At 36.7% G+C, this 288,358-nt stretch overlaps 20 protein-coding genes across 28 annotated transcripts; 9 read left to right on the top strand and 11 right to left on the bottom strand.

The window, feature by feature from the left end:
- Positions 1–6,172: 6,172 nt before the first annotated feature.
- Positions 6,173–19,024, bottom strand: LOC114365751 (pancreatic triacylglycerol lipase). The gene is made up of 7 exons (XM_028322396.1): positions 18,812–19,024; positions 16,671–16,824; positions 15,274–15,422; positions 14,361–14,606; positions 13,641–13,829; positions 12,946–13,111; positions 6,173–6,481 (listed from the first exon to the last, which is right to left on the bottom strand). The coding sequence occupies exons 1-7, from the start codon at positions 18,840–18,842 to the stop codon at positions 6,415–6,417; spliced, it is 1,002 nt and encodes a 333-aa protein (XP_028178197.1). The 5' UTR covers positions 18,843–19,024; the 3' UTR covers positions 6,173–6,414.
- A 1,140-nt stretch (positions 19,025–20,164) lies between these two features.
- Positions 20,165–22,174, top strand: LOC114365754 (HD domain-containing protein 2). The gene is made up of 4 exons (XM_028322402.1): positions 20,165–20,372; positions 20,455–20,602; positions 21,125–21,279; positions 21,725–22,174. Exons 1-4 carry the CDS (start codon positions 20,310–20,312, stop codon positions 21,959–21,961), a joined length of 603 nt encoding a protein of 200 aa, XP_028178203.1. The 5' UTR covers positions 20,165–20,309; the 3' UTR covers positions 21,962–22,174.
- Positions 22,175–25,516: 3,342 nt separating this feature from the next.
- On the bottom strand, positions 25,517–27,148 carry LOC114365755 (putative SERF-like protein). The gene is made up of 3 exons (XM_028322403.1): positions 26,882–27,148; positions 26,437–26,551; positions 25,517–25,873 (listed from the first exon to the last, which is right to left on the bottom strand). The coding sequence occupies exons 1-3, from the start codon at positions 26,886–26,888 to the stop codon at positions 25,798–25,800; spliced, it is 198 nt and encodes a 65-aa protein (XP_028178204.1). The 5' UTR covers positions 26,889–27,148; the 3' UTR covers positions 25,517–25,797.
- Positions 27,149–27,605: 457 nt separating this feature from the next.
- Positions 27,606–29,489, top strand: tun (N-terminal glutamine amidase tungus). Its single transcript, XM_028322401.1, has 5 exons — positions 27,606–27,769; positions 27,863–28,016; positions 28,153–28,301; positions 28,380–28,504; positions 28,726–29,489. Exons 1-5 carry the CDS (start codon positions 27,651–27,653, stop codon positions 28,833–28,835), a joined length of 657 nt encoding a protein of 218 aa, XP_028178202.1. The 5' UTR covers positions 27,606–27,650; the 3' UTR covers positions 28,836–29,489.
- Positions 29,490–30,023: 534 nt separating this feature from the next.
- Positions 30,024–36,251, bottom strand: LOC114365752 (methionine aminopeptidase 1D, mitochondrial). 4 transcript variants are annotated; one of them, XM_028322399.1, is made up of 7 exons: positions 36,162–36,251; positions 35,795–35,906; positions 35,462–35,675; positions 34,099–34,290; positions 33,883–33,990; positions 33,303–33,456; positions 30,024–31,551 (listed from the first exon to the last, which is right to left on the bottom strand). In XM_028322399.1, the coding sequence occupies exons 2-7, from the start codon at positions 35,839–35,841 to the stop codon at positions 31,364–31,366; spliced, it is 903 nt and encodes a 300-aa protein (XP_028178200.1). In that variant the 5' UTR covers positions 35,842–35,906; positions 36,162–36,251; the 3' UTR covers positions 30,024–31,363. The 4 variants fall into 4 exon arrangements, with proteins under 4 accessions (XP_028178200.1, XP_028178198.1, XP_028178199.1 ...); XM_028322397.1 differs by lacking the exon at positions 33,303–33,456 and adding an exon at positions 32,048–32,201; XM_028322398.1 differs by lacking the exons at positions 33,303–33,456; positions 36,162–36,251 and adding exons at positions 32,048–32,201; positions 36,035–36,155.
- A 3,435-nt stretch (positions 36,252–39,686) lies between these two features.
- On the bottom strand, positions 39,687–53,014 carry LOC114365747 (uncharacterized). The gene is made up of 4 exons (XM_028322390.1): positions 52,694–53,014; positions 45,606–45,727; positions 40,210–43,905; positions 39,687–40,134 (listed from the first exon to the last, which is right to left on the bottom strand). Exons 2-3 carry the CDS (start codon positions 45,718–45,720, stop codon positions 40,334–40,336), a joined length of 3,687 nt encoding a protein of 1,228 aa, XP_028178191.1. The 5' UTR covers positions 45,721–45,727; positions 52,694–53,014; the 3' UTR covers positions 39,687–40,134; positions 40,210–40,333.
- Positions 53,015–53,129: 115 nt separating this feature from the next.
- On the top strand, positions 53,130–59,936 carry Cdc10 (cyclin-dependent kinase 10). 3 transcript variants are annotated; one of them, XM_028322393.1, is made up of 10 exons: positions 53,130–53,298; positions 53,374–53,492; positions 53,582–53,654; positions 53,755–53,929; positions 54,189–54,391; positions 54,729–54,956; positions 56,477–56,596; positions 57,739–57,749; positions 58,529–58,616; positions 59,683–59,936. In XM_028322393.1, the coding sequence occupies exons 1-10, from the start codon at positions 53,289–53,291 to the stop codon at positions 59,868–59,870; spliced, it is 1,215 nt and encodes a 404-aa protein (XP_028178194.1). In that variant the 5' UTR covers positions 53,130–53,288; the 3' UTR covers positions 59,871–59,936. The 3 variants fall into 3 exon arrangements, with proteins under 3 accessions (XP_028178194.1, XP_028178195.1, XP_028178193.1); XM_028322394.1 differs by lacking the exons at positions 57,739–57,749; positions 58,529–58,616; positions 59,683–59,936 and adding an exon at positions 56,787–56,920; XM_028322392.1 differs by lacking the exons at positions 57,739–57,749; positions 58,529–58,616 and having other exon boundaries at positions 53,131–53,298; positions 56,477–56,695.
- An 83-nt stretch (positions 59,937–60,019) lies between these two features.
- LOC114365749 (zinc finger protein weckle) lies at positions 60,020–63,325 on the bottom strand. Its single transcript, XM_028322391.1, has 5 exons — positions 62,943–63,325; positions 61,426–62,174; positions 60,667–60,855; positions 60,242–60,350; positions 60,020–60,161 (listed from the first exon to the last, which is right to left on the bottom strand). The coding sequence occupies exons 1-5, from the start codon at positions 63,078–63,080 to the stop codon at positions 60,054–60,056; spliced, it is 1,293 nt and encodes a 430-aa protein (XP_028178192.1). The 5' UTR covers positions 63,081–63,325; the 3' UTR covers positions 60,020–60,053.
- A 17,545-nt stretch (positions 63,326–80,870) lies between these two features.
- Positions 80,871–123,930, top strand: nAChRa5 (nicotinic acetylcholine receptor subunit alpha 5). Its single transcript, XM_028322462.1, has 11 exons — positions 80,871–80,962; positions 92,791–92,930; positions 102,257–102,411; positions 104,792–104,975; positions 111,529–111,745; positions 112,811–112,945; positions 113,297–113,375; positions 114,359–114,458; positions 117,313–117,436; positions 121,891–122,072; positions 123,600–123,930. The coding sequence occupies exons 1-11, from the start codon at positions 80,893–80,895 to the stop codon at positions 123,729–123,731; spliced, it is 1,518 nt and encodes a 505-aa protein (XP_028178263.1). The 5' UTR covers positions 80,871–80,892; the 3' UTR covers positions 123,732–123,930.
- A 33,035-nt stretch (positions 123,931–156,965) lies between these two features.
- Positions 156,966–159,575, bottom strand: LOC114365783 (dynein regulatory complex subunit 5). Its single transcript, XM_028322452.1, has 6 exons — positions 159,242–159,575; positions 158,850–159,017; positions 158,018–158,576; positions 157,813–157,940; positions 157,424–157,565; positions 156,966–157,214 (listed from the first exon to the last, which is right to left on the bottom strand). Exons 1-6 carry the CDS (start codon positions 159,524–159,526, stop codon positions 157,018–157,020), a joined length of 1,479 nt encoding a protein of 492 aa, XP_028178253.1. The 5' UTR covers positions 159,527–159,575; the 3' UTR covers positions 156,966–157,017.
- A 19,511-nt stretch (positions 159,576–179,086) lies between these two features.
- Positions 179,087–187,483, top strand: LOC114365772 (vegetative cell wall protein gp1). The gene is made up of 4 exons (XM_028322437.1): positions 179,087–179,178; positions 180,479–180,589; positions 185,661–185,858; positions 186,467–187,483. The coding sequence occupies exons 2-4, from the start codon at positions 180,488–180,490 to the stop codon at positions 187,055–187,057; spliced, it is 891 nt and encodes a 296-aa protein (XP_028178238.1). The 5' UTR covers positions 179,087–179,178; positions 180,479–180,487; the 3' UTR covers positions 187,058–187,483.
- A 2,299-nt stretch (positions 187,484–189,782) lies between these two features.
- Positions 189,783–190,993, bottom strand: LOC114365771 (uncharacterized). The gene is made up of 4 exons (XM_028322436.1): positions 190,821–190,993; positions 190,662–190,736; positions 190,241–190,350; positions 189,783–190,024 (listed from the first exon to the last, which is right to left on the bottom strand). The coding sequence occupies exons 1-4, from the start codon at positions 190,855–190,857 to the stop codon at positions 189,785–189,787; spliced, it is 462 nt and encodes a 153-aa protein (XP_028178237.1). The 5' UTR covers positions 190,858–190,993; the 3' UTR covers positions 189,783–189,784.
- Positions 190,994–191,002: 9 nt separating this feature from the next.
- On the top strand, positions 191,003–195,411 carry LOC114365770 (uncharacterized). Its single transcript, XM_028322435.1, has 2 exons — positions 191,003–191,295; positions 191,583–195,411. The coding sequence occupies exons 1-2, from the start codon at positions 191,227–191,229 to the stop codon at positions 195,318–195,320; spliced, it is 3,807 nt and encodes a 1,268-aa protein (XP_028178236.1). The 5' UTR covers positions 191,003–191,226; the 3' UTR covers positions 195,321–195,411.
- A 222-nt stretch (positions 195,412–195,633) lies between these two features.
- On the top strand, positions 195,634–196,922 carry LOC114365737 (uncharacterized). The gene is made up of 3 exons (XM_028322378.1): positions 195,634–195,652; positions 196,089–196,213; positions 196,626–196,922. The coding sequence occupies exons 1-3, from the start codon at positions 195,634–195,636 to the stop codon at positions 196,863–196,865; spliced, it is 384 nt and encodes a 127-aa protein (XP_028178179.1). The 3' UTR covers positions 196,866–196,922.
- Positions 196,923–198,174: 1,252 nt separating this feature from the next.
- On the top strand, positions 198,175–202,524 carry LOC114365736 (melanization protease 1; the record flags this gene model as incomplete). Its single annotated transcript, XM_028322377.1, has 10 exons — positions 198,175–198,316; positions 198,788–198,899; positions 199,417–199,560; positions 199,642–199,697; positions 200,026–200,115; positions 200,206–200,297; positions 200,765–200,866; positions 201,202–201,385; positions 201,650–201,840; positions 202,251–202,524. Coding segments are annotated over 10 exons (1,338 nt in total), but the record flags the coding sequence as incomplete, so codon positions are not given.
- Positions 202,525–202,711: 187 nt separating this feature from the next.
- On the bottom strand, positions 202,712–205,047 carry LOC114365774 (protein app1). The gene is made up of 3 exons (XM_028322440.1): positions 204,964–205,047; positions 203,609–203,782; positions 202,712–203,428 (listed from the first exon to the last, which is right to left on the bottom strand). Exons 1-3 carry the CDS (start codon positions 204,967–204,969, stop codon positions 202,754–202,756), a joined length of 855 nt encoding a protein of 284 aa, XP_028178241.1. The 5' UTR covers positions 204,970–205,047; the 3' UTR covers positions 202,712–202,753.
- Positions 205,048–205,707: 660 nt separating this feature from the next.
- LOC114365735 (uncharacterized) lies at positions 205,708–206,597 on the bottom strand. The gene is made up of 2 exons (XM_028322376.1): positions 206,519–206,597; positions 205,708–205,913 (listed from the first exon to the last, which is right to left on the bottom strand). The coding sequence occupies exons 1-2, from the start codon at positions 206,568–206,570 to the stop codon at positions 205,708–205,710; spliced, it is 258 nt and encodes an 85-aa protein (XP_028178177.1). The 5' UTR covers positions 206,571–206,597.
- A 1,740-nt stretch (positions 206,598–208,337) lies between these two features.
- Positions 208,338–274,051, top strand: LOC114365757 (cytosolic carboxypeptidase 4). Its single transcript, XM_028322404.1, has 26 exons — positions 208,338–208,359; positions 208,450–208,500; positions 210,172–210,309; positions 221,540–221,622; positions 221,872–221,962; positions 222,052–222,132; positions 222,953–223,120; positions 223,442–223,573; positions 223,680–223,811; positions 224,366–224,509; positions 224,849–225,046; positions 225,120–225,381; positions 225,459–225,709; positions 225,787–225,982; positions 226,097–226,219; positions 226,296–226,416; positions 226,501–226,708; positions 227,029–227,201; positions 227,478–227,615; positions 227,893–228,071; positions 267,376–267,463; positions 268,097–268,261; positions 269,618–269,794; positions 272,402–272,520; positions 273,045–273,086; positions 273,600–274,051. Exons 1-26 carry the CDS (start codon positions 208,353–208,355, stop codon positions 273,676–273,678), a joined length of 3,546 nt encoding a protein of 1,181 aa, XP_028178205.1. The 5' UTR covers positions 208,338–208,352; the 3' UTR covers positions 273,679–274,051.
- On the bottom strand, positions 229,910–252,957 carry nw (narrow). 4 transcript variants are annotated; one of them, XM_028322405.1, is made up of 6 exons: positions 252,810–252,957; positions 238,794–238,899; positions 235,670–235,746; positions 234,670–234,877; positions 232,227–232,394; positions 229,910–230,888 (listed from the first exon to the last, which is right to left on the bottom strand). In XM_028322405.1, exons 1-6 carry the CDS (start codon positions 252,868–252,870, stop codon positions 230,462–230,464), a joined length of 1,047 nt encoding a protein of 348 aa, XP_028178206.1. In that variant the 5' UTR covers positions 252,871–252,957; the 3' UTR covers positions 229,910–230,461. The 4 variants fall into 4 exon arrangements, with proteins under 4 accessions (XP_028178206.1, XP_028178207.1, XP_028178208.1 ...); XM_028322406.1 differs by having other exon boundaries at positions 232,227–232,382; XM_028322407.1 differs by having other exon boundaries at positions 230,499–230,888; positions 232,217–232,394.
- A 979-nt stretch (positions 274,052–275,030) lies between the features above and the next one.
- Positions 275,031–287,927, bottom strand: LOC114365786 (protein hook-like; the record flags this gene model as incomplete). Its single annotated transcript, XM_028322454.1, has 9 exons — positions 275,031–277,032; positions 277,527–277,626; positions 278,819–278,992; positions 279,637–279,781; positions 282,869–282,999; positions 285,213–285,393; positions 286,045–286,158; positions 286,736–286,873; positions 287,731–287,927. Coding segments are annotated over 9 exons (1,400 nt in total), but the record flags the coding sequence as incomplete, so codon positions are not given.
- Positions 287,928–288,358: the final 431 nt, after the last annotated feature.

Genomic DNA, 288,358 nt, shown 5'->3' with positions numbered 1-288,358 from the left:
AGCCTTGATGGTTTCAGAAAACTTCCGAGTGTAGGAAACATGTTATGCATTGTAGATGAACAGTTATTTTCATTTTGAGCATACGAAGCGGTGTTGCAGGAGTTTGATAATGCATGTTTTAAAAGTGAGGGGTCAGACTACAGTTGGCAAGCCAACGGGGCTAAGCCCGCGAAAATCCCTAGCGCGGTAAATATAAGGGCTACCTTTTTCTTTTTTTTTATTATTTTCTATTGACGTTCATAAGTGCCACTTGTGGTCTAAACTGAATAAATATTTTTGATTTTGATTTTTGATTTTGACACAATGAGCAGCGGTTTTTGCCTTAGGGCTATACAGACATACTTTTTAGTAACGGTTATTAGCGACTAATTCCCCTTTTTGCCATCAATCCCTAATTTTTAAGTGACCCCTATGAAAACAAAATTCCTATTTAGTGTTACCATAGGGGTCACTTAAAAATTAGGGATTGATGGTGAAAACGGGCATTAGTCGCTTTTCGAAATTTCGATGCTGCTACCGGCGCTGCTCCATCGTTGTGGAAATCCTTGGGGGAGGCCTTTGTCCAGCAACGAACGCCGTTAGCTGAAACGAACGTACCTACCAGCCCCATACATTTACAAACGCCTGTCGTAGCAACGAAATTACTCCAGCGTTATTTTTAACCGACTTACTTCGTTCAACTCGATTATGTTAGGCCGCTATTGATGCAGTCGCTTTAATCATTTATTCATTATTTTAAATGTTTCATTTGAGCATAAAAAATCATAGATAATGTGTGATTTCATGTAACGATCACGCCGAAAGTAGCCTCACCTCGACCCTCGATAAATCGGCCAATCTAAAAGTAGCTAGTCTGGCTCGCCCTTCTGTGTGCGTGAACCGCTTTGAGGTAACCGCCTGTTGAAACTTTAAAATCCAATAATTATGTTTATTCTGAATAACAGTCTGGTTATTACTGCTGACTACAGCTACCAGATTTTGAAACTTGTATATTTGAATAATCTGATTAGAACACAATTCAATGAACTAACAGAAAATAAGGATACCATCAATATCAAAATGAAATGATTTGCTGTTTAGAACTATTTGTACGCTTCGGTAGGTACCCACTAGTTTTGGCCATATTTAGCAAATAATTTAACTCTTTTGAAACAAGTATTCAAATCCGTAATTCTAGCCGTATTCACTCGTACTTCCCTCGTTAGATTTGTAGTACCTAAGTAACAGACTTATTTGGGCTGAAGCTTATTTACCTGACTCAAATACGTAGTTACCTAGGTAACTATCCAAGTTAATTCACACTAAAGTGAGTCCCAACCAAAAAGTGACACAAGAAACGTATAAATTCACGCTTTTATTGCATCATAAGAAAAAAAGTTAACCCGGATCCATCTTTCTCAGCAGCTTTACTCTTTGAACGTAATATTTTTATAATGTCCACGTGTTTCTACGAGCGTTTTACGAGCAAACGCTCTCACCTACCTAATATTACTTTTTTACAGCCGGCCATCATCGGGCTTGGCGATGTTTCACAAGATATTAGATAGCATTTTATATTAGGTCAAGAATCCGAGTGTTTACTCTATCAACAAAATAACGTAATAACATAAGGAGGACGAAATTTAGGCTTTGTCCAAAATAATTTCTCATAAATGTAATCATTGATGAAAATTCCGCAGTATCAGCTTTTAATTGTCAACAAAGTGCCTACTTACAAACTCGTCAATTACCTACCTTTGATGTTCGACAAACATTAAAGTCGTTACGTATAACCATAAATACGTAAGGTATTCTCTTTGCTTCAACTCTGAACACATAGGTACACAGTCAAATTATTCTCTTGTTAGAGTAATGACTTCAAATTAAAAGCTACACGAAGCCAGGAAGTATCTATCGCCGTTTTGACACGAGCGAATAAATTCCACTCATTGTTTTCACGTACAAAATCGAACAATACCAATTAACGCGGCACCGCTGCTCCTGAAAAACGCACCTATGCTCTGTAATCATAAAGATTCAATTTAAATAATAAAACAAAGTATCCAAGAGCAAAACCACACGTAATTATCCGAAGAGAAAGGGTAATATAAAGTTAGTGGCTTTTAACATGTTCAAGCGTTCAGCAAACTGCGGTTGTTTCTCGCTCGGAACTTTGATGTAAACTCACTCCTTCGTATTACACTTATCGCATGCAAAATGGGGATGATTTGAATAATTTCGCTGGAGAATTTAATAAAACTTTGCTTCGCTGCGTCATTCCAGATACAAATAATTAGACTAACGAGATGATTAGGCCCGGATTAGTTTCAAAGCAAAGCCTGCGTTTGATTTTAATTCCATTGGAATCAATAACGTCAGGGATAAACCGACAAATGTATAATTAAGAGAGTACGCTGCTAATGGAATGCGAATGGAATTACTTAAACCTGTAATTATTATGATGGAATAAGTTTACGCTTTGTATTGGGATGTTTGTGATACACAATAGGTACTTTATCACAGGAAAAGTTTTTGTCAATTTCGCGTGGGTGTTGACAGTATATCCAAGCTATGTAGCAGTGGTGGGAAGATGAGTTTTGAGCAATACTATGATAGGATGTTTTCATACCTATATGACAAAGTCGAATTTTATTAGAACTTAACCGTCAGTCCAAGTCCCAATTGTGGATGGATAAAGGAAGATATGATAATGCAAAATAAAATATATTTTTTTTACCATCCCGCGGATTTATTGCCGCAGTGATTCTGCCAATGTCTAGTGTTCAGGGAGACACATACTTTAGTCCGCTTCATTATTTTAGTTAAATAATGTTTTTAGACAGTTCGGTCTCTGTTTCAGTGGCTTTGTCACATTTTAAGTACAACATTGCTAAAGTCTATTGGTGCTTAATAAATGGTGTTACACACACTACACGGTCACAACAACGAGCCCTCGCTGGTTATGTTAATGTTGGTAAATATTTACCAAGTGTATTATTATTAGAAATACTCTGGCGAACAAGTATGACGCAAAAACGTACCGCTACCCTACAAGACAATTAAGCTAATGTACCTACGTAAACAATAATAGGTAAGTACCTTACCTTACTTCCCCATAAAGCTTACGGTAACAATAACCAGAGGATTTGTTGGTAACACTTTTTGTGAAAACAGAGAGTTAATATTGTGTAGAAAAATACAATTCTATTTAAATTAAGTATGGCTCATTCATAGGGCTCCCCTTTTTTAACTCTTTCATGGTATTTGCATTATTAATGGGTTTACATTTATAAGCGTTTTAGATACTTAGCTTTATTCTTAAGTTTTCAGTAATTAACAAAGCCAACTGTGATTTTTCAGTGACTCTACCTACATGACTACCAAATTCTTTGCCAATTTTTTACAATTCTTCTTCTTTTTCGTCTTCTAACTAATTTTTATGATAATTCTATAAGCTTCTAAGTTATAAATTCTGCATAATTAGTGTCCTAAATACATTTTGGTGTAAGAATGTTCTATAGCTTTATAAATTGTCATCTGAACTAATGTAAATATTAAAAATATCCATCCGTGATAAGCAAACAACACGTCCGTGTTAACGAATTTAAAAATGTTGAGAAACGTGCATGACTACGAAAAGCACGTAGCATTCCAGCAATACGTAACACTCAATACGTAGCGTTGTGCCAACAGTGAAATAACTGCGTTAGTACTGCTCTTCTACGTGGGCTCATATTTCATGACCGTGTCGTTAGTGTTAAGTTTATTTTTACTTCTAGCTACTTTCTGACTTCTCAGGTAACTGGTAGCAGGTAATTAGTTGAAAATATATTTCGCCTTCTCGGGGTTGTTGTTACGAAAAACAATTTAAAATAGGTATGCGAATACCTAATACGTTCCCGCCTACGTTTGTAAAGTTATCAGTGTCGGTGATTTGCCATATTAATTACCTACATAAAGGTAGCAAACCACCAATATTAGAGCCTTAAGCACCAGCACGCTTTCTACGCATTTTAGCAATCATGAGTTCTATCGTCATGCTCGCAGTGAATAAAAATGTAGCCATAACGCTAGTGTTTAGTTATTTTACTTTATAATTTTCAAGTAAAACAATACTAAGTAATAGAATTGTAGTGCTGTTTTGATCACGCTTTTTAGTCGCGTTTTTTCGTATTTCCATTGTACAATCATATTACAAACAACAATCTTTGCATTTTTAGTCAAAAACAAGTCCCAGGCGACCGAAGTCACGGACACAGCTAGCAATCAGTAGACGTTTCCACTGTATTGTAAGGCCACAAACTATCATTTTCGAACCAAAATAACAAGTGCTCCCGCTGAAAGAATTTCAAAAGTAATGATCGTATTGAATATCTCTGCGGATACACAAACGATACAAGACTATTATGTTACTCGGGCATAAAGGCTCAAAGGAGCACCTAACCACAGCCCGACCGAAAGAATAACTGAAAGAAGCAACGCTGCCAAATTGCATAGGCGTCGCTGGCAGCAGAATAGTGCGCCTTCATGCACGTCCTGCAATGGCGGTTTATTCTACATTATTTCTCTTGTCCCACGTTAATATTCAGACGGTGTCTGGTGAACATTTCTACGGGGAATACAAATTCTACACATTTCAAGACTAACTACCAAACGGTCGGCAAACGTCTGAAATGCATAAGCTATTTGCATCAGCCAGTTGGGACGCGTGGACCGCTAATTAATGTTCACATAACATTAGCCAATTAATTCAATAATATTGTCTCTAGCATACACTTCTATGTACTACTAGATAGGCTGTGCAGATTGAGATATTTCTCACTACACACTCATTACCCATCTACACAGATAATATAATACTAGTCCCATCTATAACCTACTCGTCTACTTAATTTATTCGATTTCGAATAAACGATATATCATGATGTGCTTCGAAGCTCGCGACGGTTGTAGTGGACAAACTTACATAATCGACACAAAGTTTTCATTATTTAAGAGCACAATTAAAGTTATTTAAAGCTATTTTAGGCAGTTAACTGGGCACATCACTCTTCGTATTTTTTTTTATTTCCTGGGTAAAAAAGCAAGAGTTTTAATTAGTCCGTCAGTTAGCTTATCAAAAACTACTCGACACGTATTTTTCACTTTTTAAAACTAATGAAAATGTAAAGAGATAAAGCGTGCCAAAGTTCTAAAGAAAAGTGACGTCAGTGAGTGCGTGCACAAAAGTGCAGCACTTTGTGACGTCGCGCGGAACTTCAACGCACTATAACTCTGTAATTATTTGTTTGATTGTCAATTAAAAATATATACGTGTCCAATATTTTTTTATATTAAAATTGACGGACAAAAAAAATTTTTTTAGGAAACTAGCCTATTCTGAATAGTTTGTCTAGTAGTTCATTAGAAGTCTTCGGTCTCGTAACTACGCATGCTGATGCATTATGGTGATTGTAGCAATGATTAATCATCGACACAACATACTAACGCCCAAATGTATTGAAATAATTTCCAAAAATTATTCCCCAAAAAGAATCATTTAGCATGAACAACTTACCGAATATGACAATGGAAGAAATAAGAGAACAAGGCATCGCATTCGCATATTTTCAAAAGTATTTCGGTCCCGCTTGGCAAAATATTTATGAGGCACATTGGAATATAAATAATGGTTAAAAGAAATATGCTAAGAAACTCGGCGACATAAATATTTCAACGTCCCTTTTGCAACATACCTACCTAATATGAGAAATGCGATTTGCCTCACTGATATTACTGTTGGAACTGTTCCCATGGCTTGTCACAAACTGTTTAATGGGGAACTGAATTAACTTTCGGTAAATAATTATGTTGAAGCTATGGAAGATATTTGGAAGCCTTTGTTAAATACTAATTTAAAAGTTAAGATTTGAGAACGAAATCTTTTTATAATGTAATTAAATCCTAAACCACTCATCCCAAATCCTCAATTATATCGTGGAGCCTTCCAACCAGCTAGACTTACATAAACTACTTGTGACATTATATCGAAAACATTACAATACGTTATCAAATTCACTACATAATTTCATGAATAAATAAAATTATATTTTTCCGCCATAAACTATAAAGGTTGGAAAAACAAAATAAATAAACAAAACATGGTCAGATTGTAATAAATATTCATAAATAAATTACATTAATTTTATCCTTATCCTTACATGTAAAAATGTCTACAATGTTAATATTTCTTAGCATTCATCTTTTCAAAACATTACAAGCATTTATTTCCACAATTTCTTACAAAATCGTTATTTAAAAATACAGTGGCAGTTTAGTTTCATAAGTTCAAATCTTTCAAAGAAAGAGAAATAAGTGCGTCGTAACGTAATTTCTTTGTAATTTTTAATTTATAGGCGAAGTTGGCAAAGCGAGAAATTAATATTTTATTGTAATTCAGGCCGGGTCCCCAAGGGCGTAGGGTTTCTCTGCGTTCGTCTTGAGGTAATAAATTCCATCTTTCCTGCAACGAAACAATGGTTGTGAGATTTGGGGGGCAATAACGGTGTTGTATAAATAATTAACATAACTTACAGCTGGCCTATGCTTATTTACATGTTGCCCGTAGACCTAGCTAGGGTTGTCGAGGCATAACCGGACATGTCGTCGCTATCATACCAAAAAGCCGTATGTTATAAAGTACCATGTTTTAAGGAGACACTTGGAACGTTATTTTGTTCAAAAAGTACGCTGTTTCTAAAACATTGTACCGTCAAAAGTTTCCAAGAAATAAAATAAGCTTTAGAAGTTGTAATACCTAGAAACAGTTAATAGTCTTAAAGTAGAATTAAGAGCACTAAAATTTTTACATACGACTTTTTGAAACATAGAGTCGATGTTATGGTTTTCTTAAATAAGCCACTCCGTGTTGGTATTGCTGTATAAAATCTTGAATTATTTAAATTGTGACTCGAATCGTTATACTAAAACAGTGAAAGTTGTTTAGTAGGTACTTAGAAACTAAACTTTTAGTTATAGGTATACAAAAATGTGATTTGCAAACTGAGTTTTTGAATTAAAAACTTGATTTATTCAAAGTTATTTCATCTTACAACCACTGAAAAAAAAAATTAGTACCTACTTTATTTACTTTTTTACATAATTGGACAAAGAGTAACTTTTGGAATTGGTCTTAACTATTAAATAAAACCGGTAAATGAGCTTAATTAGCGGTAGAGGCAGTAAAAATACCTATTTCATCAATCTGCGAGCTAAAAAGAATTTATTTAAAAAAATATGTCATGTAAATTTAAAAAATAAGTTAGGTTTAAAGAATTATGTTACGATCAATGAAACCGCTTAATTGAAACTTTATCATTGCCTCTAACGATAATGTATAATTAAATTTCGCCAGTCTTGGTATATAAATATACATAGAAATCTAAAGTTAATATTGTTACTGCTTTAGAAACGGGTGTTCTTTGTTTAATTAATCCTAACAGCGAAAGTTGGCCATGTTCATGAATACTTAAAATTACTTCTTTTGTTGTTACAAGCATTCAAGATATTTCCATAAAACAATCGGTTAACAGGGCATCGACAAAATCTTCATAATCTCTTTGTTCTGTTACAATTATGTATTAAGATAAATTAATTCTAAAGACTTTAATGATACTTTAACACTGAATAATTAAAAAAAAAACTCATTAAAACTCATTTATTTCTGTAAATAGGCTTAAAATAAGCACTTTTACTTTTGATGGAGGATAAAAAAAAGCAATGGCGACTTTTCCTGTAAAAATATAGATTTAATTCTGAGTATAAAAATACACCTGAAAATGTCGAAAACATTTTTTTTATCCACAACGAGGAAGCTCTTGGCCTGTATCTCACCCGATGGTAAGTGATGATCAGGCCGAAGGTGGAAGCGAGCTTCACCCGGAATCCTCAACCACGGAGGAACTGGCTATATTACCTACCTCTAACTGCCGGAACACAACAATGCTGTTAACATTGTTAATATGTCGAAAATAACAATAATATCCAGCTAGTAGTAAAATCTGAATAGGAAGTCAAATTCCTGAATCAGTATTACATAGACTGTAACATGACACTCTGATATAAGAAAACATGAAAAGTAGGTAGGTATTTAAGCTTACACTTTTATTTTGAAAAAACTGAAATAATGCTATAACCATTAAACGCTTTGTCAATTTCTCTTAAAATTCTTATTAATTTAATTTTGATTAAAACATATTTTACTTAGTAAAAAACCTGTTCCAAGTAGCTTACTTTGTTTACAAATGAAATCCAGGAGCTATACTTTACACAATATGTATGTGCCTACATTTATTCGGTATACATAGGTACGCCGCAGGCCCACCTAATGCGAGTCATTTTTCTCCCAGGTTATAACGTTTCAGGGAAATCTTTCTTCGACGAAAAGAAAATTATGAATTTTCCGCGCCGCAGAGTACATACGTATGAGTACTTATACGGTCGGATTCTGCTTGAATGTATTGCATACGGGATTTTTGATGCAGAATTTCCTAGGCCAATCGAAAATACTTGCATTGTATTTTATTCAATAAGATACATAGTCACACTCGTATGTAGGTAACTATTTGTTGAGACGGAATGCAGATATTTGCAGATGGTATCTCATTTTATTAATACCTACATTTTGATTCATCTTGATCGCGTGTGTAGGTAACACGTTACATCGGTACCTACTTGTTGGCCTTTGAGTACATGGCTCATTACTATAGGTAGTCTGCGACAATAGAACTTAGCAATATTTCTGAAAAGAAATAACACTGTGACTGAATTATCTCGACATTATGCACATCACTAGGGTTATAGACAATTTGGTGTTAATGTTAATCGACCCTATTGGATCACTATTGACTCGCACTATAATACTAACTAACATGCCTCAATTCCTTGAATAACATACGAGTATTATGTTCGCAACATATAGGTAATGTATGATGAACATAATATTATTACACCGATGATATTCCTTTACCTATATCAAACCACTTTACCTCACAAAATACTAATAGAATTAGGATAATCACGTTTGAATCAAATATATTAACTTACCTACTAGTTAAATCCGATTCGCTTTTGATATTTCAACTTTACCTTGTGCTACATTGAAATTTCTTTGTATCCAAAAGTTCTTTTCTGTTTGAACTGCAGGCACCGTCTATTTATTTTAAAATATTGAAAATCTTATGGTAATGAGATTCCGAGCTCTCCATTTAAATGACTACGTTAAGAAGCTTAGAAATGTCTCTTAGTGGAGAAAATAAATGGTTGTATCTTCCATTTTCACTATTGAGTTTTTTCAGTTTTCAAACAAGCTAGTAAAGTCATGCTGAGCTGCTTTGCTATTAAATATTAATAAAGTTGGCAAATAAGTAGCTTTGCAACTACGTTATACTAAAATTTGCATTTATTTATTGAATACTGATATAGTAATTGTTGCAGATTTTGAATTTCTCGCACGAATGTAGAGTAACGCCCGTATTCACAAACATTACTATGAGGTCTCACAGTACGCGTGGACGCAGAGGGTGACACACGAAGTAATCACAGAGCTCTATTCTACGCTGTGCGTTCGATTTGCTACTTCACTTAAGCAAGCGTCGTTTGTGAATACGGGCGTTTTCCTCCTCTAGTAATGTCAAATCTTAGGGCCTATGCACACGGCGTTTTTTAAACGAAGACGCGCTTTTTTTTCCTACAAACATTCTATTAATTGGATCCGATTTTTAAGTGTATCGCGTCTGTATCGCTACAAGCGCACGTCGACAGCGCGCTCCAAAAATGCCGTGTGCATAGGCTCTTAATTACTATATGCCTTCTATCCTTCTTACTTAGGTATGATTTAGAGTTAAGTACTACGTATTATACGCTATATTAAACATTACAATTACAAACTAATTACCCGCATTGGTTTGCATTGCAAGTAAAACAGATTAAGAACGCTAGAAGCATTAAGCTGCAGCGCATTCGTTCCTGGAATAAAGCCTGGAGCCAAGGGAACACGTCGGACTAGACCCCAGTAATTACACATGCTAATGCTGCCTATAAATGAGGAACGCGAGCTCTAGGATAGTCTTGGATCGCTTGTTGGATGGCTCATCTTTACTAAAGTCAAAACGCTAGCATGCCAGGGTGGACAGATTTGTTAGAAGTAGGAGGACATAAATTGGAAGAATCATTTTCTGTATTTGTGCCCCCAGTTGACACTGGTGACATTATGACAGTGGGATATCAGTGGGGAATGCGGATATCTAAAATAAATATTTTTCTGCTGAAAAACACACATTAAAATTATCTAAATAGACACGGAATTGTGGGACCTCAGTTGTTACTAGGGCACTATTTAACTAGTGAGCCTCGACAACATAACGTGTTGTTAGACGACATCTGATACTTTTAATGGAAAGCTTGACATTTTTGACTACAACCTTATTTAAAACTTTTTATCATTTGAGCACGTTTTGTATTATTAACATTCAATTAAAAATTATCTTGACTACAAAAACATGGAATTGACTTGCGGAAATTTTCGCGCGAAGATTTGTTATGACTTTCGACGTAGTTAATCAATACAAAACTGAAGCGGTCAGCTAAATTTCACTTTTGGTGATAAAGATCTGTCCTTTACCATTGTAAAAAGCTAGTTTAAAAAGTATAATATTTTATGTCATTGGCTCACCAGTGAACTTTGCGAAAGTCGTCCAAAATGACTAATAGTCGCGGAAAACATTGATGTTGTCAGAAAAATGGAAGAGAAACCTCGTCATGTGATATATCGTAGGATTGAGATAATCCTAGGCATTAATTCCACTAGCAGTAATAAAATATTGTATGACCATATTATGGTTAATACGTTTTTTTCTCGCTGGATGTCACAAAATTTTTCAAACGCTCAATAGGACGCTTGTGTCGTTTAGTCCTTGGAAATGTTTCATACATTACGTTTAAAAAGCTTTAAAAGCCGTTTTTAAAATTCTGATAGTTGACGAATTAAGGATCTATGCATAATGATCCTAAAAATAAACAGCTATCGACTATGGAGGTGTTTTAAGATGAACCAATTCCAACAAAAGTCCCATGCGCTCGGAACACTTTGAAACTTACAGTCGCCTATTTTTCCGAAATATCCGATTGTATGGCAGAAATGTTACTAGAAAAATTTAGAATGGTTAATTCTTAATAGTAAACAGCCACTTTTTTTCCAAAAGTCTTCAGTTTAATAAGGGAAACTGACTAGCATAGTCGAATCGCCATTCGTGACGAAAATGTGAGCTTTTACACGTCTCGTCACACAACTGACTATTTGAACACAACAGAATATGAAATAAACAGGTCAAACGCTACAAAATTCTTGCTTGGAATCTAAACACTTCTCTTGGTACCCATAATATTAAAATTAAATGCGTGAACAGCGATTTGTGTAGCCAGAAGCAACTGTCGGTGCGGTCAAAAACCATGCTTTGGAGGTGCCTCAAGCTGAGTGGAAAAAATGCTATGAAAAGTGTTTCGGATACATTAAAAAGTACATAAATCATGAAAGACAATACCAATAAACGCAATCAATACCATTTTAATAATAAACTACTTTGTTTTCATAGTTAGGCTCACAACTTAAATAGTGTCCCACGTATAACCCACGCAATAATAAGGTCTAGTAGGTAGGNTAGTAGGTATGTTGTGAATTTTTCATTGAAAGAAAAATAAAGCTCATGCCTAGCCTACGTGATTGCTACTTTAAACTAAGCACTCCAGTTCTTAAAATAATCTTGAGTTTCTACTCGAATATTCAAAAGGCAATTTAATTCTTATCTTGCCGTGAGACAGAAACAGTTGAGTGAGTTTCATTCCTTTTTTGGTCAAAACTAAAAACATCTCATAGCTGCCGCGATGCATATGATACGACGAAATTAGCATATCGTACATATTTTAGAAACTACCGACAAAATAAGCATGCTCTTGTATACATATAGCTTTATTTAAACTCGAACTTCTTGTAGATTCATGGTGTGAGCATAACTTAAATTCCTGAGTTCACCATCCGTGTGTACAGGATAAAATATTAGGGGCGGGCGCAACTAATTCCGGTCACGTAGAAAACACTCGAGTACGTATTGTACTTATCCGTATTGTAGTACGTTATTTTCCCGCAATGTGGTATATCTGGGTGATGTACATTTACGATCGCCGAGTTGAGGAACATACACTTAGTTTATGTTCGATTAGCCAACCCTGATTTGATAGCTTGAGGTGTATGTTATGGCTAAACCTTTCTTTTAAGTATCCATTTACTATTTTCTGTCTGGCGAAATATTTTTTTCACAATAGGTACTTTCAATATGATCATAAACTTTGAAAATACTTAATACTAGTAATCAGTCAGTCAGTAACCGCTAAAACGTGTAGAGACAAAGTCGATCATTATCGATAGTAATTATAAGCTAACTAAATGGCCATAAGCGACTAATTGACTAGAATAATACTGTACCTATCAATTACCTCTATGATTCGATTTAGATTGTTGGACATCAAACTGATACTATCAATTGCTCTGTATATTGTGCCAATTTACTATCAATCCCTGTATTGAACTCACTCGTCATCATCATCATTAATCAGCCATAGGACGTCCATTGCTGAACATAGGATTCCCCCAATGATTTCCATAATGACCACTTGGTAGCGGCCTGCATTCAGTGTCTTCGTGCTACCTTTATGAGATCGTCGGTCCACCTTATGGGTGGGCGTCCTTCACTGCACTCGTCACCATTGCCATTAATTTAAGACGCCTACAACACATCCATCCCCCCATTGATTTCCAGATTGGTCAGTTGGAAGCGGCCTGCAGCCACCTTATGTGGACACACAGAAGTTAGTCAAGTGTGTGACCAACCAAATGGAAACAAATCTAGGCTCTTTATATTATAAGGAACTTACCCGTAATGTATATCAAAGCCGCCCATAATCAGGGTTTCTCCCGTTCCTTTGCAGGAGCCCGTGTAGTACAACTCATCATAGTCTTTGCATCGGACGGCCGTAAAGGGCACGCTGGATATTATGGACTCTGAGAAGAACATGTGAGCGCGGTTGTGGGCACAAAGACCTGGAAAGTTTAAGAAAATAAGTACAATTTAGAAATGCATCGATTAAGTAATGAGCAGAAAAAGGGACTTGGTTTTACATAATGCGGGTTTTCTTGCAAAAAACTCATTAAAACTCATTTATTTCTGTAAATAGGCTTAAAAAAAAAGCACTTTTACACGTCCCAGTATTAACCCTACCACTGCTTCAGGACAAAAATGGGCCAGTGCTGAGAAGAAGCAGCGCAAGAAACTCAGTCACTATTGTCAGCCTCTTTTTCAAGCTATAGTAGGTTTTTGATTTTTTAACTTAGCATTGTCATTTACGTCTTTAACAATGTTTTTATCGTGGAATGGAGTGGATTAAACATCTGGACATAAATCAAAAGAATAACGAGAAGAGATGAGTATTGAAACACCTATACCTAATTGTCTTTAAACATATTATTTAATAACATATTAATTATTGAAACAAAGTATTTATTTTCTGTTCCAGCTCCCGAGCAATGAGCGATGTAAAGTCTCTACATATGCATACTTTTTCTAATTTACCTCTATAATCAAATGTGCAGCCTGGCTGTCGGGTGCCTCCATTGGGGTAGAAGTCAATGTGACCCAGAGGAGAAGCGAAGCCGAGATAGCCACCACACGTGTGTATCACCTCGACGTGGCGAGCGTCATGCTTGTCAAGACGCGCGTCTTTGTTGCCGAGTGTGAACAGTGGCAAGGCTGGGTCTAAACCTGAAAGAATTGACTTTGCAATAACAATAAGATGCCCAAAAATTCCATCTTTAAACGTATGGAAACTGTATCTCCTACTTATTGACTTTCGAAATTAAAACAACTTCGTTACTATGTAGGTATTATGCGAAAGTATGATCCTAAAATATTATTCCCTTTTTGATGGTGATATTATTTTACTAGAATTCCAGCTATAAAAAGTCCGTTCCAAAAAGGAGATGATCTTCGTTTAGCCTATTCTCGTCATTTTGCTACCCACGTGTATTTAGATGGCCTTGTCGCTACGGAACGAACTTTTACAGACAACCCAAGAAATTCTAGTTAAGCCTAGACGCAGACCACCGACTTTTAGTTGGCCGATAGTTGAGTCGGGCTGTTAATCAGTATAGAGATGTATGAAAGTGCGCACATTACACCGATTTGGTATCGGCTGATTCTTCATACAAAAAATCGGGCCCAACTATCGGCCAACTGAAAGTCGGTGGTCTGCGCCTAGGCTAAAACTCTACATGCCAAAAGTCGATTGATTACCTGTTATAGTATCGATTGGTCCTTCCCTCACATACGCGCCTGCTATGCCCACGACGTGTGCTCCCAGGCTGTGCCCTATGAGGTGCATATCGTTCATAGAGAACCCCTCATCTATGAGGAAGTTCAGGAACTGGGTCAGCAGACGACCCACCATGGCAACGTTGTAGCTGGCCAGTATGTAGTTGACGTTGGCTGCGTTGCCCCAGTCTACCACTATTATGTTTAAGTCGCTCACGTTGAGGTAAGCTGGAATTGGTGAGAGTCATAAGTATGTTGCCTTGTAGCTTAGATAAGTAAAGATAATTGAGTAAAATTACTGCTCGTTACCATACGTAGGTACTAACCACAGAACTAACACCCGTATAGTAATAGTACCTGTACTATTACTTATTCTGTGCCCGTATTGACAAATGATGCTTGCTTAAGTGAAGCAGCAAATTTAACGCACAGCGTTGTATACAGCTCTGTCATTGGTTCGTGTGTCACCCTATGCGTCCACGCAAACAGTGAGACCTCATAGTAATGTTTGTGAATACGGGCGTAAGGCTGGGTTACACCATCATAATTTAACTTATACAAAATACACCGGGCATCATTAAAGTTAGATGGTGCAACTACATAATATGAGAGCCAATGACTGATGTACCGTGATCATAGTTATAATATTATATGTACGAGTGTGAGATGAGATAGGTACTTAAATAATTATGTGGTTAAACTGTGTAAGCATATTTTATCTTAGATGTTACGTTACCCATCTAGTAAGAAGCTGAAATTCGATTTAAACTCAAACATCGCATCATGATTTTGAAACATTATTCAACTTGATCCAAATTCTTCGTGTGCGTGAGCTTCGTTTCAATATAGGTAGTTACTTCTATAATCTCATTTAAAAAATGGACAGAAGATGTACCTTCTTTGATGGATTCGGGCATGGGGCTATCTCCATGGTTAAGCCATCCATGGGTGAGCACCTTCACCTTTTTGTTGAAGTCGAAGTGCGAGTCGTAAAGAGACTTCGTGTCATTGATTTTAATAATTTGATATTCAAATGGATTGCTCCTGAAATAATAAAAAAAAATTATAGTCGGTACGGTTTCAGCGTGATTCGGAGAGAATAAAGAATGATGATGAATTTTTTTTCCATTGAGTGATGAATGAAAATGAATATTAGATATGTAAACAAACCATTCGATACACGTAATTACCTACCTTTTTACAAATAACACAAAATAATTACAGTTCCTAAAAGCAACCTTTTAATTCTAGTAAAAAACAAAAGAAAGCACTTCTTTTCTGAGAAAAGGCATTGAAAAAATTCGTCGAAACTTTCATCTAAAGATTAACCTTTTAATTGTTAAGGTGTTTCGATTATTTTGTGCTTCAAAAAGATTTTGGAGATTTTTTGTTACAATGTTTTCAATACAGATTTTGGTGACAATAGCTCTGCTTCATGAACATCTAGGATAAAGTCGGCACCAAGGAATTTTTAATTATAGTCTCTAGAGTTTGGTGTCCTTCTTGTGATACCCGTGTCTATATTAATCTCATACTATAATAACATGATATTACTTCCCCACATGCCAAGATAAGGGGCAAGAAGGGAAACTTGAACGGTTAGTTGCCCCATCTTTCAAATTGCAAACCGTGCCGAACTAACTTCTTGCCATAACTAACACATGTGTATTTCCCAGCTGCAGTCCGTAATCAATATTCGACGAGATCACAGAAACAACTAGATTAAACCTGCGTCAATATGGTATGTGGGTAAATCAAATCAATTCAGCTGAGGTAGGTATGCTTTGCAAGTTATCTTAGGTAGAGTTATCGACATTTTGATAAAAAGTACTTGTAAATTACAATGAAAGAGGCTACTTTCCAAAATGTCAAATTGCAAATTTCCTACGTTTGTATATTTTATGCCCGTTTTCACCATCAATCCCTAATTTTTAAGTGACCCCTATGAAAACGAAATGCCTGATATGTGTTGTTACCATAGGTTAGGTTTCACTTAAACATTAGGAATTGATGGTGAAAACGGGCATAAGCCTCTTTTATTTTGTATGTATTTTTTTTCTATGTCCGCCTGGCTAGTTACCACCATGATACTTAAGTCTATAGCCACAACAACAATGTTATGAGAATTGTTGTGCATTCGCAGTTGGAGGTAAAATAGCCAGTTCGTACCTATGTGGGATTCCGAGATTTTCGGTTGAAGCTCGCTTCCATCTTGGACCTGATCATCACTTTCCATCAGGTGAGATGCAGGCCAAGAGCTTCCTCGTGTAGGATAAAAAAAATTTTAGTTACCTAGTAAAAAGTCTGAACTGGACATCCTGTTCATAGACCCAGCCCCACCAAAACCGGGTTTCGTTGAGGGGTGGAATAGCTGGATAAAGCTGCACGCTTGCCAGCCACACGGGGTCGTAGGGTGTGGGTGCATCCCACTGAATCCCCGACACTCCTGAAAAGAACAAAATATCATCATATTCATCATTAGTTCAGTCAGCTTNATATTCCATTTGAAAAATAGAATAATCAATATAAAAACACTAGGAAATGTTTCAATAAAATATATTTGAATTGACTGAGCAAAAAGCGCCATCTATTGCAAATTAATTCTAAATCACGCCAATAGATGTCGCTAGTGGTATCCTAAATCCAAATATCGAGAAGAAATATCAATTTGTGAAAACAGCCAAAATTGCAACGCTACAAGCTTATACTAAGGAGAGCAGTTGTCTGCTAAGGAGTCTCCAAGGAGCACCTTTTTAAGCACGATATTTTTATTTCAACCGGCTATCTGCAGGTCATCGGTTCATTAAGCAGCACCAACACTACATTTGCCGTGAAGTGCTTTTCATTCTTCTAAATGGTACTCTATGGTACTCAGTGTAACAATTTTTAGAATACTTCGCTTGATTTTAGAGTAGCAAGTATGACAGTAAAAATGTAGAGAAGATAAAACGAAAAAAACCTTTGATCTAACTTAAATTGGAAATTGGAAGGATGCCCAAGGAAGCAATGTAAAAATTACAATGTGGATTAAGTTTGTTACCTGACTGGTTTCAAGTATTCCTTTTCTTTTCTAGAGACGGTATGGCTGCTAATTGATAATCTAAAGGTACCTTGCACTCATGAATATGGTAACAACCGGGGATGCGGGCGTTATCTGCCATATCTATGCAATTTAGTATGCAGCGTAGGTTCTGTACTCATAAATACTAGCCATATCACAGCCCAGTGAAAGTTACTCGTAACCGGTACAATTTGACATCGAAAGTCCTTTAGTGCAGTAAGAACCTTGCTTCCTTATGAAATGAGCCGAAAATCTAACAAACTTTGGATTTGACCGCAAAGTCTAGAACCAGTCTCAGGAAATGCAATGTGCCTAGGTACATTGTGTTATTATGTGGTTCTGTTGGGCCGCAATACCGTTAGCAAACTTGGACGTACTAAGTAGATTAGAGACTTACAGTTATTTTCTTCAATTAATGTAATGTCTGAACTGTTATAGGCCTAGGATGCGCGCCGCGATAAGCTTTTATTGTGCCATTTTATCGATTTAAAGGGATAATCCCATACGTTTGTCGTCTAAAATCATCGATAAGACTTTATCACGGCGCGCATCCTAGCCCGGCTGGGCAATTTATTAAACCACGTGATAATTGATTTACTACCTAAGTATATTGCGCTTTCGTAAAATACATACTAAGTATGATGATAGTAGACATCTATTAGTGCATGTTCTTCCATTAATTTAGTCGAGGATGATTTTTCTTACTATTGAAAGTAAGTATTGTGAGAGTTAAGATGGTAATAAAACGCCAAAACTGAAGAGTCCTAGTTAGTTTATTATCAAAATTCCTGTGTAAATAAATGCTTCTTCTATTTTTTTTACTAAATTTTCACATAAATAGCCCATAATCATAGGACACAAACCATTAGTAGCGCCTATAATGTAACCCCTAAGGTGAACTACGATGTAAGTGCTAAACTAGTCAATGGCCAATAAATACGATTCCACCTTTTGAGAAGCAGTAACCCATGACCATGACCATAATGAATGAATATTTAACTATTATTTTATATACTTGCTATACCTATCTAACTTTTTAAGTAGATAGAACATAACGCAGCAAATTCTGAGGTGGACTTTTACCGGGTTTTGTTCACCACGAAATAAAGCAATAGTTTGCGAATTTTACATTGCTTCATTCAAACAAATTGTTTAAGTATTTAACGTAGAACTTGATAAATATAATTCAAATCCAGATTTAGGTAAATCAATATTTATCTTCCACGTAGGCATAGTAAATGAATAATCACTAAGGTAGGATGTAGAGGCACTTCCACGACCACACCAATTAACAGATTCGAGTAGTGGCGGAAAATGTCGAACGCGTTTTAGATCGAAAGCGCAAATTGCCGCTACTGATTAATTCACGAACCTGTACAAATAGCAAACAACCACAAAATCATTCCAGCTCCGCTTCCCAGTCACAAACATTCGATTCACTGCGAGCAACACTAACTTTTCACACATACCAAAACTTTGTTCGACTTCAAACGGGTTAGAACGCTCATTTTGGAGCTAAATCTAATTGGTCGACCGTCGGCCAGGACTTCCACATTTTCACTGCCCGCAAACTTGAAGATAGAATTCAAATTTACGTAGCGGTATAAGCCCATTGCCATTCATAGAGCGCCTCCAGGTACGTCCATCGGTCATATTAATCAACTTTGTACCATTAACATTACGAACAACACTTGCTGCGAGCCTGTCCCGTTAATACTAACGAATCCTGTGAAATCAGCCAAGCTCGAGTGACTCAAGTGTTTTGCATTCGTTGTGTTACTTTTCTTTTACGCAACTGTTAAACATACTCAATGTGATTCCCATAATTTTAAGTAGGTAGTAGTACCTAACTTTTATACATTTAAGAAATTTTACTTAAACCCACCTAAAATGTATAGCACTCAAGTTACTTTAGTTCTTATTTATAGATAAATAAACTGCCACTAGGGTACGTAGATATTTTCTGCCTAGCTCGCCTAGCTAAGCTGACTGGAGGAAAAAAAATCAGGCACTAAACTCGCCCATTGTATTTTTGTTGCAAATTAGGTTAAAATACAAAAACTTGAACTACCAACCACTAGAAACTTAAAAAGGCTATCATGAACTAGAAAAATGAATGACTATAAAGATTGGACTATAGACAGTTATCACCACACTCACTGAGCGGGAAGAGCAGATGTCAGGAGCAAGAGTTTGTAAGTCCTAGTTGACAAACTTCTGTAAATCTGTACATGGAATAAATTCGCGCAAAATGTACGGATTTTACCCGGTGCAAGCCCCCGCTTATATCTACATAATTATGTACAATCAGTAAGTTCATCTGCTTTCCGCAATAATTATGTTACGAATATTATACTGGAATGTGGAAAAAATAAAGACAAAAAATGAGAAGAGAAAAAAATGTCTTTATTTTTTCGTTTCCCTCCATTTTTTCCCTGCCTCAGGCGGGAACACACACTGGGCGCGTTTGGCAGAAAATAGCGCTAATAAGAAACGTCATGGCATCCTTTTAGCGATAAGTGCTGTCACTGTCAAACAATGTATGAGAAAACGTCACTTTTGAAGTTTAGCAAACGTGTCCTCGCCGAAAACGTGCTAAAGTTTTTAATGGGCCATAGCAATCGCCATTTTGCTAGCAATTTCTAACGAGCGCTATTTTCGGCTAAACGCGCTCACTTTTTTTACTAGTCTGTGGTGAGTAATGTCATGATAATCTGTCATTAAAGTCAATCTTGTTCTGGCTGTCTGTCATTCTTCTGTTTTTGTCATTTCGTTTTATCCCTTTCCCTTTGAAGATTGTTCCCTGAAAAGGTATAGAAATCTTCGGAACATTATATTATTATAAAAGTCCAAAGAATATTCATTAAGTGATGGCTCAACTAGCAGATAATAAGAAAATTCTTGAATTTTTGGAACTAGTTGGACGATTGAAGGTAAACTTCTATTTCTTTTATATTTCCGCATTGGTTACTTAATTTTTTGCGCATTTCTAAATTGGAATTACGTTCTTTTCAGCATGTCAGAAGAACAGGGTGGGTGATCTGTGATATAAACGAGTGTGAATCGATTGCTGGCCACATGTACAGAATGGGTATGATGACATTCCTGCTCACTGAGGAGAACGATCCTTCGAAATTGGATCGCTTCAGATGTCTTCAAATAGGTAGGAACAATAATAAATTTCCATTTTATATCGTCACTAGCTGTGCCCCCGACTTCGTACGCGTGAAACGTTTTTCTTTGCTGCTCTGCCCCTATTGGCTGTAGGGTGATGTTATAAAGCCTAAAACCTTCCTCGATAAATGGGCTATCCAACACAAATTTTATTAGATTAGTGCATTCAAGCAAACAAAGAAACTCTTCAGCTTTATAATATTAGTATAGATAAAATTTTTATTGATCCTTGTTCCTCTGCTTTATAACTTAAATAGGCACCTATTCATGAGTCTCAAATACACAAGGGCACACTTATTCCTTATCCATTGCTTATCTGTAGCCTATGGGTAATGTATGTACACAATGTTTAGTTGTGTTAAAAACTGAATGGCCCAATAAAATGTATCTTACACTTGACTAAAATGTTGCACAGTATTGCTCTTAGCCAATAAGTACCTCCATTGAACAAGGCATTATACACCAATGAACTTATTGTCATTATTATTTTTTTCTTATTTTGTAATTTCAGCTCTAGTTCATGACCTAGCGGAATGTATTGTTGGTGATATAACTCCACATTGTGGAGTGTCTCCGGAGGAAAAACATCGCCAAGAAGATGAGGCTATGCAGAAAATAGCTGAGTTAACGGGATTTGCTGGAGATAGAATGTATGAACTCTATAAGGTATAAATCAACATAGCATTCCTACAATAGATTTTTCATGGTATACAGCAGCATTATGGATGAACTACTTTAATAGTGTCCATTTACAATCAAACACAATTTAAAGGATTTTTTTAAAGATATGCCACTGCCAAAACAATAAAGTAAAGCACAAAATTGTTTTCTAATAAGAAAAAGTTTTATTTTATTTAATTTATTGCAGCATTGAGGTAGGTACAGTAAACTTACACTTATATGAAAGAAAACCTACCTAGATAGTATAAATTCTAATTCCTTTTCATTATGGTGTACTGTAACAATAGAGGCAGAACTATGGTGTCAGACTGTGTGAACTTAAGAATACCACAATCACTTTGTTATCTGTTAAAGAAAAGTGATTCTTACCAATTTCCTAATGGATAATTATTGAGAGAACTTAACAGCATAAATTATCACTGTTTTTCAGGAGTATGAAAACCAAAGCTCTCCTGAAGCGAAGTTTGCCAAAGACTTGGACCGCTATGACATGATACTTCAAGCGTTCGAATATGAAAAGCGTGAAAACGCACCCAGGAGACTTCAAGAATTCTTCTCTGCTACAGAAGGTAAATTTAAGCATCCCTTTATTGTAGGTTTGGTACAAGAATTGTACAATCAAAGAGAGGAATTTGAAAAGAAATCTCTTTTGAATGGAAGCGCATAGATATTTTATGAATAGCTTTTGATAGTTTATTTCGAAATAAGTAATGAAGTAAAGAATGTTAAGAATGCTTTACTATATTCCTCTCTATTAAGAAATCCCTTTATTGGTTTTACCAAACGCTTTGTCATAATGCTCCAATGTTAAGTATAATTTTAATATCTAGCCTAATACATCACTTACATATTATAACAAAGTATTCTCACAGTGTAAGAACTGATAAAACTTAACATAATATTGTAATCTTTCTCAATAGTTCTGGGGCTTCTGACTTAATTAGTATAATTATCGTATTTAATGTCTTGCAAGTTGCAATATACAAACATTAATTTTATAAAAGTGCATAAATAAGAATTATAATATTTAATTTAAAACATTATAGGTACTTACTAGCAAGCCTAGTTGTTAAGTATTATGTACTTGTTACCTGTATTAAGGATTCATTATAATTTAAAATTTTATATAATGATTTATGTCAGTACAATATTGTTTTTATGTCAAGTCTGTTGTTACACAACAAAGATTCCTGTATTTAGCAATAATTTAATGTTATTTTTGTTGATTGTATCGTGCAAAATGTAAATTAGACCTTTTATATAAAAAAGTGATTCTAAAGCTTTTCTTTCAATTTTTAAAACTTCCATAAATCGTTAGCATTAAAATGGCTGAGTTTTGCCGCTCGCCGCGAATAACTCTGAAAGTATATTCAAAAATGATTCATATTTTTTATATTTGCTTGATACTTTTCGTTAATAATAAAGCTACGTATGATTAAGGTGACATGAATAAAATATTTGATTAAACCAGCCATTCTGACGTCAGAATGACGGATGGCCTCTTCGCTCAGCGCGAAAGGACGGAAAATTATTTAGTGTTACCGTACCTACTTTTTATTGGCCGATAGTTTAGTCGGGCAATTAGTATGAACTGAACATGTATGTAAGTGCGCACATTACATCGATTTGATAAGGTCAATTCCTGATACAAATGAGCTGAGAAGCCGACTAAACTATTGACCGATAAAAACAATCTGTACATACTTAGTGCCGGGCTAATTTCGAACGTGGGTGTTGACTTGATCGGTAAAGCGAAACAATCGTAGAATTGAGGATGAAGTATTTCAGATGTTACTACGCATTGCTCATGGCGTTTAACGCCCACTTACGCTGCCTTTCTTCAGGCAATAAATCTGTCACAGTCGCTTATGCTGAAATCTCGCTTTGGGTGATAGGAATCATACCTTACCTACCTTCAGGAATTGGATACTTACATAATGTTGCTTTCAAAACTTCGGATAAAACTTTTGGGAGCACCTACCTGGCCCCGCACGTTATGATGACGGCAATTTCACGCTGCTATATCATGCCTGGCTGTGAAACAGTAGGCGGCGGTCGTTCTGTCTGTAAAATTATTTTGGGGAATAGTTATTACGAGTCAAATTCAAAATCATTACTATCTCGGCCCTTTTGATAGCAACATATTCACGTCCGGAATATAATTCTTGGATTTCTTGGCCTACAATCAGTACTTGTCCAGTTTGGAGTAGGTAAGTAACTCCTGACGACTGACCTGACCAACTACCGGCAATNTATTTTGAATATCCCTAATTTTATTTATTATCCTTGTTACAAATAAAGTAATATGTATGTTATGTGGATAAACATGTAGTAATTTGTATGTATATTTATAGATTTTTGTTCACTATTTATACAGTGTGAGTCACGTTAAAGTGTACATATGAAAATAGATGAAACTAGACCCATTTTTATCGACAAAAAAGAGGTCAAAAAATTTTTGAGATTTTTTTTTAATATTTTATAGAATTTTTTTTCTTCAAATTACTTATTGTAAAGAAAACGTAATAACTTTTAAACTAAGCGGTATATCCTGATAAAATAAAAACATTAATATTGCTAAACAACAGGCGATACTAAAAAAAANAAATGATTCCTTACTTAAATTATAAAAAAATATATCAAAAACAAACAATATTATTTTTTTGCATAGGGCTTATTAAAACACCGTGTTCGAATAAGGCCTACACATAAAACCTTTTAAATAAATCAGTTTGGGAACATCATTTTAGTCTTGAATTTTTGTAAACAAAATGAGATCTCAATTTTTGTTAGAACCAGGGCATAAAAAGGCTTCTGAATCATCTTTACCAACTCCTACACAATCTTTGTGATACCACCAAAAGCAGTCATTTATGTTCGCATATCTGCTACATTTTCTTCGAGACAGGCATGATAATACCAGCTTTTATTCTCCTTTCCTTTAGAATTATACATTCGGCTTTTTTTTCTTATTTTTTTATTGGTTTTGTATTTTGTTTCCTTTTTTTACAGGTTTTGTAATTTTTTTCGACTCTGTTTTCTTTTTATTTTCTGTGCTGTTAGTAACATTCTTATTAGATAAATATTTCGTTACACTTTGACTCATTTAGTTTAATGAATTTGTCCGTATCAGGTGTTGACATAAGTATCTAATATGGCCTACCATGCTGAAATAAGGCCTAGGCCTTATTAGATATCTTGCTCTTGTTGTCTTTAAAAATTTACTAATAATGCATCTATAGCCAGTATTACAAAATAAGGTAATTATTAGCTTGTACGAAATATTTAGAAACGATTAGTAAGAAAAGCTTAATCTAAAACAGCGTAATTTTACCGAAAATTTAAGATGAAATCGCCAGATTTTTATAAGAGAGCACGAAATCACCCACCACCTTAGAAGAACGCGTGCCAATTGGTGCTGGGATCGTGGATCGTGACACTCTTGCACTCTACCGGGTTGTAGGGCACATGAGTACGTGTCCTTGAAGTATTATCCCGGTTGGATTTATTTATCTGTGTTTTCTGATGTATAGGCCTTATTAGAACGTAGGCCTTATTTGTATCAAGTACCTTACTTATACTTATGGCTGGTATTCGAAAGACGATTACTAAGCATGTATGATTGACGATATTAATCGATGATTCACGTTATGCTTGTGTTACGAGAATTTGGTTTCTAGCAACTTACCTACTTAGTTCTCGTCAGGTTTGGTCTTAATAACTCTTTTACTTAGATATTTTTTATACAGATTCCATAAATCGTCCCTAAACACACTGGCCATGAGTAAGTAATGTTATAAAAAAACACGTCGCGTCGTTTTGTATGTTAGGCGAGAAAGTTATCAACCTACCTTCTACCGGGTAGGTGCACCAAGTATGTGAAGATGTAAGGAGAAAAATTGTTAGTTACATGATATGTTTTATGCTGTTCAAGTAGATGATCCCTTTATGTTGCACTGTGTGCACATTGTACTGTTGAAGGTAGGAGAAACGCTAGATAAGTCGCTAATTAATTAACGAGTCTAGATGACTGACAAAAAATGTATAGTTTACATCACTATGAAACCTTAGCAAAAATAAAACATCCAAGTTTTGTACTTTATACTTTATTGTACAAAAAATGGGCAATTGGTATTATACATACAAACCTATTCAGTCAAATTAACATAGACTTGCATAAATGCTAAGATATTGTGACAATTCCTATTTATTTTAATTATAATATTAATTGCAACTATTCAGATCAACCCTTTAAATAAGTGGCAAGGCTGTGTTATACATACATTGTTATATTACAACATCAACAAAGAAAACCACAACTTGTTATTGGATAATTATATAATTCAATTAGGCTTTAATTCAAACTCAAATTCTGTATAAACATGTAAATGTAAATTAAATGATTGCTTATGTATCACATGAACAATTTCAGCTCTCAGCAAAAAAGCTCAAAAGTTAAGTGTTCATAATATGGAGCAGTCAAGTTTTTTTTATAATGACCATTTAATTTACAGCTTGTTTTTGGTTTTCACCTTGCTCCTCCTTTCTTCGTTGTTTTTCTCTCATTAGTTCAGCATCTCTGAAATGAGCGGTATAAAAATTAACTACATGTTTCACAAGTTATCAATAAAGTAAATTTTAGATTGGTAGGTAAGTATGACTAATATATTTATTTACAAATCATAACATAATGAAAATTTGTTTTTAAAATGGCTTAAATCTAAATATATAAAAGGAGAAACTGACTGACTGACTGACAGATCAACGCACAGCCTAAACGGCTAAACGTAGGCACTTGAAATTTGGAAGGGACATAGCTTAGGTACCGTAGAGGTGCACTAAGAAAGGAATTTCCGGAATTCCCACGGGAACGGGAATTAGCGGGAAAAACGGGATTCACGCGTACGAAGTCGCGGGCGGCCGCTAGTGATGCCTAAATGCTTTTGGTGTTGTTACATGTCAATATACAACAGACAATAGCCCCAAACAGGCTTTTTTATAAGCGCATTTGGCTCATCCATCATCAATGCAGAATCAGCCCTGGTATTTTATGTTAATAGTAATGAATGATCATCTGGTTTGATTTGGTTTAATCTTTCAAGATTACAAAAATAGGACATTGAAAATGCTAATCATTTTTACCTATGTTTCCGCTCTTGAAGAGACATACCAGTCTTCTCACTGGCATTCTTCTTTTTCTGCATTTCCTGCTGCTTTTTCTGGTTTTTAGCGCGAGCCAAATCTCTCTGGTTACCGCCTGAAATAATAGGTCAATGAAGAGGGTAGAAAAAAATAATCACCATAACTTGAATAAAGTTTATAATCAATTTGTACGGTATTCGCATATACAGTGATTTACTTCGACAAGCGGAAATATCTAATTTTCATAATAAAATTACAGCGTCACTATCGAATTCATTCGTGATGTTGTCATACGGTTGTTAGGCAATCTAGAACCTTCTAAAACGTGGATATTATACACGTTTACATGCAAACATAAGAAGGGAACAATGATCTTCTTTAAAATATAATTAATAAACTCATAAAAGTTAAGTAAGTACCTACAATGAATTATTAGGTTACTCACGAGTCATCTTGGAACGAATTCTTCTATAATCAAGAAACTTGAGTCTTCTTTCTTACAATAAAAAGTCCGGACGATACGCTAGTCCGGTCGAAACCTAGGACAACGCACCGCCCTGCTTTTTATCAATATGAAAGAAACTTTGAAGACAACTAAAAGAATAGCTGGCTCTGAGTAAAAGCCACTAGCCAGCTGGCCACACAACCACAAACAAAATGATGCCAATACAACCAACCAAAGATGGCGGAAAAACGAGGATGTGATGTCATCTGTCAAAAATATCACAGATAAATAAATTAACTAGTTGCCAAAGAGTATACAATCGGTATGTTCCACTAGTTAGGTACTAGTTGTTTCATAGAAAGTTGTTCTTGCTTAATAAATGCCACTAGTGTTCGATGGTACCCAAAAAAATAATAGCTAACCAAGAAGAACAAACAAAAATTTAACCAATGAAAACTACACCGCCAGAGCCCCGATTACGGTAACTTTTAACGTTTCCAATCCAGACACGCTTCTCGATTCTGCGATACGATTGGTCGTTCAACAGCGTACGTCAGCTGTTTTGACCAATCGTATTGCAGAATCAGAAACGCGTCTGGATTGGAAACGTTAAAAGTTACCGTAATCGGGGCTCTGAGCGCAAGTTCAAGTCCTAGCGCTAAGTCGCCGCGCGCCATAAGATTCATGAAGCCATGGTTGTCAAATTTCCAGCACAAACCACTCTCTGTAATCTGTGGTACAAACCACAAAACAAACTGTCATTGTCAATATGTCGGTCAATGCACAAATTCATTTGAGTACCACTAATGAAAATAATAAAAAGAACGACAAATCAATGAAACCCTTATTTCCTAAAAGGGAAGAATGTTCACACGTGTCTTGTTATTGGTAAGTTGCAAATGTAACTTCCCATTTCACATTGCAAGGTACCAAACGCGAGTTTAAATTTTATTGCTTTGTTTTGTGCATTGTTCTTTACAGCGAGGAAAACGTCTGGAAACTATGTCAAGATGCGTCTCTGAGGGTCCCGGAGGAATTGGATAGGTGCTATGTGGTTTTCATTTCCAACCCTTGCCGTACTGTGCCTCTGTGGAAACAAAGGGCTGGGCGCGAGGAAGACCGCCTTGTTATATGGGTGTGTACCTAGCGAAACTGTGTCACGCTATACCTACATAATCTGCCCTATACGTCGTTATACAGCATTACAATTTTGACAGGGTTAGTCCTTGAATGAATATGATGTTTTTACATTGACCTAATTTGTTTTTCAGGATTACCATGTAATATTTTTATACTCATGGGACTGCAAAACTTGCCTTGTGTATGATCTGGATTCAGAGTTGCCTTTTCCGACTTTCTTCCATAAGTATGTCACAGAAACATTTCGTACAGATCAAGTTTTAAAATCTGATTTCCACAGGTGAGAAACATTCAATTAATTAGATAGGTAATTTAATTTTTAACTTACTTAAATAATTTCTTTTTGTTTATTTTGTAGATTCTTTCGTGTAGTGCCTGCAAAGCAATTTTTGCAGAATTTTGCTTCTGATCGTCGGCACATGAAAAGACCAGATGGATCATGGATCAAACCACCTCCGCCATACCCGGCCATTTGTACAACAAGTAAGAACATTTTGTTTATCTTAACCCTCTAAGCTGCACAATATATTGATATATTTTTTATTTATATTGATTTGTGACCCTGATAAGTTGATAAGGTTAAAGTTGAAAATTATTATGGCATTAAATGAGACACATTCCTGTTAATAGTAAAAAACATATTTCTCTTATTCCTTGTACCAGTGTAATCTTACTTAAATAAATTCGTATTAATTTCATTGCAGCTTCAACACACAATCTAGATGAATACATCAACATGGATATTGGCACTGGTCCAGGACAAGTTTTCAACTTGACTGATTTTGTTCAACGGTTCTACAAGATTAACAAGTAGTTAAAAGATGATCTTAGATAGTGAAATGTTATCATTTTCATGACCCTATTTGGTTTATGATTTCGTTTGATTATGTTTTAATAATCTTTTGTTTTTTGTATAATAATTTTATTTATGTGATACAGGAACAGGACAGAACTCCTGTTCTAAATAAGATTGATTAATAACAAGTTACTGAAATAGTACTATTTAAAAACTTGACATGTAAAAGTGCAAAGAGTTGTTTTCTCAGTGAATTCACATACAAAATTGTGAATCACTAGGAGTTGTCTGAAATGTTATTAACCATACTTGGAGCACAGTGATTATTCTATCCTATCCACATGAACACATTTTGATTATAAGATTTTTGCACAAAAATTAATTCAATCTTTCACAAAGTTATTGAGCTATTTCTGTATAAGGAAGACCACACTTAATTTTAATGCATATTTTAAGGTGTGTATCCTTGTAACGAAATGCGCAATAATAAATGTTTTCTCTTCTCGTTTTAGATTTTATTATATGACATTGATAACTTTATATCATAATAGTTATTTCTATTCCCTTCAATTAGCTAATGCCATGATTAGATAGTGAAAATTCAAATCATTAGACAGTCTAAATGAGAGGCTAGTGCTTACACTTTACTTTTTATGATAAGTCATGAGTATTTTGANTGTATTTTATGTATTTTTTTAATATTGCCTGTTATTTAGAATTATTACTGTTTTTATTTTATCAAGATATACCGCTTAGTTTAAAAGTTATTATGTTTTCTTTACAATAAGTAATTGGAAGAAAAAATATTCTATAAAAAATTAAAAAAAAATCTCAAAAAATTTTTGACCTCTTTTTTGTCGATAAAAATAGGTCTAGTTTCATCTATTTTCATATGTACACTTTAACGTGACTCACACTGTATGTTACCTTGAGTGATATATTAACATTTAAGTAACTTTATTGTATTGTAGTGTATAATGGTCGCGAGTAGCTTTTGTATATTGTTAAATCTATTTAATAATTTTGTATCAACTTTTATACACTCTTTTTAACCTTCCCTAGCACCATTAGCAAGTTATACAACATTAACCTATCTAAAAGATTATAAATAAGTAATTTTGAAAAATTCAATGGCATAACCCTTTAAATTTTTATTATAGCGTACTATCTTAACCCCTGTCCATAACTTTTAATTATGTAATATCCTATTTAAGAGTTTATTATTATTAAGAAAAAATTAAAATAAGAACTATTTTGGGCAAGTGCGCTTATGGTTCTATGAAGTGTAGTTTTATGAAGGCCCCAATAATTATATCATTGTTGTGTGATGCAGTATACTGGTGGTATTTTGAACTTTATGTAAATGATATAAAGTTTAAAACAAATTAAAAATATTTTCTCTATACTGGTTATGGAGTTAAAACAATATTCCCTTGCTCTACTCCTTTTTAATTGTTGTTGTGAAAAGTTATTTGCCAATATATTGCTCATAATTACATTATAAATTATTAAAATAATGCCTATATTATAAAATTAGTTACCTTTTAGGTATTTTATAAAAATAAATAAGTTAAACTTTTTATTCTACCTATCTTACCGATAATACCCTACTTAACTAAATCCAATTACCTAATAGATAAGGAATAATAGCTTTTAATAATATAGCACAAATAAATAATATTATGTATGATGTAACATTTTTCTAAGCCATTTAAGAGCATTTAAGTAAATGTTATATTTTTTTACAAGAACATGCATTTATTGTCTGTGTTCTCGATTGTGTTCTACTTACTTTTAACATGTCCCTGATGGAATTACTAGTCAATAAAATATTTTAGGTTCAGTCTAATAAACAGATCTCAAGTCTCAACCTATAATATTGCTTTGTTATAATTAAATATTTGTTGCTGTTGAAACTATTTAATAAGTAATTTTATTCGTTACAGATCTAAGATCTAGTCTTACATAATATTTTAAGGTTGTTTAACACCCTTGTAGCACCTTGTCCAAGGCGTAGCTGGAAACTTATGGGACCAAACTATTGCGAATGGATGTGGTAGAACCCATTTGATTGTGTAGTGTACCTATTGATTGCCGGGGGTCGTCGATGTCCCACTGGTTACGCCTTCGTCCTTTTATGATTACCCACATGTGTAACAGATTCTCTACGCCTTTAAAATTATCTATTGACTGACAACTATAAGTGATAAATATTTGGGCTTGTGCTTTTAATGTACCAAGTTACATGTTTTTATTTAAGGTTTATCAAGCTATAAATAAAACACCACACGCTAATGTTTGTACTTTTATTTCAACCAAATTCAACAACAAATCCATTAGGAAGATAAACTCACAAATCAAGTAAACGATACAAACAACGAGCGTTTTTTTCCATTAACCAGCACAAACAAAAATATGGGTGTGCTAATTAATGGACATTCTACTGCCTCATGGGATTGCATTTATGTATAATCTACGCAATTCAAAGCGCGAAAACAAATATTACGACTTTGATTGCCCATTTGTTGTTTCTGCCTCAAAATATTTTACGTAAGGATTTCAGCTCCATGCTCAGTGATAAGAATCGTGTGTTCAGCTTGAGCAGCACGAGATCCGTCTTCGGTTATGACGGTCCAACCATCTTCTAGTATCACAGTGTTTTCGGAGCCATGCGACAAAGCAGGCTCTATCGTAAACGTCATTCCTGGTTTCATCAGTCCAGGATAACGATTTTCTGTAAAAAAAAACCTTCGTGAATGACATGACGGTGTTTTCTATTAGGTATAGCAAACAATCCTATATAATTGGGTATTTGACACCATTCCCCAATAACTCTAAAGCACAACTTTTTTAAAAAGACACTTCTTTCTGGTCTTAAAAATTTGATTAATTTTTAATTACCTGTAAATTAAGATTTTTGGTTGCATTGTAATTCATAAAAGTAGTTTCATTGAGTTGACAAAATTGTGACGTCACATGCTAGTATTGTCATACAAAATCTATGAGAGAGTCTCGTTTTGACAGTTTTAAAAAGTACGTCAATTGATTGGTGGTGTCAAATACCCTATTGACTTATGTAACTGGGCAAGCAAGGATTGGAACCTTGGAACTGGGATTATGCTAAAATACTTCATATTTGCTCCAAAAGTATTATGATAAGCTAACACTGAGATGCCACAGGTTCTATTACTACTTACACCAAAAACCTGTGTCCAAAGTAAGTAACTTACTTGAATGATGAATTTCTGGTGGCCCATGAAAGTACTTCCCAATACCATGACCAACAAATGCTGGCAATACTGTAAGACCGTTTCTTTTGGCGTGCCTGTATATTCTTGCTCCAATTTCTCTAAAAGGCACATCTGGTCCGCAGTGTTTGATAGCCTAAAAAAACACATAATTGCAAAATTAAGAAAGATGTTGAGTACCTACATTGCAACATGCATCCTCTATCATTTTTTAGATANATCGAAAACAAAACACGCACGATGGCCCACCTACAGGATACTATTCGACAAGGCCTCACATACGAGCGAACATAGACTCACGCACGCGTATTCTTGTGTATGATGGAAGAAAATAAAGAAAATGGTGTACTAAATACTGTGCAGTATTTAACTGCCTAAATAATAATAAAAACACAGAATGTACTTTTTTAAGTTGCCTCAAGACACTGAGAGGTAAATAAGTAGTTAATACACTCGCGAGCAAAAGTATGGAATCNCTTTTTAGTGATGTTTTGTTATTTAACGGCTTTTTTGTTATGCAAGACACAGAGGAAAATATTTACGTACGGTCTAATAAGGCTTTCTATAATAGTATATTAATTGTAAAAGTAGTAACACTACAACGTTTAAAGGCCGCAAAATTATTTTAACTGCTTTTTAGTTCGGTAAGAGCGTATAACCGCCTTTTAGTTAAGTATATGCCAGGTATTATACTCCGACGTAACCAAGCTAAAAAGCCGCAAAAATACTTTTGCTACCTTTTAGTTAACTGTTGAAAATTAACTGTTTTATAGCTAAGCATTGATAGTAAAAATGTTCAATCGATCCAAACGTTAAAGTAGTATAGCTGCCTTCTAATCTTGTTGTGCCGTTTAACGACCTTTAAACGATGTAAGGTTTTTGTTTTTTGTATTTAGCTGCCTTTTGAATATAAATATCTTGAGAACGGTAAAAGATAGAATAACCGTTCCTAGACAGATCGATAGAGAATCTTTTTTTATTACCGTTACATTAAAAAAGTGAAAAATGACCAAATGTCATTTAGCGGCCTTTTAGCTTATAGACGGCAGTATTAGGTATAGCAAACAATCCTATATAATTGACTTACTTAACTGAGCAAGCAAGGATTGGAACCTTGGAACTGGGATTATGCTAAAATACTTCATATTTGCTCCAAAAGTATTATGATAAGCTAACACTGAGATGCCACAGGTTCTATTACTACACCAAAAACCTGTGTCCAAAGTAAGTAACTTACTTGAATGATGAATTTCTGGTGGCCCATGAAAGTACTTCCCAATACCATGACCAACAAATGCTGGCAATACTGTAAGACCGTTTCTTTTGGCGTGCCTGTATATTCTTGCTCCAATTTCTCTAAAAGGCACATCTGGTCCGCAGTGTTTGATAGCCTGAAAAAACACAATTGCAAAATTAAGAAAGATGTTGAGTACCTACATTGCAACATGCATCCTCTATCATTTTTTAGATAATAATATAAAAAACTTTTTCAAAAGTTTTTTATATTTTCAATATTTTTCAATATAACATTTCTAAATAATGAGTCGCGTGATCACGTCGGACTTTTTTTAGGGAGTTTTCTTTTGCAGTGGCTACATGTTCTGTGTGCAGTGGCGTAATTTAAAGGCGCCCCTTATACAGTACTAGAAGCTATTACGATTTTTACAACTAAGAATACATTCTACAGCATTTTACAGTTGCTAGCACATCAGAATCTACAACAACAGTGTTGAGCTGTTGATTCATCATCATCATCATTTCAGCCATAGGATGTCCACTGCTGAGCTGTTGATTAATAGGGTTTAATTAATAATTACATGTTGTAAACATTCTTCAGTAACCCCAATAAGCTGCAAACCTCTATCATCCACATTGCCAACAGGAAATGTTTTTGAACAATCTCCATGATATCCTTTATAATATACCTGTAATTGAAACGTATAAGTATAAATCAATGATAGACGTGTTTTTACTTTTTACGACTGTAACAACTGTAATAAAAATTGTAAATAAGAGAAATTATAATAACTTACAGTTATATCCACATTTGCTATATCACCATCCTGTAGAGCCCTTAGATCTGGTATGCCGTGCACAGCTACATTGTTTACAGACGTGCAAACACTCTTTGGAAAGCCCTTGTAATGTAAGGGGGATGGGTAGGCGCCAGCCTCTATTGATAATCTATGGACCAATTCATCAATTTTGTCTGTAGTTATCCCTGGCTGAAAACCAAAGGGAATGTGAAATATTTATAATATTCACCATTAGAATACTACATTATATCAGGCCAGTTCATCTCCGCGAGTTTACATCGAAAACAAAACACGCACGATGGCCCACCTACAGGATACTATTCGACAAGGCCTCACATACGAGCGAACATAGACTCACGCACGCGTATTCTTGTGTATGATGGAAGAAAATAAAGAAAATGGTGTACTAAATACTGTGCAGTATTTAACTGCCTAAATAATAATAAAAACACAGAATGTACTTTTTTAAGTTGCCTCAAGACACTGAGAGGTAAATAAGTAGTTAATACACTCGCGAGCAAAAGTATGGAATCACTTACATGAAGTTGTTTCCACGCGATCTTGTGTACTAACAAATTTGTTAGTAACAAAAAAAGTAGTCACCATTTTAAAGATTAAACTTTTAACTTTAAATTGATACCAAATTGATTTAAATCACACCGCTATTTAAAAAGATATCCCGGCTGATGTGAAGAAGTAAGAAAAAAGACATGTATCAACTGTTTGATACGTCGCGAGTTGCGGCCTATTTACCCCCTATAAAAGCACGTGTTTTCGGATTTTTGCGTTCACACGTTGATCCATACACATCTCGGCTTCTTTTGACACTTTAACTGGGATTCTACACCTTCAGAAGCAGCACAAATCGTTGCACTATTGCAAGAAGGGCTCAGCCAGCGGGCTGTCGCACGTCAGCTCCACATAAGCCAGTCCTGGGTTTCGAAAGTTTTAAGACGCTTGCGGGAGACTGGTGGCTTTATCCCGAGACCAAGTTCTGAACTATTATTCATGATAATTCATGCTAAAACATGTATTTCCTCCGCCATTTTCCGCAGTTTGGCACCTCACGTCACATCATTTTACCGAAGTCAGCCCTATAGATTCGGCGCAGTACCGATCACTGACGTTTGTCAACAAAATGGTGCTTGACTCTTGCGACAAGCTAAATTACACCATATTGTTAATGACATTGAGCATACATTTTTTTAAATACCTTCGCAAAGTAAAACTTCTGTACATAGTACTTATTATTATTCTGTGATTATATGTTGATGAAAATAGGCAGTATGAAGTTCGCCAGTTCGACAAAGTTGTTACTACAGCATTATATCATAATGTACATAAAATTAATGTTACAAACCTTTATAAATGTTTGCATTTTGTGAAGAATACTTGACGCTATTTTGCAACTTTGGTGCATTCCCTCAAGCTGTTCTGCATCTTTAACTTCAGGTGATTTAGGTATAATCAAAAGTTTTCCTGATATATAGTCAGGAAATTCTATACTATCAGGAACAGTTCTACTGGGTGTAGTTTCTTCTGGAACTACAATTTCATATATTCCAAACTTTCTCCTATAAATGTGTATGAAGCATCATATTAGTATTTTAGCATGTACTATAAAATAGCTATATGTACAATGCATGACATAAAAAGAACAAAAATGTGTTAAAATACATAAGTGGGTCCTTACCATATTCGTTTTTTTAGTCGTGGATTTAATGCTCTAGGAATACGCATCTCAGTGGCAAATTAATCAAGGAATTACGCAATGTTAAACACTAGCTAACCATGCTCTCGGCAAACTAAAAAAACAAACAAAATAGCAGTTTCAATCGGGTGGCGGAATCAGGTTGGGTAAAACTATAAAAAAATACTATATCTTTCTAATAAAATTGAGAAAACTTTTATTGCCAATGTTTTTGCATCTTACACATGGGTCCTCCAAAATCGACCAATAGTACCAAAAGCTTTGATGGATAAGTCCATTTACAATGTTTAATAATATTACTGTAATTTATAATAAGTAATTAAAAAGAAATATGTAAAGAAATCCTTACAAACTCAAAGATTTTAGTTAGATAAGTTTTCTGAAAATTAATGCAAAAAACATGACTGACAGCTATATTTTACCGTTTAAACGTCAAAAATGTCAAAATAATTAAAATTAAAAATCTTCGAGACGCAGGTACACTCACAGATATGGATAGATCACAGATATGGATAGATGCAGCATGTGTCAAAAATTGTATGAAGCCGAGCGTGCCACTTTTTAAACGTCATTAGTGTCATTTTAGCGAATTTTAGTGATTGCCGCAACGTAAAAGTAATCGTATCATCGTACTGCATTCGAAAAGTCATCGAAAGATATCGTGTGACTCGAATCGAAAATTAATTAATTCCGATAAAACTGATATTTTGTTAAATTTATAGCTAGTCTGACTGTGGATTGAAATAATTTTGTAGCGGTAAACGTTTCTATATTATTAATTTTCTTATTAATTAGCAAATAATATTTTTACTGTGCTTAATGTATATCAAAGTAAAGATCGTTATTCCATTGTGTTAAATATATAAAGGCACTGGGTCTCTATCAGAAGGAACTCTAGGGGTGGAATCTCCATTGGCGTGGGTTAACGGGCAAGGAGATAATATCTTGGATGGTTGACAATCACTTTTCCTACAATTTAACGTTCCACCAAACTCAATACGCTTTCAAAGATAACCTCGTAGCCGCTTGCTCACACTTGACATGACACAACTGATTGACAGTTATCTTTTTCTGCGCATCAGTCGGGTGTTACGTTTAGGAATCACAAACCTTCCGCTCTACACATTTATACAGATAACATAATATTAAGATTGGTACTATTAATCATCAATAATAATTTGCAGCATCTGTGTCCGGCGCCGACACGGCCAGCCTGACTATCGCACGGCCTCGTGCGCTTAGTCCAGGGTTTGTCCATCTGTAAACATTCAATTTCTCATTATCACAGCTCGTCCATTCCTGACTACAGAGCGTGCGAATATCAGATCGTAGCATCACAATAAATACAGCTGATCAGGGCGTGATGACCCTCGATCAGGAAACCAAACCATTACAGCTGGCCCGGGCGCGAAGCCCGACCAGGAAACCAAAACATTACAGCTGGCCCGGGCGTGAGGCCCCTTCGACCAGGAAACCGGGGTTTAGGTAACATGGCCCGACGCGCAAGGCTTAAGCCAAGGCTCCTTCAACCATTTACCTCAAACCGCACCACTACTACTGCTGATCCAGGCATGCAGCCATGCGACCAGGAAACCAGGGTTTAGGTAACATGGCCCGATGCGCAAGGCTTAAGCCAAGGCTCCTTCAACCATTTACCTCAAACCGCACCACTACTACTGCTGATCCAGGCATGCAGCCGTGCGACCAGGAAACCAACATTACACCAGCGTGGCCCGGGCGTAAACAGCCCCTTCAACCACGGCAACAGGGCGGCCCGGGCGCCCTTGGCCCGGCCCCCTCAACTCACTCACTCACAAAGGCCCTTCTAGTTTACGTCAATCACAATAGTTTCCGTCAACCTGCACCAACTCTCAACGTCTGAGTCAGCATCCTCCATGTAAAACTTGATGAGTTGCGTAGCGTAGGTGTGCATGCTGAAAGATTTATCTCCTTTGAATAGTGCCCTTCGAATCCCACTTCTGATAAAGGCACTGGGTCTCTATCAGAAGGAACTCTAGGGGTGGAATCTCCATTGGCGTGGGTTAACGGGCAAGGAGATAATATCTTGGATGGTTGACAATCACTTTTCCTACAATTTAACGTTCCACCAAACTCAATACGCTTTCAAAGATAACCTCGTAGCCGCTTGCTCACACTTGAAATGACACAACTGATTGACAGTTGTCTTTTTCTGCGCATCAGTCGGGTGTTACGTTTAGGAATCACAAACCTTCCGCTCTACAGATTTATACAGATAACATAATATTAAGATTGGTACTATTATTCATCAATAATAATTTGCAGCATCTGTGTCCGGCGCCGACATATACTACTAGTAATTCATACCTAATTCCATACTTTGTATATTTTGATGTTACACAGTGCACTCTGTCTTCCGCGATCACTGAGCTAACTTGTTTTATAATTATTCTACTGCTACTTTATTCTTTATTATTTGCTGTGTTGTTTTTACAATTCTCAATCCGTAAATATTTTTTTCTTTCTACCGTGTTCGTACTACTGTTCTCGTAAAATCATCGTAACCGATTGTTGTAATCGAATTATATGAACATCACTCGACCATGTATGTCCATTTGGACATAATATATCGGAATGGCACGCTTTGACGATCAACTTGCTGTATCTACTCTAATCCATATCCATAGAGAAAAGTAATCCATATCTGTGGGTACACTCGAAGGCGCTAGCCCGCGCGCCCGTATAGCGAAGTATGAAGTATGGGCGGCGACGTACACAGATGAGACAGGGGCGACGTACTCGAGGAGAGAGGAGAAAGTAACCGACCGAGTTAGTGTTCACACCATTGACAAGTCGCAGTGCGCACTATGGATCGAAAATGCGATTTAAGGATATAGCGATTTTTTTCACAATTTCTATTATTAAAAGTTACTCATAAATAGGTTACGTCATTCTGATGAATAAAACAAATGTCATCAAAAGTTTTTCTCTAAAAGTGATACTTTGACTGGAAAAAAATATTTTTCATTTTCATTGTTTGGAATGAAACAAAGTGGTTGATTTCGACTAAGTCGTGACAGATCTTGTTTTAAAACTACTTATTACTGAGCCCCGATTACGGTAACTTTTAACGTTCCAATCCAGACGCGCTTCATCGATTCTGCGATACGATTGGTCAAAACAGCTGACGTACGCTGTTGAACGACCAATCGTATCGCAGAATCGATGAAGCGTGTCTGGATTGTAGACGTTAAAAGTTACCGTAATCGGGGCTCTGATAATACAAGAGCCTTGTTCTATGGCTTGTTAACTAATAATTGTAATCCTACTCTATCAGCGCGCGCCTAAAGTTGCCCGTTCAAAAGACAATGAGATTCCGAAAAATGAAAAAAGTTTGTAAGTGACTTTTTTTTTAATATTTTTAAAGGTTTAAGTAAAATATTTATAAAGATTCTACACGTTTAATGTAATTAACTTTGAATTAGTAATAATAACAAATTTTAATAAAATTAAAACTAATAAAATCAGTGGTTTTTTTTCACAATTTCTATTTTAAAAAAACCTATTGATAGGATACGTTATTTTGATTTCGACTGTCTTGACAGATACTGCTTTAAAGCTACTTGAACCTTATTCTTTGGCTTACTGACTATAATCCTGCTTTCTCAGTGCGCGCCCAAAGTTGCCCGTATAATAAAGTAAGTGATTATGAGGTTCCAAAAAATAAAAAATATAGTAAGGTTGAGAAGCCTTGCATTAGACTATCATCTCCATATTAAAGGCTCTTTTTGGGACAACCTGTATAAAACACCAAAATAACACAGATTATTAATTTATTGCATATAAATAGGTAGGTACATAATAATAATTATATTGTTATAGTTATAATATAATCTTAATGAATATAATTACATAAATACACACTGCATAACAAATAGCAACAAAACATACAAAACGTAGTTTTGTGTTTACAACAGTACCTAATCACCTAATTTACAAGGCTTTAAAGAATTTTAGTAATAATGGGTTGCACAAACAAATTACTAAAAGTCCCGTTAGCAGTACGAGGTACTAAGCTAAAAAATTAATCTTATATAAGGAATAGGTTCAGCACCTAGTACACGCATGCACGAGTACCTACCACGAAAATCGAGAGCCAGACTGAGGTAAGTACGACAGCGGGGTTCGAATCAGCGTTCATCGATGTTGAGTCGAGTTGGCCAGTCCGACCGACCCCTTCACCGTTCGACTATCGTAGTTAGTATTACATACAAGCCTAGGTGATTTTTATTTTACGTTGTATAAGGCAATATTTTAGTTCTATAATATTTACGACAACAAAACTTAGATTAATAAAACAAGGTTTAATTAATTAAAACAAGGATTAAAAAAAGGTTTTATTAATCTAAGCAACAAAACAATACCTACTATTGCATTTTAACAAGAGTAAAAATGGTCGTACTATATCGCGATCTAATCACAGTCAGTGCCATCTATCGACAGTTTCAGAAAATGTTCGATGTAATTAAGTTTGTATGACCTTTAATTAAAAAAATCAGGACCTAACAAATAACATTGTTCATCTGTGTTATCGGCTTTGTTATCGCCCCTTAAGATGTTGCAAAATTTTTGAAACCTTGAATGTAACGCAAATAGTACTTCTGGATAGGGACATTTATGAAGTTTATTGATGACAAACATGAAGCTGTCTTTTGGACTTTCTGGGGGTAACAACAGTACTGCCATCAAGAAAGTTTCGGGAAATTCCAATTCCGTCAAACCAGTCGCAAGTGATATTTTGATATCGTCAATATAATGTTCTATTTTTATTGAATTCTGACCATAAAAATGCAAATTATACGAAATCTTCAAATAGTGATTAAGGACACGTATAACGTGTTGTACATTATTTTCTATCATTTCCTTTAAATTTTCCGAAAATGAAATAAAGTATGATTGCTTATTCATGTACATGGAAATTGCTTTTCCCAATTCTCGACTAAACTCGATAAAAGTATTAATTATCCCACTATGATAATCACTCGGTTTGTTTGTTTGTTCGAAAGTACTCTTATTGTTCTTTATTACTTGTCTACTAATTATTGCCAGTTTTAAATCCCATATCAATTTATAAGTAGCATAAGATGGTAGCGATGATTCAACCAATGACAGAAAATCCTCGAATATCGGAACCGCATCTTCATAATGCTGGAGATTATGATTAAAACTGGCATTCTCCAGATATCTGAAAAAATCATTGAGTAGCCTTTGATACACAAAGTCGTCATAAATGACTTTATCCCATTTATCTATGCTGTTTGTCACAACATCACGAGACATTAACACACAATATTCGTCTGGTGAACTTTCCGAACGAGTGTTAAACATAATAAACCGGGCTACAAGCTGCCATTTGTCTTTACAAAGTTGTGACAACTCATTCTGAGCATAAGTTATCTTAAGGTTATTCTTCGTTATCATCATATTCATGTGTTCATCAATTACACTTTTTACAAAACTTTTCCTGACAACGTGTAGGATTTCTTGAATATGACGTATCACTTTCTCTTTACGTTCAACATTAGGTTTTTTATCTTCGAAGGAACTAACTGCTTCCCACACAGCTTCAATATAGTCTTTGAGAAAGTAATCTGGTAACTTTTTGGATACTAATATATCAAACAGTTCATTTTCATCGGTTTCTTTTAAACTTTTAGTACATTTTAAAAGCATTTCGAAGAGGGTTTGATTTTCATTGTCTACTATTTTATTTAACATTGTCTCGTAAATGATACTTCTCGTATACATATTGTTAGTGCTGCCCCATATATCTGTGATAACTTTGGTCAAACTTTGTGCAGTACAACAATCAAAAGCCAGTTGAATCGTATATTTCTGTATCAATATTGGAGCATCTAGAAGTAATTGCACAAACTCTAAGCACATCGGCGAGGGCAGGATTGCGAAATAAGTTTTAAGGGAATGTAGACAATATTTCGCTGAGCTATCTTTCATATACTTGAACACGATGGCAGGAGGCACAAAGGGACGTGAAATACTAGCATAGAGGCGTATTGCCTTCTGAATACTTAGTTCATCTTTATTTTTATTCTTCCGCCATTCTTTAACAACTACTGGTGCATGTTTGCTCATTAATTCCTGTACGACTCTTTCGTTTCCTATTTTTAAAATACCACGTATACCGGCATGTAATGTTCGCAGATTTTTGTTTTCATCGATGAGGTCTTCAAACATAGCTAGATAGACTTTTGCAATATCATCAGAAAAGTAGATTTTAATTTTCTTTAAAAAAATATCGAGTTTAGGTGGACCTTTCTCATATTCGTTTTTTACTTCTACAACTTTACTGAGAACAAGCATCTTGTCTTTTTTCAGATCTTGCAAAAGTTGTCTGTCTAAGAGTCTTTTTTGTACCACTATCGTTGAAACTTTTGGGTGATCACCTGATCTTGTTGGAATTTTTGTATAATATTTGTTTAAATTATTGAAGTGTCTTTTAACGTCTCTTTTCAAAACTTCATTTTTTGAATGATCGAAAAAGTAATGCTGTATTTTTTTAAAGTTTTCATGTCCAATATTTCTTGTGTAATTGTCTAATGTATAAACATTAAAATTTTCAAGGAAATATTTCATCGTATTCTCAGGAATCAGTTTATCATGTAATATGTGGTACAGTAGAATTAAAGTTTTGTAGGATTCATTAGCATAATCAATGTTATTTTTAACATTTGTATCATTCTCGTTGTAGATATTCATACTAAGCAATATTTTATAAAAGGCAGCCCAACAAAGATCATCAAACATAAATACATTATGGTGGGATATAACTGCCTTCAGAAAGCTGTCTTTGTAAGTTCTTAACTCGTTTAAGTAAAAATTATTGTAATATTCGAAGAGATACTTCAAATCCCGATTATTCTTAGCTGATTCTATTAAAATAGTGACCATGTCATTGCGTGTGTCAGTATCATTAGTAACGTCTACAAGTTTCTTTATTTCTGGGAAAGCTAATTCAAATTGGATAAATTTAAAATAACGGTACTCATAACCTGGCGTAAAATGGTACGTTTTCATTTCGTAAACTCTTCTATTAATTTTGAGCTTTACGTTAGGGTAGTGCTCAGTGAAGAATGTTTTTAAGAACTTAATGATATTATCATTATTTTGAACAATATTTAAAATTGAATTTTGTATATCATTTTCTCTAATCCCATAATCATGTGATTTGTATTCTTTAGTATCATCAATCGTACTGTATTTTATAAAAGTTTTTCTATCAAGACGATAGAAATAAAATACTGGATTGGCAAGAACTCTATCCTTATTATTTTGCATGATGCTTTTAGATAGTTTCGCATCAAATAGCTGATTTTGTTTACAAAAATAAAATTCATTTCTTATTCTGCAATATTTTTCTGCAATATCTAAATATTTTTCTTGTGATACTGAGTAGTATAATTTTTTCACGTCAAAAAGTAATTTACGTCTTATTGATTTCACAAAATAATAATCTAAGTTCATCACAGCATTTAGAACGTCAAATGATTTCCCGATCAATAATTTGAAGTATTTTAACATTTTTTCAAATATAAATTTTTCTTTCTTTTCTAAATTCGGTAGAGTTTTCAGTTTAAATGTTTCAGATGTATTAATCAGGCAGTTAAAAGCTGTGCAAAACATTTTTTCCTCCATACAAGCGTTGTAGAACTGGGCTGCACGCTCTGGATTCTTTACGTTTATGGATATAGCTTTTAAAATTTTATTCTTCATATTCATCGAGGTGACCGTGAAAATGTTTTCGTAAAGGTATTGCGAGTTTATAACGTCAGAGTACTCATCGGCAAATAACCATTTGCATTTTTTCAATGCTCTTGTTGTATACAGGTCGTCCCCTGATTTGAGAATATCTATAATGTAATCAAGATTTTTACATTTGGCTGCTAGGTCTATTTTAAATAATTTGTCAACATTATTATTCTCCGGCATATCTATAACCATGTCAAATTTAACTTGCAGAGCTACAGCTTCGTTAACTTTGTTGTTAAGATCGCGTTGTCGATTACCCAAGTTGTCTGCAGCTGACGCCAAATTGTCTGTAATCAAACGTTATTACGTAAGATATTTTATAACGCAGTTATTTAATTTTTGCGTTAAGAGTCGCTAAACAAACTTATTTGAAAATTACAAATAACAGCGTATTACACTTGAAAATTTCGACGGGTTCATCCAGTGTCTAAGTAGCTCATTTGAAAGAGCAGTCGCCCGGCAAGCGGATGGTCATGGGTTCAATTCCGGGCTTTCTTTCTTTTCAGCCAAATGACGTCCACTGCTGGACAAAGGCCTCCCCCAAGGTTTTCCACAATTCCGGGCTTAGGCAGTTCGATTTTTTCAAGTTATTCATAATGTTTATAACGCGTTATAATAAATCTGTAATAATTCGTACTGGAGATATCTCCAAAAACCAAAGCTTTATTAGCTCTCATACTTATATAAGTATGAGAGCTAATAAAGCTTTGGTTTTTGCCCGTGTGTTTTTGTAATTGATTAACTGGTTTTAATTAGTCAGTTAGATTGGTAATTTTTTAAATACTCATCATCATCATTTCAGCCATAGGACGTCCACTGCTGAACATAGGCCTCCCCCAATGCTTTCCATGTTGATCGATTGGCAGCGGTCTGCGTCCAGCGCTTCCCTGCTACCTTTACGATGTCGTCGGTCCACCTTGTAGGTGGACGTCCCACGCTGCGTTTTCCGGTACGCGGCCTCCATTCCAGAACCTTTCTGCCCCATCGGCCGTCAGTTCTGCGTACTATGTGCCCTGCCCATTGCCACTTCAGCTTGCTAATCCGTCGGGCTATGTCAGCGACTTTGGTTCGTTTACGGATCTCCTCATTTCTGATTCGATCTCGCAAAGAAACACCATATACATATACATATACATATACATATACATATACATATACATATACATATACATATACATATACATATACATATACATATACATATACATATACATATACATATACATATACACCATTTTAAATACTAATTTTAACTTATTAGTTGAAAATTATTATTAATAAATTGAGGATGGATAATTAGTTTGGAAGTGATGCTAATATTATAAGTTAGCAAACAATATTTTNAAGAAGCCTCCGGTACACTTTGTTAAAAGTAGACATGTATCAATATACACGAAAGAAAACTCAAAATTGGTTCACAAAGCCTTACTTGTATCATTTGGCACAAAATTATTTTCTTTTCTATACGTCGTAGAAACATACCGAATAGATACAAAAATAGCTAATTTTTCAGAGATTCACATTATGTTATAAAGTCAATTTTGATCTAAGTCGAGTTAGATCCCTTTTCACTGGGGGTACAGAAATAACAGCGTATTACACTTGAAAATTTCGACGGGTTCATCCAGTGTCTAAGTAGCTCATTTGAAAGAGCAGTCGCCCGGCAAGCGGATGGTCATGGGTTCAATTCCGGGCTTAGGCAGTTCGATTTTTTCAAGTTATTCATAATGTTTATAACGCGTATAATAAATCTGTAATAATTCGTACTGGAGATATAAGTATGAGAGCTAATAAAGCTTTGGTTTTTGCCCGTGTGTTTTTGTAATTGATTAACTGGTTTTAATTAGTCAGTAGATTGGTAATTTTTAAAATACTAATTTTAACTTATTAGTTGAAAATTATTATTAATAAATTGAGGATGGATGATTAGTTTGGAAGTGATGCTAATATTATATATAAGTTAGCAAACAATATTTCATTAACATACCCGTTGCCATATCGGAACTTTTGTTTTTTTTTCCAGAGATTCCAGTCTTCAATGCATGTGATGTAACTAGCTGGTCATCTTGATTGTTTTCATTTGGTCCTTCTTTAAGAGACATTTTGTGCCTAAGCAAAAAAAAAAAGAATTAAAATTTTATTATTACAGCTATATTACTAATTAAGGGTTTCCGCAAAGTAACGCTATACTATAAAAAAATTGGCCAAGACGTGAACTCCATCTCGGTTACTTTCTGTTTTCCCCACCCGTGCGTGCGTCGCATACCGTACTACGGTGTGCACTGTGCAGGCTAGCGCTTCGACTTGAACACCACATAGTGTACTTGCGCCATAAATAATTTATCGATCTCGCTCGAAACAAGTGTTAACCCTTTTTACACTGAAAATCATTCTATAGTTCCAAAATACTGAACTGTCCTATCCAGGGTGCGGAAACTTCCATACTTCGGTCTTCCAAGTGAAACTTACTTGCAAACAGCGACATCGGTGGATAAATTCAAATACTTTTTAACTACCCTAAAACGCTCTAGATGTCGCTGCTCCTGTTTCCTTCATAATATTTTCATTTTTTTCTTAATTAAAATGTATTTGAGAATATTTTAATAACAATGTGAAAACTTTTTTTTAAAATGAACTTAAATTGTTTTAATTTAAAACTGAACGGTGACATTTTTTGTTATAATTTACATAATAGAGTAGTAGAAATTACTATTTAACATATGGCAACTTTGTTTTTCCTCCAAAATGGCCGGTGTTGTTTTTGCTCTGAAATGCATTCTTGTTTTCTTAGCCATCGTTTATGTGTTCTGTGGCCCTATTAAAGTATTGAAGGAAGAGTCGAGTCCACAGATATGGATAGATGCAGCATGTGTCAAAAATTGTATGAAGCCGAGCGTGCCACTTTTTAAACGTCATTAGTGTCATTTTAGCGAATTTTAGTGATTGCCGCAACGTAAAAGTAATCGTATCATCGTACTGCATTTGCAAAGTCATCGAATGATATCGTGTGACTCGATTCGAAAATTAATTAATTTCGATAAAACTGATAATTTGTTAAAATACAAAACCAAAAACATCTTTATTTACCTTTTTAAAATAAATTGATTCTTACAAATCGTCAAATCTCGTTATTTTTGTTACCCTACCAGCGTTTCAAGACATAAATTTGTCAAGTGCATGAATACATGCATCAGTGTGTGTCTTATTGTTATGAGTAAGTACGGTTCCTTGGGATCGGTATGAGTGCACCACATACAGGGACCATGGTTTTAACTCTTAAGAGTACATCGCAGGATATGTATTAAAAACAATGCTACTTTATACTTCTTCTACTGCTACTTTATTCTAATTAATTATTTGTTACTTGTGCTGTTAATTACAATTCTCAATCCGTAAATAATTTCTTCTTTCTACCGTGTTCGTACTACTGTCCTCGTAAAATCATCGTAACCGATTGTTGTAATCGGATTACATGAACATCACTCGACCATGTATGTCCATTTGGACATATCGGAATGGCACGCTTTGACGATCAACTTGCTGTATCTACTCAAAATTACTGGTCGATAGGTTACTTTATTTTGAAGAATAAATGTTATTAAAAGTTTTTTTCTAAAACTGATAGTTTAGCCGGAAAAAAATATTTTCCATCCCATTAGTACGCCGGCTGCGCTCGATTCGGATATAATGACGTCACGCGGCCTTGCGTACCTTGACTTTTAGCGGCAAAAACGGCCTATGTTTATTACTTAATATCTTCGTAAGTAATGGTCCGATTTGGATAATTCAAAAAGATATATCTTTCTTATGTCTTAAAGATTAACGTAGATACTAGTTTTATTGAATTTTCTACAACAGTACTGATCCTCATTGGCTATTTCGAAGAATTTACAAGGAGATTTAAATCAGAAGATAGCAATACTACAGTTCACACTAAAAAGAGAGGTAGGGCCGCAGAGAGCGAGATAGATATAAGTAGGTATTTGACTCAAGTTTTTGTTCCAACTCTGCCCTCCATTTTTATCTTTAGCTTCATGGAGACGCAGGTACACTCACAGATATGGATAGATTGGGATAGATGCAGCTTGTCAAAAAATTTGTATGAAGACGAGCGTGCCACTTTTTAAACGTCGTTAGTGTCATTTTAGCGAATTTTAGTGATTGCCGCAACGTAAAAATAATCGTATCATCGTACTGCATTCGCAAAATCATCGAAAGATATCGAGTGACTCGATTCGACAATTAATTAATTCCGATAAAACTCATATTTTGATAAATTTATAGCTAGTCTGACTGTGGATTAAAATAATTTTGTAGCGGTAAACGTTTCTATATTATTAATTTTCTTAATTAGCAAATAATATTTTTACTGTGCTTAATGTATATCAAAGTAAAGATCGTTATTCCATTGTGTTAAATATACTACTAGTAATTCATACCTAATTCCATACTTTGTATATTTTGATGTTACACACAGTGCACTCTGTCTTCCGCGATCACTGAGCTAACTTGTTTTATAATTATTCTACTGCTACTTTATTCTTTATTATTTGCTGTGTTGTTTTTACAATTCTCAATCCGTAAATATTTTTTTCTTTCTACCGTGTTCGTACTACTGTTCTCGTAAAATCATCGTAACCGATTGTTGTAATCGGATTATATGAACATCACTCGACCATGTATGTCCATTTGGACATATCGGAATGGCACGCTTTGACGATCAACTTGCTGTATCTACTCCATGAAGCTACAGATAAAAATGGAGGCCACACTCCGAATACCTACTTGAAGCACAAACTAAGTATCACTATCTCGCTCTCTGTGGGCAGACTCGCTCTTTCTAAATAAACAAAAAATATAAAATTGCTCAAATTCAATGAAACCAATGTAAAATCTTTATTTCTTGACATAGGTATCATTAAAAATGATAAGTGTAATTACTGGTAAAACGTTTTAGGAAGAAATTACTGTAAAAAATGTGAAAAATGTTTACAATGATCCAATGTCGGAAATCACGAAATAAACACTTACGCGTGGAATCTTATGTCACTTCCAGGACACCACGTACTACATCGCTGGAAAACTAAACAAAGTATCGTAAATTTTTTATTTAAAATTAATCAGTAATCGGAATAAGTGAATACTTAAAATAATATCGATTAAATTTACAGATTATTGTCTATGACTCACAGGTTACAGCACTGATGTGGCAGAGACAAGTCATAGACAATATGGAGATAACACATGATTTTAAACGTCAAGTCAATTTGACAAGTCTCACAAATTTTCATCTTCCACGTATTTTGCTAAAATATTTGTTTCAAAGATTGATTTCAAACTTGTTTAAACGTGAAAATAAAGTTGGTTTTATGGGCTTGTTAAATAATGTGTATGATATTATGAACACCTAAGTGATTATGGTGTAATTGTGTATGAAAGTGTTTGTTTACATCTCTGCTGGATTCTAAAAAATCAAGGTATATGTAAGCGTTACGTACGTAGGTTAAGTACAGGGAATTTAACACCAGAGCCCCGATTACGGTAACTTTTAACGTTTCCAATCCAGACGCGCTTCTGATTCTGCGATACGATTGGTCAAAACAGCTGACGTACGCTGATGAACGACCAATCGTATCGCAGAATCGAGAAGCGTGTCTGGATTGGAGACGTTAAAAGTTACCGTAATCGGGGCTCAGGCTGTCAATTAGTAGGTTCAAAAAATTGACAGAGAGGGCTCTCTATTTCCTATGTATTACTTTTCTCTATGGTCCTATCGATGACATTGACAGTGGGGCGCCACCGTCAATACCGGATCGCTGGTTCCGATTTTTGCCATGTTGGAAACCATATAGTTGAACGATGGTAGCGCCCCCCTGTCATTGAGTTTGGTGGGACAGTTCAGCGTGGGTCATCTATAGATGACCCACGCTGAACTGTCCCACCCACAGNGACATATCGGAATGGCACGCTTTGACGATCAACTTGCTGTATAGGTGTACCAGAATCTCATGGCAAATAGGGAAAATAAACTTTGTTGAGAGCAATACTGGGGAAATTGGAATAAACGATCTTGATACTGTTTCATTTTTTACTTTTATGACTTTAATATTAATGAACATTAAGTACGAATATACATTTTAAGTAGGTATGTGTATGAAGAATGTTGTATACATCGAGTTTTTAACATAGGAAAAAGTCTTGAAAAATAAATAAATCGTATATTACTTTAAGTAACTAATTTTATTATGCATCATAGTACTTATAACTTATCACTTCATTCAGAACTAGAAAACGATTCTAAGAACTCCACTTGCATTTCTTGTTTGTTCTTCAATAATCCACTGGGTGCCCACGACACAGGTTATTCCTAGTGTGGGACCCGCAGACAAAGCTATATAATGTTTACCGATTTCATTGTTACCAATTGTATTTGAAGGTGTATGCGTAAACGGTGTGTTTGCATAAATAAAATATTTGTATTTGTAATACACTTAACATCAAATAAACCGCACCTTCCGCGACGCGAACTTTAAAGATTTTCTTCTGACACAATCATGGTGCCCCAACAATATTGGTGTTATTTGAAAGCCCAATAAATATCCTTAAAGAAAAAGACATTTAATTTCTAAATAAATGATTATCATCCCAACTAATATTATAAATGCGAAAGTAACTCTGTCTGTCTGTCTGTCTGTCTGTCTGTCTGTCTGTTACGCTTTCCCGCTTAAACCTCGCAACCGATTTTGATGAAATTTGGCATAGAGATAGTTTGAGTCCCGGGAAAGAACATAGGATAGTTTTTATCCCGGTTTTTGAAACAGGGACGCGCGCGATAAAGTTTTTCTGTGACAGACAAAATTCCACGCGGGCGAAGCCGCGGGCGGAAAGCTATACCATAAATGTGACTTGAAAAGAGACCTCACTCTGGGCTCACCTCTGGGATCAATTAGACCAAATTTTATGGTTATAAAACCAAATAATGATCACACGTGTCCTCTTTAACAGATGGATACCGATCAATCCCAACTTAACAGTTTTACAGCCATAAAAGTTGGCTCAAGCGTAATAGCCAATTTTTTGAAGAAGTGTCTCTGGATCCTTCTAAAGACACATTTTTGGGGTAAAAACGTTTCCTTTAATGAAATGAAGCTTAGAACTAGGCTTTTAAATGGTGCCAATATTGGTGGGAAGTGGGGATGCATACGTTTGAAAGTGCTTGTTGCGGGAGGTGCGATTTATTTGATGTTGAGTGTAGATGATCAAGACGTATTGTAAATAAATTGCTCTTCCAGCATTAAAAAAAACATATTTCTCTGAATGGGATTAAAATATAGACCAGAACTAAAAAGACAGTGAAGTTTTTTTTGAAATCCATCAAGAAATGTCTGAGAAATTAATTATTTAAATTACTTACATATTTTCGCGTGGAACTGAAAAATAGGCGGTGCCGTTCTTTTTGTATATGGGTCTGGGATATTTTTAAAAAAAGGTTACAAAATTTTACTAAGAAAGAATCTTGAGGGACCCTAGCTGAAAAATTAAAAACTGCTATATTTAAAAAAAATGGATCTGTCGACAGCACTGGACCAGAGGTGTGATTTACTGTTTATACTCCGAATGTTTATGAGTTTTACTTATATTTATTTCAAGTTTATTTAAAAGAAAAAAATTGGAACCTTTTCCATTATTCAATCTTGCTTGATGAAATCTTATTCAATTTTCTTTACATAGTCATAACATTTTGACCATTCATCTATACCAATTTGTGAGATACACCTGAAAATCCCGATAAAGTAGCTATTAAGTAAGAATAATATAAAAAACATAACCCTTCTGACGCAGTTGGGTAATAAACTAAATTATCAAAACATTTTAGTTCAACTTACTGTCAACTCGACGACGCGCTTTAAAATCAAAGATTGACTTTGAATTACGCCTTATTTTACAATTCACATTGAAAACAATATGAATTGCTTGAGCTTTTTCGACTTTTACATAGAAATAACAAATAGTCAAGAAGAGATTACGAAATTTTTGCAGCGGCTGACAGACTTCATAATTTTCTTTGACAGGTGACAATAAAGCCATAGACAATTGCCATATGAAAAACACACTTTTCCAATATTTTCGTTTGCCATGAGATTCTGGTACACCTATATCTACTCTAATCCATATTCTGTGATCCATATCTATGGTCATCTATATTCATCCCCACCCCACTGTTCGGTGTGTGTTCACATTGACTTGACTTGGCTAATTTCCGCGCAGTGTAAAAGCAGCATTTTAATGGTTAAATAATTTTAAATTATAAAAGTAAATAATATTGCACTGTAACACAATTTAATTTTATACTTTTTATTATTAATACATAGTTTTTTATCGCCACTCCACCTTATGATTTTTCAATACAAATCTAAAATGAAAATAATTATGATTGTATTTATTCAATAAAAGACTGTGTATATTATTATTAACCCTATATAATTATTATTGGCTACATTATAACACCCGCGTATAGAATAATCTAAGATCGCTCGGAAAAAAAAAAATAATTAAACTGTGTCATTTTTGGGTGCGATTAGCCCCCTTACGCGCATGCATGAATATTTATTATTATTAAAGTAAGTAGGTACTACGTGAATCACATTCTCAAATTCGGTAGGTAGGGACCTTTATACCAATAAGATATTGTGAAATATCTATTGCGAATCAAAACATTTAATTTTTACTATCAAGAATTCTATTATGTATGTAACTTTATGTTACATTTTTAAAATACATAGTACCTACTTAATTAATTATAGTGGGAGTTTATTGTACCTACTTAAGTATTAGTCGAACTCGGAACCTTGCATCTTACTTGTATTGCACCCTTTTAATCTAAGATTGCACCACATTATCGTAGCAACATGAATGAGGGATGTGCAAAGAAACTACATTATTTTAGGTACAAATAATTCAATATTATAAAAGTATTACTACGTTATAGCCTACTTATATATTATATAATACGTTATTTAGAGATGTAAAACAATTTAAAATAGGTTAGATATAAAAGATAAGGTAGGTACGTACCGGCTCGATAATCGCACGGATGTTCGTTCTTCAAGTTTATCAGCTGATTGATACCAACAACTAACCAACCAAACAGTAAATAAACAGATTATTATGTGTGTTTCTACTTTTATAGCATTGCCTTACTGTTACAGCAGTATTGTGGCCAGCGGAATTTCTAGAGACAAATTTTATTACACAATACGTTGTAAGCTTTTATAATTAAGCGTAATTAAACAGCATTTTAGTGTTATCCTATCCTATCGTTCTTATGGCAGTTGCATTCACTGCACTAACATTATTCATTCATCAACAAGTAAAGGGTTAGATAGAATATTTAATTGATTTGTTAAAACTTAGTATAACTACCATTAGGTATGGTACAAAAGGCATTAGCCTTTGCTTTTTCCCACAAAGGAAAAGAATCGAAGTGAGTGAATCTGTGGTGGGTGGAGTGAATCGAAAAAAAAAAAACATATTGATTGTTGGTGACTGGTGTTTTGTTTGGGACTTGGGTTGGGTCGATTTTTCATAGAGCGGCATCGATTTTATTAGAATTTAGAAGGAACCATTATTTTGTATTAATTGGGGATTACTTCAACGTATCTCCGAAATTATGTCTCAGAGTAAGTATGCTCTAATTCCTTTCATGTCATTGAAATTTAAAAAATCAATTTAATTCTATGGTGTTGCTCTTACAGATTCTGAAAAACCGTCTTCAAACCAAGATGTTGCTGATCCTACAGGCCCTACGGCCCGTAAAGGTGTACTCATTTCTTTTAGGACTGGGAAAACCATGGAAATTCCTGAAAAAGACATAGTACGGTATCCTAACCTTTATTGTTTGGATTGTGGTTGTTTCTTCTAATCTCAACCTATACTTTATTTTTTAATTGTTATTATTTCTAGCTCGGTAGATGCAGATTTGTTGGTGAATTTGAAAAATTAAATCGCATCGGTGAAGGCACTTATGGTATTGTATGTAAGTAATTATTGTTCATCTGCTAAATTGCTGCTAATATAATTTTTCTTTTTTAATACTTGAAAATGTGTCTTTATGTTTTGTGTTAATAATTTAACAGATAGAGCCAAAGATAAGTTGAATGGCAGCATAGTTGCTTTGAAGAAAGTCAGGATGGACGTGGAGAAAGATGGTTTGCCTCTAAGTGGCCTCCGAGAGATTCAAGTCCTCATGGCTTGCAGGCACGAGAACATTGTGCAGTTAAAAGAAGTACTTGTTGGGCGCTCCTTAGAAAGGTAACTTTTATGGACACTACTTAGAAATTAATTATTTTAGTCTAAAATATTTTTCATGTGTTATTAAGTACTAAAAAAAGTAAACAAAGCTCTCAGATAGACACATTTTTGGATCATGTATTGGATGTGAAACAAAACTTGTAAAAGAAGATCAAAATTAAATAGAATTTAATGAATGACATTAAGCCTTGCATTATTAAACAATTTTAATAATACTTGTATTTGTATCTGTTATTTTAATGCTTACATATTTTTCCAGTATTTTCCTTTCTATGGAGTATTGTGAACAAGACTTGGCGTCACTTCTAGATAACATGTCTTCACCGTTTACGGAGTCTCAAGTCAAGTGCCTGATGCTACAGGTCTTGAAAGGGTTAAAATACTTACACTCCAACTTCATCGTACACAGAGATTTAAAAGTCTCTAACTTACTCTTAACTGACAAAGGATGTGTTAAAATCGGTAAGTACGTAAATTTATGTAAATTAGACTTGTATGTACATAATACAATAAAAATTTGAATTTGAATCTTTTAGCCTAGGCGCAGACCACCGATTTTTAGTTGGCCGATGGATCGGTCTGTTATGCACACATCACACTGATTTGGTATCAGCCGATTCTTCATACAAATTAGAATCCAACTATCGGCTAACTAAAAGTTGGTGGTCTGCGCCTAGGCTTAGTCGGAGCTAGTTATATTGCTTAGCATTGTTTTTTCAACTTTCATTTGTTTGTTATGTCCAATGTTCCCTTTAAATAATTTGTAACTGGTATCAACCTTATCGGCACACGTTTACAGCTGATTTTGGCTTGGCGCGGTGGCTGGGAGCGCCCGCGCGCTGCGCTACACCGCGCGTGGTGACACTGTGGTACCGAGCACCCGAGTTGCTGCTGCAAGCGCCGCGACAAACGCCAGCCCTCGATATGTGGGCGGCGGGCTGTATTCTGGGAGAGTTGCTGGCCAACAAGCCGTTGCTGCCTGGCAGAACTGAGATTGAACAGTTGGAGCTTATTGTTGATTTACTCGGTAAGTTATCTGTTTTAGTACTTTTTAAACTAATTTGCAGTGGTGTATCGTGCCTTATATCATTGCTTTAGAGTGAAAACCTCGGAAATGCATTTTTTCTCATATTTATGTATTTTATGCTTTTCGGTCTAACAGTTCTAAAAAATACTTTTTTACACACAAGAGGTTTTCACTCGTAGGCGTCGTTGTAGGCCTTGTGTCAAAATTTATTGTGGGTCCAAAATTACGTTTCATTTATGTTTGGGGCCCCTAAGCTGTAGGGGTCGATCGATACGGCGAAAGCCACGCCCCTGCTAATTTGTCATGTTATAGCCTGACCAGCCCCCCTAGACAAAACGCACTTTTTGATCGAATCGGAAATCGAATCCGTCAAAACTCCATACAAAAAAGGGGCTTTTCGACCACTTTTCGACTGGTTTGCGATTATAATTTGCACTTTGTCTAGACCCACAGGAATATAAAAACCCTTGCCATGTTGCGGAAAACTAATGGTACTAATTTCTTTTAATGGCAACAGTAACTGAAAACTTCATTGACATGTCACCTTGCATGTCTGTCTATTGCTGTCAAAGTGTAAACAAACTTTATTTTAAATGTGCGCAATTAATTTTGTTAATTAGGTACATTGCTAAAATCTTTTTATAGTCGTGAAAGAAAAGTGGTTCACAATGTGTTAAAGTATTTGTCGAAGAGAAATACTAAGGGTTCGGACAATATTTTCATTGAATAATTTTTCCGACAAGGCAAGGGTGTCAAATTGACTGACATGTTTATCGTATATAGTTCCAAAATACTGGACTGTCCTGTCGATGACATTGACAGTGGGGCGCCACCGTCAATACCGGATCGCTGGTTCAGATTTTTGCCATGTTGGAAACCATATAGTTGAACGATGGTAGCGCCCCCCTGTCATTGAGTTTGGTGGGACAATTCAGCGTGGGTCATCTATAGTACAGTCCACTATGAAAATTAGCTGTCGTTTGTTTCAACTACCTATTTTAAAGTTTTTTGTCACTTTCTAAGTGTTGAATTTTATGGAATTGGGAAAGAAGTACCGAGTTTGAAGCGTTCATGAGCAGACATTGCAGTTGAATATTCAAGTTCTCAATTTGATTATTGATGAATAATAAAATAAATCCTACTAGCTTGATTGATGTTTTCATTTAAGTTATTTAAACCAGGTTACCTATAATAATATTTTTTCGTTAATTCATGAAAATATCAAATTGGCCCGTAATCCTGAATCCTGATACATAAAGTTAGCCTATTAATTTAACACAGGTACGACTGTACTCAGTGTTGCACTATCAAATGCAATTGACGCGCCGCTATGCCAGGGTATTTATGTTCCTGGTCAGGCTATAGCCATATTATTACATTGCAGAGCACTCATAACTCAATTTTGCTGTCCCAGCACACTGGGACTTGTAGACCATTCCTGCCATTGCTGCATTACATCAGTTATTCAAGCCAATAGATGTAGTCTGTATTATAAATTGAGACATTTCATTCTTCAACAGGCACACCGTCTGATGCCATTTGGCCAGAGTTCAGTTCTCTGCCGGCGCTGCAGAATTTTACTCTGAAGCAGCAACCGTATAACAACTTGAAGCAGCGTTTCCCCTGGCTGTCGGCTGCAGGACTGCGGCTCCTCAACTTCCTCTTCATGTATGACCCCAACAAGCGGGCCACAGCTGAAGAGTGTCTGCAGAGCTCTTACTTCAAGGAACAGCCGCTGCGTAAGTTACATTTTTGGTGATATTGTAATTTTACTGAAGCAGCAGCCGTATAACAACCTGAAGCAGCGTTTCCCCTGGCTGTCGGCTGCAGGACTGCGGCTCCTCAACTTCCTCTTCATGTATGACCCCAACAAGCGGGCCACAGCTGAAGAGTGTCTGCAGAGCTCTTACTTCAAGGAACAGCCGCTGCGTAAGTTACATTTGTGGTGATATCGTAACTTTATTGAAGCAGCAGCCGTATAACAACCTCAAGCAGTGGTTCCCCTGGCTGTCGGCTGCAGGACTACGGCTGCTCAACTTCCTCTTCATGTATGACCCCAACAAGCGGGCTACAGCAGAAGAGTGTCTGCAGAGCTCTTACTTCAAGGAACAGCCGCTGCGTAAGTTACATTTCTGGTGATATCGTAACTTTATTGAAGCAGCAGCCGTATAACAACCTCAAGCAGCGTTTCCCCTGGCTGTCGGCTGCAGGACTACGACTACTCAACTTCCTCTTCATGTATGACCCCAACAAGCGGGCCACAGCTGAAGAGTGTCTGCAGAGCTCTTACTTCAAGGAACAGCCGCTGCGTAAGTTACATTTTTGGTGATATTGTAACTTTACTGAGGCAGCAGCCGTATAACAACCTGAAGCAGCGTTTGCCCTGGCTGTTGGCTGCAGGACTGCGGCTGCTCAACTTCCTCTTCATGTATGACCCCAACAAGCGGGCTACAGCAGAAGAGTGTCTGCAGAGCTCTTATTTCAAGGAACAGCCGCTTCGTAAGTTACATTTCTGGTGATATTGTAACTTTACTCTAAAGCAGCCGCCATATAACAACCACAAGCAGCGTTTCCCCTGGCTGTCGGCTGTAGGACTGCGGCTCCTCAACTTCCTCTTCATGTATGACCCCAACAAGCGGGCAACAGCTGAAGAGTGTCTGCAAAGCTCTTACTTCAAGGAACAGCCGCTGCGTAAGTTACATTTTTGGTGATATCGTAACTTTACTGAAGCAGCAGCCGTATAACAACCTCAAGCAGCGTTTCCCCTGGCTGTCGGCTGCAGGACTACGGCTGNTGGGTCCAAAATTACGTTTATTTATTTAAACATGTTTGGGGCCCCTAAGCTGTAGGGGTCGATCGATACGGCGAAAGCCACGCCCCTGCTAATTTGTCGTCGTTTCAGCCGAAAGACGTCCACTGCTGGACAAAGGCCTCCCCCAAGGATTTCCACAAAGACCGGTCCTACGCCGCTTGCATCCAGGTACTTCCCGCGACCTTCACCAGATCGTCGTTCCACCTAGTGGGAGGCCTGCTCACGCTACGTCTTCCAGCTCGTGGTCGCCACTCAAGAACTTTCCTGCCCCAGCGGCCATCAGCTCTTCGAGCTATGTGCCCCGCCCACTGCCACTTGATTTTAGCGATTCTGCGGGCTATGTCAGTCACTCTGGTTCTCCTACGGATCTCCTCATTTCGATCACGCAGGGAAACTCCGAGCATAGCACGCTCCATCGCTCTTTGGGTCACCTTGAGCCAAATGCTGTGTAGTGAAGCTAATTTGTCATGTTAGCCATATTATTACATTGCAGAGCACTCATAACTCAATTTTGCTGTCCCAGCACACTGGGACTTGTAGACCATTCCTGCCATTGCTGCATTACATCAGTTATTCAAGCCAATAGATGTAGTCTGTATTATAAATTGAGACATTTCATTCTTCAACAGGCACACCGTCTGATGCCATTTGGCCAGAGTTCAGTTCTCTGCCGGCGCTGCAGAATTTTACTCTGAAGCAGCAACCGTATAACAACTTGAAGCAGCGTTTCCCCTGGCTGTCGGCTGCAGGACTGCGGCTCCTCAACTTCCTCTTCATGTATGACCCCAACAAGCGGGCCACAGCTGAAGAGTGTCTGCAGAGCTCTTACTTCAAGGAACAGCCGCTGCGTAAGTTACATTTCTGGTGATATCGTAACTTTATTGAAGCAGCAGCCGTATAACAACCTCAAGCAGCGTTTCCCCTGGCTGTCGGCTGCAGGACTACGACTACTCAACTTCCTCTTCATGTATGACCCCGACAAGCGGGCCACAGCTGAAGAGTGTCTGCAGAGCTCTTACTTCAAGGAACAGCCGCTGCGTAAGTTACATTTCTGGTGATATTGTAACTTTACTGAAGCAGCAGCCGTATAACAACCTCAAGCAGCGTTTCCCCTGGCTGTCGGCTGCGGGACTACGGCTCCTCAACTTCCTCTTCATGTATGACCCCGACAAGCGGGCCACAGCTGAAGAGTGTCTGCAAAGCTCTTACTTCAAGGAACAGCCGCTGCGTAAGTTACATTTCTGGTGATATTGTAACTTTACTGAAGCAGCAGCCGTATAACAACCTCAAGCAGTGGTTCCCCTGGCTGCCTGTAAGTTTCGTTTTTGGTGATGTAAAAAAACAGCTGGGGTTCTATCTTTTTTTGCATTGAGTATTAAGTATTATTAGTTACTTTGTATATTATTTAGACATAGCTCATAACCGAGTAGGTCTCTAGGGTGGTCTGGGCGGTGCAAGAGTGACATGTGATGTAATAGAACGGACTGTCATTTGCTGGAGTTTGACGTAAAAAAACAAACTCTCGTGCTGCTTTATTGCAACAGGAATTTATTAGTTATGCACTATAACCTTTAGAAAAGGCATACAAAGGACATTGTCAGAAACCGCCTCAGATTCCTGGGCACAGCAGTAAAGTATCAAAATTAATCTCTTACTTTTTGAATACTTAAATATTAATTAGATTGTAACGGACAATTGAGGATTAAAAAATGAAATAATAAAAGTATTTTATATGTATTCCATAATACTATGACGACATCCGGACNGACACTTATTTTAATACGTATCACAATCTTTAATGTTGAATGCCCTAAGATCATTTCATGGCAATGCTTGGCACTGTTGAAATGGATTTGGGCAATTTCTATGAAGACAGTTGATTGTAAGTTATTTTATATCAATTTCTTGTTACAGCATGCGACCCTAAGCTGATGCCAAGCTTCCCGCAGCACCGCAACATGAAGGGAACTCAGAAGAGCTCGTCCAACCAGCTAAATATCCCTCTGTCCAACCTGAACACTGGCGCGAATGATCAAACCAATAATTTGCCTGCCATTTCAGATCTCCTAGGGTCTCTAGTCAAGAAACGCCGCTTAGAATAGAATAATTATGTCATTGTTAAAGTAGGGGTAAGTTTGAAAATATAACCACGACTTATCAAAAATAAATCTGTTTTATTCCAAACATCCATTGTACACTTAAGTTTCACCAAAAATATTTTCGAAAAGTTTTCTTATTAACTATTTTTTTTAACAAGGACATTTATTTGCTGTGCGATAAGTTATTTAGTCTGTCGATGCTTCTTCGTCGCCCGAAAGTCCCATGGCCTGTCTAAATTTCTGATACTTTTGCAAAGTTATCGCGTCATTACTCTTAGCTTTTACTTTTTCCTTCTGAAATAAAAAAGTGGTCACGTGACACAAACACGAAATTGTATATTGATTGACTATTGGAATGATTTAGATTTGCTTACAATATCCTTTTCTTGTTTTTCAATATTTCTTAGGGTACGAACACACTGTGAACAAAGTATGACGTCTTCCATGTGATTTATTGTCTTCTTTCTGTGATGATGCTTTAACCTGAAAATAGGAAAAATGGTATTGGTGCATGAAAGAAAACTATTTTGTGCTTATGTAGAGTGTATGGAGCACCGGTTCTCGAGAGATACATTGTACCACTCAGTACACATAAGAGGGTTGACACTCACATTTTACCGCAATAATCGCACTGTAGTTTGTCGGAGCAGTGCGAGACCACGTGCCAGCCGAGCTCGCGGTAAGTAGGGTAGCGCTCCGTGTATCGCGGGCATACGATCTTGCCCTCGGAGCTCTCGTTGCTCTAATGTCCCAGAGACACATTGTACCCCTTAGTATACGTAAGAGGGTGGATACTCACATTTTACCGCAATAATCGCACTGTAGTTTGTCGGAGCGGTGCGAGACCACGTGCCAGCCGAGCTCGCGGTAGGTAGGGTAGCGCTCCGTGCACCGCGGGCACACGATCTTGCCCTCGGAGCGCCCGCCGTTGCTCTGGTGCTCGACCAGTTCTTGAGATGTTTGGAAGTTCTGGTGGCAGCTTGAACACCTGCACAGATTATAGTAACGGGACTATTCCCGCCTCTCGTTCCCACCACTGCAACTCCTGTGTATCCAGGATCTACAGCTTGACCGCCACAAAAACCCAACCAATGAAGGTCAAGTTTGTCCCGGGGGAAAGTTAAACTGTCATTGGACCAGCAACGAAATTAATCAGAAGAACATAGGAGGAGTTCAAAATTAAGGTTCGACTTCCCTCCATTGCAAAGCGGATGACAGGTGACAAACAAAGGTTTAAAACCTTTAAGAAAAGATTATGCACCACGGACAATAAATATCAATTAAGGGGGCCTATCTTATGAGCAATTAGCAACCTACCTGCCAATAATATTTTTCACAAAATCGCTTAAAAGCACAGAAATTTTTCCTTGTAGCGACAAGATCGGTGTAATAAATTGCGGAAACAGATGTATGTATGTTGTATTGAATTAAGAATTAGGTATATCACGTTCATGTTTCCAAAGATCACACTCCCACAAGATATAGTAGAAGGATTTTATGTACCTTCAGTAAAGCTTAAGCGCTTTGAATTGGAATATGAGTGTTTTCTACTACTTACATAAATATATTCGGTTGCAAATGAAATGCCATATGTTCTATAATCTTCTTTGGGTAGAAATAGTGAAACTTTTTCTCGCAACACGTCACATACCCGGGCACGCCGTGCCTGTCTTTATAATGTTTCATCAAAGACCTGAAATGAAAACCTTTTTCGTGGCAAATACAACATTCCATTTTGTAAAACAGCGTTATTTGTCTGTCTAAGGCGGCGCCTTGCCGCGCAGGCCTGCCGTCTATCAGGACAATCGGATCTAAGGCTTCAGACAACTCGGCGGATTCTGTTCTGCTTTCTTTTTTGTTCGCTTCTTTCTTATCCGCTTGTGTCGGAGGTTTGTTAACCAATGACGTGCTATTGAGTAACGATTTATCTACTTTCTCCGCTTTTGCGAACTCTTCCAATGGCATTGCTTCCATAAACTTCATGTCTGATGGCGATTTTTTCTTGGGGATTTGCTTTTTGGCCGGTTTCACGTCACCTTGCTGGTGTTCGGAGGGAGGCGTTTTGGGTTTGGGCGCATTTGGCTGTTTCTTGTTTGATTCTGTAACGTTTTGGGAGGATTGTGAGGCTGCCACAGGGTGCACTTTGTCCATCGACTGCTGTTCTCTTCTTTCTTCCAGAGATTTTAGTTTGTGGAAGTCAAGGAACTTTTGAGTTTTCTCTACTTTGACAGCGTACAGGTGCATAGCGGCCACTTGTTGCAGGCAGTCGTGGCATATTGCTTTTGGAAGATTGTCGTCTGTGCGCACCTGTAATGTTTTAATTAATTTAATGAATAAACACAGATATGTTTCTAATTAGCCCAAAACAGATACTTTATAACGTTACGCTCGATGTTTGTTGGCATTAATAAACCTTGTAGCTCTGATAAAAAGTAATGTACGCAAGGTAACCCATTCCCAGTTTTGTCGCGTGAAAGCAGGGAAGGAAAACGTGCGACAAGCTACTATGTGTCTGATTAAATTTGGGGCGTGAGGATACAAAGACACTCCGTTCCACCAAGGCGATGTTTTTGTTTCATTTTCCTTAATGATCGCGATTCACATTGACTGATATGATTTGTATGGGATCAGAGACGGCTGATTATGAAAAGTAAATGCGATACAGTACATTATTCCAAAAAGACGAAGTACCTATGAACATACTCAAGATTAGATACAAGACTGGTCGGTTGAAATTCAACCAATAGGCTTGAACCTATACTTGAGTTTAAATCATCTGGGCCTTACATTAAAGCTGCGAGTCTGCATGTACCTATTTAGGTATTCATTTTTTTGTGGTGATCTACTTCGTCGGTTACAAAGCGTTCCGTTTCATTTGAATTGAATTTATACAATGCCAGTTGTTAGACTTTGTTCAACTTGCTCTTCCATGGCTAAGGCTGCATGGCTCCGATTTCAGAGTTGATGTAATATCTACTTTGCAAGGAAACGTCTAAAATGTCATTGAAGAGTCAGCGGCCGACTTTTTGTCGCAAGGATATCCGTAACTACAGTAATAGTGTAATATCAACTTACTATGATATCAAAGAGCCTTTTGATTCTGCGTTTCACCTCGGTGCTGAGCGGCTTGAGCTTCACCACGTCTGTACAGAGACACAAACGACACGACAACTCACGCACTATAGTTTTTTCTAAACTTGAAAAGTCATTCATACTGCTGATTTGATCTAAAATTACTAACACATTGCAATTATTTTGTGCAAAATGTTATTTGTTGGGGTTAATTTACTTAATCATGACAAAAATGTTTATAATCAATCTGGTAATTTTGTAAAATTATGACAGGACCATCATTGTTTGTTTTTGTTCCGTGTCACTTAGTGCAATGGCCAGGATAAAACAGTTTGATAGACAATCCATATTGTTCTCTTTTTAGGTGATTCTATCATTAAAAAAAGTTTTTTGCCGTAAAATCAGTAAAATCGTCTTCAGGCAGAATCACATCCAGGAATCATCTTCTTTGTTATATTAGTAGTAAGTATATTTAAAAAGAAATACAAAAAGTCGGGCCGTTGTATTGCATCCCTAATACTGCATTCGTAGTTCCGTCCACGAAACAATGAAACCCGGAACAGCACGTCAAAGTAACGGGTTCGCCCCGTATCGCTGGGGCTTTAACAGCCCCGTAAATGTAACTTGAAATTTAATTTGAGCCCTATAAACGGCGTGCGGCTCCCAAGCCACCTCCCCACACCTAATTGAGCGTAGAAACACCAAACGAAACGTTCCGCGTTTTAAAACTGCAGTGTACTTTAAAAATAACGACTGTGTTTGCATTTTTTATTTCAGCGATGTCAAACAGCCGCGCCGCAGACTTTCAAAGGTGTTTCAGCAAACGTATTTGAATGTAAAATAATTTTGCAAATATTTCATGTTATAAACTTGATTTAAAAAAATATATGGTCTGAAACTTGTCTTAGTTTCAATTAAAGGCAGCGCTGAACCTGCCTTTATACCATTTCCTAGGATCATGGCAAATATTTTTTATCAAAAATAATTTGAATTTAGCATGGGATTCGGTTGCAAAATACATAATACTTTGAAATATTCGTGAAAAAATACTTATTTCAGATATTTTGGAGTCTCTTTTAAACTTGTTGCATTTATTTTGCTAACTGCTTGATCAATAGAAATATTTTGACGACGACATTGCAGCGATATAACTCCCAGAGTGGGTCTCTATCATAGACGCTTATTTTGAAACGCAGAATGCTGTAAGTATATAATATGTACCTAAACATAGAATTGTGAAATTGCTACACATAAAACCACTTAGTTACTATGTTTTTGTAGGGTTTAATTTAGACCGTCTAGATTTAAAATAACTCTAGCATAATGTAGCTGGAGCGTACAGTATGCCTGCGTTTGCACGCTATTAAATTATTCAGCGAAACACGTGGTGTAATTTCCAACCCACACTTGAAGGGTTAAATTCATCCCTTGTAATTGGGTTGGGGACTAAAATGTGTACATATAAGGGAATCATAGATGATCTCAATGGTTCTAATACGCGTGTAACGGGATTGAGCGCGGTGTTTCTTGTAATTGTGCTAGGTTTGACTATGAATGGATAAATGCTGACAAAGATTAAGCGATCAAGAGATGATTGATGAGCGTGTTTACTAGTTGATGCTAAATCAAAATAATGAGAGCCAAGGCGCTAACCGATTGTACTGGGCACAGAGAACGGGGTATTCGTGAATATGTATGTTTCACTTTGATCCTTCGTTATTTCTTTGTGTTTTGATGTTGACTTCTATGCTACGACATACGAGTAGATAATAATATTAGACTAAGAAGAAGAGGTCACAAGGTCATCTCATTCATTTTATAGTATACCTACTTAGTTCTCTAGTTGCTCTACATTTAAAAAATCTTTTATTTTCGGATCAGCTATGATTTAGATTTCATAAAAGGAAAACTGCTGATGCTGCTGATAGGTAAACATATCGACGCAAGCAGTTTCAGTCCATATTTCTGATGAAGTGATGTACTTTATTGTGGCCCATATAAACGTTATAGTTGACTTGCCAACGTGACGAAAGAGCAGTTTTTGAGATTGCGAGGATCATCGTAAAAGTGTGAAGTGGCTCAGCCGCTCGTAACTGCGTTTATCTGCCGGCCACGATTTGGTCACGCACTTTCGTTACCTTCGACCAGTGTGTGGAAAAAAAGCTACTGCACAGTGGGAAAAGAAAGAAAATAAACAAAACAAAAGAAACAAGATGACTTAGTAGGAGCACAGTCGGATGTTTTAGACTTCCGTTGCTACGCAAGTTTCGAAATAATGGAACCTTTTTGTTTCCCCAAATGCGTCTGTCTTTCCGACTCTCCGCGGTTTAACACACAGACTTGGTGCTAAAAAATTCACAGATCTCGTGCTCGTCATGACCTTTTCTGTTTGGTACATTGAAAATTATTTTTAGGGCGTTTTATATCAAATATTAGGGTACTTAGATACATTGAGCCACCGCGGTAACATAAAGTATAAGTACAAGTGTGTTCAAGTCAATATAAAAATAGGTAGGTAAGGCATTTTAAAGAAAAAAATAATGTCATAAATACTATTAAAACACGAAGAATAATAAAGTCACACTACTAAAATATCACTTAACCCTTTCTTTCTTGGCCTAATAAGTACTTATTATTAGTTATTATTATCTCCCTCCCTATTCTGTGCTTTTATTGAGGTTGATAGATTCCGAGAATAGAATTATGACTGTGTCAACACCATTACCAATTTACCAACCATACCAACAACACAATTTTTTATCAATTATATTTTGATAGATTTTATCTACATCTTTTTATAACACAGTATGAGCTATCTAATACTATAAGGTAGGCTAGCTTTTGCCCACGGCTTCATCCGCGTGAAATCTGGGGGCACGGCAGTGCCCCCACCAAGTCGAGCAAAAAAGCGGCACGGCCCACAGTGGTCCCGATTTAATAAAACATGGACATTGATGCTAGAGGCACGAAAATTTTTTTGATGNTTCATCTCTAGTTATTATTATCTCCCTCCCTATTCTGTGCTTTTATTGAGGTTGATACATTCCGAGAATAGAATTATGACTGTGTCAACACCATTAGGTACAATTTTTATCAATTATATTTTGATAGATTTTATCTACATCTTTTTATAACACAGTATGAGCTATCTAATACTATAAGCACAGAATAAGTAATAGTACAGGTACTAGCTTTTGCCCACGGCTTCATCCGCGTGAAATTTAGTTTGTCACATATCGTCATAAATTATAGCCTATGTGTTATTCTGGGTTATAAACAATAATAAGTATGTACTGTAAAGTTTCATCAAAATCCGTTCAGTAGTTTTTGCGTGAAAGAGTAACAAACATCTAGCCAGACATCCAGACATCCAAACTTTAGCATTTTTATAATATTAGTAAGATAACCTTTTAAGTTTGGTGAAGGGTCGTCTTCAGTAACTAATCTTTAAAAATCGTTTTCGCGTAAAAAAACCATCAAAGGGAGAATCCAAATCTATTAACGATTTTTAAAGAAACTCAGACCAAAGTCCGATAATTTCTACCGTGTATTTTAAGAATACTTACCTAATAAATATCTGTAAATTCGGGGAGTTTAGATTTACCCTGAGGTTTAAAGTTTAAAATTAAAGCGGTTAAGTGTACTGTAAACTTGATCGTTGCGTAATAGCTGTTAAAATTTGAGGATTCCCAATGGCTTAAACTTTTGTTTTTTAAGCACAAATTCAACCAAACTTTGTATGGGTTGAATTCATTTACGTCCTTTGTTCTGACAATATTAATTCTCATTTCTTACTGCGAGATTATTTTGAATTCGGGTAATTAATTGCCGTCATCGTCTTAATAGTTGTATATAAAAGACAATTTGAATATGATTTAATTGGTATACAAGACGGCTTCAAAGTTTGACCTTGTGGTTCAATGAATAGGCACTGTAGCGCCACTCCGCTGTCGCCGCCACGCAATCATGAAAGGTGGGTGATTTACGCCGGATTATGGTTAAGTTGGGATTGTTCCACTACGAAGTTTGTGTACCGGATCAGACGGGAAATTGGACCCCAAGACGCAAGTCGACCGTTCCAGGCTTCTGTTAGGTACACTGGCCTCCCATCTTGAATGCTAATGGTGCTAGTTTACTGCTTATTGCCAACTGTACTGTTAAATAACACGTCTAAAGACTAAATTACATTTCTGCTGAATAGTAAATTGGTATACTCGTTACTCGTAAGTATACTATGGGTCACGTGATGGTAGAGTAATAAAGCATACTTGCTAAGGAGCTCGTATTTTCCTTAACTGTGCAAATTAATATTGCTAACACATTCCTTGGTGTCAGCCTCAGTCAGACAATATAAACCACTCTAACCTCTAACAGTGGCGAAGTTAAATTTCAGATAGGTATATTTTTTACAAACATGCTTCAAGCCGTTATACAAACATGTTTCAATACGTTAGTAGAATAACAGTCTATTGAATATACAGAAATGGTCACCGTAAAAGTTAGACTTACGTTATACCATAAAATCTGATTTTTTATGTATAATATTTGGGCAATAATTAGCAGTATTTTCCCCATCAGCCAGACAGTTTTGAAGGTTCCAACTCCTTGTAAGACAGCTTTTTTAGGGTAGCTCCCAAAGCCACGATGACCCAAACTTCATAATTCACCAACATTATATCCTATATTGGGAGCATACGCTGACAAACTTTCAGCTTTTATAAAATGACGTAGGTCTGGCGTTCACTAGCTCTTAGTCTAATACAAAAGGAGATATACAGCGTTTGTATTGTTTTTATGCAGTAGCATGTACTGACCCCTTACGATACAGTTGGTAATCTGATATTTTAATTTATTCGAGAAACAGTTTGTAAGGCTTTTTATTACCCTTGCAGATAACGAAACGAATGAACATCGGGGAAAATCGAATTACCATATTTCGAATATCAAGATTTACCTTATTTGATTAATTTATGCGACGGCGAAACATTTCATTTTTTTTGAGACCCCGAAAGATAAATCTTAGTTTCAAAACGATGATTGATGAATGGCGGGTGGTTGCTAAAATATAATGCCGACTTGAAAAAAGCTTTAAGATATTAATCTGCGTTATCTAAGCCGTCAAAAGAAGTGCTTTTGCTTGCTTTAAAATTTAAAGTATGATTTCAATAATTACTCTGATTAACGTCAAATGGTAAAAATATTATATTAAGGCAAAAATTACATAAATAAGTAGGTATTAACTAACGGTTAAAGCTCAAACCTGCGACTTAACGTGCTATGGCAAATATATTTTTCACTTCTCCCTGGCATCAGTCGAGTAAATCTCCCAAAATGGCTCAATTATTAACTTTAATGTGAATACTCGTAAGGTCTATCTTTCTTAAAGGCGGGATACTGAAACTGAAACAGTGCAGAACGCANACAGTGCACACCGCAGATGCATTTTACGACAATAGAAATGGTCGCAAGTACCGCAGTTGGATTAAGGAAAACTAAAGTAAGATGCTTTTGTCAATTGAATAAGATATGAAAAAAGTTTGTAAGGTACATATTGACTCCGAATTTCGAAAGATAACATAGATTTTACTCGTATTACTTATTTTATTAAACTTTGTTGATAATTTATTTTTATATCAAAGATAACCAAAACCATTTGTAATGTTATTAATAACTTATAGACCTGTCAAATAAACGTCAAAGTTTAGCTGACCCTTGTTTAGAGCCCTTTGGGTATCCCACGACGTCACTAAGAATATTGTTAGTCGCTAGATGTATGTCGGTGGTAATAAAGGACGATGTAGGTGAACACAATCTTGTAGATATAGTTTTGGTAAATTTAATTTGAATCGCTTGCATTTAAGTTAGTATTTAATATAATTAAATATTGTTCAACCATTAGGTACCTACTTAAGATCGAAACACAGTAGTCGTTAAAATTAAAAACAAAAATGAACTGTAATTCTTATTATTGATATTATAAAATGTAAGTATTTTTAGGTCTCTACACTACCGACAGGTTACCTAATTACGTTGAAAACTAGAATCAGATGTTACACAATGTAAAAAATAATAACATGTTTTATAACCGTACTCTAATTTACTAATAACTCGCTAATGAATATGACATGGTATCTAAACGAAAAAATACTGCACAGCTTGAAAGTCTATGTAGACGTGCTACTTTATTTATATTGTACTAATGAATTATCTAAGCTAAGAGAGCTTCTGCTACTAAATATTCTGACACTGTTATCTTAATAAATCCAGCGCCAAGACTCTACACTAGTTGAAAGATTGATATCACACCTAGGTATTACGAAAACAATTAGGTTATAAAATTCCTACACGTTATATCCTTTAATATTTTCTACTAGTTACAGNCAAAAATCCTTCCTGTACACCTTCGTTTCTCAGCATAAGCGCCGCCGATTGGTGAGCGGATGGAAACACAAAAAGCGCATATTCTGACGCTATGCACATCATCTAACGTCGCTTGTCATACAAGCGACGAAGAAATATCGCCGATGGTACTATTGACCCGTGGTACTATTGTACCCGGTCTCCCCTACCTAATTACGTTGAAAACTAGAATCAGATGTTACACAGTGTAAAAAATAATAACATGTTTTATAACCGTACCCTAATTTACTAATAACTCGCTAATGAATATGACATGGTATCTAAACGAAAAAATACTGCACAACTTGAAAGTCTATGTAGACGCGCTACTTTATTTATATTGTAATAATGAATTATCTAAGCTAAGAGAGCTTCTACTACTAAATATTCTGACACTGTTATCTTAATGAATCCAGCGCCAAGACTCTACACTAGTTGAAAGATTGATATCACACCTAGAAATTACGAAAAAAATGAGGTTATAAAATTCCTACTCGTTATATCCTTTAATATTTTCCACTAGTTACAACTTTTACAGCAGCCGAAGGATCCTTTTTCAGCTTGAGTCTGCCCATCCAAGGTATACAAGAGTGGATTTCCAACTGCCTTAGCTGGTACCCGAATTGTCGCTGCCATATTTAAAGTTATTGAGCTGAAACAAGGTTGTATACCTACCAATGAAATCCAGACAAGGTTAAAGAAGCAAGTCTATTATGTTCAGAACACCACGCCATGCTAGTGACGCCTCCACTCGCGAGTTCTTTTATTGCTAATCGGTTTATCTGATACACTCCGCCGCATGACCGCGGTTGAACTAACTCATAGTAGAGACAGTGACCTCACTACAAACGTTTGTAGATTTTATAAAAAAAAACCCTTGCTGACAAGTATTGGGCATTGACTTTTGTTCCCCGAAAGCTGAAACACATTGTGCTTTAAAGTATGCAATACAGTCAGAAAAGTTCTCGAGTGGCGACCACGAGCCGGAAGACGTAGTGTGGGCACTGCCTGGCAGGCCTCCCACTGAAGGTTGCGGGAGGTGCCTGGATACGGGCAGCATAGGGCCTGTCTTTGTGGAAAACCTTGGGGGAGGCCTTTGTCCAGCCGTGGACGTCATTCGGCTGAAACGAACGAATACAGTCAGACCAATTTTCTACAGTGAAAAAAACAGCACCTATTTTAATTGTTTCAAAACTCCACGCCTTTCATTTCATCACATCTCGTCTCCGTTCCTTCGGTTCGGAAATCTGAATGGTTATTTCAAACACTTCTCTTGTCTCCTTTGCTCTCCACAGTGGTGGAAACCAGTAGGCCTAAGATGCGCGCCGTGATAACTTTTATCGACGTCAAAATGTATGGGCAAAATCGATAAAATGGCGTGATAACCGCTTATCGCTATAGGCCTACTGTCATTAAGTCTGTTGTCCCATGTGTAGGCCGACAAATAAAACTATTCGAGGACTGCCACTGGATGACCCTTCAACTTTCGTAATATTATATTACCCTTATTTTATTACTAACACAGTTAATATTGAACAATTTTGCGTTTGTCTGCGTTGTTCTAAGTTTGTTTAGAAGGATTCTTCAACCTTCTTATCAAAGTCTTAGTGGAGTTGAAAGTTTTAAACGATATTATATCTTAAACTTAGCTAAGTATACCTAGGTAATTATGATGATAATCTTTATAGAAATCCAATATTGATGTTTTAATACCTATTACAAATATATCATTCAAGAAGTTCTCAAATATATCTATCCAAATTGCAGACGTCAGAATTTTCACTTGTAACTTAAGTTCCGTTCACCGCTGACATCCAGAATAATCAAATGGTTCTCTAGATAGAATAGATCGTTCGATGTCTCCCCGATAATCTTTGACAAACCTCTTGTAATGAGTGCTAATTCGAAACTTTACCTACTCTGTCTTTCTCTGTCAATCAAGGAAGAAATAATGTCGTCAACGGTTGTCAACATTATATCTCATAAAAATACACGTGTGTAGGTGTTGAGTAATCTTACTAATGTTATAAACGCGAAAGTTTGAACTCTATCATTTTCAGCCGCATTTCGCGATATCGGGACTTGTTTAATTTTTGTTGTTTTCTGACGTCTCTCTTTGCAGCAGCGTATTTTGGCGTCAGGTCAGAAATTAAAAACAGAAAATTGGCGCGGTACCACGCAGTCGTTACATTCTTTAGTCTCAAAACACAGTGAGCCTATGCTATCAAGTGACACCCACCGCGCGTAGTCCTGAAACTTTTCCTAATGAACATGAAGGCTTATACACGACGCACGACCGTAGGCGGATTCCAACTGGTATTCCGACCCAACCAAATGTATTTTTAATTCGATCGGATTTGCGAGAGTGCCATCGCTCTAATTGAAGATTACTGTATCTTCAGTATTTTTGATGAAAACCTTTTCAACTGTAAACATTTGACCCCTATTTTAAATTACTTTCGGCCGACTTTGATGTTCTTTGAGTTGCGAATATAGTCGCAGTCACAATTTAATTATTAGTCTTTTTGTTTTTCAAACGTTGAGAATTTTTGAACAAAATAAGCTATTATCTGATTAATTTTGAGCCGTATTGTTAAACAATGAGCCTTTATTTACAACGCTACTTTGAATAAACGCTGAAGAGATTAATAAAATAATTTCCAGTTCATAGAACCCAGGCGGTGCACTTTTCAAAGACGCTGGATATAATTAATCGGCTATGAACTTTTCGTCGTGAATTTTTGATATTTCATGAAAGGAATTTTTAATGCTACATCTCGATTGGTCGTGTTTGCGACATTTTTTTACCTTGTCGGTTCGTAAAATAAGGGTATTATCGAAGTATTGTGGTATTAATAAAGATTTCGTCGATTTTCTAGAGCTATAATTCCGGACTTGTGAATTGGACCTAGTGGGCCTGCAGTAATCGATGGCCTTCCGCCTGGATGCATTGCACGCTACACGGCACACAATACCTAATGCAGCTCTGGTTTATTTTTTATCGCTAATTAGGGTTTTTGTCGTAGAGTCTACTGATTACCTACTTGTGACAATGACAATTAAGAAGTTCGAAGTGGTGAAAAAAAGTTTTCATTTTTAGCTAATTACGTCTTCATTTACGGCCACTTAGCTAAAAAGTTTGACATTTTGACATTTATTGTCTGGAAAATTAATTAATTTTCGGTTAATAGTCCAGTCAATGAATGCTTTAACGACGGTGTAGGTAGAGAGAAATCCATGGAACACAATTTCTGATCTCGGGACTTTATTTAGACTAGTTAGGAGGTGAACATAGCAAAAGTCCCCGCCCTTAGCCCTTAAGCCGGCGGGGATAGGGGGGTTTAAAGGTACCACTATTCGGTTTTTCGCTTAATCCTCGGAAACTATGCGTCCTAGTGACATGACTACTATGAACCAAAAAAAGCTTATTCAATTTGCTACAGGTGAGATAGTCAAGTTTTTCTATATCTTGTATAGTTTTCGCGGCATCTGCTCTAGAAGGTCTGTAATATTGGAAATTTTATTTTTGTCTTACATGTTCCCATCAGGAGAAAATCGACTAAATCAACATTGAGCTAATATTCTAGACATGCGGTAGCATGTTAAGCCTAGTTCCAGGGAGGGGACTGCACCGTGCGTATATTTAGACAAACCACTTGGAGCCACTTTTGACTCCTCGTCACTCAAAAAGTACTGAGCATTAACACTTCAAATTTGGCTCATCTGTTGAGACTTGCAAGATAAACTTCAGTTTCAAATTTCATAAATATACCTCAAACGGTTATTTAGGTATTGACGTTCAAAAATCGACATTTAGGGCACTAAAATCTATCTATCACCTGTGAAATATTAAAATTTACTGATTTTTTATTTGTTCCTTTGTATTTACACAACTACCTATCTAGATGCCAAATTTGAACCTTCAAGGTCATCTGGAAGTGGTTAGAATTTGGTCTTATAGGTCAGCCATGTAGATTTTTGGACGTCAATACCTAAAGAACCGTTTGAGGTATATTTATGAAATTTGAAGCTGATGTTTATCTTGTAAGTCTCAACCGATGAGCCAAATTTGAAGTGTTAATGCACAGTACTTTTTGAGTGATGAGGAGTCAAAAGTGGCTCCAAGTGGTTCGTCTAAATATATGCACGGTGCAGTCCCCTCTCTGGAACTAGGCTTAACATGCTCCCGCATGTCTAGAATATTAGCTCAATGTTGATTTAGTCGATTTTCTAATGATGGGAACATGAGATACAAAAATAAAATTTCCAATATTACAGACCTTCTAGAGCAGATGCCGCGAAAACTATACAAGATATAGAAAAACTTGACTATCTCACCTGTAGAAAATTGAATAAGCTTTTTTTGGTTCATAGTAGTCATGTCACTAGGACGCATAGTTTCCGAGGATTAAGCGAAAAACCGAAAAGTGGTACCTTTAAACTCCCCTCTCTCCGGCGGCTCAAGGGCTAAGGGCGGGGACTTTTGCTATGTTCACCTCCTAACTAGTCTTAATAAAGTCCCGAAGTCAAAAATTGTGTTCCACGGATTTCCATCTATAATGCTTTATTGACTGGACTANAATTAAGAAGTTCGAAGTGGTGAAAAAAAGTTTTCATTTTTAGCTAATTACGTCTTCATTTACGGCCACTTAGCTAAAAAGTTTGACATTTTGACATTTATTGTCTGGAAAATTAATTAATTTTCGGTTAAATAGACGTGTCATTTTAAAGTTCATTCTTTCTACGAAATACTCGTACCGCTACACATTTTACTTACGGAACATAACAGCGATACCGTACTTTTTATGGGAATATTTTAGAGGAAAAATAAAGTGACCAAGAAAATGCAATAAGTACATTCTCATGCTTGTCGCTCTGGGCTGATACGCAAGAAAGATTTTCCCTTTTCTGAAGACTTCGAAACATGAATAGCTGATGCTTGTTAGGGGAGCTCCCGCATATTACAATTTAATTTTCATTCATAATCAAGTAATATGATTTATAAAACCTTTTAAGAGCCTTTGTACACTTGGTTAGTAAATGGATGTAATCTACGAGTACCTACTAAGTAAACGCTTCAATCATAATTTATCTTCTAGAGTGCTATTGTTACAGAATATTGTGGCAATTAAGAAATTTACTAAACTTAACATATTATGTAAAGATATTATCCTCGTGAGCCCGGATGTGCCTCACAAGGAACTGAAACTTTGTAGTCAGTAACGCCGAGACATTTTTGGAGGTGATATTTTCGTGAAGACATTTTTGGAGTGAAAGTTTTATTTTTGTATATTTTTTCTATTGAGATGGGATTGAGTATTCGACTATTAAAATTATGATATGATTGAGAAAATTTACCATGAGAACGTTCTGATTTTTAGTTTAGTAAATATTATAATTAACATGAATATTCACTTCACTTCTTATACATTTTAACCTATCATTGGTGTATGTTATAAAACCGATAGTACTTTTAAAAGGACTAATTATGAAACATTAAATAAAATTAAAACAGTTGTACCTTTTCAGTTACATTTATTAATATCATTATTGTATCTTTATGTAGTATTAATTTATTAAGAAGGTTAGATACATTTATGTTTCACTTTAAAGTATAAAATACAATTTATTAACTTTTCCTTTTTAAAGTCTGTAATACCGAATGTTCTTTTAAGAGAAAACATTTTTTTATTATTTTTCACCTAAAATAAGCTCTATGCACTATTATATAGGGCCCCTGAAAATATGAATGCAAAAGAAAATCTCTAACATAGAAATTTTATTACTCAAAGTGCTCGGCGTTTACTACTTCAAATTATTCGTTCTTCTGAAAGCACATTCGGCGATACTTAGAAGTCGACAAAATTTACTCTTCGGTCTTACGAGGTTATGTAAGTATGTAGAAAACACGTCCATAAATCAACGGTAGTAACGTAAAGTATGTTTCCTTATGTTAGNTAAGTATGTAGAAAACACGTCCATAAATCAACGGTAGTAACGTAAAGTATGTTTCCTTAGGTTACAAATAGCAACGATTAACAACGAGCGATTTCTGACTTTACAGATAGAAGTAGGTACGAATCATTAAGCCTAGGCCATATTATGATCCACTGTGTGAACTCCATATGAACAATTGACTATCGTGTACCAACAACAAATAACGCGAAATTTTCGCTTCACGTTTTCACGTACGGGCGTTTCCTCCACTCGTCAATCTTGTTCGATATACATTTGTGAAATTGTGAGCACACATCAGTATCATGGTAGTCGATAATCACTTACTCATTCCATTTAGTAAACGACGGATTGGAGTGAAATGTGGCGTGAATCCTCAACTACCCGTATTCCCTGCGCCGCCGTTCGTATTTGACGAAATGCGATAGGGTTAATTTGCTGTTGGGAAAATTATTTTACGCTGAGAATTTGTTTATTTGCACTGAAAAAATAAGTAACATGCTATTTGGCTCGATTGAATTATTTATTCATAGGATTACATATCTCTACTCTATGCACTTAACACGTTTAATTGGACAGATTATATAACCCGTCGTAAATACAATTTTAATCAGTAATGTTTTTCGGACAACAGGGGCGAAATTCGGAAAAAAACTCATTATATTTGGTTCATTTGTCTCTCATTCACACTGGGATGCGGATGGGATCGAAACCGTTTTGCATTGAGACCTTCGAGCGGAGTTCAATATTCGTTCTTTGTTCCCGACATTTTTTCGCTTTTGTCGTAAGTAGGTATACCTATCTACCTATGCGTTGGTTAAACGTATCTACATCTTCCTACCAACAAGCAACGTTAAGTGAGCGTGTTTGTAGCTCAGGGAACGTGCCTCTTCAAATGTTCACAGACAATTGCGCAAATGTGTACCAGATTTAAGTCTTTTATCCTTTTTGCTGGACGTGCACACTAGACTTATAAAAAGAATACGTAAGAAAGAAGCACTTTAATCCATTAAAAATTTCGGTGAAATCCAATCAATTCTGTCTGATGCACTTGAGAGCTGTGTAAACAGTTTTGTTACGTTATAACGGTGTATTTTCACCCACCTCTAGATAGGCGCGAATCCAGCCCTCAAACTTGATTATCTGAAATGGAATAAGATTATTTGTTTGCCGAAGACCCGTAGAGTCATCGCGGCATCGGCGTGAAGATGCTTTTCGTTTTTAACTTTCGCGTTCCATTACTTTTCTATTTTAATATCACTAGTATTGCATTTATTACAACTGTACCTAACAAAAAAGAAAGAAAATAATTGAATATAGTTGTACAAGTGCACCTAATAAATTATCTAAAATGTTATTTATATTTTAAGCAACCACTAATTCGAAAAGCTTAATTACTCGTGTCGGTAGACGCTGTGCTGCTTACTGAACTCTACAAAACCACTAACGTTTGGATTGCAAGTCCACCTTCTACTTCTTTTCTTCTTATTTTTTTTTCAATAAGACCTCTATTGTACTTGAATAATTTTTCTTTCAATTCTTTGATTAACCTTTGTCTGTGTTTAAGTTTCGCCTGAGGCAGTCACAGTCTTCAAGTGAAATCATATTCTATTATGAACTTGCTACTACTCATGTGAAAAATATTAATTGGATACAGTAAAGTAGGGGGAGGCCTTTGTCCAGCAGTGGACGTCATTTGCCTGAAACGAACGAACGAACGAACAGTAAAGTAGTACCTAACTAAAATCCCCTTTAAAAAGTGTTATGACACTGGTGTGAGCCGGCCATTTGTAAAATCTTTTCATTTTAAATATCGTGTAACAAGAATGGTCGATCGTCAATAAAATTATAAAATTAAGGGATTCTCAGAACACTGTTTTTTCAAGTTTGAAATAATTTAAAAAAGAAAATCTTATTTGTGAAGTGGTATTAACAAAATTAATTGCTAAACCAAGTGAACGGACCAAAAAATCACTTTGGTTTTTTAGAATTTTCTCAAGCTGAATTTTGAGTGAAAATCGAAATATAATTAAAGGGTTGTCTGTCCATTACCTTTAAAATATAAATCAATGAACCAATCTGATGAATTTTGGAGATGGCTCTGGAGGTTCTCTATATCAAAATGTGTCCTATAAGTAGGTATATCGCTAAAGTATAGAACTTGCAGGGGTTGAATTCTATTCTATTCTAGTTCTACTTAGTTGTCATGTTGTCAATCAATCATTTCCTTGGCAATATGAAAACTCAGTCTTTTGGAAATAGCAAATATGTGAAGTTTTCTTGAACGTAAGAAGAAATAGGTACTTTTTACACGCACGACTTTTTTTGTGACAGACTGAATTTCACGCGGGTGAATCCGCGAGAAAAAGCAATAACTCCTATAAATACCATTTCTCATAACTTCCTCTAGTAGTAATTGATATTATTATGTTTGAGCCGTGTCGCCCGTGTGCCGCTCGCTAAGTGGGCTGGTTTGCCGCTCCGGTGGCGCCCTCTAATTGCAGCAGTCAATTTCCGAGTTATACATGTGCGGGTGAGTCGCGGTGTGCTTTTGACTAGTGTAATACGGTCGACTACCACAAGTATGGGGCTGATTTATACGGGCCTATTGAGGAACGTACGAATCTGAGGATAAGGTACCTTAGAGACATCTTTTTTTCAGCAGGTGCAAATGTAAACTTAACATAGTGGCCTCTTTGTAGTTTAAGAAAGTGCGATTTAAATACATAGGTCTTAACCCCACACTAGGAATGACCTGTGTCGTGTAAATGTGTACATAATAAGGGGATTTCAGAAATAATAAAGCAAAAGAGTGTAGGATTTTAATATACTAAGAGCTAGTGAACAGCAGACCTGCTGTATTTTATACTATTGTAGGTACAATTTGGCCTAATAATAGGCTAATAGGTAACCATGGGAACAAATTCCCTGGAGCTTCTTTAATTTAATCGATATTTTACAATTTTCCTAGCAAAAGATAGACATATTCATTAACTCTTATTGCTCGTTTCACACGTTTTGCCGGAGAAGGCTGCTGAAAATGGTGGCAATTGAAATAAATGTGTTCGTTCATTTATTTGATCGTTTCTGGGACCAAAAAGTTATCTACTTTTACTGAAATTTCACTGAAGTGACAGTATTGATTTTAGTCGGTTATTGCTAAGACATAGCGAAGCGATGGCGAGACTTCATTTATTACGAATTTTACTTTTGTCTTAGGACCCATAGTAACGTAAGGCTATTTTAAAATGTAATGGACTATTTCAAAATATCATTCTAACTTAATCATGTATTTTTTCAATAATGTCATTTTAAAAACAATGAAAGCGCTACAGCAGAGCGGACAGTTTTGAAAAAATTTCTTATAAATACCTATGTATAGCTTTACCATAACAATTTATGTCTGTCAGAATAAGTCAGAATAACATAAGCGCTATAACGTGACCTAAGTCCTTTCTGACTCTCCTGGCCCAAATTATATTTATTGTTGGATACCCAACTAGGCGCAGCCTGTTATAGCAATAAGGATATCATTTCCTAAATTTAAATTTCAACGAGCATACATAATAATAACCATGGAGATAGCCCCGAATGAACTACGTATCTACATTTAATTACTTTAGGGGCTTAACCTTATAATTACTTTAGTTAATATGGTTACTTACTTTGAAAGTTGTTCACTATAATTAGGTAACAACTTAATTATTGCGCTGTAAATAGCCTGAAGTGGCGAGTAATTAAACTCGACAATCCTATCAAAGCTAGTTTATGTAGGCATCAGAGTTAAATCTACCTAACAGAAAGTTATTTTATGAATAAAAAGTTAAATTACCATATAAGACGTATGAAAATGTGAACTGTAGAGTTGACTATTTTTTATGGATTCGTCTCTACTATGCATTGATGTTTTAATCTCACTAAGTATTTTGTTGATTTCCGTTTCGTCCTTCTAATTCCGATCATTTCAACCTATATTCTTATAGCATTCGCAGGCAGAATTCGATAAAAATAATGGAGCGCATACGCCTTCATATTTCATGCATCTCTCTTTTCTGCAATATTATGGTCTCTTTTTTTCTATACCTAAATCTATCAAAGTGTGTGCAATGTGGTAAGCGAACCCAGGATCTATGCCTTAAGAAAGTTTAAACTATGTATTAGTCTGTACCAAGATGGTGTTAGTAAAAATTTTGATACTTATCAGCTTCAAGATTTTTTTTTTCATATTTTAGGGGTATGTCGGAGGTAAATCTACCTCCCGTAGCAGTTTGATGCACCGATTCTGGGACACCCTGTATTTTTGAATATCAGGTAAGTAAAGGTCTTTAGAAAACACATTATTGCAATACCTAGCTAGTGACTCAAGAGATGTACAATTTTAGTACGCAAATGTTGGCAACCACTACCAAATATTTAATAACGATTCTGTCAAAGGGTAAGAATAATTCAGTTTCCCTTTGACAGACAGTAATGAATATTCCAATTTTCGTGATAAATGTTTCGAATCAATTCAGAGGACTGTTATTTTCCCGAACGTCGGGAACGACAATAGAATCGTTGGAAAGAACAAACAGAAAGTAAGTAATTTACAATTTGTAATCTTCACAGCTCGTACAAACTCCATTGATGCAGTACATGAACAATGTCTCCAAATCATTGCACAGTTGACGGCACAGATTATGCCCTAAAATGGCAACAGTGTTTATTTTAGTGCGGTCGTATTGTATTCTTCTTCTAAATGTAATATAAAGAGTTGTCACGTCTTTATACTATCCACATTTCTTTAGTTACACCAAAGTTTCCATTTGCCAAAGGAAGCCTTACTTAACTTCGGAAGTAGTGCGGCAACGAATTAATTCGTAACTATTAAGTAAGGCATTGTCACAGGCTCAAACTCACTCCACGTCTTCTATTGTGAAGGATGGACAAATCAAATTATTATTCCTGTCACAAGCCCGTTTATTTAAGCAGCACAATATTCAGTGCTTAGAGGAAATTGTATGAAGTAAATGAAGACATAAAATTAATTAACGTTATAAAACAGCAATACCGAAATGTCTGTTATTTTAGTAGCGGTAGTATATTACCTGAAAGAGCCGAAAGATTTTATGGTAAAGATGGGGATATTTATCGATGTATAAAAGCAAATCCTAAAACGCAGATTTACTGGCTTCATAATTTTACTTCGGCGTCAATAAAAATCAGTGTTGGGTCGGAGGAATCTTCAGCGTCCCCTCCGTAGCCAGCTACGAGCCGTAGCGGCCCGTAGTCGCAGCTCGTAGTCAGTGCTACGACCGCCACTCGCCGCTACGCCCGCCCGTGGCCGCGACGCCCGCGACTCGTACGCGACTTTCACTCGAGTCGTTAATCACATTTTACGAACGTTGTAAAAAATTTATTACTTAATTCGACTTTCTGTTGCGCACGGATTTGTTATTATAGGCCAAAAAGTATGACCTCGCAAACACCTTGTGTAAACTATGTTCCCCAGTTAGATAAAGTTTAAGGTTTCGGATTTCGGTTTTGTTCGTATCTCATTAAGTATCGCCTATAATGAGGCGGAGGCGTATCATGTTTCAGCATTGAAGAACCCCAGCCTATGTTCACCATGATTCCTTCGACGCTTGCTCTACATTTAATTTGGATGACAACGACATTTTTCTTCAAAGGTAAGCTCATTAACATTTTCATGAGTTTTGACTTCGAATGGTTCTGGAATTAACGTTTTGTCTGACGATTACCTGCTTAATATTATTTTAGGTACTTAAATAATAAAACAGGTAGACTTATTCAGTTCGTCCATGGATCGGGTAATTATAATGCTCATACACGAGTTAAACGGGGCTTAATGGGGACAAAAAGTTGTTTGGTTCAGACCTAAAAGGCTTTGTGGTACTTTGTTTAAGCTTGCCTGTGAAGCTTCGTCTATATCCCTCTCTTCCAGGACAAATTTGTCAATTATTGCAAAGTTAAATGGCGGTAACGATTACATGCCTACACAGTATACCCTCGACATCTCGTCGTGTCGTAATTAATTTCCATTATTCAAACACCGTGAAAGTTCATGAATATTAATATTCATTTGAACGATTAATAAAAGCACGGGATTGAGACGCTTAAGGTGTTTTCTAAGTAGGAGCTCTCGAACAGCTAACAGAAAATAAAATAAAATCTTTTACAAATGAATTCAAAGTAGTGCGAACTATTCAAAAGTTCGTAGTTCTCGCTACAATATTAAAATCAAACCGTGTGTGTGCGTGCATGTTACACATACAGTGGATTTCGTAATATTTTACAGGAATCCTATATTTACAAAATTCAAATTTGTTTTTAATATACAAAAGAAAAAACGTAAGGCTTTATGTGTCTAGGTGTATGGGAATGGGATGGTCTTTCTTCTTAGGTATAACAAACTGAACAATAATTATAATTTTTCATGTCCATAGATAGGCGCTTTCATTTGATGCCTCACAGGTTTCTAATACCAACAGTTCTTCATTCCACCGCCATCTTTGGGTCACCAAAATAAATCTCATTTAAGTAGGTACTTGTAAGTAAATTGGCTGCGTGTGACAGACGGATAGACTGACAGACACCTGAGTGACTTTTTTGGGACCCTCTTTAGAAGACAATAGGTACTTTATTGAATTTTATTCACAGTTTGTTGTTAATGAACCCTTTATAGTTAATACTTATTGATTCAATATAAGCAATAGGATAGTATCGCATAGCTAACATACTCTACTATTGTGTATGTATAGCATATGTTCTACATCCTCAGTAGCGAATCAATCACAGGTCGTCACAGGCATACTAGCAAAGTGATACAATCGATACTTTGATAGTATCGACAATGTTATTAAATAAAAAATTATAGCATCATCTATCAATCACATCGATATTGTTACTAGTTTCAAGTTCAACATAACATTATTATGATCTAGTTATTAATTTTGCGAATATGAATATCGTAACATCACTTGCAAGTCCAACAGAGTTGTTTTGATATTGTAAAAACATTGGAGAGAAATACGAGTAGTATTCTGTCACAGTAATATGATTCGGTTATACTTCATACAGCCTCCGGGCTTCTTGAATAGGCATTTACTGGAAAGGTACGTACCGTACCGCCCTAGACTGCACCTCACTTAGCATCAGGTGTGATTTCGATCAAATACCTGCCTTTGGATCAATAAAAAGAATGTCTTAGAGCGCTTTAGCTTTCACGACTTTAGCAGCGCGACTGTTACGCTGCTGATAATTTCATACTGTACAAGTATTGTAAGTATTTGTGGAAATCCTTGGGGATGCCTTGGTCCAGCAGTGGACGTCTTTCGGCTGAAACGAACGAACAAGTACGATAGCGCAGCAGCAGCGTTTTTATAGTGTGAAGGCATCAGCTGGTGCTGCGCTGCTGTCATGCTTCTGGACGCTCCAATGTGAAAGCGGTCTTAAATTGAAAACTAAATATACATAGTCAGTGAGTATACAGCATTAGGTACCTATGACAAGTTTTAAAGGTCGTTTTCAATTAGCTTTCAAGGAGCCGCGGAGTTGAATTTATCGAAGAATCATTGAAGGAGAAAACAATTACCCAACCGACCGAGGATAGGTGGTAATTAATGGGCGAGCTTACACGCCTAATTGATTATCAAATCAATTTCTTCCCCTCGCACTACGATGCATTCTTGTGGCTCTACTAAAATAATTAACGGATATTATCGAGTTTAACATAAATGCAGAGCTTGAGCTTTGAATAAGCGATTAAAAGAACTTTGAATTTTATCATCTAACCTGAACAATGCAATTTTAGGGAAACAATTTAACAAAACGCTGACAGATGTAGACAGGGTGGAATATTGTAATGCCACCTGGAGGGAAAGTACTCTTAATACTGTAGATAGAAATTTTACTGAAAGAAAACATTCCTTTATTTTTGAAAAGAAAGAGAACTGCATTCAAAGATTTTCGATTTTTTTTCCAAAATTCACTACCATACCATACAATTTTCTGTACATAATTAAAATAATTTAAGATTTCATGGTTTTCCTTTCATTTGATTTATCAAGTTTGTTAGAGAGATTTCATCCTTATACTTAACCCTAACGATCGATGTAATAAAAATGCAAGGTGTAATTTTTAACAGATTTTAGTTGGTTCGATTCCCGGTTGTGGCAAGCAAAATTTGGAAATCTTTGAATGCAGTTCTATTTATTTTTAAAAATAAAGGAATGTTTTCTTTGAGATTTTTTTCTATCTTCGATATTAAGAGTACTTTCCCTCCAGGTGGCATTACAAAATTCCACCCTGTATAATAAAAATTGTGGTGGACATTTTATATCTTGCAGATAGTCAGTCAAGATCAATTTAAAGTGATCTTTAAACCCTTAAATATAGTTTGAACATTTATAATTATGTACAGTCAGCGTCAAATAGTTTTGAAATTGACACCCAAAGTAGCCAAAAAGTTCGCAACACGTCTTTGTTACGATTGGAATAAGGTTGTGTTATCAACTTTTTGGTCACTTTAGGTGTCATCATAAATTTGACGCTAACTGTACCTACTACATTAGGAGTAACTGAAATGACAGTGCTATAAATAATATTGATGATTTTTCTGTTTTATTCACCTTGATTTTATTGTGATGAAAAGATATAAAACTGTGCGGTTCAGATTTAGTTTTTATGATCATGAGAGAACTGTTGAATCGGAAAAACTGCATGAAGTCGTGCAGACAGAGATATCCCGAGAAGTGGCCACCGATTTGTCATACTAGATACGTGTCTATGTGGCCACTGGAACCCATTAATAATTGTACCTTACTACGATACCTTCAAACTGTCTCTAAGAAGAATGATGTGGGGTGTCCTTAAGGGAGGTGTATGGTGTGCTATCGGTTACCGCTAATGATGAGAAACAGGTGGGTAGACCAATAAATAACCACTAACAAATGTGCCCATATTGCTGCTAAGTTAGTGAAGCGTTTGCTCTGGAGAATAATGAACTGTTTTGAATTATGAATAGACATTTTGGATTGCACTTTATGTGTTTAAGAGCAAAGAAAATAGTATGGTTTTAGTTTCCAAATAAACAGACCGAATCTAATTTAATCGAATTTCTGTATAATAAAACGTTCTGTTTATGAGTATTAGCTTTCTAGTAGTAAGAATCTTAATTAAACTTGTTTGTGCTTTAAGTACCTAAGTTTTTCATGGGATAGATAAACATTCAACAGATTACCTAGATTAAGAACCGTATTTGAACATTCGGTTCCGTTTATTTCGTTTAATGGAGAAGCTTAGATTCCGGTTCTCATAAATTGATTTCGATTAAGTTTATTTTAATATGATCGAGTTTTAATGGTACACCGATATGCTGAAGGTATATCTATTTTTTTAAAATTTTTTTTTAATGGCAACCAAACCTCTCTGGGAGGTTTATTTCTGCCAATGTCGAGTGAAAAATAATTGACATAGTTATCAATAGAACGTGGGTATTTAAGTTCTATTGATTTTTCATGGATTCCGTGGAGTTAAGTATGCCCGTAAGCAGGTTTCGAGACGCCACCGGGTCCAAAGCGAGTTGTTCATACGACAACCCACTCGACACTCGATACGCGCTCAAATTCGAAGTATTTCAATGTTTTTTATAATTTATCACTTCACTGCACTTTAGAACACAAAATAACACCAAATTTTTACACTAAAGTCCATTAAATAATAAATTGAAACCATTAAAACAGATCGACCATGCTTCCCGTTCAACTACCCTCCACGGAATCTATGCTGAGGTAGCTAATTTGTGAAAAAATACTAGTAACTCATTAATTTTCCTGCCAGTTTCATAGAAAATTAACTAGGTAAATCCTGGCATTTTTTATATTATCGAGAAAAGTTTGGTCTCTCTTCTGCACGAAATCCTACAAAAACAAGAGGTCTTTGTTGACTGGTCGATTTTGAGATGACATTCACAGCGTTGAAAATACAGCTATAAAACAGTCTCAAAGAACACCGGAAATTATTTCGCTAGAAGGATTTGACTGCAACAGAAATATTGGCTTGCTTTCTGCAATAGCAGTTTACAAACCACGACATACGCCCACACATAATTCAGTGACTCTAAATAAACGGGAAATAACTTGCATAATTTATACGACACTTAAATATTTCCCATATTTCCATTTGTTTCCCGGTATTTTGGGTTTTGTGGACGTTATTTGAAGCGTATTTTGTTGAAGCAACTCAAATGGAAGTCCTGCGGGATCTGATAAAATGTCATTTGCTCATTTTTTATCAAATGTAGGTACATTGAGTTCTCCCAGTGTCCCTAAACTGTTTATTGAAAATAGAATGTAAGGTGGAATGCGATTTATGTTATTTTCCGAGGAAAGAAAGAAATGAAACTTTAAAAATGTACCTACTTACCGACCGACTTAGATTCCGTGGTTAGATCATGAAAATTGCACTTGTAAGTAATGAAATTATCAAGGCATATTCGTAGTATGAGTTTTGTGACGTTGAGTGTTTTAACAATATCCAAGATGTAAGAGAAGAAAGATTCGCCACTTTCTTATTAGCAGATGCAATTTGTATTCAAAACAATAATTTTTGAGTATAAGAATTTATTTTCTCGACTATAGTGTTGCGTTCTTATGTAAGCGACAAAAATATCTCGCTGCAATATTCGGGGTTGCCGTGACAACTAGAGCTTTTCATGCCCCCAGCGTTTTTAGAATAGGGCAGCGCAACCTTCATCAAGCGGTCCTTGTCCGCATTCTAGAGCGCATGTGTCTACCTTCAAGAAAGGTGTTGTGTGGTGAAGTGTGATTGTTTTCTTATAAGAAGTAACCTATGCTTGGTTTATGCTTAAACCAATTTACAATTGTAGGCCGCTCTTGCAAGTGTAATTTGATTTAACCTTTAACCGACGACGTGCGGTATCACAGACCGCTCCGGTTTTTGAAATTTCTGGATTGCAATGTTCTACTTACTCCCGTGTCCCGAGCGTCTCAGTACCTTCGAGTTTAGTTACCCATACGCCATTACAGGTAGTGGTTACATCAATGAGGGCAGTTTTAATAAGATAATTCGATTCAAAGTTCAACAGCGGTCTGTGGGACCGCACGTCGCAGACTACGTAACATTTTTGTACCATACTAAAACTTGCGTTATTGTTTTAGACGACTGATTTTTTGTAAAAATGATGGATCCTAGGCCATCACAACCTAGAGAAAGACATTTCCTAATGATATATTGATATTAGGACATAATATTATGTAAAAGATGGTAGTCTGTAAAAAAATACTACGGAACGGGTGGTAAAGCAAACAGTGACATGATTATTGACTCTGACATGCCAAATCAGCCTGATGTCATTGCACCAGCTACAAAAAAGACGTACATTTTAGTCTACCTAAATTGCAAACGAAATTATCTTACAGGTGTTACCGAAAATGCTTGAAATGCGGTAAAAAAATATATCCAGATTATGCCTAATGTTTACCCTACGACAAAATTTTTTTTGTGCATGGAATGTACGTATCATTTATTTTTATTTTATTCATTATGTTCACTTTATTTAGGAAAAAGTATAGTTTTTCTTGATTTGGTTAAAATTTACAAGTTTTAAAGGTTTTATTGAGCTCTAGTGTAATTTCAATAAAATTTAGGGTCAAAAAAGTATTAGCCATATTTAAATGAATAATATACACCATTTCCTCACAAATTATTAGTACGTTTATTTGTAATACTATAATGTTCTCAAAAAATATAAAACCAATATACTTTTATACAAAAAATGATTATTTTTTGAGTAAACAGTATAGCGGTCCCACAGACCGCACGTCGCAGACGACGTGACAAAAAAATCACGTCGTCGGTTAAAGGTTAAGCATAAAGCAAGACTGACTTCTCTTTAAAATCACTCACAATATAATTGTCCTTCAAAATTGAAGGTTTACTTAGATAATTAGGTACCTACTCTTAAGTTTTCTTGTATTCAAAGTTATAAGTGTTACCTACTTTATACTATGTGGATTTTTGTATAAAAAGTGGTGTAGGTTAATGCCCGTTTTCACCATCAATCCCTAATTTTGAAGTGGCCCCTATAGCAACACTTAACAAGAATTTTGTTTTCATAGGGGTCACTTAAAAAATAGGGATTGATGGTGAAAACAAGCATAAGTTTCTTAAAAGTTGAACAATAATGATAGCATACAATAATACTTAAACTTCTATCTTACATTATGATAAGTAACATCGAAACATTAATCTTAATGAAGGAAACACGAGTAAGTGTATAAAACTTCTGGAGTTCGCTCATTACGGTTTAGCGCATTTCTGAATGAATGGGAATCGGTAACGTGCTGAAAGTTTCCGAGTAGGTATATTTCAGAATGTTTCTCATATTTTCCTTTTGATTACAAACATACAAAAATACAAATTTTTTCTCTTTATAATATTACTAGGTACCTATAGAATACCTAATACATACCTTTAATGCCCCTGAAGAATTTAAGTATGTACCTATTATACAACGTGTCCCAAAATTCAAGGATAAGCCGACGCCGCAGGATGGACATAGTTATGACTACTTTAGGAAAAATAAGGAAAAAAATCTATCTCAATTATTTTTTAACTTACACAATAAATTATGAAATTCGACGAAAATTGACACCCCTTATGATATTTTACATTACCACAACCACAATTTTTCAAATATTCCTGTTTTTCTGTTTATATCGGCAACTTAAGTAGTGCTGCTGTTCACCCCAACTCTTAAAACCCCCAGAATCCTTGCAGTTTTTACACAAAAGTTAATCAAAATATGTTATTTCCTTAAAATTTTCAACGATTTTTACTTTCACTCCACTTTGACTCATCGTTTTGTAAAAAAAAAGTATGAACACTACTGCGGCAAGTTTTTTATAAAGTTGACGCAACTATCCAAGATTCCAAAATGGTATAACACTCTAAGAAACCTAGTCGCAAAAAAGATATGCGTACCATTTTTACAAGCACTTCGCTTGTTAATTAGTATGGGATAAATCTTGCAACTGAATTTAAAACCAGTTATCCTTAACCAATTGAGCTGAAATTTGGTATACTTGTGTAAGTACGATGACAATGCAATATTATGGTACCATTGAGCTGGATGGAGTCTGGAGGTGGCTATAAGAACTCTTAACGAAACGGCGGAATTGCATCTAGTTTGGGTTCGTTGGACTTGTCTTTTCGAGCACTTTAGTGCTAGATGATGTCCAGGGTCCTGATGATGAAGTCAAGAGGTGGCAGGAGCTGGCCATAGGAACTCCTAAACGAAACGGCGGAAGCTTATCGAGTTTGGGTTTGTTGGATTTGTCTTCCCGAGCACTTGGGCCATAAGATTGAGAAACAACGAAAAAGTTTAAAATAAAGTTGTAATAAAAAAAAAACTTTTTTAAAAACAAGCTTGACTTCGTTTGAAAATTTTAATTGAGTTCATCATCAGGACCCTGAACACCATCTAGCACTAAAGTGCTCGAAAAGACAAATCCAACGAACCCAAACTAGATGCAATTCCGCCGTTTCGTTTAGAAGTTCCTATAGCCACCTCCAGTCTCCATTCAGCTCAATGGTACCATAATATTGCATTTTCATCGTATTTACATAAGTATACCAAATTTCAGCTAAATCGGTTGAGGAGAACTGGTTTTAAATTCAGTTGCAAGATTTATCCCATACTAACTAACAAGCGAAGTGCTTGTAAAAATGGTACGCATATCTTTTTTGCGACTAGGTTTCTTAGAGTATTATACCATTTTGGAATCTTGGATAGTTGCGTCAACTTTATAAAAAACTTGCCGCAATAGTGTTCGTACTTTGTTTTTACAAAACGATGACTCAAAGTGGAGTGAAAGTAAAAATCGTTCAAAATTTTCAGGAAATAACATATTTTGATTAACTTTTGTGTAAAAACTGCAAGGATTCTGGGAGTTTTAAGAGTTGGGGTGGACAGCAGCACTACTTAAGTTGCCGATACAAACAAAAAAACGGAAATATTTGAAAAATGGTGGTCGTGGTAATGTAAAATATCATAAGGGGTGTCAATTTTAGAAGATTTTCATAATTTATTGTGTAACTTAAAAAATAATTGAGATAGATTTTTTTCCTTATTTTTCCTAAAGTATTCATGACTATGTCCATCCTGCGGCGCCGGCTTATCCTTGAATTTTGGGACACGTTGTATATTTTTAATTTCAGAATTAAAATGAGCGAGTTTAGGTATTCAAAACAAACAAACTAAAAATCGAATCTTCATAAGAAAGATTAGTGTAGCAGATAGAAACGATGAAACGATCGTCTATTATACGTATTTGTTTATTATCACATAGAAATACTTAAACAAAACTAAGCTCGGTCAACAAACTAATTCAACAACTGGTATTTCAGAATCAATCATGATAAACAAACAAGGCACCTACTTAATACATTCGTAAACGGATAACCAATCATCGAAATAATGTGATAGGTAGGTACGTATTTAATCAGGGGATTTAATTAATCGTATAGTTCCGGGTAAGACGGGATAATTGATTATTATTTCTCATGTAATAATGATGACTTAGTAGATGTAGTAGTAATTATATGCGACAGTAATCGTGGTGTAGTTATGTTGCTAATAAATACGACGTCGCGTCAATATGAAAATATCCAAAGTTAGAAAGAAAGACATCTACTAGATCAAGCATTTTTGTAAGTAAGTATTTAATGTACACGAGACGAAGTATAAATACCTAGTTCAGAAATCTAAATTACTGGATATTTTGAAACTACTCAAGAAGGTTTCAATTTTCAATGAAAGAGCACTTAAGCTTCATAAGTCTCTTGTCTTCGAGTCCTAAGCTATAGGTACTTAATTAATACAACAAAAAGTGTTTTTGGACTTTTGTTACCAATTCCATAAGGCTCGAATTCCATTTTAATTTAAACATTTCTGGTACTTTGTAGCCGGAAGCCATTGATTCAATCGATATTACGGATTCGTATCGAAAACGGAGATCTTTCATTTAGAGAAAAAATTGAATGATTTGAAGAATAGGTAAGTACCTACTTACACTTTGCCTTTCCAAACACGATTTTGGGCTAAAAGACTTATCTTTTGGCAGTAGGTATACATACTAAACTTGCCGACATGAGTCGTCGACTTTTGACATGTTGTCAAAAGTCATTGAAAGATCAAGACCTCGTCATGATTCTTTTGAAATACAGCCGCCGACACCAAGCCGCCGGGCTGTCGGCGGGCTTGGTGTGTAGAGGCCTTCAAGAGATGACACATAAGTTTAGAAGATCTCCCGGAGATAATTTTAGATGTCATTTCATATTTGTGCCATCAAATTGTTTGCGACAGTGATTGATAAATTGGCCAACACTGGTGAAATTTCAATGAGTTGCTAACAGAGTTTAATACGGCGCAAAGTTTTATGAGCTGGGGTTCCGAACTTTTATTAGACACCCGATTGTTGTTGAAAAGTAAGACGAAATAAAAACTAATACGATACACGTAATATATTTTGGCACATCATCCTAACCGTGGTTCATGTACCGGTTCAATCCTATAACTTTGCTTGGTTTGGAAGTATTTTTTTTTTGTATTCAATTATTCAAGTATTCAATTCAATATCACAGTGTATCCAATGATATTAATATGTATCAGTTTACGTATCTACTAAACTATTATTTACTATTACTGACTTCTTAGGTAGGACGGTAGGTACCTACATCACGCTACAACAGAAACCAAATGGACTTCGTAGCTAATGATCTGTGCAGGGTAAGTATGTGGAGAAAACCAGCAGTCCATGAACCATTTATTGTGCGAATGTGAATGTGTTTGGTCACTCACTGCACAAAATAAGTACTTACCTATTCAATTTATTGGTAAAAGCGAATCATGAAAAATCTTAGGCATAGACGTGTCTTATTTCACTAACTGTGTCTAAATGTGACATTCGATTTCTTCGAGATTTCCCGCATTGATGTGCATTTCAGATAAAGTTAGATTTTCCTCAGCATAGGCCGAATTCCAATTGAAAATTTATCCAATTAATGTTTAAAACTACAACCGCACTTCATGGAATTATGTAATCCATACGTAGGTAAATTAAAACCTGAATTTTAAAACTGAAATTCCCATTGACCGATGGAACTCTGCTTGTTTGTGAGCTTGTTAAAAAGTTGATGAAATAAAAAATATTGTTAAGCAAACATGCCAAACGAAAGCCCTCGAGCCTTTTGGGAATTAACGTTAGTGTTCCGTATCAATTGGGAACCGGCTTTTAAGGTAAAATGAAAGGGCGGAATATTTAAGCTTTCATCTATACTTCTCATTAATATTATGGTGAAGATGAAAAAAAATGGTTGTTTGTTTGGTTGAACGCGCTCATCTTAGGATGTAGGTAAGTACTCGTATTAAAAGATTGATATGAAAAAATAATTTTGTGGTCAATTTTTTTATCGTGGAAGGCTTTAGGGCTCATGCATACGACGCCGCTACCGCGCCGCCGCCGCGCCGTCGCCGCGCCTTTGCACTGTTCATACGCACCGAGTAAATCCGCCGCCGCGCCGCCACCGCGCCATCAAAGCATAATTTCGCCCGCGGCGCGGCGGCGGCGCGGCTGCGGTGTTCACGCGGCTCGTATAGGCCCAGTGCAAAGGTGCGGCGATGGCGCGGCGGCGGCGGCGCGGTAGCGGCGTCGTGTGCAGGAGCGCTTACGCTTTTTACATAACGTTACAACCAATAAGAGCGAAACATCCATGAAAAATGTAGTAAAACCGGGATTTGTTCAAACAATTTTCACGACTACGAAGGCGCGGGCACAGTTAGACTCGTATTATAATAAACACTTGCAGTTTACATTTCACAAAGCTATGTTATAATTAAATGAAAATGTAAATATAGGCCGTTTATCATCAAAACTTCTTTCGTCAAACTCGACGCGTGCCGCCAAACTAAAGAGCCTAGACTTACGCCAAGGACTCTTCCTAACTCAGAGGAGTATTAAAGTAGTTGTTCCAACAAAGTTGTGACATAATAAAGCTTAGGAGTTAAATGAGTACATTAGTAGAGCACACTTGTTATTCGACGTTTAGCTTAATAGATTGCGTTTAGGATAAGAGACAATTGGTTCTTTGTAAATACTTGGTTGCAGACGATAGTAGGTACAAAGTCAAGCTTCTCCAAAACTTAGATGTAAACTGGCTTACTATGTAGGTAAACCTAGCCTTTATAAAATGAAAGTATGTGGTTTGAGTTGTCATTGTGACTTTTGAACCAAGAAGAAGGAATTAGTCACCACGACCCGAGTCTCAGAGAAATGTTACCCACATTTCGCACTCCTCAATCCTCACAGTAGGAAAAGTGAAATCACTTTTAGTGGTATCGCTTAGATGTTCAATATTTTATAGAAATCAATTATACAAATCAGTGCAGAATAAATGAAAACTCTATTTGTTCCAGATGCAGTGTGTTGCGATGAAGAGTACAGACTCGTGCGTCACTTGATGCAGAAGTACGATGCATCAGTGCGCCCCGTCGAGAACTCGTCGCATCCCCTGCTCGTCACCTTCGGCGTGTCTCTGCACCACATCATCGACGTGGTAAGTGCGGGAATCATCATCATTAGTTTCCACTGCACGAGCACTGAGTGCGTGATCATCATCAGGTCATTTTGTCCCCGCTGCAGGAGCAAAGCCCTCCCTTTTCTTTGGGTATTAGCGGATTGTTCTACGCTCTCCGCGCTAGCCAGACGGGTTGGGGATTTCGATGTTCGCATATTTTCTCCTGATGTTCTGCTCAAAACGACCTGATACTGCTACTAGATCCATCAGTTACCACCTTACAGCAACCATATCGTGTTTGGGCTTGTTAGTTTTGTTTTTATAAGGGCTCTACATTTTTGACTAGACTAGATGTTTGATTCTAAAGATGTTTTTACTAGGTATTTATTATTTGATTTAAGTATTTACTCTCTGAGTAAGTACTTAGAGAGTAAGTATTCGAGTTCGGGTCACCTATTTTTCAAAGCTTATTTGATTGACGAGTAGACCGTACAAAATCCACGCAAACAAAACGGTTCAAACAAACAAAGCTATAAAGGATGCCAATCATTGAATTTTGTAAGCAAAATTGATATCTATTACCTATTCGCTGTATGTGAAAAACAGAATATTAGTTTAATTAGGTTCGATGAAATATGTATTGCATAACCTCCCATATTCAAGTAGGTACGTACCTACTCAGTATTTTACAAGGGAAAACTGTTTTATAATACTAATTATTTAATTAAAACCCTTTTGTTTTATAATAACGGCGATATCATTGACAAAACTTATTAACTACTATAATAGCTCTTAAGTCAATGTCATAAAGCCTAAGATTATTTAAATGAAATTAATAAGTACATCATCAAAATATCTCATCCAATTTTTAATCGAGAATCTACAAATAGGTATTGGTTTTAAAATCATTTAGGCTTAAAAATAGGTACTAACGAGTATGGCCCAGAACAGACGGTGAAACGCAACTGCAATGAAACTGCAACTGCTAGTTAGTTTTGAGTTGCATCTAAGTTTCTGCCATAGCGTCCGTTGAGAGACCACACATGACGCGACCAACACATTCAGTTTCAGTTTCATTCATCAGAATCATCAGAAAGTTGCAGTTGTGTTTCACCGTCTGTTCTGGGCCTAAGAGGATATTATGATATCTGGTTAAATTATGAAATCCGTTCACTCATCTGGCAGATTCTAGCATGCGATTTCGTATGCACAGTCGTACGCGAGAATTTTCACGTTTGTTTAATATTTAAAACAAACTCTTCAGCTTTTAATCAAGTAAAGTATTAAATTATAGAATATAGATTTTAGTAAGGCAAAAAAGCATCAACTGTCGTTACAATATCTTCAAATAGATCAATTAAGAGATAGCCTACTTTAAAAGATTTGCCCGGCAAGAACAGAAGCAGGTGTTTTAATTTTATTTTCGCGTTATTTTGCTTAGGGCGAAGGGCCTAATTCCCCTAAGAAAGTAAATCAATCTTCCTGATCCGTTAATGGGGTCTGTAATTTTATACCCAATCTCAGAATATTCGTAACCGAATACTTATGTTTATCACGGCTGTTAAATTTTCCAAGTTTATTTAGTTGAGAGCTGTTTCAAAATGTCTTTTAACAATTAAGTAACTAAGTACCTACATACTTATGCAGTAAATAAATACAGGTGTCATTATCGTGATTAAACTGCTCGCTTCAAAAATGGCAGCCAAATTATCGTCGGAAATTATTAATTTACTGAAATAAGCAGGCGATCGAAAATGTGCGGCCGGTCTGCCACCAAATTACGCCTCATTCGACGAACGCTAGGTAGTGTAAACAAATGCATAGTTCTACTTTTTGTATCTTTGATGAAAAATGTAAAAGGCCTAAAACAATTTTTGGTTTCAATTTGCACAGTAAACTGGAAATAATGTGTATTAACTTTTTAGTTGACTTTTAAGGCCAAGGCTGAAAGTTACTTTTATTATTCACTTGAAAATGAGTAAAATGTAAGTTAACTAATGAGTAGATAAAAACTAGGTAGCGTATATTTTATCGCTCGGCAAGAGTTTTAGTTTGTGTACAATAAAAAAAGAGATTAGAGAGATAATGTAGTCATAGAGTTTTAAAGTTATTTCCTTATAGTCATGAAGAAACTACGTTATTCTTGAATTTTCCACAGTAAACAAGTTCCTAATTTTCTTTACGAGAATTACCATCATGTAGGATAGAAATAATCACGCTAACGAGGGCTTAACTTTGCAATTTTGTGTGGAAAACTGCTAAGAGAAGTTTGTAGTCGAAAAGTGGANGCTAAGGGACGAAATGTCTTTTAACAATTTAAATTATCAGTTTAGTTTTAATTTTGTATTTGTTGTAGTTTAAAAAAAGTGGTTTCATGCTATACCTACATATATCAATATTTACAAGTAGGTAGGTATTAATGATTTGTGAGCTTTACTGGAATACTAACAACAAAGACCCGAATAGATGTTACGTTTCTGACAAACATAGGTCATACTTCCATTAAAGGTAACTAAGTACCTACATACTTATGCAGTAAATAAATACAGGTGTCATTATCGTGATTAAACTGCTCGCTTCAAAAATGGCAGCCAAATTATCGTCGGAAATTATTAATTTACTGAAATAAGCAGGCGATCGAAAATGTGCGGCCGGTCCACCACCAAATTACGCCTCATTCGACGTAGGATAGGTAGTGTAAACAAATGCATATTTCTACTTTTTGTATCCTTAAAGAAAAAGCCTTTTGGCCCAAAACAATTTATGGTTTCAATTTGAACTGGAAATAATCTGTATAAACTTTTTAGTTGACTTTTAAGACTGCGCCAAGGCCGAAAGTTACTTTTATTATTCACTTGAAAATGAGTAAAATGTAAGTTACCTATCTAATGAGAGTCGCTCAGCAAGAGTTTTAGTTTGTGTACAATAAAAAAACAGATTAGAGAGATAATGTAGTCATAGAGTTTTAAAGTTATTTCCTCATACTCATGAAGAAACTACGTTATTCTTGAATTTTCCACAGTAAACAAGTTCCTAATTTTCTTTACGAGAATTACCATCATGTAGGATAGAAATAATCACGCTAACGAGGGCTTAACTTTGCAATTTTGTGTGGAAAACTGCTAAGAGAAGTTTGTAGTCGAAAAGTGGATACCAGATAACAAGAACAACAAAGTCGAGGTGAAACTGTCAGGAGTATAAGTTTGCGTATAAAATAATAATAATTTCACTTGTTTAAATTGTTATAAAGCTTTAACGCTACTCAAAATGTGGCTTAAGTTTTTGACTACAGATTTCTTAACTAGTTTTCTAAAGATTTAATGTGTTTGCTATGTTTTTTAAGGTTTTATGACTTTCGTTTGTACCTACGTTGGTTAAACCACATCTATAAAAATATCCAGACATTAATCTTCAACTGCTAGGACGACAGTTACGTCGTAATAATTCTGCGACAAATTTCCGCCGCGAACACCTTATTTAATTTGGGCGCCGTGGCGCCTATGTTCCGAATTGAATCACATTTCTACGGCGAATGCAATAAACTGACTATTGCGATAGAGGGCCCGTCTCACCAAGAGCAGAAAAAGACTAGTCGTTAGCGAACGTCAAATGCTCGTTTGCAAGTAAACTGTGCCTCTACCATGNAGAGGCACTGTTTCAAGTTTCAGTTATCGATATCATTTTATTGACTGCCATTTCATTCAATTTCAATGGATAAATATTGAATCGGATTGATAAATAAAAGCGAGATTTGATCCGGGGCTATAAATTCCAGACGGTTTTAATTCGATACCCCTCGAACGTTCGGCGCGAATGCTCATTAAATACGGATGCTCTCGGTGAGGAAACAGCATTATGTAAATTAACGTGTACCTACGTCTGCCGCCATTTGCCCCACAATATTGAATAGCAGCACGAATTGTTAGTATAACTTCTTCATTTCGTGACGATCTTGATGCGGGATGAATCTTGTGAAACTTTGTCTGTATAAAAGTTCCAAGTTTGATGTAGGCTTCTGTTCGTGCTTACGTTAATCTAATTCAAACATTCTTCTCGAAGTTACTATATTCTTGGTAGTAGCAGGAATCTAGGTAATATTAGTTCTACTGGGAAATGGAGGGAGTAAGAATTTCATTGTAAGGAATTTTACTTAAGACATCTTAAAGTAATATTAAATTAAAGGTATTAATGAAAAATAATAGAGGAGATGATGATGTGATAGATAGACTAGAAACGACTAAATAGAAAGCTTTAAGTTAAAAAAAAATGTGTTACTTATGAAAAAAATTGAAAGCAAATATTATAATTTTAGTTTATCTGATGAACGCTGAACAATAAACGCACTGCGGCTAATAACTCTCATTATTTATGATAATAGATATTTAAAAAAAACAGATGAACAAAATGCGATGTCAGTTAAATATAATTTACGAAGATGTAAACACCGTAAGATTGTTTCTCAGAGTAGCTGAGCATTCTGATTTTATGACGTGAAAATTTAATGAGCTTCTTATATTGTAATTTTCAATGCTTACAAAGAAGCTTGAACGTCGAGGTATTTCATGAACATTTCGTATGTTTCGGTTGATTACAAAAGTTTTGTAATGTTTCAATTTGTCAAACGATTACTTTGTTAAATTCTGGTGTCACTGGAGGTTCTAGTTCTGTATCCGGCGACAGGCTTGCCACATCAGGGGGCGTTTTAATTCTCCCCGCATTTCCATTGCGATGAAAACTTGGTGCCGGGAATATTGCTTGTAGGACGAAGAAAACCACCGCACCGGTATTACGTCCAAAGAATCTGTGTATAACGGCTACATTAAAATTTGAATTGCTTTTCCTTAGACGTTGATTTGGACTGGGTTTAATTGGCACTTTATTACAGACAAACAAGTTATCTGTGTTTTCTCAGGTTCTCGTTTATTAAGGGCCAATGTTGACCTCTTTTGATTACTGTAACAATAAACTCACTGTTTATTAGTATCATCCGTTCAATGGCCTTTTTATCGACATTGAACAATTGACTTTGTACTATGTAGGTATTTGGTAGGTACAATGTGTACCTATATGGTTTTGTATTATTCCTTTGTTAGGTCCCTGCTACGATCGCCCAGAAAGGCCTAGTAAATGTGATCAAGGCTAGTGCTCTGCCCATTGTACTCGTAGTAGGTAATTGAGCGTCTTTACAAAAACTACTTTATGACATGCATATTTCAGCCCAAATCGTTGAACCATTTAAGATAGCATCTACACAGATGTATGCACATATATTTGACCGTACTAAATCAGACGAAAGGGTCTTCATTATGGATCGAGTCGATGCCTATTCACTGGATGGTCACAATGGGCTTGAATATGCAACAATGCATGCATTCACGCGACCACGATTAAACAGAGGCCATTCAAACTTTTTGCTAGAATATAAGTTCAGTTCCAATTAATTTTTAGTGAAAGCCAGACAATGCGAAGATTTATGCCTTTCTTTCAATAAAGCTATGTCAAACGCAGAATTTTTAAATCGTCATGAAATTTTTTGTCTACGTTCGCAAATTGTCCGCTAAGCTGCTTCTAAAGCTGTTGATAAACGTTTGTATGAATTCAAATGTGACAACTCGCTTTGATTGTTTGTAACTTTTAATTAAAATGTAAGGGAATACGTTGTACATTTTAAGCTTGAATAATTTATTAACGTATGTAGAAACATTGAATTCTGCATACTCATAGGTTACGTATTAGCACAAAATATAACAGAAGACAAACTCCATACTAAACGCGCTCGAGCCACGCACACATAGACACCGCTCTTGCAAGACTGTCTTGGACGAATGCGAGCGCGACGTGGCGCGACAGACGTTCGCCACACGTTCGCTGTGGTTCGCTTGAGTCACGCGCCGGTCAACCGCCTGTGATATTATTTTGTTTTGCGTAATTGACGAAAATGAGTGAATAGAAAAAGTCGTATTATAATTGTTCGGTATTTGGTTGCTTAAACTCATCATTAAATACCGAATTTTCATTTTTTAAATTACCAGTTGATTCGGGGAGGTAAGTAAGTTATTTATTTGAATTTCAATTGAAATTGAAAGCCAACTCAATTATTAGGAATATCGAATTGTTTTAGGAATTATTGGATAACTAGCTTTTGGCTGCGGCTTCACCCGCGTGAAATTTAGTTTGTCACAGATCGTCATAAATTATAGCCTATATGTTATTCAGGGTTATAAACAATAATACTGTAAAGTTACATCAAAATCCGTTCAGTAGTTTTTGCGTGAAAGAGCAACAAACATCCAGACATCCAAACTTTCGCATTTATAATAATATTGTCAACCACTCAACTAAATACTACTTCCTTCTCGTGTATTTGTTTGCAAACTATTACTATAATAACGTACTAAATATAAATAAGTATACGTGGATATCTGTTATTGTCTTTTTTGCATAGTATTAAGAGTAACATTTTTCTATCATAACGAAATAAACGCAACACATGACAAGACAACCCTAGCGCGACGGCCGAGCGTGCGAGTTAGAGAGGTATGCAAAGCGAGGTACATACATGAGTTTACCTTCTGTTATATTTTGTGGTATTAGTCTCGTAGTATTGTAAGCGTATTAGGTAATGATGGTAATAGAAGAGTTTTAATCCAAGTTAAAAAAGTTATATATAAAGGTACTTTGAGTAGTAAAACCACGAAAGAACCCACATCCCATCCTATACAAACTTCTTTAGTCCAGCACAAACTACCTACAACTTTTGAACGCGCTTCCTGTGCGGCGGGTGTTTGGAACTTAGTGCGAGTCACGTGATCTCAAGAATAATGGCTCTACATACACAAACATTATCTACTATGAGGTCTCACAGTGTGCGTGGATGCACAGGGTGACACACGAGTGACACGAACCAATGACAGAGCTCTATGTACCGCTGTGCATTCGATTTGCTGCTTCACTTAGGCAAGCATCGAATACGGATTTCATACGTAAGTACTACTGCTGTATAGACGTCCTACACTGAACCATCCCAGCTATGACATTGTCAGGAGGGCGCTACTATTGATACTGGGTTGTTAGTTGACGTCTGCCCCTTGACGTTTCCAAATCGTTGGACTACACCATATTCATTCTTGTAGATTACGAGTACCTATAGTTTGTGTTGCCCTCGTGTTATTCCCAGAATAATCTTTGCGACAATAGTTTCTTCTTTTTAAATTCGTTTAAAACTGAGTAGGTACCTCTATACTCTTTAAGTGTCCAATATAACCATGACGTAAAAGACACCTTCTTAATTCTTAAGAATGAGGATTTACATCACAAAAACCCACCGAATGAGGAACAAATAAAAATAGGCCACAATCGCGCTTTGTACCTTTAATTATACAATGTAAAATAATATCTTGTCCTAGAATCGTTTGAAGCAGACGTTCGTTATACAACCACGACAGCTCGCAAATGCCTTTGATTCAATAATCTCTTTGTCCTTATTGAAAAAAAGATGATTATATCACGTTTTCCAATAATCCTTTGTCGAAGCATTTTATTGTGTAAACAATGAGTGCGAATCACGTTCAGCGGGGACAAAACATTACGTCTTCTACAAAATAGGCAGCAAATTTTAAATTATGGCTGAGGGATGTTTGTCTTTGTTTAAATTTATGAAACGGGGCATCTTGAATCAATTAGCGACCGCTGTCTTAATATGTACATTAAATTATGTCCTATGTATCTAGGATAGACGTATCTTTCTTCTCTAATTTTCCTCTGAAGTTTATTAAAAGTTCCCTAACCAAACTAAACGAAAGAGGTCACTTTCCAATTGGAATCATTATAAGTAATTGTTCTAGTTTGTTTAGGAAATTGAATTCTTTAAAACCATTATGGTTTTCCAAAAGTAAGCACAAAAACACAAGAAAAAAAAATACAACTAACAATAAAGTACTCGTACACTGGGCATTAAATCTAATAAAACTTTTTCATTATAAAATTGAAACAGTTTGTACTGGCTGGTTTAAGGCCTTCAGAAAAAAAAGAAATGTATTTAACTTCACCCCTATTTAGAACCTCTTTGGGTACACCTTTATTTTTTTGTTATAATTTACTCAAAATGAAAAACAAAAGAAGTTAAGTTTTCTTTTGTTTTAATAGATTCCTAAAAATGCGTTGATTTCGATCAACGCGGTTTCTGTAAATCGATCAAAAATTGTTTTTAAGTTTTTATTTACATTGTTTTTAAAGTTGGATATGTGCGAAGCTGGTTTGATTTGCTAGTGATTTATTTATTTATATCATCTATATCAGTGTTATGTAAGCAATAATATTAAATATATGGTTTTTTCGAGATAATCTAATAAATAAAGGTAATACACATGTAAGTAATAAAGTCAATGCATAAAAAAGTACAAATACTTTAGTCTCCGAAAAGATTTCCTCTCAACTCAATGGGTCTCTTGTGACCCTTGACACACCTATTAATGGCACCATTCAGTCTTATCTAAGTGATGAATGCTCGGGAAAGGTACTCGCCCTTCGATATTTTACGTTACATTTTCAAAATTATAACATTATTTCTAAATCCTCTTAGCGAATAGTTTATGTCCGCAATGAAACTGACTGAAATAGTCATTTTTCTGAAACTTCTACCACATACTTTTGGCCTTTTTGCGTCAAAAAGGGATAATGTAACTGCGGCCGATTGCTTGAAGTGTTTTAAATCAATGAGTAATACATTACAAGACGCGAAGAACGTTATAGATAAGTAGAACCGGTGAAAAACATGTGTGACACTTTGTTTCATACAGAATTAAATGTTAAGTTAAATGTATGCTGAGAGCCCTAGTTTCTACATACAGGGTGTTTGGCGGAAGGTTAGACAAACTTCGTGGGTGTATAGGTAAGGCCATTTTAAGAATACAAGTTCGCCCATTTTACCCTAAGTGAGCTACTTTTTTTTTAATTGATATTTTTGTTTTTATTTTTCCGAAAAAAAATTTTTTTTATTTGAGTTTAATATCGAATAATATGTTTTTAGTCAAATAAAATAAGTTTCAGATCCAGATAATGATTAGATAGCTAGTTACGAGCCGCTAAAGTTTAACAAAAGTACAAACCACGATAAAAAAATAGCAACTTGGAATTCGATTTAAAAAGAAATGAATGGTGATAATGGATTGCCAATGATCTCTGTATATTGGTCAAAGTTTTTTTTTTTTTTTTTTTTTTATCCATAACGAGGAAGCTCTTGGCCTGTATGTTTAACGTACCTACATACTTTTAAGATGAGAAGGCTCTGGTAAATACGTTTCCACACAACACGTGTAGTGTTACTCCCAATTCACTAATCATGATCATCTATCTCGCTTGTGCAGGAGGAGAAAGACCAGCTGTTGACCACCAACTGCTGGATCACACAAGTCTGGATCGACCATCATCTGCGGTGGAACACGAGTGACTTCGACGGCATTGACGTCATCAGAATACCATACGAGCGCGTGTGGAAGCCCGACATCATCCTTTATAACAAGTGAGTAAGGTCGTTTTTATCAAATGTTTGTTAAAATGTGCGGCAGCTCAAACCTTAACTTTTAAAACTCCACAATATTCAGCTTGATTGATGTGTCGTGTCGTCAACTGTACATACATTAGAACACGAAATTCTCCATACTTTTTATTTGATATAGCGTTCATTCTGCTCACAGCGTCCGACATACAAGCTAATGTATAAAATATTAGGTCCGCAGCACGTGGCAGACATAATTGAACTAATGAACGAAAGGGTCGGGCTTATGGCATAACGATGGCATCAGATCCGAACAAATAACACTATGCATGACTAGGTTTTTTATTTTGTATCAGTTTGTGCTTATTGAATTGTTTTACAGTACCTATTAATTTTCGAATTTATAAATAAACTATCATCTATCTTAAAAGAGGTCCAAAATTCTAATAGTAGCTAATAGAAAAACCAATTATGTAGTAATCGCTTTGAAAGGACAGTCTTGAGGGACGAAAATTTGAGAGTGGCCTTATCTTTTTTAAAATTCGTTATTTTTAAACACCAGGTGGATACTTTGAATATTTGATTTGATCGTGTTGCTAAATGAACAAAAGAAAATAATATCAGGACATCAAAAGTAAAACAGAATTGCTTAGTAGCCCTCGCCCGCCCTGGGGGTTTTCCTTGAACATTTCCATAAATTCAGATCTGCCCAACACAAACGGCTCTTACTGAATAAACATTAATTCTTCGTTAACCGATATTAATTAAGTAAGAAAAAAATTCAGGTAACAGTTAAAATTGTGAAGTTGTGTTTCAGAGAAAATTCTTATTATTATAAGAAAAAAAAGCACATAAAAGTTTTAAAGTAATCCAGTCCCTATTTAGCTTAGCTATTAATTTACTGGTCATGCTAACTTTTTGTTATAAAATTTAACCTACGTACTGCTTCTAAAATTCTGTATTGGCAAATATCCTTTTTAATTTTCAGATTTTTACGATATTTCTGCTCTAAGATCACGAAGTTTATGTCATAAGGTGTCAGCAAAAATGGGCAGCGCAGTTAGTAAAATTAAAACGATGCGCCCAAGACTAGCATAAAGCGGTGGATATGAAAGTAACGACTGGAAAAGTAGTTTGGACAAAAATTTACTTTTGATTTTATGTGCAATTTGAAAAATGTTGTAGGATCCATATCCATTCTTTAAAAAATGCAAGGGATATTTTGTTTTATTTAATGATAACCTGAAATTTTTAACACTGGTCTTACGTAAATGAAGACTAAAAACGATTGCTAAATTACATTACATACAAATAAGTACCTAACTTAAAGAAAAGTTATCGAAAATATGCAAGAATACTAAAACTTAATTGACTCTTCATTTGGCTCTATTATCTTTGCAGTTTATCTGAGCTAGTAACACGACCAATAAGCAAATTGCTACACCATTCAAAATATTTAATCTGCTCTAAAATTATGCAAAGTGAAGTAAGTAGAATTTAGTCATATGGAGCGTGGTTATGATGCTATCACGACTAAATATTTGAAACGTGTCCAGATCGTACGGGAAGTTTGGCGAGAAATGAAGAGCTTGTTTATTCTGTCTCAGAGTTTGAATAATTCAGTATGTGCATGCGGGGTTCGATCCCGGTAGCACTATCCATTCATCCATCCAAGTTTAACCGCGACCATCGGTGCTGAGGCGATTGATTGATAGATACGTTCGCAGGCTCTCCTTGCAAACACTTCAATACACATTGTGTGTGCAGCCGCTAATAAGAGTGCTTTGAGGCTCAGTCTAGCTTTAATACTATTCAGGTGTGCCAGACTCGGCGTACAAAAAGATTATTCGGTTTGATAACCAACCCCAGTCAAATCACTATAGAGCTAAAAGATACCCGAAAATGGTTTGCGTTGACGGCCCTCAAGACACTGCTTACTAGCTATTATTAGCTAAATTCTAAAGAAACTGTCTAGTAGAGAATCAAAGGTCTTATCTTGAAAATCGATTTTGACTCACCTTGTATCTCTCACACTTGGACATCACTAGCATGATGAGTGAGAAACGATAGAGCCGATATTGAAATCGTTATGGCGCTGATGGTCTGTACTTTCGGAACACGTATTGGAATTGCTAGTTCCAGTCAGATTAAGCAGATTATCTAAAAGTGGATGGTTATAGTATACGGATAATAGATTGTAAATAGATATGAATATACCGCAGCATAAGTAGGATTAACCTTATAAACGTTTCTGACTCTATGAAGTTATAATCGATCGTGTTCATATCACTTACATTTTTTTGGCTCTCGAAATGTAAGCCTTGGCTTGGTGACAGAAAATGCATGGACGACGTGTCCTAAGTGATATAATGTTATTCATTTAATATTGTTCCCTTTGTTACAGTGCCGATCCGAACTACCGTTCGGCTGTGATCAACACGAACGTGATTGTGCGACACACGGGTGAGGTGACGTGGCTTAGCCACGGCATCTACGTGTCGGTCTGTGATATCAACGTGGAGCAGTTCCCTTTTGATGTGCAGCTGTGCACCATGAAGTGGGCTTCGTGGACATATGATGGGTTTCAGGTAACTTAAACGTAGACATCTATCTGATCTCTCCTATAGCACTTTTTGGCGGGAGAGCGAAGGGTCATGTTTGCCAATTTTGTGTTATTTTCTAATATCAGTATTTAGTGGATTATTAACACAATGAATCATCTGTCTCCTGCTTTGTAACTGTAGGAATTAGGTACTATTACTTTACTATATTTATCTCAACTCCTTCTATATTCTTCTAATTAAATTCTTTGCGGGTTCTAAAAGACAGTAACTGACCCACACGATAACTTAACCTTTCCAGTAGGCCTAAGATGCGCGCCGTGATAACTTTTATCGACGTCAAAATGTATGGGGAAAATCGATAAAATGGCGTGATAAGCGCTTATCGCGGCGCGCATCTTAGGCCTACTGAATGGGTTTTATTAGGGACCAAACTGTAGATCTTGGTTATACAGGAGTTTCAAGAATAGGAACGGGATATCTAATACTTAAAGTCCCTCGCCCTCACTAACCAAAAGATTCAGGATATTTTCTCGCGAAAAGTCGCCTTAACCTGCAACGTCACTACACCCTCTTTCCAAAAGTATTTTAATTAAAGGCATTCAAAGGCAAAAAGTGACCTGTTAAGCTGCTTTTTTACCCTCATTGAGCTCAGCATTGAAGAACTGTAGGTAAATTACATAATTTTTGTGTTATTTTTGTGTAATAAAACTGTGAAAAACTTATAATAGAAGAATTACATAATCCATTTCTAAGTTTATCATCCTAACAATAAGATATTCTAGCTAATTCGAAATAAATATTACCACTGAACCATATTCTTGTAAGCTGAGAGTAGATAAATATTGTTTGTCATAAAAGAAAACATAGAGGGAGATAGAAACGACAGATTTCCTTCGTCAAACACGGGTCGAATAAACGGGGATGAGCCGCCACGTCAGAAGGCTTAGCCACACACACACAGCTACACGCTTGAATAGTCAGTGCCAAGAGAAAATGGAAATTTTTATAACAACTAAAACCGAAAAACATTGTTACCGAGTTGTCTTTGTATTTACCTACTGATATGAGTAAAGCAGACAGCTCATCTCTCTATAACTTGATCTTTATCAATGCATCTGACAGTTTCTATATTGGCACAGACATAGTGTTATTCTTTGTTTCCATTCGCCCTCAACATTACCCTACCCGAAACCTTGCCTGTGGAGATATTTTTGAGGTCAAGATGGAAATGGCCTGAGCGCGGTTGATGTAATGATAGCAACAACGCGCTTACGTAGATGTGTTACAAAGGAATAGGAGAAAAATTAGGTAATAATGATGTTATCAATTTAGCAGTGTGTATTATTATATGGTCGAATAATCTAGAAATTAGTAATATTTTCCCGGCTCTAGGATTTTATCATGTAAAACTAATTAGCGATGAACAAAAATCATGTAGGTAGCGTTCACGCTATTAGCGCGCGTGGGAGTTAACTTTAATACGATACGACAGGCAGGATGTATAATAAACTTAGTAACTTTATATACCTTTAATTTCGGAAAACTTGTATTCACAAAAATACATGATGTTTCCTAGGTCTATTTTATTTTCAGTATTAATAATAATTGCTTAATATTAAACCTAAGTACACAAAGCGCAAGACCCGACGCACACTTGGTCATTTCTTCTAGTTTAATAAACTAACAATATTAAAATATGAAAGGAGATTGGGGCCATCTGGAACTCCAGCTGGAAATCAGCGCTGCAGTTTGCTGCAGATTATTTTGTGCTAGCTTGCATTATGCACAGTAACATAGTCGCTGCAATTACTTAAACTATGTTATTTTGTAGAGCTTTTTCAGGAATGTTATATAATATTTCATATATGCATTTTTTACTTACTTTCTTTCATCAAAACCAAGAATACATGGTGTTTTTATTTTATTGATACGAGGGAACTCTTAAAAGGGATGATAGTACAACGAAAGGGGAGAGGAATTTAATAAGTTGAATATAACCTACAACACTACTACAAATTCTTTCGTTTCTCTACTTAGGTATTTAAAGTCTAATTTACATATTAGTAGTTTACTAAACAAAAATTCATCCCTGTAACACGAAACTGATGATTTGTATTAGCGTAGACATTGATCCACAAAAACGTTAATAACCCACAAAACAAAACATTGTAAGCTGGCTTCTTAATAATGAAAACATGAAGCTTGTTTGGAACAATAAACCAATTTGTGTTGCTGAAACAAAGGCTGAACTCCTCTCATTACTTAAATGGAAGTGGTATTTCAAAGATTACGGGCTGTCAACCGCGAAACAGAAAAAGCATTCAGTTTTCTGGGACATTCGGTTCAATGAGACAACTCGACTTTACAATATTTTCGCATGGGCTTTATGATTCGCCGTGGATAAGCCGCGTCCCGCGTCCGTTCGGTCGGACACAATTTGTTTTGTTGAGTTTGAATGTCCTTAAAGCCCTGGTACAGTAGGGGATGAATGGAGTTAATACATGTTCTGGAACATGTTCATCCGAAAATGTATGCGAGAAACAAAATGATACACATTTCGTTGCTCTCGGAGGGAAGCAAGTAAGAGTCTCACGTTGATTAAATGCATTAAAAAGCGCGACACTGAGAAATGTTGCAGGATTTAGATTAAGCGTTGCGCTTCAAGTTGGGGTCATTTAATCCTAGTGTATTCCAGGTTTTTCATCGATAGTCACTGAATTGCTGGAATAAAATTTAACTCTTTTTATAGATTGCTATTATGATCGCACAGTCACAAACCATGAACAAATAAAAAGTCAAATATTAAATATTTTGCAGAAGCTAATCCGTCCGGAAAATTTGACCAAAATACAATTTATCTTGCTGGATTCATTCATCATATTTACGCAATCAATTTCAAAATGTTCAGGCGCTTAATATTTTCCTTTTGTCTGCAAAACGATGCATTTAAGTGGACGGCAAAATAAAAGTTGATTTGAGCTGCTTGGAGCTCGGGGATGGGAAATCAAATTGTATTTGCGTTGACTGTTAACAACGATCGTCCCGAGTGAGGCTGTTATAGCACTTTATCTGATCATTAAGATTGAATTCGCCGTTGTGTTATGTTGAGGTTGAAGGAAATCCCGTTAGTTTGTACGATTTCTTTTTTTGTCTTTGATTTGATTGCGAGGCTTTTTTGTTTTCAAGCAAAGCGAGGAAGCGCCTAAAATAATCACGATTAAATGGCGAAAAAGGCAAGAAAATTTTCGTAACATCGTATCTCTTTCGTTGTAAAGAAACAAAGTCTAGATTAACTTTTACTTAGCCTGTACAATTATGATCATATTTTTAAGCACGTCCCCGTGATTAGCAGAAATTAATAAACGCTTACACAACATTATGTAAGAGGTATCGTACACCATGCAATGTGACACTTGAAGATGTAAAGCAACAGCTCCCAAGTATCCGCTATATGAATTTCAGCAGCATTTCGTATTATGTATCTGGTAATAAATCATATCAGTCACCTCAAAGACATACCAACGTATCTCCAGACTGATTCATTGCTGCAAAACGGATATTTGTATTCGTGTGCGAGAAATCTTTGGAGTGTTGAAACCAAGGTTTATCATGCGGCAATATTATCATGCGGTAATTACTTAGTGATAATTACGATGCCTACGTAAGTCAGTAGTTTGTGTAGATGGATGTTTCATCATTTCACAAAAGTAAAACTAATTACGTAAAGCATTTTCCCTCGTTCCAAATGCAGCATAATTAGGTATGAGAAATTGTGAATAAATAAATTTAGGGACGCACAAGTCAGAAGTTGCACGATCATGTGCACGTTTAGGCATCGTCAAAGCGCAATGTCATAGTAGAATCAAATGAGCAGAATGTCTACGGAGTCAATACCTTGAGTCCGTAGACTTGTCAAACATTTACTTAGGTACCTATAAATGCAGTATATTACTGATGTAGGTAAAACAGTCAATGTTACAGTTGTTTGCTTGTTAGTTCTATTTACCGCTTAAATAAACTGTATTTTGTAGCTGAATCGTGACTTCAGCCACAACTTGATAATAGATCTAAAGTGCAATGCCATATGGTATACTTTTGCTATAATACGTTACTTGACGCCCACCTGAGTCTACATAGATATTTAACTAAGGCGAAATCTTCAGCTCTCAGCGAGCTTCAGCTAAGCTTGAATATCCTCTAAAGTGAAACGTCTCCTAAACGGGCGTTTATCGGGCTGTCAAATCTGATGCTCGTATCAGTATCCAACAAGATCCTGTAATCTTTATCAAGCTTCGATTTTGAAAGTTTTCTACGCCATTGGCCATCAGTATTAAGCACTTGCTAATTATTCCTGTGAGTGACGATAGTTTGTCCTTTTAGGATTGTTCAATGCCTATAGAGGCAGTTTATTAATCCTAAAGTTTTATTTACTAACTACCTAATTATTATATTTTTAATCAAAATTGTTAGGTCTCAAGTAACTTTGCTTAATTGACAACGCAAGTCTTTGAACAGCTACGGCTGTCTGCCTTTCACCGTATTGTGATATTTTTCATTAGCTACTGTTCTTCAGCAAAAACGTGCTGTTTTTCACTTTCTAATTAAAGCTTCTATTGTGGTTACGAGCTCTATTGCTACAGAAATGTGGAATCTTTTATTGAAATAAAAACACAACACGATTCTCGATTCGCGTCGGTCTCGTTAGAGCTACAGGCAAGTTGTTTGAGCATTCTGAAAATAAAGTTATGACCTGTAGTATTTTATTTATTTTTAGTAAAGGTAGTTCAGAGTTCTGCATCGAAAAACGCATAGTACGAGTATAGGTATGATTTCGTACTTTACTTATTTAGTATTAATTGTACCTATATGGCAGGTCCCTATACAAAATATTTCATACAAGTCATAAAGAGAAGCTATTGTATGAAAAAAAAAAGTAATTTGTACACCTTTTTATATCAGCTCTAATTCCAAACACGCGAAAATGAAAAACATAATAACGTAGCAAATTGCTGTAAGTGAATTTGTGGGGGAAATTAAAAACACCTCGATCACGACGGCATAATCGCTTTTATTATGCGGTAAGGCCGCTCCGAATTTCCTTAAGAGCTTATATCAATGGAACAAGTGGCTAGTCTTTGTATTGTGTTTTATTAAAATTTCAATAAAACGTTTTGTGAAAGAAGTAATACTTAATTTCAATGATGAGGTGCCTCAATATTACCACGTAACTTGCTAGACTTACGTTCTCTTTGTTGTTTAGTTATAAAGCTTGAGTATCATTTTAATGAAATAAGCATCTATGAAAGATATTTCATTATCATCATCATCTCAGCCATATGACGTCCACTGCTGAATATAGGCCTCCGCCAATGATTTCCACAATGGCCTAGTGGGCGTCCTACGCTGCGCTTATCGGTACATAACGTACGAAAGCTATTAATCAATATGCAAAATTAAATAAATAGCAAAATGTTTATCAAAACTCTTTCTCTCGTTTAAAATGCGACACCGATCCGGATTATTCCTAGGTAAATACATTTTATTTCGAATACACTATCCGTTCTAGCAAATCTGCGATCGCACTACGCGAAGCAGTAAGCAGCTTTAGCAGAGGCTCTCTCTCTCTCATATTTTCGTTCCAATATCAGCCTGACGGCACCCGGCATAATAGACGGAAAGGTGTCAGCGATAAATTCGATACGGGAGTTTTGCACGTGTTGAAAATGTGGTCTTTATTTCCGAACAATTTTTGTCGCGAAAATTTCGCAGAAAAAGAGGAAAATGTGCACAAATTGGCAACTATGTGTCACACAGACATTCCGATAACGCGACCGATATTGTGAATTTGTTTAGTATAATGTGCCTCTTCACATCTGATATTAAACGAATTGATTTGTAAAAGTGCCACTTTGTTTTATTGATTTTATATGACATCGGAAGTTATTGTATGCGATTAAAGATCTGTTACCTAATACGGTTTGCAGGTAGATACGACATACGAGTAACTAATAATGATAGTTTAAGAAAAGAAAAGACACACTTACTTACTTCCAAATAATGCATCTTGTGGAAGAATCTTCCACAATTACGTTTCAGACTAGACGATCTTCACATTATTAGACTTTTAAATCGAGGTCCGCCCCTTTAAATCGTCTTATTCTATATCGGCTGGGTTCACCAAGATTGAAACAGTACTGAATTCATTCATTCACTATTCAGCTTCTTTCGGCTTTCTACGGAATTTATAGTGTTGGTAGCAGGGAGTAGCGAACCGAACTAACGAGTAAGTTGAGATACCTAGTTAGTTACGAAGTGGCTTCAGAAGTCTTGGAGAAAATTATTCTGAACACGTAGAACAGATGTTTTTTTAAACTTGCACCGAATTAGTCTAGTTCTTAATTTTCAATTGTCAGGTGAGGTCGCTTACCTATATATTTTTACCTTTTTAAAATAATGCATCTTTCGACACTCGAGGAACACGGGTTTGAACCCTGCCGATGCTCGACTACCTACCTATTATGGTGAGCGCACTTAATTTGATTTGATTTGATAATTAAAAGGTAAATTTTTAATGCAGCTGGACCTCAAGAAGCAGTTCGACGAGGGCGACACAACAAATTACCAGACGAACGGCGAATTCGACCTCGTCAGCTTCGAGGCCATCCGGCACAATCAGTACTACTCCTGCTGCGTGGAGCCCTACCCCGACATCACCTACGTCATCAAGCTGCGCAGGCGGCCTATGTTCTACGTGTTCAATCTCATCTTGCCCTGTTTACTCATCAACGGAATCGGTAAGTTTCAGATAAAAATGATTCCATTATTTCTATTGTTTGACTTTGTTGGCTATTTGAGTGTTCAAACTTTTGGAAAACTTGGGAACAAATGCCGCGTAATATAATAGAAGTTTGCAAGAAATGTTTCAAGTCTTACATGAATAATAAAGGTGCCAGCAAAAAGCATTCAAAGTTTAACCCACTCTTTTGCACATAAAAGATCTCATTCGTTTTTGTTCCCGAAGCAATGGTCCTTTAAACTGGCGCAAAAAGCTTCTCGGAAGTGGCTAACCGCGCCCGATGGCGTTGACGAACGCGGCAAAAGCGAAAGAACTCTTCTGCGTGCCAAACAAGTCATAATGCGATACTTTTGTATGCATTTGCAAACAGATGTTTCGAGTTCCTTTTCTTAATCAGTGAAGGAAGAAAAATATCTTATAAAAGATTTGTTTAAACAACGTAACCTTACAAGTTAAAAAAATGTGACCCGTTGAAAAAATTTGCATCTGGTATACGGTCTTACGTTGCTGAAGATATTTGAGTCTAAGACACGGGATTTCAGAGATTAAACGTGGCGCAAGCAAGCTTTCGACAAAGCTGTAAGCCGAGAACCTCTTTAGTATTACATTAATGAAGTCTTGCAAGCTGTTCGTTAAACATTTTGCTCTCGTCAACTCTCCAATATGAGACAAGTTCAATGTAAAACACTGATCCTTTTAGACGGATCCTAACTAATATTATAAATGCGAAAGTAACTCTGTCTGTCTGTCTGTCTGTTACGCTTTCCCGCTTAAACCTCGCAACCGATTTTGATGAAATTTGGCATAGAGATAGTTTGAGTCCCGGGAAAGAACATAGGATAGTTTTTATCCCGGTTTTTGAAACAGGGACGCGCGCGATAAAGTTTTTCTGTGACAGACAAAATTCCACGCGGGCGGAAAGCTAGTTTGTTATAAGTACTTTAAAATATAAGCATGAGACGCGAATATTGATTCGACTAGACAATCGCAAAATGTAAAATATGCTACTGTTATCGTATTATAACATTTGTAGATCATACCAATAGTATTTGTTTGTTCACAGCTCTTTTGGTATTCTACGTGCCATCAGAGTCCGGAGAGAAGGTGACGCTTGGGATAAGCGCTCTGCTCTCAATGACTGTCTTCCTGATGACCATCCGTGATACTCTACCACCCACAGAGAAGACTCCGCTTATTAGTAAGAAGTTTACAAACTCAAAAATATTGGTACTCCTTTGGCTATTTCGAATTCAGATGAAATTGCTGCAGAACATGTTGGGCAAATATAATCAATTTACCTAAATAATAGAAGTTATACGTTTTCCGCAGAACTTTGGCTTTCGGACTAAATTATTTCTTGTGCTGCATTCTGATAATTTGCATAAATATCAGTATTCTAGGTCACCAGAAGTACGACGAAGACTTCTTAATATTAAAATACTGGATATTTGCCAGTAGTCATTAATTATTTCACAAAGCTAGACAAGTCTTTGTTTGCAGGTGGTTTCAGGGAATTCGCGGGTACCTAACAAATTAAAATCTCTTTCAGGTCTGTATTATGGAGTGAGTACGTGCTTAGTGTCATTTTCCGCATCGCTGTCGGTGGTCACCCTCAATATATCGTACAGGCGAGTTGTATTAAACTTTCAATTTATTTCGATGATTTCATTATTGTTGTTCGCTTTGCAGCGATCAATTACTCTGATTGGGCAATTTGGCGATTTATAAATTACTGGCAATATTCTAATTAAGTGAATTAAAGTTGGCTCAATCAGTTCGAGCGTTATGTGCCTATATACCTACTTTGTATACCCCGGAAAGAATTAGTGATGGTGAATATAAAATGCTGTAAAAATTGTTGACTGGGGCGCGAAAACAATTTGTCTTGCCTTCCTAATATGTCACGACCGCAATCTAGTGAGACAAATAGTTTTGTCTGTTGAGACGAAAACAGTCTAAATATAAACTAAATAAGTAAGTTTTGGCACATTCAGCTTCTTATAAAGATTTATTCGATACACGTTTACTGTCTCTTCCAATAGATTTTTCGGTAAAGAAGAATGATCTTCATTTTATGTAAAGAAAAGAGCCTATATTTTATTACTTTCCAAACTGTAATTTGTTATTTAAGTATAGTCATGAAGCGGGCAGGGCTATATGTATTAGTTACATAGTATGAGTTTTATATTTGTTACGGTTACCAAGATACAGAAGGCTCATTCATGCCCAAATTGCAAACCTGGGACAGACAATTTTTTGTCAATTCAATCAGAGAAGATTAAATGAAACAACAAGAGTAAATCTCCATCAAAGTGTTTAACCACACGTTTAAGACGTCATAGCTGCGACGACTGTGCAAAATAATGTTCTTTCTTACAAGGCATCTTTCCCTAACACGTAAACGAGCCATTATCATGACACTGGGTGGTATATTACTTGCTTATAAGCACTAGTTGGAATGCGGGTAGCACAAAACCAGTAGTTGTGGAAATCTTTGTCCAGGGGGAAGGCCTTTGTCCAGCAGTGGACGTCATTTAGCTGAAATGAACGATGACACCATGATCATCGGCCATCGATGTAATGTAGTGTGAACCAGTCGTGTTGCTCGTAGAGGAGTGAGAGGGCAGCCGGTGCCGGCCATGCTGCGCGAGCTGGTGCTGCAGCGGCTGGCGCGCCTGCTCTTCATCAACTTCGACACTGACGCTATAAAGGTAACCTTAAAGTACAACAACAGTTGCATCTTGTGTCGTTGAGATAGATGCGATATTGCAACAAAATCGTTAGTCGGATCTGTTGTAGTGTACATAGGGGGGACAGGATACGGTTGTAACAACTAAGGCGGTATATAGATACTTGTCGCCCGCATGCCCGTCCCCTTGTATCCCTCACCTATCGTGCATAGTTTGATAACATTCGAGTTATGTTATGAGTTTTGTTACAACTGTACCCTGTTACAACTGTACCCTGTTACAACCGTACCCAGTCTACCCTAAGTACCTAGTAGTCCCCGCAGACTACAGTCTTCTTGTCGGCCGATACTTTGGTCGGTCTGTTAAACTCTATGAACGTGACCTGAACGTACGCACATTAAACACCGGTTTCGTTGCGGCCGATTCCTCATCGTAATTAGAAGCTGACCAAATATTGACCGTTAAAAAGTATGTAGTCTGCGGGGACTAATAATACTTATTTACAGTCAATAGCACATCAGATTATGCAGTCTCGTTGCAATATCGCATTTATCCACTTCATAATCCACTCCGATACAAGATAGTTACTGCTTTGAGCTTGACGTGCTGTCATAATCTGTACCATCTCGTGGTTTTATTTCAATTTTAAATAATTCATTATTTATGAAAATCAGAAATTAGCCTTTCCAATAAGTAGTTCCTAAAAATAATAACTTAGCTTGACAAATTCTCAGAAGTAGGAAATTAGATCTAACAAGAACGTATTACCTAATTGAAATAGGTACATTCAATTTCATTAATTGCTGGAAAATCTCACGGACTGAATGAAGGTCGTCACTCAAATGACAAGTACCATTTTATGAACCGAACAAAAACCTCTTTTTAAAACAAAAAAAAATCATTTACCTACAGAAAAATGTTTGGTATTTTTTGCTGCCGTTTACTCTTCACAATAAGGAACAAAAGTACACTGGCTACGCGAATATGTATATGTCACCGGAAAATAACAAGACTCGTAAGTTGATCAACTTTCNATGTATACAATTTTGCTTGAATATGACTGGACAGTTATGAATGTACTACAGCTACGTGAGAACTTATCCTTTTGTACGAGTAACATGTCTTGTGACATTATACGTTGGAATCACTTGTAATGCATTTACATCCGATTTTGTATTCATGTGCTTGCCCAGAAGTTGTGTAAGCAGAAATAAAATGTACAGCATATTAAAATGCGTCGCGCGAATGAAAAGCTAAAGGAGTTTTTTTATTATCACCTCCGCTGTCTTATTGAATTACAATACTTTCCCAATTTGCGCGAGATAAACACGAAATAACTCTGCACGCACCAAGGATTATGAAAATGGAAATTAGTTGGAAAATTGCGGGTTATTGGAAAAGTCTCGAAGAATCTTTCGATATCTCCGATTTAAGTATTTTCCTTCGTTTTACGTTGGAACGCCATTAGCATAAATAAGTCGGGGAGTGTGACCGCGACATGTGCCAGTCATTCGCGGCCGCCTAAAATATTTGCATGAAAAAACATTTCAGTGAATAAAATGTTGATTATGTTGAGCACTCCAGAGAATTTTTTATGTGTTTTACAAAGAGTTTGCGCTTTAAAGGGTAATCATGTTACATGTACGAATATAGGTGTTTTCATTGAAACATTTACAACGTTGGGGATTTGTGTAGGTATAATAATTGAATTTGCTTATGGTGCTTAATGACTTGGTACGGTTGGCAAAACATGCGTGTTGTGTTCGTGATATTTATTATACTTATTTTTAACTTTATTGTAATATATAACTTGCGATAATTAAACTTTAATCCTAAAGGCTAAGAAATATAGCCTAGAGGTCTATTTTATGTTTAGAGGCTTCAATGCAGTGCTCTAAAATCGAGTAGTTTTCATTGTGTAAAATAAGATTAGAAAGTCTAGAACGAAAACTATGCATGTGTGGAAATAGTCGAAGTTAGTAGGGATAAGCTCAAAACCTTCAAAATCCCGGTGTATCCCGAGGAGCAGCGTGCAATTTAAAAACTCATCCGTGCTAGGCCGGTGACTCGTTTTGGGCTTACTGCCCCCAGTTTATCCTACAGCAATTCGTCTTACAAATTAATAATATACACTTAAGCTTCGGATACACTGGTGGGGAAATGAAGCGAAATAAAATTACTAGAACTTAAGTAGCTCAGAAATTACTTTTAAAGTTGTATGTATTCAGAGTAGGAGCAGGCAATATTATGGTAGCTTGTTTTTAGTTACACAAGTACACAACAGATTTACAAGTGAAATCTAAGTACTTACCTAGTTCTGATTAAACGAATCGATTGGTGTTTTAAAGTTGAAGACAATTGGTTTTTTTAGTACAAGTTACAAACTATTACTCGTAGGTACCTACTTAGTAGAGTTAAGTAGACACGATATTCCGTGTCACGTTACCTAATAGGTACATTACGTAATACATGGTCTAAACTGGACAAGTTTGTAGCATCACTACGCATGATGTTCGGGGAACATCTTGTTCCTAAAAGTGTCTGAAGCTAGGTCAGATCCGTCGAGCTATAAACCGGGTCTGCCCCCTGCTCGACGAGGAGTAGCAGCGGCACGATTCTTCGAGGAGGGCGGAGGTTGTTCACAAGAACATCACTACGCCGCGTGCCCCGCCGCCCGCGCCCGCGGGGCCCCCGCGCGCGCCGGACATCTCTTTTGGTTTTTACATCGTTCACATCAGAGCAACTACGCAATTTTAATGTATTTCCTTGTAACAAGATATTCTTGGTAGTAAACCGTTTGAAACACGAAACAGCGTCTCCTTCATCCATAAGAATCCCGAACATATGTACTGCATTTTTGGACTTATCTGTGTAGGGTGAGAGTGGTGGTGTGGCGGCCGGCAGCGTGGGCGTGCAGGTGAACCCGCGCACTGGCTCGCGACTGAAGGCCGAGCCGCCGCTCTCGCCGCGATTCGCCCGGCACAACCACAACCATTTGGGTGAGTCACATGTTTTAACAAAACCTACTTTGTTACTACTAACAGGCCTGGCTCACTTCGCGCGGTACATCCGATAATTACCTACAGCGAAGCGCCCCGCCGGCGGGTATTATATCAGTCGAGTGTCACGCGCGCGCCCGTCAGGACGCTGGCGTGCGTTGTAGTAGGTACCTAATTCTATGATCGAAGTATTATTTAAAAATAGACATAAAGAGAAATAAATATTGTGCGGCGTTCGGGTGTTTAAATTCGAAAAGAAATCTACCGGATTTATCTTTTTTTTCGCTTCCCAAAGATGCTGAAAGGTATGTTTGCCATGTAGGTAGGTAATCAGTAATTCTTAGGATAGTATAGGAACCTAACCTACCATGACTACTGCTCAGAATGCGTTCGTTCGTTTCAGCCAAATGACGTCCACTGCTGGACAAAGGCCTTTCCCAAGGTTTTCCATAATGAATGCGTACTTACCTACATACGTACCTCATTACATATAAGTAGATTAATTATTTTTTCACTAGACAGCAACCCTAACAGCGTAAGAACAGTTCAGAGGCACGCGATAGAAAGAGACAAAACTTGTAGGTGAATAAAATTGTAGGTACGTAGTGCTGTGCGAGCTGAATTCCACTGTATCGCGTCGTAGCAAGACTCGCATTTATTTAAATCGTCTTGCGGAGTAATCCTTCTGTACCTGTACTATTACTTATTCTGTGCTACTACTGTCCTTTGTAAAGAATGTGCCTGGTGCTATGTAAGTCTGTGAATGAATAAGTCCGATTATCAATTTTCCTTCGTGCAATCACGTACAAGTGTTTACCTTTAATATATCGTGTCTATACGTAAGCGTTTGCGTAGCAGGCTAGCGCACTATGTCTGCTTAGTATAATTATGATACATTCTTGGAAACAGTAACAAAGATGCGGTTTTGCGTATAAATAATAAAATGTTTAGTAAAACTCGGAACACCAGGTATAACAATAACTTGGGAGCATAGTATAAATAAACCAACAGTTTAGATAGATCCAATATGAGGTCCATGTACGCTCGATCGCTTGTCACATAGCCTCTTCGTTATAAAGAGAGAAAAAAGGATACAATTTGTTTCATCTCAAAGCCCCTTGATATTTGCTTTCACTTTTTCGCAACATCAGTAGAATTTTTCGTCTAAATAAATTGTTGGGGTAAAAAACGATTAATTTCCTGACACTTTTATCATCTGCGCCTAACAGTTAAACGATGTTGATATATTTTTAAATAATGCTGAAAATTATATTTTGAATACTCAAATTCTATGCCGAAAGAGGCAAATATGGGTAAAAAGCTTTTCAATGTTCCGCATTATTTAACATTCATGTCTATCTACTAGAGGTACAGCGTGTAGGGACGGGCTGGCATAAACCTAAACATAATTTAGATTGATATCATTGTAACCCTGAAATACATTTTTCTATTTTTGATTACTTTTCGATTACTTTTTTACAACGTTCTAACTAGATTTTAAATACTTTTTTTGCATAATACCACAGATAAAACAGTTTTCTGTTTATTTTTTTTGCCAACTTGCCCTGATTTCTTTGGCACAGGGAGCAGTAGGATTACAAGAAAAAGAAATATTCCCGTATTTATGTGAACAAAAGGCTCCGTTTCCTTTAAAGATCTGAAGAGATACGTCCGACTCTTTATGCTACAAGGCATTGTTAGTTAATCGCGTGTGTATTACTGTAGGTCTGGTGGAAGTCATGTGGAAAAGATCGACCCTCAAACGCGGATCCAGAAGGTCCCGGCTAAGGGCGCCATCGTAAATAACCATACTCACCGACTGGGCTTAATTTGGTGGAAAAGCTAGAAGAGATAAAACTATTAAGCTAGAAATCTTAAGTTCCCGTAATTATCAAGTAACTTAATATATCATTCGTAGTTTTATGGAAAGAATGAATTTCTACATCGCATGATATTATGTGAAATATGAATCAATGAATTTTTACATCTTCAACATATTTTTATGTGGTTGTAAGAAAATAATTTAATACTGTTTGAGTACTCTTGAGATAAGCAATATTTAATTTAAGTCTGATCTTATTTCTGTAATACGATCTGAATGGTTTAATTATACATCTGTAAACAATTATTTAAAAGGGAAGATAGTAGCTAAACTAAAGAAGATCTAATTAAAGTACCTAAATAAGAAAAGGTTGGGCCTACTTTCTTTTTATTTGGTAACATTTCAGTAGTGCTGGGCACGTGAAACTTGGTCATTACCTCCCATGGTACTAGTGCGGGAACCAACCAAGGATAACAAGTTGTCTAGTATTTGATTACCATAGAGTGGTTTTGCTAGGGTTGACCCCGGTGGCTGTCACTAGCAAACTTGGTTACTTCTTACTTACTACACTAAGGTCTATTTATTGGATGAATTGATAATATTGCATTTATATATTACATTTGTTACATCATTAAGGCTTTTATTACCTACTTATTATTATTATTATTTTTAATAATACTTTATAAATAAAAAAGTATACCTACAAATACCTCAATACCACATTACAATTGTGTGGCTGCCCTAAGGGCAGACCGATACTTAGCCAGCCAAGTAGTAGACTGACCTATAACTTCGTTACCCGACAGTCCTGAACGGGAGTAACAATCTCAAGTAATTTGTTTACCTGGCACCGGAGGGTGTGACTCTATGAGATTGAATGAAATTCCTCCCCTAATGCATGTCGCCGTTTGCTCCAAATTTTATTTGTGTTACTTGGCGTAGAGATTTCGTACAGTATTTCTCGCCTGTCTTCTTTGTTTCAGTGATATAGATGCCCGTATTATTTCAGAACGCCGCCGCTGACTTTGGGATTGTCGTATCAAATTGAGTGTTAAACGATATATTATTACCTACCTTGTGGCAAAAAGTTAATGTAGGTATATGTTTGTTTAACTATTGAATTGTAGGCAGGTGCATAATGACAAATAGTCAAAAGAGGACTAATTAAAAATATGCTAGCCTAAGGAGCCTTCACATCTCTTAATTATTTTGCGCTGGCTTCGTGACAAACAGCTGAAAAGAAGGAACGGAAAACTCATTCAACGCCAAGTATCTGATCCTTCAAATTATTAAAAAGTAACAGTACTAGGTAGTTGGTAGGTTAATTTATTGATCCAGGTGCGGCTCTCTGAGTTTACTATGAATTTTTCTAGCACTACAGGTGTAGGACCTTTTAAATCTACGAAATTGCCTTATACTCGTAATAAATGATGTAATAGTATCTTGCTGATATATTACATGTTGAGCCGAGGTGTTTCTCAAGTTTTCAGTGTGATTAATTAGTAATCCAAGCTGACCTTACCGCCCGTCCGAGTAAATCAGAGCGCTATCAAACCGCAGCCGACACCGCACGTCCGAGTTAATCTGCCTTATCACATCCATAAGCGTTTCCATCAAGATCATCTAATTATGTTTTTTTGATTTTACGACATTAATTACGTATTAATGAGGGTTTTCGCGAATGAAAAATCCGCCAGATGGCAATACGTTAACCCGAGGTCCAAATACTGCATGATTATGTTATTTTTGACATGACATTGACAGATATGTCAAAATCCACCAATCACGCAGCAGTCAGACCCCACATCCACGTCCCGCCATCTAGCGGATCTTTCATTCGCGAAAACCCTCATTATGCGAGCGCCAAAATAACTCAAAGTTGGTGCCAAACAGCTCTGTAATTAATATTTTACTTGGCGCAATAATTATGTTTGCGATACATTTCAATTAATGTCTAATGGACTTCATAATGGGATCTTCAGATTTTTCCGCAGAAAAACTTGAGTTAGATACTCCTTAGTGTTATTACTTATTGTTTTAGTGCTTATGAAAGTAGAAAAGAATTGTATTACGAGTATGTTGCTTTTACCTAGAGCACTTTTACTCGAAGAAGCTCTACGTTTGCGGTGTAATTGAATACAAGGTATACTTAATAGGTAATACCATTGTAGTAAATGTATCGGTGTGTTCAAGAAAATAACGCTATTCATTGTTTCTAGCATTTTATAAAATTGTAAAAAAAATATTTTCTTGGAACCAATTCATCTAGCTTTTTTACATATTATAAAAAATACTAAAGCTGAAAGCTATATGAAAACCAGACCATGTTTGTTGCTGTTCTAGCATATTTTCTAATCTTACGTAACGACCAGCAGTGTAAAGTACGCTCGTAGTAAAAACAAAAAACAGATTTTAGAATTTTAACATAAGGACGTACCAATGTGTTAAGGACAAAATAATGTCATCTTACGTTATTATTTAATATTCAGCGGCAGTGGAAACCAATTTCACGCCCTATTTTACTTCACGCTTACCTAGAAACCATTCACGCTGCACTGTACCTAACCTTGATTGCCTCAAAGGTCTTTTGTTAAACATATACCATATCGTTACCCTATATTTCGGTAACTAGGGGGTGCTGGAGGCGGTCCAGTGGCCGCAGCAGCGCCGGCCGGCGAGCCAGCGGCGTGCTGCGCGGGCGCGTGCGTGCGATGCGCGTGCTGCGGTTGCACGCTGCGTGATGCGGCCGCGCGCCACGAGCAGCGCGTCGCTGCCAACGAGCGCCTGGAGAGAGCTAACCTTGAGTGGAAACAGGTGGGTTACGGACATATACTCTATCACATCATGATTGTTCTAGTTCCAGTAAGTTCTCAATCTCACATCCAGGCACTATTTTCTTCAGGTAGTCGGTCAATTTGAAGCCACGATAGCCGAACGGTGAAAGGGTCGGACTGGCCGACTCGTGATACGAGGAACACGGTTTCGGTCCCCGCCTATTAGTAATTTGTGTAATAACAATCCCACCAAAAACATTCTGTAAAAAACTAGCCAAGTCTCGATGGAGCTGCCTGTTTATCTCTAAAAAGTAATGAAATCTAGACAAAGTCGTGCCAAGTCTATGGTTCCTTAATGCGATTTCTTTATTATTTATTGTTAATGTTGTGTGACTTGGCCGTTGAACTATCTTTATTAAGATAATCATACATTATTGAAATACGCAGATTGACTATTAACGCTACGTGGTTATTCTTTCAAAGCGCGTTATACTGTCTTAATACAGCTGAAGCTGTAGCCCTTCAGGTCTCACGAATCGAGAAATGAATGAAACTGATAGGTCTGAAGCGTCCTTGGCTTCCTACCAGGGGCAAAATAGTTAATATTAATATAAGAAAAGAAATTTGTAATTAACAATAATTGTACTTACATAAGAAAATTATGGTGTGCGTACTTCTCATCTCATTAGTAAACTTTTGTACGAAGATAGAGTTTCAAGCATAACAAAAGTTTGGATCATTGATAGACTTTCACCATCATTCATTCAATACAACTTTTTACGGTTTCAGAAAGTTTCTTTTCCAAGTTCCTAATTTTAGTATTACGTCTCTATCAAAAGTCAGAGGGCAAATCAAGGCCTTAATTAAATGAGGCGTTTTAATAAAAAATAATGAGAGCCGGCAGAGAGATGCAAAACTATTTATTAAAAAATCTTAAAGCTATAAATTGGTCCCCTCTACTTTTAAACTTTCGGCTTTTCCTCTTGATAAAAGCCGTTGTGCCAATCTAATTAATTTTTCCTCTCAAAAAAAAAGCAAAACTCGTGCAAAGTAGGCAGTGCCAAGTTTTTGTGGCTCGATTTTATCACTGACCCAATCCTTGTGCTCGATAGATATTAATGAGAAAATGCAAATGGGTGGAATCGGTTGACATTCCGTGGCCTGTGCTCTCTTTTATCCATTTTGTAATAGACCTCATGTTTTTAAGTCTAGAATCCCGGTTGCCGTAAATGGATTTGCTGGAAATTGCTTGGATCTCTTTTTTTAGATTGCCTGTTGGTATCCAAGTCAAATGATAATTCCTTAAGCTCTTGAACGGGTCACGTAGCAATACAACGTTGTTTATGAAGCAGACAATATGTTAAGCTGAAAATTACGACTATCTTTTTCATTTATCTTTTATGTCCGATATTATACAAAAAAGGTTGGTCATAAGCGTTTATAAGAGCTGTCGCTCAGGAAAAGTTCTGAAGGTCTTTTTTATGTGTTATGTTTAGTAAGTAAGTTAGTCGTTTAGTAAGTCTTGTATTTTGTTATTGTTAGTTTTTTAATGAGTAAAATATTTCAGGTGGCAGTCGTAGCTGACCGCGCCTTGCTTGCAGTTTTCGTCCTTGTGACTACCATCTCAACCGCTGCCATACTATTGCCGCAACTGAACAACCTACACGTCGGAAACACGCCTCTAAAGCCTCCTACTTAGAGTCTAACTTTCTTCCACGAGGGACAATATCCAGCCAACGAATTAAGTACGTATTAATATTGTGCCAAAAATATTGAAGGGGTTTTGAGTAGACAGGGTGGAAAGCACGAGTTAGCAATTTAATACCAAGAAAATTGAATGTGTAAATGAAAAAAAAAATGAACGTAAGTAAAAGTAGGAACTACTGTACTACTTTGATGGCCAAATATTGTAGACCCATCACATCTGAATCTTAGTAAATCTTTATCTATTTTGAAGCTTTAATAACTACAAGTTAATTTATGTCTTGCTCGTTTTCGTTTCATTAAGAATTAAAAAAATCTTATGAGGTATACGTAAAAACGTCTAAAGTGTTCCTCAATTTTGAGTTATCTCGATGGAATGGGCATTAAATTAGTTATTTTCATTGTAACTTTTGCAATATAAATCCAGGAAACCGTTCCCACTTATATTCTGTTCAGTGGTAAATACGCAGTCGCCATGGTGATTTGGGAAAGTTTATAAATGTAAAATAAGTAATTAACAAAAGCCAAAAGCTTGTTACGTTTGATTTTGATATGATTGTTAACAATCGTTTTGATAGAATCGTGAAAAATGCCAATATTAAGGGTCAATTATTAAATATTTCTGTATTTTTTAATTGTTATTTTTAAGTAGGTACATTTTCGTGTATTTCATTCGTATTATTATTGTTTTGTTAACTCAATCTGTAATTTCATTCCGCAGACATACCTAATTTAGTTTCTGGACTTAATGACAATGTTTTAATGATATTATAATAGCCGAAAATAGGATCTAATAATAATATTTATCGGTGGTAAAAATTTCTAATGCTTCGCTTTGAAATTTCTACCACCTGTTTATCATCATTGCATTCTTAATGTTTTGCGCAATTACTTGTATAATAGTTAATATAATAATAATTACATTTACTAATTAAGACTCATAAACACAATGAGTCGAATCCGTTTACGAACACAGAAAAATACTTAAAGCATTTGTATATGTATGTATCCATTAGCCACATGTTTCATTCATTAATTTCCCAAAAGAATGTATACTGAATATGATAACGTTTACGCAAATTATCCTTATTGACAATCTAGCAGAGCTCGGTGTTAGTTGTTACTAGTCAAGTAATTAGATTATGCTCAAGGTTGTTGCCAAATATGAAAAAGAAATTGTAAATATTATTATTAATGTTGATAATTTTAAAGCTAAATTATAAATTAATTTATCGACTGTACAAAAGTAAATAAAGTTCGGAAGATTGTGAAAATATGTTTGATTTATTCAAAGTTTGTCATAATAATATACTGTTAAGGTGAACATACATAGGTACTCGTATATGAAGATCTAAATGTCGTCATTATGAGTGCTGTGGAATTTTGTAGTTAAATCGATTTCTATTTGCTACGAGTGACTCCCAAGTTACTTATGGACATTTGTAATGTTCGAAGTGTTTGATGACTCTACCTTGCAAAACAGTTGATATTGTATTATAAGGAAACGAATTCCATAAAGCCGTGTGGTGACGGCAGAGTAGAATACATTTGTCACCAACCCCTACTCTTCCCGCGGGTGTCGTAAGAGGCGACTTAGGGACTACACATCAAACAGAGAATGGGCAGCAGCGCTCTCTGAAAAACATCAATCTTTTAAACTGCGATCTCCAACCCGCCTGCCAAGCGTGGAGATTATGGCAAAACCCTCCACTATAGTGGAGGAGGCTCATAGTCCAGCAGTGGACTGTAAAGGGCTGTTGATGAATTCCATAACAAATGCGGCATTGGCTAGAGGTAAGCTCTCCCTATTCGTCATAATTATTGTGGTTCACTGAAAATGTTACAGTACAAGTAGGTAAGTATAATAACTTATGAAACGTTTCCTGAATTGCCACAATTTGCCACAATCCGTTAATCGCAGCGCTGTGGATGTCACCCGCACGGCCCATATAGGTCGTTTAACTATACCTACTTAAAACGAAAAAAGGCTTACACGTCACATTTGTGGGTAAGTTCCATTAAACACATTCAATTATAAATATGGGATGCTAGCATCAAAGAACATTAAGTTCTTATGCAAGATTGCCAATAATATTTTCTATTGGCACGGACTAAAGATATTATAGGCCTAACAATTAATGCGAGCCTTATCCGACACACGGCCTGTAGTCGTTTATTAACTTATCAGATGTAAAAATGCTTTCACAGGGTATGTAGGGAATAGGGGATACGTTGTTAGTACGGGATATCACTTGCCCTACATTTCCCTTTCTCAGGTATTTTCTGGGACTTTTTCTCTTATCGTTATCTTAGTCACGTCACATAGCGTCTAAACTACAGCGTACACATCGCATCCTTGATGGTAGGCACAAGATACCTCTCAAAACGCAATCACTAAATGAAACGAGTTTAGGATCTACTAGACGTATTTCAAACGGCAAACTATGAATAATGAACGCCGTCTAATCCCGCTGATGTAGGTATCAGTCGCTTAATATTAAATAGTAAAGTTTTAGATTTATAAATGAGAGTAACATTTTTTCTGTTCCCTGAGGGTCATGGTAGCACCAATTTAAAATCATGTCAACCCTTGTTTGGCTCCGCGAAATTAAATTGGATGGTCGGTCTTTAGGGGTCGAATTGAATATAAAAGATACGTTTTGATATGAATATGTAACATGAGTTCGCAGAATATGGCTGAATAAAGTATGCAAAGGCAGCAAACCCTACCCGAAATTTTCACATGAGGGTTATGTTATTACAATGATCTAGCAAAATAATTATGGTAGTAGATAAATAGATAATATACATATTTTAACAGTGAAAATGCTCAACAATACTTTTTCACGTGTGTCATGGAGCTCAATACCAGGGTCAAGTGTAGGTATTATACATGTCCGCTATTTGATTTGAAAACTCTCCAAGAAATCTTGATCGAAACCGTAACTTATTTGTAGCACTTGCAGTAAACATTATATTCCTTAGCTACTCAAAATTATTTCCAACCTATATTCTACGTAAACAAATCTTAATAATTTGCTCCTCCATAAAGAAAATAAATTAATAATTGAGACTAGCAGTCTATTTGGTGATTTAATTACAATTTCCTTAATGAGGAAAAAAATTGTAAGTATTTCAAGTCGTATAATCTATATATATAAAAATGAAACCCGTTTCGCGTTGTCACGGCATCACGTGTGAACGGCTGAACCGATTTCGATAATTCTTTTTTTTAAATGTTTGTGGAAGTCCAAGGATGGTTCTTACGGAAAAAAATATTAAGAAAATCTCTACGCTAAGGCGGTACGAAGTTCGCCGGGTCAGCTAGTAAGAAATGAAATTGAACAGTCCATTGAAACGTAAGTAGGTACAATCATAATTGCAATGAATTCGCGAAGTCTTACGACCGTTTCTGTTGATTTGTTAATACATTAATAAGTTGGGCGTTGTACAGAAATTCTCGTAATTGCTTACAAACTGTTGTAATGTCATAAAATCATTCGGCTGAAGCCCGTCGACCCAATTAGAATCACTCGACACGAGGGTGTCAAAACTTCAGCGGCCTTGACCCGCGCTACTAAGCACCCAAATGTTTTGATTTTCAACTGTTTCAAGAATAGTATTTTGTACTTCATTGGAGTTTCAGTCCTCTATGATTTCACGAGGTAAACTCCAGTATACCAGGTACACGCTAGATAGGTAAGGTATTTCAGCGAAGCAAGTAGAGAGGCCGAAGGTCTTTTTCGGTTTTGATCTACCGGCAATTTTTATTTTTTCCACCACGTAGGCTTACTTTACTCACCATTTTAATAATTGTGTCAACATGAAGTCATGTTTCTCAGTTCAAGTGCCATTTTATACAAGATATCAGGCGTGAATTCTCGTAATAATTGGTTACGTATTTACCATTGTATTTACTATTACCAGATATCCTTAAATTGGCACTTCTCTCCAACGAATATGCCCAAAAAGGCCACTGTTACAAATTGCTCCAGTTTCAAATAGCTTTGTTTTGTAATGCATGACCCGTCTCTATTCTAAATGTTACAATTACCGCTCCATCGGCCCGCTCTACGCCCATTGTCCAGATTTGGCTAATTTACAACACTCCCTGTTTGATATTAGACGTTCATTGGAATAAATAAGAAAATAGATATTTTCAAGTTATTTAAAAATAGATCGAGAGGCGACTCTTAACACCAGAAAGTTTTAATAAGTAAATAAATAAACACATTACCACTCCTTTGCGTCGCGCAGTGCAAATGTGCACGGATTCAATAAAGATGAATCAACGTTTTACAGCCGAACTTATTTCAATTTAGGCTCCAACTACTGAAGCCGTTTATTCAAAAGTGTAATTCTAAAAAACTTTCAGCCCTAATTCAGCTCTTATGGAAAATCTGGGGGATTTATTTGCAATCGGGGACTGGATCTACTTGGCTGAAAATAGCTAAAAGCAAATCAACGTTGTTGGCTTTTACAATCAAGAGGTAGGTAGGAAGATGTGTATTATGGTAAGATATGTAGTATTTCATTATACTTAATGAATATAAATGTTGTTTCGTAATTTGAAGGATGAATTATTACTGCTTTACTACGGACAACAGTGAAACTCAAATTAAATGTTTTTGGCTGAAATTGCGAAACGTCGCAAATAAGAGTCGCTTGCTCATGATAACAGATTTGTGCCTTTTGGTGGCGAGACTTGGACCTTCGAGAATGTACGTAAAATTACTCTTTCGGACCATTTCATCAAAATTATTTTATCTTTTTAATAAAAATGCTGGCTCTTTTCTTGCGCAAAGGCAATATTCAGCAAGGAAATGCAGTGAGCATCCTCGCCTCTGCTTCACGGATATGGTTTTAATTTTGGAGAGAGTTAGCTTTTATTTATTTTAGGATTAGTTTTTCGTTGAATAAATTAATCATTTTATTTATAGTTACTGGAATAATGCAAGCTTTAGTAGGTACTTACTACTATAAATTATTGAGTATTCTTGTGTAGGTGGAGACACAATGTCATGATAAGATAGTTTACAATACCTATTATGATGCTTTATTGTCTGTGATGCTGATTGGTAAGATAGGTACAGGTTAAATTCTGTAAATGTTTCGAAATTGTCAACAAAATGGATACAAAAATTACGAAATTCTACGACTAAATATTTTAAACATAAGAAAACTTTACGACGTTTTAAACTTATAACATTACATACAAACAAATACGTATAAGTCTTGGTTAAGAGATCTACCTACACGTTACTTTTTACGCCTTACATAACAACAATGTGCTTTGCTAAAGGTGGCTTGATGTTCGTTTTTAGCCACATACATAGGCTTAGACTAGAACAAGTGGAGCTTGGCCTGCGCCACTGCCATGTACAACGGCCTTCAGACATGGAGTAGTGACTTGCGAGTTTCGATATTTGGAATATCGAGTTTTCATATTCTTGGTACTCATTACATAATCCTTAAAATTACTTCTTACTTTATACCTTAGTCAAAATATTTGTCTTGGCCGTTTCATTATAATAAGAACTATTGTATAACAGAAAACTAATAAACAGTGATACATGCAACTAAGGTGTAGAGTTAGGGTGTAAAGAGGTAGAAGCTTAGGTCTACATGAAATCTGATAAATTTATTTACATTGCAAGCCATACGGTTTGTCTTGGCAATTGATTATCTCCTGAACTCCTACCTGCTACCTGAACCTGAAGTAACGAAATCATGTGTAAATTCTGTAAGTAGGTAGGTAGTAGCAAAATATTTGTGGGTGGTCCTACTCTATTTGTAAGTTTAATGTATGTAGCAACTCATTTTATACTAATCAAAGTACTAATTGCAAATTAAGTCCTAAAGGGGCTTAACATTAGACTAAAGTTTTAACAGGCCTAATTGATAACTCAGGGCCCATCTCTAGAGCTTGAAACAATTGCAAGCCGCAAGCTTTGTGCGAGAAAGCTTCACATTTTGCTGACATTCCTTCGGACTGCTAATGTACAATGTACATAAATGAGTGTTTTTGTTTACCGTCCGTGATAATTCAGGTAGAAAAGACAAGTTGTTATTTTCCTTATTATTTCATGGAAATTTTCGTATCTTGTGCGTCATCTGAAACATTATAATTATTATGTACCGTAATGGATTATTTGATTACCAAAGGCGTTTAGCGTCAAAGGCTGCTAAAGTTTGAAAGCCTACCAATCACGGTCGTATTATAGGATTCTGTAACTAACTACCTACATACGATTCAAACTAGCAAACTGATGATCGAAAACGACGAAATCAAGGGAAGTCAAATTCTCGTCGTTTCAACGAAATTACATCGTTACATGTTACATTATATTCATACATAGAACATTCGGGACCCTGTCGATAATTATTACAACTTATTTATTTTTCTCCTCTTTAGTGCACTTATTTTTGGAGTCGGTTTTATTTTATAATTGGATTAGGTACCTAAATCGCTCCACAGTTATTCAATTTTGAGCCACTGGATTCAATTCAGAAATAGTTGACAGACCTACACTAGTCCGAATACCTCGACTTGAGTTAGGGGATTGGAAATGCTCTGCGTTCGCGAAGAAATGCGGCCTCGTACGCCTCCGCCACCCCGACCTCGTAAGTGGAAATCACAGCATCTTCGAGGACATGTCTAAATATGCGATGGCGAAGATTGGCTCAGTTTTTTTTAACTTTGATAGTACTATGGTAAATTTAAAGTAGATTTTGTTACAAATTTTATAAAAGATGGCTTTTTACCTGAATTTGCTGTCGATCGACTTACTTGTGACTGTTTCAAAAGAGAGAACACAATTACTTACTGAGAAAATAGTATGTAAAAACGACTACAAATTAGAACGCTAGTACATATTAAGTGGGTATATTAAGATAGTCTAGTGTCTTAATAATAGAGCTTCTTGTTGTTGAAAGCGTTTGACACGTGAACAAGTGAAGTTCTGAATAGGTCTTACCAATAGGTAAAGCGTTTAGAGTAATTAATTAAAGGTTTTAGGAACAATGAAAAACATGAAAATATCTACAAAAGAATTACTGAAAGTGTGTATACTGAACTAACTGCGAAAGGTGGTAAGAAACTTTCAAACACATTAAGATCTACAACAGCACACGTAAAAGTGTATACTGAACTGCTATCAATTTGTCATTCATCATCATGTCACTCAAAGAAACTTAAAGGAAGGTGTCCCAAAGGAAACTACTGCCACCTTTTAAAAATTTTGCAAACAAACTGTCGACAAAGGTCAAAGCCACTTTGAAGATATCGAAGCTCGAACTTCCACTGAAATAGTAAGTCCCTTAAGTTCCATTAGCTGATCTGACTCTGAAACTATTAAGTCTCATGAAGAAGGTCACTGAAACTTAGCATTTGTATCGAAACGTAGCATGTTTGATGAGAATGTACCTACTTTCCTACNGTTTTTTAGATAGCTTAAATAATAGAGTTTTTGTAGTAATAAAGATTTTTTATAAATAATATTCCATTTGCTTATTATTTGAGCTAGAAAAAAAACTTACGAACTTACGTACTATCACGAACTAGTAGCCGTTTACCTTAGGCCTAGACTAGAACAAGTGGAGCTTGGCCTGCGCCATTGCCATGTACAACGGCCTTCAGACATGGAGTAGTGATTTGCGAGTTTCGGTATTTGGAATATCGACTTTTGGAATATTGAGTTTTCATATTCTTGGTACTCATAACATTACTTCTTACTTTATACCTTAGTTAAATTATTTGTCTTGGCCGTTTCATTATAAAGAACTATTGTATAACAGAAAAGTAATAAACAGTGATTAACTACATTTTTCGCCGTAAGCCCATGCAACTAAGGTGTAGAGTTAGGGTGTGAAGAGGTAGAAGCTTAGGTCTACATGAGATCTGATAAATTTATTTACATTGCAAGCCATACGGTTTGTCTTGGCAATTGATTATCTCCTGAAGTAACGAAATCATGTGTAAATTCTGTAAGTATGTAGTAGCAATATATTTGTGGGTGGCCCTACTCTATTTGTAAGTTTAATAATAGCCGTGAATTTATAAGTAGGTATGTATGTAGCAACTTATTTAATACTAATCTAAGTACGCAACATATTTTCGTCCAAAATACCGCAGTGCCTGAAGACGAAATTCTACAACCAATGTGTGTTACCAGTGATAACTTATGGCTCGGAAACGTGGCCTCTCACTTAGGGGCCTTATACAGAGGCTCAAAGTTGCACAGCGTGCTATGGAGAGGGCTATGCTTGGTGTTTCTTTGCGAGATCGAATCAGAAATGAGGAGATCCGTAAATGAACTAAAGTCTGGCTGCGTACCGGAAAACGCAGCGTGGGACGTCCACCTACAAGGTGGACCGACGACATCGTAAAGGTAGCAAGGAAGCGCTGGACGCAGGCCGCTACCAATCGATCAACGTGGAAAGCATTAGGGGAGGCCTATGTTCAGCAGTGGACATCCTATGGCTGAAATGATGATGATGATGATGAAAGTACTAACAGTACTAATTGCAAATTAAGTCCCAAAGGGGCTTAACATTAGACTAAAGTTTCAACAGGCCTAATCGATAACTCAGTGCCCATCTCTAGAGCTTGAAACAATTGCAAGCCGCAAGCTTTGTGCGAGAAGGCTTTACATTTCGCTGACATTCCTTCGGACTGCTAATATACAATGTACATAAATGAGTGTTTTTGTTTACCGTCCGTGATAATTCAGGTAGAAAAGACAAGTTGTCATTTTCCTTATTATTTCATGGAAATTTTTGTATCTTGCCTAACTATTGGAACATTAATGCGTCATCTGAAACATGATAATTTTATTATGTACCGTAATGGGTTATTTGATTACTAAAGCGTCAAAGGCTGCTAAAGCTTGAAAGCCTACCAATCACGGTCGTATTATAGGATTCTGTAACTAACTACCTACATACAATTCTAACTAGCAAACTGACGATCGAAAACGACGAAATCAAGGGAAGTCAAATTCTCGTTGTTTCAACGAAATTACATCGTTACATGTTACATTATATTCATACATAAAACATTCGGGACCCTGTCGATAATTATTACAACTTATTTATTTTTCTCCTCTTTAGTGCACTTATTTTTGGAGTCGGTTTTATTTTATAATTGGATTAGGTACCTAAATCGCTCCACAGTTATTCAATTTTGAGCCACTGGATTCAATTCAGAAATAGTTGACAGGCCTACACTAGTCCGAATACCTCGACCGGAGTTAAGGGATTGAAATGCTCCGCGTTTGCGAAGAAATGCGGCCTCGTACGCTTCCGACACTCCCCGACCTCGTAAGTGGAAATCACAGCATCTTCGAGGACATGTCTAAATATGCGATAGCGAAGATTGGCTCAGTTTTTTTACTTTGATAGTAGGTACTATGGTAAATTTAAAGTAGATTTTGTTACAAATTTTATAAAAGATGGCATTTTTACCTGAATTTGCTGTCGATCGACTTACTTGTGACTGTTTCAAAAGAGAGAACACAATATTACTTACTGAGGAAATAGTATGTAAAAACGACTACAAACTCGTATTAAGTGGGTATATTAAGATAGTCTAGTGTCTTAATAATAGAGCTTCTTGTTGTTGAAAGCGTTTGACACGTGAACAAGTGAAGCTCTGAATAGGTCTTACAAATAGGTAAAGCGTTTAGAGTAATTAAATAAAGGTTTTAGGAACAATGAAAAACATGAAAATATGTACAAAAGAATTACTGAAAGTGTGTATACTGAACTAACTGCGAAAGGTGGTAAGAAACTTTCAAACACATTAAGATCTACAAAAGCACACGTAAAAGTGTATACTGAACTGCTATCAATTTGTCATTCATCATCATGTCACTCAAAGAAACTTAAAGGAAGGTGTCCCAAAAGAAACTACTGCCACCTTTTAAAAATTTTGCAAACAAACTGTCGACAAAGGTCAAAGCCACTTTGAAGATATCGAAGCTCGAACTTCCACCGAAATAGTAAGTCCCTTAAGTTCCATTAGCTGATCTGACTCTGAAACTATTAAGTCTCATGAAGAAGGTCACTGAAACTTAGCATTTGTGTCGAAACGTAGCATGTTTGATGAGAATGGACTTTTAAAGCAGTAAAAATTATCTAACTTTTCAAGCTAATATTTTATTATTTACTATTTTATTGGCTAATTTCGCATCTTTTTACGCCAAGAAAACTACTATGGGTAAGGTGCTCAACCGAGTTACTATAATACTTACTAAAGTGACAGTTTGTTAGAGCTTTCTAACAACTACCAACTAAAAAGTTTCAGCCGGTTGATGAACCTAACTACTGCTATTAGATGCATTGATGAGTGACGGTTAACCGCCAGGTATACATATACTCACTAAGTACTCACACGTCCCCTCACAGCGCTATCAGAGGGAACGACTGGGGAACGTTTAGCGCTTATTCCCCGCAGACCACTTTTAAACTAGAAATACTAGTATTCGTAAGTTCTTAATGCCCTGACGTAGATTCGAATTTACTTGACAATCGATTTACATGGATATTCGAAGAAACGCCAAGTCTCAATATAGGTAGCTAACTACTTAAAAGCCAGTGAGATGTCATAATTACTTTTCTTTTTATAAACATTTGTATGCCTACGTCCTTATTACCTTCATAATTTGAGAAGTTTTAAATCTCACATTGATGAGAGATGATGTTTAATCACTTTTTGTGAAAAACACGCATCCAAGTTTTCCAATTTACGCTGGGATTTCGCTTTCCTGAGTAAGCAACAAGTTTAAGGGGATACCATCTCCTGATAAAAATTACCTCTATAAAACACATTATAAACATAAACAACCTAAATACAAAGAAAGAAAAGAAAATCTTTTTATAGGTATTTAATTTAATTATGAAAGTGTTAAATAATGAATAATATTAGCAGAGTTAGCACTTGCGAACTGCGTTGCTCTTATGTAACGAATTAATCAAAATTTCAGTCTTTTTTTCCTGTACAAATACAAAATATTATGTTTGGCCCTTACTCATTTCATCATATTTCCCCTAAAAGAGGGTATTTTTATGTAGCTAGTATGTCGGTTTGTTGGCATATTCGACGCGGGTTGAGTTGACCCAGATCCTCGCACGACGCTACTGAACATCTCTCGATATGTGGGGACGATTGAATTGCCTTGCTTACCGGTACGAATAAGTAACCAAGTAAACATAACAGTCTGCCGTGAGGACGTTTATTTACTCAGTAGGTAGTAATACGTATTTGAACGTAAATTTATTTACTCCGAGGTTAGAGCAACTTCAAGAGATAGATAGTGTTTGCAATATCAGCTACCTAATCTATTTCTTCAATACCGTGTTAATTAGTATACCACCAGAATTAGTCTCATTAGGTAGTTTATGCAACTATACAAATGTAACTACTCGTAAATGTTTATTTCTAAAGTTGTATTTCAGAAAAGTATTTTCTCATTATTTACCTATACACACAAAAGAAAAGACATGTGAATACTGAAGATAATACTAGAGCAATAATTTCCGACTCCATAATTTTGCAGTTATGAGCGCAGCCAAACTGCACACAAACAAAAAAAAAGACAAATGTAGGAGAGTTTGACGATAAATTTCACCAAACATACGGCACTTTAGTAACATCGAGGGTAAACGGTTTGCTCTGTGTGCTCTAATAAATGTCTCTTGCACTTCTTATGCTGCAATTCGCACATCGAATATACAGTACTACATGAACTTTTTTTATTACTGCTCATGAAAGTGACAAAAACTCGTAATATATTTTCCTTCTCCAAAAACTGCAATTATACTCCACAGCTAGAAAACTTTCAGTACTAAGAACAAAATTCAGTCTCTATTTAAAGGCTTTTAAGCATTCTAACGTACCTAAAGCATGCGCAATTTCCGTCTTTTGTGGTCGTTAGCTAAATGACTGTCGAATCATTTCGCCAGACGAGTTCAGTTTCAAACTGGGGCAGGTTCTATTCGCTCTTTTTGAAAAGTAAAATAGTTAACGCTCGAGAAAAGCAACAGATGAAAACACCGGCGCAACTTGGCGTGAAACACGTTGCGGCGCACGGGAACTATGCGACAACCACTCGACCAATTTCTGTATATTATTACGTAAAAACAATTTTTGAATTGTGAATAGGCCTTTATAACTAGCGACTGTTTCGCATTGGGGAGGAGAGTGGAAATTTAAATCGCTAGATTTCATGTTTTTTGTCATCTTAACTCTAGTAAGCTTTACAATACCGCTTTTAAAGCTAAAGAAGCTATTCAAGGTTGATTTATTATTATGACATCAATATACGATTTATCGCTTGTTGCATTATCTTATCATATAAAAAAATAATTTATTTCCAAAAATAATTGTATACAGAGTTATTACCGAGTCTTCCCGGTAAGTAGTCAGAGACACTTATATTGGGAATAACTCGCTACTTCCCATTTTGATAGCTAATTAAGTCAAGTAGTTCACTAAGTAAGTATTTACTTTGGTATGTAAGAAAATTTACAGCAGTAAATTGTAATAAATAAATTATGTTATATTTCTAACTCTCTTTCATTGACATACAAAGATTAGATCACATAGTATTCACAATAAAGGCGAATATAAAATAAAGGATGAATGAATATTATAAAACATGAATACCCGAATGAACTCTTGTATGACATAAAACGACACAGGTGTGTGACTCATGCAAATAACATACTAACTCTTCGGGTCGCCCGGACAAAAGAAAATCGCTTGCATCCAATTTCATAACAAAAATGTCTTTGAATGTTGTAATGATAAAATCCATAATTTTGTATGGCGTGTGATTTATACATACCTAAATAGTTATGATACAATCCAGACATCTAGATATGTACTGTGGTGTTTTTGTATAGTTTTGTAATATTGTTCATAATTATGTGCGAAATAAGTAAATGAATTTCCTTTCATTCTCTTATGTGGTTGAAATAGATGCTATTTTGCATCAAAATTTGTGTGTTGTGCTGTTGTCTGTGTCTACACAAGTGATATACCTACAAAACTAGGTGTTGCCATGACGCGTTTGCCCGCACAATTTGCACATATCCCGACTTTTCTCTACAGCGAAAATATGGACTCTGCGAAGTTTTCACACTAGTATTATTTCACAAAAGCGCAGATGTTGCATTATTAAGGTTTTCTATTCAGCAAATCAGAATTTATGCAGTATTATTGTATAACTTAGAAAAATATTTAAATTCTGACATTTTACATTTGATTGGTTTTTAAATAATGTTTTAATTGGAATACATAGCACCCTACGAGTAAACAAACTTTAAACTAGAGCTGTGTTTAATATATAAATATAGTGACTGTAATATATTATAGTGACTGAGTTTCTTGCGCTGCTTCTTCTCAGCACTGGCCCATTTATTGTCCCGAAGCAGTGGTAGGGTTAATATTGGGACGTGTAAAAGCGCTTTTTTAAAGCCTATTTGCAAAAATAAATGAATTTTATGAATTTTTTAATTTTATATCAATTTGAGCCATATTACCTACTCCATCTTTGGAAACTCCAAACAATAACGCCCGTATTCACAAACAATACTATGAGGTCTCACAGTGCGCGTGGACGCACAGGGTGACACACGAACCAATCACAGAGCTCTATTCAACGCTGTACGTTCGATTTGCTGCTTCACTTAAGCAAGCATCGTTTGTGAATACGGGTGTAAGTAATTTTACCTACTAGAAAATGTATCTCTTCAACCAGGAAAACCTAAATTCCGGGTTTTATTTATGATTAAAATTTAAAGTGTTTGATCTGACTTCGTTATTAAAAAGAAAAAGGACATAATATAGCTTTCGGTATCCGTTTTGTTTGTAGAATTTCAATTTCAACTTGTATTTTTTGTACCCGAATTAATTAAAAGTCCGATTTCATTACCATCGTTAGAGTAATAAAAAAATGTGTAATATAAAGTTTTTGGGTTGGTTAGAGTTATTTTCATTACTGAAAACATACTAGAGCTTAGTAATTGAAATAGTTGTGAAATAACTTTTGTATATTCCTGGTAGATTAAGCTAGGCTTACAATGCTTTCATACAACATAAAAGTATTCGATTCCCTCCTAAAGTAGTTCGATTTTTTCAAGTTATTTATAATTTAGAGTATTTAAAGCTCTTATAGTAGGTACCCATTGGTCCTTGTAGCGGTCATTAGTTATATTAATCTTTTTTAATAATTTTATTTCTTAACTTTAGGTACCTACATTCTAATAACCTAGGGCCATTTATAAGACTAGTTTTTGCAAATGGGATCACGGGCGTGTATTCCAGTTAGTCATAAAAAGTCTTTATCACTGTCTGAGTGATTGCGAGACACTCTATTTTATAAACCAAAATCTTATTCTTATTCATATCTTATACATTTCCTATCAATACTTACAATACCTATCTTTGATGGGTTCCCTATACAAACTTTTCGCTTCATTTAAGTTTTTATTAGGTGCTTAGTTGCGAGTAGATAAAATGTGACGCTCATCGTTAATTCATTTAAATGATGGACGTCTGCGAGTGCCACTAGTTAAGGCTGAAAACTTGATGAGAAGAAATCTCTAAAAACTGACTAAGTGTGAATCGGACTCGCATTAAAGGGTTCCGTACCATCGAATTTTTTGAATAACTGATTGGTTATTCAAAACACTTCGACGCTCCGCTCTGCCTTGGTGGAAAGCGTGGCCATATTTATCTACGTATCATCAATCATCGTCAATCTATTACTTTAGTGAATCGACAATTAATTTATGTTTTTAACGTTATAGCGAAAAGAAAGAATATAGAAAGACACCTTTTGCAAAAATGTCTGTGACAGAGAGAGGCAGACAACAGAGGCATTATAAACCTGGTCCCGTTGACACCCTCAGGGTACGGAACCCTAAAAATATCTCAAGCAATTCTGGAGTATCCCTGAGGGGTTGATTAATGGAGTGTCGAATCACTTCGGCGACTATGTATCGATCGCAATTACACTTCGAAATCTTTCCTTGTTATGAAATCCACTAATGTTCCCCACGGGTAGGTCTATGTCTTTTTAGATAAAGTAAGTAGTTTTACAAGTCTTCATTCGAGGTTATTTTTTGTTATAAAATTTTGGGGACTTAAGAGAAAAAATAATGTTTTTATTTGATTTATAAGTGCCTAACCGCTTTAATATCTTGAACTCCTGTTTTTATGGACTCTATTTTTATTTTTTTCTTTTCGCATATAGTATGCCTATTACAAAACTTTTAGGTTTTGCTCTTGTGTAACAATAAAAAAAGTTTGTAAACAGAGGTACTGTTTACAAACTATATTTGAAATGTTATCTGAAATGTTATATAAAATCAAAGCAGTACCTAAATAAAAAACGGGTCTCAAAATTATATACCGATATAAAGACGGCGTCAAAACATGTTCCAGTTATTAATTAATTCCCCTGAAACACCGCAATATCATTATGAAGCTAATAAGTAAGAAAATTCACTGAAAATTGTATGGAAATAGGAGTAAAGTAAGATTAACTTTGTGAACAATATTAATGTACTTTCTTCTTATGAGTTGAAAGATCAAATAATTACAAGCACTTAGAGCTATTTTAAATAATCCACAAATGGTTATTTACCTTTTCTAATTAGGTAGTTAGTACCTTACCCAGATTAAGCACGCAATTGGTNAATAGCATCGAAATTACCTAAACTTGACATGCCACACTAGACGTAAACGCTCTTAAGCTTTACATTACCGCTTTTAAAGCTAGGTAAATAAGCTGTACAAGGTTGATTTATTATTATGACATCAATATACGATTTATCGCTTGTTGCATTACTTAAAATCTGATCATATAAAAAAATAATTTATTTCCAAAAATAATAAGAAGTATACAGAGTTATTACCGAGTCTTCCCGGTAAGTAGTCAGAGACACTTGTATTGAGAATAACTCGCTACTTCCCATTTGGATAGCTAATTAAGTCAGGTAGTATTGGTTCACTAAGGCCCAGAACAGACGGTGAAACGCAACTGCAACAAAATTGCAACTTTCTGATGATTCTGATGAATGAAACTGAAACTTTCAAACTGGTCGCGTCATGTGTGGTCTCTCAACGGACGCTATGGCAGAAACTTAGATGCAACTCAAAAGTAACTAGCAGTTGCAGTTTCGTTGCAGTTGCGTTTCACCGTCTGTTCTGGGCCTAAGTAAGTATTTACTTTGGTATGTAAGAAAATTTACAGCAGTAAATTGTAATAAATAAATTATGGTAGATTTCCAACTCTCTTTCATTGACATACAAAGATTAGACCACATAGTATTTACAATAAAGGCGAATATAAAATAAAGGATGAATGAATATTATAAAACATGAATACCCGAATGAACTCTTGTGTGACATAAAACGACACAGGTGTGTGACTCATGCAAATAACATAACTCTTCGGGTCGCCCGGACAAAAGAAAATCGCTTGCATCCAATTTCATAACAAAAATGTCTTTGAATGTTGTAATGATAAAATCCATAATTTTGTATGGCGTGTGATTTATACATACCTAAATAGTTATGATACAATCCAGACATTTGTAATGTTGTTCATAATTATGTGCGTAATAAGTTAATGAATTTCCTTTCATTCTCTTATGTGGTTGAAATAGATGCTATTTTGCATCAAACTTTGTGTGTTGTGCTGTTGTCTGTGTCTACACAAGTGATATACCTACAAAACTAGGTGTTGCCATGACGCGTTTGCCCGCACAATTTGCACATATCCCGACTTTTCTCTACAGCGAAAATATGGACTCTGCGAAGTTTTCACACTAGTATTATTTCACAAAAGCGCAGATGTTGCAATATTAAGGTTTTCTATTCAGCAAATCAGAATTTATGCAGTATTATTGTATAACTTAGAAAAATATTTAAATTCTGACATTTTACATTTGATTGGTTTTTAAATAATGTTTTAATTGGAATACATAGCACCCTACGAGTAAACAAACTTTAAACTAGAGCTGTGTTTAATATCAATTTGAGCCATACCTACTCCACCTTTGGAAACGGTGAAAAAACGTTTTTAACTCCAAAAAATAGTAATTTTACTAGAAAAATATCATTTAACTAGGAAACCTAAATTCCGAGTTTTATGATTAAAATTTAAAGTGTTTGATCTGATCTCGTTAATGAAAAGAAAAACGGTTAATACCGTTTTGTTTGTAGAATTTCAATTTCAACTTATATTTTTTGTACCCGAATTAATTAAAAGTCCGATTTCATTACCATCGTTAGAGTAATCAAAAAATGTGTAATATAAAGTTTTTGGGTTTGTTAGAGTTATTTTCATTACTGAAAACATACTAGAGCTTAGTAACTGAAATAGTTGTGAAATAACTTTTGTATATTCCTGGTAGATTAAGCTAGCCTTACAATGCTTTCATACAACATAAAAGTATTCGATTCCCTCCTAATGTAGTTCGATTTTTTCAAGTTATTTATAACTTAGAGTATTTAAAGCTCCTATAGTAGACCCATTGGTCCTTGTAGCGGTCATTAGTTATAGGTATTAATCTTTTTTATAATTTTATTTCTTAACTTTAGGTACCTACATTCTAATAACCTAGGGCCATTTATAAGACTAGTTTTTGCAAATGGGATCACGGGCGTGTATTCCAGTTAGTCATAAAAAGTCTTTATCACTGTCTGAGTTATTGCGAGACACTCTATTTTCGTCGGTCCACCTAGTGGGAGGCCTGCCCTGGTTCACCTGGTGAAGGTCGCGGGAAGTACCTGGATGCAAGCGGCGCAGGACCGGTCTTTGTGGAAATCCTTGGGGGAGGCCTTTGTCCAGCAGTGGACGTCTTTCGGCTGAAACGAACGAACTCTATTTTATAAGCAAAAATCTTATTCTTATTCATATCTTATACATTTCCTATCAATACTTACAATACCTATCTTTGATGGGTTCCCTATACAAACTTTTCGCTTCAGTTAAGTTTTTATTAGGTGCTTAGTTGCGAGTAGATAAAATGTGACGTTCATCGTTAATTCATTTAAATTGATGGACGTCTGCGAGTGCCACTAGTTAAGGCTGAAAACTTGATGAGAAGAAATTAGTGATGGGCCGACTATGGTCTTTGCCGACTAACCGACTAGCCGACTAATCGGTTTTCAAATTGCCGATTAGTCGGCCGACTAGTCGGCAATGCCGATCATTCTAATAGGTACCTACTTGTCCGAAGAATAATATCTAGATTTCTCAAAGAAATAAGAATATCTAGATTTCTAAAGAGATATAACTTCTTGAGAAATGAGATTTCTTTAATTATTATGAGAAAAAATAAAAAGCGACATTTCAATCACCTAACAGTACCTAAGGTAGATGTCATAATTTTCGACGGCGGAGGGGTCAGAGGAGGTGTCAATATGATCGCCTCCTGCTGGGCTAGGATGCGCGCCGTGATATTTCTTACTTATCGACGTCCAAATGTATGGGCAAATTGCACTTATCGCGACACGCATCCTAGGCCCACTGATTCCTCTCCACCCTCCACGGTGATGGTCAGAAGCTGGGGGCGTGGGGGTACCCCCGCCTACATAGCACGGACTACCATCACCGTCGGATAGGCAGGGCCCGCCAATTGCTGGCACAGACTGTGATAGTTGATGGCTTTGTCCGGATTCCCATAGTTCTTCACACTAAGGCGATCGACGGAGCTCAGGGGTTATTTATGTGGGTATTACTCATCCTTCCGATGAGAGGAGCCCCACATAATCTACCACTTCCCCGCAGGGTAGGTATGCAATTCCATGCATTTTTTCCCCGAAAAAAAGTGTCGTGTTTTATATGGACAAATTGCATAAACTTTAAGTACACATTTGTTATGATTTCCTGGTATTTTTAACTAATCTTAACTTTGTATGAATTTAGACTGATTGCCAAAATTTTAAATCAGGTGAAACCACTTATGACTGATTTTTGCAGTCAAAACTGGATTAGATAAACGTCCTTGGTCTACCTCATAATCATCTTGGTGATTAAGAGTTTTATTTCATTCACACATTTAATTCTGTAATGCGCCGATTATAATCGGCATATTTTGCCGACTAGTCGTCACTAGTCGGCCGACTACAAATTATGCCGAATAGTCGGCTTTCCCGACTAGTCGGCGACTAGTCGGCCCATCTCTAGAAGAAATCTCTAAAAACTGGTTAAGTGAGAGCCAAACTAGCATGTGAAGGGTTCCGTACAAAAATTATATGCTATTTATTTAAAAATATTTCCGTGAATAGAACACAAATAAAAGGGACCAAAAACCTGTGGGAATCCTTCTTGATTTATGAATTTTCCGATTTTATTTATCGTTCTAGCGGAAATAGAAAGACACCTTGCTAAAATGTCTGACAGAGAGAGTCATGCTCGTTTTCACCATCAATCCCTAATTTTTAAGTGACCCCTATGGTAACACTAAACAGGAATTTTGTTTTAAAATGGGTCACTTAAAAATTAGGGATTTATAGTGAAAACGGGCATTAGACAACGGAAGCATATTATAAGCCTGGTCCCGTTGACACCCTCAGGTTACGGAACCCTAAAAATATCTCAAGCAATTCTGGAGTATCCCTGAGGGGTTGATTAATGGAGTGTCGAATCACTTCGGCGACTATGTATCGATCGCAATTACACTTCGAAATCTTTCCTTTTTATAAAATCCACTAATGTTCCCCTCGGGTAGGTCTATGTCTTTTTAGATAAAGTAAGTAGTTTTACAAGTCTTCATTCGAGTTATTTTTTGTTAGAAAATTTTGGGGACTTAACTTAAGAGAAAAAATAAGGTTTTTATTTGATTTATAAGTGCCTAACCACTTTAATATCTTGAACTCCTGTTTTTATGGACTCTATTTTTATTATTTTCTTTTCGCATATTGTATGCCTATTCCAAAGCTTGTAGGTCATGTCAAGTTTGTAAACAGTACCTATCTAAAATTTTATATAAAATTAGAACAGTATATAAAAAAATGATCCCAAAATTATATACCGATATAAAGACGGCGTTAAAACATGTTTGAGTTATCAATAAACAGTACCTATCTAAAATTTTTATATAAAATCAGAGCAGTAAATAAAAAACGGGTCTCAAAATTATAAACCGATATAAAGAAGGAGTTAAAACATGTTCCAGTTATTAATTAATTCTGAAACACCGCAATGTCATTATGAAGCTAATGAGTAAGAAAATTCACCGAAAATTGTATGGAAATAGGAGTAAAGTAAGATTAACTTTGTGAACAATATTAATGTACTTTCTTCTTTTGAGTTGAAAGATCAAATAATTACAAGCACTTAGAGCTATTTTAAATACATACTATAATCCACAAATGGTTATTTACCTTTTCTAATTAGGTAGTTAGTACCTTACCCAGATTAAGCACGCAATTGGTCATTTTTTTAATAAGCCTTTTAAAAACAGTTTGGTTCTTACATAGGCATTCTTAGTTATTGAAAATAAAAAAAACTTTGGGCCTTTTTCGGTATATGTTGATTAGGTCTTCATACTACTTTACCAAGTATCATGCTTGGTAAATGCTTTGAGCATTTAAATTTAATTTTCATGAAATATAATGGAATTACTAAGCATGAACTGTCCTATTCAAGCACCTAACAATATAGAGTCATTAATATGTATATGGAAATGTAAATCTAAGCAGAATGGTTTCTGTTCCCAATTGTCTGTGCATTATTTAAATACGTACATCTAAAGGTGTGTTTTCACTGAGGTTGTTCGCCCGAAATGAGCTTTCTCCAGGATACATTTTAAACAAAAAAATAAAGCACATACAGTGTACTACATAATACTTAGTGGATATTAAGAAATTATCAGCACAATTTTCAGCATCTTAGTAAGCCAAAACCTGAACTGAGTGCCAAAAACCATGATCAAGTCATGATCTCTACAGGCAAAAGTTACTTCACGGTGACGAGATCAAAACGCTAAAATTGGCTTTATCCAAGACAGATAGAGTCACCTGAAACTATTTTAAGGAGTAGGCAACGGTATTACTATTTAACGGTTTTAATAAGTAAAAAAATATATTAAATAAAAATAAAAGCAATGAAAAAATGTCGTGGTGAAGACGCAGGTTAAGAGGGGACCGTAGAAATATCCCTACAAGTCGTTATTACAATCGTCGTGATAATCTGTTGTGAAGTTCTTAAGGTAATGAACGCGATTTATAAAGGTTAATCGTTTGCAGAAAAACCTATTCTCGGGGTTTCTTTTGTTTAAAAAAGAAAGGTACAAGGCTTATTCGTGCTGGTTAAGTTTTTTTAGAAGAAGCTCTTGGCCTGCATCTCACCTGAAAGTAAGCGATGACCAAACTTATGATTTCGAAGTTATTTTAATGGTAATGAATGAGATAGGTATTCAATTTCAATGTGCACACTTTATTTTTAATCAATTAATCTTCAGCTGAGTTCTCTCTTGTACTAATCAACTTTCACAAAAAAAATATATAAAAATGTAATATCCAATGAAAATGATCTTTCATAAATAGTCGTAACGAACATTTTATGGAACTACGTGCCTGAAATGTTTTTAAAATATACTGTCTTTGCGTGTCTTGTACACAGAGTGCAGGAACGTCGCTATTTCAAAGGATTATTTATTCTTATTCACTGAATCTGCAGTTGAACTAACAATAATAACTGTTTTCTGCGGTACTTAAAATGTATTTCGTTTCCATATTTAGATGAGATGAGATGAGATCCTTCGGGCAATAATTTTCATTGCAAAATGAATCATTTTAACTAAGAATTAACTCTATTCATACACTTGGAGTATGTAGTTTAATTTTGATAATTATGAAAAAAAGTATTGACAAAAATTATTATAATTAATTGGTTATTTAAACACTATACAAACGCCGATAATCACTCGTTGACGGCGTTTATCACTGTCCATATTTTGCCAAGTTTGGTTGCTCTATTTCTAATCATATCTACAATTTTCAACAATGGCTTAGATCTCTTTGTGCATGCTTATCGAACAATATCAAATAGGAGAATACCTAGGCTACAGCTGCGGGTTAGACTTAGATTAAAAGTAAGCGATGTGCATACACCCACGCAGGGCACAAGCTCGCGCGTGTTGGAAAACTACTAGTGATGTTCGCTAGAATAACAATAATATAGAATAATAATAATACAGTTACGTTCCTAGATTAAATACAGGCAATATTATCTTTGATGAAAATAACTATTTGCTCTCAGAAATGAGGGGATATTGTATTTTGCTCTCTCTGGCGCCACTGATGACAAGGTCCTGTCATTCACCAATGGCGCCAACCATTGTGAGTGCTAATGCGATAAGGAACTCTCATTGTAATTTCCCTCATCAGTTTTCGCCATTGCCATAGCGACAGACAGGCCTTATCCGCCAAAACTAGTAAAGAAATACATTATTCCAAAGGTAATAACGCCCGTATTCACAAACATTAGATCTCACAGTGCGCGTAGACTCACAGGGCCACACACGAACCAATCAGAGAGCTCTATTCAACGCTGTGCTGTGCGTTCGATTTGCTGCTTCACATAAGCAAACATCGTTTGTGAATACGGGCGTAAGCATGTCGTGAAAGTATTCGTCACGACTAGGTATTCTTTTTCTTCAGCTTCTAATTATTTGTAGGAATATCCATAACATGGGATAATAATATTATCCCATCGCTACACCAATAAACAACTTGGTTACTACTTTGGGCTGCGGATACAATTTATTTACTGTGTAAAGCTGTGCGTTGAGCTTTGCCGGAATGTCGGCCATCGCACAACATTAACAACATTGTTGCATTTCTTTTATTGCGCTGGGATATCACTTTGCGACTACCCACAACTGTTCATTGAATATAAATGTACGCGTCGGCGTATTTTATGGACAAATATTACGTTTTAAATAATTTTGTGAAGGCGTTTTTAAATACAAGCTACATATTCTTCTTATGCCTTTACAAGTTCAGAACTTAATAATATTTTTTATTAACTTAATAATATTTAAACACAACAAAATGGAATCAAGTATCAAGTGCCCCTTTATATAAATGTTCCAATATAACTCTAGTAGGTAAGTAGTGCAAGATAGTTGTGTCGAAATACTCTTACTTGTAAACTACACAAAAGGGCTTATTAATTTAAGATAAAACATTGCATTGCTTCAAAAGTAAGAAGTGTAGGTACTTCTGAGTTTTCGAAGCTATAACACTTTATTAAATTGTATTTTCCTTTAACTTGTACCATTTCAGAATGAAGCCTTCACAATAGGCCCTGCAAATGAAACTACACTCGCGAGCAAAACTATGGAATCACTTACATGAAGTTGTTTCCACGCGATCTTGTGTACTAACGAATTTGTTAGTAACAAAAAAAGTGGCACCATTTTNTTAAATACGAGCTACACATTCTTCTTATGCCTTAACAAGTTCAGAACTTAATAATATTCTTATTTAAACACAACAGAATGGAATATCAAGTGCATAAATGTTCCAATATAACTCTACCTCTGCTTCTGCATAATTATGGAGAGAAATGAGAGTAAGTAGTGCAAGATAGTTGTGTCGAAATATTCTTACTTGTACACAAAAGGGCTTATTAATTTAAGACAAAACATTGCATTGCTTCAAAACTGAGAAGTGTAGGTACTTCTGAGTTTTCGTAGCTATAACACTTTATAAAATTGTATTTTCTTTTAACTTGTACCATTTCAGAATGAAGCCTTCACAATAGGCCCTGCAAATGAAACTACAATACCTCCTCTCTACACCTAGCGAAGGAGCTTTCGCTTTGCGTTACCAACTTACCAAGAGTGCACAAATGCTATACAAATCAGTAACAGGCACAAACGCTGTTACTGGACTTCGTAAGCTGTTATTTATATGACATTGGGAGTAATTGAGTTTGCATTAGTTTAATAGAGATATAATTAAAGTTTGAGGCAGAAAAAAAAACATTATCATATTTCTGAAACCTACAAAAGTATGACGATGAATTATTGACGATTTGGTAGAATTTCAAATAAAAAATAATAGGCCTCAACATTTGCCTTAATCTCCAAGCAATACAATACATGATAATATTTAACTAACGAGTTGATTTTTAGCTCTCCACCCTTCTCTCAATCAAAATGATTGTCGAAGTTTTACCTTTTCTATATCATTTTATTGTTACCACTGGCAAGCAATCGTGCAATGGATTGCACAGGTACGAATATTGTGACTAGGGATTGTGCGATCGGATCGTTAATCTTGATTCCACCTTGTGAGTACTTTTCTTTACCGACTCGTTTCACTGTACGAGTATACAATTTCGTATTGTCGTAACATAGTAAAGTCGTATTAAAAAGCTTTAAAGATAAGCACTGTCTGTTACATGCTGATTCCATAATAATAAAGTTTATCGATAAATAAAATTGGATAGTAGAAGCAACACGACCTAAACAAAGGCTAGAACAAGAACTATCACAGATCGCAAATATACAATTGATTGTTAGAGCCAACAAAACAATATCGACTTAGATATCCAATCTCCCTTTGAAATATGACGCAGTCCTAATGCAACATTTGCCCAGCCATATCACCGGTCATTTATTTACATCGACCATGAAATCGTTTGTCAGAAGTTCCTTTTATTTGATTTCGGCCAATCATTTTGTACGATTGGGCAGCTTTAGTAAAGCCCACATTGAATCCATCTGGATTGGGATAATATTTGCACGTTTGGTTGTTTCTGAAGCCATTTTACGGGATTAATCTGCAGAAATGAAGCCAGTTGCCAGTGATTTCAAAATGTTTTTGTACGAAAAACAAATTACATATATGTTTTGCGTATAGGTAATATAATTGTTTGAGCTAATCTATTTAAGTTTAAACTAGCAATAGCTGAATAGGTACATTTTGAAGTGGTTTATTATAAATTCATTCTACGAACCATCACACTAATTACCTAATTAAGCAGAGTTTGAATCATTATAGAGACTATAAAAATTTATGATAGAAATAAAAACGTACTTACATGGGTCATCACAATAACCATTCTGAATTGGAACCTCCAAGCCAAGTATCTGATGTCACTTTCCAGTATTGTAGTCTATGATAAAAAGCTAAGCATAAGCTAATATTCAGGCAGCTTTTTGTTTAGAACCACAGTCCCAAGGGAAACCTACTTAATAGTAACATCATACACGATAAAATTTAATCATTATTATAAAATTCATGTTTCAAACTCACGCTGTTGCTATAACCGCCTCTGTGGTCTAGTGGTAAGACCACCTGCTTCAGACGCAGAGGTCCCGGGTTCGATTCCCAGTGGGGGCAGATTTTTCTGTTCGGTTTGGTTGGTGGTAGGGCTTGTTCTAAGTCCGCCTGGCTAGCTACCACCATCTTACCTAAGTCTGTCGCCATAACAACAATGTTCACAGCATTATTGTGTTCCGGCAGTAAGAGGTAAGATAGCCAGTTCCTCCGTGGTTGAGGATTCCGGGTGAAGCTCGCTTCCACCTTCGGCCTGATCGTCACTTACCATCAGGTGAGATACAGGCCAAGAGCTTCCTCGTTGTGGATAAAAAAAAAAAAAAACTCAAGTTGACCTAACAGTCAACGTCTGTTAATTTGCTATGAAATGGGATCTCAGATAGATTAAGATGGCTTGATGTCTACATCTCAGTGCACTAGAACCAATTCAGTCAGTAATATCCCAGATGCATCGTCTAATAACGTCCTGGATCAGAGGCGTCCAATTCACTATTACGTCATTGAGCAAGCATCAGCTGAACTTGATATATTATCCGGCCGGGTTTGCCCGGGCTTGGATTGGCATAATATGTAGTTTGTATACTTTTGATATTCAAATGTATTACGAATCATACTCGTACTATAGGTAAGTTATTAAAATGATCTAACTACACGTGCAATAATACATGTTTGAAAGATGAATATGATGAATATGATAATTAATAACTAATAATATAATTGAATTAATTAAATATTTATAAATTCTTCCCCTCTCTTAGAATGCTGTGCCCGACAGGGTCCATAATTGTATCTGTTAAAACCATACATACCACCTCTGTAACATTATGGATGCAATAAAGTATTGAGTATTGAAATGCTAATAATTAGGTACACTTTTTCGTAGGAATTACAACGGCCGAATAATTTTTAATTTACATGTTTTTCAGCTGGACGAAATTGTTATTATTAATGCGAATATAACCACGGGCAAAAGCTAGAAATAATGTTGAGTCAGTAGACGCTACTCAAATATTTGTTTAGGCTTAACGCCTAGGTAATTACGGTAAACCCACTTAATTAGGCCGAACGTTTGCGTTGTGCGAGTTAATATAGGGATCAAAATAACAGGTTTCATTCCATCAATGTACAAAAGATCGGTGATTGATATAACGTAGCGTATCCAATAAAATAATAGCAATAAGTTACACGTGTAGGTGCCATTTGATTCCTATATTGTTAATATATTCCTATATTTATATTATACAAAATAAGCAGTAAGTTAGGTACATGTGTAGGTACAGGTATTTTGTTATGAAAGGAAATAGTTTCCTGCAAAAACATTACAAAAACATCTGAAATAATAACCTGAAGAATTTACATATAGGGCTCCGTTCCCCTAACTTCTTGTAATGTAATTCAAGAATGCGCGAGCTTGGGACACCTACTCAGGTATTCTCTCATTTTGGAGATTGTTGCTTGCTAAATTATTTTTTGTATCGCCCTCACAACGATCTGTACTAAGACCCGAAAACGTATATTCATAATGTAAATTAAAGCTATTATAACATGTAAAAATACTATTTAATTGAGCTGCTACGCGGCACATCTCAAACTAATTTATTTGGAGTAAATATGTTAATGAACAGTAGTTTTTAAATTAAACTACGAGTATGTATCTTTGGATAACTAAATTCTAATTTGATCTCGTTGAAACTAATAACTGTAATCTTAATTTATTTCAAAAGAAAAGCCCATGTATTTACTAATTAACGTTTATTACTTAAAATCAGTTTCAGTTTCAGAGAATTAATCACTAACTTAAAATTAACAATCTTATTGTATCAGTTCTTCTAAATCAATTTAAGATTTTCCATAACTTGCTGACATTTCATCTAATAAATCTTGATGGATTTTATTTCTAAGTCTCAATTTCGAAATAGGTGGTAGTCTTATTATTTGTGGCAGAATACTCATAAGAAAGTAGTAGTCGTCTGATTTCGTAATTTCTTCAATTGAAAGTGGTTTTTCCATTGTCTCACACTTCTTTTTTTTATTTCCATTTTGAGCTTGGATTTCATTGTTTTTATTTGATCGTTTTCGGAAAGCACGCAGTGTTTCAGATGCCTGAGAATTTTCTTCGCCATTTTTTGCAGAAAAATTTGCAGACGCAGAGGGGGAGGGTGGTGATGATATAATCACTGGAGAAGATACTTCCACTGGTGATGAGACTTCTACCAGCTCCGAAGGGTCTACGATGAGTGGATCCGATTCATCGTCTTGATCCTCGTATTGATCTTTCAGAAACCCCATCATTTCAAAATATTTCCACGTAGGTTGATTCTTTTTCAATTGTTTTCTATATGTATATTTGAGGTATTTCCATTTTTTTCGTAAGGAACTTACTGAAAATAAAGTATAAGTGCTTACTAACAGATAAGTTTGGAGTTTTTACATCTTGATTGTTTAGTTATTTTAGTGCTACCGAGGACGTATGAAAATCTAGCCGTGTTGTAGTGCTGCTAAGGCCATCTAGACTGGGGTGTAATTTAATATAATCAGCTGATTAATTTACAAAAAGGAAGTGGCTTGACCCACACAGTTATGAATTAAAATATCGCGTCGGTGGCAGTTAATCCTTAAAAAATCCAAAACAATTTCAAAATATTGCCATTAAAATTTTGCAAGAACTTACAATCAGTGTCAGGAAATTGTTGTTTGATTTCGTCCCACAACTCTTTAGTTACGCTCCTATATTTGTGCTGCGGATGCTGTGCCATCCAAATTGCTGGTTTACTTGAAATCAAGGTGATAAATGCCTCGGTATCCATTTTGCAAAATTAGCAACGCGTTTTGGGAAAATGGACGTTTGAATTAGTTCAAACTGTCAAATTATAATGTCAGTCATACAACATTCATTTAGTTCGCGAGCGTCAGTAACAATAAAAAGTTTTTATACAAAATTGTAACTTTATTGAAGTCAAGAGTAAGGTTACAACACACGAGACCGTAATTTTTGAAATCTTTCTTTTAGAAATGAGTTTAGAAATTAAAACAATAACTTGATATTTGGTACTTATAGGAGGTAATGTTCTTCAACGAGTACCTATGTACCATCACTATATACCTTCGGAAACAGTGTGGTTCTTAAGACAGTAAAAATAAGATTAAGAATATAGTGGGAAACATATTCCCACTGCCTTATTAAGGGAATACAAAAATATTTTTTCTTAACTATACAAGCTGCTGAGCTTGAAGCAGTTTTCATAGCTGGATGGATTTGTATCAACGATATGTTTCAACTATCCATTGCCTGTCATGTCGTCTCGTTCTATCGCAAAGAATCACCATTTGATGAGAGCGAGAGCAAAAACGAAAATTGATAGGCCACACCGTGTGTTTTTTGTCCCGTATTGGGTACAAATGAACCTATGATTGGTCTAGCTAGATTTAATAAATTAGGTGTATTTAAAATCTATTAAAACGCGGTTATGAACGTCAATAAATTCATAATTCGGGCTTAAAGCACTCTGACTCTTTGAAGCCATGGGAAATCACAGGAAATCACAGTTTCACGAACGCGTTATATCGAGCACACACTCGAATTCTTTGTTTACATAACTCGTCTCACCAAAGTACTAATTGCTCATTCAGTTAGGGAAAATCCAATAAGTATTTACATTTAATCAGGAAAGGTATTATATGAATTCACTCTGTCCTAAACTCTTTGGTTACACTCCTATATTTGTGCTGCGGATGCTGTGCCATCCAAATTGCTGGTTTACTTGAAATCAAGTTGATAAATGCCTCCGTATCCATTTTGCAAAATTTGCAACGCGTTTCGGAAAAATGGACGTTTGAATTAGTTCAAACTGTCAAAATGATAATGCCAGTCATTCAACATTAATTTTGTTTACAAGCGTCAGTAACAATAAAAAGTTTTTATACATAATTGTAACTTTAATGAAGTCAAGATTAAGATTAGAAGTCAAGATTAAGATTAGAACACACGAGACCGTAATTTTTGTAATATTTTTCTTTTAGAAATTAATACATTAATTTGATATTTGGTATAGGAAGTAATGTTCTTCAACGAGTACCTACTTAGCATTTTTTGTCCCGTATTAGGTACAAAATGAACCTGTGATTGGTCTAGCTAGATTTAATAAATTAGGTGTATTTAAAATCGATTATGAATGTCATTATATATTGCTTTTCAGGCTTAAAGCCCTCTGACTCTTTGAAGCCATGGGAAATCACAGTTTCACGAACACGTTATACAGGGTGGAATTTTGTAATGCCACCTGAAGGGAAAGTACTCTTAATACTGTAGATAGAAAATTTTACTCAAAGAAAACATTCCTTTATTTTTTTAAAGAAATAGAACTGCATTCAAAGATTTCCATAAATTTGCTTGCTACACCCGGGAATCAAACCCACTAAAATATGTAAAAAATTACACCCTGTATTTTTATAGCCTCGATCGTTAGGGTTAAGTATAAGGATGAAATATATCTTAAACAAAAATGAAGGGAAAATCATGAAATTTTAAATTATTGTAATTATTTACAGAAAATTGTATGGTATGGTGGTAAATTTTCGACTTTTTTTTCCAAAATCTTTGAATGCAGTTCTCTTTCTTTTCAAAAATAAAGGAATGTTTTCTTTGAGTAAAATTTTCTACCTACAGTATTCTCCAGGTGGCATTACAAAATTCCACCCTGTATAGAGCACATACTCGAATTCTTTGTTTGCATAACTCGTTTCACCAAAGTACTAATTTTATTGCTTATTCAGTTAGGGAAAATCCAATATTTACATTTAATCAGGAAAGGTATTATATGAATTCACTCTGTCCTATTTATATTTGATACGATGATTATACAACTAGACAGATAGACCAAAAATAAGCGGGCGATTGCTGCGATAAAGGGTCATTGCTCATATTCACTGCCCTAAAATTATATGACAAGTCCTAATGTATAGATGACCCACGCTGAACTGTCCCGCCAAACTCAATGACAGGGGGGCGCTACCATCGTTCAACTATATGGTTTCCAACATGGCAAAAATCGGAACCAGCGATCCGGTATTGACAGTGGCGCCCCACTGTCAATGTCATCGATAGGACAGTTCACTATTTTGGAACTATAACATGACGTATAGCCTGACCAGAAACATAAAAACCCTCGCCATGTTGCGGAAAACTAATGGTACTAATTTCTTTTAATGGCAACAGTAACTGAAAACTTCATTATAATGTCACCTTGCATGTCAGTTTATTGCTGTCATAGTGTAAAGAAACTTTATTTTAAATGTGCGCAATTGATTTTGTGAATAAATTGCTAAAATCTTTTTATAGTCGTGAAAGAAAAGTGGTTCACAATGTGTTATTGTATTTGTCGAAGAGAAATACTAAGGGTTCGGACAATATTTTCATTGAATAATGTTTCCGACAAAGGTTGTCAAATTGACTGACATGTTTATCGTATAGTACAGTCAACTATNTTTTGAGGTACGGAACCCTAATAAGACGTAAGGGATCATAAACATCTCGTAATAACTTAGGCTTAGTTGCACCACCTAACGATAACCGTGGGTCTAGACAAAGTGCAAATTATAATCGCAAACCAGTCGAAAACTGGTCGAAAAGCCCCTTTTTTGTATGGAGTTTTGACGGATTCTATTTTCGATTCGATCAAAAAGTGCGTTTTGTCTAGGGGGGCCGGTGCTTTTTGTATAGTTTGACAGATTTTTGACGTTTGTTAAAGTTAAAGTAAGATGGTGCAACCCAGAATTAAATAAATATAGTAACAAAGGCACTGTATTAAAGTCCATTACTCTCCGTTTTATAATATTTAATAATGGTTGCACACGGGATACAATGTTGCATGTAGATAAAAGTTGCTGATTTGAAACAAACCAGCATCAACAATTTAATATGTGTAGGTATAACTTTACGACCACGACGTTTTCCCTCTTAGACCTGAGATTGTCTTCAAGGAAACATTTCTTTCTCTTTGTATGTATACTTGAAAATGTTAACAATCTGTTACTCTTTCACCCAAAAAGCTAGTAGATTTAGATAGCACTTTGCAGTAATTAAAATACCATTAGAGGTTTTTGTTAATTTTCATTTCGCCCAAGCAGTACAACAGCCATGCCAAGGTATCTCACGACTGAAGAACTATCCCTTCTTTAGCTGTCAACTAATGGACTATGTAATTACGTTTCAAGATTGTCCAAAAAATACTCAGTAGTTGTGACTTAGTTACAGTGTTACGAAGAGTGTTATTCGCGGTTCTTCCAAGAAAGCCTCCATGTTTTGATATCATTTTCCTAACACATTAGGGGTCGTAATACAATATAACTTCCGATGCTCGGATCAAATAAGGTAAATTTACCAGCCATTGGCCGGCCTCTTCTCTGCGACACAAAGGCCCACTCAAGACGTCACTGTGATACCCTCGGCGCCAGCTAACCACTTTTTTATCGATTTTGTCATAGAACAAAAGAGCTATTCATTCACGTTTGATTACATGAGTGAGACTCAAACCAATGTCTTTTACCGTAACATCGATATAGTAATTTGCGTGACGAAAGGAAAAATAACAGTTAAACAAGAAGAATCTATACAACGGACTTTGATCAGCTTACAAAACATGGCACGCTATATCGGATCGTTTCAATTGGAGCGGACTTCAAACCTCAAATCGATGAGTGCATTCAAATGCAAATAACGAATGTGAATCCGATGCAGTAACAAAATTGTTTCACAAACGTTTATATTTATCGGCCAGCTGGATCAATGTCAACCTTCGAGGAAAACTGTCAAATGCCGATTTCTCCTTGATAAATCTTTCCTCATAGCTTTCCTTATTGTTTATATAAAAGGAGCTTATTATTGTATTGTTATCTTCTTACATAGAATAATAATATTGAATACCAAAAACCATTTTCCCTAAATAAATGAAACTTAAGTTTTTATTTATAGCCTGACCAGGAACATAAAAACCCTGGCATAGAGGCGCGTCAATTGCATTTGATAGTGCAACACTGAGTACAGTCATACCTGTGTTAAATTAATAGGCTAACTTTATGTATCAGGATTCAGGATTACGGGCTAATTTGATATTTTCATAAATTAACGAAAAAATATTATTATAGGTAACCTGGTTTAAATAAATTAAATGAAACCATCAATCGAGCTAGTAGGATTTATTTTATTATATCATTGCAAGGCAAAAACTAGTCGAAAATTAAAGAAACTACGTACTTATATCAGTTCTGGCTTAGGTTCTGGCTTGAAATGTAAAGTTGTCTGAGATAATAACAGATTAAAGGTTAAAATGTTACACACTCTAGTTAAATGTTTATACTAGGATGTTAAGAAAGCACAATCAAATAGAAATTTCCATGATGGCTAATCGATAAAGTTATTAATATTAATAACCTGTGCCCTGATCTGGCAGTAACCAGATGAAATCATTAATTTGCGTATTTATTTTATCTACTGATGATTGCAATACAATGGGATGTCATCTGGCACGTCTAAATATCATGATGGCCGTAATTATCATGTATTCATTTTGTCCTCTAAATTGTAATTCATACTCAATCAGATTACGCAAAATATCAGTGCAATGAAATTAGCAAAACTATTGTAGAGCAATTACAAAACATTATTTTCATCTATCATGTATTGTTATTATCTATATATATAAAAGAAAGTCGTGTTAGTTACTTCGCTTATAACTCAAGAACGGCTGAACCGATTTAGCTGAAAATTGTCAGGGAGGTAGTTTAGAGCCAGGAGAAGGACATAGGATACTTTTTATCCCGTTCGAAATTAAAAAAAAGTCTGCTTATTTATTGCCATTAAGGCGGAACAAAGTTCGCCGGGTCAGCTAGTTAAATATAATAGTACAAAATTAGGCTTTCAAATCAAAATAGAATCGGTAAGAAGTAAAAACATGGGTGAAAGTTAATTTTAAACTTCTGGAACTCTTTTCGGATATCTTCCTGGAATATAATCGGGATTATTTGGATTGTACTCCCAGATGAGATACTCAGGCTCGTTGAGGTACAAGGGAGGTATCTCGTCACTCGGCTCTCTCTCCTGCCCAAGCAAGTTCTTATTGCGTTCCAGCAACTCGTTCACTTTTGCCTGCGTCTCGTCAGATATATCTGTAATACAAAATAAAACATGTTATCAATGGACAAATGCGTCGCAATTATTTAACGATGTCTAGTCGAACAAACGACATCATTGTGCCATTATCATTGTTACATAAATAAGAAAATGTTTAATTTGACTGATAAGTATTTCTGCAATAATTTACAAGATATCTCGCTATAATTGTACCTACAAATTTTTGATAAACTTATTGACTTACGAGTTCTGCGTAGATCGACTCTGAGAACTTTCTTGTTTTGCTCAAGCGCACGGATAAGGGTCTTCTCCGCGTCGCCGGACAAGTCATTGGCGGCCATATCTAATCTGAGTAAGCCCCTGTTGAGGCAAAGCAGACCTGCCATCTGTGTGTAAACAAAAATGCAATATACATTTGTAATAAGAAGTTTAATACGCACACCAAATACGAATGTAACTCGCGATTAAGCCGGCACATGCTTGCTTAATAGGCAGGAGCGTTAACCACTATCTAGGACATCGCAATTAAGTTATATTTAAACTGTTGGTATTGTGATAAGGTAGTGGCGATAACTTGAACCTATAGGTGAATGTACTAATTCATCAAAGGGCCTAATTTATTTATTCGTTTACCTTTTCTGCAGATGCACCATAGAAACCACAGGAGTTAACGATTAATGTTTGGGGTTTTTCTTTGCAACGGACAAATGCTGCGGCAAACATAGTTGCACATTCAATCGACATTGGGTTGAGGCTGAAATCTGTTAAATAACCTTATTTATGACCTTCTCTACAACATTCTGGTGCGATTATCATGATGAGTAGACAGAAATATTACCCAGTAATTCGATAGGCGCCGCCGGTTTCATTTGCAATGCATAAGCTATTCCTTGAACCCCGACCTCCTTGAATCTGTTGTTGGCAATCCGCACTCGTTTGACGTTATTATGTACAAAAATAAAACCACCTAACGCTTTCATGCCATAATCCCCAATTTTGCAATGGTTAAAGTCCAATTCCTCGATACTTTCCTTCTTCACGAGACTTTGTAAAATGATTTTGACTTTAGAGCAGTCTAAATTGCTTCTATTAATGCGAAAAGTTCTCAAATGTCTCAAATCTTCGAGTCCCCTGCATAAAGACTCGCAATCAGCCATAGAAAATTCAAAGAACCTCGTTTGATATTTGTCAGCCAGATTGCTCAGGCCGAATACTAATGATATTTCTTGGAGGTTGTACAATCTCATTAATACTGGTTCGAGAGGAATGTGGTCGTACACTTTAGGCACGCTAAAGGCACAGGTGTCTTCGACTACTTCATCGTTATGGACTGGTGGTGTGGGCTGGCGGACCATTTGTAATTGGTTCAAGCTTAGTTCATAAATGTACGGACTAACCTAAAAATAATCAATATTAGAAAGGAAGAGAATTAACAATTAATAATTATTCAACTACAGATCTTAACAGAATAGGTTTCTGCGGTAGCAAAGTGAAATGGAATGGGTGACATGTGCAAAGGAGTTGATAGGGCATACTAAATATAATTGCCGCATACATTTCTGAAGCACATAAGTCTAGGTAACGTTTGACGTAAACAAAACCACCTCACCGCATTGCTTCACTATCACAGGACCCTACCAGTTAAGCGCTGATATACTTATAGTAATTACCAGTTTAGAAAGTTCAATAGCGTCCTCTTCAATAAACACATCGGGATTAACATTCTCCAAGTAGTCTTGCAAACAGGCAGATAAGAACTTTCCTTTCCAAAAAGTTACCCCAAGTTCAACTCTGGATGGAAACTTGGTAGCGAATGATCTTTTCCAAAATTGTTCATCCTAGAAGCAATCAATTTATAAAAACAGATTTTTGTAATGTAAGTGTATACTTATGTATTTTGTTAGACTCTGGACGCTTATAAATTAGTGAAGAAATAGAAAAAAGAATAACAATTCAATCAATAGTGCTCACAATCATCATATTACTTATGATATTGTTCTTTGTATTACATACACGTTTAGAGACTGGATGTTTCCTTACGAAATTTTTAGTGTTATTTTACCTTGATGTGAGGAACACAAGATTTCAGAGGGATATCAGCTGGGTACAAATCCATGAGCATATCCACATCCTTTTGCAGGATTCGCTTCAGGGGATTAATCCTATGGAACACCCTAGAGAGGGCAAGGGCGGCAAAGTACGTAAGCGGCGCAGGAGTCAAGTCATCGTCCCACTCGAAGTTTTCGGCAACAATTTTACGATCGACCTCCGAAACAGACGTCTTCATCAAAGGCGCTGTGGCATACGCTTCCCGCGTGTTCTTGGAAACCACGTAAGGGATCTTCATTTTGATTTGTTAGAATTAAAATAAATAGTAAAATAACAGAACACTCGGATAAAATACTGAAAAATACTGTATTTTGAGTTTTTATTTTTTAATATGACCGGACTTGTTTATTATTTTCTGACAGTTACTTAACTTTAAAAAGGTTTCATTACTTTGTCGCGTATACCTATATACTGGGTGGAAACGTTAAGTTATCTCACTCGATTATTTCTAAACTATACAAGATATCGAAAAACTGATTACTGATTCTGAAAGTGCTTCATAAGCTCTTTCAAGCGGTACCAATAATAGGCTACAGAATAAACTGGATCTATCCGAAATATCAATGTTTCCAGCTTTCATACATTTAGTAAAACCACATAATATTAAAAACTATACAAGATATTCAAAAACTGGTCTGTGTACTGTGTGCCTACCATGAGTTTACGTAAGGTGTGCTCGCTAGCGACTGCGTAAATAAATGACATTTAAATGTATGACATATTGTGCAGCGCCCCTAGTGGCTACTTTCAAGAAATAAAATCTTCATAGAATTTTTTGACGTATTCGCTAGCGAGCTCACCTAACGTAAACTCATGGTAGGCACACTGATCCTGAAAGTGCTTCACGAGCTCTATCCAACAGTACCAATAATAATAGGTTACAAAATAAACTGGATCCATTCTAAAATTCAATGTTTTCAGCTTCCATACATTTAGTACAGCCACAGTCATGGCACTTATGTCCTGTTAATATTATAGCAAGTAAAACCTAAAACCAATGTTTTCTAAGAATAATTTTAAATAAGAATGCAATCCACGAGTTCATTTTAAGTGTTTATTATTTAATATAAAAAAAATTAATACTTCTATTATTGTCTGGCTAGCATACATTTAGTATGGAGGCTGAAAACATTACATTTTCGGATAGATCCAGTTAATTCTGTAACCTAATATTGGTACCGTTGGATAGAGCTTGTGAAGTACTTTCAGGATTAGTAATCAGTTTTTCGATATCTTGTATAGTTTAGAAATAATCGAATGAGATCACTTATCGTTTCCACCCTGTAGATAATTTCGTGTCCTTTTTTACTACACACGCTAGACAAGACATTCAAAGATTTTGCTAATGGGATTAGTTGGTTGTAGTGGTATCAGTATTTTTTTTCCGTATTGTGGACTATTACAATCACTATAATAACGCTATCTTTCTATTCAGTCTTTTACAAAGCTGAGTTTGGCTTAGAAAATAATTACTTCAGCAGGAAAAATTTGGTATTAAATTACTGATTTTCCTGGAATCCTTATTAATGTTTTAATAGGAATCTAAGAATGAAATAACTTCAATGATACTTTTTAGAAATATCAATATCAAAACTGTTGTTTAATGTAAACGTTGTTATGATGTCATTCATAATCGATTTAACTATATTTTTTTATTACCTAGGTAATTAACAAATCACTTGCATCATTTACGAATCCTAAATATTTCTCGTAGATCGATTAGTGTTGATTAAATCGTGGTCAAATGCAATCGTTACCGCTTATTTAAGCTAAATAGCGTCATTACAAACCACTTCCACGTCTTTGTGCCGGTGGGCAAGGTCCATCGCGTAAACTGATTCGGCTATCTCCGTCACCCATCGGCAGTCGTCGGCTCAAAACACAGCCGGCGTGTTTGGCCACAGTTCTGACACTTGTTATTGTACTGCCGAGAGTCGTGCGCGAGAGTGACTTCCCGAATTTAAATATTTAAATAAAAGCATTTGCTCAAGAGAAAAACAAAAGAAGAATGAATTCGGACAATAAGACGACCACCAAAAATCAAACTCCGACCCAGCATTCCAGCTACAATCCCTGGAATTTGTTATTCACATCGCGATCCCGTACTGAAAGTGAGAACAGCACAAGCTCAACAAGTTCTCAAAATTACCAGACAGGTATGTATGAATTTAATATTAATGCACATACGTAGAATTAGACAGTAGAATAATTAATACGTTATGTCTATTTTTGTCGCCTTTATTTGTTGGCGTAGTAGCAAAATACTTTGTGTGTATTCGAAGTAAAAGTTGTTTTAAATGTTGCATTTTTAACCAAGGCACTATCAGCACTATTGTGATAGGTACATATTTTCAATTTATAAAATTTATTTATAGCAACCCATGTGGGTGTGCTCATAATTTTAACACGCAGTAGTAATTAATATGACGCTTGTAAGAGTAGGAATATTTACTGTGTACAAAACAAAACGGTTACAGCACTTGAACTCAATTGAACAAGTATCAGTCTGCAGCATTGAAACGACTCTTGAATTTCCAAATAAACAAACTGCATCACATATTATGGAAGCAAAACTTAAATGTGTATGCGTGACGCACGTCGTGTAGGCCTAGCTATTTTTACTTTTACAATTTTTATCTCCTTTACCCTTTCATAACAACTCGGGGTCCATTACTCAGCAAAAATTTGGATATTGGCTTAATATCAGATACATTTTTTTTCTCCTAAATCACAGAATTCTGTAGACCCTAGTTATAAAAGCTGCTGCTTATTAGATTTATTAAAAAATGTCTAAATAGTGTTTTACAGATTTGCTTTCTGATTTTCCTAAATATCAAGAGCAAGAAAAAAAACAAAAAATTGAGTCCAGTAGTATTTCTAGAAAAAAAAAAGTAGGTAGAAAACTTTTTCAGCCTAAAGCCTAAAGCTTTAGTACTTTCGACCTGCTGTAAAATAAATATCTATGTAATAGAAAAGGTAATAGAAAAGTTTCTTATACCACATAAATGAAAACACTAAAGGAACAACGTTATAAATACAGTGGGCGTGGCATGATGTCGTTGGCATTTAGTTATTGAAACAAGTATGAAAACTAAACCTGTTCTATATACTTGCTAGCCATGAATACATACTAAACTAGCTTGGTCAGTTTGGTTAAACATACGCCTACTAAGATTTCGAAAATGTTTTAAAATTGCATGATAATAATATATTTTTCCTCTTAGAAGTATCATGGATATATCGTAATATTATCTTTGTCTAAGTATTAGCATTTCGCATCCTTCCAGTACATAGACCCTGGGATAAAATAACCCTTGACCTAAGTACCTACATAATAGATTTCCATAAAAATCGAACCCAAGGGATGCCAAGGGTCTTACAAAAATACCTGACAATTTTATCAACGCTTTTTATGTTCGTTAGCATCCGCTCGTAGGTAAATAAGTACTATTGGTGATGATGACTAAATTATACAGGTTTAGAAAATTATATAATTAATCTGATGACATTGAGAAAGCCCGTCACCTCCATTTTAACGTTCTACTAACGATTACTACACAATTAATAGCCGATTACATAACTTTTTGCGTCTTAAGTATTTATAATATCTGGGAATACTTAGAGCACCTTCACTAAATTGACGGTCACGAAATGTTTACCGGTTCAGTACACAGTGTTATCGCAACTTAAAGTTGGTTCATTGTCGAACTTGATAGAGACAGATTCAATCTTCGTAACTATGGTAGAGTTCCGCTGTATTCATAGTCTTACTGGGTAGGTTGTAAAATGAAGAGTCGAACTATTCTGTTTAAAAATAGCACCTATTACAAGTAACATAAGATGCCACAGTGTGTAGCCATGTGCCGTCTGCCTACAATGTTTCCCGGTACAGTTGTTATTATATTGATATTTTTGGGATCATTAAAAGTTCTTGTATGTTTTACCTCTCCAAACAATACAACTTTTTGTTATTGGATTATTTGCAGTAAACCTAAAGAAAATTAAGCATAATATAGTTGCTATTACATTGATGTTTTTGATATATTAAATAATGATCCGTAGCCAAAAAAGAGTACAAGAGTTGGTTCGCCGAATTTCCTTCACGATATTAAATAAAAGTTAAATATAGAGCATCCGGGAAATTATATCAATGATTTTATTATGAAGCTTGCATGAAAATTCTCTCGATATCTTTGAGGTCATTTTACAGGTAAAATTCTGTGAGCTTTGTTAAGGCATAAAGTACTTACATACGTATAACATCATTCCTTGCTATATGTATAGAACACTAGACCGGCTGTAAATACCTGCTGAACAACTGCAGTAACTGCCACTCCTTTGCCCTTTAAAAGTCAGTTAAAAACAAATAACAAAACATCAATATTGAGATTGGTTAAGCCGTATCATGTCCATATGTAGACTGTGACTCAAACTCGGCTCGTGTGCGTAGTTTATGCCGATAACAAAAGATTCTTGCACTTTTAGCCTTGATTAATAGTGTGGCAAGTAAAGTAACTGTATGGCTAGTTGTTACACACTGCTTTGCCCGATATTATTTTAATTTCAGTTACCAATTATGTAAAAACAGATTTTTTATAAAAGCTTCAGATGATATTCAAAATTAGCACGTGTTTCATATTTCTATTTTTACGTCAAAATGCCAATAATAATTTGTTTGTATTGGACTGGGTGTTTTCTATGTATAATAAGTATGTATTTACAAAAAAAAAGTATTCAAGTATGTTTATATCCGTTGTCTAGTACCCATAGTAGGGTAATTGCGCCGGTTTTCCGTCCAGCTCCTGTTTTCGTCCATTTGACCGACTTGCCACAAACAAATACCGNTTAAAAAAGTTTATTTTTATTATTATTACTTTGTATTATTGTCTATCGTATTATCTTTGTAAAACCAAAAATCGCATGTCTCTATCCCTATCACAACATATGCTATGATCGTTTACAAATAATACAAAGTAATAAAAACCACCGGTTATAGCGCCATTTTTTGGAGAAATTTATCAAATAACCAAAAAAACACGAATTTAAAAGCAGATTTTTTTCGAAAAGCATCATTGTTTATTATTTGTTGGCCTTTTTTGTGTATTTTATGTATTTTTTTAGTATCGCCTGTTATTTAGCATTATTACTGTTTTTATTTTATCAGGATGTACCGCTTAGTTCAAAAGTTATTACGTTTTCTTTACAATAAGTAATTGGAAGAAAAAAAAATCTATAAAAAATTAAAAAAAAATCTCAAAAAAATTTTGACCTTTTTTTGTCGATAAAAATAGGTCTAGTTTCATCTATTTTCATATGTACACTTTAACGTGACTCACACTGTATAATTACTCTGATGACATTCAGAAAGCCCGTCATCTCCATTTTAACGTTCTACCACAGAATAATAATAAGTACTACGTACAGAAGTTTTACTTCACGAAGGTATTTTAAAAAATGTATGCTCAATGTCATTAACAATATGGTGTAATTTAGCCTATCTCAAGAGTCAAGCACCATTTTGTTGACAAACGTCAGTGATCGGCACTGCGCCGAAGCTATAGGGCTGACTTCGGTAAAATGATGTGACGTGAGATGCCAAACTGCGGAAAATGGCGGAGGATATACATGATATAGCATGAATTATCATGAATAATACCTAACTATTTATTTACCTCTCAGTGTCTTGAGACAACTCAAAAAAGTACATTCTGTGTTTTTATTATTATTTAGGCAGTTAAATACTGCACAGTATTTAGTACACCATTTTCTTTATTTTCTTCCATCATACACAAATACACAAGAATACGCGTGCGTGATTCAATGTTCGCTCGTATGTGAGGCCTTGTGGAATAGTATCCTGTAGCTGGGCCATCGTGCGTGTTTTGTTTTCGATGTAAACTCGCGGAGATGAACAGGCCTGGTTCTACTAACGATTACTACTCAATTAATAGCCGATTACATAACTTTTTGCGTCTTAAGTATTTATATCTGGGAATACTTAGAGCACCTTCACTAAATTGACGGTCACGAAATGTTTATCGGTTCAGTACACAGTGTTATCGCAACTCAAAGTTGGTTCATTGTCGAACTTGATAGAGACAGATTCAATCTCAAACTATGGTAAAGTTCCGCTATATTCATAAAGTCTTACTACTTGTAGAATGAAGAGTCGACAGCGCTTGTTCCCAACGTGTCACACTAAAACGAGTAACCCTTTTTTTTCATCATGAGGAAATGCTTTGCAAAAAATCCCATTCAGTCACACACCCCTATTCGTATCCCTGTATTTTCTTACTGTAAGCTTTAAATTCTTCATTATTTTGATTTTTTATGCAGCATTTTTTAAGCTCTTATTACTGATATTAAAGGTATTTAATGTTTGTGATCAGTACCAGTGTGACTAGATGGGATTTTTTTCCCTACGATTAACAGGGTTACTCGTTTGGGTGTGACTCGTTGGAAACAAGCGGTCGACAGTTCATTTTTGTTGAAAAATAGCACCTATTACAAGTAACATAAGATGCCACAGTGTGTAGCCATGTGTTATTTGTACAATGTTTCCCGGTAAAGTTGTTATTTATTATATTGATATCTTTGGGATCATTACTCGTATAAGTTCTTGTGTGTCTTTACTCGTACCTCTCTAAACAATACAACTTTTTGTTATTGGGTTATTCGAAGTAAACCTAAGGAAAATTAAGCATAATATAGTTGTTATTACATTGATGTTTTTGATATATTCAATAATGATCCGTAGCCAAAAAAGAGTACAAGAGTTGGTTCGCCGAATTTCCTTCACGATATTAAATAAAAGTTAAATATAGAGCATCCGGGAAATTATATCAATGATTTTATTATGAAGCTTGCATGAAAATTCTCTCGATATCTTTGAGGTCATTTTACAGGTAAAGTACTTACATACGTATAACATCATTCCTTGCTATATGTATAGAACACTAGACCGGCTGTAAATACCTGCTGAACAACAGCAGTAACTGCCACTCCTTTGCCCTTTAAAAGTCAGTTAAAAACAAATAACAAAACATCAATATTGAGATTGGTTAAGCCGTATCATGTCCATATGTAGACTGTGACTCAAGCTCGGCTCGTGTGCGTAGTTTATGCCGATAACAAAAGATTCTTGCACTTTTAGCCTTGATTAATAGTGTGGCAAGTAAAGTAACTGTATGGCTAGTTGTTACACACTGCTTTGCCCGATATTATTTTAATTTCAGTTACCAATTATGTAAAAACAGATTTTTTATAAAAGCTTCAGATGATATTCAAAATAAGCACGTGTTTCATATTTCATTTTTTACGTCAAAATGCCTATTTGTTTGTATTGGACTGGGTGTTTTCTATGTATAATAAGTATGTATTTACAAAAAAAAAAAAGTATTCAAGTATGTTTATATCCGTTGTCTAGTAGGTACTAGACAACGGATATGGGTAGGTACCCATACAAGCTTTGCTTAGTTTGGGATTAGAAGCGCAGTTTAAAATGTCCAAGGATATAAAAAAAAAATCAGGTGTCCTGTATCCGCAGAAAGTTCATGAAAATTTTACTCAAGATTTTTTGTAGGTAACTAAAAAGATTGAAAGTATTAAAATGCATTGACATACAATTATTTTACAAGGAACGATTGTAGGTATTTAGTCGGCAAATATAGTTTGCAACAGCACCATATTAACTTTATAATACCTTACTTGTGGTTCTTACGTCAATCTCTATACAGAATAAACTGAATAAATAAAACAAGATTGGCATTTATCATAATAATGAGATTATTTATTCATATGAATAATGCCTCAGAAAATATAATGCCACTCATAAATAATGAGACTAAGGCTTGAATTCTGAAAAACAGCCAGAAAAACAGACAAAACACAGATGTTTTATTTTTCAAGTAACTATTTTCAAGTAACNCAGCCAGTTACTTGAAAAATAAAACATCTGTGTTTTGTCTAAATATTGGAATGCACTCTTACGCTACTGTCTACCAATAATTATAAATATTATATTGTTTCTCGGAGGAGGGCGATGATCTCTGCGACACAGTTTTGTACTTCTGCAGGGGTCATCATTATTTCCACTGTATCTTGTACCTTTGCCATTGTTATACCAAATAAAATTACTATTATAAAAACAATAGGATAAAATTGTAGAGATGAATCTCGGGACCTATGTACTGATCGCTCAATTACCAAAATGTTCTCCCACAACTGGAAAAGTACTCTATTCACGTTTCATAGCAACTTTTGTCCCAGAGGAGTAAACTTTTCTGTTACCGTCGACAGAGTGTTATTACGAAACTCTAGCTTTTTGATTGCCATGCTTAGTTAAAAACGGACCCATGTTTACTATCTAGGTCCTTTCATCTGCCACAGGAAACTACTTAAATATATTAGACTCATGCCCGTTTTCGCTTATCATCCCTAGTTTTTAAGTGACCCCTATGGTAACACATAACAGGCATTTTGTTTTCAAAGGGGTCACTTAAAAATTAGGGATTGATGGTAAAAACGGGTAATTGAAAGAATGGTATCGTATAGGAGCATATTACCACAAAATACCCAGAGAGGAGTAGACACGTCCTTTGTACGAACGAAAATGCCATTTTCTTTCCTTATTTCTTTGTTATCCTATGTTGGTAGGTTAATTGTATAGAATAAAATAAATTTCTAATCAATTTTTTCTTTATTATAGCATCACGGTGTGGAGGTCTACAACGACAGCCGAGCAAGAATGAGGATTACTTGTGGATGATGTAAGTAATAAATTTGATAATTAATAATCATAGAATAAATAATGCAATAAATCTAAAAATCTTCCTCTCTCCTAAAATGCAGTGCCCGACAGGGTCCATAATTGTATCTTACCTTATCAATAACACCTTTTGTAAACATTATGAAAGCAAATAAACTATTGAGTATTGAGTATTGAGAACTTAAACTTATCAGTTTCCATGGTCGGTCCCCAAATTTAGACTTCGTAGTCGGTCCTAAAATCTAGTTACAAATTGAAATTAGCTCACTAATTCCAGGAATAAGCCAGAATTTTGCACACCTATGTTTGACGACAACAATGCAATAGGATTCATAGCACAGATACAAGTATGTTTCATAGAGCTAATTTGAAACTGAAGTTGGTGAGTGGCTAAAATGCGATCTCTCGAGTCCACTTGTTTTTAATTAAGAAGTTTATGGCAATAAAATAATTCATGCTCCGCGCACGTTTAACAGATTGGTGTGTCTACTATGGCAACTCAAACTATGGCCATGCTTAATAACTTTTAAATTGACTATTATATGACTGTAGTAACACTTCAAGTAATTAATTCTGTATGCAACATACAAATAATCTACCTATTGTGACTATGACATGCAAGTTTCAAAACTAGGAAGTTGGTTATAGTACCTTACCTTAGTAAAAAATTAAGAAATGATGTGATTCGGTCAACCACTGAAAACTCTTTGGTTTCAGTTCACCAACGCCATAATTTTCGTCATGTTGGTGAGCTATTCCGTGAGATGATTTTTCATCATGGTAGATAGATATGATTGAACAATTAATATACAGCTACAATTAGATCACTTTTATCCCAGCTAACCATAGCATTGTAATTTTTCAGTGTGTTTGCGAACTTTAGAACTGTAATTTTAGAAAAGAACAAACCATATAGATTTTTATTAGCTGTAACCATACCATAACCGCCGATAATGCGAATATAATACTAAAAAAGCTTACTAAATAAGAAGTTAATCATGTCATTAATATTTCATATTAAAACATGACATGTACAACATATTAAATTGGATCAATTTAAACTTATTCTGAATTCAGTTACAATAACACTATGCAATTAAATACAGTATTCAGCATACTAATTGTTTATAAAATATACAACGCATTCATTGCACTTAATTGATTTTATAATGTTTGATTGTGTTATCATGTAGCTATTTTTAAAAAAGCATGATGAAATATAATGCCTGTAAGAAATGCAACCACGAAGGAGTCGTCAAGATAACGTTGTATATTTGATAAAAACCCTTTTATCTGTTACGTAATTAATATCAGCACTAACTTTCGGGAAATTTCTGGCTTCGTATTCAATTGGAAAGCCATAAAAATGAACAATACTTTCAATCAAATATTTGCTAGGGATTCAACCATTTGGTAGACTCAACTGAGAGAGATTAGTCAATTGCTTTTCAATTAATGGCATATCCATTAATTGAAAAGCAATTGACAGATTTACTGGAATAATAATTAATTGAAAGGTTGTATTTAGTAAGCTTTTAAATGCGAAGTTTATAATTTGAGTTAAAGATAATAATTATCTCTTTATTTGACCTTTAGAACTTGTATCTACAAATGTCAGAGAACTCTGCATGTGGCTCCTCCCACCGTTAATATTTATAAACATTCGCGTGTATTTTTTGTAAATATTATACTATGATAAGTAATACTATGATGATACAACGGTGTTCTAAATATGTTAAGCGATAAGTATTTGTAAAGAAGTTACAATAATTTATTGTAACTTGAAGTTTATCACAGAATTTTATCACAATTATTTTTAGTCCACGAGAAACAAGTTAACTCTTACAGTTAACTAGGAAAACGAGTCTAATTTTAATTTAGTAAAAAACTATTTTACACAAGGAATTGTCCAATGGCTTTGAACCTCTAACCTTTGTACAGTCAAATTTCGACCATAAGGGAGGTCAACAAACACAAGACTAAATCCATCTGCCTTGATAGTAAACGACGTAGTCAAATAAGAGTAAATATTCATAATCTTAAGTGGCACAAGGAGGGAATACCAAAACGATTGCAAAAGGCTTATTAGCAATAATGGTAGATCTAGAAGGTCGACTGCATGACGCTGCAGCATGGATAAGCTGTCCCGCTCAGGCCCGTGGTTAGGTAGTGCAAGTGAGGGAGACGGTTGGTCCGCTCGCTAGTGTCGAAACCCTCGGTTGCGTGCGCCTGCGCCCGCTGCGCGCTCTCGTGAACAGTCCGTGGTTGGACCACACTCCAGCGGTTGGAACGCTGTGTTCTAAGTTTGAAAGTGACAGTGGTGTTTAATATGGAGCACGCGCATCCCTAGACAGCTGGATAAAGGCCGCATAGAGACGTGCTTGCTTCGGTTAGTGATTTGTTTACTCGGAACTTGCTCACGTGGAAACTCACGCTTGCATTTAGTGTTCATCGACTGTCGATGAAATATTTTTATTTTTTTAATCGTGCAATCCTGTATCAATATCCTAATTATTTTAGCCTCGAGACGTTTCACTAAATCTTTAATGAACCGATAACATAATTTAACGACTGATATGAACAAAGTGTGTTATTCTGGCCGTATCATCTTGAAATGTTTAGTCAGTACGGAGTTAGAATGCGTATTTTAAAATAAAAGTTAAACAAACCAAGCGATGACCGTACATGTTTACATCCCAGTCAATGTCAACTAAACCTGTATTGGATTGTCTTCACAACACGTAAGGATCTCAAAGTAATCACACGTTGATTACTTACGAGCACCTAAAGTAATTAAGGCAAATGTGTTAATTTTCCACACGTGTAAGTGTCATACCACATAATTGATTTACGCCAGAATCTAATTGTGTGTAAAAATGAAACCAATCTAAATTCACCGTGTTGCAGAACTGTCTTGCGACAGATCGAAATACTGTTTATGTTGAGAATCGAGATTCCAATTCAAGGTAATATCAATTTACTTGTGTCTTTCCCGCTGCCGTAACTTGTGTAACATACACAGCACACGCTCATTATTTCATTCACTGTAATGTATCATAGGTAATTTGTGTTTTGTTACTTGACATAGTCTCATAACCCACATAAAGTTTGTTTATGCATTTAAATGTGCTAGCTACAGTATTTTGTTAAAAATCGATTTTTTAAAAGCTCTACATTTCTCAAGTGAAGTATTCTATTCTATTAAGCTTTAATTAAAGGTGGCTGTTCAATAAATTGAAATGGCATTATTGACAGGAGCAGCTTTAAATTCTCTCTACAATTTAAATAACCTGGGAACCAAAATAATCGGCCGTCAATTCCTTATCAGATTGTAATTTATAAATACCATTTTTTGTCACGTAGACTGTCTGTTATTAGGATTTAGGTACTTCAAATTATCTAGATACCTATTATTTTTTGACGTAGTTAAGTCTCTGATAATATTAATACAATTGGAAGATTATAATATAAATAACACCAACATTTATGATAAGCTGACTTGTAGGAAATACCTTATTTGAATTAAGATAATTAGATACTTTATTATTTTATCATTTGCCTAGCACATATAAATACAAAAAGTAATTACTCAGGTTTCTTTGTTTTTTTCGTAAATATGCCAAGTCAAATAAATTTTACTTGACTAGCAAAATATCACACAAATACTTGTTTATTTTTACAATGGGAATGTTTGCATTGTTTAGCTCGCTGTTCTCATTGTTGCGTAATTTTTGAAGGCGAACTAGTTCATTCACACTCATAGGCAACGCATTGACACTGCGCATTAGTTAAGGTCAGCTTAAAAACGTGTAACACATACCTACTTGCCAGAGGCCTCCAAAGCACGTACCTTCGCTTAAAGACAACACAATAATTTTTGCAAGTAGGTAATTTTATGTTCATTTATTAACAGCTTGTCCTCAACTTGTTTAATAGCAAAATAACGCAAAAAACATGATTCCATTTCACACAACAGATTTGAAACAAACTACTAACAAAAAGATACTAACAAAAACACTAAAAACCGTATTGTTTTCGTAAATACAGTTGAGGAAGATGCTAACTTTAATGTTATTTATATCAAACTGATGCTTCATTACGTCATATACACCATACCCATGTACACAATGTTTTACATAACACCATAAATTCGGAAATTCTGTGACCAACAAATGCTACATTTCCCAAATATACGAGTAAGTTGCCAAAAGATGCGCGAAGTCCTTTCTTGACGAACCGAGTGTGCCTCAGGCTAAAGACGTACACGATAGACATCTTAATGGAATGGAGATTGTTTATTAAATTTTACAGAACTCTGTATCGGGATTTTGGATTGTGTTAAAAAAGTTCACAAAAAGTTTTCCAATTTCAGACGTGGCGGACTTTTTGTAAAGCGTTGAACGACGAACATGAATTGCAAATTCTTAATACGTGTAAAACTTACTCGTGGGTCTCGTGTAGGGAACATGGAAACAACATAACTTGAGGGCAAATGACCTGATTCAAAAAAGCAACTCAGAAGTCTCTAACGGAATATTTTTTTATTTCTCTATTTTTTTAATAAAATACTCGTAGGTAGATACGTTAAAAAGCTTAGTTACCATAAAATTATTAAGTTTTGTGGTCTCGGTTATTATTGATATTCATTTATTTAATGGTTTGATGCGTAACGTAAGAAGTAACAAATAAAAACATAGATATCCAAGAATTTTCTATAAGCCTAATAAAAGTGGTTACGTAGCCAAATAATTTATAAAAATCAAAGATATACCTCCTACCTAGTATAATAGAAATCCTTGGCTCCGGTCCATTTTCGAGGCTAATACTTGATCGATCATGATAACATTTTGCCAAATATGTATCGCGGCCATTTCTAATTCACGCTCCGAGAATAATAGAACTGACGTAACACCATAAATTGCATCACGCCACTTGTCTGCGATGTTGCATCGAGGGCACGTGTCATCATGCCCAGGGATGTTATGTGAAGTACAAATTAAAGTACACAATCTGTAATAGCTCCTACGTATTAGCGAAAATTGGCTTACCTTCAAAGAAAGACACGCTCTTGGATTTCTCATTCAGGAAATTAATTAATGAAGCTTCTGAACAAAACATAGGCTTCGCACTACTTACAGGTTTTTGTACTATAAAGAAATAGGGAAAAAATGCTTTTATACAAAGTTCAGGTGTCTCTCTCAGAATTCGAACTATGTAGATGTATAGAGTACCTAGTAAGTATAAAAAGATGTAAATTATAACAAAGACAAACCCAAGAAAAACACATTGACGTAATTCAATTTCTTCTCTAACTATTTACTTTCATAAGTTAACTGTACCAGTAACCAAAACGAATCCATTTTACTCCTATTTGAAATATGATCCATTAGATCTTTAAAATATTTCTTTAACGTAGATATTAGAGCGTTTACCTTTATACTTTGACTCCTCATTAGTATTATAAGAAATGATTAGGTATGTTCCTTGCCTTGTTATACGTTCAGGAATTCTACTGGATTTGCCTGATGAGCCTTCCACTTGAACGGATTCGAACGCTACGAGAGACGCGATGGCCATTATTTCATATAGAACCCTCTTAGCACATGACGTATTTGCTCATTTGCTTCTTAGCCTTCATTCGAAGACGAATTATCTTTCGTTATTATGAACTTCTTTCCTGAACCTTTCAAAAACTTAAGTCCTATAATTTATTGTGATTGATGTTTAAAAATATCATCATCATCGTCATCATCATTTCAGCCATAGGACGTCCACTGCTGAACTTAGGCCTCCCCCAATGCTGTCCATGTTGTTCGATTAGTACCGGCCTCAGATCATAGAAAGTGCCGGTTTAAAAATATATGTAGTTAGTCTTAAATATCAATAATATCGCTGGAGGTTATCTACATAATAATCCTTAAGAGGTGTTTAATATTATCAGAGATATTGCAACATATTATTTTATTTAGGTTTATGAAAGTATTGCACTGATAAACATCAAATTCTGCTGATAAGACCGCCTTTATCGAGGGTTGGGATTTACGTGCACACACACCCTTTTCAAGCCGAAATTAAACAATAAAATGCGGTTGGTTCCAAAATTATTGTTTTAGGCTGAGATAATAAATACAATAGACTACGTACTTGATTACACGTAGAGAACCAATTCAATTTTAGAGGAACTTGATAGTTAAAGGAATTCTTTAATGGTTTAGATCACGATCGATCAAAGAGTCACGAATTCAATGTTTGTAATAACATTTAAGTGTAATTACGACTGTACCAATATTTTTATGCTTAATATTTTCGCCTCTGTGTTATACTTAACTGATAATATTCCAGATATAATATTATAGGTATTATTTAATAATAATTCTTTGAATGCATAAGATATCAAATTAAACAGAGGTTATCATATCCAGATAAGTGTTAAAGTCAATAATAATGACACATTACTGATAAACTGGACCGGCAAATCTTCAGTGTAGTATTTATTAAGTTTGTTAATACAGATTGTACTAATGACTGTTTCCATAACTAAGTCAAAATTAACACAGAAACATGTGTTTGTTTTGCAAACAACTTGAGAATTTTGTACAGCCGACAGGACGTCTGCCTGGATATTTTTTTTGCAAAATGGCATTTATTTATGACCCCACAAAGTTTAAATTCCATGTGCAACATTACATTTTTTTGTGATTTGCCAGTACATAAACAGACGATGGCCATGAAATAAGAGATAAACCTTGTTCAAAGCCATAAGGAAAAACAATTGCCATGCATGTTCTTAGTACATTAGTAGGCTGGCTTAGCAAATCCGGATGTGTGTCATTCTTCTCGTCATTGTTATCCATCACAACCTAGTCCATTTGCAAAGACAACCTCTTGAAAGTTTTTCTTATTGCCCAATTACTCATGTTTACTTGGATGACATTCTTATTTGTATGTTTGCTTGTTCCAGGTGGCGTTCGTAGTAGAACGATCATCGAAGGCAGAGCTCTGTCAGCTCAGTCAGTACAAACGGATAGCTTTAGTTATACGTCTGTGACCGATTGCGATAGAATGAACTGTTTGGGATCGCGCGAAACCGCTCAAAGTACCAAGTGACGATGATGTTGGAACACGTGGCTCTGATGCCCACGTGGTTTCTGATGGTGTGGCTCGGAGCCTGCATACTCTTCAGCCCTTTCGCGATATTCTTTGTGGTGTGCCTGCCCCAGTTGCCTCTCCTAGTCGTTAGGAGGGCTTGCCATATTCCATTCGAGTACATTTGATACTAGGATGCCGGGGTACAGCATAATAATGTGTAACATAGTGATATTATGATTCATTTTACTGTGTATAAGTGTAAATATTATTAAAATTATATTTTATATCTCATACAGTTGACTTTTTTGTACTCCTTGCTTGTTAGTTTTTTATCTGTTTACAATTAGCTGTAAGATTTCCAGTTAAACGTTGTTTACAATTCAATACTCGGTATCAACGTTGACTGCGTAATTAATAAATGAGTATGACTTTGTAGGTATAGACTTTACCCTATGAGACCGATATCATGGTTATTGAATAACACTGGGAGCAATTCAGAAGTTACTTACCAATTCTATGTGACCCGATAGTATGAACCTTTGCAAAATACAGCGGCTCTATTACCTCTACCGGGGCACGGTACGAAATGGAAATCGATATACCGAAAATTTTATTAGACGAGCAGAAATCGTTTATTTATTTAAGTAGATACCTTAATATCATAAATATTATTTTCCAAGGAAGCTTACCTGTAACTGTGGATTATGGATATAAATGTAAGAAGATACAATTTCGTAGAAAAAAAGAATTGTATCCGTTTCTGTAACAGACAATTCTATATTAAATTTATTTAGTGAGCAGTAGGCATTTGAAATAGGCAGTACTACAAACATTTTCACTAACACAAACTAAGACCTATCTCAGGATCTTTTGCATTTAAGAAACGATATTTTCATACAAAGCAAAGAATATTCTCGAACAAGCAATATCACTTTACCTTTTTAACCGATTCTCTGCGCACATTATGATAGTGTTTGTTCTAGGTACGTAAGTAGTATCTATACAGGGAGTATTGATAAATTCATTTTGATTATTTTAATTTTCATACAAATTGGATTTCATAAAAAAAATTGTATGAAAATTAAAAAAATTAAAATGATGATATCAAATTTCTGACTTCACCATACCATTTATATGACCACGTTAACATGAGTTAGTGTCGGCTCATATACCCATTTACCTAACACCCTGTAGATAGGTACAAAGTGTAGGAACAACTGGCCATCGAAAACTCCAGAAGCATTCTACTTGCTACAATTACAACATAGACACTATGTCAGTTTTGCAAGTTTTGTACACAAGTTATTGTGTGTCACGACTCACGTCTTAGGTTCTCTCGTACTAAGTAGCAATGAGCCTAAACCAGATTCGAAAAATAACTGGCTACATAATTGGATAAGTTAAATGTACCAATGGGTAGGTTCATACCTACTTCATAAGTAAGTACTAAAAATACTGAAGTATAGTATTATGTCTACATAATTTAAATAGAGTCCTTAGACCGCGATGAGCCTTAAATTTTTCTAGAATATCAAACTAAATAGGGCGAAGAATGGTAATTTTGCACATAGTATATTCTCTATCTTTTTAATATAGTAACTGTATTACAGATCACGTCTTGGTCATTTTGCATTAATTAACTTCTATATTCATTTTACAACTGAATAACTATTGTTGGTACTTAGTGCCAATAACTGTTTAATAAATAACTATGAGTATCTACTCGTATTATATCAGTAACCTACTTATTGTCTTGATGAATTCAGTCAAGTGGTATCTCTTGAGTCAGTATAAATAACATGTTTCTATTGACACTTGTTATAGTGTCAATGGCTCCTTTTGAAACAATTAATGGAGTTACTGGAGTGGTGGTTAATAAACTGGGCTTAAAATAGAATGCCCTGGGATCCCTTCAAGTACCGTTTTGTTTTCAGGTCGGATCAAAGTTATATCGAAACTGAATAAATGTATTTAGTTAGGAGGGCTTTTATTACCCGGCTATTAAGTTATAGTATGTTTCAAATAGTTTCAATCCAACCAGAAAGAAACTACATAATTATTCTACTGAAAAATGTGTTTAATGACACCTCTCGACGCAAGATAGGTTGCAGTTAAAAAAAGTCATTTTCTACTACAAAACCTGAAAATATTTACTAAAAGTTTAGTTTTGCTATTTTAAAATGTTGTCCCTTACATTCCTTGAGACCTTCAACTTGGTTCGAAAATATAAAATCACATTTAATGAGGGCTATCGTTTTTATACTTAACAGTTGGCACCCCTGGCGATTGACAGGACCTTACTCTACAGTGGCGCCATCTTGATGAGTGCAAATGCGATAGTCCTCCTACCACTTTAGCGCTCACCAGTTGGCGCCACTGTCTTCGCTACTAGCAAGTGACAAGACCTTACTCTACAGTGGCGCTAACTGGTAAGCGCTAAAACGATAGCCTTCATTACAAACTCTATTCTAAAATGCAGTTTATGTAAATAATATTTTGGATAAATATTACCTATTTAGCTTAGTGAAGCTTTACAATTTGGACCATTTTAAATGATGCGTAGTAGTAGCGTTACGAATGCAAAGGATGCAATGACGTTAGTGCATCCAAACATGAAACAAGTTATGTTTGATAAAATCTGAAATATCTCGTGAAAATAAAAGCTTCTGTGAGTTTAAGAGATTGGGAGTAGACCATAACCGCGAGCAATTTCTTAAATTACCACAAATTGATATTTCTAAATTAATAATTACTAAACACGTTTTAATTAAAGAATTGTTAATTTAAAACGAATAAAAATTGTAATTACTTGATTGATTATGAAATTAAATAATAATAAAAGCTAATGTTCCTTGTGGCGCCATCTAGCGCCCCTGCTCAGATTAAAAACGTCGGATTGTAGAGACTACTTCACAAGTTGCGTTATATCGCAACTCTACACAGTTCTTGGCTGGCTTACAATCCATCCAAGAAGTTTCTGAACATAGCGTCTAGATGTCATTATCTAAGATTCAGTGGCAGGACAACATTTCAGTAAACAGGTTTACCCGAATGCGAAAAGGTAAGTAATGTGTTTTTGTTATTAACTATCAATTTTTAGATAATGGCTTGGTAATTGATGACAACGATTTTTTTATGCCATGGACAAAAAATATTGAAGTATATGTCCGACGGGCTTCTCATTTTACTCGTCCTGAAAAAAGAAAATTACCAGTTCAGCAGAATTTTTCATCTATCCTACTCCGCTATGTGACTCACATCAGATTATTAAGGTCTTGATATATTAATTAAATAATTATTTTGTATTGGTTTCGTCAAATCAAATCAATTTGGGTAAACGTTGGGTTTTTCAGTGTTTCGTCAGATAAAACGTCTGAAATTAAAGGAAAAAGAAATTTATGCTAAATAATTAAAACAAAGAACCACAACCTTACAAGGTAAATCCTTACTCTTAATAATATCATATACGAGTCAAGGCAATTCGAAGAAATTAAAAACACCTTTCACTAGGACGTGATCTGTGACTCATCCAACTGTACCTCTAGTACGAAAAACTTTCGAGTTCGTTTCGTTTGCGTATTCAAAGTGTCATCGAAAAATTTTGTATGAAAAATTAAACAGCGCCCCCTATATTATAGCCGCCCTAGGGGGCGCTGTTTAATTTTTCATACAAAATTTTTCGATGACACTTTGAATACGCAACGAAACGAACTCGAAAGTTTTTCGTACTAGAGGTACTGATCAGAAAAAAAGGAAACTCATATAATTAAGTCCGATACACATTGCAAGCTGTGTAAAAATAGTTCTACTGGTATAATAGGTACCTAGGTAATTAAAAATACCCAGGTGGTACTGTAGAAGGCTGTAATATATATCCAGCGAATGTCATACACCGTGTGACCTGCCTAAATGATCTAATTATATGTTCTATACCTTAGAAGCTTATCAGTTGGTGGGACAAAGTACGGGTCCATTGCATTCGCCAGCAAGGACGCGGTCGGAGATGTAGAGACGCTGGATATGGCGGTATTTTGGTAAGCTTAAGTACTATCAACAGCACATCAGAGGCTGAGTGTGAGTTGAGTGAGCGCGTTAAAAAAATATCATCATCAACAGCCCTTTACAGTCCACTGCTGGACTATGAGCCTCCTCCACTATAGTGGAGGGTTTTGCCATAATCTCCACGCTTGGCAGGCGGGTTGGAGATCGCAGTTTAAAAGATTGATGTTTTTCAGAGAGCGCTGCTGCCCATTCTCTGTTTGATGTGTAGTCCCTAAGTCGCCTCTTACGACACCCGCGGGTGTCGTAAGCCGTGTGGTGACGGCAGAGTAGAATACATTTGTCACCAACCCCTACTAAAAAAATATATTATTATGAAAATTTTCGTTCTTGAAAGTTTCCGCTAGGGGCGCTGTACAACCCGTTTTTTACGCTCTCACTAGTGACGACGTTTGATGTAAACTCACACTATGCCCTCAGACTCTTGTAAAATAGCACCTATTACAAATTGCCTAAGATGCCATTGTGTTAGCTCGATGTGCTGTCGTCTGTTAAATATCGAGTTTTTTTTCAGACAGTAGTATGACTATTATTATTAAGTCTTTTTTGAAACACACTTTATAAATACTTACTAATCATAAATTTTGTGTTACCTTAGAGAACAGTATTATAAAATGCATCTCTACACTTACTATACAGGGTGTTAGGTAAATAGGTATGAGCCGACACTAGCCCATGTTAACATATGCATATAAATGGTATGGTGAAGTCAGAAAATTGATATCATCATTTTAATTATTTTAATTTTCATACAAATCAGATTCTTAAAATTTTATTTTGTATGAACATTTAAAAAATTAAAATGATGATATCAAATTTCTGACTTCAGCATACCATTTATATGCATATGTTAACATGGGCTAGTGTCGGCTCATATACCCATTTACCTAACACCCTGTATAGCTATTATAGGTAAGGTTTTTGCTGGGGCTTTTTGCTATGTTTATTTCATGTTTTGGCGTCGTTACGGAATACAAAGTAAAAATATGTTCTAATGTCTAAGGTCTATTTTATTAGATTGTAAATAATAAAATGATTATTTATTTATTATGTATCAAAGGTAATTCTACATATACGAACGCAGTTTATGACACACACTTCGCAATACTTTTTTGCAGTACCTACTAGTACTTAACGTTGACAGTTTTAGGTCACAATGTATTAAAATCATCGTTAATATACATTTAAATCAAACTTCGCTTACGAAAAATGTGAACAATACATTATATTAAACCAGGAAAACCAGTAATTGAATCATAAAACTGTCACTTCTAGGCGCAGTACATGAATGGCGGCAAGTTACATGCGCGAGCGCAACCACCAGCGCGCCACTCTACAACCACTCTCCGACCCCGCAACATGGCGGCTTTGCCTCTGCCCGTGCGCGTGAGTACAGCCTTATTCATTAAACACTTCATTAACAACCTCTTGCGAAACCACTCAATCATCTGTTTCACCACATATCGCAATATGTCTACGTCTATCCATCTAGACGCCATTGTCATGGGGTTCTCGCATGTTGGCGCGCTCTGACCGTCGCATGTTTACTAATAGTTTTCATTTGTTTATGACGAGATGAAGGGAAAATTGTTTTAGGGATAATCTTACGAACATGGTGCGAAGGTGTTAACTTAAAAAATTAGCCAAAGTAACTTACTTGACTCTTTTTCTAACAATGTTTATTCTAATGCTCTTGGACACTGGCAAGATAGTAAATAGCACAAAAATCAAGTGTAGGTACCTAAATGGCAGACACTTCACGGGTGTTCCGTTGTTCTGTCGTTAGTCACGGTATTATATCGCTGTCAGAGGACTTTTATCTACAAAACTATTGATTTAGTTATTTTGGGTTAACTGTTAACTTTAAATGCATAAGACATTAAAATACTTTAACCCAATTCGTAATCAATTTTACTGTGATAATGACCTTGATATCGATTAATTTCATACACTCTATACACCCAAACTATTAAGTAATTTGAGCCTAAACACTTAGTCTGAGTTGCACCACCTTAATTTAACCGTAACAATAACAATAACCGGTGATTTTTGTATGGTATTTGACAGGTTTTTGACGTTTGTCAAATTTAAAGTAAGACGGTGCATCTCAGCCTTACTAACCATTTGATCCAGATAGTTAATTAATTGGTTATAAATGATCCATAGATACGCAATACTCAACCTGCTCTTATTTTAATTGTTTAACATTGTAAAGTTGTTAGATCATACATAGAGCAACAAACAGCGCAAATAAAGTGTATCTAACGCCCGTATTCACAAACACTACTATGAGGTCTCACAGTGCGCGTAGACGCACAAGGTGACACATGAACCAATCACAGAGCTCTATTCAATGCTGTGCGTTCGATTTGCTGCTTCACATAAGCAAGCATCGTTTGTGAATACGGGCGTACCTGGCGTACACACGTCATTCATTTCTTAATATTTTATGCACATATTGGTATCTGCCATGGCGTTTGCTGATAAGTACCGGTACCTCTGAGTCAGACCCACTCTTGAAAACCATGAAGTAGCATACAATAGTGACAAATTGACACTAGTGACACTATTGAATTGCGTTTCGACAATACCTGCTGCGATCCGCACTGTTGCCCGCTCGTTTTCTATTCATAAAGCATGTTGCAGTAATAGTCAATAAATAATATAACTTACAAACTCTATGCCAATATTATTCTTCGCTAATAAAACTGCCTTACAAGACATACTTATTGTTATTACCAACTTGAAATAATACCGAAATGCACATAAAGTTTTTAGTTTATTATTGTAGTATTATGTAATAAGTTTTCGGTACGACACAGGCAGGGTTACTAATAAAATTACTATACTGTTTTTTATTTTCTTCTTTATTTTATAGTAAGTTAATATAAATAAATAGATTTGACTCTATAAAGATATCAAATTAGAACCGTAAGCTACATAATCTACATAATGCTGCTGAAAAACTTGCCTGAAATGTACAGAATTATGTTTTTTATGCAAACAGTAAGTTGGTTATGATCTGAAAGGTCGTAGCAAGATAAAGATGTCACATACAAATATGTATAGTACAATACAACATCTTTAGAATTATTTAAAATTGTTAAACAATATCCTCAAATTCTAGGTTCATTGCTAAAACCTACTCAGTATTTCATGTCTAGCTTGGCCCTTAACCTCATTATAAATACCCTCACGTATTTATATTCTAAGTAAGCTCTTGTTTACACACAATAAGGCTTTCTACAGACGTCTTCGCGCATAGGGCGACGACAGACCTTTCAATTCACCTATAGGCGCCGGCGCAGGGTCACTGAACTCGTCTGCTTTGATAGGGAATGCACAATGATGCGACTACGTGCAAATGTTGCATCGTATCTCTTTCTTTCACTTCACTTCTCCGTGATTCGCCTTTAAATATCACAGTAAAATACCTAGGTCCTTTATTGAGTAAGGTTCGGAATTAACTAAACCATTTCTCAAGCCACAAGTGATGAAACTGCAAATATGAGCCGCAATTTTTCAAAAAATGAATTTAAACTTTTAAGTTAATCTGATTTCAACTAATTTAAAATGTAACTATTAGTAAATTAAGTAAGTGATTTTTTTAAATCAGGCTGGTAAAAAAGCTCTAAAATATTAAAGAAAAAAGTATTTAAAAGCTACCTCAAAAATATTCGAGGCCTAATTAAGTGTCAACCTTTGCTCATGAACTTTTCAAGTTGTAAGACCTTTTGGTTTCTTAAAAATATGAACCACACAAATTACTAGAGATTTTAAATTTCAGTGATCTTTTTAAATGAGCTTTTTTGTAATGCGCAGTATTATGTGTAAAATATTGTTATGATTTTAAATCGCCACTCTTTCGATTCATATGAATAAATTACTGTCAGAATTGTACTGTTTTTGTAAAAGTTATTTTAATGTAAACCTCTGAAAAATTCGCAACATCGTAATGTTGCTGGATATAAATTCAACTCTTTAAGACGCCTCTCCATAATTTTATACAAAATACGAGTAGTAGATGCATTCGGCATTATTAAATTGGTATAATAATGCATTGTAAACTATCAAATTATTAGTATAGGTACCGGGCATCGAAAAAGCAAATTGAATAGTTTTGACATTGACTGGCGAATTTTTGGTAGGCGGTAGCCAACTTGAAAGATCTAGTCAAGAGCCTAACTCAGCGTATTTTAATTAGACTGTTTATTGACTTGATCAACGACCTCACTTATTAGTATTGTATCATTTCTTAGACCTTGGGAGCAGGAGCGCCGGAACGCGCGGCCATGCGGCGCCGGCGCCGTTTCCGGGTCCGGCACAGCCTACGAGCGCTCTGTCAATAGTTCCACGAAGTTGATCATGATTTCACGGCTTCCATGACCCCTGTATTGTGTCAATGCTGAGAATAATCATTGACCGAGGTGCAGTGGCCTTCCCTCGCTGTGCACTTAATAGTGTGAAATTAATTACTACACAATTAAGAGCTTGTTTAACTAACATCGAAAGAATTTCATGTCAGCGCGATATAACATCTCGATCGTCATCGGATTGATCGCAATATCAAACAATCGTAGTGGAAATAAAGATTATAAAAATAGTAATATGGAAACAGTGTTGAAAACATGTATTTCTTTTTGAAAAACGATTCGAAAGTCCCAAAGAAGAATAATCAACTGGATTTTTGTTCAGCGTAGGTATTTTGTACGAGTTCCAAGTAATACAAAGAAAAATTATATTATAGTCCATCCCTAAAAATCAACATGAATCCGCCAACTTATGAACAGGATTTTAACCTAGGAGTTAGTGATAGCTTCTTATTACTTTTAACTTTATTTTTAAAGTTACAGTACACAATACCACATATTATCAGGTGTGCGGCTTAGTTGCAGTAGATACGAGATAAATGGCCGTCAACGTTAAACAAAGACACCAACAACGTGTCAGTCGTTTTGTGCCAAACGACTTTTTAAGCATTAATATGACTTATGCCTCTCGGTTCGACACACCCTGACCTAATGCTTTGTATGTAGCCATATTTCGCAAGCACCACGTGCGGGCTTATGTGAATAAACACTCAGCCGAGCATTTGTGGACTCTATTGCCCAAAATTTAAGCTTTAAAATATAGTTTGGTTTTGACTCATGGGAGTGGGTGCACTATTGAACCAGGCTGTCACGAGCGTATGAATAAAATTGCGCTCGCAAGCATTAACCTACATGATATATGACAGTGATTTCGGCTTTAAGCTAATTAAGCCACGCAGTCAAATGGGCGGGATCCTGTGAACGTTAAGTATCTGCATCCTTCCAAACTAAAGTGCACAAACTGTAGGTAACACAGAGTTTTCATAGTCGACAACAGTTATTCCTTCCTAAGTCCTACAACCTAAAAGACATGCACTTATATAAATGAAGATATGCCCTATGGTGCACCATAGGCGGCTCCAGGTAACATCTCACCTTTGGGTGAGACTGTGATCAGGAGCCAGTGCAATCAATTTAAAAACTTAATGCATTCTCAATTTTAAAATTCCTAGGTTAAAAATAATAATACGAACTTGCAACTGTCTATACATTACCTAATTGCGCTGGCTGTTGTATCTTAAAAAATGCCTTAATTAACAATCGCCATATGGGTTCATTAATCCGAATATTTTCAACACGGGCGCAAAAAATACTTTAAAACTTAACATTAATTGCTGTAGAAAATTTGGGTCAGTAAACGTTGTAGGTAATACTATAGTATATTAAATTCATAGATATGTAATAGTGGGTTATAGTAAATACTGGACAGCTAAACATTCGCGTTCAAGGCAATTGCTAATTGCTCTCTTTGCAGTCGGCACTTAATGTTAATCTTAGAACTTGTTTCCGATGTGATGTAGGGAAAAATATCAGATAAGTATAGGTTGCATTACAATGTCATACTTACTTAATTAGGTTCTCTCTTAAGTAAATAAGATCAGTATGAGGGAAGATCAATCCATGTAGCATAATCTACTTTTTGTATAGTTTCCAAATGCACTCGAGGTTTGTTTCCTAAAGTAGATTATAAGACCCAAAACTCGTCTCTCGTACGAGTATCTAGAGGTTAAATCCTATTGAGTACTTGTACGTCACTAACTTATAAACTGTTTTAGTTGTGATTTGATGAGTTGGTACGTTTTCCTGGAGTCATTTCGCACCTCGAATGATTCGGTCCGCGCAGTGTTATTGGGGGCTACTTGATATAAAAAAACCTGATTATACTACTTTTTATAATTTGGTCTTACAACAATATTCATAATCCTATTATTGTCATGTGAGGGCGCCCACGAATTACTCGTACATGCTTGGAATGCGGCAGTAGTCCAGTGTCACGAGCAATAGAGTTAGACAGGTCTCAAACTAGATAAAATCTTACTTAATCGGTGGTTGATTCTTTAAGTTCATATAATTTTCTTTCTTTTCAGTTTCTATGCCTCTTGGTGGCAGGGGTGCTAGCAGATCCAAGCCCCGGCCGCGTGCCCAAAGTGTATAACGCGCTCATCACTTCAAACCAGAATTTGGAGCCCAGCAAGGCGTACCCGGTCTACCAACCAGTGCTGCACGACGCATTCACGTTCCCATACCAACCAGCTGTCTTCTACAGAGATTTTCCGTTGACTAACGTGAGTATTTTAAAAACTACATAGGACTTAATCGTGGCATGGTGTGGCATATTTTTCACCAGTTTAGTTTGTCACTTATGCTAGGTATCCAACTATGCCTCTGAATAGTTTTTACATTAAATCGACGTAGAATACATTTGTCACCAACCCCTACTCTTCCTTTACACACCAAACAAAGAACGGGTAGCAGGCAGCGCTCTCTGAAAAACATCAATCTTTTAAACTGCGATCTCCATCCCGCCTACCAATCGTGGGGATTATGGAAAAACACTCCACTATTAGTGGAGGAGGCTCGTAGTCCAGCAGTGAACTGTAAAGGGCTGTTGATGCTGATAATGATGACTGTACTGTTACTTCAGTTATTACAAACTTATAACCCACACAATTGAAGAAGAAGAAGAACCTAGTAGAGTTTGGAAAATAAACCTATAACCGAGCATCTATGATACAGAATTATTAAAAATCTAGTTCTTTTTATTTCAGACTTAAAAATCCATAGAAGGTACTACTTATTAAAGTGTAGTATTTGATTAAAATTATTATTTTGATACCAAATCCGAAGGTTATAGTGGAGCATCATAATAATACAAACAATTTGAAATTTCCAGGGGATACAACCAGTGCCTGCGGCGCCGTCTAAAGATGCGAAACCAGTTGCGCCCGCAGCGCCGGAGCCGGCGCCCCAGGAGCCCCCGGAACAGAAGCCCCCCGCCGAGGAGAGCCCGGCGCCCAGCTCTCCCCCTAGCCACGAACCCACCCCTGCCCCGCCGCTTTCACCCAACACCCAGTCTCCCATACCTTTAAATCAATTCGGACTTCCACCGCAAGTTCTCCCTTTAGGACGTTTCGATCCAGCTTACAGTGGATTCACACAAGTTGGACCTTTCACATACACCTACCCCAATATTCGATTCTACGACCCATACGACCCCTTTTCTTTCAGTAGTTACAGTCCTTATGCCTTGCCGTCCTTGTACAGGCCTCTGGGAAATGTCCTGGAGCAAGGGGGGCCAGAACCTTCGGGCAAGGAAACTCTGTCCTCAGCAAGAGGACCTGCACCACAACAGCCACAAGCCCCACCTTCTGAGCCCAGTGATCTCAATGTATTGAACTATTCCTCAAAGGACCCTGCCATACCCAATGTCCCGCCCCCACCCTTGCCGGACGGAGGTCTGAAATCTGATGATAAGTCCGAATAGTTTCGTAATAGAGTCGTAATTTCTAAAATACATTAAACTAACATTTATGGGTTTTATTGAACATTAAAAAAAAAAAGCGTATCACTTTCCAAGTTATTATATAAAAAGAAAAAGAAATGCGTTTATGTTCCTTCTTTATTTACTTGTACCTATTCACATCTAGGTATAAATGTACCTATGTGTTTCTTAAAACATTTTCAGTGTAGGTATAAAATATTTTTTACAAGACATCATAAAAGTCTATCTCCCAATTGAGCTCTTTAGTTAATTCCAAAGGTATATACCACTCGAAGTAGTAATAATCAAAAAATTGGTTAATGAGATAATAGTAGCTAACTCTACAGATACATATTGTGAATTTTTGGGAATCATACTTTACGTTCTCGTCATAAGGAGACGTCGACTTGATATAAACACAGTCAGGTTCGCTTGAAACACTTAACCAATCCTGAAAATAATAAAATTATTTAATACTTTGTATAATGCAATGTTTGATTACTTATACCTATTCCATCGAAATAACCTTTTTAACTAGATTTTTTGAGTAAAATTTAATGAAAAAAGCTGTGAGTGTAAGTAGGTACAATGTTTCATATTGACAACATATTTTCACCTCAACAACCTTACGTATGAAATATAATACGTAATTAATTATTGCTAAAGCACATTAATCTAAGCCAGCGGTTCCCGAATGGTGGTCCGCGGAACCTTGGGGTTCCGTGGAAAGGCCGCGAGGGTTCTGTAAAAAATATCATCCCACGTTTCGTGACCGACGTTGTTCGCTCGCACCGACTTGTTTACGCACAAGGGAGGGGCAGGGCGTGCGGGCGGAGTAGTACGGGGGTTCCGCTAGGAAAAGTATAATCAATTAGGGTTCCTTGGCAAAAAAAAATTGGGAAACCCTGATCTAAGCGTCAATAGTAGGTAATAGGTGAATTTTACAACTGAAATTTCTGATGTCTTGCTTTTATTTACTACATTGGTTTGATCACCCACAAATGGGACACCTGTATAGATGTTATACAATATTACCCTATTTTCTTCAGTGGCTGGTTTAAATAAAACTTACCCCTATAAGAAGCTTTCCTTTTAAGTCTTCATATTTGTAATAAAACCTTGCCACAAGCTCTTTGTCAGGCGTAGCGCATTTGCCAAAATAATATTCGTTATGAACGTCACCTTAAATTGAAAAACACATAATAATATCTCAGAAATAATATGTATATGTAAAAAGTTATCCGATATTATTATTAAAGACACTTTATTTTACATTTTTCTATATCTAGCCACATAAATTAACAAAAACAAAAGTTCAAACTTAAATAGGTATGCAATATGTTTGAGCTAAATTCTGTGAGAATTGTTATATTGCTTACCTTGTGTAGCATCCATATTGGTAAAAACAATACCTCCAAGCGCAGTATGACTTTGATAACTTTGTACCATTGGAGCTGTAATTTTTTATATACATTTTTACTTATATGTACCTATGATAGTTATATTAACTATTAGTTATGGCATAGCCAATTACCCGAAAATAAATTCAATGTAAAATGTAATAAGCAAAATAATTTAAATCCCATTTTTTCAGTCTCCTACAAAACAAACGTGTGTTTAGTAGCAAGGATAGGAAATACAATCGCGTCAAATATCATCACAATGCCAATTTATCGACAGTTAAACTGTTATTTGTTTCTTTATAACTTTGAGTAAACTCCCCGGTTGGTGTGTCCTGCAGAGTTAAATACAACATCCAGCAGTTATGTTTTTCTTTTTATTTAACAAATGATGGCAAATCCATTTCTGTATTTCTGTAAAATGAAGTGAAATACACGATACTTGAGCTGATATCTTAAAATTAATATTTTTATTTGTTAATGAGCTCATCCAGTAAAATGTATCTTGTATTTTGGATTTTATGATTAGGTATGTCAATGTGCTATCGGTAATTAAAAAATACATCAGTGAAGCGGCCAGTGAGCTATCCCGGTATAAATATTAAAAGTTCATCCATAGTTCATCGTGAAATTAAGTTTTTAAAATAGGTGTTCTTAATAACCTTCCTTTTAAAAGTTAGCGTGTACGTACAGGCATGATAATGGTCGTTTTAAAGGAATTATTTTTGTTTTAATTATTTGATCTTTAACGTATCAACAGTAGCGCCCATGACTTGCTAAATGAAATAGACACGTAATACAATGGCGATAGTACTTGGCACTACAATGTTTACTTAGTTAAAAGCTGCAATCAGATTTCAGCTTGAGATAAGCTTCGTACTTCATGTTCATCCGCAGCCTGTCATATCGGAAAATTAATGAACATTCAACGATATCATATCAAACGTTTCAACGTCAGGTGATATACGAGATCGAGGATCAACCACACAGGTTGATGCCGTTTTATTAATCAAATTATATTGTAACCCACATAGCCAGGAACAAAAGAGTTCAGAAATTCTTCTAACGTCGACATACTCGCTATTTAAAGAAGTGAAGACACATGACTATTAATTTACAAAACCAAGAAAAGAAAGAAAGAATAAAAGAAAAATATATTTATTTGCTAACAGACCTAGATATTTTGTAGGTACCTACATAAAAAAACTAAAACTATTCCACTAGGTACCGGCTCCAAAATGGCAACTGCTCAGTGACAGCATTCTTCGAGCATATCCCATCTTTTTACCCCTTGTTAGCCCAGTCAATTTAAGTAGGTAAGTGTGATGATTTATTGCCAAATTTGAGTACTAGGACCATAGAAGTATATATCCCAGTCCATGCCACCAATCATGTCCATTGGTATGTACCATTCGTAATAGAAGTACTTGAAGCGCCTCCTAGAGTGGCAGTACGTGATCCTGGGGACGCAGATCTGGAAGTTGTACGCCGTAGATCGGAACAGATCGTATTCGTACGACATCGCTCTTAGTAGAATGCAGACAGGAATTCTTAATGTTTCTATCCAGCCCTGGAAAAGATAGAACACACTGGTTAAAAGTTGTTGAGAATAAAGAAATGTTATACGTCTCTACCTATATCTCGAACTAAGATTTAAGATACATATTGATCTCTTTTAGATATAAACTTCTGAACGTTAATTATGAACCGATTTGTTCGAGCAACGAATATAACGGGGAATATTTCCATATTTTCTCATTAACTTAAATATTTATCTACTACTTACCCTAACAATAAGTTTCCCTAGAACCTGCATATGATCTATATGTACGTGGGTATAAAATATAATGTCTTTCCGGTTGCAATCCCCATAGATATATTCGCTGTGGATATGCTCTGAAAAAAAAAAATAGGTAGGTAGGTACAATACATTTTAGGAAAACTGCCAACGGCATTAATTTAGGTAGGTATTATGAAACTAAGTCCGAGACTCCATTCAACCTCATAACTCTACTCCGCTTAACTACATCTTAAAGAGTACAAACATCCATCTGCCCATCCTCACACACTTTCATTTTAATATTATTAATAGGAATACGAACAGTAGGAAGTAGGATTAAATTCAGATGAATAGACTCAGTACAATAGATCGTAGTGGACACCCATATTAACTATCTGGTTAATTACTATTTGTATTAGGTACTTACTTGGTTCCAACTTGGTGCCATACATGACTAAATCTTTGAACTCTGTGAAGTATTGCCAAGCAGATGTAGGTGTTGCTGCAATGACAATAAAATCCATTTATATAAAAAACATAATTAAATAAAAATAACAAGCACAGCCACAAAAATCAAATGTCTCACCCAAAACAACTAAACTTAAAATAATTAGACAATTCATTTTTAATTGAATTATCGACTCTCAATTCAATTGAACAGTCTCTAACCACACAATTTACTGTATAGTTTAAAGCCAATAGACCGCTATTTATTATAATTTTAGTTTACTATGTCACCAGCTAGTTTACAAAACAAACAAGAAAGAAGCTATAAATAAATAATGTTCTGCAAGTCGCGTAAGACTTTGTTTTGATTAGAATAAGTAGTCATAATTAAACAAAATGTAAAAACAGTTTGTACATTTCTCGATTAACAAGCAGCCTGTATCAACGTAGAGAATCATAGCAAGCGTAGCGGTATGGAATAAAATTGTGAAACAGTTTGCGTTCAGCTGTGGATAGCATGCGTATCTATTTGTTGTTTCGACGCTATGGTTTTTCGTGGCTTAAAGTTTTCTCTGTGTTTTATTGCAGCTGTATCAATAAAATTCTGTGTTCAGGTAAATTTTATGTAATCTATGCGTAGAAATCTGTAAATAAAAAAATATTGTAGGGTTTTTTTTACGTATAAATCACTATTTTTACTAAATGCACATGAAACTTTAAAAGCTATCAGTTATTAAAACAAAAACATTTTCTTTAAACTGTTTTGTCTGTCTCCCATTTCGAATCTCCGAATCGACTCTATCGATTTTGATAAGATTTATTTGAAAGTGTAGGATAATGGAATGAGGAAATTAATCTCAAACATTGTATCTAATGATGACTTTGTGTTTTGTCCGAACAGTACTGCCCGGAAGAAATTTCCAGTTCAGGAATAAAGGTGACGTGGCATCAGTCCCCTCAAGCAAGCAATGTCGAATCTGATCCACTGTGCTTCTATAACGAGACATTAGTCACAAGAAACTGCATAAATAATACGTGGGTGCCGTCTCTTACAGAATTGCAGCCCTGTTATAAAGCTGTAAAATATTTTGATCCATCAACATGCCCCCCAGGTTTCAACAAAATCTCCGAAACTTACAATAAATATTGCTACAAAATTGGTAAACCTTCACCATGGAACTATCCGTGTTTCAAAAGTGGGGGTGCAACAGTTATAAATGAACTAAGCCTCAATAAAACAGAAACCCTATTAAGTTTTCTAAATGCCACAAAGTATAGACATTTTTGGCTGCCGGCCCAACGTCAAAATGTATTTGCTCCCATAAAGTGGTCCATACCTGGGCCTAATTGGGGGCGTGTTATAACTGCTACTGATACGTTTCCATTAAAACCAAGTCTATTTAAAAATTGTTTGCTATTGGACGTAGAGGAAAGAACTTTAATAACTGATACTTGCACTAAAGAATATCCGAGTCTATGCTTTTATATTAATGACTTTCATTGCCCTGCTAAATGTCCTGATAATTACCACGCCTTCCGATATATGCTCGATGATGGCAAATGTTATGGAATTAAGAATTCATTAACTGATTTAAGCTTTAGTGATTTTCTAAATGGCACATGTGAAAAGCCCATGGGAAGTGGCCAACATAATGAGCTAAGACGATTTATTTACAGTAAAATTGCTGAAGTTAGTAATCATTCCAAAAATACATGGTGTTGGTTTGGAGACCCAAATAGCGAGATTATAGAAGTCAAAAATAGAATTTTAGAAAATTCAAATAGAATAAATACAGTAGAAACCAACAATTCGCCATCAAATCTAGCTATAGTAATTAATAATATGGGAACTGTAGGATTGATGGACTCGTATGCTAGATTGTCGTGTATGGCATGTGAGGCAAACATGATATACGGTGAAACGGAATTAGTATTCGAATACTCTCAAGAAGAAAATAGTATTTATTTGACTATATATTTTCCATCTGGTCTATGGAGATACGACGATAATGACATAGGTGTACAATGCTTCTCAGATGCTAAAGGATTTTCTGGAGTGATAGTTGTGAATAACTTACCTACTCAAGTGGAGGCCATGAAACTGTTTCGTTCTTCACAAATAACAACAAATATAGAAAAAGTTGTATACGTTATAGATTTAGTTACTGATAGATCTGCTCGGTACTGGTGTGAAGGGCACACAAAAAATTTTTCATTGATAACTACCGAAAAAATTGTAGTTAATCCCCAAGGGAACCAAGTTCATGTGTTTTCTCTAGTTTTAAACACATTTGTTCATATGAGTGAATCTAATAATAATCTGTTTAATTTAACCGATTTAAGCGAAAATATATCTTCGATATTTCAAGCAGAGAAGGCTTTAGTGATGGATATTTTAGACTACAATATGGAGAGAATTCAGATATTAATGCATTTGCACGTAAAAATAAATGACACTGGTAGATCTCAAGCAGCGAATTTGCAAGAGACATTTAATTTTCTTCTCAAAAGGGCGTTTGCTGAATTTCCCCATCACAATTTTACTTTTATTAATATGTCTAGTTCAGTATTTTGCTTACCAACTACTTCTTTGGATCCAGTACTACTTGATTGGGACTTAACTCCCATTGGTCACATGGCAGCTCCTCAACAATTCTGCCTCCAATCAAATGGATTACCTGTCAATAGAGCATGCCGGGGATCTTATCTTCTAGGAAGTTTTTGGGGACAAATCAATGGCCAGTGTGACTACAGCTACAAACCTTCGAGTACAACTACATTTTTATTCAATTTTATAAGTGGAAGGATTGAAAATAATTACTACACATCAAAGTTCCTCACTGATGGTTTAAATTATGTACTGAAAGATGTTGAAATCATTATTCCAGCTGATATTTACTATTTGTCTTTATGTTTCCAATATATTTTACAAGTCACTCAAAAAAATGAAACATCTATAGAGACGGGGGATATTGAAAACATTGCTTGGGTAATGGATAGAATGATGAATATTGATAATAGCAGTCTTCATTTAGCTCAAATTATGAATTCAACCAACGTAATTTTAGATTCAGTCAATAATATAATTGAAGTTATAACAATAACAAATAAAACTTCTGACGGTGTAAAATTAAAAGAAAATATTTATCAGCTAGCAATTCAGCCCCGGTTTATTGTACAAATATCATATCCGCATTTAAATAATGTAACTGGAATAGCGGTGATAAATAGTAAAAATTCCAATAACTTTACAGATATGTACATCCAGCCGTTGTATAAAAACACAACAATGAATGATGTTCTCATAATGGAAAACTTAGAAGTAGCTACTTGGTTGCCAAGCGATGTCATAGATAATTTGAATAAAACTAACATCGTTAATTCAACTAGTTCTGATGACATACACGTTATCATAAGTATTTATAATAATAATGCTATATTTCAAGAATTAAATAAAAATCAACATGTAATAAATAGTAGAATAATAGAAGTTACTGTGCCTGGTTACCTAACTAATTTACAGAATCCTATTCCGTTAATATTTAAGGAACTTCGACCAAACATATTCGGTAGAGCTTGTGGATTCTGGGACTTTCATAGTGATAAGGCAATTTATAGTTCTTGGTCAAAACGTGGTTGTATTATGCGATCAAGAGTCGAAAAGTTAACTATATGCGAATGCGACCACTTAACGCACTTTGGACAGCTGTTGCATGTACGTGACGATGAAATTGCCAACGAAGATGTTAAAGAAGGTGGTCATATAAAAGCTCTAAATATAATAACTTTAGTTGGAAGTTTCACATCGTTGTTGGGTATTACTGGAATATGGATAACGGCGATGATATTTGATACTTGGAGAAAAAAAGCTGGTACAAAAGTTTTATTACAATTATCAACAGCTATATCATTACCTTTAGTACTAATAATTGTTTTTAGCTTAGATCATTCTATTATAATTGAGAATGAACTGAATCAATTTGTAGTTGCAACAGACAAATTGATATTGTGTGTTTTATTAGGAGCGTTGTTTCATTACGCTGTGCTTGCAAATTTTATATGGATGTTGATCACGGCTATTTTACAGTTTATTAGATATGTTCGTGTACTGGGCGTGTCGAGACCCTCAAGGTTTATGATGAAGCTTACATTGATAGGATGGGGACTTCCGTTCATACCTGTCATTACAATTTTGTGCTTAGATTACGAAAATTATATTCCTAATCCATCAATTAGTCGCTCTATATGTTATCCGAGTGGAATTTACATGATTACAGGCGTCATCGTACCTGTATGCATAATATTAATTATAAATGTAATTCTTTTCGTTTTAGTTATTAAAGCAATTTCTAAGAGCTCAGACATGCGCGCCACGGACAAAAGTTTAGTGTGTGCGCAATTCAGGTTATCTATATTCTTGTTCTTTCTATTAGGTCTAACCTGGATTTTTGGAATTATGTCATTTTCTGGTCGTTTAATTTGGTCGTACTTGTTTTGTTTGACATCAACTATACAAGGCTTTGTATTGTTCATATATTTTGTTATATGTGACCCTATCACAAGAAATTTGTGGATAACTGTAATGAAACCACAGTTTTCTTCGTCTAGAAATAGTGTTACAACAATAAGTAGTGGATAATTTGGTATTTGTGTGTTTTGACCGTCAATTGGTGTAAAGTATGCAGGATGTTACGCAAACCTATGTATTGTTTATCAATAAACACTGTCAAAAGAACCATCTAAAAATTGAGTTTCATTCTTAGAACAATCCTCTAACACATTAGCCGTTATCGAAGTTCTAATTAGAAGTATTTTTTCTCTATTAATATTTAGATTTTGATCTAACTTTCAAATAGTCATGGTAATAAAAGCTTCTGTTATTATAATGTTATTTATGAGTAAGTATTAGATTTAATTACATTTTTAATTGTTCTTAATTAATACTGTTGAACATGGTTGTGCTTACTTACAGTAAGGAATATTACCTCTATTTTCCAAAGTTACGAGTATAGTAAGTAATTGTTTTCATTGGTAACTTATCAATAATATTCGATTGGATTTAGTCACTCCTAGCAGAGGATGGAAGGCGGTACCAGCTAATCAAGCTGTGTATTCTCACCGTAGGCAAATAGTTTTACATAAGGAAGAAGAACAGATTGGCGATGAACTATTACCAAGAAGTAAGAAGCTACCATTACTGTTACATCTCTTGTTTCACCTTTTTTCCTATCAACTTTTTCGCACCCTTTACGTAAATTCTTACCATTTATTGTATTTACTATCATACAAATTGTTATTATAAAAGGGACTATGTATTATTGTATTTTAGTAAATGTTTCCTGTTTTTGTTGTTCTACATATTTTTATGATAAGAAATAATACTTTAACAAAGATTTTTTTCTTTTAGCTTCTATACACAGCACATTTAAGTTTGGGTTTTGTCGTCAAGACGCTACGGCAAGGGTATTTTTACGTAAACAATCATTAATCCACTTCCCAACGTGGCAGTCGACACAAGCCGATTATGTGTATGTAAGTAACTCTTTTTATTAAACTGCTACGTCAGGTTCCAGTCCTTGTAAGCTTGTGTTATTTTTTTTTTAAATACCGTAACGTAACTAAGTTCCATGCCTAAATATAACTAGGTACATTTAAAGGAACACTTGGTTCGTTGGTCAAAATATAGACACTTGCATTGAGATGAATGCTACTGAATTACTGATACTCTGTCGATGTATCTAATTGAAAAAATAAGTAACGTTAATTTCTTCCAAAATTATTCAAACTCGTCTTCAATTTGATAATAGAATATCACAAAAAAAAAGATATGTAACGATTTTAATGATCTCAAAATTATTTCACGGGCCATAAAAGGTTCAGTGTTACTGTTATGCGTAGGTATGTCAAATTGTATTATAAAATCATTTTGTTTCTTTATTTTCAGCTAATTGAAAGAAAACACTCCCAACGTTTTCGGCTACAATGTATCGTTTTAAGAATCATGGTGCCGTTGAAGTACTTGTTCAGAAGGAGTCGCCTCCCCATGTACTACTGTCAAGGGAAAGCCTACTACGTGATGTTCAATTTCGTCCAAGTCTTGGAAGTACACGAGTTCTTCCTTCACTACTCTTTGAATATGCCTGCCGATTTCTACTTCGAGTTCTACCACCCACAAGCATTGTAGTTTTATGTGTAATAAACTATAATATTTGAGCGAAATAAAAGTACCAAGTCACCAAAAGATGTTTTATTAGCCATTAATTTAATAATCACAATGTGATCAATACCTGCTATACCAATTTTTAAGGCCGAAAAAGAATCTATCATTTGATATACAAGTAATTAAATGCAAATGCTCTTTTAATATCTATTTAATCTAAAATAGTGATGACACCGCGTCGATGAATTAGCGGCACACAGGTAGATACTGCATAGCATAGGTAAAATGCTTAGGACATTATAGATTTTCACAAGGGATTACGCACCCCATCTTTAAGCAAATAATAGGTACTTCTGCTACTTCGAATCCCTGATTTGGAATAGATGCAGTGCTTAATCGCTCCAAAACTAGAGTTGTAATTGCTAATAGACTACTCAGATGGGTTATCGCTTCTGCTTTAGGTCAAAAACTCCCTATCACGTGGACATTCGGCGATGCCATGGACAGTTTTGATCAGAACAGCTGTGAATGGTCCCCTACACGAGGTCACCAAGTTGACCACCAATAGGGAAAGATCCACTAAAGTAAGATCGTAGGCGAGCAACGTTCGCCTACAACAGAACTTTGACGACTACGACCACTCTGACAAGAGTGTAACGACTGAGAAGAAGAAGAAAAAGATATAGACCAACATATGGGACTATTCCCAACATTCATTCCCACCGCTGCAACTTCTGTGTAGCCAGGACTTATAGCTTGACCGCCAATAAAAACCCAACCAGTGAGGTCAAGTTCATCCCGGAGGAAAGTTAAACTGACAGGTAATAAAATTGGATCCGCAACAAAATTAATCAGAAAAAAATAGGAGGAGTTCGAATTTAAGGTAATAAAGACCAACATTTTTTATGTAGTCACATCATTCAATATATCAATCCATCAAACCATAATCAAGATATTATTTAGAGACACACAAGTTAAAAAAAGTTACCCAACATGACTGCACCTTGCCCACTGTCCAGTGCCATTCTACTCCGCATTTCGTAACATTTAGTAACATGACACAAAAGCACTAAATGGTAAGAATATTATGCCAGGTATGATAACATCTGCAGAACAATGAAAAATTCCAATCAAGACTCGGGCCTCTTCAGAAAACACATCATCATTGTCGATACAACATCCAAACCAAATCCTCGGTAGAGTAAATCCATATTATGGACATAGTCAAATTCGTTATTTTGGTTGAATTACGTTAGTACCTTGCTGATATTTATGACATAAAAATAATACATACTCAAATATTTAAATCTTGATACTTGAAAGCTTTTAAAATATTTTTTTAGTTGCAAGTAGTAAAGTGTCGTCCATTTTGAGGGATTTCGCGATCTGCCACGATGACTTCAATCTGAAACCTGCCGATGGAGTCCTGAAGGAGCATACGTTCACGTGGCTTGGCTTCGTCCAATATACACACGGTAAGTGTTAATTTAACATAACTCGTAGTTATAACTAGTATTTATTTACTAAGGTTTTATGGGTTAAAAATAATAATACAACCCTTGAATCCTATCTCTATAAAAGTAACAAGGTATAACTTATCATTAATCTGTGGTATACTCGTAACTTAATTAACATTGAGTGAAAAAAATACCAGCAATGTAGGGTATCAATATTATCTTGCAATGATAACAGTTCTTTGAAATAATATTTTTCATTATAATAATTCCGCTGAAGCCATATAGACCAAGAGCTGGTGAACACCAGACCTACATCATTTTATAAAAGCTGAAAGTTGCCAAAGCCACGATGACCCAAACTTCATGTTTCACCAACACGCTAACCTATATTGGGAGCATACGCTGACAAACTTTCAGCTTTTATAAAATGACGTAGGTCTGGCGTTCACTAGCTTTTAGTCTAATATAATAATAACCTGATGATTTTAGTGACGACGGGTCTTCCGCACCACAGCAAGGCACCGCGTGTGGTGCTGATCCAGCGCCAGTTCGCGGTGGGAACTGCTACTGATATGCTGCACTTGCCGAAGAACTACAAACTGTAACGTAGATACGAAACTAATATTTACTTTACATAATCGCATTACAGAAAATAAAGTGACAATGATACTGAAAAAGCCGACTCAGTACCTAAACTAAAAATGTTTGGTCGAGAAGAAATAAAAGTTATTTTTTTCCTTCTAACCAAGTTTTTCTCAAGTTTTCCACAACCACATCATTTCTATGACTTCAATCAAAATCTCTTGTCAGAAAATGTATTGTTGAGATAACATTCATTGGTACAATCCGACTTACATTTGTATTTACTAGTAATTTTAATTGTATTGAAATCATGAATTTTACGTACGTCAATGGTACAAACTTATCGAATGGATGGCGCGCGACTTTTTTTTTATGCATGACAAGGCAGGTATTTGATCGCAATCGCATACAGACTAGCATGCATCCGCAATCGCATATCTGCCCTGTAAGTGCCTATTCACTCTCGCCTTAAAAAGGTTCAGCCAATATTTTACAGAAAAAAGTATAGATTTCTCTAACATTAATACAATTTTTAGGGGCAACGTAGTCTTCGGCGACTATGAGCGCGACGAAGAGGACTGCGGCCTCACACGGCTGCAGGCTAAGATCGGCTCCAAGTGCCCCCGCGCCTACATCGAGATGCCTATCGTGGATATCACACCTCATCCTGAGTTCTCCAGGTGATAAGACCATAAAATTTTGTTTGAAAAAATCGCACATTATTATGTTACATTACACCAAAAATATGCAATCTTTTTTAGGTTCGGTGTCGGAAACAGCCTGGCATTAGTCAAATTTCTACGACCTATGAGATCACGTATGTAGATAACAGCATGATTTTTGGCTTAATTTTCTTCTATCTTGGAATGTGATAAATAATAATGATAATCTTGAATAGTGACTGAGTTTCTTGCGCTGCTTCTTCTCAGCACTTACCCATATACTCGTAATGCCCCGAAGCAGTGGTTAATACTGAGACGTGTAAAAGTGCATTTTAAAAGCTTATTTGCAAAAATAAATGAGTTTTATAGACTGCTTCAGGTGAAGAAACAGAATAATTTGACTGCACAAATTCTCACGATGAAATAAAATATACTTACAGTGTATCTGGTTTATAAAATAGACGAGGGTCTTTATTATTTCAGAGTACGTGGTACCCATTTGTCTACCCTCGGTAGTTGAACGCAAGCGAAAACGGAGAAACAGAATGGTTTTTATGGTCGACTATATTAGCAGTAAGTTTGTATTTCTTGTAAAATTACTTGAGGCAAAAGTTACTTGTACACTTTTATATTTATCAAACTTTCTTCGTTTGATTTACGCAGCTGTGCCAAGGGACTTTGATACGGAGAGAATGGGCAAAAAGACATTAAAACTATTCACTCACAAAGATTGTCGAAGACATCGCATGAAAATGGTATGTTTTCTTCATATTTATAAAGAGTGGATTAGGGGAGGCCTATTATCAGAAGCTGAAAGAGGATAATGATAAAATAGTGTCTATGCCACTAATGAGTACGTAGATCCCCTTTTGGTAAAGGAGCCCAAGAGTTACTTACCTATAAATAACTCTGGTGTCGTGATCCTATCTTTCTTAAAAGAGTCTGCGATTACACTTTTTCTCTTTTTCAGAAGTTGAGGCAATTAATCATTTTAATTAAGTCATATATTATACTTTAATAAACGTGTATTTATTAAAGTTGCCATGTATTACAATAAAATATATCATGTAAAGTAGCACCCTACTTAAATGTTGAGTCAATTAGCAGCAAACATTGCATATTTTCTTTGGCTCTGTGCTCTATTCCCTGTATTTAAAAAATTATTTTACAGGTTTTTCAATCGGTATGTATTGTAGAGGCATAATATTACTTCTTTTGGCAGAAATTGGGCAGTGAAGGCGTAACCCACGTACTGTGCAGCTCAGGTTGTGGTGTGCGGCCTGGCGCACCCATCGTCAGCCACTCTCCCGAGGGAATGTTTGAGGTACAGTAAAGGTCGTTTAATTAGTTCTTCATGTATGTATATTTTGTATGATTTTCCGATATATCGACAATTCGACACAGTTATATACGCCACTTCACACTTCGCACCGAAGCAAATACAGGGTTCGTTTATTGGCTGAGATGTCAATCTAATAGGAAAAAAATGTTTACAGTATAAAAGTTGTGAAGGTTACCTACAACAGGATAGTTTCAATAGACAATCCTAATACATATTCATGGAGCAGTGGTACCTGCAAATCTGTTTAGTTTACACTGTTTAGGAGACATACGCCGACAGTTTAAGCGCCTACAATTATTTCAAATTCAATTTCCCAGGTATTGGGCATTGCTGCCGGTGGCGCCGCCTGCTCTCGGCGCTCGAGCCGTCGTCGGCTCAACAGTGAGCCTCCACTATACATTGACGTGTACCCCTACATCACCTGGATCATCAACGTCATCACCGCGCATGTGCTACCACGGCCTTACTCGCACAACTTTAAACTGGTTGAAGGAGGATCAAGTGAGTTCAGAGGATCTTATATGGCAAAAAAATTGCATGCTTGATAATCCTCGCAAGAAACCTGAAATATTTTCGAAGCACATTTGAACTAGACCTTACTTAAACAGGTCAATTCATTCTAGGATTAAGATATTTGACTCTACAATACAAAACATAATTATGTATCTATGTATAAATTAATCTAAAAATACTGATCTATAGATAGTAGATAGGTAAAATATTTCCCCTACATGCAGGCGTGAATGTAATATCACAAAATTTCAGGCATAGCAATAAATAAAGGCAACTACTTGAGGGCCAGGAAGGTCCAGAAGGCTGGCTGGAGGGCGCGGACCTACGTCACGGGGAACGCTTGCTTCAAGAGCGAGAGGCGGCAGAGGGCCAACTCTCTATTTTACTCTGAAAAGTTCGAGGTCAATGCCGACCCTCCAGCAAAGCTCAATATCTTCATGAAGGTAAGGTAAAGGACAAAGTGGTTCTTATTTGGTACCACGGAATTTTACAGTCAGCGTCAAATAGTTCGTAGCCAAAAAGTTGACAACAGCCTTATTCTCAATTGTAACAAAGACGCGTTGCGAACTATTTGACGCTATGTCCTACTTACTACATACCTACATAATTAAATTGATGGTGAATTAAGCTATCTAGTGTCATTTTTAAAATCTTCTTTACATTTTAAAAATAATTTATTTAATGCATTAAAGCTTACCTTTACGTTATCTCATCTTTAGCACCATTAGCCTGCCTAAAAACACGATAAGTTTTACCTACCCGATTATTTTTAATTTATTGAAAGTGAACGAGACTTGTATACTTAATATTATTTTAGTGTCATTTTTCTCAACTTTACTTATGCCTTACCCAGATCTCAGCAGGCATCGAGTGTACCATCATGTGCGCACGGCTGCTGATGCCGAACCGTCTGGCCACTCCGAAGATCGAGGGCGTCGGAGGCTACAACATCTCGGTCGAGTTCACGACGGAATGGTTCCCCTACACGTTCTACTTCTCCCTCGGGCTCACAGGAAAGAACACCACGGAAAAAGATTTCCTGGAATGGATCGGTGAACGAAAACCAGGATTTTGGTGAAGTGTTATTTTACTATATTAAATTATATTATTATGTAGTTTAAAAGTCGTTTTATTAATTGAATGACAAGTTCCTGGCGCTCGAGGTTAAGAAAATAGGTGAATTCCTTAACAAAAATGATAGAGCATTTTGTTTGAACATATTTTATTGCTTCTAGGTAACTTTTGGAAATAATATTGGTAGTTTGTTCAAGGTTCTTATGAGTTTAATCAGTTTTTTTAAATAAAACGCTTGGAACTAAAAATTTCGCTATTTTTAATATTAAATTCAATAACAGTTTATGCAGATTCGACAGATATTGTGTCTTCGTCATTTAGGCCCCTGTCTTCGTTGCCAAAACCTGGGAAGCTTGATGGTGGAGCAGGGGAAGGGGAGTTGGGAGGCTGCGTGGGAGCGGGATTCTGTGGGAAAAGTGGGTTGGAAGGAAACTGGGGGAATTGCGGTAGAGATCCTTGGGGAAACTGGGGGAAAGACGGCACGCCTTCTGGTAACTGTGGGAACTGGATTTGAGGGAAGCTAGGGAACGTGCTAGACGGCGGTTGCTGAGGTGCTGAAGGTTGGGATGGAGCGGGACTGTCAGCCGGCTGCTGGTCTTGCTGTTGTTGCGGTTGTTGCTGTTGTTGTGGTTGTTGTTCTTGTTGTGGTGCGTCAGCAGAGTCTACTACTGCTGTGTCAGCGTCTCCTGCAGGATTCTCGGGATAGGCGGGAGCACTAGGGGCTTGTCCCGCTGGAATGCCAGCAGGGAAACTAGGAATGCCAGCAGGAAAACTAGGAATGCTACCCACGGGAATTCCAGGTGCAATAGGATTTATGGATGGGTAGAAGATGCTTTCGGCCGGGAAGTATCCACCACTGACGGGGTAGTACGCTGGCTGAATTGAAGCGAACTGATTCAACTGTGGTACCTGGTACGCGAAGTTAGGTTGTACTCCCACATGGTACGATGACGGCAACTGGAAAAACATAAGCCAATTATTTGTGAATCTTGATAATAGTCGATAAAAAAAGTCTTAAGTTTCTTGGAGACCAGTTCGTTAATTGAAGTCATCGCTTTAAAGAAAATTTTCAAACCTACAAAATAGTGGACTACATAATCTAATCTAATACTAGAACAGAAGTTTTTACAAACTTACGTTGTTAATGTACTGCGTGGTGGAGTAGGCAACAGTCTTCGTATGCGCGGGGACGACAGTCCTGACAAGGTGCGCAGGCGCCGCGTAAGCGACGTGCGCAGCACCGGGCCACGCCACCGCGCCACCCGCCGCCACCGCCACCGCTGCGGCCGCGCACGTCAACAACAAGAGAACCTGGCACACAAACAATTATAGCCACGATAGCCGAACGGTGAATGGGTCGGACTGGCCGACTCGAGATCCGAGGAACGCGGGTTCGAATCCCGCTCGACTATTGTGGTGAGCCCACTCGTAGCACAAGCATATTTAGCTTAGCACGACGGGCTAACGGGACTATTAGTAATTTGTGCAATAAAAATGCTAATAATCTTTAAAAAAAAAACAAAAGTTTTAAACTTAGGCTGAGTTGCACCATCTTATTTTAACTTTAACAAACGTCAGAAATCTGTCAAACTCCATACAAAAATCACCGGTTATTGATATAGTTACGGTCAAAGTAAGTTGGTGCAACCCAGCCTTAGTATGTGACTGTTAAAATTGATTGTCATTTAATCCAACTTGGATGTACTTAGGTGCACCTAAATCCAACTTTCAAGTACCAATAATCTGAAAGTAAACTACTGTAGACTCTTTGATCACAGAACTGAAACCAATGTTTCTACAACAACAGCTCTAACGAAGCATTTAGTATCAAATTGATACAGTATCAAGTACCTATCAATGTTTTATGAATAAGACAGTCTTTAATCCAATGTCCAAAAACATGAAGCCATTAGTTTATTTTGTATCTAATTGTGGCTACTGATGGAATTAATCTTATACAGGGTGTCGCTTTAAGTATGTATTAAACAAAAAGAAAAGACTCTACGGCTCAAATGATACAATTTTCCACATTGTAAGTACCTACTTTTACACCACTAATCAGCAAATTAGTATAGGGAAGTAAATTTTATTTTTGAGAATTTTGGATATTGTTCTTGTAAGAAAAGTTGTTTCATTTGAGCAGTAGAAATCAATATTTTTTGTTTGATTCATACCTAAAGCAATATCCTGTATAATGAGACACTTTATAATCATATTATCATCTTGTCTGCACATTTTAGATACATTTATAAACACTTATCTATTTCAGAACGAAATGTCGTTTATTTACATAATCACCAAATCACAGTTATCCTTATTTACATGCACCAAAATAACGTTAAAAATAACACAAATGAAGCACTATTTTTTTACACTCCACTTATTATCAAAACTTAACCGAGACAAAGCATTTATCATAAATGCCACCGCTTGATACAAATTAAAAAGTTGTTTTAATTTTAATCGGGATGAAATTGAAGGTTAATCCGTACCTTCATGTCGGAGGCGCCTGAGAATCGCGATCTGTATGATACGCGCGTTAATACCTGACGACTCTTATATACCAAATGGTACTCCGCCCACGGCCCCGGAAAGAAAGTCACTAGATGTGCCTGCAGTCAAATTTGTATGCAATCTCAATGCAGGAGATGTTTATTGCACAACACATTCGCAGAATAAAATTACCAAAAGACTGACATTCGGTAGTCAGGACACTTTAAATACAACCAAAATTTAGTTCGATTGTAAATCAACGTTTAGATAATCACCAGTTTTGTTAAAATGAGGACTGGTTCATTCAAGTTTTGTGCGTCTTAAGAATTGCAACTTTTGAGTGATATTTACACCCACGTTGCATACTTTGATTAAATTAATAAAAATAAACATTCAGATCATGTTACGATTATAAAAGAAAAAGGAAGTAACTGTACCTAATCGTGTCTAATTTAAGTTCAGTTACATAAAATATCTAAGCATTATTTATTATTAATTCCATACAAAAAGTATTTAACTAGAAGTTTACAAATGAAATACATTACCACATCTAGATCTACTAGATCCTTGGTTAATCGAATAATAACTCCAGGTGAGCCTTCGTAAGTTATTTATTTGCACCGAATTGCTTTACAAGTTTTTATGTTTTGTACTTACTTACACTGTTACTTAGTACACAATATAAAGCAGTATCGTGCTCACATTTCCTTTTAAAAATATACATGTAAGATAGAAAAGTAGAATTAGTCTTTTTTGGCTTCTTCTCCGATTGGGGGGAAGAAGAACTCCACAATTTTGTCCTTGAAGAGTTGGACCAGTGGTTTGGGTACTTCGTGATGGAAGGGATGGGCACCCCCCACGTATACCGAGGCCCACATGTTCTTGAACATCTGCAGGAAGAGGCGGAGCACCTTCACTTGAGGCATCTTAGCTGCGTCAGTGTACTTACCTGAAAAATACGAGATTTCAAGTTATACGAGAGTAGAGCTATAGAGCTGAAAAAAAGAGTTATATGAACACTTTAAACCTGAAATAACGCACGCTGGTAGCTAGATATAGATTTTTTTTTTTTTTTAATATCTTTGGACAATCTCACACAGCGCCATCTAGCCCCAAAGTAAGCAATTAATATGCTTGTGTTATGGGTGCTAGCTTAACGGATATACCTACTACTTATATACTTTTTTTTTTAATACATACATATTATACATAGTAACACCCAGACCCGTCACAGAAATTAAAATTCATCATTTCAATTTCTGCCCGGCCGGGAATCGAACCCGGGACCTCTCGGCATAGTAGCCGGCCGACAATATAATAGTACCTTATGTATTCGGAATTCGGATGATTTTTATATGAGCTCACGGTGAGTGCAGTAAAGAAGTACGAGTAGCTTACGGTGATTCATTTATAAATATTTGTTATTTAATTTTAATTACTAAAATACGTTATAGCCGTAATCATATCCTGTTATTTTGGTAATCGCAATACCTAATAAGCAAAGCTTCTAGTACTTAAAGTATTGGATTGAAAGTTTTAAATAAAATAACCTACCTCCACTGCTCTGCCTTTTCACTCGCAACTTTGTAGATTCAAGTGTTGACATGTTCTTTTCTTCTAAGTAAGATACGTGATTATGTGACTCTTTTGTTTCATACGTCCCTCCTGTGTCGTTACTGACATCCTGAAGGATTTCCTGAAAATCCAAAAACCGATAGAACACAGAATTTAAGACCCCTTCACTCTATTAAGTTCAAAGAAGAATAAGTAACACAGATTTTTTGTTAACATCACTTTCAACTATATATCGGTAAACAAATAATTTATTTAGTACCTGCGTAGTGTTATATTGGAGTGTTTTAAAATTTAAGGAAATGCAATTGGATAAATTTACGAAACACAGCAGCCAAAAGACAGCACTATTCTTTGAATATGCCATTGTTTTTATACGCGAGTTCAATACGAAATGGCACTCGTTTGAATCGTTTTCAATAATGAAAATGTTTCACGGAGACTGGAGCATTTATAATAGTGAAAAGCTTATAAACATTATATTGTTTAGTAAACCGAGCTAATACTTTATAGGTTACGCAACGAACATTGGTAATGAAATTACTATTTTATTTGTACACCTACGTGTTAATAAGTAGGTAAACAATAGAAAGTCGTACGTATCAATCGTGAAGTTTTAATCCTCACCAAGGTACCTTATTTAATTGAGCTTGAATTTACCCTTTCTAAACCTTTTCTTGATTAGAGCCTTATAGATATAAAAGTTTCGTATTAGGTACAAAACAACGCTCAAAACTCGAGTCAATCTCAGTTATAGATTCTGTCCTGTGATTGATCTGAATACTGAATTAATCAAACAGCCTCAATCCATGCTTGAAATTGAATAGTTATGGACTTCGTTCTGTAAACCGCTCTTACGAGATGCTTAGATTCATTCGAACCACATAAAGAATTAGGTATACAATGTTCTTTCGCGGGGAATTTTCGGGGTGTAGTAGTAGGTAGGTACGAGGTCCGTCATTGGTGTCTCATTTACCCTGCGATCATATTTTTCCAAGAACCACTAGTCAAAGGAACTTCCACGATAACCGGTTTAAATATCCTGATTCCTGACACATGTTCGAACGAAGCACATCAAGTTTAACAGTGTTGCTTCTTATTCATCTGTAATAGGTTCTAATTTGCAACAAAAATGTACAGCCTGATGTGCTGTCTGTACATAGATACGATCGTGTGCTCAAGGTTACCCCACATCTCATTGAAGATCAGCTCTGATGACATTTGCTACTAGCTGCCGGCCTCCGAAATCTCTCGCTGACATTTCGAAGAAACTAGATCAACAATAATAATTGAGTACGGGACGAGATCACTGTAAATGTGGTCTTGTTTGAAAGTACACTGACCGAAACAAATACTACGACCTTTACCAATGCTTTGCATTCATTATTCACTGATTGTAGTAATTTAGTCCGGTTTTATTTTATATTTTTATCAGAACATTATTCTAGCTAATTATTCTCATATTTCACGTGTTTATGCTTTATGTTCTGTTTGCATATTATTATAATAATTTAGTAATAATGTAACCTTTTTCTATTAATTTGTAACTGTTGCGTAGAACTGCATCATTGAAAATGTAAAAACTTTTTAATCCAGAAAATCTCAAAGTTTCAACTGGCCAGACAGACAATAAAAAAACTTGAAATTAACGTTTGACACTTACCATTACCAAACTGTCAAAAATTCTCAATTTGCTTCAAAAATATCAAAGTTATTTTTAAAACTTGTATTGCAAATCAATAATGAAATGCAGTATTATTGTAAAGAACGAACTCGTCTTATAAACCAAAACAAACTTTTTTGTAATGAGTAAGAAATGTCAGGTGAGTATCACACTCAAGTAATTTACTAAATTGGCCTTGATTAAATAAAACTCTTTATTAAAAATATATCTCAAGTCTTTACATTCACAGCTACTGATTCATCGGCGCAAACTCAAGAAATCAAAAAGCCAAAACGGAAATGTAAGTGGTTATATTTTTTCAAACTTATAAAATAATGAGACAATCGTAACTAGTAGTTATCTCATATCTGACAAATGCTATGTAATAAAAGATTGCGATTACCAGATACTTTGCCTGCCAATAGCTAACTCTGCCCAAGACCTGTAAAATAAATGAGTCTATCTGACAGAATATAAGTTTCTATTAAGCTATCAGCAAGTTTATTCATTAAAGAAAGTTATTCAGCGAGTGATGCCCTTATTAGCCCTTTATTTTTTAAACATTTTTTTATTATTCAAAAACTATGCTGGTTGAAAAATTATTTTGTTATCAAAAGTCTGGCATCGACATCAGCAAACATTTTACTGTTAGAAAAAAGTTGTAAATTCGCTCTACTCGAAGTTTCCGAGCACGTAATATCCCTAAACAACTGTTTACATTTTCTTTTTGAAAGTTTCTTCAGAAAGCTATTTCAAGGCGTACCCAATATCAGATAGTAACTAAAATCATGACTGAACTGAAATAGAAAGTGTTTTTTTTTTTTACTTTAAAGGTTTATGAAACTGATCAATATTCGTTATTTTCATGAAAGAGTAATATTTTTATTAATAAAAATCATCTTATTACGAAAGCAAACCTCGAATATTACGATTTATTAGTCTAATAAAATTATTCTTCATAAATAATGTTCATTAAAATTAATAGAAGATAACAACATTTATTTAATATTAATAGCAGGTATGTAACTAATCAATAAATAGCGTGTTGTGTTAATTAAATATCAACATTAAATAAAATACAATCACTTTCGCATAAACAATTCAATTGCAACAAACATTATCATACATAAATACTCATATTAATCTCATAGAATCACCGATCAAACAGTCCGAGTGCAATTAATCGAGTCAATTTCAGTGAGTAGGGTATTTGTTAATGAGCGCGGGCGGGAGGAACTGATTTTCCGGCGCGCGACCCGCCCCCCGCCGCGCCGCCGGCTTTCCTTTCAGGCCGCTAGTCGGCGCGCGGCCGCCGCGTGGCGCTGAGCTCGATCCACGGCTCGCACACTAACACACTGTTTATTTACCACGTAGGTCTGCTCTCAACAGGGAACACAACGCACCCACACACGTATGTCCCAACATTTAGTACTACTCATTTTCATTAACATCGCAAACCACTAATCACCGGCAGCAATGTCAACACACACGTTGCCATGTTTTGGCCTACATATCCGATGCAGTTCCCGAGTTCCGTTAAGCATTGCATTCGATTTAATCTCATTTCGGGTTACGACATGCTAAATATACCTACCTTGCTAGCTAGTTACATCAATCACGCACTAGAAAGTGACTTGTGTACATAAAGAAATTAGTCTTACTGCAATAATCTACATACAGCATTAAATGCTACGCTAAAATACTATTGTTTTTCTAATTTTCAAGAATCTGTAATTAAAACTAATTACTAATGAAATCCTACTTTGAAGTATTTTGTCAAATTTTCACCATTAAATGTAATTGAGACTAGACGTTTTAAAAAAAATTAAAGTCCAGTTGCACCGCCTTAACTTTAACCGCAACTATAACCATAACCGGTTAGGTTGGTTGGTGTTTTTTTATGGAGATTTTTTATGGACTTTTGACGTTTGTTATAGTGTAGATAAGTTTTTTACGTCAGTTTTTTTTTCAGCAACATATCGTATGGCGGACGAGACGGCCACGGACTGCCTCTTCGAAAGGCTGCGGCTCCACCAGCAGCGGGCGCCGGACTCCACGGAGGTGGCGCGCGCCATCACCGCCCGCATCAACTCGCGGCTCACGTCTCATGGTGAGTGACAAACGCTTTTAATCAAGCCCCTACCCTAGCCAAGGAGAGAAACAATTACTTAAAATGCTGCAGTGAACTGTTAAAGTGTATTTGCCATCGCAAATTTAGGTTATCGAAGAAACTAATTTTGTCAGGTTATGTATGTGCCAAAAAGTGCGTTTGGTGACAAGGGTTAAACCACACACCACAGCATACAAGGTGCGTTTGGTGTCACTACAGGCTTTTTTCAACACCGGAACAAGTTTCGAGAGTCCAAAAGACAAAAAATAAAATAGTAACAAAGCTAAGCGCTGATATCGCTAATCTATAGGGCTTATGAATTTCATTTCTAATCAATTCACACCCACAGTCAATGATATTTTTAAAAGCAGCTGCTAACTACTAAAAGTTACTCTGTCAAGTTGCGAGCACCCGCTATTTGCCAAAAACTGAAGTGTCACCAACCTGGTACATGAAATTCACTTCTTGTTACCAATATTAACTTAGTTTATACCTAAATAGTCTGAATTTCCCATCGCAATAGCGACGGAGGTCACGCGAATCTGCAATTATTCACCATAGTCGTTATCTTAGATCCTTACGGTTGATTGATTACTTACATTTTTATTTAGGCTCTATTAATAGGACGTCTGCCCCAGTTTAGTAGAGACAAATCGTGAACACATTCATCTTTATTCTAAGTAGGTAAACTGTGTCGCTATTGTCGTAAAGTCTCATTGAATATTACGCGCGATGCTATAAAATGGACTATTTATAACAGCGGTAGCTAGATTTCGTGTCAATTTTGATTCCTTGGATATTCGCTTGTGAATCGCTAATTCGAAGATAAGACGGTTTTGCAAATTCTCGCTGTCATAATGCGACCAATTTCATAAATTAACTACCTACCTTATCTACCATTTTAATCATTTTAAAACTATTCAAAAGCTTCGCGACACGAACTACACCATTTTAGAACCCGACCCGAACATAATTTACAAAATCGATTTCCTGATTACATGTTTCAAGGTTGTCTGATGCTGATCGTAACTTGATGTAATTAATACCGATAATCCTGGTACAGTTGCACATCAGTCTCTACGCTTTTGCAAAGTAGCACCTATTACAAGTGTGGTAAGAATCATGCCACATTGTTTATCATCATGTGCCTATCTTACGGACTTACCATTATCAATGTTGGTTGATTGAATGAATGCTGCATTCGATGTTTGACAACAAAATTGTTTTGTTGTCGTTACGTAAGTTTTCGCGGGCTGTAGTCAATACTTGCGTATACGATCGGTCATAAAACGAACATTTGGCAACGGGCCTCAACGTTTTGCTTTTGACGGGATCTCTCAGTGGCGTCTGTAGTTGATCCGGGAAAGTGCTAATTGAGCTATGTTCTCTGGACGCACTACAAGAGTTCCCTTGTTCCCTATTCAACTACGAAAATGTTCAGATGCCAATTTTTTTTTAAATACGCTATGTAAAATGTCAAAAATGAAGATAATTAATTGAATAATTAACTAATATACCTTGCCAGGTGATTCGCATTAAAATCAATATCTATAGTACGCCAATGTTTTTAATCTTATTTTAGCGCCGTCGTTGAATGTCTTTATTAGAATCGGTATGAAGACGAATTACCAATCATCGAATTGTATGTAGTATCAACTAGCATATTAATGAATTATCCAATACGTGAACTGTGACAGGAACTTGGCAAGCCTGAACAATAAAAGTCAAAAAATTTGGCAGATGCTCATTATCATCATTTGCATTCAAAACATAACTGGACTTGCAATAAAAATACACTTATAAGATCAACATCATCACCCTTTTTATTTCACCAGGGGCAAATGGAGAATTTGGCCTACACTCCCCACGCGCGCTGGGCAAACTTGTCTTGAAAGAATAAGTTTCACTCAGTTTCACTAATGAAAAATAAACTCGCGTGACTTCCCGAAATTAATAGCTTTTAGAGGCCTTAAAACTTTGTTTCAGTGGCCAAATAACTTTCTTTATCAATGTCTACTTTTAAATGACTTCCTAAACTACGCAAGTTCCACAAGGCTTGCCCTAATTCTTTGCAATTGGTGCCAGCTAAGAAACAACGTAACTGGTACCTACCGAACTGTTAAAAATGTTTATTAAAATTTCATATTTTAGACTTCAATATTTTCTAAAAATTAGAAATGATAGCTGAAATCGACTTACCTTTTTATGCTACCAATAGGTAGCTGTGACTACGGTTACTAAAGTTCATGAAATAATTTGCAATGGAAAGCCAGTCGGGGTCAGAAAATATTATCCTTGGTTAAAGTTTCAGAATAAAGATAGTATAAATAAGATTAGAATGAAAAGAAGTAAGTGTCCGTAGGTATTAATAACGTTTTTGTGTATTTAGAAACATCGTATTTATTTTACACATTGTAGTAGACAAAGTGACGGTGTCGTGCCACTCGCCAGTTACACCCTGAAATTGAAAGAAAAACCGCAACGCTACGAGCGATACCCCGTGCAGTAAATAATGCCATTCATGAAAGACTCACGTTTCGTTCCGTTTTGCAATAGTAGTAATAAGCTGACATTCTCGTATTCTGGAACGATGCACATGCATGAGAGCGATTTAAACTCGAGCAAAGAATTTAGGCTGTTAGGATCAATTTCTATATTTAGACCATCTTACGATAAAAGTAATATTCTTATATATCTTTGGAATTACATAAAATATCTTGTTACTAAACGTTTTTTACTAATCTGTATTTGTTGTAGGTTAAGAAAGGAGTCTTGACAATTTTTAATTATGCAATGCAATACGCACCTACATAGAAAAAGATGAATTGCACGAGTTTTAATAAGTAGTAAACACACATTAAACGCACGTATCAAAACAAATTAAGTAGGGTTCCAATTTAGCGCTTGGCCATGGCAACAAGACGAGTAGCGCGAGGGGGCCACCCCAACCCTATACACTAAAATCATAATGTGCTTGTGCTAGCACCGTATAGTTACAAAACCTAGCATGCATTCTCCTTAATTACGAAAATACTTATTCCTTTTAAAAGAAAATTACAACAAATACTAAAGTCCTCCTTTACATTTTGTGCCATTCCATTTTAGTTCATTCACTCAAATTACTACAGTACAACGAACTTGAATTATTATGCTTCTATTACAAATATTTATAATAATAGAAAAAATATTATACCTACACAAGTAAACAATGTAGTCGTTGTCGTGCAAACTAATTGTGTCATATATTTTATCACAAAAGTACTAAATGAGCGTCATTTGTTTAATTAAACTACAATACTTCTGCCAAAATAGTCGCATATTTTCGTTATTTATGTTGCAGGCACCAACAGCAGTCATAAATCTATCTAGAAACCATTCCAAATAAAAACACAGCCATATCAAATTAGCCAGAGCATTCCGATGGCAACAAAAAGTATCGGCATGAACTTTCGACTCAGAGGTGTCGTAGAGGACACACTTATCTTAATGGGACTGTTCACCGGTCAGCGAAGGACGAAGGTGCCCTACGCGATCGATGCCTATGTCTGGTAAACAAAAACAGGCTATACTTGACGCTACATTACCACAATAGTGCTTGCATAAATTTGACAGTGGACTAACCCAAGCTAGATTGAGAGCACACTATCCACACTATAAAAGATAAAATACGATAGAGTCGAAAAAGATCTATGGAAATAATATACTGTTCACTTTGTGTAAATTAATTTACCACTCCACTGAAGCATTTATCATAAATATGTCGTAAAATATAATGACATGAATATATTAGTCTGCCTTGTAAAACTTAGGAAGCTTTCAAGCCAATAAACTCTACGTTATAAAGTGGCCGATGAGCCGACAGATAATTTGTTACCGCCGCTTTGAAGGAACACTAAATCAGGGGAAGGTGTCATTACTGCGGCAAGTTTGCGTGTTCTGGATACATATTACCCGGTTTTGGTGCATTGGGCCCTCGGCCAAAGCGCCTCGTGCCGCCGACGAAGTGTTACCATTAATTTATATAGGGAAATGAACTTATTGTTCCGGTACTGATAGTGCCAGGGGGCAGCACTTGCCACCCTTGTGGCGGCAGCGTCACAAAGGTAAACACTTCGGGCGTGTGTACGCAGTGACAATGCGTGGCAGGCGCGAGCTTTTATTATAATTTGGTATGAAGCAGAATTTATAGCCACCGACGTTCGTTTGTAATGAATTTACATCCACTTTAATAAAAGGGTCTCTGTATTTTATGCATATAAACTATAAACATTGAAAATTACGACTGACTGAAACATTATAAATAAACAAATTAATGGAGCTTTAAGATCAAAGTGCGTCACTAGTTTGATTTTAACGTATAATTTTAACATCAGACAAATTATTACCGGAGATGAAAGACGTTTTGATATTTTTTATCTAACGTAGCTTAATATTAACAAATTTTATAATAGTTATAGAATTAAAGAGCTTAACGTAGTGATTTTTTTTATGTGATAAGAGGCAAACGATACTTTGAATCTTCTTGATTGTAGTGAGTCTTAGATTCGATTCCTGGTCGGTCATACAATTTAGACACGTTATTCTGGTCTTGGTTATCTTTAGATGTTTTAAATATCAAGCAACAATGGCACTGATAGCAGATTCGTACTACCAACTGATAATAGGCTTCCGAAAGGATTCGTATCGCTTAAACAACTTCGACTGTAAACATCTGGAGTAATGAGAAAACGTATAAAACAACTGAGCAGTAATTATAAAGTCGGCGTTATTTTACGTCGGCGATTAAAAATGTTTACACGAGCCGCGATCTATTTTTGCGGGCGCATAAATCAAGCGTCGCCTTGACATTGGTCGGCGGGACTCCCGCGCATGTTGCCGCTGTCACTCCACTCGCCCTTATGCATTGTTTGTGTTGTCAAAACGTGATAATGTTGCAATATTGGTTGCAAAGTAAAGATTTGTTTACAATACTCAGATAGATGTAAAGGGAAAATTGAAAATAGAAAGAATTTTATTTGAATAGAACATCATAGCAAATACATACAATTTAGGAGACACGGGAGTCAGGATTTATTTTAAAAGTTTATTTTATAAGTTACCCAACGCTATCAGAAACTTCTGACCAATTTTATTCTGTTAGCCATTATTTTGTCTGCTAAGGTTCCCTAAATTCTCCTCCATAAATTCACCGAACCTTTCCTAAAATTACAACACCGCCATTTACGGCTGCCTTGTTATTTTTGCTAAATCAGATATCTTGAAGTTCTTTTTATTCGTTAATTTTACTATCAAAAACCTTGAGGACTCGTATACTCGTAATTTGCATTAACAAGAAGTTTTATGTAAATGCTACGGATTTTTGATACATTGTATTTAAATATTATAACTATTAATTATATCTTGTTTCAGTTAAATAATGAGTAAATAAATACTTAATTAAAATTGCAATCATGGTCGTAGGTGCTAACGAAATGTAGTTATTAGCCAGTGAGCCAGCATCAGCTTCCAACAAAAAAAATATAAATAAATAAAATACGCCGATCGATCGCAATATTTTGCCAATTGATTAGTGGATAGCATAAACTCTATTTTAAATAATCAATTAAGACGTAATCAATTCCACTTCTATTTGCCCGTCGTGCATACAAAATAGCTGCGGTGTATTTTGGACGGAGGCCAAAACCGACAATGGTTGATAACATGCACCATATTGTTCCGCAGATAACGGTCGCTAGGGTCAATCGGATCGGGAACCAATTTGTCATGTATGAAAAGAATTATGTTGAGCAACATATCTTATAGAGGATCTTTGTTGTTATTTAGCAAAGTCACTGATTTTTATCAACATTTATCACTGTTTGCCAGGATTGCACTATCGAAGTTTCTAGCACCACGCGCGAGGATAACAAATTAATCAATCAGTATTTCAAGTACTTTTTTATAATAAAGTACTTTTTTATTTTATTTTTAGATTTGGATTTTAGGAGAGGAGACTTATGCCCGTTTACACCATCAATCCCTATTTTTTAAGTGACCACTATGTAAACAAAATTCGTGTTATGTGTTACCATAGGGGTCGCTTAAAAATTTGGGATTGATGGTGAAAACGTGCACTAGTGTTTTAAATACAGGTTAAGGCAGTCTAACACAGACAGAAGTCTTTTACAAACCTATAGCTCTACATTTTCTTATAATCTGTATTGGAACTGTAACCATATCAAAGATTGTGAAAATATTTAATTTAAAAAAATATTTCTAATTAAATGCAATATCAATAAAGTTTTTAATTTTGTGTAATCTAATTATGACTTTACTAAGCGTAATGTCGTAATTTTACAAATTGTAAATTACATAACATCAATTAGTTTTGCACTTGCCTAGATTTCCGATTATTTATTTGGCAGCCGGGGGCAGGGACATGTTTACAATTTGATCGCTGGCAACGTCGCCAATGTTATGATGGCTGTTACGAGAACGTCGCGGATAACCACTTGTACTAATACATCATGTTTCTAGTATTCTAATATTTATTAAGTTGGGAGGAGAAATGCTTTAAAAATGTGCTCGATGTTGTCATGCAATTTACTGAAAGGTGTTATTTTAATTAAACTATATTGTTTTTTTATATCGATGAGTTTTCATGTGTGGCAAATAAACTGCAACAATCGCCAATTAAAATAAAAATCCGCGTAGTTATAATTAGAGGGCATCTAATAAATCAATAACACGTCAATGTTAATAAATGTTGAAATGAAATTATTTACATGAACAACCTTCATATACCAGTCCTGAGTACGAGTACCTTTGTTTTCTAGCAATTTCTAGAGGAAATATAAATTCATGATGTATACGAGTACGAATCCAAAATTGTCTTTCAGTGACGGCTAGAAACCCATTGTACCAAAACCCTGACAAATGCAGTAGTAGTCGGCATTGTTTACCTACGCACTTTTTGTCTTTGACTTTGACTTAGATCCACCGCATGCCCCTCAATGCCTCAATCAAATTGCAGGTGTCATTCCCACGTGAACAGCCATGATGCATCCTCTTCTTTCATGTTTTAATCCTCAACTAATTAGTGTGACATATTTGTCACTCGCATAAACCATTTAATTCACAAAGGAGCTTGCCACCACTTGATAAATTAAGGAAGAAATAAAGTCTTTGTGGAACGCATAATAAAACACACGCCATTTGCATAGCAGTGCGTTTTGTCTTAATTAAATGTAATGATGATGTTGTGCTTTTGCATTCTTTACAGCTCATTGAAAGCTCTATTGGGTTCAAAATAGAATTTTCAGTGTGCTAGAACTGCTAGAAGCTTTTATTATTGAATTCCTATTAATATTTTAGTGCAAGGACGTTTAATAACCCTGAATTTATAACCGTCTTGCCTTTCATTCTTCTATAGAGACAAAAGAAATTGAACTTACTAATATGAAAGTAGATATCTATTTGTCTATGTGCCTTTTACCACGGTAATTTAAGTTTACGTAAAAATATATTTTTCTAATACTCAGTTATAATTTGATGGTTTTTGTCGAAACGCGATAAAAAAATTCTTTGACGGATCGACACAGACGAACCCGAAGGCGAAAGTTAGTGTTGCAAATTGAGTTCGCAAAACAGTAGAAAGATAGAGCTGGAAACAGCTGAGTCCACATCCTGCTGTTGTTGCCACGGGGCGTGAGGCGCGTCACTTGCGTTTATGCCAAATTCCCACCGTAAAATACTAGTTATTCATGTTATACTGACGATACACTGTCTGCCAGAAAGAACTGTATACAGTCGGCAGCACGAAAGACACAGTTCTGTTGCACAATCGCAACTATTACAACTCTATTAAATGCTAAAGTATTTAGCATAATGTGTGGTCGTTTGTACATGTAGGTTGAACAAAATAAAGCGAAAATAACAGATTGACGTGATTGCAGTGTTTTTAAAACAAACAATAGTGTTATTATCAGTTACATTGTGCAAGTTCTGTAACTGTTAAATCAAATTATACAGACTAATAAAATTGATTTTCAATGCTAAGACAATGCGACCTTACTAACGAATCCCGTAATCTTTGAAACATGTAAATAAATGCTTTGTTTCACTAATAAGTGCACAAACCCACACCCTCCCACTACAATTCCTGATTTCCACAACTTGAGCCCGTTACAATGTCAGGAACTTGTTTGTACTTGCGGTCGCCTATCTAATCTGGCACTCAATGGTAATAGCAAGGCGAATGACAACCCTATCCAGCTGTGACGTAGTTGGGAAGCATACAAACAGCAATAGTTCTGTTAAGGTTTGATTTGGACTTAAACAGGCAGGAGCAGCGAGCGAGCCAAGATATTCCTTACTAATTAACATGCCCAGTAAATAGTCGATTCATTTTCGATTATGAATTTGAAATGAACATCTTGTCGCTGCTGCCTGTCTTCAGTGTCGAAATCAAAGCTACGATAGCGATCTGTTATGTTGCTGCTATTTGCTCTGAAGCTCTCATTCGGCTTATAATTATCTGAATTTAAAACAGTAATAGTGTAAATTGCAGAAAATTAATGAACAGTTTTATCGCTGCTTCTGTCTGTAATGAACTCTGGCCTTAATAGAAAATCGGAACTCATTTCACCTTGTCAGCTTTCTGAATGATAATAACCAGGTGAGTGACAGTACTTTAATAGTGCTACTGCATGGCTGTGGCTCGCTAGCCTTTTTGAAGTGAGGTGAGTGACAACCTTTTAATAGTGCGGTGAACAACAATCCTTCAATAGTGAGTGACGGACGGCCCTTGACTAGTGCAGTGAGTGGCAGCCCTATAGTGACGTGGCAGGGAAGCGCGTGCCGCGTTGGCGCCGCGCCAGCCACCTCGGCCGAGACTGTCATCTGGAGCGCCAGGGTTGCTGACTGGGGAACAATACCTAGGTAGGGATATACGCTCTTTGCGGATAGAGTTAGATTTGCTAACTCCGCAGCTGAGCGACCTGGATTACGTCTTTTGACACCCTCTGCATCATACAATCTTAATTAATCGTTGACTAGAAGCTTACGGAAAGCATAATATCCATTTTAGGATTGAATCTCGTTATTTTTTAATTAAATAGTGGGTAGAATGTAGGTACGTATGTCAAACATGAAACTAAACGTGCTTATGACAGTTTCAGTAATTCTTTAGTAATTTTCATTTATAAAGTATTCCAGGTATTTTTCTAATACATTGTTGGCTGACAACCCTATTGTAAACGAAGTAGGCCATTATTGCAATGATCCAAAGACATTATAAACAACTATGTACTTGAACTAATTTATGCGCTCTTCCGCAGCGCATACCGATCTTTGACACTGGTGCAGACCTACACCTATTTTTCATAGATATTCGGCATGCATTCATGTTGCAGAGATTCACTCCAATTATTTGAAATAATACATTTATTACTTGTAATAAAAACGTTAAAACTTTAAACACATGACGCTAATGAAAACAAATTAAATACCAATAAATGTTCCAATCTGAATAAAATTGCAAATGAAATCATTATTTGTAATCATAATAAACAATATTAAAACATGCCAATTTCATTTAACACAACAAGCGATCAATCAGGAAAACTGAAATAAAATTATGATAACCGCACGATCGACTAATATCGTGCACAATTATGAGAACTGAAATAAAACTATCATAACCACACGATCGGCTAATATCGTGCGGCCATAGATTCTGGCACTACTTTAAGGCAGTTGATGCTTCAATTAATTCTGCTGAAATGGAGCGTGACATATCAGTGTTCGTGCGAGGCAATTATGCGAGAATGCTGTGTTCACTATAGCACATAATTTTAGATGGGCGAGTTGGAAAGACCACTAGTCGGCCTCCGCCTCAGCCCGGTGGGCGCGACACATCTCGCGGAAGCCACGGTCGCTGAAAGAGCAAGCACCTCGCGTACCTACAAACAACATAATATACGAGTACTGACTATAAACCACTTGTTGTCACATTGTCATTACAGGTATAGCGTATATAAATAGGTTCTTGCTGTAGCAGAACAGTGCGGTAGTGATGTTTTTCTGACGTCGAACTTCAGCAAGACTTTAAACGTGTCACGTGCTTCAAAGTATACCGTGACAGCTATATTTTGCCATATGCCACCCCTGTCACACGGTTACACTAAGGCTGGGTAGCACTACCGTACTTTAACGGTAACTAACAATAACCGGTATTCTTGTATGGAGCTTGACAGATTTTGACATTGTTAAGTATAAGTAAGATGGTGCAACTCGGCCTAAGTATTGCAAAAACCTACTCATTTAATCACTATGCGTATTAATTGTAAATATTCAATTATTGTGGAATGTCGATATGTAAATAAAAGAACGGAATTGTAAAGAACGCTACATTAATTTTATTGAACAATGTAAACAAACATTTCATGTCGAACATTCTTTTGTCATTGTAGAGCCACACAGGAGTATTGGCTTTAATTTCAGATAGTAATAAATGATCCAACACTGATAAAACTGTAGATAACAATAGCTGCTTTTATAAAATCGATAAGTACTACAATGCCGAACTTACATAGCTATTTTGAATGCATGTTTACCCAAATCAGACCGCAGATGCGGTCTGTGATGAAATGCCAACTAAAAAAGACTATACTAAAATAACATATACGAGAGACAGATAAATTGTTTGATTAATCCTATTTTTTTGAAAATGTCAACCCTAGCACACTCATTATTTAAAAAGACAATTTGAAATTGTTATCATCATCGCGCCTTGTTTGTTGTGTAAGTACGGTTAAGGAAGCATTTAATTTCAATGAATATAACGGCCGATGTACAAAAATGGCGAGATGTTTTAAGGATGACATCTCAATTTTATGGTAATTTCGATCTGAGAAATTCACTTAACATCTTGAATATCATCATATGAGCAGGGCAATCCTGCTCATATGTTAAATACTTTATGAAAAAAATATGGCAGTTCTGTACTTGCCTTGTAGTGTATTGCCTCGTTATTTTAAAGGTCAATGGATTTAAAAACTTGAATGATCCCAATAATTAATACTTCGTGTTTCCTATATCAAGCAACAAAGCAATCGAAAAGACACATAAATTATTCAAAATGGTCTAAATATATCCGCTCCCTTTTTTGGGTAATACAATTAACTATTAGTATTTTTGAATTATTTATTGGTGGTCGTTATTTGAACCGGTTTCAATTGTTTAATTTCAGATAAACATGTTCGGCAGAGCACGCTGGACAAGCTTTGGAACAAACAGTCGGGAGCTGTACAAATGCTGCTTTCGATATTGGAGGTATGAATAATTCAAAGAGATGTTGAACATTGGCTAGACAGTCCCATCCCACATGCTTTATTGTAGGCTCTTTACACACTGCGACTTATTGCAGCGCTTTCGTAGCACATAAAAAGTTACAAATGTATCTAAGGCTTCCTGAAGACTTAGACAGTGCGCCGCACCATATCCATATTTTTTTAATTTTATGGTAATTCAAATTGTGTTGTTTGTTCTAAACTCCTCATACATGGCATATTTTGATTACAGAACACACGGGATACAGCTACATCTACCTATATAACATCGATACTTAGAGAAGCGCTATGCTTAAAACAAGGAAAAGGAAAAAAGTGCTCAGGTATTTATAAAATACTTTTTTAACTTTACATAAATATCAATCGTATAAACCCGCAAATAATGTAAACACAACATTTGTTGACGAATCAGCTCCGATCGAAGCACCACCTAACAAGAAGAAGGATATCAAAAAGACTGGCAAAGAAAATAAAATGCCTCTGGCAAAAAAGGGTATGTCAACCGTGTGGCGCTTAAACTGTACCAAATTGACGCTTTTCTAACAAATAAAGCTGGAAACCTTGGAATAATAACGTTATTAATGTAAATACAATGTATGCCCGCCATTAACATAATGAAAAATATGAAATTTTCAAACCTCATAAAGCAAATAGTTCTCAAGTTCAAAATCTGCACAATAAATTTTAATGCACGCGAAATAATAATTACTAGAGCCTTTTCTTAACCACTGGGAGTAAGTAGTCCTGCGCACTGACATTCACGAGGAGCTTACAAAGAGATGCTTGACATTGGACAACATAACCTTGTAATTTATTGAATCAGAGAGATTGTACCTCCATTGTTATTAATCACCGTACTGCTGATTCTAATCAAATTAACATAAACATTTAAGTAATGGTCTGTATTTCGGTATCGAAGATATTGTAGGCGTCACGAATACCCTAATGGAATTACCGAATCAGGCTTCTTTAATGTGTCCTTAGCCTCGTTCTTTAGGTAACGATTTTAAGAAACCCTATATTTCTGTCACAAAGTTGTACATAATCCCTTAGATTTAGAAATGTTTGAAATTTGAAATTGAAAATATTTTAAAATGGATTTTAGGTAGAGGTACTGTATGCGTTATATCTTCCACTTTATTCAATTGCAACTGTAAATATGAATGAGCTTTTGATTTGAGCAATTGCAGTATTACTTTTTCTAAATTAACACCAAAATTATTTGTAATATTTATTGATGCACGGTTTTTTCCATATTTTTCCACCATTGGAAAATATTTACGATTACAAACGGTCGGTGTGGTGTATTTCAGCGAACAACCTCGCGAGGCAGCAATGCGCGCAGCACTTCGTATCGATAAACGGCTCGCAGGCGGTGATCCGCACGATGATAGCCACGCACGGCAAACGCGACAGCAACGTTGGCACCGAGCTGATGCTGCAGGACCTCGTGTGGATCCTCGCCTCGCTCGCGCCCAGAGGTACGCTAAAGCCCTCGCCTCTGCCCTTTGCTTGCAGCCAACAACATCGCCCGCCAGCAGGCTGCCCAGAACTTCATTGAGATCAAGGGCACCCACGTCATCATCAGGAAGGTCATCGGAACGATTCACGACAAGCGGGAGCGCCACGCCGGCACTGATATCATTTTGCAAGATCTCGTCTGGATTCTAGCACCGCTTGGCTCACGAGGTTATCACGCGTTCATTCCAGTATTTCCTCAAATTATTTTCATTTTGTTGTATCACAATCAAAGTAATGATGAAAAATTATTCAGCTAAATGAAAATGTTCACTTCATTTCAGATCCCAAGTTCGCGATGAAAGTGAGAATGTTGGGCTGCGTCAGAACAATGCATCTTATTTTAAAGGGACACTTCACGGATAACAAGTTGATATTTCCTTTACTTGTTATAATGAAACAACTTGCAAAGAATGGTAAATTAATATGCCTCCAATCGCTACTTTTTACATATCGTTGAAAATTTTTTAACGTTATGTGATATGGCATGTAATATATAAGTTATTTCTTGTTGTATTTCAGCTATAACAACGTCGATTTTGATCCGTGATGGCGTCATAGCAACTTACGAGCGAGTACTCGTAAGTTTGGGCTTCATCCCAACAGCCAGGCTTCGCCTTTGCCTGGACGCTATAGACTACTTCAGCAAAAACAGTTAAGTGACAACAATGTTCCACCCAAGGTTCAACAACAACCATTAATGTGATTAATTATTCTGATACATGTTCGAATACAATAGGACAAGCACACTGCAAAAGCTCACTACACGTCGGTGTATGTCACATTCGAATGATGAATACTTATCACCAAAGCATTATTATGTATCTGTTCCACCTACACATTTATAAGCGTGACGATTCAATGTTATAATCAGTGGCGTAATAAATATTTTGAGCTGTCCCCAAAGCATAAAAGGCCTTGTTATAAAAAAATACACAAATTGTTCAGACAATAATTAATGTTTCTAATCTTGTTGGACACCTATTTTTACGCTAAAACCGTGCCAAAAATCTTTTACACTTTCAGTTAACTAGTATGTTTTGGTATAATGATGTAATTTCTGTAGTAAAATAGCCTAACTACTTCAAGATTGTAAGCATTAAATACTAGCTTGCACTTAAATACGCCACTGGTTTTTGTTTCCATATTGTTTCTAAACAATGTGTGCATGTCCACATCGTTGAGTGACACGTGCGTAACTCACACAGAGGTGTGCTGCATGCAGATCGTCAAGACAGGCCTCTGTAGCGTGCTCCTCAGGGTGTTCGACCGCTGGGACCGCTACGAGGGACGCATGCGCCTCAAGATTTGCGCGCACATACTGCAGACGCTGCAACACCTTTGCAACATAAGTACGTATACCAGACGCTGATCTTCTAGAATTATCCAAATTTATTAGCAGCAAGCAAAGTAAGGTTCAAGGATGTTCTAAATGTTAAAGATGTTCAATGTTTCATACACATAGTCACACCCTAGTTTGTTTTGCAAGAGTAGTCGTCAAACTAAATGCATTTGTTTATGTCCACATCATTACTGTTACGAATGCAACACGGAATGCATCAAATAAACATGTCTACTCGATATTAACGTAAATGTTCATATCAAAGCACGTGGGCATATCATAAACACGATTAAATGCCGAACATATGTCATGACTACAAATAACATTGGAAATTGACTACATTTTCCAGAGGCCGGACGTCGTGCATTGTGCACGAAAAAACACGTGCAGACGCTCCACAGGTTCTGCTCTCAGTGTCCGGACGAGCCGGAGTTTGACGGGCTCTTGGCTCGAGTTTGCTCAGTGATCACGCTATGCCTCAAGCACCAAGCGCTGCCGGTGCCTGCATCCAGTCCAGCTTCCTTCAACCTTAACCCTATCCTGAAAGGTACATGACACTATCAATATCATTATCATGTTTATTTTTAATTATAATGAACTCATCACACAAAATTGTACAGGTACTAATACTTTATGGCCATGCCATGAAGATGAAGAAGATGCAGCCAATTCCGATTCAAAGACTGTCAATTCAGACCTTGATGATGATGGTCCAGACACTGACAATGAAGGCATCGATGAGTTTCCAGACATAGATTTCGATGAAACAGAATTGAAAGGAGAGAATAATGATGAAGAGAAAGTATTTATAAAAAGTGGTGATAGCTTACAAAGCTCGCTATGGATTAATCCTAATGAGAGAGATATAGAAGACTTAAAAAAGTATGCTAATAGTCATTATACGCTTTTAACTAAGACAAAATTATTAAAATAATTACATGATGTTTTGTTACTTTCAGATATTTTATATTTTTTAAAGAATTTGGATCATACAACAAACAGATAAGACTAGTCAAAAGTCGGTCTAATTCACGTGGGTCCATACTAGATGATTTCCTTGGATCTCAAACAGGTGGCAACAGAAATGTTCCTTCCTCATTGAACTTGTCCCTGACAGCAGTTTTGGGGAATACAGACTATGATAACTTCCTCGGTTCCTCCCCTTCGCCATCTTTACTGCAAGGTTATCACAAAATCCATGAAAGTACCTGTAAGTTACTTTTCATTACCAAACTTATTGACACCTATGGTGAATTTAGTTTTATTTAATAATACATTTTATTTTAGCAACCACTTCTTGCTCTTCCCTCAAAATACACAAAGATATATCGAAGTACAGTACGTTTGCTTCTGTGTACAGCACTATATCATCAAGGGTCAGAAGTGTAATACCATTCGTCAAAGTAGCCTATCCAGACATGAAGGGTGGCCATGGCCATAATCAACCAGAGCCTCTCAATAAAATGGAACGATCCGCATGCAGGTTTGCAATACATCCGCACTGGCTATTAAATAATAAATAATTATCGTTATGATAATGTTTATGAGTCTGCAAAGATTCATTAATGTTAATGCGCTCTTAAATCAAATATTTCAGGATGAAATTACTGTCATGTGTGGATAGAGCTATAAATCCAGAGGCGTATATGAACGAAGTTGTATACGACTTAGACCAACTAAGCAGTTCTGGCACATCTACTGATGCCACAGTACAGAGAAGGTAATCAAATTTCTTTAAATAGGTAGTAGCACTCGTGATCATGCAATAACTATTGTACCTACTATTTTAATTTCAGCAATGATAGTATTTTTCTTGCCAACTCCGATGAACAAGAAATTACTAAAGTAAACAGTTTTTCATCTCGATTAAGTTTTGAATCGAGATTTGAATCGGGGAATCTAAGAAAAGTCATTCAGGTAATTATAAGTATTAAACTTTATAGTTTCATAAGTTTTATTTACAAATACATTGAAAATTGCTAATTAATAACTTACCTCCAGGTAGGTCCGAGAGAGTACGAGCTGATCTTGATGCCAGATGTGAACTCGACTAAACGTCATCAGTGGTTCTACTTCGAGGTTCGGAATATGCAGCAGGGCCGACCCTACATCTTCAACATTGTCAATTGTGAGAAGTCTGATAGCCAGTTTAATTTCGGCATGAAGCCGGTCCTGTATTCCGTGAAGGAAGCTGTTATGGGAAAACCAGGTAACTTTATTAATAATGGTTTAGAAATCTAATTTAACCTGGGTATTTGTTTTGTCTCATTCTAAGCCTTAGGCGCAGACCACCGATTTATTGTCGACCGATAATTTAGTCGAGCAGTTAATCAGTATGGGCATGTATGGAAGTGCGCAGATTACACCGATTAGGATTAGAGTCGAAAACATTAATTTTGGCAAAACACATAGATCTAAATAACCCTAAAACCCGGTGCATATGCACAGAATAACCGAATAGTGCCAGGAACTGAAATAACAAAATTGATAAGATTATTTTATAGATGAATTATTGTCTTCAAATTTCAGGATGGGTTCGTGCCGGCTCTGACATCTGCTACTACCGCAACAGCTACCACTACGCGAACCAGAAGAACCACAACAAGTGCTACCTCACGGTCACCTTCAACATCGAGTTCCCGCACACCAATGACGTGTGCTACCTCGCTTACCACTTCCCGTTCACGTATTCTATGATGTTGGTAAGATATGCTTAATTATACTGGCGTTTCTCATTGCCCTTGTTATTTTCTTATATTTTTCATTCCTTTATTTAATGTGATGAGACACACCTCTGTTATTCGGGGCTAAAGTTGCGCTAGAATTTTAATATTCATAAATTGCTTAGAAAGTATAGAATTAATTGGTGAATAGAATTTATTTCGATTAGTATTCTAAAAGTGCTTTTCTAGACCTATATATGGCTTTCATAAATTCATGTTCATGTTATATTGATTATTTCTTTTAATATTTTGCAGACGCGGATTTGGCAATGGAGCTTGCAACTGCCAGTGGGAGCATACCTACGTGTAGAACCCCTCTGCTATTCCTTGAACAACAATGAGATACCGCTTCTCACCATCTCTGCTGAAGATACACCATCTAACCCAATTGTGGTAAGATTCAGTTACAGTCGTATCTATTTGTTTTATCGTAACTAAAGCCTGATCTTATGATCTCGGTAATTTAAATGACCTGGTAACAAATGACGCCATAAGTTTTGATAGCTAATAAAAAGTTCAATTCACTAGTGGAGTTCAGTCTATAGTAATGAGAAGTATGATCCACCATGTTGGTGAAGCTTCAGTGTACCCCATCTAAGTATTCATCTATACACATACCCTTACTATACCTTCAACTATTTTCATAACTGGCTATTCAACTTATTTACAGGACAGAGAGATAGTGTTCCTAACAGCCCGCGTGCACCCTGGCGAAAGCAACGCATCTTGGGTGATGGACGGCACCATGGGCTGCCTGCTGGGTGATTCCACGGCGGCTGCGGCTTTGCGAGCCAAATACGTGTTCAAGATCGTGCCCATGCTCAACGTGGAAGGCGTCGTCAACGGCTGGTGAGTCTTTTACAACTGTTTTGAATTCTTGCCAACCATATTTGGGTGAAAAAATGGCGAAAGAATTCACCAAACTTTTACGACTACTCTTAAACTTTGTGGTGAATATTAAACTGCAATGTGTGTGCCGTCGTCAGTCAGTTCCCGTCATACGGTTATATCACAAAATGAAACAAGTAATTTAAAAGTTTAAACTTTATTACCTTCGCTACATCACTATTCTTTAAATTCTTGAGATTCAACTTAATACACTTAACTAGGTACGTCACGTATATATAAACACTATCTTATAGTTCTATCTCGAATGATATGTCCTGACAAAATAACATCCGCTTAATTTTCTTATATTAAATTAATACATTTACGGTTTAAACGGAAACACCAGAGATCTTACACTCGTCTTAATTTATCTTAGCGAAGTTTAGGTACCTATAATCAGTGGAATACTTATTCTGTGATATTCACTTCGAAGACGGAGGCAAGTCGCTTCTCGCGAGTCGCCAGCACCTTCAATGTATTATTGCCCCATAGAAATCTTCGAAATCACCATAATCTTGTCGATAAAAAAAAANCTCACGGTGACCTTCAACATCGAGTTCCCGCACACCAATGACGTGTGCTATCTCGCCTACCACTTCCCCTTCACGTACTCTATGATGTTGGTAAGATATATGCTTACTTACTAGCCTTTCACATAGCATTTGTTATTTTCTTATATTTTTCATTCCTAGATTTGATATAACGAGATACACATCTCTTATTCGGCCCCAAAGCGCCGCGTTTAGAATTATAATATTCTGTATAGTACATAATTATATAATTTGTGCTATTTCGATTAGAATTCTAAATGTGGCATTTGACTTTCAGGAATACAAAGGCATTGATAGATTTTTTAATATCTTTCAGACACGGATTTGGCAGTGGAGCTTGCAACTGCCAGTGGGGGCGTACCTTCGTGTAGAGCCTCTTTGCTACTCCCTGAACAACAATGAAATACCGCTTCTCACCATCTCTGCTGAAGATACACCATCTAATCCAATTGTGGTACGTTAACAATTTTCGTTTTAGTAACTTAACGTCGGTACTTACGAAACGTGTCGGTTTTGTTATAACTGCTCTAACAGCCTGATCCCTTATGATAACTAATTTGTATGGTCAGCTGCTATGTATTTCTGTGAACTTGTGAAGACTGACGCTGACTGACTTTGATGCTTATAAAAAGTATTTAAATTCACCAGTGATACTTATGCTCGTTTTCACCATCAATCCCTAATTTTTAAGTGACCCCTATTGTAACACATAACAGGAATTTTGCTTTCATAGATGTCACTTAAAAATTAGGGATTTATGGTGAAAAGGGGCATTAGTCTATTAGTAATGAAGTGTTGGTGAACCCTCAGTGTACCTACACCCTTATATTGTAAACGTTTAGTCACCATGCCCTACATTTTAATAATTGACTGTTTGACTTATTTGCAGGACAGAGAGATAGTGTTCCTAACGGCCCGCGTGCACCCTGGCGAAAGCAACGCATCTTGGGTGATGGACGGCACCATGGGCTGCCTGTTGGGAGACTCCACTGCGGCTGCGGCTTTGCGAGCCAAATACGTGTTCAAGATCGTGCCCATGCTCAACGTGGAAGGCGTCGTCAACGGCTGGTGAGTCTTTTACAACTGTTGTGAATTCTTGCCAACCACATTTGGGTGAAAGAATGGTGAAAGAATTCACCCAACTTTTACGACTACTCTTAAACTTTGTGGTGAATATTAAACTACAATGTGTGTGCCGTCGTCAGTCAGTACTCGTCATACGGTTATATCACAAAATGAAACAAGTAATTTAAAAGTTTAAACTTTATTACCTTCGCTACATCACTATTCTTTAAATTCTTGAGATTCAACTTAATACACTTAACTAGGTACGTCACGTATATATAAACACTATCTTATAGTTCTATCTCGAATGATATGTCCTGACAAAATAACATCCGCTTAATTTTCTTATATTAAATTAATACATTTACGGTTTAAACGGAAACACCAGAGATCTTACACTCATCTTAATTTATCTTAGCGAAGTTTAGGTACCTATAATCAGTGGAATACTTATTCTGTGATATTCACTTCGAAGACGGAGGCAAGTCGCTTCTCGCGAGTCGCCAGCACCTTCAATGTATTATTGCCCCATAGAAATCTTCGAAATCACCATAATCTTGTCGATAAAAAAAAAATTATGACCCTAAAAAATCCATGTACATTATCGTTAAAACCGAGGCGTATAAATGCACCCTCAACAGTTAAGCACCCTACATCGCCTCATGGGAAGAGAATAATACTTTTGGTAACGCGTCTGAGCGCGTCAGTTAGCGATGTGGACTGTGGAGCCGGACGCTAGTAGGCGGGGGGTGCCAGCATGCCGCTGGCGTGGACGGAGTGCTCAGTGGCGTCCGGCTCGGCGGTGGAGGCGGCGTCGTCGGCGGCCCGGGGCTCGTGCGCCAGGTAGGCCGCGGGGTCGTCGCCCGCCATGCCCTCGTCGTCCTCGTACGGGCCCTGCGTGGGCTCCTCCTTCGGCTCGTCGTGCTCGCGCGCGTGCGCGTCCGAAGCCCGCGAGTAGTGCGAGTCGATCTGCGGAGGAGCCTTCAGCAGCGCCCCGGTCTTGAGGTGCGGCGACTGCAGCCCGTCCAGCGACGAGGGCCGCATCTTACCGATGAGGTCGTTTAGTGTGAAGTGGGTGGGCAGGTGCTCGTTGATGGGCGGCGGCGGTGACGACGATGTGAGCGGGTGCGCGGTGGTCGTGGTCGTCAGCGATAGCGGTTTCCTGTGCAATAGAACGTGAGGCTCGATGGCGCACTCTTGCGCCAGCTAACCACGGCTGAGCAGTGGAAATGATACACTTTCCACTGATTAGCCGAATATGAGGGTTAATCTTATCAGAATATTAATTCAAAAACTCTCAAAAACAATGTGAGTGTAAATATACCGAGAACATAATGTACAGAGAAACAACTTCCTTAGAGATTGCGATGCATTATATTTTTAAAAAAGAAAAAGAGTCAAATAATGTCAATCATTAATTCTCTGGAAAACGAGATTTACTTTCGAGAATTCTCAGGCGCATCCTTTCGATTAGATACAACTAATATTGTATTAGAAATATCTCTAACTCTCTCCTTAGAAGCTGTCCATACATACGCTATACTTGATCAAGTTATCAAACATTGTTAGTTATTAACAAAACTAAATTAAGTTATTAGAACAAAACATAAAATCATATTAACAAACAATGAACTAGAGATACCAAGCAAAGCCCCCTTCACCCACCCACCAAATTTTGTAAATTTTGAAAAGTTGTTGAAATATTTGGAAACAATGATGTAAACTTTNAGGCTCGACGGCGCACTCTTGCGCCAGCTAACCACGGCTGAGCAGTGGAAATGATACACTTTCCACTGATTAGCCGGATAAGGGTTAATCATAATAGAAAAATACAAAAACTCGAGTGTAAATGTAATGAGAACAGGGAAACAGCTTCATGAGAGAAAGAGAGCAGTAAAAACTACATTTGTTTGCCTAGTGACAGACAGACGTTGAATGTCAACGTTGGTAATTTTCGAGAAAATGCGAACTATTTTCGTGGATCCACGATCCACCAAGACGCATCCTTCCGATCAGATGCTACTATGGAAATATAAACGACTCTCCTCACCTTAGAAGCTGTCCATGTTCAATGTTCACGTTAACTACTCGGTCAAATCCGTTATCAAACATGTTAGTTATTAACAAAACTAAATTAAGTTATTAGAACAAAACATAAAATCATATTAACAAACAATGAACTAGAGATACCAAGCAAAGCCCCCTTCACCCACCCACCAAATTTTGTAAATTTTGAAAAGTTGTTTGAAATATTTGGAAACAATAATGTAAATTTTCGTTCATGCCAAACGTTGTTGGGTGTAGGGCTCTTGTTTGGTGGTTGGGTTGGCGCAGAGGCCTAATCCCGCGGGCCCGCGCGCTTCTACGGTATCGGACCGTGACACACACTAAGTTAGCACAACTACAGTACCTAATGGGAGACTGGGGGGAGATAGGGGAGAGCGCGCGGCTTGTCGGGGAGCGGGCCTCCGGAGACGGCTGGCATCTCACCTGGCATTACCCCTGCGCGGAGGAGACGGGGATGGAGCCGTAGTTGTAGTAGTAGCAGCGCGTCTGCTCGCAGATGAAGTCCTTGATCTCTCCGCAGTGCTGCGGCTCCCAGTGGAACGTGGGCGCCTTGAGCGCGACGCACCCGTTCGTCATCACGTGCTCCGTCCTGGAATACCGACTAGTTTTTATGCAATACACGTTATAAATGCATTTTAAACAATTCGAAACTCTATAAGGCTGTTCCCGATTTTTAATTTCATCTCAAATCTAAGTAATTCTAATCAGGGTTTAAGAGAGGGGGAATTTCGATGAAGAAAAGTTCACAAGAATAAAAGCAATATTTTAAACCATGGGGTTATATTGAAAGTATGACCCTAACCCATGAAGACCACCTCTAAGAATTTCTCTAAAGCATTTCAAACTAATTTACTGTACAGGGTTTGTCTCCGTGATGATAATGAGGCATAAAACCAGCTAAATCTATGCGATCCATCGCGAACTTCCTCAGGAACTGGCTTATTAACCGAGAGGACTATTTAAAGCTTGAATCATGCATAAAAAATGATTAATATTCTAAAATATTTATTAATTGCTGATTGCAGAGATAATAAATGAATACGGTTAGAGTATAATGAACTCGAACCACGTAATTATACTAATCGTGTGCACTAATAAAGGGCAATGTTACATAAGTGCAGGATGCAACCGGGCGCGACGTGGGAAAGCCTCTAACTATCAATTTTCCGAGGAAAAAAATCCCATTACATGCACGTAACCTGTTCTAATATGGGAACGACGCGCATGCGCGGACGAATATATTTCATGAACCAACGAGCTTGCGGACTCTCGCAAATATCACGGCTGATTCATAATTAATTTCATAGAAAAACGCATTTAAAATAAATGCATATTTAAATGAATTTCATGCAGTCTAGGTTCTAACGAAGGTAATGACAGCTCTACATTTAAATTGCATGCCTCGCAAGTGATAAAACATTCTCGTAAGTCAAGATGCTATCTATAATTAATTTCATTTAACACATATATTAGAAAAAATACTTCACAATGAACATGTTCTTGTCTGTGTTCTTCTTCATCAATTACATTTAATATTTTGTACCACTTAGTATAAATAAAAGTAATTAATCTTACAACCGTAGGNTCCCCAAAGGACTATTTAAAGCTTGAATCATGCATAAAGAATGATTAATATTCTAAAACATTTATTAAAATTGAATAACTGTCCCATAAATACATTGCTGATTGCAGAGATAAATGAATACGGTTAGAGTATAATGAACTCGAACCACGTAATTATACTAATCGTGTGCACTAATAAAGGGCAATGTTACATAAGTGCAGGATGCAACCGGGCGCGACGTGGGAAAGCCTCTAACTATCAATTTTCCGAGGAAAAAAATCCCATTACATGCACGTAACCTGTTCTAATATGTGAACGACGCGCATGCGCGGACGAATATATTTCATGAACCAACGAGCTTGCGGACTCTCGCAAATATCACGGCTGATTCATAATTAATTTCATAGAAAAACTCATTTAAAATAAATGCATATTTAAATCAATTTCATGTAGTCTAGGTTCTAACGAAGGTAATGACAGCTCTACATTTAAATTGCGTGCCTCGTAAGTGATAAAACATTCTCGTAAGTCAAGATGCTATCTATAATTTCATTTAACACATCTATTAGAAAAAATACTTCACAATGAACATGTTCTTGCCTGTGTTCTTCTTCATTAATTACATTAAATATTTTGTACCACTTAGTATAAATAAAAGTAATTAATCTTACAACAACAAAACATAGGTAAGCTTTTTACAAAACAGTAAAGTAATATTTACGGACGAGTGGCTGAGAAATAATTTAATTAAAACTTCAAGAACAATAGCTGAGAACAGAATCAACTCCAGATATAAAATTAGCGATACCTTATAAATAAATATTAGCTGGGAAAATTGAGATCTTTAGTATCGATTACAATCACAGGAAAGTGGTAAATCAATTTACACACATTCACAACAACTTTTTAATAGAAGTAGAAGAAATATACCGTAACGGTGACATCATTTATGTTTCCATAATAATGTCTTTAGGCATGAACTGTGCCACATTTGATAAGTTCTAAATTTTTTGTGAAGGTGGTACTCGAATAGAACTAACCAATTAAAAAAATGCAAGTTCCATTAGTATGTGAATGGAACAGACTAGAAATGCCATTGCCATGAGGGTGTTATAAGAAACAGGCGAAAAAATGTCAGTGCCATGAGAATGTGTGTGGAAAAGTTTAAAAAAGCAAGTGCAGAGAGAATATTGATGCAATAGATTAAAAATAAGTAAGTGCCATGGGAACCTAGATGCTTCAGATTAAAAAATGCCAGTGCCATGAGAACGTGCATGGTACAGATAAAAAAAAAACAAGTGTCAATGCGTACCCATGCCTCGCGGTGCGCTGCGGCGCGGTGCTGCCCTGCGGCACGTCCAACGGGTCGATGCTATCATCAGCATGCTGACTGGGCGGGTCCATGGCGACGCGGCGCATGTAGTTGAAGGTGGCGTTGAATGGAAGCCCCGTGCTCATCCATAAGTACATGTCTGTGCCGAGATTGTTGCCAGACGTCCAGAAGTCGTACTTGTTGTAGCCTGGAGTAGAGAATGAAGCAAAGTTTAAATTATGGACGTTTTGAATTAGTTGCTGACAGTCTGGTGGTTTGTGTATTCCTAAACACAGTAACAAACGTAAAAAATTAAATTAATAAGCAAAAGGATTAATCTGGAGATCTGGACTATTTGACAGATGCTAAACTACGTTTGCGTACCGCACCTCTAGAAAACGGACCGGGACTGTTTCGATTTTTGATCGCTTCTTACGAATTCGTACAAAAAGAGGTAGGTACAGTGAAGAGAACCAGTCACGAACTTAACGTGGTCTAGCTCTAGGGAGCTGGACTACAGCAGAGTGGTTTGTGCTTAAATCTCGCAATTTCAAAATAATGTTCTAGTATTGAATACCTGTGATAACATGATAAGAGCAATATCGAGTCGTTCATGCGAGCTCAAATGGACATTTACAGTAGTTGTAACAATTTATTGCAATATGGAGAATGGTTATTATAACTAAACAATCAATATTTATTCGCACTTATCTTTCATCTTATAGTAGCAAACGCTACATTATTATTCAATAGTTATAATAATTTTAATAGCGGAAATATTCCTTCGCCCGTTACAGGGCTTGATTATAATCACAGTAGGAAATGAAAGTTCACGCTTGAAAACCAAGCATTCGAATGGCAAATATTAAACATTATCTTTACCACTTATCGGAAATAATAAATTATTTTATAACGTTCTTTCATTAAAAATGCGGCGAAGAGGAGCTTTGTGTATCCGGGCCCTCATAAAAATTCACACATAAAATATAAGGTTTTTTACCTGCATTTGTGAGATAAGTCGTTATAGAGTCGGCCTTCTCCTTCGTCTCGAACGACGCCAGTTGCAGGCCTAATGATCTGGAAACAAATTACGACACGTTCGATAAAATCCATGTATAATATAAAAGGGAAGGACACCTTCTACATTGTAACATACAAGATTCACACTAAGGAAACTGGATTCGCGTTAGATCCACAAACAGGTATCGCGAATGAAATGGAACTGAAGATATAAAGTATTACCTAACGTGCAGGTTTAACGAGATGTCCTCATATGACATAGCGCAGTCTCACCCGTCCCACCGGATCTATAAAGGGACTTCGCTAAATAACCACCCCAGCTAATCGTATTCAGCTATTAGTTCTCGCAGATACCATACGGTGGAGCTGGTTCATCGGAGGCAATTTATTCGCTAAAGACAGGCTGCGGCCTTGTAACGACGGGACGGCATTCCAGGCGCAAGTTCAGAAAACTCTTAAAGATTAAATAAAACCCCGGCGACGTGCCATAATCGTGACACTCGGCTATAACATTTTGTAATAACAATAACACTTTTGCAGGCCATCTAGTTTTATTACATAAATTTTTCATTGTAAACGTAATGGCACAACGCCTCCGCAGTTTAATGGTGGGACAGCTGGCCTTTTGATCCAATGGACTGCGGCTTTGAAAACCAAATGTAGACAATAAGTACATCGAGAACTATAGTATTTATCCTCCGCAAGATCCTTCATTTAAGTCACATCAAAAGTCACTTAATGGCTTATCATGACTTTATTATAATCAATCATAAATTATTATGATTGAAATAACCTTTTAAATTATGAAATTATACAGCCTGCCTGCAAAACGTGTAATCTAGTGCCAATATCAAACCAGATATTTCAAACCGGGCATAAACTTGTAATTGTAAGCTTACAAAGCTCTCATTGGCGCCACGGGAGCTTTATTATTAGCTTTTATTTCGCCTTTTGTGTTAAATTAATACATCATAAATAATACTCCGTGTGAAATTAACAATGTATTGGCTTTGGACCGAGTGTCTGAGGCGCCATAACTGCTTCGAGGTTTTTGCTTTGTTATCATCGGCATTCATAAGTCTACCGAGTATACATTTTTAACATTGCACCGTCTTGTCTGTAGCAGCAATAATGTGGAATTCATATTTACAAACCGGACTTTTCGGAATGTTTCGGAAAATTAATGAACCCCTAAAATTGTTCATTAGCTTTTTTGATTGCACGCAAGTTGAAAATTTATTATTGCGTCGTTAATAACACCGTCATATTTATAGTAATGGTGTGGTTACTTTTGCGGTTCGCTAATGGGTGTCGCGAGGCTCGTCACCCAGTCCCGTTAGCCAGTTTTTTAGTGTCGCGATCAAAGCGACCACGATACGAATGTATCACGACTGCAATCAGTGTGTCTACGGCGACTGCAAATGAGTGGAGTCGGCATGTGAACACAGTTATCAGTTGTCCAGATAAATCATACATAACTGTTGCAGCTTTTATGAGCTTCAAAAAGCTGGTTTGAGTTTCACTGAAAATATGTATCACATGTTCCGTCTCTACCTCATTTTATACCGTTTTATTTTGGGTTACTGCAGAGTATTATTTTATTATGTAATAAAAAAATCCTCAACCACGGTCCTCATTTTGTCAATGAATTACGCGTCGAGGGCACTGACAGTCTGTCATGCATCTGGTGCTGATATCGTCTCACCCGACACGCATGTCGACTCGTATCTACCTCATTTTTTACGCCCATCTCAATTCCCTCCATGATGAGACGTGACCTTAATCGATTTAGAACTCGACTGTGACACATAGGCGTATATGACGCTGTGACATTGGATAAGTAACCTGTTCACAGAGCCGTACTTGTAAACATATTTGCTACGACAGACGACCGTAACAAAACATGGTCACGTAGCCATAAACATATTTTTTAACTTGCAATAAATACGCACCTCACAACTCGCATTCGGCCACGAATCGAACCGGTTGCAAATACAATGTCTTTGGAATACTAAGCAAAGTTTTCACTCTACGCTATTTGCATGTTAACGTAAAATTATGAATCAAAATCATTTACATTTACACAATCACCTCCTTCCCAAATGGTTCCCTAAAATTGTATGTCAAAATTGACACGTAGAGCTATTAAAATTGGCCCATTAATATTTTTAACGCTCAAGCAATCGTGGGAAATTAAATTGCTCGTAACCTGAATAGCTTGTTAAGCTCTGTTCACTGCTGTATACTTTAGAGTACGATGCGGCGTGGTACTAGTTTATTAATATCACGTTCTAACAAAAGCTCATTATCAGAGTACAGTTCTCGATGTTATGCCGACGCGACGGCATTCAAATATCACGAGGGTTCCCATCGCCAACAATCGGACCCGTAAATAGGTCGTGACAGTTATGGAAGGACATCGTGACCGCGCCGCAAGGCGACTGACCTTTCGGGCAAATTTAAAGTGCACGTGGCCTGTGAAAGATGCGCCGGCTCAACGCGACATTCCATTAGATCTGAGCCTTACTTAATATGGCTTTATCAAAGATCAAGATCATATCACAATAAAAATTCCCGCATTAAGATAGCCATTGCAGATTGTATTCTCGAAATTAGCTGTCTCGGATAGTTTATTAGCGAACCCGCATTACATTTTCCATGTTCCTTAACAATGGTTCGCTGGCGTGTGCATTACAGAAAGGCTTTTACTAGTAATAGCGCTCAAACGTGCATAACTCCACATGGGAACATTCCGGATATAAATCATTCGTGTGCTCGCTGCCTCATTGAATTTCCCGAGCCCTTTGTCCCAGTGTTCCAGGGCGAACGACCCGCGGAAGTAGCTCACCGAGGTGCCAATATTGTTCTCAAGTTTTCCCAGAACCCTTAACGGTAATGCAAATGTCCCTGTAGTGCAACTTCCTGGTCGTAAGGCGTTGGATACACGCTTGTTAACGCCGGCCGAAGTTTGCTCGCTGGACGTAAACAGGACCGGCGAGCAACACGACACTGCCGATAAGGATTGCGAGTCACGATGCCAAGTTTATCGCGTTGCACGAAACTAACGTGCTGTAACGGATTTTTACGTGTGCAAGAATACATACCTGCAGTACTGATAAGCTAGGAAGTAGTTTAGCTCCGGGCTGTACGGGTTCATCCGTGAGATGAAGTACTGCACGCCGTCTAACTGTATCGTTGTTATTCGTTGAGCTGCAACAAAGAAACGTTTCAAATTAGCGAGGTAAATACTCTTGAATGCATGCAGTTTACGTAATTATTATAATTTGTGGTTTTAATATCAATCATATCAATATTTAGGGAAACAGACTGGGTTGTTAATTTAACTGCCTCTCCTCCTTACCCTAGTCGGTCCCTCAAGATTGAGGATGGTGACTACTTCTAACTTATCAAAAACCTTGAAGACTCATGATAAAATGCATTTGTAGGAAATCCTAGAACTTTGTAAGTTTTAACTTCAGCTAAAATTTTAGGACTAGAACTGCACTAGTACATGTACTAATATCGCGTCAGTCAAATATTTTAGTTATAAATTCAGAGCACACGAGTCGAGTGAAGACTGTATTCATTGTAGTCATTAATTTGGGAGTACGCCCGCGAGTGCCGCGGGACGCCACAATGGATCTCTCCTCATAAGTACGAGTGTGACCCCGAAACAGGTCACGTCGTATTGTCACATGACTGTCGTTATTTAGGCACAGTTTCCAATCATCTTACTTGTAAATTCTTAAAAAAAAGGACAATTGCGTTAATGTTATGTTCATTAATGTGAACTAAAATATTCAAATATGATAAAATAATTGAGAACTGAGTCAGATCACAGTACTCAAAGCTCCGTAATGAGCCATATTTTTTATTTGGCATTCAAATTCGCGAACAGTCGCCATAAAATCGGTCTTCATGAAAGCACGATTACTACATAATGTGTGTGAACGTGTATAACATACAGGCGAAATGTTTGCGGTCGGACCACCGCTCGGTTATAGCATGCTTAATTAAATTCAATGTCCATGTCTTGTTGTGGTCGATGCAAGCTTTATTACTCCCTAATTTGGTAATGCAATGAAACCGATATAAGGGCGACCATTCGATCTCTACATTATGTCTTAATTAAAAGATCTATGGACGCGATAAAACCGATTAATAGCTACAATACGACTTAAAGCTATCTTCGACTAAGTTGTACAAAGGTTCGACTCTATTGGAATTTCAATTGAAACAGCTCGGGTTGATAATAAAATATAATCGTCTTAAGAGCGCAGAAACCTTAACATAAAGAGCCGAAGGATAGTACACTGACACAAAGCAACGGTGAATAACATCGATTAAGTGGAAATGCACTGTCATCCACTCCCGGCAAAATCAACGAGCATTTGCGCATTTCATCTCCATCATCACATACAAAATGAATACAGAATGACTTCATTGTGTAAAAAGACATGCGCAATTCCAACTTACATCACTCGTCTACTCGTATTACATGTAATCTGAAATCGAATTCCCGCACGATCTTAAACACGTTAATAAATGATTTATCCGGATAATCCTGAAAGGAAATGAAGATTAACATCCTGTCTTCGAACGCGAACAGGCTTTATAGCCATCACGAAGGCGATTAATAATCGTAATTAAAGGCATCCTGCATCGTACTAGACGTGGCGGAAAAGATTTGCGGGGAGAGAATTTACAGCGATTCGTTGATCCGATTAGCATACTAGCTGTAAACTCATTAATTGCTCCGGAGATCGATAAACGCTGTCACTCGATCTGTCCGAGAGAAAAAATAGACATAAAATATTATCGTATCAGTAANTTACATGGTCGCCCCATGAAATGCGAATTATGTGATAAAATTACCGCGCACAAAAGCAATGAATTTTATTGAGTACTTAATCGGATGAAAGCGAATATCTCATATCTCTAAGCACCATTTCGCTGCATACTGAGAACTCGAATCACTAAAATGAGTAAGCTAAGTACATGTCTTTCTAAGAGGTTATTGCCTACGTCCACCGAGAGTCAATTGTATAAGATACGAGAGGCGTGGGCCTACAACTGGGCTTTACTCGGCTATTAGAGGCTCTGAGCCCGCGATTGGAATCCATGCATAATGTAGCCTCATGCATAAACGATGTCGCGCATTACTCGCGTACTTCTCTTTTACCTTTTATACAATCTTTTCACTGATGAATGCCGTATTCTGAAGTCTGTGTATTAGCGTTAGCAATTTATCTCCGCAACTTTGTATACGTCCTTTGCAAAACGTTTTGTTAAAAGTTTTTTTTCGTTTGTAGAAAGCACGCGTTGCTATAAGCTCGTATTAGTCGTATTGCTATTTATTTGCTGTATCTTATTGCTTTCCGTAATCGCTAACAAGTTTGTATTTTATGCATTAGATTTATAACAGATTAGATAACATTTCCGCTTCATCGATAGACCAATAAATAAAGAGTAATGATTTAACGGGATCGTTCTTTAGTTGGTATAAGAATTCTATTCAATTGATAGATTTCTAAGAAGTATGAAATTACAAAGCGATATATTGGCATAAAAGGCGATCGTTAGTCGTTTAGAAAGTGGTGGTTGACAGCAAGATGAGTGTACACGGCAACAATGAGCGTCGGGGAGGCGGATCACGTCGCGCGCGCGCGCGGCATACTGATGCGCGCGCCGGCTACGGGCACGCAGCGCGCATCCGAACGCGCCGTCCGTGTTTGTACATCGGAGACACTCGACGACAAGTTTGTTGGTTTTTCTCCAAGATTTTACAATACAATAACTAGTCCAGCATCAATTCAACCGCAAACAAACTGTGAGGGTGTAAAAAATTGGCTCTCGTCTCCTTTTGATCTAAGATATTCCGTTAGATTAAATCACTTGAACATTCACTGCTGAAAGATTTAATCTTAATTTGCTATGGAAGAAAATGCATGGTAATTTTACCAAGATCTTGATTTATTCATTTACCGCACTATTCCTAGGACCTACCACAGGCATGCTAATTTTAAAGCTATAATAGTGATTGGTGATTATTATCACGGAATAAATCAACCTATCTTTAACAATTTATCATCAAACCCTTTAAACAGTTGATGCGTATATTCTCTAGACTTTTTTCCTAATATTTAGATGACAAATTATCGACTAAGATCTGCGAATAATACAACTTAGAATACAACATTTGGGAATTAAAAGCGCTGAAGCTTACAACGAGCTTTCGCCTGGAATAGACGCACGGGTGCATATAGTTAATCCACCAAATAATATACATATTATTATTCAGATTACATAATACAGCTTTTGAGCCATAATAAAGACTGGCTACAGACTCTCCCGCTCACTGAAGCTTACGAGCGTTCGATCACCCCTGCCATAGACGCATGGGTGCATATAGTCTACCGAATATTTAATTACATAATATGTAATAATGTATCAATGTTGAGCCTTAATAAAGACCGGCTACAGACTCTCCCGCTGCACTGAAGCTTACGAGCGTTCGAGCACCCTACTAACGCGGCGGCCGCAAGCTCGCGCGGGGTGAGTGCACTCGCTGCGCCCGCGCCGCGTGGATATCCGGCCGCTGATCCGCGCACCGGACGCCCGCGCCGCGCCGCGCCGTGCCCGTAACGGCCGCGTGGCCAAACTCGCGGACGCCACGCGCCCTATTTCGACCATTCGCGACTTCTAATGAGACGGCCAGCTCTTGAATTATTGAAAGACGCGCGCTTGGACAGACGTGATTGTTTTCTATTGATGGATTTAAATTTATCCACTTACGCTACGTTGATGACTAAGAACCTTTATTTGTACGTTTGTCTAGTTGTGTTTGCATAATTAATGATACTGTAGTTTAACTTCGCTTTTAGGACACGACTCTATCACATCAATAAAGGTTTTTTACTCATGTGACTCTACAATCCTAAAAATAGAAGTCCTACGCTTTTTAGTGTTAATTGTGTCCTGGACCTATTTAGCATTAATTATAGCATTCATGATTAAATATTAGAAAGTACCTAGTTGTTTATAATTAAGTATAAAGAATTATTCCGCCCGCGTTAGTAACAGCCCATCGCCCGATAATAATTTCATTGTATGTAACTAACAGGTATCCGTCGTGATATTCACAGTCAGTCAGGTTATCAATAGTCGGAAGTGAGCGTATAAAAGCCTCCTACAACCCGCCTCACTCCTCGTCACTTGACAATACTGATACCGTATGCAATGAATATTAAAGCGTCTATAAAATCGCCTAAGCGGCAGTGTCTATTCAAAGGCAGGATTGTATTGCTCATTACAATTCGTTTACAAATTATCGCCCGTGGAATCTCACGTATAAAGTAACATTTAACAACTTCCTTCCTTTCATTCAAACTTAAACGAGTGACTAATTCATCGGTAACTTTTATGCTATCATAAAATCTTTTTTTATCAAAGTGCAATAATTTACATTCGTAGTTATATCACGGATATCGGTTTGGTGCAGCGCTAACTGTTGCCGAGGGTAATGTTTATTAAACAAAAGCATCTGTAATTCGTTTCATTTAGCTAACGGGACTCGCGGCGCCAGTTCATTAACGAACAAAGAGATGACAAAGTTCAAATAACTTGTTTAGTTGTGGATTGTGGGAGAAACAGATTCAGTGAAGACATTAATATTGTCTATTTTGTAACGGACGAGGATCTGATCTCCATCTTTAACCGGATGCAAAAGAAAACGCCAGACACATTAAAATACTGATTTTGTGAAGTATATTTATAAAATGAAAAGCCAAATGAAAGGTTTCTAAATTATCTTCAAAGTTTTTCCCTGAAGACATATAAAAAACACTGCTACAACAAAACTACGCAGATTTGGTTCCGCTATGGCCGAGCAACTACTGTAATTACATCAATTAACATTGTTACTAGGATACCCTACCGCAAGTACCTTTGCAATTTAAAGAATCCCCATAGAAAAAGTTCGCTAAGTGCAGGTTAGTCAACTTCAGCTTGGCCGAGGAAAAAACTTGGCAAAACTAAAAAAGCGAAGGGGTTGCGTGTTGTCAGACAACCTTTACGGCAGGCATACATAAACAGCTTGCACGTTTAATAGTGTTCTCGCATTAAATGTTAAATTCGCATTTAGAAATCTCCGCTACGAGTACATTGTTCTTTTTATTGCCCTTGTCACGCTTGATTGTTGTTTTTTCCTTTCATTTATCTCCGTAGTCAGCTTTTTATCTTAAATTATAACAAAAGTACAGTTTGGATGAACTGCAGAAAGATGTAGCGTAAAATTCCGTTCTGAAAACGGAGCATTTATTTTGTAAAAACCGGTACATTTCCGAGCACCGAACTTCAATTCTTCTAGACATAATGACAATTTATAGCACCATCATATATTATTGTGGTCGTTGCGTTAATACTTTAAGATAATGCCATTCTGCAGATAATATAGAAAAGAGGTAGATAAAGAACCGGTTGACAAGTCTCTAGCACTAACGAGTCTAAAAATAGGCCCTAAAGCCGACGCTAGTCGTGGGTTCATTCCCAACTGCATTGCATACTGGGTATCTATCAAGATACATAACAGCTTGTGATAAAAGTGAGTGAACCATTATAAATTATAATAGTGTCGATTAGAAAACGAAACCAAACCAGAACAATGCAGAACTGGTTTTTACTTCGTTTCCGTGTTTGTATGAGAGTAAAAATAAAAAAAATCTGCTAATTGACATTCGATTAGCTTAGTCAATATCAAAAAAAATCTTTTCTCAATCAATACATAGGAATTTCTCTATAATTTTCTCGTAACTTTGGAAGAACTGCTACAATCTCATATTACTATGACCAGTAGCTTCAGTATTTCGGGTGTCGTGTGAATAAAAATAAATGGTTAATTGAAGCCAATTGTTTTAGTTTGTTAGATTCATAACGTATCTTACTTAGTGCTATATTTGAAAGTTGAAATATCCATACAAGATTCAACCTTGATCCTCCTAATAAATAAATATGAACTTGCCCCAACGTGCGGCGTTCAAAATAAACTTGCTATTATTTTCGCTTGTAGTGGTCATATTATTATCCACCCGCTGCGCGCATTTTACTTTTATTGGAACTTTTCGTGCTATCCGAAGGCTTTCTGACTCATACATTTATTATTATTTATTTTTGTAACGTACGCGATCCCTCGCACGTGTTTATTTTACACATGTGTCTAATATTTCTTAGGTTGCATGACATAAAACATATTACCTCCGTCGACTTAAATCTTTACAATATATTTATATGCAAAGATGCAAATCTTAAAGAATTCCAATTTCGTATGTCGTGTTCTTCAATTTGAACGCTTATTTTGTCAAGAAGATTCTTTAAACTTTTGCAGAATAGTAGAGCGATCAAAGTATTTTTCCTCTATTTCACACAAGAACAAAATTGTGAAGTGCTTCTAAATGTTACTTGTTTATTAAATCTATTTTACCTACAACTCCTACAATACAAGTACTCTCAGAATTAGTTACTTATGCTGTCTGATTCGTATCTAAAATTAATGCTAAGCCCGTGAACCCTGAATTTGCATTAATTAGACCCTAGTCATTTAAATAAGGAGCACTTATCTACAATTCAACTGGGGAGAGTGCGAGGAAATTTAATTTATGTAAATGAAAAATAAGTGTCGCAGATGAAACGCTTGTGATAAAGAGGTGNAAGAGGTATGCAATCATGTTAATTCAACTCTTTACTGTCCGTATGTGACCCGTAGTAAACCGCAAACCGTATGCATGTGCCGCAACGATGCACGCTGCGCAACTTACGCGGGCATGTGCGCAATACCGCGCGTTACATAACGCAAACCAGTCGCGCGCGCTTGTCTGCCCCTGACTCCATACACCCACATTCACGGCCATGATCCACGCTCCACGCTCAACGCTTGCGCCTACAATCGTGCTTGACTCCAACCTAACAACTATAACTCAAATCGACCACAACGTTCACAGCACAACTATAAAATAACATTACTTACGCGCCCGTGACTCAGTAATGAACGAGTCGTTGAACCATCAACGGCTCAGTCAAAGCCTTTCCGATCACATTTAAAACGATCAGATGACTCAATGGAATCTCCCGAGGCACAGGATACACATCATCTAAGTTAATCTACCATAAAAAATGTGCAATTTGAGTGTCTATCGAAACTTCTTGATTACTCGCGTCCGTGGGAACAGCTATCGGATTGTTCGCGGTCGGATAACGATCGAAACGCAAAAAAGGGATCGAGAGATAATAACGACTAAGCGAGCCCAAGGACGGAGCGCGCCCTCCGCGCGGCGCCGCCAGGAATGCACCCACCAAACTATTTTTAGTAATCAGACCCGGTGCCGGCCCGATCCAGGCCCTGCTGCACAAACTAATGTTGGCGAATAAATAGCCATCTCACAGTCACTACAACACCTGCTGAACTGCAATTCGTACAATAACGTTTTATAACTCAATTTACAATGCATTTGAAATTTTGATTTAGATTTGGCTGCACTGCAAGTCAGCCAATTTAGCTGAACACTTGGATGACAAGATCATAGAATCCCTCGTAGGCGTGGTTTTATTAATATTTAGCATTAAGTAACTATTATAGAAAAACAATAGGCATTCGAAAACCGTAAATCACGTCCCGACTCTACCAGCAACTGTCCAAATCAATGCATAAACACTACTACAATAGTTAGGCGGATATATAAATTCATACTATAAATCTCTAAAGGCAATGCAATCAATTCTAGGATAAAGTTAAATCCTCAAATCTGAAGGCTGCATTAAAATTTCAACAAAGAATTTAATCCATTTCTAAATAGAACATAAAACATTGGATCTGGGTTGTACGGGGTAATGCGTTATGCCGCGGTAATTTGAGACGATCGCAGGATCTTACCACCTGTTGCTCTAAGCACATAACTTTGAGTTATGGTGACAAAAAAGGCAATACGTGAGACAATCTGATTTAATGTTTCGCCTTAAGAGGCGGCCTCTTGACGGGATAATCCTGGGACGACGTCTATGAAAATTATGTCTAATAATCTAAGTTTATGGAGTGTTTTAAAGTTGTTGTCCTTTTTGTTGGAGACATTGACTGTAGGCTTTAATTTTTCGTAAATCTTTAAAACTATTAGAAGGTCCTATTTATTTTGCTGATTGCTCCCATTATTATGTGCAAAACGTTTACTAACATTGGCAAAAGTTTTCCTATGTTAATCTACAACATCTGACGTCATTATCGATTGTTATGATTGCTATCATAACAATCCTACTTACATTACTAGCGTAATAATAATGTTACGTGATTTATGTTCATTGCCTTTAACTCCGATCGCCATTTTCATTGGAAACCAGTAATCATTCTATTCAATTCCAATGTTTGATACATGGTCTATCCATTGTCTTTGACAGCAAAAAGCTGCACATCATAGGCTCGGTCTTAATACGGGTACAAGGCGCGTTTGTCAAGCGACCGACAGCTACCATGCAGCTATGTGCCGTAAGCTGCAGTGGCGAGCATAGAGCTGTGCAGCTAGCGCAGCTCGCAGCGCCCGCGCACGGGCCGGCCGATGAACCCCGCACCTGTTGCTGCTCCCTCCTCACCCCTCACTATTTTTTCTCAACGCTGACTTCCGTTCTACTGTTTTTGCCGACCTGTCGATAACCTGTCCGATAACCGCGGACACGGCTCATTAGCGGAATCACTGACTGCCATGTTGATTGGAGTCAATCGTTATTTCTCACAGACGCGCGCGCAGCCTTGGGTGAGGTGATTCGCGTCTCCTAACAAATGTTTGCCTACTCGCTCCGGTGTCAATGACTGATCGTAATGTCTTCTGAGAATGACGGCAATCGCGCAAACTGCATGGACTGAAATTATTTTATTTCTTTCTCGCATTTTATTTGCATTATCTAACAGTTGTCCCAACATTTGTTAGGTATGCATATCGGAATGCAGACAGGAACATTTGTATGGTAAGGTTTATGGAAATTTATTTCCCTGCACCGAGAGTCATGTGATTGTAATAGAATGGAGGCAATAAGTCCTAAAAAGTAAAATGCAGCATAGACAAGAGTCGTGTTGCACGAGCAGCGCGGAGGAGTATCGTATTGTTCTGTCGACGCATACCGGCCGGCGCAGGCGCACTTGAGTCAACACGCGAAACGAAACCAGCAGCGTTCGATGTCACGGCCTCTGTTTTGTTGATATTTCCTACGAGTTACAAGGGAATAAAGAAATTTTATTGCGTGTAACGTAAGGACGGCTCGTAGTCGTAGCGCAATTGTACACGAAATAGGACGCAGTTCTCAGGTCTTTGCTTTCGAATTCCACATTTTATGACCCGTGTTGTTAATTAATTTTCATTACAATCTGCTTATTAAATTTTACTTTTACGAAGTTGTAACTATTTACTCATTCATTGTGTCCCTCAGGAAAAATGCCCGTACACTAGGTGTAGGCAGGCACTGATGATAGAAATAAGTGACGGGACTTGTAAATCATTTAACATTTCTGTGATTCTAGTACGAGTATACTATACTCGTAATAGTCTTTCTAAGATAAAGTAGTTTACAATGTGAAAGCTACGGGAAGATGAAGAAGCTTATTTTATTTTTATTCTCTCTCTAAAACTCTTAAAATTTAGAAGTAGGTAATTTAAACTTTTTTTGCATTAATTTAAATAAAATAAAAACCGAACCCTTTTCTAATAAGCTTTCAAACACATAGCGGCGACCTTTAAAGAATATTAACGCAATCTTTATGATTAAAGCATGAAATGAAGACCTCTTTACGAGGGCTGTTATACAGGGTGGAATTTGGTAATGGCCACCTGGAGGGAAAGTACTCTTAATACTGTGGATAGAAAATTTAACTCAAAGAAAATATTCCTTTATTTTTGAATAGAAATAGAACTGCATTCAAATATTTCCAAAAATTTGCTTACCACATCCGAGAATCGAACCAACTAAAATCTGTTGAAAATTACACCCTATATTTTTATTGCACCGATCGTTAGGGTTAAGTATAAGGATGAAATCTCTCTAACAAAACCATGAAATCTTAAATTATTTTAATTATTTTACAGGAAAATTGTATGGAATGGTGGTGAATTTTCAAAAATATTCGGAAATCTTTGAATGCAGTTCTTTTTCTTTTCAAAAATAAAATAATATTTTCTTTGAGTAAAATGTTCTATCTACAGTATTACTACTAATTCCACCCTGTATAGAACCTAAACAAATTGAAAAAAGTTACCTTTTTTCAAAGGTAATTTATGTTTATTGATATAAGGGGATTATGATTAAGGTAATTGTTAATAATAAGTAATTGATGATAAGTATAATTAAATTGTAACTTCAAGTAATTTATATTCGGTTTTCCGTTAAAGGTCTAATCGTAATCGACGCTTAAATATCAATTCTATGTGCGTCTCAAAAATGTTAATTTGTCAATCATTTCCCTGCTTCGTTTATTTATTATTCACATTTCTTTAGTTTCAATATTTCAAAATTTCTTTAATTTCAATATTTAGATCAATCACAGAACAGAACAAACAGATTAAATTGAGTTTTAAGCGCGAATTCTGTCATTTATAATCTAATGCTTAGGCTGAATTGCACCACCTACTCAACTTTAACGGTTACTATACCAATGCTTTTGGAGGTTAAAAGATTTTTGACCTTTGTTAAGAATAAAGTAAGATGGTGCAACCCAGCCTTAATCTATGACTTATAATAAATCTGTAGAGAGGTCAATTCTGTACATGAAAATTCATGAAATATATTTTCAAAATAACTATCAGGGGGTGATTACTGATTAGTGGTCGATACTGATGCCAAAAATGCAATCGGTAAAATTTTTGTCTGTCTGTCTGTCTGTATGTTCCTTATAGAAACAAAAACTACTCGACGGATTTTAACGAAACTTGGTACAATTATTCTTAATACTCCTGGGCAGGTTAAAGTATACTTAGGAATTCCCATGGGAACGGGAATTAGCGGGAAAATCCTTTTGTATGTAAAATCTAAACCGCTTAAGTTAGACGCTTGAAATTTGGCATGCAGGTATCTTAGTAAACTTAAAGCTTAGTTACAACAGGATATTGCAAAATTCCCACGGGAGCAGGAGTTAGCGGGAAAAAACATTTGTATGAAAAAATCTAAACCGCTTAAGTTAGACACTTGAAATTTGGCATGCAAGTATCTTAGTAAACTTAAAGCTTAGTTACAACAGGATATTTCAAAATTCCCACGGGAACGGGAGTTAGCGGGAAAAAACATTTGTATGAAAAAATCTAAACCGCGTAAGATAGATGAAGGGGATAAAACGTGATCCACGCGTACGAAGTCGCGGGCGGCCGCTAGTATTTAATAATAAGTATAAAGCNTGTCATTTGCTTACCACATCCGAGAATCGAACAAACTAAAATCTGTTGAAAATTACACCCTATATTTTTATTGCACCGATCGTTAAGTATAAGGATGAAATCTCTCTAACAAAACCATGAAATCTTAAATTATTTTAATTATTTTACAGGAAATTGTATGGTATTGTGGTGAATTTTCAAAAAAACTTCGGAAATCTTTGAATGCAGTTCTCTTTCTTTTCAAAAATAAAAGAATGTTTTCTTTGAGTAAAATGTTCTATCTACAGTTTTAAGAGTACTTTCCCTCCAGGTGGCATTACAAAATTCCACCCTGTATAGAACCTAAACAAAAAAAATGTTACCTTTTTTCAATGTTTCATAAATTTTTTTCAAAGATATTTTTTATTGTTATAAGGGGATTACGATTTAGATAATTGTTTAATTGATAATAAGTATGATTAAATTTTAACTTCAAGTAATTTATATTCGGTTTTCCGTTAAATGTCTAATCGTAATCGACGCTTAAATATCAATTCTATGTGCGTCTCAAAAATGTTGATGTTAATTTGTCAGTCATTTCCCTGCTTCGTTTATTTATTATTCACATTTCTTTAATTTCAATATTTAGATCAATCACAGAACAGCACAAACAGAGATTAAATTGAGTTGCGGATTCTGTCATTTATAATTTAATGCTTAGGCTGAATTACACCACCTACTTAACTTTAACGGTAACTATAACGATAACCGATGCTTTTGGAGGTTTAAAGATTTTTGACCTTTGTTAAGAATAAAGTAAGATGGTGCAACCCAGCCTTAATCTATGACTTATAATAAATCTGTAGAGTGGTCAATTCTATACATGAAATATATTTTCAAAATAACTATCAGGGGGTGACTACTGATTAGTGGTCGATACTGATGCCAAAAATGCAATCAGTAAAATTTTTGTCTGTCTGTCTGTCTGTATGTTCCTTATAGAAACAAAAACTACTCGACGGATTTTAACGAAACTTGGTACAATTATTCTTCATACTCCTGGGCAGGTTATAGTATACTTAGGAATTCCCATGGGAACGGGAATTATCGGGAAAATCCTTTTGTATGTAAAATCTAAACCGCTTAAGTTAGACGCTTGAAATTTGGCATGCAGGTATCTTAGTAAACTTAAAGCTTAGTTACAACAGGATATTGCAAAATTCCCACGGGAGCAGGAGTTAGCGGGAAAAAACATTTGTATGAAAAAATCTAAACCGCTTAAGTTAGACGCTTGAAATTTGGCATGCAAGTATCTTAGTAAACTTAAAGCTTAGTTACAACAGGATATTGCAAAATTCTCACGGGAACGGGAGTTAGCGGGAAAAAACATTTGTATGAAAAAATCTAAACCGCGTAAGATAGATGAAGGGGGTAAAACGTGATCCACGCGTACGAAGTCACGGGCGGCCGCTAGTATTTAATAATAAGTATAAAGCTCTTTTGATAGTGATGATGTTACGGTAAAAGACATTTATTTTCTCAAATGTTTTGTCTATTATCGCTTCAGATTGTGACTTCACGCGTACATTACGATCAGAGCGTTCACATAGTAATCCCACATTTCGTAATCAAATAGCCTTTGTAAAATCTCATCTACTTTTTCTTCTTCTTTCATTCTAAATTCAAATCTCATCTACTTTTTCTTCTTCTTTCATTCTAAAAGAACTTATAAAATCCTATTCCATTGGAATGATAAGCTTTTCTCATAATTAACTTTTTTCACCTCTGCAATTTTCATGTAGTTTGCAAATCTCCGAGTAATCATCTATCTCTAACTAACCCCAACACTTAGGAATATGAACTTGTGATGGTTCCATTCGATTGACTAACATTTTATTGATTTTCAGCCACTTCAAAATCAGTTTCAGTTAATTGAAATATAATCGGGTTTTCAGTTTTAAGAAAGTGTTTTAGAAAAATTGTGTTTGAACTACCACCACTCAGTTTCTGTTTAATAGCACTACAATCGCAAGATTTAGGCCTGAGAATTAGTAAAGAACAAAAGTTTGTGATTGTAGTGGCCGGCGACGACCGCGTGCTACGCCGTAGCGACTCTATCAGTAATTAACCGCAAAAGTTTTAAATGCAGAAACTAAACCGTAGAAACACTAAGTATGTTTTCAGAAATCAATTTAAGACACACTTCTTATTTTCTTCATTATTTTACATAATTGATAAATTATATTTAATTAGTTGTGGCTATTCTTCATAATTAGTTTATAAGTTAAGAGTTTTCAACCATCTTTTTAAAATTGTAGAGCTTTTATTTTGTCCTGAAGTTGTATATCGTTACACGTAAACTAATCAAGTCCTGTATAATTATGTAAAGTGTTCTAAGGCTACAATTATATTAAATATGTGAGTTTTTATGAAATTTTAAAGGAATTTCTTACTCTACCAAGCTTATAATATCTAATTAATGTCGTATGTAATTTTATCGATATTTAAATTCTAATGTTAATAAGCAATTTAGGCTGATTTTAGATATTCTAACTATAAACTTTTAAATAGAATACTTAGTATTAAGTATCATCTTTGTCCTTGTTAAAGCGTTACGTAATATCTTTTTGTAGGCCATAATCTGGTTAATTCTACACAAGTCGAGAATTGTCTCATTCATGAATCGAACTCTTAATTAATTTGTCCATTGACAATCAACAATGTTAATTAATGAGGTCAACATACCTGCTGAAGGCCCAAAAGTGGCTGCGAACAGCAACAGGCAAGTGGCCAGAACGAGCTGCATGGCGAGAGTTTAGCGGGTATCTGCGACGGAGGTAGGCACTCGCTGAAGTGCGCTCGCGCAACACGGGACACTCGGGCACACTGACGCGCGCTGCCCTGGACCCCCCCTTATAACAGAGACGCATCCCGCTCGCACCACGGCATATTCAAATCTTCGACCACAACACCGCGCGTCTTCCGTTGCCCCGTATACACCGCGCGCTCCACGCCAGATGCGCAGGAGTCGAGCCGTGCGCACGCGGCGATGTAGCGGGCGCCATCGCCGGAGCGCGACGGCGCGCGGCAAGGAGTCGTCCGCCGCGGACGTCCGGCGGCGGGCGGACGCTCGGCGCCCGCGCTCCTCGACACGGGAGTTATCTCGGCAAATCGTACCGCACAATAGTTCGCGCTCAATTTGTTCTTGTTGCGGTCGACGCGAATTCTTCGCTTGTCCAAAAGGGTTGTCGTAGTTTTTTCTCGACTCACGATACGCCGCGCTCAAGGGTGTGCCTTTGTTATATCTCCCATTGAAGATCGGACACGCAACCCATCTGCAATTATTGCAAGCATACTAATTTATACTTACAACTTCAGATGCGTGAACAAAAAGTAAGTTGAGAATCTTTTTTATAGGCTCATAAATCGGCGCAAACCGAGAAACATCTATTATGTTGCCTCAGTTCAGTAATTTGAATCGAATATTCTTTAACTCTCACGGAGAGATTACATAGTAAATTATTTACTTTCGTAATGTTGAGAGATGGTTTTTGCCTTTTTTTGTGGGAAACAAAGTAAACTGAACCTTTTCACATTTACCAATAGCCTCGAGGAGAACCTATTTCATATTTCAGTGTAGCTGGCTTACTTTCTGAGATGATGATCACTTCGCAATTTGGAACTCTTTAAAAGATTTTTTAAACCCAAAAAGTCCTTATATGCAAGATGTATTAACTAAAGAGTAAATGGAAGGAAGAGCCAAGCCCAAGAAACGGACAGAGGTCACGTGTAAGTACAACCAACTTGGATACATNGGATACTTAGCCGGAATGTGAATGTTTACAAAACGTGCAGTTTACTTGGTTTTTGCCAAAAATAAACAAGAGCAAAGGGCACCAGTGCCGCTCTGTCGCTCGCAGACCTGGCAAGCATGCACTCGCATCGTCTAGATGACGCCAGAATTTTAGAATGTCCCTCCACTTTGCTTGCCATGCTATGGCTCAAAAGTTCGCCATGACTTGTCAGCAATAAATATACTAAGAGCGACTGTGAAGAACTTGAGGCGTCCAGCGCACTCGTTGACCTAACAAGCATGCAGTCTGAAGTCACAGTAAATTATGGTCACGGTCTTGCAACTTTGACACGGGGACACTCACCGGAATGTGCCACCACTTTACATACCAGCGACCCGAGAGGAGTCCCTGTTTTCCAAGCACTCCGTATTAGCTCCAAGAATAAATATTTACTACTTGGAACCGACCTTGTGTACAAACAGCCAGTATAGGAAGTTATTCTCGTGTGATAGAGTCACAAAATTGTTCGAGCCGTATGAAAATCAATCAATGTGAAATTGCAACAGACATCATGTTTTTTTTTTCAATCTTATTTATAATCTCTTAATTGCAAAAACCCTATTAACTATCACATAAAAACATCACAAAAGTTGTAGAGAAAAATATACGTATTTTTCAAACATCATAAATATTTGAACAACAATTTAGGCGTCAATTAAATGTGAAAACTTTTCAAATTCAAGTTTTAATTTTATCGTTAAGAGCTTTAACTGCAAAAGCTTTAACATATATGAAATTCATTCTTTTCTTGTTTTTATGCGTGCATCGTCGACGATTTTGTTACTTCCAATTAGCAATTATCATTAGACCCTATCTATCCATAAATACACGTGCGGTAAAGCCGATTCGTTCCATATTAAACTCTTGCATAAACGAATATCTCTCAAATCCAGTTACTTGATTCATTCCCGGCTAAACGAACTCGTTTGCAGCATTAAATACGATATTATTCAAAACTTAGCTTCGCTAATTATAGCACCTTAAAAAATATTAAAAGATTTTAATGCTCCATTGAACTCTCAATACAAGACACTGCACTTAAAATGGGCTGGGCAAGGGCTGAACTGCACTGGCTCAGACGAATTTAAAAATCTCTTTTAATCGCGATACCTATCAGTATTGTTTTACATCCGATGAGTTATATTCAGCGGCGATGCGAGCAGATAAAATAAAATTCATGGTTTTGTTTTCGTAAAAAATCAAAGTATTACATTAATAGCTGAAAAAGAAGCAAAAGTGCAAAGATTCGAACGATATAGATATTTTTTCCTCGGTAGATGTTACGCCGCTTGTAGAGCGCTGTATTAAAGGGTAGCATGACTTCGATGTTTTGAATAATAGCAACAATAGGACCGCACAGGCGCCCAAACAAAACTATATTGGTGCGCAGTTACAAACTCGCAACGGTCCTTATAAATGCGTTGTATCTGGTCGAAAGACGTGAAATAAATTGCGCTCGTTTTGTTATTACATGCGTAGGTATCTGCCGTATCGCGTAATGTAAGGTGTACAACATGTAATACCCTGCTCGCTTATCAATCTCCTGGTACTCATACATAAACAAGAAGCGAGCAACTATTAATTTTATTAAGGATATTAGGTGTATTAAAATAGGACTTTATACAAGAGCTGGATGAGACGGCGATTAAATTAAGTAGAGTTTGTCGGTGATAATAGATACTCCCGTCGTACATTCATTCTAACGTTTTAAAGGTGCGTGAGACGGCGGACTCCGTCGGTGGTCGCCGCGTACTCTGATTACCACGATTACGATAAAAATGCACTGCGCTATCGTTTTAATGCCGCTTTAAAAATAACCGCGTAATAGTCAACCGCAATAGCAATGGACACTAAAAATAAAATATCATGTAGACAGTGCCTTAGCCTGACGTCCCTGAACATTCGGAATATTGCCCGGTCATTACGAGGGGATACGATGCAAAGCGCTCTGGAATCTCCATAGACTATACTATTAAATCGTCCGGTAACCGTCCGATTTACATTTGTTTTCTTTTAATAATACAACATACTGATCAGCCCTAGAATAGGTTGAGAAAGAATTCAATTTACTTAATCGTCCCTTTAGAATTTAAAACTTAAAGTATTATCATAAATATGTAAAGATTTAGTTAATACTTTGGTAAAATTATATGCTTTCAGGCGCCTATAGGCTTAAATCATAACATCGCGCGCCTAAATATTCTTTGGCAAAGGACAACCATGCAAATTATGATGATAAAGAAAAAGATTCCAATGACAGCTTTTCCGAAACTTAAACGTCGATGTTATCCAATTTATCTTGTAACATGCTCACCTAACGCTCGCTCCTCACGAGATGCTGCGGCGTCGAATAGAGCAATTGCGCTCTTACGAGTAACTCGAGCGAATCGAGCGGTTGATAATTGCGGTGGCCACCGTTCCCTGGATTAAACAAATTATTACCTCCATCACGCTCCGAGGATCGACGCTAACAGACTGTATCCGGCCATTCGCGATTAGCATCGTCACCTGATTGCGGGCGTCGTTAAATTTTACCCCTACTTGTATTTGGGTGATTCAAACTCAAAGTCTGATTTTGAAGGACAACTAAAGTTACAAACCATTTGTCTAGACAAACATTGATGACAGATTCAATTGCATTATTGCTTCGGAAAGATTTTGTTCAATAAATATTTCTCCGCTACGTAAAAAAATACAGAAGAGTAGGTAATTAGTCGTAGAGCCAAAAAAGGCTTTGATTCTAACATTAATATCTTATTGACAGTCAAACTTGATTTACTTTACACAAAGCAGCTACCCTTTCCCAAACCGCAGAGCATGGCCTCAACCATGCAACTAACCAAACAATATCATTTGCTTTTGTATCAATATTATTTATCTACAAACAAAGTAGCACGTGCGGTGTTAGCGTATCTAGAAAACAGTCAGTCCTTAGGAACCTGATCACGTTTAAGGATAGATTTCCTACAACGTGTTCTTCCAAGTCCCGTATCTGTCTCGGATAACAACAAGTTTCTGCTTTAGATACGATAATCTCAATCGTAGCCAAAGGATAAAATGATCCTTGAGGAATATTTAACCTATGCTAAGAAAAAGCTGACGTGAATCGATGCAACAAAAAACTCAGAGCTAAGTATAGGGTTAAATCTAAGTTGCAAAAAGCGCTTCCATTTTGTTTTTGCTCGTGTCTACTTTGTACTTGATAGTTAGACAAGACAATAAAAGAGTGTAAACTCACAAAGCATTTCATTTCAATTACCTACGTGCTGAAGACCCGCCTTTCGGCAGGAGATTTATGATCTCATCGTGATTGATGGTGCATCTTACCGGGCTCAATTTGCGCACACGCCGGTGATTCCTTTGCAGTGATTCGACTTTCATTACAATGTTTATCCTTAATTTTTTTATCCTCCATACGACCGCAATTGCTAAAAATATTATGCCCGTTTAGCAGCAATTTTGGTAATTCTACTCGCGGCTCTACCCTCAGTTTGGTTCATCCAATTATTTATGATCCTTAAGGAATAACGTATACTTTCTTAACAATTTCAGTCGGTGTGATATTTAAGCTATGAAAAGTTTCGGAAAAACATGATTAAAAACAATAAAAACTCAATGATACATTAGTACCAACAGATAGAAATGATAAATGATCGCACCATAATAACTTTAATAACACTCTAAAAAATAATGATTCTGCTCAAAGGTAACAATAGCGTGCTGTTGAATTGGCAGATCGAATCGTCATGACTTTGTTGGCTTTTGAAAAACAATGTTAACCTCGCCTTAAAAGCGTAAGTAATTATAGTTCACGACGTCAGTCATCACACGAATAAGTAGACCGTGGAATCATCATCGTCAGCGTCTTATTATACGACTTGAGTTCATGAACAAGATGATATGGAGTCACCGCACGTAATAAAAGAAAACGTAGCTCACATTTAATCGAACAAGCTACGATGTGAGGGCTGCAACCATCTGTATAGTAGAGCTTTAACTATTGCTACTACATGCTCTACCTAGACGATAAAAAACATTATGTCAATCGTAGTTTATTTCACATTAGTCATAAAAATAGTTCTTTTACTCTCCTCATTCGCCTTTTCCCATAACGAAAACAACTTCTCATATTTTTTTTATTATTTATCCTCATTCGGCTTTAAAAGGAATTCCTTTTAAATAAGAGAGATGATTTGAAGGGCACCTTAACCTTAACCCTAAACCACAATCTTGTTTACAACCTCTGTTACACAAGTTATCTTAGAATACTTTAAAGGCAACATAGGTAGGTAGTATTCGTAGCTTAACAGGGGCTCTACTTTATGTAATTTTATGACAATGAAAAGTAATTTCAAAGATTTGAGCAAATACAATAAAATAAAATAGAAAGACAAGCACAATCCATACACGCACACACCAGGTACCAACTTACCTTTGTCACATAAAGTAGAATTCTAAATGGTAAAACTAACTCATGGTACATGTAGAAGTACACCTATTTCGAGCAAATTTTACTCTCACTGCACACCACTGCCAAGGAGGTACTTGCCGCCTGCAAAAAGCGTAGCTTTGAGCTCCAAGTCCATTTAATTTAGTTCGCCCTTAAAATTCATGTCATAGCCGTTTAGGAACTTCTCTTTTTGTGCGAATCCGCAGAGAACATTCCAATGATTATTGCAAGATCGAGTTTTTTGAAAAGTAAAGGACCACTTCAAAACTTAGCGAGTTATTCGGAACGAGTCATTCAGAAATTCGGTATTTAAAGTAAGATAGTGGAATTATTTTTTTGCGCACGTAACACGTTCATGCGAATTAAATTACAAACAAAAGTGATACAGCCTGATAGACATTTACGGTCAAGTAATATTAATCGTTGGAAAGTTTAATCTTACAGTCTGTGAACTCGAAAAACAGGTCTCATTTATCAGAGCAGATTTCCAATTAAACATTGCATGCGTAGTAAAGAAAAAAAAAGAAAAATGTTAGATTTCCAACTTCCTAGATGAGAGAATTCCCACCAACGCTACGTAGCCAGAGGACTGTTGTGGTTGCAGGCAGAGCGGGACGCTAGCTCTATCTACCTGTTTATGTTTGCTATAACTTTTAATGGACTGAATATCGTTCAGAATATCCGTCGGATATCTTAAACATTCCTAAAATATTGCTTTGCCGCGTTTTTAGATTAGCGCACTTTATGTAAAATACAGTGATTACAGGTAGAGATAGTAATGAACCGTGCAAATGAAATGTAAATATCTTGTTTTAGCGAGTACATTTTCGGCGGCAACGGCGGTAATCGCCGAAATACCATAACTTTCAATGACAGTTCGTGTTTATAACTGTAAATATTTTGCGCCCATCAGACTTCACGATGTTTTGGCCGTTTTGGAAACCGTTGTATTTCATCTTCTTGGGAAATGGTTTTCTGGCTGAGTCACAGGCGTGACCATTCTATTTATTCAATATCTTGACTGTTAATGATGACTTCTAGGAGATTTGGTTCATTGATTCAACTATGGGCTTTGTAACTTGGACTTTAAGCTCAAAACTTAACAATTAAGCTTTCCATAAAATCTCTCTTACATTTCTCTTCTTATTGGCTATTCGTGCATTTCATTATCTTGCGTACTTCCAACGTAAATGTGCAAAAATGCAATCGTACAATAGCGGTTTCAGAGGCATTAAGTTTAATCGTCGTAGCAATTATGCCACTGTATAGGATAGATTGAAAGCTGTAAAGTTTTCAATATACGGCCGTTTGTAAAATATGAGAAACTTTCCTACAGAAATTAATGTCTTGTGCAATCGATTCATCACTGTCATTGTCGAGCTGAACACGAGCAGCTAATAGTTTCGATCGTCGCCGATACGGGAATGTTATTGATTCTCCCCGGCCGGCCGCCGCCGGTGGTTATGTGTTTAAGCAATTACGCCCTAGTCTGGGCGCACTGGGGGGGTGGGTCCCGTTATAATGGCGCCGCCGACGCGGCCGCTGCGCCCGCGCCGCTCGCGAGGTGTCGGGACCAGGGACTCCGGCGCGGACTGCCTTGTTCCCCTATAATTTTCCCCGTGTCCAGCCGACAACCACTCATCACGTATATGTTTAGCAAAATCAGTATTTTCAACACTAACGTGCAATCTCCACGATCCCTGTGATAATACTGCCGGAATCAATTTGCCAATTTATGAAAAATATGAAAATAATGGTTGTATTATACGCGCTTATTACGTCCATTAAATAGCGTGAGAATTTCCCTCTTATATGGGCTGTGTGATAATGACCACTGAAGTAGTTATTACACCGTTAATTTGATGTCAGTACACTAATTAGCATTAAATAAAAGGTCATTGGCGTTGTTCAGACATTCTCTAATCATTCGACGCCATAAACATTTTCTCCTGAGAGCTAAAGGTGGTGCATCTAAATAGAAGTACCAGTGGTTAGAAAAGTTAAATTATTTACTAAATGAAACAATTAAGCACCACTCCAGAAAATTATCCTCATTAAAATAATACGCAGCCTGCGAAAGTACATACACGCTTGCCTAGAGGTAGGCAGGTCAACTATTATTTTTATTATACGTGTGCAATAAATATGCTGTTTATTTGTATAAAAATAACATTATCGGCTGTATCTTAATTTTATACACGTTTTTAATACAGGACACAGGACTTAAGCCGTGTATGCAGTCTTTGGCTGCAACGTGCAACATAGTGTCGTAAATCGATCGACTATTGTATAGAGAGCAGGAAATAATCGACAAAAGCCATTATAATTGTTGTGCGGAGGTGTGATTTCCTTCCCACAGGTTCAAGGTTAGTTATGAGCGTGATTTTGAAATATCATAAAACCAATCTCAATGGCTCATCTGCGGCGGCGATCGCAGCTTTCTCACGACCGACCCGCCCCCTGCCACACTATTAACACTTTTATTCCACACTCTGTAGAGGGCATACTCCCTTTTTATATTTGAGGGCCGAAGAAAAAATATCCCTATATAAGTGTTTTGTTTGAGCATTGTGTTTAGCAACCAGTTGTGCGGTTCTTTGTTATCTGTGTTGACTCGGACAACATTGACATGGTCCAACTCGTGTTTGCATAACTTACAGAATGCCGATATAAAGGGCACTGTTATTGGTTTCCAATCGGAAACAGGCGTCTTCGATGCACATGGTTCTTTCTGGTTGACGCTTGCATTTTGATTTTGGATTCATTCAATGAGACACATCTCTATCTCTATCCCCCGTAAATCCACTGAAAATAAGTAATCAATTAGCAATTCATAACCTGACTTCGTCAAAGATATATTGTTCATACGATTTATTTTTAAATAGGTGCATTATTATTATTATTCTTGCGCTCTCTATTCATAGCTGGGCCTGAAATTTCAGTAAAAGATAATGCTTTAAGACCCTTAATTTGCTAGCCTTTTGTGAAATTCCTGTGCCATGAAGTTGCAAATAAATTTAAAAAAAAACAATTTGTACTTAACGGGATAAGTATTTTTCAATTGAAAAAGGTAAAAAATGAAACTGGGAATCTTGAGTCGTCATTAGTTCTCAGAGGATTGTGCAGCGAAGCCGAGCGGCGTAGCTAAAGCTCGATTGCACAATTAGTTGCACTCAATCCGCTTCCGGATTCCCTCGGGATTGTGTGCGCCGGCGCAATCACCCACGCCTTCCGAACCATCCGAGCCTAATAACTCGCCATAACTGTCCCTTGTCTACGTGGGATACTGTTCCGTCATACGGGATGTATATAAGCAATGGCACACAATTTGGCATTTATTAGAAAGGCAATTTCCTAACGGTCGGATGTAAACTGAAAATATGCACGAACACGTTCGTATATTAATCGCTCGAAGTGCAGAATATCACCTGAGATGTTTCAAGGATGTGATCGCACGCCCAGCAATTAAACCTAACCCAGAACCTTCCGGGAAATCACGTTATAGGTTCCCGCGGTCTGACACTACCCACTCATCAATCCGCAGAGAAATAACACCGTGCGAACTTGAGCCGACTTTATTTAAATGCTAAGCGAAATTTTTTAACCTCAATCAACCATACAAGAACAACGTCAAAAATAGACTACGATTAGTGAAAAGTTCCACAATGGTCATAATAAAAATGCTACAATCGTAAACTTTTGAAATTAACGATTAGCTTCAAAGAAGTTTTGACTAACTTTTGCCCGTAACTCCGCATGCGTGAAAGTCGACATGAAAAATGGAAAACAAAGAAATAATTTTCAATATCGGAAAAAAATGTTGCTGATAAATATCGCAAAGGGGTTAAATATCCCTTTTAGTTTAATGTATGAAACATCCTTCTTGATAATGCAAAAGCCATTAAACTATAATTATATTTTTTTTATTACTTGTTACCCTAGCGTCGTAAAGGCGGATATGTGAGTAAGTAGATATAGACATGTAGCGTAGGTAATTAGACAAGTTTACTAAAGAAATGAGTTGAGAAACCTGATCAGGCACGCTAAACATTCTTGTGCTCGTCGGACTTATAGGAATCAATGTACCGCCATATGTAGCACAATAATTATATTCTCAATACTAAACAAACGAGTTTACAAGTGCCCAGCACTTCTCCGAGTAGTCTTTACAACGCTGAATACATTCTAAACATTAAAAACATTTATGACAACAGATCACAAATGAAAAGAGTAAACTGGAAAAAGCTGTCGAAAAGAACTTTGTAAGACGAAAACCTTGACCCTCGGACATCCTATTCAGATGTCCTTATTATTCCACACTCGTATAACCATTAAGCAGCTGCAACATTGAAAGCACAAACGAGAGTGGCCACAGACAAAACCTAAGCCGCCATAAATAAAGTGAGGCGAACAGAGTCCGCTAATGAATTACGATGGCGAGGCTCATAATAGCGGGCGCTGCGCTGTCGCCTGCGCCCGCGCCGTAAGCTGCATCTCCGCCAACAAAGAACACCGGACTCGTGCGAATAGTTCACGCTCTACCTCTTGCATCACTGTAATAGACGAGTGACTCGGAGTCAACGACACCCGCCGCCGAGTCATCGCCGTCCCCGCTGAACTTGAACCTGCGGCCCAACTGCACGCGAAACAAAAACAATGCGACGTAAGAGGTATTCCATTAAATTGATACATCAGAGGAGCAAAGTATTGATCCAAGGACGCCCGGTTCCGGCGATTATGTAAATATTGCACTCCGAGCCATGTACGATGCTCGCCAGATCTGGCTCCCAATTTTTGTGTTTTTATTTCCTTCAATACTTACAAACAAACTAGTAATAAAAATATGTTTCATTATGCCGCTCTTAATAGTGAATATATTTAATTCAAACAAATTAAAACTGCTAGAAACGAATTAACCAGTACTAATTCAAAAACACTTCTGAAACTTTTTTCAAACTATCTCTGAAAATGATAACTCTATTATCAGAGATTTTCAATTTGCTGTATAATTCGATTATTCGTTTCTTTGAAATCAACAAATGACTATCTATTTGATGTGTTATCTAAGCTATGAAAACATAACATGAGGANCATGAGGGTTTGCAACACGTCTATATGTATATCACGAAATAAATTCCTAAAACAGCGAAGCGGCGAAAGTATTGGAAATATAAAAAGCTTGACCCGCTTCCGCGCCCGCGCCCGCTTCCGCCCTCGCGTGCCATTTGTTTGTTTACCCGTCATTGTCGCCGCGCACCGCACGACCACGACCGCTCACACCGTGAAATTAACTTTTAATCCTCTCCACAAAAAAAAATATCGCTAAACTCTTTTTTTTTCCAAAAAGCCGTCTCTAAAAGTAACTAAGAATGTAAGAATGCCGCGTAGTTGGTGCAGAAAATCACACTTCGTAATCGTAGGTGCATAACTGTTAAATGAGGCGCACATAAACGGGAAGACATAAAGTGCTTCTTACCATACCATATTATAACATTTTCGTAATAACTGCCATTTTACTATTACAGAGTTACTTTGGCTGAGTCACTAATGTTGTTCCCATTTGTCTCCAGCGACTCACGGTTAAATCTGCCATGAAAATGTTACGCGGTTACGCCGCCATCCCGCGATCGTAATTTACCTGCTACCTTCTAATTACAAAGATCCTAGACGTAGTAACTTGTCAAAGCATCAGCATCTGTTTTACGAGTTTAGTCCCTTTACATACTCGGAGAAATTAAAGCTGAATAGTGGAAGAAATTAAAATGTCCTCGCTTTAATGCCTCAACTGTTCAGTGGAAAACGGTGGCAGCATTCCTACCTCAAGCAAGACAGCCGCGGAGACGAGGCTCGTGTCATTGAACCGGCCCATGGCGAACTGCCCCGCATCTGCCGGCGCCTACTAAACAGTCAATTAAAGCACCTTACCCCGTTACCTCAGCTACCATAACGTTAAAACGCCAGCTTTTCCAGTACTCTATAAAAACACCCTTTCAATATGGCAACGAAAGCGACATTAAGACTTAATAAACTGCAAATACGCACATACGAACCACGTTTTAAGTACAACCGACTGCCATTCCAGGCGCATGATTCAGCAACGCTATAAATACAACCTAGGCACGTGTGTTAATTCCAAAGGACGATATTTAATAAAGACAGGCACGTCATGTTATTGTCGCGGTGGCACCGGATAAGCTCGGCGACCGGCCGATTGTCTCGCGACTATCGTAAATAACTCTTCTGTGTCCGGTGCGTCAGCTCGGATGCCGAGTCACCGGCGACGGTTGGCGAAACCTGGCGTCATTGTCTAACTCCGATTCCCTAACTCAACACTCGGCTCTTGATGTCGGCTATCTTTTCTAACTAAAGCAATGATAAAGATGCATAGAGCCGCGTGCTATTGAATACGAACTATCGAGGATACAGTTTGAAATGCTCTCCGAGTGCGGTCCGCAGGAAGCAGCCTCCGCGCGCAGAATACGGATTAGCGTGACGTGTGCCAGCCGCGCCGTACCACCACCTACGAATACTGCTGGCTATATGCCACCGATAAAATATTATGCACTGTCCCAACATAATTTTCTTCCAGACGCATAAAAGCATCGTATTTATCAACGTGCAATTTGATCAATAATGTAGAGACGGCCTCAAAAGAAGCCTGGAATTGCCCGTCGGCTATGAATTCCAGCCGAGGTAGAAACAATGGACATATGTTATAAATAGGTGGAATAAATATAAAATGGTCGTTTCTTTGGTCTATTTTACTGGCTGAACGTTATGCGAGGGGTGCATTGAGGGCGGGTAAAGATCGAGCGAGGCCGTGGCATGGACGGACCCGATAGCATCGCTGCGCGGGCTATAAATAGCGCCGGACCCTTGAACCAGCCGCGCTCCGCGGTCGTCACTACAACCCTCCTAGGGCTACGGCTCTCCAGTTTTTGCGCACTATTATCGTTCAATTTACATAATTACCCCTATTGATTTATACTCTATAGTAAAAACGACTGATGTACTAGTAATGACCTCCTCGGAGACGGGTGATCATTTAACCTGAACACTTTTTGCGAGATTAGGTTATAATTATATCATAATTTTACCATACTCTACATTGATGTTTGTAATTAGCAATGTTTAGCCAATATTATGAAGAAACCCATCACCATCGGAGTTGTTTTCAAAGGGAAGTGTTTTTGTTAGCAACTAAAAGTTGCCATGCTGGTTTGAAGAGCATGTGAGCATTAAAAATATGCATCAGCCCTGGTAGTTGCTCTGGTACCGCAACAATCCACCATAAAACACGGCGGACGGTGTGCAGCTTCTCGCTTGTTCGCTTTCGTTCGCGCATGCGGCCAGCGCTTATTTTTTTCCCTGATTAGAGTAAAAGATGCGCAACCGGTCGGCAGGCGAAGGCCGCGGCAGGGCCGACGCGCGCCGGCCGCGCCCGCGCCTCGCCCGCCGCTCCTGTCCGCTAATGATGTGTCTCCACTGAACCACTCCTAATTGGACGGACGACCAACTACTCCAGGAAAAAATGCACACCAGGACCATTTCGCAGAACTGCGAATAGTCTGAGACGCAACAAGCAAACTTTGAATCATACGAATTATTAAATTCCACTGAAATTGTATGGTCCGTATTAAAGTGTCCGCAAAAAACGCCGGCCCTTATCTCTGGAATAATTTGTCGATACAACCGCCTCGTTTTCTGTTATCGAGATCTCTGAGGTGTGAATTTAAACGAATCACTTCTCAGGAACTTGGGAAGTCGCTGGGCGAGTATTTTTTGGTATTATTATATTTTCGGTTCTGTAGTTTAATGGTCACGACAGTAGCGAATAAGGTTAACATTGGCCTATATAGGTATTTACAGTTGAATCACTAAGTGCTTTCTTTGTCCGTTACGTATCTGGCTGAATGCGATTATGTCAGAAGCACGTACACTATAAGAATTGCCCTTTAATAACGGGAGAGCTGCAGTGAATTGTCGTAGATTGCAGACGCAGTCAAGTTTGCCTAGCTGTAAATAATGACACAATTCGAGACGTTGTTCTCTCTTAATCGACACGGCTTCTACGGCAGCATTCGTGGAACTTTAAAGGCTGAGGATTCTCGTCATAAACATTAAATAACATAGGGATAGAGCATAATGTAATATGCCTTTAGAATTAATATAAGTTTATGTACACCAGCGAAAGGACACCACTCATTCACTCAGACTCTACAGTAAATAACTTTTCACATAGGGACAGCTGAAATTTAAGTAGAAATTAGCAACAGGGCTGAATAATTCAGCTTCTCAATTATTGAGAAAAAGCTTTACTCGAAAATTAGTGTTTTCGGCTTATAAATATAAATTAAAAGGCATCTAGCAGTTTCTTATTATGTTATTAAGTTTCATATTTTTTCGAAAATCGTAAAGTTTGTTGTTGTTCCATTAAACAATACTTTAGAGTTGTATGAATAGGTAATAAAATTTTCATTATCATTGTTATGACAGTGTATAATATGCAATAATACAATGAATACACAGTGTAATTATAATTGGTCAGGAACGGAAGAGGCGACGATCAAGGTACCAGCTCAGGCGCGTGCTGCCCTCGTCTCTCACGCACTCGCGAAATTCCGACGTGGCCAGCCATTCATTGCGTTTAATAGCTTGTCATATTAAACTGTGCCTGCGCAGCTCTCTGTCGAGCGCCCAGCGTATAAGCGAATGCGAATGAATCAATTATCATTTTATAAAGGCACCGAAATAGCCCTCGATCGAAGCGGCCGCGTCGCCCATCTAACCAAACAACCGCTACAAACTCCTGCGTATTAAGTTGTAAATTAACGCGTCCTATGCCTCTACGCGTCCAATATACTGCTATTAAGATGACGATAACTGACTCTCGACCTGCAGACGTGTCATCTCGACGCACGTTCCTGGGCACCGTACGACGATAAACCTGTGTCGCTTTAGAGTTTCCTGGTTATCTCGGCTTATAAAGCGTTATATCTTGTTGCAGTCATCGATGCGGCCTGACTAATGAAGATTTGAATAGACGATGGTGTAAGCCGAGTCCCGTTTTGCATCCGTCTATTTACCATACTAAGGTAATATTCTGAACAATTCAATACACAGTTACCTACAGAAAATCTTTGCATTGAACCGATTATGATTTTGTAGAAAAGAAACAGCAGTAGGTATTGTTTTTTCTTTCAAATCTGATATTGCACTTCCAACATTTTGGCTTCGACTACAGTCCAAGGAACTTCTTCAGCCGACTCAGCCAGAGTCAGACAGTCAGTCAGAGTCATCAGTGGCTTCTGCTGGATCTGGCATTGTAATTAAGTAACTCTATATCAAAGATTTTGTTGAAATCTCGCAGATTCCTTGATATATTGATATATTCTTCCATTTTAGGGCCTGATTGAGTACCTGGTACGCGTTTGGAAGAAANTTGTTTGGAAGAAAAAAAAGTTTTATCTACATTGTTTAGCTATCAATAATTTATATTTAATAGTCAATGTTTCAAAATTTTTGATGCGCGAGGCCCCTTGTTCCGCGAGGCCGTAGGCGGTGGCCCACGTCGCCTACGCCTTACGCCGCCACTGCAGCCAGAGTCAGACAGTCAGTCAGAGTAGTCATCAGTGGCTTCTGCTGGATCTGGCATTGTAATTAAGTAACTCTATATCAAAGATTTTGTTGAAATGTCACAGATTCCTTGATATATTCTTCCATTTTAGGGCCTGATTGAGTACCTGGTGCGCGTTTGGAAAAAGCCGCCGCTGGTGTACTGCGACTACCACGGGCACTCGCGCAAGAAGAACGTATTCTTCTACGGCTGCGCGGCCGCCGAGAGCTGGTGCAGCAACGACCGCCTCGTGCAGGACGAGCCGGTCAAATACCTCGTGAGTTGAACGACATATTCACTGGCGAGTGATATGTTCGTAAGGGCCCTCGCCCACGGCGACATTTTTTAGCGATGCAGTCGCGCCGCTATAGCGTTAGTAGCGTGTTAGCAACAGTTCTGTAGTGCGTTGCAAATGCGACTAGCGCGCGTTAGTAGCGATGCTGTCGCGCGTTTACGAAATGCCGTGGGCGAGGACCCTAACGTGTTATTGGTCATGTCAGATGAAGTCCTTTTAGCAGTTCATCAATTACTTTTATGCAGTTAATCTTTCGGTAGACCTTAAAACAGATGATCAATTAGAAATTGAAAATATTTATTTTTCTCAAAACAGTTGATGATTTTCTTACATTTAACGGAGACTACGCAACTATTTCCCCCTGCAACTCCTATAGAAAGAAACTTGACCACCAATGAAACACACAAAATCGAATTCTATAAAAATCCGATGCCGAATGGTCCTTTGTCAATCTGCCGCAAAATATAAATGAAATCAATGTTGTGCACTCATGATAAATGGTGTGAAGGAACCACTCAAGTGTATAAAAAGCTCCAACCCATCAGATTCTATTTACGAGTAAGCTTTTACCCACAAAAAATATAAAAGGGAAAATAAAACTTTTACTTCTAAATTACTTTCGCACCTTAAATTACTCAATAAAAAATACATCCTTTCTTATAGAACTAAAACTAATTAGTGTTTTCACATAGATTCGTTCGTTAGTGTCTTATAAGATAGGTCATAACTTATTACTCCTCATTATTTAAAGTTTGCGACATAACTATTCATATTTGTTTTTTGTTTTGAGGATACAAGTACTCATTAATCATCCTAACAATTAATTAGGCGAACTCTAATCATGCGGAAATTGTAGGTTCTCAACCTTATTAGTACATTGCGACTCCTTGAGAAATTGCAAAAACGACTGGCTAAATACAATACGACAAACTTGCTATCTCACATAAATCCGCAAGTAAAATAAATGGACCGTTATAAAAGGCTACCATAAAGATAAGAAGACATTAGCGTTCGGATGGAAGTTGTAAGTTAAGTCCACTCTCCAGAATATTGGTGTTTGATAAAGTTGAGACGGTGTTTTGCGTCCATATATAGATGACCCACGCTGAACTGTCCCGCCAAACTCAATGACAGGGGGGCGCTACCATCGTTCAACTATATGGTTTCCAACATGGCAAAAATCTGAACCAGCGATCCGGTATTGACGGTGGCGCCCCACTGTCAATGTCATCGACAGGACAGTCCAGTATTTTGGAACTTTACGTCCGATCTCTTCAACCGGTATTCAGACATACGCTGTCATATTGACCAACATAAATTTTAAAAATGTTTTTCTAGATGTTGCCAGCTCTCATGCACCGGATTTCTCCTGCGTTCGCGCTGGGTTCGTGCTCGTTCCGCGTGGAGCGCGAGCGTGAGAGCACGGCGCGCGTGACTGTGTGGCGACACCTGGGTGTCACCCGCTCCTACACCATGGAAGCCTCCTTCTGCGGCTTCGATAGAGGACCCTTCAAGGTGAGCAGTGTAAACCTTGCAACACAAAGACTTGGTGTCTTGGGGTGAAGGGGGAGAGCGGGGCAGCTATCTTCCAACCCCTAGAAATTGGTGGCCTCTACATAACATAACGCAATGTTTCGACTCTAGGTGACAAAGCGCGCGAGAACCTTCCCTAAAAATTATTTAACAGTAATAATAGCTTAGTATGCATATTTTATGCTGCTTTTACACTATGCGGAAATTAGCCGAGTCAAGTCAAAAAAACAGAGGAGTGGGGATGAAATTCATTCATAATTTCCGCGCAGTGTAAACGCAGAATTAGAAATTTGAATTTGTAAATCGTACAATAAAACATTTATGTCATTCGCTATGCTACACTGGTAGATCCGTAGCCGTAGCCCATGGCCCATGGCCGCGTGGAGTGAAAATGCTTCGTTACCGTCTATTCCTCATAGCCTTTAACAGGGAAAATAGCTCATTATTATTGTATCGTAAGGCGGCATCTTCATCCCTGAGCCTTATCCTTTCACCGTGAAATTTTCTTATCCATCTGTAATGCGAGACGTTCCTATTATTACCGAACTAAACTTTTAAAAATAGATTTCAACATCCTTCATTCTTCAAGAATAGACGACTTGTTCGTGACCAGAATATTACTTAAATCTCGCCCGTGTAGAAGCTATAACGAAAATAATAAATATTAATAAGATTGCGAATAATAAATTATTATATTCTTTGGTCGTATAAGTAGGTATACGGGTAATTTTAAAATACCTGAACAAAACCTGAAATTGCCTATACTGGCTATCCTGCCTTCGATTTAAAATATGACGCTTATCTAGGCACTGATCAGCATTAGGTAGCTACTTTAGAATAATTTAATCCTATGTGTGTATAATTATATTATTAGCGCTCCAACTATCTTATCTCCACGTCAATCTCGATCCAAACGCAAACCGGCCTCGCCATCCCAACACTTGAGATATCCGTATCCTATATCCTACGCCAATTTAACTGATAAACTTTAATCATTTTAATAGGCAGCCTGCAACTTACACTTTTTTCTTGTTAGGTAAGTGTATAATTCTAACTTTGAAAACCAATCAATGTAAGTCACTTAAATAGTAATTGGATTCAGTCACTTTCAAGTCGTTTAATAAATGATACGCGTCCTACCTCACTTATCCAATTAGAAATGACGGCTTATCCAGAGATTAATGATAACGATACTTAGGTCCCAACGTCCAGGCTAATACATCTAAAAGTGTATGAGGCGTGCTCGCTATTAGATCCTCTGATTAGGTCGTGCTCGCGGTCGCTGTATCCCCTGCGCGGGCGACTAGGAAAGGCGCATTTTTCCTTTTAATGAATCCTCCACGCAATCGCGACCAGTTCCTGTCAAACATTTTCAAAAAAAGTGCGGTTGATGTGCTTTAACGACACGCTCCTCCCGAGTTCCCGACTATGTAACGGTCTGCCGCGCATGTCAACTTCGCAAAAACTCGCCAAGGCGTGCTTGAATGTTATTAGAACGAAAAGGCAATTAAATACGTATGTATCTACACAGTTGTTTCGTTTTTACTGCTTTTTTCTGCCTTGCAGGCTTTATTTTCCTCGAAATGTGAATTGCAGTACAATAAGAGCGCTGCACGAATAAGCTCATGTGTCATTATTACCATTACGACAAATTGCTGCTCTTTGACGATGATGCATGATTTATGGTGGGTACACAAAGAAATTATGAATTATTCCAACTGAATAAACAAAGAGACGGTGATTAGGTAACTCTACATACAAATACCCTATTTGTTGGAACGCTCCATGGTGAATCATTTCACAGAGTAGTGCGAAATAATCTATGGCTCGTAACTAAATAGTTATAGCTAGCTTTTATGCAGGTTTTGGATGCACTCTTGTGGTCGTGCATGACAATCAATCCTGCGCCCGAGTCGAAGGAACTACGGCCCTCTGTCCGACGTCGGAAATGAATATCGCATCATTGGCTGGAATGAATGATAATAATTTACGGTTCGCAATGTTAAAGCAACATTTTATAGTGAAAGCATTTGTAATTAGCTTTTATTTTATTATAGCTTTCTTGAAACATCTATTGTTTGATGACAGAATAATACCTGAGTATTATTTTATGTTTCTTAATTTAAGGTTCAGGAGATAAAAACGAAAGATTATCCATACCGTAGATATTATAAAATAAAAGGACAACATCATTCGGTAGAGATCGTTTTGTAACCTGCTAAAACACTGTTTCTCCATGGTTTTTATGGAAATACGCGATTGACGTCACTGTAGGTTTTGTTTTTCAAATTCAACAGACTGACCTAATAAAATTGATCACAAATCAAATAAAAATAGAATTAAAAAACAGGCCATAATTTAGAATCGACGCGTCTTTTTATGAGTTATTTAAAAAATATATTTTTTGCCGTCAACTTGTTCAGCACTCTACATTTTTGTTTCCAAATCTCGTAGCTATTCTATCGTAGCTGTTACAACTAATAAGATAACCATTATTTAGCTTGGTACCGTTGCCCGAACATAATATTGTAGGTAATTTATTGAATATGTGTGAAATGTTACTAAATACATTTTATTGTTATTGCCTAGGGCTTCCACCTCAACACGCAGCACCTACAAAGCGTCGGCAGCGATTTCTGCGAGGCGCTCAACGGCCTCAACGACACCGCCACCAATGTCGACATACAACTTACCAAAGATCTCAACGGGTAAGCACACATATTCTTTATAAAAGCTATACAAATATTCAAAATAGTGCTATATTTTTTTCCGACTTTCAAAGACTATTTTCCTGAAGAGCATCTGAACTTTTTTTTGATGTTACTCTTATTGCAAAAGTAGTTTAACATCAACTGATTCCGTGATTTAGGAACAGTTTAATTATACGGTTTTATGGTTATCGTCGCTTTAAATATGATATCTCTGGTATGGTAGATAAATCATTGCCGTCTCTGGAGTAGTGAGTGGAACAAACGCTCTAGGCGCTAGAATATCGAATGAGGTGCTAATGCCACACCATAAAAAAGGATGAAACCTAGTTTAATGTGAAACACAGGGGGACCGAAGAGTGTAGAAAGATAAACTCGATTAAGTTTTGTGAACAACTTACATGAAACTGAGACGTCATAATAGAAGCACTCAGTTGATATTTTATTTTTTGCATTCATAAGGAGCGATTGATATTTCCTCAGGTTGAACAATAGGTATGTTAAATGTAAAATGTTTTCAACAGAAATATAATTGAAGTTAGTTTGGTTGACCTCGGAGCAGACAGGCAAGTTTTATGTGGTTTGAAACCATGTGGCACATAATTTGGCTAAGCTTTTGTTAATTACTTAGACCTATAGCCATTCGACGACTAATAAGATATCTGTAGATAATAAGCCACACATTTGTTTTATGCTTAATGAATCGCTAGCTTATTGTTATATATTAGTAATATCCGTCCATACCTAAGCTACGCGTATCATTAAAAAATTCTAACATTTCGTAACATACTTCATTACATAAAAAACATAGTATAATTTTTAATCATAGATAGGACAGAGTAATTGTGTTTGCAAATAACTAATCATGATAAATCTTATATGATTTCGACAACTTAATAATTCGAATAATCTTACTTGGGTCCGTTAATTTTCCCAATGATAAGTATACCTATAAGAACAACACCAAAGAATGAAATATTAAGAAATGCAATAATTACTCAATCCCATTCACCAGTTTCTTCAGCTTGCATGATCAAATCCTCGGTTTGACTAATAGCACCAAATAATCTGTTGTGCAGTGAGATAGCGGTGGACAGCGAGCCGGGCTCGGGCTCCGACAGCGTGCTCAAGACCGACTCCGACGAGGACTTCGACTAGGCTTCGGCCATAGGTAGAATAAGACTAGAAAAACTATGTACTACAAACGTAACCCGAAACCTAGAACTTAAACCCATTGAAATTATGGTTATTCCAATCATACAATTAAGATAGAGGAATACAATTCCAACATATTTGGTTTTATAATCACATCACTTTATCAGCAGAGGTTTATTTTTTAAACTTTACTTTATCTATTTTCTTATGGATTTTTATTGCGTATTATATTTAATTTTAATATTACCATATTTATTTTATGTACAAATTAGTCTGTGTGCTGTGTGCGCCTGTGATCCTTAGTTTGTTTGGTTTGTGATAAATTAAATTTATTAAGTTGCATGTGATCTCAATTACAAATAAATTATGAAATCACCGAAAGCTTTTTTATTATTCACCCTTTCTTAACGCACGGCGGACATCCATATAAATTTGTAGGGGGGCATCTAAGTAACTTTCGAAGGCCTACCTAACTTCCGAAAACCTCACACTTATATTAGAAAACCTAACACTCCAAAATCTAACAGGTAACTTAGGAAAACTCAGTTCAAAAATCTAAAACTAAAGTAAGGTTTTCTAAAAAACCTAATTCTCGAAAACCTAACTCAAGATAACTTTCGCAACCGTTAGATTGATTTGTTATGAGTACATATTTATATTATTACGAGATATTTTACCAGCCAAAGAAGACTACTAGTTTTGATCGCATTATATTTTATTGAATAAAATTCTCATACCACTTTCTCTATACATGCTTTTCAAAATTATTTCTTGATCGACTAAATAAATGTATTCGACCAAGCGCCGAGACGACTAGATAGCACGAAGCATGACTCGACTGGTCACGTTCAAAAATTAATCTTGATATCGACGTTTATTTCTCATGGCTATGGACGTGATAATGTCGGGATTATAATCAAAGCTAAGCCTCCATATTTCATTTGTAGGGTGTCGTCTACATTAGGTCCGCTTGAACTACTTTATAAATCTCTGGATCAAAAAGATAACTCTTACAATTAAAAAAAACTTATGATACAATTTAACCGTGTTCACATTGATCAATAATTGTGCACATTGTAGACGATGAAGCATTGAAATACACTTATCGATATCGATGTTATTACGGCAATATTCAAGTCCAAATAAAAGAAATAGTTTTGAAAAAAGTTATATATTATCATCTCAAAACTCAATATATTGTCATTATCAACAATGAATCACATTTACATGTAGTTTATAAATAATAATTTGCACTAATTGCACCTCAACAAAGATATCGTCTAGATATTGGCAAAGACAATTCTCTAATTGTTTTTTATAAAGTTTATACAATGTTTTTCCACTTTGTCTTACTCCTACGAAATTATCACATGTAATAATTATGAGTAAAATCTAAAATGATTGTGATGTAACTTAATGCAAAGTTTCAAACATAACTCGTTGATTGACAGTATTTTTATAAATAGTTGTGGGCGGGTATTAAACTTATTTCGTGACGCTAATAAAATTAATACAATAATGTATTATAGCAATCATACACGAATATGATCTACATAATATAGCGTATGACATACAACAATATATATTTATTTATGTTACTATATACAATACTGACAACGATTATACCTAAAAAAATAGTAAATACAAATTCAATTTGTTCTCCGGAGATTTGTCTTGATTATAACTAAATTAAATGTGTCGTGTGTAGTACAAAAAGTGTTATAATTAAGCTATCTAATTTGTTCTTAGTACGCTATAAATGTATTACATTTTCTACTATAAATTATTCAATGGTATCAAAAGCATTCCTGAAATTAAACTTAGTTGAGCTGACTGATGGGCAGTTAAACAATGTTAGATGTTAGTAGTAGGAACAAATTATATTATTTAGCATACAGGTTGTTAACCATGTAGGGAGGTGGGTTTTTACAATTTGAAGAAAAAACAGAATAAAAGTTATCACTTCTTACTAACAATTGTTTGAAGAAAATATATTTTATGAAGTTAACAAAAACAATTGTTTACCAGATAAAATTACCGGTATATCTCAGTATTCTACCCAAATGCAAAATGAAGGGTACATTTGCCAGCAATCATAGATCGCTGTGATGACTTATTTAAAATTATTATAAGTGCAGATAAACATAATTGTTCGTTGATCAATTGTGCTACAAAAAGTATTTACAGCTTAGATTAACTGGAAGAGCTAAGCAATTAAAATTATGGAATTTTTAAGCAAAAATTTTAAATATGAGGAGACCGAAAAATAATTGAGTGAGAGATTACGAATGTACGAACTTTAACATAATCAGATACATGGTCCCCGATAAGTCGCCGTTCGGCTACGACTCGAAAGCACATTGAGAAGGAAAAGTTTGAATTTATTATTACTCAGAGGAGGGAATCAATTATAATGTCTCTACATTGAGAAATAGTAAATAATGTTAACAATTGCGGTCAAAAATGCAAAACCACATGAAAGTTGTACTACTGACGCCTATATCAACTTCTTGCACACTAATTTCGTAAGTTCACTTTACATAAGTGAAATGTGATGATCTACAGGTGTGATAGTTTTCTAATTACTTACTTTATTGACGTCTCTAATAAGAAATAAAAAGAACATGTGAATTATCAGTATCAACGTCAACGTTTGGTCGCACATTTGTCCATTTCGAAGCAGTCGAGTCACTGGGAAGCGACGACAGTGCGTACAAGTCACGTGCCGGGTCATCATAAAAGCATATCCGCGGATTATCGTATCTGGGTTTTTTACATAATCGGCGCGTTTGGCATCTGGCCAGTAGGCCTAGGATGCTCACCGAGATAAGCGTTTATCACGCCATTTTATCGATTTTACGTGATAAGCCCATACATTTGTCGTCTAAAATCATCGATCAATTTTATCACGGCGCGCATCCTAGCCCGGCTGATCGCGATCAAATGAAAATAGGAGTTATGCTCGTTCCGTAAAAGTAACGTATACAGTCTTTTTGCCCGACTGCGCCAGAAGGAGGGTTATGTTTTTTCGAGTGTGTTTTACCTTACTATCAACGGCACACCACTGTACGCACTCACTCTGTCAGTATGAGCGTGCGGTCCTTACTGTAGAGGACGCGCAGACGCGCGCGGCGGGGTCATTGCGCGGGCGCGGGCGGCGCGGGCGGGGCGCGCGCTCGGGCCGGCTGACGCCGCTGGCGGGCCAAGAAGGAGTGACCAGCTGATAGGAGCGCGAAACGCGTTTCAACCGCGTCCCTGTGGCAGCGAGCGCCTAGCTGGTACCACGCGGATGCTAGGAGACGCTGCTCGTTGTGGCCTGCCCGCGCGCCTTCGGAGCTCGCGCTGCCGCTGCCGCTCCCACTCCATCTACAAGGGTGATAAAGGATTTAGAATTTTAAACTGTGGTCATAAACGTCATCCAGCGTCAATAACGACACACGTTCGCCGCGTCACAATGCTTACTAGTGTCTACGCACGGACATTGCCCGCGGGCGGCGTGACCGGAGGCAGCAGCGAGCGGGCGGCGAGCGTTCGGCGAACGAACGAGCAATGTTCGGTTCGCGAGCGAGCATCCACGAAGACGACCCGGAAGCACTCTCTTTAACGACTTTGCACTAAACGGTCTCATCTTGTTAGTGTAAATTTATATCGAATAGAGTACTAATTTTATAGTGTCCCTCATTATTTCATTTATTAACTTCCATTACACGTACTATCGAAGTAACATATAGAAATGTACTGTTGTGGTATCTTTCACACGCTTACATCAACACACTAAAATATTATTGACGCAATTTTGTTTGTAATATTCTTTACGTGCAAGAGGTACAAATGGATGCAAAATAAATACTCACTCGTGTCGATTGTGCGCGGGAGTGGCGTCAGCTCGGGACGGCGCGGCGCCAGCGCCTCGCGAGTATCCCAGCGTGATGTCAGACAACGATGGCTGGCCTGCACAGCAACAAAATTGAAATTAAATTAAAAAGGTGGTATGCAATCCTGTATTGATCAGGTACACAATAAATAAATAAATAATCTTTGGACAATTTCACACAGCGCCAGCTAGCCCCAAAGTAAGCAACTTAATGCTTGTGTTATGGGTGCTAGCTTAACGGATATACTACTTATATACTTTTTTTTTTTAAAATACATAAATATTATACATAGTCACACCCAGACCCGTCACAGAAATTAAAATTCATCATTTCAATTTCTGCCCGGCCAGGAAACGAACCCGGGACCTCTCGGCATAGTAGTCCGTTCTGAACCACTACACCAAACGGCCGACAATGTATTATCGAAGAATATACCGTGACATGGACCCTATAAGGCTGGTTTCAGAGTCATGCGTTCGCCAACGCAAATGATACGCAGCGGGAGTCACGAGCTAAGTGATGCCTTGAACCAATCCATATTGAAAACTGCCCACTATAGTACGTACAGTCAGCGTCAAATAGTTTGTGACACCCAAAGTTCCAAAGAGTTCGCAACACTTTGCTATAAATGATAAGGTTGCGTTATCAACTTTTAGGCCACTGTGTATGTACGAGCACGATCGTACATCCTGCTGCACTTTCAGCATCGACCGCCGGGCGACCCATGAGCCCTCAGCGTGCACCGTCGGCGCTCTACACCGACGGCACACTAGCAAATACGTTTCATTGTGTACAGTAAATAACTTACGTATAAATAGCAATAGAATCATAACAATAAACAGATATCAACCGTCCGTCGTTGTGTCTCATTTCCCCCCGCTGCGGCCAAGACACCCTTAGCCGTCACTATGATCAGTCCGGTGAGTCTGCCGGGCTGGCAGCGGGTCCCCGCCGCCTACCTGCCGTCCTAACGCTGCTGCCCTGGGCGACCCGGGAGCAGCTTCCTTCCTATCAAACCCTTATTATGTCTAAGTATCTATTGTTAGGCAGGGCTAGGGCTCTAGGGACTTAGTGTCTTAGGGAATAAGGACTCTAGGCTCACTAGGGAGTTAGCTTCCTTCCTGACCGCATATCCCGGGCACGGGAGCGGTGCCTTACAACCACTGCCTCCCGCCCGAACAGTGTCGAACTATTTGACGCTGACTATGCTCTCATTGTTTGCAGTACAAACGCGCGCTTAGGTGTTGCACCTCACTGTCATAACTCACCGGTCGCGCGGGGGTCCAGCGACTTGATGACCTCCTTGGCCTTCTCGACGCACTTCTTGTACTTGTCCTCGGTGGCCAGTAGCTCGGCTTCTCGCGCCGCTAACGCCTCCTGTAACTTGCTGCTCCGCCGTCGCTCTTCTGATAACGCTGCTTGGAGCTCCTCCACTTGTAATGCTGGGAAAATCATCAACATCATCATTATTAGTTCAATTTTAGGAGCACGACCCTATGGAATTCACCAGAAGATAGGCGGAGATTATATTCGGAATTCACTATACACTAATTCACTATTCCCACCTCTCGTTCCCACCGCTGCAACTCCTGTGTAGCCATGATCTACAGCTTGACCGCCATAAAAACCGAAGGTCAAGTTTGTCCCGGGGGAAAGTTAAACTGTCATTGGACCCGCAACTAAATTAATCAGAAGAATATAGAGGAGTTCGAAGAAGGTTCGACTTCCCTCCATTGCAAAGCGGATGACATGTGACAAAGGTTTAATTTAATGACCTTAACTATAGTGGGCACAATTTGCATGCCCACATTGTGGGCCAGGCTGAGGGCCCCACAACCTTATTGTGACATCACACTTTTTGGTGACGAGACGGTGATGACATTTGGGGTGATTGTGATGTGCCCACAACCTTTTTTGAAGACAAATCGAGGATTTGAGGGTTACACTCCCCACACTAGATAAAAAGGTCCCGAGGCGTCCTGATGTTCGATTATTTTTTTCCCTCTTTTAACATTAAACGGGAAGGAACAAATCCGGATTTTTTTGTAAATAGGTACATACATAAAAAACATAAGTGTATACTAACATTTCCTCTGGCTGTCCTCGATGGCGGAGGCGAGCCGCGGGTGCGGCGCCTCGAGCGTGGCTTCCAACTGCATGATGCGCTGGTTGGCCTCGCGGTTCACGGCGCGCTGCTTCTCTAATCGCGCCGCGTAGTCTTCCAGTAACGCCTGGTGACGAACACGTTGTTAGCGACGCGATTAGCAAGAACCTTTATCGTGTTAGCTATTAGACTTCTTGATTTAGAATGAACCTTTTTGGTGTTAACAATTAGTGACTCCTAGATTTTAAAAAATATAATATTTGATTGACTTGTGAGCTGTCTAAGGGTTCATTGAACTTTTGTCATGGTTTTTGCATTGAACAATATTTATTTAAAATACAGTCCATTTTGAAGAAACGGCTTTTCATTTATGAACTGCAAGACATCCACCGCCAACACACGTTATTTATTATGTCAAGGAAATTATTTGCCGGCTTCTACCATGTTTCATCAACTAACAACCCAATGTACATATGTGGTTTGTTATAAGACGCCATTTTGGACAACAAAGTTATGATTTGAATTATTTTATTTCTAATGATGACAAAGCTTGTTTATAATAGCGATAAGTCCAATAATGTCGAAATCGGACTGGCCGAATAGAGATCTAAAGAACGCAGGTTCGAACTCTGCCGTCGCTGGATTATAGTAGTGAACCCACTCGTAAAACAAGCATCTTAAGCTTACCACGAGAGATTAACAATTATTTCCAAAAATTAGGGTTTCGTGAGCTTTGCATATAACAGTATCAAATAAAATTAGAAATAAGAATAAAGTTTGTTCAGATCATGATGAAATTGGTGATATTTAATACTTGTTAGACGATATCTACCGGTCCTCTCAAACGGAGTTCTTGAGAGAACTTGAAATGATGTCGCACTATTTTTTTCATTTGCCTTTTGTTGAATTTACTCATGCATGTTTACGGACACTAACATGTTAATAAATCTACAATTAAAACACAAATATTAAGTTAAACAATAATTAATACGTGATGATTCACATGCCAGATTTATTATACACTCAAAAGTTATTCAGTTAAAGACATTTCGTGTTGATTTTGAATAAAAAATCAACACGAAATGTAAACTGCTTTCCAACTGTCAAAAGATTAGAAAACGATTGCGTCTGGCTGTTCAAATATTTGAGTTATAGCACGATAATTTCGCTTATTAACGTTTAAATCGAATTGTGCGATAAGGTGTGAAACATATTTTATTATCGAAATTATACCAATTAAAGATTTATGTGGCAGTAGCATACAGAAAAAAGTCACAAATTGCATCTTAAAATACTTATTTATTTATTTATATTAGGGAAACAAACAATTTTGATACACAGACAAAAATCACCAAAGTTACTTTATACTTTGAAATAATTTACCATGTCCACTGTCAGTCTCTAAGGGTAGGTACCTATTGGATTGTGGCCGGGGTTGTTCTGGCTACCTCAATAGAAGGTGAAGATATGATCATGCCTCATTAATCATACCGCAGTAAGTTTTTGTGGAGTAACGTATCAAAAAGTTGTCTATGTTAGTTAAAACGTTCGCGACGAGCAAAACTGAAGTTATAGCACAGAATAATAATAAGTACTACGTATAGAAGTTTTACTTCGCGAAGGTATTTAACCCGGCGTCAATGACGCTGGGTCATATTGACCCGAGGCATTTTCAAACGTTCATTTTTTTTTTTTTTGCGTCCATTTTATGGTTCGAGCGTTCGTATAGCTGGAGATAGAACCTCCCTAAATCCATTCCGTTAGTTAACGTATTGTGACTCCGCTTGCGTAGCGAGATACACAGGCTTCAAATTAAAACGGGTCATTATGACCCGGCGTCATCGGTGGCGCGGTGATTTTGTGACTTACTTTTATTCGCTTATTTTGTGTTTAGTGCTAGCTTATGTGGTTCTTTTTTAAGTTTTAGTCAAAATGTCTTTGTTAAATGACCCAGCAAGAATGTAGCGTTGCTAGAAGAGTCGAATTCCAAGATTGAAGAATTTCAGGCTGTAATAGCCAGAACTTAGAAATGGCAACGAATGTGAAAAAGATGCAAGTAATGGGGACTCAGTCTTTGGATAATCTCGAACTTGCATTAGTACGACGCCGGCAAGTGCGTCATGCCACATTTACATGCCCATACCATTTGATTGCATACTGCACCAGTTGCAGCAGTTCCATGGCTCTGAATGATGAAGTAGAAAATTGATCTCATTGTATCTGCATATAAAAAGTTGATTTTATCTCTTTTTCACTATATAACATTGTTGATTCCCATTTTTACTAAAAATGTTTACCAAAAACCAAAAATATAGACTCAAATGTATTTCTATACGTGATTTTTTCATGTTTTGCTTATCAATTCATAAAAAAATATTTATTTCATGTATTCGTTTTATTTTTGTTTTATTAGCTCAGTAAAGAACCCTTTATACATAGACAGTAATTAAAATTAAGATTACTTGTACAATTTCCTGAAAAATGATCGATGAAATGTGGGTCAATATGACCCGGGGTCATCGTCTTTGCAATTATTTTCACGTCATTGGCGCCGGGTTAAAAAAATGTATGCTCAATGTCATTAACAATATGGTGTAATTTAGCCTGTCTCAAGAGTCAAGCACCATTTTGTTGACAAACGTCAGTGATCGGCACTGCGCCGAAGCTATAGNTCAATTACCCACAACTGAAACGAATAACTGTCAATTTTTATTCCTAGAAGCATAGACCATATCTATTGGCTACGACTTGCATCAATCAGAGCACTGCATCTTTTCTCGTGTTAATGTGTATAGCCAAATTAAAACACACAAAAAAGTGGTACCATATGGGACCGCTAGTCTATAATGGGTTAACGAAATAAATAATGAAATCTGATTGGTTACTCTAAAACACTTCTCTGCTGCGCTCTGCTCCGCCTTGGTTGAAACTGGGCCATAAACGGCCCCGAGGCGATCAATCGCGATTGTCAATTTTACGTGATTTACAATTGACATTGATCGTTTACAAAACGCATTGAAGCGATTGTCAATTGAATTTACGTGACAGGTGCCATTGAAGCTAATATTGATCGTTTAGCTGAGCAATTTGACAATCGTTTCCATCAATTGTCAATAACGTAAATACATTGACAATCGCAATTGACCGTCTCGGGGCCGCTTTACATTCCCAGAGCCCCCAGTAGGTTAGAAACAGCCCTTACGACTAAACTCACCTGCACTGAAGCTTGGTCTGCCTGCGCGCCTTGGTTCTGTCGCAGAAGCTTATTTTCGTGTTCTAGTCGAATCAGCTGTTCCTTCACGTCGTTGGGTATCAACTCGCGCGACACGTTGTCTTCGCTTGCACCTGAAAAAGATTCGTAGACAATGTAATATTGATATGCATTGTAAAAAGTTAGTGATTCTATTTGTCTTTATCATTAAATATTATAAGAAAAAAACTCGTTCTCTATCTTGGTTGGTGGTAGGGTTTTTTTAAGTCCACCTGGATAGCTACCATCATCTTACAGTAGTGGTCTGTTCCGGCAGCAAAATAGCCAGTTCTTCTGTGGTTGAAGATTCCATGTGAAGCTCACTTCCACCTTCAGCCTGATCTTCACTTTCCATCAGGTGAGATACAGGCCAAGAGCTTCCATGTTGTGGATAAAAAAAACTCGTTAGAAATATAGATTTGGTAATAATAGAGCTGTCTCCCTCAGCGTGTCCCGCTCTTGCAGTATGGTGTCCCGCTCGCGCTGGAACAACGCTACGCGGCTGCTCAGCTTTAGAACAGGAATGTTCTCTATCTCTATGTCGTTAGAGTGTACCTGTGGTGATAGTAGAGCAGCGCAGCTCATCGACTGTTTCCCTCAGCGTGTCCCGCTCTTGCAGTATGGTGTCCCGCTCGCGCTGAAACGACTCTACGCGGCTGCTCAGCTTCAGAACAAGAATGTTCTCTATCTTTATGTCGATAGAAGTGTACCTGTGGTGATAGTACAGCAGCGCAGCTCGTCCATTGTCTCGCTCAGCGTGTCCCGCTCCTGAAGTATGGTGTCCCGCGCGCGCTGGAACGACGCTACTCGGCTGCTCAACTTCTTGTCTCAATTCTCTATCTCTATGTCGTCAGAAGTGTACCTGTGGTGATAGTAGAGCAGCGCAGCTCATCGACGGTCTTCCTCAGCCTGTCCCGCTCCTGCAGTATGGTGTCCCGCTCGCGCTGGAACGACGCTACGTGGCTGCTCAGATTCGGAACAGGAATGTTCTCTATCTCTATGTCATCAGAATTGTACCTGTGGTGATAGTAGAGTCCCGCTATTGTAGTATGGTGTCCCGCTCGCGCTAGGACTATGCCACGCGGCTGCTCAACTTCTTGTCTCTATCTCTATGTCGTTAGAAGTGTACCTACCTGTGGTGATAGTAGAGCAGCGCAGCACGTCGACCGTCTCCCTCAGCGTGTCCCGCTCCTGCAGTATGGTGTCCCGCTTGAGCTGGGACGCCACGCAGCTGCTCAGCTTGTGCCCTATCTCTATGTCGTTAGAAGTGTTCCTGTGGTGATAGTAGAGCAGCGCAGCTCGTCGACCGTCTCCCTCAGCGTGTCCCGCTCCTGCAGTATGGTGTCCCGCTTGAGCTGGGACGCCACGCAGCTGCTCAGCTTACCCTCTATCTCTATGTCGTCAAAAGTGTACCTGTGGTGATAGTAGAGCAGCGCAGCTCGTCGACAGTCTCCCTCAGCGTGTCCCGCTCTTGCAGTATGTATGGTGTCCCGCTCGCGCTGGGACGACGCCACGCGGCAGCTCAACTGTCCTTTATCTCTATGTCGTTAGAGTGTACCTGTGGTGATAGTAGAGCAGCGCAGCTCATCGACTGTTTCCCTCAGCGTGTCCCGCTCTTGAAGTATGGTGTCCCGCTCGCGCTGAAACGACTCTACGCGGCTGCTCAGCTTCAGAACAGGAATGTTCTCTATCTCTATGTCGTTAGAGTGTACCTGTGGTGATAGTAGAGCAGCGCAGCTCGTCGACCGTCTCCCTCAGCGTGTCCCGCTCCTGAAGTATGGTGTCCCGCTCGCGCTGAAACGACGCTACGCGGCTGCTCAGCTTCTGAACAGATATGTATTCTATCTCTTATGTCGTTAGAAGTGTACCTGTGGTGATAGTAGAGCACCGCAGCTCGTCGACGGTCTCCCTCAGCGTGTCCCGCTCTTGTAGTATGGTGTCCCGCTCGCGCTGGAACGACGCTACGCGGCTGCTCAGCTTCAGAACAAGAATGTCCTCTATCTCTATATCGTTAGAGTGTACCTGTGGTGATAGTAGAGCAGCGCAGCTCGTCGACTGTCTCCCTCAGCGTGTCCCGCTCCTGAAGTATGGTGTCCCGCTCGCGCTAGGACGATGCCACGCGGCTGCTCAGATTGTTCTCTATCTCTTGGTCGTCAGAAGTGTACCTGTGGTGATAGTAGAGCAGCGCAGCTCGTCGACCGTCTCCCTCAGCGTGTCCCGCTCTTGCAGTATGGTGTCCCGCTCGCGCTAGGACGATGCCACGCGGCTGCTCAGAATGTGCTCTATCTCTATGTAGTCAAAAGTGTACCTGTGGTAATAGTAGAGCAGCGCAGCTCATCGACTGTTTCCCTCAGCGTGTCCCGCTCTTGCAGGATGGTGTCCCGCTCGCGCTGGAATGACGCCACTCGGCTGCTCAACTTCTTGTTCTCTATCTCTAATTTGTCAGCCTTCGTTATCTCTGCGTCCAACTTTTCGTTTAGATCTGTCACCTAAGGAGAGACAAACTATTTATTAGAGACCCTTGATCTTTTATACATTACAGATTTTTTACAAATCACGATGGGATTTAAATACGTTATATGATCTCAGATGGGACAACGCATAGCATAAAATCACACTGTATATTTGTTTCCACTCAATCTGAATGTCTGAAAAATAATTAATCCAAACTCGGTAAAGAGTTCTTTAAATCTGACACCAGTAGGACTAAGATGCGCGCCGCGATAAGCGGTTATCACGCCATTTTATCGATTTTGTCCATACTTTTTGACGTCGATAAAAGTTATCACGGCGCGCATCTTAGGCCTACAGGACAGGAAGGTTTTCTGGCAAAAAAACTTCAGTACAGTAAACTTCGTAGTAGTGACACTCTATTTTCCTTAATGTGTTTATTTGGTACAAGTTTGTACCTCAGTTCGTCGCTTGCCTCTCTAACTGACGTATCTGACATTTTTTTTTCGAAACTGATTTATCTACACCATCTTAATCAATTTTGCAAGACGAATCGATCTGTCTAATCACCTGAAAATTTTGCTAAATGTCAGTTATGTCAGTTACGTCAGTTAGAGAGGCAAGCGACGAGTTGGCACAGAGGAAGATGAATAACAATCGTATAATATAGCAAGTTTGTCGCCACATACCTGCTTCTTGTAGATGTCAAGCTGCGCGCGCACGGCGTTGTGTCGCGCGGCCGCCTGCTCGTGCTCGATGGCGCGCTGCACGTGCTCCGTGTTCGCGCGCTCCAGGAGTTTCACCTGCACACGCATAGTGTTACTATACCACTGTCTTCCGTCTCACTCGTAGATGGTGTAAGCGATTGCGACAGATATAACCAAATACTCAAAAGGCGTGGCTTAACTTGGATACGCCCATATTAGTCGACCACTCGTCTTCTCACTAATATGATACGCCTGCGATAGGTAAACCCAAATATAGAAAGTACTTACTATGTTTCTTATTCTAAACCTTTTGATGCCCAAAATTTCGCGCACGGTTATGGTTTTATTTGGAGTTATAATGTGTATAGTTGCTGTTCCCCGTAGGTCTAAGTTGAGCCTAACTTCGAACCCTACAGGAGATTTAACGTACTAAATCCCAAGATAGTCTCGGGATCCCGACATTACATATCAAATGGTTGCCAAATAATTTAAGACCAATGACAGGTCGCGCGACCCATGACAGTCCGCGCGACCTGTCATTGGCCTATGATCGCGCCGGCGATGGCGATCTGCACGCTTTGGTGTAGTTGAAGCATTATAGAATATAGCAAAATTTTTTTTTATTCATCCACTCGTACAAAATGAAACCAGTCCAAATGTATGGTCGACGCACCTGTCTCCGCAAATCCACGTGCTCCTCCATCCGCTTCTTGTAGGAGGCGACGGTGGCCTCGAGCGCGGCCGCCTTGGCCGCCGTCTCCCGCAGCGCGTCCACCTCGTCCTTTAGCGTCACGTTCTCCGATGCTGCTATCTGAATGGAAAATGGGATACGTGAATGAGTTGGCAAAACGATAAAGGATGCTAATGCCTGTTTTCACCATCAAATCCTAATTTGTAAGAAATAACAGGAATTTTGTTTACGTAGGGGTTACTTAAAAATTAGGAATTGATGGTGAAAACGAGCATAAGTCTACTACTATTATTGCAGTGACCATAGAGAAGATATTGCAGTTGAATGTATGGTGCTGGGATAAAATCATTAATGCTAAGTAGTGTCGTCTTTATACAACAGTTACTGTTGATGTGATGCCTACATCGGGTGACATTCAAACTAAAGGGTGTAGTCTCATCCTGGATATTATCGCTCCAGCCTCACAACCTAGGATCTTATCGATATTTTTACTTACTTACTCTACACCTCTACGCTGCTTGTTCAGCTATTCCGTGAAGACATCCAGTTGCGAACTCACGTTAAATAGCTAAATCTGCTAGAAAAAGTTTATGCCAAAACCCCAAATTAGATGTCTCACCTGTAGCTCCTCGTTCCTAAGCTTCAGTAGAGCTACTTCCCTCTAGAGTGCGTCTTATCGAGCTCGTCCTTCAGCGCATCAAGTTGCGCGCGCATGTTGCTGTACCGCAGCGTGCCGGCGTGCGCGGGCCCCAGCGACGCGCCCGCGGCTACTTTCAACAGCTGTTTATGTGACGCGCCTCCAGGTAACATACACACTAGAGTCGTCTCTTCTTGGATGTCGCTCCACCTAGGATCTTATTGAAATTACTTACTCTACACCTTTGTCAGATCCTCTTGCAAAGCATCTAGTTGCTAGGTCACGATTTACAGGCCTAACATCCTACAAAAGACTTACTTACAAAAATGATTTATCTCACCTGTAGCTCCTCGTTCCTAAGCTTCAGTAGAGCGACTTCTCTCTCAAGTGCGTCAGCGCGCGCGCGCTGATCATCCCTCTGTAGCTCGACTTTATCGAGCTCGTCCTTGAGCGCGTCGAGCTGCGCGCGCATGTTGCTGTACCGCAGCGTGCCGGCGTGCGCGGGCCCCAGCGACGCGCCCGCGGTACTTTCAACAGCTGTTTGTGTAACGCGCCTCCAGGTGACATTCACGCTAGCGTCGTCTCTTCCTGAATGTCACTCCAGCTTCACAACCTAGGATCTTATCGATATTACTTACTCTATATCTCCTGATTGTTTGATCAGCTACTCCGTGAAGGCATCCAGTTGCGATCTCACGTTAAATAGCTAAATCTGCTAGACAAAGTTTATGCCAAAATCCTATATTAAGTGTCTCACCTGTAGCTCCTCGTTCCTAAGCTTCAGTAGAGCGACTTCTCTCTCGAGTGCGTCTGCGCGCGCACGTTGATCATCCCTCTGTAGCTCGACTTTATCGAGCTCGTCCTTGAGCGCGTCTAGTTGCGCGCGTGTTAGTATATTTATATGTACATACCTGATTTATATTAATATTCCATGGTAAAAATGTATAATTGGTACACTATTTAACTTG

This window comes from Ostrinia furnacalis, unplaced genomic scaffold, assembly GCF_004193835.3.
Source record: "Ostrinia furnacalis isolate ACB-3 unplaced genomic scaffold, ASM419383v2 OfSCF7642, whole genome shotgun sequence".
NCBI lineage: Eukaryota > Metazoa > Arthropoda > Insecta > Lepidoptera > Crambidae > Ostrinia > Ostrinia furnacalis.
The sequence above is the reverse complement of the archived record's forward strand: the minus strand, read 5'-3'. Positions and strand labels throughout refer to the sequence as shown.

What these genes read in the sequence shown, in the direction of transcription:
- LOC114365751 (XM_028322396.1), bottom strand. Translation starts at nt 18,842, where the DNA reads ATGATTTTGTGGTTGTTTGCTATTTGTACAG. An exon ending in GTTGTTTGCTATTTGTACAG is followed by an intron (nt 16,825 to 18,811) that starts GTTCGTGAATTA and finishes TGTTCTTTTCAG; the next exon opens with GAGTGTCGGGGATTCAGTGG. An exon ending in GCCCGAATCCATCAAAGAAG is followed by an intron (nt 14,607 to 15,273) that starts GTACATCTTCTG and finishes CACCAATTCCAG; the next exon opens with CTTACCTCAACGTGAGCGAC.
- LOC114365754 (XM_028322402.1), top strand. Translation starts at nt 20,310, where the DNA reads ATGGCTCAACTAGCAGATAATAAGAAAATTCTTGAATTTTTGGAACTA. An exon ending in CTTCAGATGTCTTCAAATAG is followed by an intron (nt 20,603 to 21,124) that starts GTAGGAACAATA and finishes TTGTAATTTCAG; the next exon opens with CTCTAGTTCATGACCTAGCG. An exon ending in GAATGTATGAACTCTATAAG is followed by an intron (nt 21,280 to 21,724) that starts GTATAAATCAAC and finishes ACTGTTTTTCAG; the next exon opens with GAGTATGAAAACCAAAGCTC.
- LOC114365755 (XM_028322403.1), bottom strand. An exon ending in CTTCAAGAGCGGAAACATAG is followed by an intron (nt 25,874 to 26,436) that starts GTAAAAATGATT and finishes CGCTCATTTCAG; the next exon opens with AGATGCTGAACTAATGAGAG.
- tun (XM_028322401.1), top strand. Translation starts at nt 27,651, where the DNA reads ATGTCGGTCAATGCACAAATTCATTTGAGTACCACTAATGAAAATAAT. An exon ending in TCACACGTGTCTTGTTATTG is followed by an intron (nt 27,770 to 27,862) that starts GTAAGTTGCAAA and finishes TGTTCTTTACAG; the next exon opens with CGAGGAAAACGTCTGGAAAC. An exon ending in TTAAAATCTGATTTCCACAG is followed by an intron (nt 28,302 to 28,379) that starts GTGAGAAACATT and finishes TTTATTTTGTAG; the next exon opens with ATTCTTTCGTGTAGTGCCTG.
- LOC114365752 (XM_028322399.1), bottom strand. Translation starts at nt 35,841, where the DNA reads ATGCGTATTCCTAGAGCATTAAATCCACGACTAAAAAAACGAATATG. An exon ending in AAATGCAAACATTTATAAAG is followed by an intron (nt 34,291 to 35,461) that starts GTTTGTAACATT and finishes TTTGGTTTTCAG; the next exon opens with CCAGGGATAACTACAGACAA. An exon ending in TAGCAAATGTGGATATAACT is followed by an intron (nt 33,991 to 34,098) that starts GTAAGTTATTAT and finishes TTTCAATTACAG; the next exon opens with GTATATTATAAAGGATATCA.
- LOC114365747 (XM_028322390.1), bottom strand. Translation starts at nt 45,720, where the DNA reads ATGTCTCTTAAAGAAGGACCAAATGAAAACAATCAAGATGACCAGCTA. An exon ending in AAGTTCCGATATGGCAACGG is followed by an intron (nt 43,906 to 45,605) that starts GTATGTTAATGA and finishes GTTTGATTACAG; the next exon opens with ACAATTTGGCGTCAGCTGCA.
- Cdc10 (XM_028322393.1), top strand. An exon ending in AAATTCCTGAAAAAGACATA is followed by an intron (nt 53,493 to 53,581) that starts GTACGGTATCCT and finishes TATTATTTCTAG; the next exon opens with CTCGGTAGATGCAGATTTGT. An exon ending in CTTCAAGGAACAGCCGCTGC is followed by an intron (nt 58,617 to 59,682) that starts GTAAGTTACATT and finishes TTCTTGTTACAG; the next exon opens with CATGCGACCCTAAGCTGATG.
- LOC114365749 (XM_028322391.1), bottom strand. Translation starts at nt 63,080, where the DNA reads ATGAATGACTTTTCAAGTTTAGAAAAAACTATAGTGCGTGAGTTGTCG. An exon ending in TTGCAACCGAATATATTTAT is followed by an intron (nt 60,856 to 61,425) that starts GTAAGTAGTAGA and finishes TAATCTGTGCAG; the next exon opens with GTGTTCAAGCTGCCACCAGA. An exon ending in AAAAACAAGAAAAGGATATT is followed by an intron (nt 60,162 to 60,241) that starts GTAAGCAAATCT and finishes TTTTTATTTCAG; the next exon opens with AAGGAAAAAGTAAAAGCTAA.
- nAChRa5 (XM_028322462.1), top strand. Translation starts at nt 80,893, where the DNA reads ATGTTCACCATGATTCCTTCGACGCTTGCTCTACATTTAATTTGGATG. An exon ending in AACGACATTTTTCTTCAAAG is followed by an intron (nt 80,963 to 92,790) that starts GTAAGCTCATTA and finishes TATTTGTTCCAG; the next exon opens with ATGCAGTGTGTTGCGATGAA. An exon ending in GACATCATCCTTTATAACAA is followed by an intron (nt 102,412 to 104,791) that starts GTGAGTAAGGTC and finishes CCTTTGTTACAG; the next exon opens with TGCCGATCCGAACTACCGTT.
- LOC114365783 (XM_028322452.1), bottom strand. Translation starts at nt 159,526, where the DNA reads ATGAAGATCCCTTACGTGGTTTCCAAGAACACGCGGGAAGCGTATGCC. An exon ending in CTTGTGTTCCTCACATCAAG is followed by an intron (nt 159,018 to 159,241) that starts GTAAAATAACAC and finishes GATTGCTTCTAG; the next exon opens with GATGAACAATTTTGGAAAAG. An exon ending in GGCGCCTATCGAATTACTGG is followed by an intron (nt 157,941 to 158,017) that starts GTAATATTTCTG and finishes GTTATTTAACAG; the next exon opens with ATTTCAGCCTCAACCCAATG.
- LOC114365772 (XM_028322437.1), top strand. Translation starts at nt 180,488, where the DNA reads ATGAATGGCGGCAAGTTACATGCGCGAGCGCAACCACCAGCGCGCCAC. An exon ending in CTTTGCCTCTGCCCGTGCGC is followed by an intron (nt 180,590 to 185,660) that starts GTGAGTACAGCC and finishes CTTTCTTTTCAG; the next exon opens with TTTCTATGCCTCTTGGTGGC. An exon ending in GAGATTTTCCGTTGACTAAC is followed by an intron (nt 185,859 to 186,466) that starts GTGAGTATTTTA and finishes TGAAATTTCCAG; the next exon opens with GGGATACAACCAGTGCCTGC.
- LOC114365771 (XM_028322436.1), bottom strand. Translation starts at nt 190,857, where the DNA reads ATGAATTGTCTAATTATTTTAAGTTTAGTTGTTTTGG. An exon ending in TTTAAGTTTAGTTGTTTTGG is followed by an intron (nt 190,737 to 190,820) that starts GTGAGACATTTG and finishes TTGTCATTGCAG; the next exon opens with CAACACCTACATCTGCTTGG. An exon ending in TGGCACCAAGTTGGAACCAA is followed by an intron (nt 190,351 to 190,661) that starts GTAAGTACCTAA and finishes TTTTTTTTTCAG; the next exon opens with AGCATATCCACAGCGAATAT.
- LOC114365770 (XM_028322435.1), top strand. Translation starts at nt 191,227, where the DNA reads ATGGTTTTTCGTGGCTTAAAGTTTTCTCTGTGTTTTATTGCAGCTGTA. An exon ending in CAATAAAATTCTGTGTTCAG is followed by an intron (nt 191,296 to 191,582) that starts GTAAATTTTATG and finishes TTGTCCGAACAG; the next exon opens with TACTGCCCGGAAGAAATTTC.
- LOC114365737 (XM_028322378.1), top strand. An exon ending in CACAAGCCGATTATGTGTAT is followed by an intron (nt 196,214 to 196,625) that starts GTAAGTAACTCT and finishes CTTTATTTTCAG; the next exon opens with CTAATTGAAAGAAAACACTC.
- LOC114365774 (XM_028322440.1), bottom strand. An exon ending in CCACGCAGTACATTAACAAC is followed by an intron (nt 203,429 to 203,608) that starts GTAAGTTTGTAA and finishes ATGTTTTTCCAG; the next exon opens with TTGCCGTCATCGTACCATGT.
- LOC114365735 (XM_028322376.1), bottom strand. Translation starts at nt 206,570, where the DNA reads ATGTCAACACTTGAATCTACAAAGTTGCGAGTGAAAAGGCAGAGCAGT. An exon ending in GAAAAGGCAGAGCAGTGGAG is followed by an intron (nt 205,914 to 206,518) that starts GTAGGTTATTTT and finishes CGTATTTTTCAG; the next exon opens with GTAAGTACACTGACGCAGCT.
- LOC114365757 (XM_028322404.1), top strand. An exon ending in GCAACACCTTTGCAACATAA is followed by an intron (nt 224,510 to 224,848) that starts GTACGTATACCA and finishes TACATTTTCCAG; the next exon opens with AGGCCGGACGTCGTGCATTG. An exon ending in ATGGAACGATCCGCATGCAG is followed by an intron (nt 225,983 to 226,096) that starts GTTTGCAATACA and finishes CAAATATTTCAG; the next exon opens with GATGAAATTACTGTCATGTG.
- nw (XM_028322405.1), bottom strand. Translation starts at nt 252,870, where the DNA reads ATGCAGCTCGTTCTGGCCACTTGCCTGTTGCTGTTCGCAGCCACTTTT. An exon ending in CTAGCTTATCAGTACTGCAG is followed by an intron (nt 235,747 to 238,793) that starts GTATGTATTCTT and finishes ATTTGTTTCCAG; the next exon opens with ATCATTAGGCCTGCAACTGG. An exon ending in CCCGTCTCCTCCGCGCAGGG is followed by an intron (nt 230,889 to 232,226) that starts GTAATGCCAGGT and finishes TCTATTGCACAG; the next exon opens with GAAACCGCTATCGCTGACGA.